Source organism: Xiphophorus couchianus, chromosome 13, assembly GCF_001444195.1.
Source record: "Xiphophorus couchianus chromosome 13, X_couchianus-1.0, whole genome shotgun sequence".
Lineage (NCBI taxonomy): Eukaryota > Metazoa > Chordata > Actinopteri > Cyprinodontiformes > Poeciliidae > Xiphophorus > Xiphophorus couchianus.
The window spans coordinates 15,207,018-15,458,031 of NC_040240.1; the positions used below are offsets into that span (position 1 = coordinate 15,207,018).

At 37.3% G+C, this 251,014-nt stretch overlaps 15 protein-coding genes across 30 annotated transcripts; 6 read left to right on the top strand and 9 right to left on the bottom strand.

The window, feature by feature from the left end:
* Positions 1-21,484: 21,484 nt before the first annotated feature.
* slc39a4 (solute carrier family 39 member 4) lies at positions 21,485-34,293 on the top strand. The gene is made up of 12 exons (XM_028035168.1): positions 21,485-22,605; positions 26,665-26,982; positions 28,641-28,842; positions 28,935-29,053; positions 30,336-30,510; positions 30,628-30,800; positions 30,947-31,135; positions 31,991-32,095; positions 32,345-32,402; positions 32,497-32,649; positions 32,741-32,928; positions 33,018-34,293. Exons 1-12 carry the CDS (start codon positions 22,348-22,350, stop codon positions 33,144-33,146), a joined length of 2,067 nt encoding a protein of 688 aa, XP_027890969.1. The 5' UTR covers positions 21,485-22,347; the 3' UTR covers positions 33,147-34,293.
* A 7,363-nt stretch (positions 34,294-41,656) lies between these two features.
* On the bottom strand, positions 41,657-63,333 carry recql4 (RecQ helicase-like 4). 4 transcript variants are annotated; one of them, XM_028037211.1, is made up of 28 exons: positions 62,868-63,333; positions 62,754-62,787; positions 62,575-62,672; positions 62,258-62,407; positions 62,012-62,169; positions 60,419-61,325; positions 60,266-60,348; positions 58,595-58,694; positions 57,598-57,763; positions 56,537-56,647; positions 56,025-56,189; positions 55,253-55,345; positions 55,046-55,182; positions 54,871-54,954; positions 53,010-53,198; positions 50,401-50,583; positions 50,101-50,302; positions 48,964-49,157; positions 48,785-48,868; positions 46,540-46,677; positions 46,372-46,458; positions 45,842-46,052; positions 45,601-45,730; positions 44,653-44,819; positions 43,711-43,888; positions 43,170-43,323; positions 42,752-42,860; positions 41,657-41,906 (listed from the first exon to the last, which is right to left on the bottom strand). In XM_028037211.1, the coding sequence occupies exons 1-28, from the start codon at positions 62,949-62,951 to the stop codon at positions 41,785-41,787; spliced, it is 4,518 nt and encodes a 1,505-aa protein (XP_027893012.1). In that variant the 5' UTR covers positions 62,952-63,333; the 3' UTR covers positions 41,657-41,784. The 4 variants fall into 4 exon arrangements, with proteins under 4 accessions (XP_027893012.1, XP_027893010.1, XP_027893011.1 ...); XM_028037209.1 differs by having other exon boundaries at positions 56,025-56,192; positions 62,868-63,332; XM_028037210.1 differs by having other exon boundaries at positions 56,025-56,192; positions 62,258-62,404; positions 62,868-63,329.
* A 2,562-nt stretch (positions 63,334-65,895) lies between these two features.
* On the bottom strand, positions 65,896-78,664 carry LOC114156569 (cytosolic non-specific dipeptidase-like). The gene is made up of 12 exons (XM_028037073.1): positions 78,530-78,664; positions 77,049-77,130; positions 75,494-75,637; positions 75,096-75,258; positions 73,650-73,738; positions 68,979-69,179; positions 68,341-68,425; positions 68,105-68,265; positions 67,862-68,026; positions 66,775-66,916; positions 66,522-66,669; positions 65,896-66,125 (listed from the first exon to the last, which is right to left on the bottom strand). The coding sequence occupies exons 2-12, from the start codon at positions 77,106-77,108 to the stop codon at positions 66,059-66,061; spliced, it is 1,425 nt and encodes a 474-aa protein (XP_027892874.1). The 5' UTR covers positions 77,109-77,130; positions 78,530-78,664; the 3' UTR covers positions 65,896-66,058.
* Positions 78,665-79,038: 374 nt separating this feature from the next.
* LOC114156492 (cytosolic non-specific dipeptidase-like) lies at positions 79,039-81,796 on the bottom strand. Its single transcript, XM_028036961.1, has 3 exons — positions 80,670-81,796; positions 80,258-80,405; positions 79,039-80,137 (listed from the first exon to the last, which is right to left on the bottom strand). The coding sequence occupies exons 1-3, from the start codon at positions 80,761-80,763 to the stop codon at positions 80,071-80,073; spliced, it is 309 nt and encodes a 102-aa protein (XP_027892762.1). The 5' UTR covers positions 80,764-81,796; the 3' UTR covers positions 79,039-80,070.
* A 113-nt stretch (positions 81,797-81,909) lies between these two features.
* Positions 81,910-94,152, bottom strand: dus3l (dihydrouridine synthase 3-like (S. cerevisiae)). 5 transcript variants are annotated; one of them, XM_028036956.1, is made up of 16 exons: positions 94,078-94,152; positions 89,357-89,466; positions 88,298-88,568; positions 87,848-88,199; positions 86,105-86,175; positions 85,926-86,021; positions 85,719-85,760; positions 84,814-84,966; positions 84,617-84,733; positions 83,872-83,937; positions 83,654-83,764; positions 83,207-83,303; positions 82,988-83,063; positions 82,552-82,740; positions 82,220-82,348; positions 81,910-82,142 (listed from the first exon to the last, which is right to left on the bottom strand). In XM_028036956.1, exons 1-16 carry the CDS (start codon positions 94,078-94,080, stop codon positions 82,070-82,072), a joined length of 1,956 nt encoding a protein of 651 aa, XP_027892757.1. In that variant the 5' UTR covers positions 94,081-94,152; the 3' UTR covers positions 81,910-82,069. The 5 variants fall into 5 exon arrangements, with proteins under 5 accessions (XP_027892757.1, XP_027892759.1, XP_027892758.1 ...); XM_028036958.1 differs by lacking the exon at positions 94,078-94,152 and adding an exon at positions 90,216-90,355; XM_028036957.1 differs by lacking the exon at positions 94,078-94,152 and adding an exon at positions 90,063-90,355.
* Positions 91,515-94,162, bottom strand: mterf1 (mitochondrial transcription termination factor 1). Its single transcript, XM_028036960.1, has 2 exons — positions 94,078-94,162; positions 91,515-92,786 (listed from the first exon to the last, which is right to left on the bottom strand). The coding sequence occupies exon 2, from the start codon at positions 92,779-92,781 to the stop codon at positions 91,630-91,632; it is 1,152 nt and encodes a 383-aa protein (XP_027892761.1). The 5' UTR covers positions 92,782-92,786; positions 94,078-94,162; the 3' UTR covers positions 91,515-91,629.
* A 5,208-nt stretch (positions 94,163-99,370) lies between these two features.
* akap9 (A kinase (PRKA) anchor protein 9) lies at positions 99,371-184,019 on the top strand. Of its 9 annotated transcripts, none has more exons than XM_028036862.1 (55): positions 99,371-99,598; positions 110,658-110,930; positions 115,253-115,297; positions 115,621-115,683; positions 117,633-117,779; positions 119,031-119,186; positions 119,507-119,704; positions 119,786-122,518; positions 125,596-125,661; positions 127,880-128,018; positions 128,129-128,193; positions 128,271-128,391; positions 128,488-128,585; positions 128,919-129,024; positions 130,920-131,145; positions 133,253-133,313; positions 134,005-134,322; positions 135,241-135,507; positions 136,257-136,399; positions 136,517-136,695; positions 138,361-138,578; positions 144,271-144,433; positions 146,035-146,129; positions 147,378-147,495; positions 148,665-148,703; positions 150,173-150,405; positions 152,662-152,781; positions 153,581-153,604; positions 156,043-156,219; positions 157,487-157,591; positions 157,944-158,096; positions 159,370-159,456; positions 161,045-162,055; positions 163,142-163,282; positions 163,965-164,009; positions 164,087-164,227; positions 165,578-165,622; positions 165,705-167,849; positions 168,416-168,473; positions 168,623-168,744; positions 169,720-169,908; positions 170,842-171,012; positions 171,211-171,316; positions 172,626-172,818; positions 174,035-174,185; positions 174,260-174,589; positions 175,615-176,087; positions 177,525-177,630; positions 177,805-177,999; positions 180,493-180,702; positions 180,803-181,035; positions 181,115-181,197; positions 181,289-181,433; positions 182,671-182,801; positions 183,481-184,019. In XM_028036862.1, exons 1-55 carry the CDS (start codon positions 99,551-99,553, stop codon positions 183,522-183,524), a joined length of 13,452 nt encoding a protein of 4,483 aa, XP_027892663.1. In that variant the 5' UTR covers positions 99,371-99,550; the 3' UTR covers positions 183,525-184,019. The 9 variants fall into 9 exon arrangements, with proteins under 9 accessions (XP_027892663.1, XP_027892664.1, XP_027892665.1 ...); XM_028036863.1 differs by having other exon boundaries at positions 180,493-180,693; XM_028036864.1 differs by having other exon boundaries at positions 163,157-163,282.
* Positions 184,020-185,277: 1,258 nt separating this feature from the next.
* Positions 185,278-189,640, bottom strand: cyp51 (cytochrome P450, family 51). Its single transcript, XM_028036306.1, has 10 exons — positions 189,312-189,640; positions 189,117-189,215; positions 188,447-188,623; positions 188,243-188,369; positions 187,511-187,685; positions 187,281-187,400; positions 187,003-187,198; positions 186,788-186,883; positions 186,515-186,674; positions 185,278-186,236 (listed from the first exon to the last, which is right to left on the bottom strand). The coding sequence occupies exons 1-10, from the start codon at positions 189,471-189,473 to the stop codon at positions 186,058-186,060; spliced, it is 1,491 nt and encodes a 496-aa protein (XP_027892107.1). The 5' UTR covers positions 189,474-189,640; the 3' UTR covers positions 185,278-186,057.
* Positions 189,641-190,362: 722 nt separating this feature from the next.
* krit1 (KRIT1 ankyrin repeat containing) lies at positions 190,363-201,065 on the bottom strand. The gene is made up of 17 exons (XM_028036305.1): positions 200,858-201,065; positions 198,821-198,990; positions 198,592-198,745; positions 198,427-198,519; positions 197,475-197,604; positions 197,148-197,391; positions 196,941-197,050; positions 196,139-196,282; positions 195,084-195,240; positions 194,872-194,979; positions 194,471-194,627; positions 193,633-193,784; positions 192,382-192,548; positions 192,184-192,271; positions 191,899-192,105; positions 190,979-191,095; positions 190,363-190,689 (listed from the first exon to the last, which is right to left on the bottom strand). Exons 2-17 carry the CDS (start codon positions 198,920-198,922, stop codon positions 190,600-190,602), a joined length of 2,220 nt encoding a protein of 739 aa, XP_027892106.1. The 5' UTR covers positions 198,923-198,990; positions 200,858-201,065; the 3' UTR covers positions 190,363-190,599.
* A 1,636-nt stretch (positions 201,066-202,701) lies between these two features.
* rpz2 (rapunzel 2) lies at positions 202,702-205,493 on the bottom strand. Its single transcript, XM_028036307.1, has 2 exons — positions 205,342-205,493; positions 202,702-203,726 (listed from the first exon to the last, which is right to left on the bottom strand). Exon 2 carries the CDS (start codon positions 203,693-203,695, stop codon positions 203,009-203,011), a length of 687 nt encoding a protein of 228 aa, XP_027892108.1. The 5' UTR covers positions 203,696-203,726; positions 205,342-205,493; the 3' UTR covers positions 202,702-203,008.
* A 5,715-nt stretch (positions 205,494-211,208) lies between these two features.
* Positions 211,209-215,209, top strand: LOC114156675 (1-phosphatidylinositol phosphodiesterase). The gene is made up of 4 exons (XM_028037243.1): positions 211,209-211,380; positions 211,688-211,753; positions 213,715-214,285; positions 214,605-215,209. The coding sequence occupies exons 2-4, from the start codon at positions 211,716-211,718 to the stop codon at positions 214,959-214,961; spliced, it is 966 nt and encodes a 321-aa protein (XP_027893044.1). The 5' UTR covers positions 211,209-211,380; positions 211,688-211,715; the 3' UTR covers positions 214,962-215,209.
* Positions 215,210-220,313: 5,104 nt separating this feature from the next.
* On the top strand, positions 220,314-224,626 carry mrpl9 (mitochondrial ribosomal protein L9). The gene is made up of 7 exons (XM_028037244.1): positions 220,314-220,588; positions 221,752-221,911; positions 222,004-222,128; positions 222,213-222,266; positions 222,399-222,500; positions 223,128-223,211; positions 224,223-224,626. The coding sequence occupies exons 1-7, from the start codon at positions 220,508-220,510 to the stop codon at positions 224,481-224,483; spliced, it is 867 nt and encodes a 288-aa protein (XP_027893045.1). The 5' UTR covers positions 220,314-220,507; the 3' UTR covers positions 224,484-224,626.
* Positions 224,627-225,253: 627 nt separating this feature from the next.
* prcc (proline rich mitotic checkpoint control factor) lies at positions 225,254-231,890 on the bottom strand. Its single transcript, XM_028037242.1, has 7 exons — positions 230,991-231,890; positions 230,859-230,906; positions 229,196-229,684; positions 228,490-228,582; positions 228,233-228,379; positions 228,027-228,092; positions 225,254-227,170 (listed from the first exon to the last, which is right to left on the bottom strand). Exons 1-7 carry the CDS (start codon positions 231,264-231,266, stop codon positions 227,084-227,086), a joined length of 1,206 nt encoding a protein of 401 aa, XP_027893043.1. The 5' UTR covers positions 231,267-231,890; the 3' UTR covers positions 225,254-227,083.
* Positions 231,891-232,172: 282 nt separating this feature from the next.
* LOC114156677 (hepatoma-derived growth factor) lies at positions 232,173-237,249 on the top strand. The gene is made up of 6 exons (XM_028037245.1): positions 232,173-232,626; positions 234,043-234,119; positions 234,315-234,453; positions 235,065-235,223; positions 235,308-235,478; positions 235,927-237,249. The coding sequence occupies exons 1-6, from the start codon at positions 232,540-232,542 to the stop codon at positions 235,945-235,947; spliced, it is 654 nt and encodes a 217-aa protein (XP_027893046.1). The 5' UTR covers positions 232,173-232,539; the 3' UTR covers positions 235,948-237,249.
* A 442-nt stretch (positions 237,250-237,691) lies between these two features.
* mrpl24 (mitochondrial ribosomal protein L24) lies at positions 237,692-242,322 on the top strand. Its single transcript, XM_028037246.1, has 6 exons — positions 237,692-237,811; positions 238,031-238,217; positions 238,965-239,060; positions 240,094-240,197; positions 240,905-241,035; positions 241,855-242,322. Exons 2-6 carry the CDS (start codon positions 238,035-238,037, stop codon positions 241,989-241,991), a joined length of 651 nt encoding a protein of 216 aa, XP_027893047.1. The 5' UTR covers positions 237,692-237,811; positions 238,031-238,034; the 3' UTR covers positions 241,992-242,322.
* The last annotated feature ends 8,692 nt before the right edge of the window (positions 242,323-251,014 follow it).

Consider the following 251,014-nt stretch of genomic DNA (forward strand, 5'->3'; position numbering starts at 1 on the left):
TATCTTGACAGCAAGCATTAGATGTTTAAATTTTCTGAACTTTTTGATAAGTGGATGAGCGTTTAGTTTTTTGTTTTTCGATCCGAGTCAAAGGGAATCGTTGGTTTATAGGTTGAGATATAACTTTATGCCGTTCAGTTCATTAGGGGCAGCTTTCTGGTTTGAGGATCTTTTCTTGTGGCACAACTGGTTGAAGCTTAATAGCTCCGGACCGCTAATGATCTTTGTGAGCTTTAATGGGCGAATCTCCGTTGAAATTAGAGGCATGCATCCCTGTGGTCACCCTCAGCCCATCCAGATGATCGTCACAACGTGTTTAAACACCAGAAAAACACAGAAGCAGATAAATATCCCTGTTGCTCTAAAATTAAAGCTCCTTCACACCTTAGAAGGTTTTTTGCTTTTAAACAATTTGATTCATAATGGATCAATAATGAAGGCATTTCGGTGAAGGCCTCAGCTTCTCCGCAGAGCGAGGTAAAATATTGAAGAATCTGCTTTTAGGAAGATTTGTCTGGGGGAAGGAATTGTTTTTAACCCATTTATTAACTCTCAAGGATGTGCATATTTTTCCACAAGCACCATTGTCACGACAATGAAATGCAGCTTACAGGGAAACAGCAGCTGCGGTGTTTGGCAGAGCGTGGCATTTCAGTGATTTTAATTAAAAAAAGTGAAACGTTTTCTGTACTGGAATGAGGTGCAGAACGAGGAGCATGAATGTAGACAAAGGTAACGTAATAGAACAAAACTCAAAGCGTCAAATGATGAAAGGATCTGGCAAGGAACCAAAAACATCTGGAGCTCCAATACTGAGACAGAGAAGTCATAAGGAGAAACCAGATAAACTATACAGAGGCAATATAATACATTTCCTCGTCCTTTTCAAAGTAAACATATGTGGTACCAGGTTGTAGCAAAAACATTTTTACTAGTGCAATGAAATATTGTTTATATTAACTCATCATTCAACACCTTGTTAATACAGTGTTACATTCATTTCTGCTATATTTCAGTGTAGCATTAAAATACAAGGAAAATAATACTAAAGAAAATATATTAAATATCAAGATTGAACTGATTTTTTGTTCATGTTTCCTGTATTTAACAAATATTTTTGTGTTTTCTAAAGTTGTAGTGATCTTTTTTACTACATTTTTACTTTATTTAATTGTCTATGTTATATTGTGATTACATAACCAAAGGATTGTTGGTTCAGATCATTCACGTGGAGAAGCACACACACACACACACACACACACACATCTGTTCTTTCTCCCCTTTATTCAGCCAGATGTTCATGCTAACATTTCAGTGTAAAATCAAGAAAGGGAAATGTTCTTAATTATCTAGCCACCTGGACTGGGTGAGCAGACACACATTTATGTACAATCACTTATTTTATCCCTGCAGAATATCTTGTAAAGAATATTTATTAGCTTTATTTCCTAAGTTCAATCATGCAGTTGTCTCAGAATTGCCATTCTTTTTCTAATTGTGCAATTTGTAAGGATGTAATGAGGAGAAAAGGGCCCATTCACACTTCCATGCATGATTTTCAGGTAACAGATGTTGTCCTTCTCTTTAATTATAAACAGCAAATTAAGACATTGTCATCAGTGATGGGAAAACAGGCCAAAGCTGCACACACTCTCACACAGACACAGTTTTTCTGTTATTGCCTGTAGGGGAACGTTAGCGCTTGTTTGGAAAAGCTGTTCAGTATCAGATTTAATTCAAGAGTTGCTGCAGATTCAGGTTTTAAGCCTTTTTGGTTGTGCATAAAAGGTTTTGATTCTCCTACACTGAGCATTTTAAATCACAGTTTGTGACGCTTTCCTGCATGAACCAGACATTTCCATTTGGTTCAAGGTCAGAGCTGTGGAAAACGCATTCCCAAAATTTCCAGAAACTTCTTAAAATGTCTTTTAGAGGAAAGTTTTATGAATGGAGAGGACAACGACTGAGCTGTCTGGCTACAGTGGTGGTTTGAAACTGTCAAGCATGGTGGTGGTAGAGTCATGATGTGGGACTGTTTCCCTAAAGAATGACTCCTCCAAATTCTTCCAAAGCGCAAAATGGTTGAAACTTGGACGTAAGTGGATCCTCTAATGGGACAATTATCCCAAACGAGCATCAATCTGGTTTTGAAATCGTTAAATCCGTTTCTGGAATGGCTCTGACCTGAAAACTTTTGAACATTTATGCACTAAAAAGCCAAAACTAACCAGTTAAAATAAGGTCTACCATTCCTGATAAGAAGAGCAAGCAAATATTAGGGATTAGGGACCAACCAATCCAGCATATCGGATTGGTTGATATCCGATATGCCAATATACTACAACTCATTTCCCTAATAACCAATAAGAATACTGATATTTTTTTCCTATTCCTACTTACTGAAACTATATGGCTTTCTCTACTGTGGAGTTAAAATACTGAATTATCTTTGTCAATTTAGCCTGCTACCAAATGCTAAAAAGGCGGCTGAAAATGATGCAACACTTTCAACTTATTATGTTTAATAAGATTTATTCATGACATTTGCTCTCTCTAAGACACTCAAACTGTGGAAAATTGATATTGTGCTGAGCTGCAGGCATCGTCGTCACAGGTTTGTCATATAAAAACAACGGCTTTTATATCATTAAATTATTTTGAAGAAATGGCTGATGCCCAAAATTACATTTTACAGCTGATATCGGCCGATACCAATACCAAACCGATAATATCGTCCATCCTTATCAAATATAAAAAATTACAGGTAGAATGAAAATAGCAACAACCTTGATGATTAAATTCAAGAGTTTTCCACTTAAGGTTTAATGAACTTTTAACTTTTGTTAATGTTAATTCCACATCAAAAATAATAAATCAATAAAATCTTAATTTATTACACATTTATTCTCATGAGCAGCGTATTTAAGCTTCTGACCAGCAATAACGTTCTTGAATCAATGCAGTTTTTCCACATTTCATCATTAAATCTTAATAGTTCAAAATCATTTTAAGATAAATGATTGCAACAATGCAACACAAAAAAGCAATAAAAGATTCATTGTGATACATTTTCATAACTGTGACCTTATTAGTCTGCAATTTTGTACTTTTAAGCCTTTGCCTTTTAAAACAAAACTCATGATTGGCAATTTCAATTTCTTGTTTTCCCAGAAATAATTAGATCGCCCCAATGTCTGTAAAGAAATTAGATAGATAAGAAGCTAAGAACACGCTAACGCCATTTTGGAAATTTAAACTTTAGCAAGACAAAAGAGAAGAAAAAGACAGAGCGGAGAAAATGGGATAAAAGAAGAAAAGATAACAAGAAAAGGGGGAAAGTTAATCATTGAACTTTGTTTACAGTGGCTGCAGCATACAAGGAATATCATCTGGTCTTGTAACCAGTAAATATTGCAGTTCCTGAAGAATGGAGCTGTGAACTGGGAAACTGTTACTGCTGCAAGATTTGCCCCAAACTTTCGGAGGCCTAATATCTCTGTCTATCAATGGGCAGAAGGAGTCAGCAGATTTCAGCTTTCAGGAAATGAATCGGCGTGAACTTCACCAGGTTTACAGCAAATGCCTTCTGGAGAGAGAAAAACTGAAACAACAGAGACTGACAGCAAACTTTTAATGGAAAAAAGATGCACAAAAAACAGAGGTTCTGCTTTATCAACACGCCGTTATGGAACAAATCAGGTCTGCATTGCATTTGTCTTCTTCATAAATTATTGAAATTACTCAGCTGTTTAAAGTGTCTTTAGCACCTATTAGGCAGTTTCAAAGACATAAACACAACTCAAAAGGATGCAGAAAATAAACCCAGAAAACGAGATGAAACGCATAAAATCACGTTGAAAATATGAATAAAAGAATAAAGCAAATCCTAATAAAACCGAGTAGAAGAAACATTTACATAAATGATTCATAACAGCATTAAAGGACCATTAGTACATGGATAATTTTAGTCAGATGACGATCACGGATAAAATTGTCGACATTTTGAATTTTTTTAAATCTTTTTTTTCAACTGAAGACTGACAAAGAAATTCACTAGAAACCACCTGAAGTCATTCCTGACTTATTTTAGCCAAAATATTGCAGATTTTAGTTGGAATTACCTGCTTACATATTGTTCGTACAACATTAAATCTGTTTCCTATAAATTTTAGGAAATCCTGCTGGTTTCCCATTTAGACCTGGAAAACAATCAGACTGGGTGTCACAGATATTCCAGCAAGTTTCCACTTTTGAGATGAATGAAATTAAATGTCCTCAGTAAAGCAATCACAATGTTTTTTTATCAAGAACTAAAGAAAATGGAGCCTGTTTATGTTGGATTTTAGCTTTTGGAGAGGATTTTAAGTCGTTCGTTGGGATTTTATGAATTGGATGAACTGAGAAACACAGCAAATGGCTCATGGAGGAAGTTGTGGAGAAGTTTAAAGCAGAAATTAATCAGAGAACCAGCTAAATGGTGACCATTAGGAAACTGGTCAGAGCTGATGGTTTGATGAGAAGAGCAAGAAAACCTGATAGAGGCTCCAAAAGATTTGAAACTGTGGCTGAGATTCATCATTGATTAATCAGAGTGATTACCGCCAATGACTTGACTCAAGACTTGTCATGTTGCCATGGAGACCGTTTCAACACGGCCACTCGTTTTGTGTGTGTAAAAAGTCATGTGGTGTTAAGTGGCGACCCTTTAAAGGTCACAATACAGCATCTTCTTGAACTGCTATGAGATTTCTGGAGGTCAAACAGGTTTGACCTCCAATCTTCACTATGAAAGGTGAAGGTCACTGAGACTTTAGAGAGTTTCCCCGACTCTCTAAACCATACGTGTCAAACTCAAGGCCTGTGGGCCAAATCCGGCCCGCCATATCTTTTCATGTGGCCCTCTAGATTCTAGTCTAAACACTAAATGTGCTTAAGTATTATTTTATCAATCAAATCAATGCAGTTTTTATCTGTTTACTGCCAAATTATATCAATCGGTACCTCCAGTTTCTTGAGGATTATTGTGGAAATTCATGCATTATCAACAAATCCCTGAACTTTTTTTGCTCTAATAATTGGGAGTTTATTGCGGATTTTTCTCAAAAATTGTCAAAAACGTTTTTACTTGTAAACAGCTGCCTCAAACTTAAGTGATGTCAGAATATAGTCCATGATCTATAAAGCGAGTAATAAAAAGTTGCATTTACCATCATAAATAAGTGCAAACATTGCAAATATTTCCAAATTAGTCCCACAAACACTTAGATTTGTATTGCAAAAAAATTTATGAAATCCTGGAAGGACTGAAAATATATTCACTATTATTATTTCATTTTAATAATTTATTGATCTTTTAGCAGTTTGTGAACGGGTCTTCTCAATACATTCTGGCACAACCGTCCCTTTAAGAGCATTCGTGATCTTAATTTGGCCCAAAACGAAAATGAGTTTGACACCCTGCTCTAAACTGAAATTGTTGTCTACTGCATCTAAAATACAGAAGCATTAATAATTACATGATTGTTTATTATTAATAAACAAAATAATCTGGAAATCTTAACTTAAATAATTAACCTTTGAAAAATGAATGCGCTTTACAAAATACTTTTCCTTACTTATTTATTTGCAGTCAGTTGTCACCCTGAATAAAACACATAACATCGCTTCACAAACTTCTGCTAGTGTTTGTTCATAGTTTGTTCCACCATTTAATAACCTGGTGCCCTGCCTTCAAGACAATACACGGGGCAAACCTGACCCACCTCCACCTGGGGCCCAGGTAGAGGTCAGACACTGAGAAGGGTGCAAGCGCTAAAAAAAAAAAACTCGTGATCACGTGATTTGGCGAAACTTGAATCAAATGGATCGAATATGTACAAAACTTATCACGAAAAAAATCTGATTCAAAACAAAACTCAGGTACGTTAAACTGAAGTTTTACTGCAACAAATGCTGTTTATTTTTTGACAATAAAAAGCGCTTGGGGAGCAGATTTTTATTATAAAATCTTCCCTCTTTAAAATGACTTGGACTGCCACCGCTGCCAACATTCACATACCGTTTATGTCAATAAACATTTAATCAGGAATGAAGCCTTCCTTCACATTTTATTTGTTTTTTACTCCCCTTTCTCATGAAGTCTCCCCCCTTTTTCCTATTGTGCTTCACAGACCGGCTCTGACTATAGATAGATGACAGCACTGTATCAAGGTTTATCACATTCAAACCTCTGCCAGCCCCTATAGAATAACAATCAGGTAAAAAGTAGTTCTTCCCTTTTATATACTGCTCAGATCATGTTTAACCCCGATGACTGAAAATTATCATTATGAAACAAAATCCTTCGTGGAGGCAAAGATTTTCTCTCAGATATTCAAACAGCACCTTCTGAAGCCAACTCTGCTTTCCTTTGCAATTTCATCTGTAAAAGGTTAATGACTGGCTGTCGAGCTGCTCATTACTTCCTGTGTGAGGCTGAGCTGAAGGCCGGCGTAATGAGCCGGACCATTTGTAGCTGCCGCTGACCCGGGCTTCTCTGAGAGCTTAAACCTCGTTTTGCATTGAAGTTCTGCAGAAAGTGCACAAAGGATTTTTCTTTCACTTTAAATGGATATTTGAAAATCAGTTGAATGTTACTCTTAATTGTGTCGTAGTTTTAAAGGTTCAGAGACAGATTCAATCAAAAACTGCTGAATTACTTTTTTTTATTTCTTATTTTGTTGTGTATTTATTGTGTAAATAAACAGCTGCCAAACAGATAAAGTAATTTATGACTTTAAAATACTTTAGTGTACATAGGAGGACAGTATTTTTGCTCGCCTACAATTAGCTGTGTTTCTATTGACCATATAATTGCACAAATTGAAGTTATAAAAATAAATGTGCAGAATGGAAGTATTTTTGTGCTAGAATGAGGTGGTTTTTAAGCTGCTTCAAAATTAGAGCATTTCGCAAAATTAAAATGGAAACACTTTTATCACATCACGAGTCACGTGATCAACAACCGGACGTTACTAATGCCAGAGGAGACGAGAAGACGACAGAAAGTGGAAAGAGGACGATGGCGCCTCGTGTTTTGTAATGACAATCTTGTGTTTCTCACTTTCGCAATTGCAAAATATTCCACTAACTCCATTAGTGGAATATCAATAAAGTTTTGAGCACATTTGTAATGAAAACACAGCTACTGTCCTGCAACTTTTGGATGCATTCCTGCTCCACCTGAGTCAAACAAATGCTTAACGACCAGGTTTTTACAAAACCTTCAGCTGTTTGATTGTAGCAGAGAGAGATGCATCCAAATGTTCCAACACAGAGGATGTTGGAGACTGAAGAAAGTGCTGGCTCTGATTTGCAGCGTTTTGCATCATGGCCAACAAACATTTCTATTTTTTCCCCAACTTTCCAAGTGATGTTGCTTCAGAAATCTTGTGGAATATTCAGAAGCAGATTTGCAAACTTAAGTAGTCTTGTTATATTTTTTTATCAATCAATCAATCAAATTTTATTTGTATAGCACATTTCAGCAGCAAGGCATTTCAAAGTGCTTTACATCATTACAAACACAGAAACACAATGCAATATAGAATCAATCATTAAGTCAAGTTCCATCAATAAATTTGTAATTGATTACATTTCAAATACAATTCTAAACAGGTGGGTCTTTAGTCTAGATTTAAAGGCACTCAGTGTTTCAGCTGTTTTACAGTTTTCTGGAAGTTTGTTCCAAATTTGTGGTGCATAGATGCTGAAAGCTGCTTCTCCTCGTTTGGTTCTGGTTCTGGGGATGCAGAGCAGACCAGAACCGGAAGACCTGAGAGGTCTGGAAGGTTCATACAACAACAGCAGATCTTTAATATATTGTGGTGCTAAGCCGTTCAGTGATTTATAAACTAACAACAGTATTTTAAAGTCTATTCTTTGAGCTACAGGGAGCCAGTGGAAGGACTTTAAAACTGGTGTTATGTTCTCTATCTTCCTGGTTTTAGTCAGAACGCCAGCAGCAGCATTCTGGATCAGCTGCAGCTGTTTAATTGATTTGTTGGACAGACCTGTGAAGACGCTGTTGTAATAATCAATGCGACTGAAGATGAATGCATGGATGAGTTTCTCTAGATCTGGCTGAGACATTAGTCCTTTAATCCTGGAAATGTTCTTCAGGTGATAGAAGGCCGACTTTGTAACTGTCTTTATGTGGCTCTGGAGGTTCAGGTCAGAGTCCATCACTACTCCTAGGTTTCGGGCCTGATCGCTGGTTTTCAGTTGTAATAACTGAAGCTGTTCATTGACTCTAGATCGTTCCTCTTTAGGTCCAAAAATAATAACTTCAGTTTTGTTTCTGTTCAACTGGAGAAAGTTTTGGCACATCCACACATTTATCTGTTCTAAGCATCTGTTCAGTGATTGGATGGGTTCAGAGTCCCCTGGTGACATCGTAATGTAATTTTATGAGAAAAGGCCTTCTCCTGTGACTCCTCAGACAAGCCATCCTCAGCGAGTCTTTTTTAATTTTACTGTCATTAAACATTCAACTACACCCATCCTGCTCTTTGGATTTTTCCAATTTCTACTGTATTGTTTGATCAACAGTTTACTTTTTAGGACCTTCCACTGTTTAAATGTTTTGTCTTCTTGTACATGCAACTTCTCACTATTGAATGGCACACTTCAAATTAATTGGAAATATACATTTAATTCCTCCCTGACTGATGAAAACCAACAGTTGATTCTCTAAAAGCTGCTCCGATGTCTATCCACCCCAACAAACAAATGCTTCCTCCATTTGTTTTGAATTGTGGAGGTTGGATAACATCCTGAGATGATCGAAAAACACTAAAATATGGGATTCTTGTTATATGGGATTCTAAATTATTCCAGTGTTAAACATTTAGTCTGTTTTTCTGAGAGTATAAAACACTCGCATGCAGGAGAGCAATATGTTTTAGAGATTACAGCAGTATTAAAGTTTAATTAAAATGTTAGTCAGATATGTGTCTTGGTAATTGCTTCACTCTTTTGTCTGAAGATTTTATCTTGCAGTGGGATTTTGAAAGAAATCCATCCTTTATAATGTAAATAATATGAGCTGCATTAAAACATGAATGTTGAGATTTTATTTTGTAATATAATTGATAGTTTTAACTTTATTGCAATAGCCACATTTTCCAATTCAGTGTTGTACAGCGTGTATTTCCTTCTTTTTCTGTCCCTTTATCCATCTGTTGTTTCATTGTTCTCCACTACTTTGTCTTTCTCTCATTTCTCAGTCCGCTGATTTAAATATTGGAAAACCAAGCCTAGCAGGCCATGACATGATTATTATTTTTAAGTCCTTCCTTCACTCCTTTCGCTCTGTCTCTCAGTCAAAATTTCTCATTACTATTCCACTGCTTCCTCCATCTCTCCATTACTCTCTTTCATTCAGTCTTTTTTTCCTTCTGCCAATTTGAAGAATTTCAGTACCATGAAATTTAGGAACTCATTAACATTTGACCAGCATATGTAAGTGTGTTTGATAGCTAATTTTCTCCTCCATCTTGCAGGGATGTACCGGTTTTAAATTGTAGGCAAATTTCACTTACTTTATCACCAAATTAATCTCTTGATGTTTTTAGTAGTGAACATTGGAAAGAAAATGCGGCTTGTGAAGCTAAAATACTGAGTCGGGGCGCTACTTGATACGCTATTGGTTGGCGTTCGCAAAGCAGCCAATCCGGGAGCGGCATTCATATTCCTTTGTGCTGATTGGCTGAGTCCCCATAAACAACGATACGGAAGGCTGTAAATGTTAGCTTGTAGCTTCTGTTGTCATGCTAATACGTTTCCACTCCCTGTTATTATTTATAGCGATATATATTTAGTGTTTGAACTACTAAAATAGTTTGTTTTAAGAGTTTTTAGATGGGCTCTCAAGTTTTCACTGATTTTAGCTAACTTACCCGGATACCGGAGGTCCGTTTTTTGCCCAAAACATTGTACCCACGTCATACAGTTTACGGTAAAAGTCCTCTACTGGGAAACTAAGGACATTTAGTTTTACATTTGGATTCCATAGGATAGTAGATTTCAGCTTGTATGGTCATTTTCAGGACACTCACAATAAAGTGGTGCAACTAACCTTTAATTAGGCAAAGGAATAATTTGTGCCCTCATTAAGAACATAATTCAATTGATGACCGTTGAAGACCACCGAAATACCAATTAAACTCCACACGCTCTGTATGAACAGAAACATAAGTGGCTATGAGTGTGTGTGGGTTTAAATGTCCACTAGTCAAACACACAGATGTGATAGGTAATTAATACATATTTGAGTGAGGACATAATGTAACAAGCTTTCAGTGGCTTGGTTGTAAAAAATATCTAGAAATGCACCTCAAGTTGTTTATGAATATTGTCTTACTTTAAAAGCAAAATTGCCTCCGGTTTAGACTTTACTTAGTAAGGAAAAGCTTCAGCTCACCAAGGTTAAAAAAATAACATCAAAAAAGCAATTAACTGTTTATAATAACAGTTGGAGCAATAATTACTGTCATAAATCCTCAAGGTTAGCATAAATATTAACTTTTTTGTTTTTATACATTTAAGAAATACGCGGTTTTACTGTATTTTTAGCATTTTGGAAGACGTTTTAATAAAAATAATAGGATGTGTGGTATTCCAACATAAAAGACATAGTCTTCCATGGTAACTGAAGAGTTGTTTTGAAGGGGGTTTGCTGCTTTTTAAATATTTTTGCACAAATTTGGACCTTTCTGCGAGAAATAAGCATGTTTTATGAAGTCAGTTTCACTTTAACATGCTGCTGGGCAGTCATGTTCATTCTTGTTCCAACCTTATGCATAATTTTCAGAATTCTTTTCAACCAGATGTGGTTTCATTGGCTCAATCTGTATGCTTATCTAAAAAAAATGTTGGTGAAACTATCAGGAATGAAACATTTATTTAAAGCACATTTTAAAGAAAGAAATTACATCCATGTGGGCTATGTGGGCTACGTTTGGGCCAAATGGGGGCAGTTGGCTGGTGTAGCATGTGGGAATAGAGTTGGACCCCAACTGATTTACCCAAAAGGTGAGTTGAGCTTAGATCAAACCTCCAGGTGAGGCCAGTGTTGGGCTGGCAGATATAATGGTTTACATATTTGGTTTGAGGTACACAGACAAAAGAAAACAGTCCATAGGAGGAAGACATTTGGACATCTGGCCATCCAAACAAGTTCATCCTGACAACAGGTCAAAAACAGAAAGGCCAGACTTTAGTTTGCCAGAGAGAAGGTAGTCAAAGACCAAGACTTCTGGAATAATGTTGTTCCAATCGGTTGGTCTAAAATGAAGTTATTGGAATACAGGATATATTTATACCAACAACTGTAAAGCATGGATATGGAAAACGCTTTACTGGACCAAAAGCTTTCCATTATAAACTCTATTGTGTGAGGCTGATCTCAGAGACTGACAAGACGCTGACAGAAACTGAGGTCATTTCAGAGAAAGAGGGTAATGGTATTGATTTTAAGGCAGAGGGTATTCTAACTTTTCCCTTCTCAGCTAGAATTTTATGTTCATATTTTTTGTTTGATGTGTGTAATAAAGGTAGTTTTCACAGTTCAAGTGAAACTGAATCGATTTCTTTTCTACCAATAAATAGATAAATGTAAAGATTATTAATCTATCTGAGGAAATTACCCTTACCCACATGTCAAATATGAGTGTTACTGGGGCGTGACTGGTTGCTATAATGGCCGCTTTTATTACTGGTAAAAGTGTCTATTTCTATAAGATTGTATCTCTTTGACAGTGCATCAACACGTCACATCAAAAACAACCAAGGTTAACTGAAAAAGTGGAGGATCTCCGTTCTTACTGCTTTTACCTTGTTGCTTCCTCTGTTGTGCCGTGCTGTGGGAAATTCTCTTGGGAGATTACAGAGATGTGTGTGTATTGGTGTGTGTGGATTAGTTAATCTCAGTGTTTATTGCTCTGTTTGACTTTTATACAACAGGAGGTATTCCTTCAATCATATGCCCCCTGTGTGTATGCGTACTTCTCTGAGTTTGCTGAAATTTGTCCACTTAGGGCATTTGTAAATGTAATAACTTGCCATGTTATTGTTTTTTAAGCAGATTTGTGCCTATATTTACATTAGTATGTCTATGTGTAGGTGGCTGTGTGTTTGTTCTTGTCTGTATGTTGTCCAGGGAACGTGTAACTGGATTAGCCGTCATGCTTTTATTTCTGTAATGGAAACATCAGCATCGCTGAAAGTAGGGCTGAAGCCAGGCAGAGCGAGCGTCTCAAGAGGAAGGGGACAGGGCGATGTGGTGAGAGGAAAGCATTTGAACAAAACAAGCATGTGAGGTATTAGTTAAATAAGTTAAATATCTGTTTGTAGACATGCAGCTTTAGTCTTCATGATGCCTGAGACCTCTTAGGCCACATTTGTCAAACTCAAGGCCCGTGGGCCAAATCCAGCCCGATATATCCTTTAATGTGGCCCACCAGATTCTAGACTAAACGCTAAATGTGCTTAAATGTTATGTTTTCAATCAAATCAATGCAGTTTTTATCTGTTTACTTCCAAATTATATCAATCAGTGCCTCCAGTTTTTTGAGGATTATTGTGGCAATTCACACAAAATCCACAAATCTCTGCATTTTTTGCACTAAAACATAATTGGGAGTTTATTGCAGATTTTTCTCAAAAATTGTCAAAAACTTTCTTAATTTTCCTAAACAGCTGCTTCAGCCTTAACTGATGTCAGATTATAATTCATGATCTGTACAGCGAGTTATAAAAAGTCACATTTAATGTCATAAATAAGCACAAATATTTCCAAGTTAGTACTACAGTACAAATACTTGGATTTTTATTGCAAAAAATTACAAAATCCTGCAGGAACTGAAAAGATGTTCAATAATATTATTTAATGTTAATAGTGTATTGATATTTTAACAGTTTGTGAGCGGGTTTTATCAATACATTCTGGCTCAACCGGCCCTTTCAGAGCATTCATGATCTTAATTTGGCCCAAAACAAAAATGAGTTTGACAACGCTGGATTAGACTCTTCTTCAGAAAGATTTGTATCTTTTAATCATTTTATTCTGATTAGTTCATCTTTTTTAAGTTGATGCAACATAATAATACCTGGTGAATGTTTTAAATCTTGGTTATCAAGCTGTACAATGAATTAAAGTTAAATAAAAATGTATTAACTCCCCTTGAAAGGATGCCAGGTTGGTCTGAAATCATTTTTCCCCGTAATAAATTAAATCAACATTTGAAAACTTCCTTCACGCAGTACAAACCACCACGCAAGGATACATTCCTTCCTATGGACTTTTTAGAGAGATCTATTGATCTAACCGTCATGTTTCCTGGCTGGAGTACCCAGAAAACATCCATGGATGCAAGAGGAGAACATGCTAACTCTGTTCAAACCCTGAATCTTCTTGCTGAAAGTCAATAGTGCTAAATACTGTACAACCTTCTCTTTCCATCATATCTTGAGACTATAAAATCCTTCTTCGATGTTGTTCCAACATTGACCACTAGATGGCAGCTCAATGCTTCCAAATACATCTTTTGTACGTATCAAAATGCATCAACAGTCACCTCAGCTGCTTTAAGACTGAAGAAGTTAGACTGAAAAAGGTATATATTTTGCTATTGTCATTATTGTTTTTTTATTATCGTGTTGTTTCTTTTCCATTTAAATTTTAACTAGCTAATCTTGTGCAATCCCCATCAAATAAGCCTGAATAAACGAAAAACTGTTATTCTTATGATGTTTTGATTGTTTGTGTCTGTGCATTTTATTAAAATAAAGTGAAAAAAGATCTGGTAGTATTTCATCGATATTCCTGCAGATGTTTTAGTAAATCATTTCCAACGGCTGTACAGTAAAAACACATTCATGTTTATGTGTATGTGTATGTTTTGCAGAGGCACACTGTTGAGCTGGATGAATGGGAGTTTTGAGAACATTTACAGGTTTGTCTGACAGAAAACACAAAGTAGCGTGACACAGTGTGAAAGCAGGTCACTGGACAATGTGTCTTGTCTCCAGTAGTGAGTGTGAGCATGAACAGATGCCCAGAATCCCACACTGTAAGGGAGATTTGGTTATATGTGTGTGTGCACTCATGGATTTAATTTATTTTAAAATGATGTGCGGCCAGTCAACTCGATAACTCTCCCTGAAGTGATCCATGAAGCAGAGAGAGAGCAGCTGATGTGAGTTCACCTTTAGTGTCAGACTTGAAAAGCCAGAATGTGAGTCTCGTTCACTCTAAAAAAACAAAAAAACAATAACCGAATAAAATCGGACACTTTATACCCAAAATTGTTGCGCTTTTAGACAGTCCCTTGATTTGTGGCACCATGCATAATTGTTTTGCTGTGTGATTGCATTCAAACTCAAAAAATATGATTTTAAGCTAGAGTTACACCGAAAATTATTCGTACAACTGGTAGATTTACATTAAAATTAAATGTTTGGGGTTTAAATATAAACACCATCCCTAAAAACACACAGAGAGGTTTTCCCTGCTGGGATGAATAAAGTACTTCTATTCTATTCTATTCCTCATAAGTATTTGATATTGCCATTAATAGACCTTTGCAATTAATTAGACTATTAATGGAAAAGCACATTTACTAACGATTAAAAAGTACATTTATTTAGGTACGTCAGGTCTGTTTGTGAAACCAAGTATACACATTAATTACATACATACTGATATTTTCAAGCCTTCATTTTTCTAAAATATGATTATTTTCCCCTTACAGTTAATGGAAACATGACATTTAAGATGAAAATGTTATTATCAGATTAATAATTTATTTTTTAAACTTTTAATCTTGAAAAATGTTAATATTGCTTAAATTAATATATTAATATATTTAAATATGTTAGAAAAACACCTCAGTTTCTAACCTGCCAAAGCAGTTTGTTGTATCTTCCTTAAGTAGTGTGATATAATGAATTGCTTTGGTGGTAGTGTAACTATTTCCTGAGTTTAAAAGCCAAACAGCAGCTGAACGTTCAGGGAAATGTTCCTCTCTACTGTCGCCACATGCTTGCTCAAGAGAAGGGATTGTAAGTGATTTAATGCAAACATAAGGGCTTCCATAGAAAGTCACTTCATACCAACTGGTTTGAATGGTACACTAAATTTCATTGCACTGTAACGTAATTAGAATTAAACTATGTTGTATGTATTTAGATCAGAATTCAACTGTGGATGGAGTGAACCACTGCAAATGGATTTGAACTTAATAGCATTTCATTTTTCTCTAACTGGATGTACAGTTTTGTTTGTCTTGTAAAGTACTTTACAATAACATTTCTGCCATTTCTAGCTTTACAAATAAACTGGTATGAAATAAATCCCTGAATAATTGCTCAGTGTTTCTGCTTTTCTTTTCTGATTTTGTAGAAAAGTTGGGATTCATGATGTTTTGAAGGGCAATTTTAACAAAACATACCATATTAATGCCACGAGGTTCTCCAAACTATGTTCTGAAAACATTTGTTTCCTGTCTGGTCGAGAAAGTGTAGACATTTCCTGTTATGAAGAGCAGGTGCGCCATCTTGTGGCACAACATAGGAACATGCACAAACGAGCGTTACATCTTGTCTATGGTCTACTTTTGTCTGTTCACAGTTTGTGTGCTCTTTGTTGAAGACTTCTCTCCCTATTCTGATTGTTATTCACTACTTAGACAAGAGGTAAAGAACGTTCTCAACATATATAGATTTCAGGGGACAAACAGTGAAAGCATAAACAGACATTGTGATGATAAAGATATCTAGAAACTAATCATCTCTGAGGACAGAAAGAAAAGTCTGCTTGTTTTAAAGATAAAATACATACATGCAGTTCTGGAAATAATTAAGAGACCATTTAAAACTATCAGTTTCTCTGATTTCACTACTTATAGGTTTATGTTTGAGTGAAATGAGCATTGTTCTTTTATTCTAGGAACTACTGGCAACATGTCTCTGAAAATCCAAGCAAAGATTTTGTATATTAGCAGAAAATAATAAATGGTCAAAATAATGAAGAAGGTGCAGTGTTTTCAGACCTCAAATAATACAAAGAAAACAAGTTGATATTAATTTAGAAACAACAACACTAATGTTTTAACTCAGGAAGAGTTTAGAAATCAACATTTGGTGGAATAACCAGGAGGTTTTCAATGGTGATTTTTTTCCAGAGCTGAATGTCCACTGCACTAATAGAGCCCCTATGTATTCACATAGTATTCACAGTTATAAGAAAGCAAGTCCATATGTCAGCATATGAGTGGACACCTTCTAATGAAGTCAGGAAAAAATTTAATCAATTATAAAAAAAAATTAAAAATTCAGCCCAAAAGCAGAATTCAACCAAACCGTACCTGATGGTTAGCGAGAGCCTCATCTTGATTTTACCAACCAATCTTCTTGCCATTGTGGTCAAACTGTGCAATCTTTGTCTCATTTGAACAGGAATCTTTTCTCCAGAAGGTCTTTTACTTTTTCATCCATATTCTAGTCAGGCTTAAAGGTGTTGATTTTTGAGCAGGGGGTTCTTTATTGGTTGACGTCCTTTTCCTCCAGGCTAATGTTAAACCAGTGTTACTGTTCAAGAGTTTCCGATCTTTGATAAACTTGTTCCTGTGTTTCCTGATTATCAGCTTTTCTTCATCTGCAGATGACAGTGTTTTGGTCTTCTTTCACTCCTTGACAATCTGAATAGCTTGTACCATTATTATTGAACTTGAAGCTATTTAGAAATGTCTCAAAAAGAGATACGATTGGTCTCCTTTTCAGATCTTCACTAGATTCCTTGGACTCTCCTGTTCTAAATGGAGGGAAATCCACTGATAATTAAAAAACAACTTCCATTTTATCAAGTCAGGGTTTAAAAAATCTCAAACAAGACAAGTTTGCTGTCCAATATGACATCTCAGGATAACTGTATTCTTCACGTGCTAGTTTAAATGTACCCAATGTACGTTATTTATTTAAGTCAAGTATGATTCAAAATTTTAAACCTAATAGAATGATAAAGAAACCTACTTAAATTAATGGTTTTAATATACTATTGTCAATCTAAACTTAATATTTAACTATTAAAATCCCTGTTTTAATCCCCAGCCTCCTGAAATATACACTTCCAACGTCCGTCATGATTAATCATTAATCACCCTCTGGTTTTCATGTGTGTATGTCAGATGTTGTCATCACATACAGAAATACAATTGCAATCATATTATGAGTAACAAAAGCAAAATTTAACAAAATAACAAAATTTAATGACAGTTAGAATGAGTTAATGCAGCAAGTCAATATTTGCAGTGTTGACCCCTCTTCTTCAGGACCTCTGCAATTCTCCCTGGCATGCTCTCAATCAATTTCTGGACCAAATCCTGACTGATAGCAGTCCATTCTTGCACAATCAATGCTTGCATTTTGTCAGAATTCCTAGGTTTTCGTTTGTCCACCCGTCTCTTGATGATTGACCACAAGTTTTCAATGGGATTAAGATCAGGGGAGCTTCCAGGCCATGGACCCAAAATCTCTATGTTTTGTTCCCTGAGCCAGTTAGATATCACCTTTGCTTTATGGCAAGATGCTCCATCATGCTGGAAAAGGCATTGTTCATCACCAAACTGCTCTTGGACGGTTGGGAGAAGTTGCTCTCGGAGGACATTCTGGTACCATTCTTTATTCATGGCTGTGTTTTTAGGTAAGACTGTGAGAGAGCCGACTCCCTTGGCTGAGAAGCAACCCCACACATGAATGGTTTCAGGATGCTTTACAGTTGGCATGAGACAAGACTGGTGGTAGTGCTCACCTCGTCTTCTCCGAACAAGCTGTTTTCCAGATGTCCCAAACAATCGGAAAGGGGATTCATCAGAGAAAATGACTTTACCCCAGTCCTCAGCAGTCCACTCCCTGTACCTTTTGCAGAATATCAGTCTGTCCCTGATGTTTTTCCTGGAGAGAAGTGGCTTCTTTGCTGCCCTCCTTGAGACCAGGCCTTGCTCCAAGAGTCTCCGCCTCACAGTGCATGCAGATGCACTCACACCTGCCTGCTGCCATTCCTGAGCAAGCTCTGCACTGCTGGTAGCCCGATCCCGCAGCTGAAACACTTTTAAGAGACGGTCCTGGTGCTTGCTGGTCTTTCTTGGGCGCCCTGGAGCCTTTTTGGCAACAATGGAACCTCTCTCCTTGAAGTTCTTGATGATGCGATAGATTGTTGACTGAGGTGCAATCTTTCTAGCTGCGATTCTCTTTCCTGTTAGGCCATTTTTGTGCAGTGCAATGATGACTGCACGTGTTTCTTTCGAGATAACCATGGTTCACAGAAGAGAAACAATGATGCCAAGCACCAGCCTCTTTTTAAAACAACTATTACTTACAGGTTGTGAGTCAGTGTTTTGTGACATTTATCAGCCCTGGGCGGATTGTCAAGCTTCTGATAAAACAGTGTATTCTAATCTAAAGTAAAATAGAAAACAAGTTAAAAAGAGACAAAGCTGCAAGTTTTCTTTTAAAAATGCAAGTCATTAATTCAGTCAGTAATAGTCAAAAAATTTGAATACAGGATCCAATGAGGCGTGTCTGTCTGATTAGAAAGTACCTTTCGAAAGAAACATACACATATATTTGGCCCATATTTCTGTATTAAAACATTTTATTTGGTGTGATGTAATATTTTTATCTTAAATGATGTGTTTTCACTAGTTGGAGGTGAAAATTGTCATAATTAACAGAAATAACAGCTTAAAAACTAAAAGAAAAAAATCTATGCACTCTTTCACTCATTGGATTGAGACACTGTAATGAATTTAGTTTTCAAAAATATTCTAATTAATTGAATTGGCCTGTAGTATTTATTGTCTTAACAGTGTAAAATAGACTTACTGTGATCCAACATAAACGTCTGTTGTGTCATCAAGCAAATAAACAATTAAAATAAATCTGTATTATCAGTTTTGCTAATGAAAACCTAGATTAAATATGATTTTAGTCTTGAGTTTACTTAGGGGCCTTGTCCCAACTGCCTCCCAATCTGGTGTTTCTTGTATCCTGAGGTCCTTAACGAGGGTTTGGGGTTTGACCCAGCTTCCTGGGATTGGTTTTAGACCCCAAAAAGCATGGGTGAAATTAACTAACATCAAACATTAAGGATAAACAGTGGGTTGAGAAGAATAACCTATAACCTGGATAACTAAGCAAGGAATATCTGGCTTAAAAATTTTGATTTAATGTACACACTTATACTCCAGGGTAATTTGTAGTACAAATTATCAATCTGTTTTCCAAACATAGAGCTTATCCTAGAACATAAAATAAGCTAAAAGATCTGAAAAGACAACAGACAACCTCAACCTTAAGAATAGATAAGAAGAAAAAGGTGAATAATGTATCAATCTAGTCAAGGTTGCAACAGGTGAACCTGTTCCCAGAACCTCCTTATGTTCTACGTTGATATTTGAATCCCTGTCGGTTGTTTATGTAGATTACATCCACTGTAGCGATTCCTCCTTCAGCCACCCGGAGGCACAGATCTCCACCCAATGTAAAAGCAGATTTCACAATGCGATGTTTTAGTTCCTGAAGGAGGTTCCTGAGTGGAGAACCGCCAGAAGTCATTTTTCAAATGATTTGGGACTCCAGGTGCAGCATCACAGTGAGAGACAATCTCCATAAATGAAGACGAGGACCGTTCCAGGAGTGCCCAGATATCCGAAATTACTCCAAGAGCGAATCAATGACTCATCCAAGAGGTCACAAAAGAGTTGATGATGCAGCAATAACATTAGACTGGCCAAAATGTGCATTAATGGGCGAGTTCAAAAGGGCAAAAACATCTTGATGATACTCCAAAACATTTAGGAAAATACTCTGTAGGCCGGCCGGACAAAAGTAGAACATTTCAAAAGGGATGCATCTCATTATATCCATGTTAAATTAACGCATATTTTTAAACGATCCCTACATAAAAACATGGTGGTGGTAGTGTAATGATCTGGGCCTGCTTCGGTGATCAAGATCTAAACATTTTGCTGCTTGACAGAACCATAAATCATGCTCTCCACCATCCTGAAGGAATATATATCCAACCATCAATTTGTGCTCTAGAGAACTTGATTGCATGACAAAGAGCCAACGTCTCAAAAACAATACCTTAGCTGGCCTAGACAGCAGCTGGACTTTAATCTGACTGAGAAGGCAGCAGCGTAACTCCAAAAAAGTTTTCAAAATAAAACTTTTTGAAAAAGTTTGCTAAAGTACAGCCACAACAACCAGTGGAAGTTCTGCATGAAGCCAGACTGCAAGTTACAAATAACAGAAAAATGTCACAGGTTACCCTCACCCCACTTACGCACATTCAGAAAATCTTCCTGGTGTTGTTATTCACAGTCCAAACCAGGTAACATCCTCTTGTGTTGGCAGCAAAACTGGCGTAACTCAACCAAACATCTACTGACTTCACCTTTAAAAAGTAAAGCAAAACTCTTTTGGGGCAAAACAGAAATGAAAAACTATTTTTTCCCCATCTTTTGCTGATGCTTCCATCCAACATCTATACTGTCATTGTGTTCACACTTTGAACAGATTGGCAGTGACTTTGCATTAATTTTTTAAGCCTGACCCTAAATCTAACCATTAACAGAAGATACCGAACCCCAAAAGTGCCCTAAACTCAATTCACACTTTAGTCCTTCAAAAGCTAACCCCTAATCCAAAAACATTTCTCACAATGGAGTATTGGTTTGGAAACTGCTCCTTACACTGTATCAAATACAAGACTGCACACACATACACAACTAAAGACAGTTTAAAGGTACCTAGCAGTCATGTTTTTGGACATTCACCCAGAGAGAACCTGTAAACCCCATCCAGGTCTGGTTCTTCTTTCAAGAAGACAACAGCGCTACTAATGCTGCGTTCACACTGCAGCCTGAAGTGACCCAATTCGGATTTTTTTTGACGTAATGCGACCTGTATCCGATCTTTTCATGACAGTTTGAACAGCACAAGTCAGATTCTTTTTTTAATGAGATCCGTATCTGATACACATCCGATTCAAATGTGACCTAATGTCCAGGTTGCATTCATCCGAACGTCACTGATACTCAACAAATCTCACTATTTTGCGTCCTAAAAAACTACTATGACGGACTATGTGAGGATTAAGTTGTTAAAGTGCTGGTTCCGGTCAGACAACAACTTGAAATGTGTAAGCTATGCTCCACCGTTAGCTTCCATGTTTGCAAACACTGAGGGCTTCTTCTTCTTTTTATGGCGGGTGGCAGAACACTGAGAACGCTGACGTTATTGCGCCCCCTACTGCGCATGCGGGACACTTTCAGGCCGTTGCTCATTCAGGCTGCAGTACATTCAGGTCGCGGATGTTTGGTAGTGTGAACGGCCCTAGCAAAAAAATCCGATTTGACAAAAAAAATAAAATAATCTGAATTGGGTCACTTCAGGCTGCAGTATGAACGCAGCCTTGGATATCCCATACGTATCCGATTCAAATGTGACCCACCGTCCAGGTCGCATCCAACCGACTTGAACGTCATTGATACTCGACAAACGTCACTAGTCTGCGTCCTGATATACGCAAGCGGGAAGAAAAACAATTATGGTGGAATGTAATGAGGATTCAGTTGTCAAAGTTCTGGCTCCAACTTTAAAATCGTAAGCTATGCTCCACCGTTAGCATCCATGTTTACTTCTGCAAACACTGAGCACTAATTCTTCTTTTTATGGCGGTTGGCAAAACACTGAGCACACTATTCTACTGCGCATGCGGGACACTTTCAGGCCCAACTGCAGCACCATTTAGCTCCGTCCTGGGCAATGTTGCCTAAATTATCAAAAACTGACAAAACTACTAATATCACAAAAGTTTAGACAATAATAGCTTCTTCCAAAGGTCATACTACCATATTTTAAAGTTTTGGTAGCAAATGTACTTTTCCGCGTATGTATAAGTTACCAATTTCCAGTCACTATTTATAAGTTGCCCTTTGTATCCACTAACGTTATGTAACATTTTTCCAGAGGTCATGCTTCAGATCATTATCACTCCATTTGTTCCATTAAAATGCTAAAATGAAATTAAATATTTTTATTCCAGAAAGTCAGTGCACACCCGCAACAAGAGAGACCTCATGTTGCTGAAGAGACCCCCTCTCTAGTCTGCAGGTGTTGTAGGCAACAGGTGCGCCAAACTCCGAGCCACGTCTCAGCCAATCACAATCCAGAGTCCAGATCCGGTGAGAGCATGGCCGCTTGTCAGGCTTATATCTGCGAGCAGAGGCTCCGCACGGCTCAATGTGCCGCCGCTGCAGCAGCTTTAAACTTATATCCCAGGCTGAAGGAAGTTTTAAGATGAAGTCCGTCGTCCTGCTGCTTCTTTCCCTCTCCTGCTGTCCGGGTTCGGTTGGTTCCGCTTCGGCTGTGGAGGACGCGTACGGCGCTGTCGTCAGCGTGGTGTCTCCGGGCCAGCGCTTTCTGACCGGGGAGTCCCTTCGCTCCCTCTTTAATACCCTGCAGAATCGTGTGCAGTGCGGCGAGGTGCCGTGTGGAAAGGTGAGTTTTATTGGGCCGAACCTGGCTGCCAGGTTAGGGTCGATGGAGCCGGGAGCCGAACTGCTACTCAGGGGGAGAGAGGTCCAGGTCCAAGAGCTACTGGTTACCCGCGGAAATAAAAAGGATTTTCTTAGATGCAAAAATATTGGTCGTAAAATGTTGACTTGGTTAAAAACAAAGTGTATCTTAATAAGTAAATGCTTAAAAAGTAATAGAAAGCGAAGTTAAGTTGATTAAATTCAAACTTGAAAGTAAAACTTAAAACTTATATTTTGTTTTTATTATTTGCTTTTTTGTTGTTGTTTTTTTAAAATACCGTAAAATAAAAACCTAATTCTTAGTAATTATCTGCTACGGAAAGTTGAAACTGTTTCGGAAAAAGAGGCAGTAGCGCCTAATCTAATCTATCCTTCTTTTTTTTTTCTTTGGACAATTTTACAGACATAAAACTAAAACAAATTTAAACTTATGGGTCAAGAAGTTGTAAGAAAGTGCATATTTAAATTTATACAGATTGTATATCGACTTTATTCTGTAATCTAACATTTAAAAAAGTACATCTATGAACATACAACTTTTACAAAAATGGAATATATATGAACATTTTTATATTAAACCAATTTAAAATGTAGAACAGGATTATTGTAACGCAGTAGAGAAATTAGGTGTCCAACAGTGGGGAAATGAAAATAAAAAGTAAAAATTTAATGATACTGATATATAACAATATTAAAAAATAAGATAAGTATGTTTGAATAATTACATCTTTGACTGATTTTTAAATAATTCCAGATTATCCTGACAATAAAAAAAATAACAAAAACACATTTTTATTTCTTTAACTCAAACCAGAACGTATGTGCATAGAGAATTAAATTTTAAATTAAGAGAATAAACGGTGATTTTTAACGTTTAAGCTTCAGACACCCTGGTTGCTGGTTTATTATTACCCTGCAGCTCTGGTGTCGGTGCGGCTCCGTTTCCTTCAGGGTTCCAGTTATTCTAGAAAAATCTATAAAACTTTGCAGCATTTTTTTAAACATTATATAATAATAAAAGAGCTTGTTTTAGTAATTTCTCTGTGTTTGCATACAATATCTGCATAAAAGCCCCAACAAAATAACAATAATATAATATATTATGTTTTTTGTTTCATCATGAAGTTACTAATTATGTGTACTCCTTTAATTTCCTTTTATTTGAAAGGATAAAAAGATGTGGACATTTTTATTAAATTAACTAATAAAAGCAGAAAAGGTCCACCTTTGTTCACATCAGTTAAAATACAAAAACTTTCTTGTTTAAAAAAAAATAAAAAATATTAATTCTTTCAAACATTCTTGAATTTAACCAGAAAATTAACACATTTTAAAGCCGGTATATTCAAGCAATATGCTTTTTCTGATCATGTTGATTTTACGGCTCCAGATAAATTTTAATTAGCAGTAGCGATGGGCATAATGACATTAAAAATACAATTAACAGAAAATATATAATTTTTATTTAGCTCTTCTGACATTTACATCATAAATATGCTTTACAGTGATATTTTTATTTAGTTTGATTTTTGAAGAGCGTCTCATGACCCCACAATTGTTGATTTGTGACCACCAGAGGGGCCCCGACCCCATCTTTGGGAACCACAGTTATCAATAAATGCATTGATTAATGAAAGCTGTTTTTATCAAAAGTAAAAATTGATAATCTTTTGTCTGTAAACAGGGGAATTCATTGTATCAGTGAAATTGTAACAGAAATAACAAAAAGGTAAAATCAAAAAAGGGAATGCGATGCGTTACGGAGCAGCATTTTCCAATAAATGTAATGATATCCATAAATCTTGCACGCAAACTAATGTGTAATATTTCTCGGCTCTTGGAGAAAAGACACAGTCCTGAATTGTTCTGTTGTTTTTCATCAAAGCGAATTATATTTGTAAAACCAATTGTTAAATTTAGATTTAAAAATTTGTTAAAGTTTATGTCAGAAAAACATGCATTGCTTTATATTAACAGAACCTTTTCTCTCTAGAAAAGCAAAAGAAGTGGCTGCATGTCTCAGGTTAGCAGAGTTGGATCTGAATAAGAAATGTCCAGAAAATGCATTTAATCTCTCATAAAATTCCTAAATTACCAGAAATTAGTTAAGCTACAGCAATAATTCAACAACACTTTGAAATCTATGCTATTGCTTTACTTGACCTTTTTTAAATACAAGGAACTCAACTCAGATGTGTCTCTCTTAGTCACAATGACTGTGTATCTTTTGTTATTTCTCAAAACCAAAATAACTCTCTGTATGTTAACTGTCAAGCACGGTAGTGGAGGGGTCATGACTTGGGCTTGTTTTATTACCTCAGGACCCAAGTGACCTCAGCCTCCTTGCAAATATTTGAAGAACAGCTCAAAAAAAGAAAAGAATTGAGGTGTTGTAATATTCCAGTCAAAGTCCAGACCTCAAACTCAAAAGCAGGTTCCTGGTCTCAATAAACTTAAGTTACGTTGTAACTTGTAGGTCAGAATCCCTCTAAGATCGGAGGTGCTGATAAACTCACACAAAAAGGCTATTATTTTAAGCTACTGCTGCTGAAGTTTACATTCTGGTTTCACATTTTTGCTTTACTTTTGTTTAACATAGATGATTGCAAAGTGTAACAACATGGCTTGGGTCAGAAATCTAACATTTGCACCCAGGAAACCATTCCTGTTATTACTGCTAATGTATGGCTTTTACCTTGAAAGTTAAATATTTGTAGTTTTTATACTTTTCATTAATCTGTTCAAATGTTGAATCTGTATTGAATTACTTCCAAATTGGTGTCAAAAATTTAATAAAAACATGTAAAGTCACACAGTATTTTTTTAACCCTTGTATCTGGATGTTTTTGAGACTAAAGAATGAAACTTAATTGTATCACGTCTGTGTTCTTTTAAAACCTACTGGCTAATATTAACATAGCTTTAGTACAAAATGTATTACTGAAATTAAAACATTTTTTTCTCTACCTATAAAGAGTTCTTAATCTAACATTTCATAGGAACTTGTTAAGTTATCAGAAGAACAATAAAGCTTTTTGTTTCATCACTGAGGCTGAACTGCTTTCCTTTCTTCATATTAGACTATTCCACCTGTTTGACAAATTGCTATAATATCTGATTGAGATGAAATACTTTATCAGTAGGAACAGAGTCCTTGAACTTCTTCGATGACAGCTGTAACATGCATCAATGTGCAGCATGAAACTGTGAAATATCTCTTGTGTGACTCCAATGGGACAGAAAAGAATAATTATTTATGCAAAACATAACTTTGTATTTATGGCTTTGATAACAACTAAAAATTAAAGTAATATTTTTCTGTATTTGTTGAAAGTTTCTGTCCAGATCATTCAACAGCCCCCACTTTCCTTCCTGATGTCTTTTAGTTGCAGGAAACAATTCATTTAATGTTGACTCGAAATGCAAGTCTAACTTACAACATGAAATATACAACCATTATTGTCAGTTTAAAGGATTAGGTCGCCTAAATTGTAGCCTGTAATGAATGTTTCTCGTCTCATCGTTTGCTGCTGCTCACATCTCAACAGAGCTGAGTGAAATTCAGTTTCTGATGCTTGAACTTCGCTCATTTCTACTCAGAATAGATCCAGACGTTAATATTGATCTTAGAAATATAGGAAATGTTGTCATAATTAAAGGTAATACTTCTACAAAGGCAAAAACAAAAGATGTGTACTAGAAAAATATGTCGGGACGAACCAAATTTTGAAACCACACCTTGGAAGATTTTTATTTGAAAAGAATTGCGAGAATTCACAATAATTAAATTTTGTCACATAAATCACATGAAATCCCGATATTATTAGAAATCACATTGATGCTTTTGGCTAGAGGGTGGGAAAACCTTAAAACATTTACTGTAAATGAATGCAAGGCACCACAGGTTGTTGTTTAATCTGTTGCACTATTGAAAACCTCTGACTAATTCCTGCAAAGCTGAACTGATCTCGTGTGTGTTTGTGTTTTTTTTCTTTGTCTCTTTCATCGTTTGAATACTCAGTGTGACCTGGCAGGTTCTGTTCATCAACTCATCGGGAATCACTCTGTCCATGGGAGGGAAGAAAGCGGAAACGTTGAGGAAAACGTAACGGTCAGCGTGTCTCAGTTCCCGGCTCTCGCTGCAGGCAGCGTCCTGTACCTCTCCTCGCCGGGCTTGGTCTGTGCGGCCGTTGGTCAGGGGAAGTGGGCAGAGGAGACGGACCGCTTCCTGCACAAACACACACACTCTGACCACCGCTCGCACACTCACATCGGTGTTGGTGGACTTGAGGGTGTGATTCAGGACCTGCAGAACCACTATGAGCCATCAAATAATAAGGTAAAACCCTTAGATACCCGTCTTCTGGTGCATAAAAATACAAGAAAATCATGAAGTTACGATGCTTGGATCCTAAAATACCAAAAGTTTATGTTCAAAATTAGTCTTTAAATTAGACAATTTGGCTTGTTGCATATTTTTGCTTAAGGTTTAATGAGCTTGAAGAGAAGATGGTTTCAAGACTCTTATTTCAAGTTTAATTATTATAAGTTCGGAAACTACTGCCCTGAATAAACAAAATAAATCCATAAGCAATTTGAGAAGCTTGCGTAACGGTCTTTATCACTCTGTAGTTAAAATTTTTCAGCTTTTATTGTACATTGAAGGTATCAATAAGTAATTTAAGAAATATTTTATTGGTTAATAGCACCAGCTGACAAGTCAAAGTTTCACACTGCATGTTCGCACCATCAAAGTCTGGTCTCCTGAAACCATGCACCTCCCCGGACAGAGGTCAGATCCCAGCTAAGGTCTGGTAAAAACGGCCACATTCCAGCTTCAGTCATACAAAATGCAGCAATCCCAGTTTCATTATATATTTTAGAATATCATGAGGAAGTTTAACATTTTTGTTTCTTGGATAGTGAATATTTTTTAACAAACTGCATATTTATTTCTTTTTGTTTTCAGCTTGTTTTTGCTGCAGAATGCTAAACTGTTAGCGCTGTTCAACCCACCTACATCCAGTTACTACCCAACTAGTAATTGTTACTCAATTACATTTACTTGAGTAACTTTAAAATATATATATATATATATACCGTATATATTTTTTTTACTATGCTGTACTTTTTATTTTTACTTGAGTAACTTTAAAATATATATATATATCTATATTTATATATAGATATATATATATATTTTTTTACTATGCTGTACTTTTTATTTTTACTTGAGTAATTTTATTTTGAAGTATTTCTCATCTTAGTTGAGTAAAATTTCTGGATTCTCATTTTTTTTAACCAAAAATTCAAAAGACAAAAACACCTGCAGTTTTTGTTAAAGTAGAATTTTTTTTATTTTTTATTTATTGAAAGAAATTGATTTGGAATTTTTTTTTTTTGTGTCTGATTTTGATATTTTTGTTGTTATTTTAGTCTTTTAAAATACAAAAATTTCCACTTCACTGTATGTTTTGGTCTGATTATGTAATTTTTAAATATTAAACGATTCATTTGATCAGTTACTCAGTACTTGAGTAAACCTTTTAACCAAATACTTTTTTACTTGAGTAATTTCTTGGTTACCTTTACTGGAGTTAAAATATGTTGAGGTAGTGCTACTCTTACTTGTGTAACATCTCCAGTTTGTAAATTTTTCTGCATTTTTTTCAAACGAGAAATGATGTATAAAATTATTTTGTATATTAATCCAAAAGTTGCTTTAATATGAAGCGAAACAGAAGCCAGTAGATCAGATTTCCCAGCAGTAACATTAATTAAAGTGAACTAAGTAACATTCTCCCTCCTTAAGCTGCTGTTTATGTGCCATACTTGCTAAATAACTTCAAATTTGAAACGAGGATGAGTCTCTAAACCTTCAGTGAGTCATGTGGGGAGGGTTTTCAGTTTTTTTTAAAAATTTAAATCAACTAAACTTACAGGACGTTTGGAGACAAACCTTTTATTTATTGCGGATGCTTACCTTTCTGTCCTCAGAGCTGTGTAGCGGCCAGCAGCATCATGGAGGAAGTGGACCCGTTGTTTCCAGACCAGAAACAGGAAGTGGGTGCGGTGTTGGGGCGTGTCCTGTACTATGCCCTGCTTGGTTACTGCTTCAGTGGTCAGTCCCTGCCTGAAGAGAACTTCTTTCTGGATTATATCATAACCCAACTTGGTTCAGAAAATTTCACTGTCCATGGTAAATAATCCGGCAGTCCAGTCCATACTGAAACTAAGGAGAAATGGTTCATGTCTAGATATTTGTGCTCAGTTGTGCTTTGTGTTCTGCAGATTTGGAGGTTCTCATGACGAACCTGAATATTGGTTCAGAGGACGACCATGACCATAACGACGACATTGGTCATAATCGAAGGAAGCAGAGCGGGCCTAAAAGTAACAGCTGGCAGCATGTAAGTACCTGTACGACATGCATGATGAAATCCTAAATCAATAACAATATACATTTTTGGAAAAATGAAGAGCCCACTGCACTGAACCCCATTGAAAACCTCCTGGTTATTCCTCCAAATATTGATTTCTGAACTCTTCCTGAGTTAAAACATTAGTATTGTTGTTTCTAAATGAATATAAACTTGTTTTATTTGCATTATTTGAGGTCTGCAAGCTCTGCATCTTTTTCATTATTTTGACCATTTCTCTTCTTCTGCAAATAAATACTAAATATTTGCTTGGAATTTCAGAGACATGTTGTCAGTAGTTCATATAATAATAGAACAATGTTCATTTTACTCAAACATAAACCTATAAAGAGTAAAATCAGAGAAACTGATCATTCCAATCATTTTCATATTTTTTTGTATATTGCTATAAACACATGATCAATATCAATAGATAATCGTCTGATAGAATATCCAATAATTTCGCTGAACTCCGATCTAGTACCGCACGGCATTCTGGGGGATTTAGAGGAAAGGCTTTAGTTGCTCAACCTCTCACAGCCAGCTAAGTAAGGTTGGATGGAATTTACTAACCGACTCTTTGGTTGCCTAGCAACAGCCTGCTAAGTAACTTGTGGTTACCTAGCAACAACTTGTTGAGTAACTGGCGCAGCAGCAGTTTAGCTCTTTGCCTCATAACCTCTTAAAAATAAAAAACGGTGTGGAGTGAAAACTGTGGATAAAACAAGAAAGGTCTCACCACCAGATTGGCAGTGTTTCAGATATTAAAACAAAAATAACTAACTGGTAATTATTGATATTGACTGATAGGAAACGCTCACGTCATGATACGTTTTTCAGCCATATTGTCCAGTCCTAAGTTGGTCCAACATAATCTGCTGTGAAAAAATATCTATTTCTACCCCATTAAAGGCATCTTTTGGGGGGTTTTTCCACAAATAAATGTTCAAAATCACTTATACTTTGACTAGGAAACTAAAAAAGGTTTGTTAATAACTTGGAATATTTCAGACAAAATTCCAAACAAGAAATTTGAAAGGGGACAAACACTTTTCCCACTAATTAGTCTAATGCCAAAAAAATAGTTTTCAGAAGAATATTTTTGTTCATGCAGCCGTTTAACTGATAAATTCAAATCATCCACTTTTCTCATTAGTAAGCACACACTGTATAATAAGCTTTTGTGTTCGGGAAGAAAAACAGCATTATATTGCAAATAATGTTTAAAAATATGCCATTTTAATAATTTTCTTTTGTTCTTTTTCTTTTTCAGCACTGTTTCACAGCTGACGAACTGATCCAGATCTACAAACTTACTGAGGAAAGTTCTGGCATGGGTCGATCTGGCGTTGCAAAGCTCAGTCCTGCTCTGGTCCAGCAGATCCTGAGTGGAACGTGCTCCAACGTGCCAGAACCAGTGACCCCCGAGGGGCTCTCCACCACTGACAGTGAGCGTGACGCAATGGCTGCTGCTTTGATTGGGTTGCACTTTATGAAACGTGGATATGTTATTTTAACTGATTGACAAACCTGACCTCTTCTTTCTCCTGCTCTTCTCCCTGCAGAATATCTTTATGCAACCGTTGCCAATGTCATCATAACCCTCATTGCCATGCTTGGCATCGTGATGCTGCTGTGTACATCATGTACCAACCTTTTCCAGATGTGTGTCCAGTTCTGCATCAGTATGGCTGTCGGTGCTCTGACTGGAGATGCCCTGCTGCACCTCATACCAATGGTGGGTGAAGAAAAAATTAATTATACGAAGTACATTTGTTCTGTAATTGTTGATTGTGTTGGATAAATTATGCCTTCTCCATTATCAATTAATTAAAAAAAGCATTAACATATCTAAATTTGACCTTCCTTTCGCTGTGCTTTCAGATTCTTGGTATACACGTTCACACAGAGGACGGTAGTGACTCTCATCAGCATTCAAACGACGATCACGTAGAAACCCCAGACTACACATACAAAATGCTGACGGTGGTTGGAGGGGTCTATGTATTTTACCTGATGGAAACCATCTTCTCAATGGTCACAAATGAAACTGAACACCATCATGATAAGGGGGTAAGTGGAGACACTGAACCTGAAAATATAACTTTCATATTATTAAAAAAAAGCAATTTTTGTGTCTTCAGATCTGCTCCAGAGATAAAATTAGGTTTAAATCACTAATTGACATTAAATCAGACTAAACATTTTGTAGGTTTTAGGCTAGTAAAGATGTTCAACATTATTTCTTTGCATTACAAGCCAGAATATTGGGACATGGTTTTAGAAATTCAAAAGTGTGCATACACTGAGACCATTTAGCTTTTAAGGCTGTGAACTTCTGATTGGCTTTGGAGGGATTTGGAGAAAAACTGTGAAGATTTTAAGCCTGAAAACACCAACCAAACACCATAATAAAACCCTAATTTTAATCCTATAGAAAATTCATGTGCAACGCTGAAAAGTTGTTTACGTGAGGCAGAATACAAACTGGACGAAATGAGCCAGAATTTCAGAAAACTATTATAAGAAACTTGTTGCACGATAGAAACATTTAAGTCACGCAGGACTTAAAGGACAACCTACCAATTTCTACAGACCGTAGGGTGTAAACGCCTAAAATTAAAAGAAAATATATTTGAATTTAAATTTGTCACTTTTTTTTGCCAGTTAGCAGATAGAAATAATCCTAACTGATCAAAAATAGAAAAACTTTAGCATGATTTTAACGCCGAAAGTGAGAGGGGGGGGATTTGTGTCTTTTTCTTAGTCATTATAAACATCTGGTCTCACTTGCCGGAACTATTAAGAAGCATATAATAATAAGAAATAATTGGAACAATTTACTTTCTGTTTAGTCTTTCTGTAAATTGCCATCGGATCAATATTTATTTCTATCCTAAATTTCAAAATGTTTTGCACCTCTTGTAGGACGAATCAAACCCTCACCACTGCGATCATGTTGGAGTTTTAGAGATGTACCAACAGGAAAAGAAACAAAAAGAGAAGTCTCAGTCTGCATCCAAGGCAGATCTGGTGAGTAAATGACTCAAATTAATGAGATTAAAACATTTTAAGACTATTGCCTGATTGAAATAGGTGTTATAGAAGTTGAATTAATATTCACAAAAAAAGAAAACAAATACATCACATGCTTGTCTTGTAGTAAATGGCTTCTTTTCTAGATAAAGTACGTAGAAATGAATTCACCATCCTGTAGTTTTACTTTTAAGACAACCTGCTTGAATTGTTTGAATCACATTAAAGGTAATGCAAACATTTCAGATTGATGATGAAGACAAAGAAGAAAGGTATGATTCAGAGCAGAAAAAGCAGAGAAGAGGTGAGTAAAACATCCCCCAACAAAGAAAAATGAGTTCATGAAATCGGGATAATCACCATGTTTATTGCACAAACTATAATCTTTCGTATTACAGAAAAGCGCCTGCTGCCTTACATGATAACCATTGGTGACGGGATACACAACTTTGCAGACGGATTAGCGATAGGCGCGGCTTTCTCCATGTCATGGAAGTCCGGTCTGGCCACATCAGTGGCGGTGCTCTGCCACGAACTCCCTCATGAACTCGGTGAGCTACGTCACTCTGAACATCTGACTTTATCCTATTTGGGGTTTTTAGCTAAAGACTTAACATTACTGTGTTGCTGTTATTTCTGCAGGGGATTTTGCCATCCTGCTCCACAGCGGCTTGTCTGTCCAAAAGGCGTTGCTTTTAAACGTGGGCAGCGCCCTGACCTCTTTTATAGGCCTGTATATCTCTCTGTCTATAGCCACTGATCTTGCAACCCAGCAGTGGATAGGTGCAATAGCTGCAGGGCTCTTTCTCTATATTGGACTGGCTGATATGGTGAGTGCTACTACTTGATTACTGTTGAATAAAAACAAAAATCCTGCAGAAACACATTAAAAGCCGTCTTTCCTTTCTGTTACTCCCAGCTCCCAACGTTGGTCCATGTCAGCAGCAAGAGGCCGTGGCAGACGTTTCTGCTGCAGAACACCGGCATTCTAACCGGCTGGATTATGCTGCTGCTGCTGTCACTTTACGAGGACAAGATTAGCTTTTAATAGTTTTAATTCTATTAAACAAGCCTTTCCTAATGGCTCATCTTTTCCCTGGAAACATTGTAAACCCTTTAGATGAAAAAAATCTAAATTAATGTTTGAGTATTTCCTCAAAGTTGTCTAAATGTAAACTTAAAGCGCCCCCAGAAAGTCTTGTCCCTGAGTTAGTTTAGCTCTTAACATCCTTTACTGTAGTCCTTTGTGTACTCTGGATCCTCTGCATATCTTGTCCTACGACTGTAACGATATTTTGGATCTTGAGTGCATCATAACCTCTGATTGCACATGCAGAGACATGCACACAGAACACTGTAAAGTAATCTCACTGTGCAAACTGAGCTGTTCGCTCTATTGAAACCGTCCTCACATGCAACATTTTGCAATCTGATAAAATACAGATAAGAGTTTTTTATCCAGTATAACACTGATTACGGAGGAGAAGAAACCTCCCTTATTTATAGGAGGATTCCACAGATTGCAAGGAAATAAAAAAGCGTACTAGCCATGATGCACATGTTGTATCAAATAGAAAGAGCTAAATACTGAAGTGCTTCAAATGAAATGAGGTTTAATAAATTTAAAACTTGGAGATCATACACAGGGAAGTCCCAATATGGAGTAAATAAAAACTTGAATCCAGATACCAAATGAAAGGTTGTATGACCATGTGAACACTCCATTAAAACTACCATAACATGGAACAGACTTTGGAGATGTTTTTTCAGAGTTTTTATAAAATAAAATGTTACTGAACTCTATCAGATGTGACCGAATGCGATTTACACTCATTTTTAAAATACAAAATATTTAAATGAATATAAATGTCTTGATTTTTTTTTTTTTTTGTCTTTGCTGCTTAATTTATGTTTTCCTAACTTTTCAGTGGCACATTTTGATGTACTTTTCTTTGCTAAATGGCTGCTGACAAAGACACTGACTTTGCTTTGGATTTTCTGTGTTTAACCAAAGCCAATTATTGTTTCTGTAGCTTTTTTTTTTACATGAATAAGTTAATTATTTTTATGAGCAAATGATGAAGATATATGTGTTTGTTAATGGGAAAATTATGTATCTTTTTGTATACCATTTTCTTTCTCTGTAATGAACAGACGAATCACTGGTGCTATACGAATAAACTGATCTGAATTGATACATGGCTCTATCACTGGAACAGCGTATTTGTACACATTAAAAACCGTATTTCCTTTGTTACTCCCAGAAAGGAAAGACGATTCAGACTCGATTAACCCTGGTTTTGAGGTAAAACCAGGTTAATGGTTGAGTCAAAACTCAACCATTAACCTGGTCAAAAATAGAAAACTCATTCCAAGCACGTCTATGATTCAGGGTATTTTGCTGATTAAAATGCAGGTTTCCACGCTCCTATCAGTCCATGTTAGCCAAATGGAAAAGTGATAGTGAAGTGTTTGTGATAAGCAGATATAAGAGGTGACAGATTGTCCTGGTCGTCTTCTTTTCAGGAAACACCCTGTTGGGATCCCTCAGCTTGGCGCAAAGTATTTCCTTCATGTTGATAAAACAGTTAGCGCAGTTCCTTTAACATTTGTGATGAAAGCAGAAACAGCTTAAAAATGAACACAAAACTGTTGAATAAAGAATAAATATCCACGATAAAATAAGAAACTATGTTGTGACAATTACTTCATTTCCCCAACACAAGTTTACTGTAATTTAAACAAATCTGGTTCTCTCATAAAATCTAAGTAAGCTGCTACAACGCAAATGTTAGTTTGTTCACTTTTGGCATTTTTAGATGACCAAATGCAAATGGTCATCTACAAAATTTTAAAAAGCATCTATTATTTTTGCTTCTACACCATAATTAGCCACGACTGTCTAGTGCTGTGAAAAAGTATTTGTTCCCTGAAATATTTCCTCAGGGATTTACATGTTTCACAGCAACAAGATTAGACAAGAAAAGCCTCAGTGAACCTGAGTTTTCAAACGGTAAATTTATTTATCAGGGGAAAAGCTGTAAAAAGCAACCTGGCCTTGTGCAAAGAAGTAATATTCTCTCTTGTTAAATGATGAATTAACTGTGATTAGTCCTGTTGGTTGGAAAGCAACCAAGCTCAGTTTCACCAGCCACAACCAATCCTGATTACCGCCAGTAGACCTGGTCTGACAACATGAAGTAGGCTACAAGATCTCAAACAGTAATGCAATTCAAGAATATTGACCAGTTTTAATGAGGCAAAGGTTACAGCCAATTCAGTAAAGAAAAATGGAATAACAGCTAAGCCTTTACTGGCCTCATTTATTTACTTCAATCCAGGTCAGTCAGCCTTCACAAGTAAACAATAAGCATCTGGACAAAAATGGCCTCCATTAGAGCTCCAAAGCCAAACCACTGCTAACACAGAGTCATGTTACATTTTCCAGAAAATATCTTAATGATCTCCAAAACCTCTGGGAAAGTATTTTGTGAACTGATGAGACAAAAAGTAAATTTTTGCAAGATGTGTGTCCAGTTACTTTAGGGGGAAAAAGGCTTTACTGCCAGGCAGCCAAACAAGGTAGTGGTGTAGGGTTGGAGCTGCTTTTCAACTTTAGGACCTGGACAACTTGTCTTTACCAGAAAATCTTGATAGAGAATGTCCAACAATTAGTTTATGACCACAAGACAAAAATGCTTTTGTGTTATGCAACAAGAAAATGATTCAAAACCTCAAGTGACGTTCTCAAAGTTTGGATCTAAAGCCATTGGAAATTACCTGGCACTGTGGTTCATACTTCAAGCCCCTCTAAAGTTCCTAAATTAAAACTATTCTCCAAAGAAGAGTGGGCAAAAGAAATACTCCAAACTGAAGTAAAAGACTCGTTGCCAATTTGTGGACATGCCAGATGACAGCTGTTTGATTTGAGTAAATTAGACAAACTACCACGGACACACTCCAGACATCGTTTAACCCAACACGTGTTAAAGTTTGGAACTGTTAACATAACCCAGAATAAATCAGAAAGTGATTTTGGTCCCTGTCTCTGTCCTGTGCTTTGAACTATGTACACTGCTCAAAAAAATAAAGGGAACACTCAAATAACACATCCTAGATTTGAATGAAAGAAATATTCTCATTGAATACTTTGTTCTGTACAAAGTTGAATGTGCTGACAACAAAATCACACAAAAATCAATGGAAATCAAATTTATTAACCAATGGAGGCCTGGATTTGGAACCACACACAAAATTAAAGTGAAATAACACTACATGCTGATCCAACTTTAATGTAATGTCCTTAAAACAAGTCAAAATGAGGCTCAGTATTGTGTGTGGCCTCCACGTGCCTGTATGACCTCCCTACAACGCCTGGGCATGCTCCTGATGAGGTGGCGGATGGTCTCCTCAGGGATCTCCTCCCAGACCTGGACTAAAGCATCCGCCAACTCCTGGACAGTCTGTGGTGCAACGTGACATTGGTGGATGGAGCGAGACATGATGTCCCAGATGTGCTCAATCGGATGCAGGTCTGGGGAATGGGCTGGCCAGTCCATAGCTTCAATGCCTTCATCTTGCAGGAACTGCTGACACACTCCAGCCACATGAGGTCTAGCATTGTCCTGCATTAGGAGGAACCCAGGGCCAACCGCACCAGCATATGGTCTCACAAGGGGTCTGAGGATCTCATCTCGGTACCTAATGGCAGTCAGGCTACCTCTGGTGAGCACATGGAGGGCTGTGTGGCCCTCCAAAGAAATGCCACCCCACACCATTACTGACCCACTGCCAAACCGGTCATGCTGAAGGATGTTGCAGGCAGCAGACCGCTCTCCACGGCGTCTCCAGACTCTGTCACGTCTGTCACATGTGCTCACTGTGAACCTGCTTTCATCTGTGAAGAGCACAAGGCGCCAGTGGCAAATTTGCCAATCCTGGTGTTCTCTGGCAAATGCCAAGCGTCCTGCACGGTGTTGGGCTGTGAGCACAACCCCAAGCTGTGGACGTCGGGCCCTCATACCATCCTCATGGAGTCGGTTTCTAACCGTTTGTGCAGACACATGCACATTTGTGGCCTGCTGGAGGTCATTTTGCAGGGCTCTGGCAGTGCTCCTCCTGTTCCTTCTTGCACAAAGGCGGAGGTAGCGGTCCTGCTGCTGGGTTGTTGCCCTCCTACGGCCTCCCCCACGTCTCCTGGTGTACTGGCCTGTCTCCTGGTAGCGCCTCCAGCCTCTGGACACTACGCTGACAGACACAGCAAACCTTCTTGCCACAGCTGGCATTGATGTGCCATCCTGGATGAGCTGCACTACCTGAGCCACTTGTGTGGGTTGTGGAATCCGTCTCATGCTACCACGAGTGTGAAAGCACCACCAACATTCAAAACTGACCAAAACATCAGCCAGACAGCATAGGTACTGAGAAGTGGTCTGTGGTCCCAACTGCAGAACCACTCCTTTATTGAGTGTGTCTTGCTAATTGCCAATAATTTCCACCTGTTGTCTATTCCATTTGCACAACAGCAGGTGAAATTGATTGTCAATCAGTGTTGCTTCCTAAGTGGACAGTTTGATTTCACAGAAGTTTGATTTACTTGGAGTTATATTGTGTTGTTTAAGTGTTCCCTTTATTTTTTTGAGCAGTGTATTTCTGGCTTTTGTCTTTACATTTGAGGAGTGGAAAGGACAGCACAATTTTTAGGTGCCTGATTTTTGTGTGACTTGCTCCAGATTCGCTGTGCAAAGTAAACGTTATCTCAACTAATCTGCTGCATTTCCAAGTTGCATGAACATCTTAACTCAGGACAGAGTCCGGGAACAACTCACTGCATAGGACAGGAGGATGTTTATCACTCAGAGAAAGATTACGTGATCATATAACAAGTATGTGCTGCACACATGACATCAAGGATGACCAGTCTGAATTTAACTGAGGCAAAATAGCCTATTAAATCTAAACAACCAGGCTGCGCACTAGGCAGATTATACAGATTAAAGCAGCAGCTGCTGACTGGGACAAACCGAATCTTCTTGAGGTCAGCTTTTACATCTGGTGTGTATAATTAGGTGTGTAAAATCCCATAAATTAGGCTTTATGGGATTTTATGGTTCAAGGGAGCCTTTTGACCTATTGTGGTGATAAAACAGTAAATGGAATACCCTCTAAAGCTGGACCTTTGAGCTTCTCAAACATCCTATCCACGTCTTTTCAGACATCTGTGTTTGAAAAGAAGAGAAAAACACATAAAGTATTGTACTGAAGCTGTGATGAAAGGAACCAACGAAAAGCAAGAAATGTTATATAATTATAGATTACAATGGCATCGTTATGTAAGATTTATCTCTCCTATATCTAATTTATTTTCTGTGAGACTTTTGTGTTGTTTTTATGATTTAAAGCACTTTGGGGAACATTTTTTACCGCTTTTAAAATTGTTTATAAATAAAGATACATTTATACATCACCTTTCAGCTGTATGTGCTAACATCACACATAGAGAGCGCGTGCTCAGTGTTTTACCAACCGCCATTAAAAAAAAGTAAGAGCTCGGTGTTTGCGTAAACATGGATGCTAACGGTGGAGCTTAGCTTACGATTTTAAAGTTGTTGTCCAACCGGAGCCAGCATTTTAACAACTTAATCCTCATTATCGTCCGCCATGGTGGTTGTTTTTCTTCCCGCTGGCGCGTATCAGGACGCAGAATAGTGACGTTTGTCGAGTATCAATGACGTTCAGGTCGGATGAACGCGACCGGGCCTTTCAGATTCAGGTCACATTTGAAAACATCAGATACGGATCGGATATTCAAGGAGCCTGGGTCGCATTTGAAAAAAATCCGGTCTGTGTTGTTCAGATTGTCATGAAAATATTAAATACTGGCAAAAAAGAAATTTGAAATTGGGTCACTTTGGGCTGGAGTGTAAATGCAGGCTTAGCTTTTGAAGGAAGAAAAACTGTACTCTGACCCAAAAAGAGTGCAAACTACTCATGCTGTATTTCAACATGATGTAAAAATTTTTGGCTGACAAATAAAGGAGATAATGTCACACAACAGACATTAATTTCATTATTCATTTACTGTACTCAATTGGTTTACAGTTTGTGGTGTAACCATTTGACAATAAACCTTACCAATAAACACCAGTCCAAATGCTACTCATTATTCTGTTACAAATACATTTATTGGTTTAAAATCTACCGTAACTATTTGAGTAGAAACGTAATTATATTGAAGAACGTCTCTATCAAAAGATAAATTCAGCTTTTCGTAGCAACATAATGAGGAAAGATTGCTTGGCTTTAACGAGAAAACATTCCCAAAACAGGTCTGGTGAAGGTAACCTTGACTTGAGAATGTTATAACCCGTTACACAACTTTTTTTTTTTAAAACTTATATAATCTCAAGCCTTAATTTTCAACCATAAAAGATTCGATGCCATCTCATCATCGTCGCTATAACTCTTTTACAATTGAGCATGACTGTGCCGTGCACGTGATGAATGGAGCAATGATGGCCTGATCTTGCTGGTGAAACTTAAGAATTAATCATCAACCTTAGAAATAACAGCAATAAACCACAAACTGGAAACATACGTGATGTGGAATCCAAATCTGATGCAAAATTGGATTTAATCTCCTAACCAAAAATAACTTGATGTAGGAAATTATCTTCATTGCCGTTTCTAAAATAATCTAATGTAGAAATCCAGTTTTCTTTTATTGAAAGCTTGATTTTCTTCAAATTGTGTTTCACAGGACTCACTGAAGGGGAAGTAGCTGGTCTACTTCATTGAAATTAAAATCTGAAAAAGAATTTTAATGTCTTCCTCATCTACTTGGCAAACTAAATATGGAATATTTTATCCAAATGTTTTCTGTTTAGGTATTGACAAATGTTTTACTCTAAGCTTCTCAAGAAGAGCAGAGCAAGTTTCTCTCTTTCTCCTAAATAACTTTTTACCTAAACAAGTTTAATGAATGGATGGTCAAAAGTCAGTAAAGTTTCTGGATGCTTGTTTCTTTGAGTCCTCATTTGTTTATAATTAAATATGAAAGCAAAGAAAAAGAAAACATTGCTCATAAAAGACAAAAAACAAATTACTATGTTGCACTTAATTTCCATTTCGAGAACATCTTAATATTTCAGTAAACATCTTAAAGTCCTTTAAAAATGTTTAAGTTTCCATCTAATTTTGCCTGTGGTCCAAATTTGTATCATTTTTTGCAGTCAGCTGCCAAACAGAATAATTCATTCAGAGATTACTAAACACTTTTCCTTCTTTTTGCTTTACATTATAGTTTTGTAATGAAGATTATTTGTTTTAGAATAAACTTGTTTTAGTTGATTAGCATTGAAGGAGAAGAGCTGAAAGGCAGAGACCTCTAGTGGTGGGTTAGGGGTATAGCAACTCAAAACAAAAAATACTACTTTGCTTGAAAAGAAAAATGCTAACAGCATATTGTTGATTGTACCACTATTAAAAAGGAGAAAATAAGTACGAAGCTAAATCCAAATCTGCTCTTGTTCGTGTTTATGCAGTAAAGCTAGTGACAACAGGAAGTCAGAAAAGTAAACCCAGATAAGCGATTACTTCAAAAATTTGAATAAACTATTTTTGTTGTTTGATACAAGGCAATAATTTTGTCATATAATATAAACAAGTTGCTTGAAATTATAAGCAACCATTACCAATAATTCCTCTGGTAATTAGTGAGGCACTCACAGCATTTCCTTTGGGAAACACTGGTTTTCCGATCCAGGTTTGGAGAGCTAATTATTCTGCGTAAATTATATAAACAGAACTATTTCAATCAACCAAAGAAATTAATGTATATATATCTTAACTTATTGTTCACATGATTGATCAAATGTATTCATTTATTTGCTTTTAGTGATACGATGGAAATTTAATCTCAAAACTGTTGCTTCATCTTTGCATCAACTCTGCTGTCCTGTTCCACTTTCAGTCTGGTTATAAATTAACCTAATCACAAAGGGATCATTTATTCAGCTTTAATTTGAACCTTTCCCTCACAGAAACCTTCCTGGTGGCGTTCCTTCCCAGAAGGACAGGGCTCGTCTTGCTCAAAGGATATCCAATAAAAAATAAAAACATAATCCAGTTGCAGATGGTTAACCTATTGGGTTATAAGGACATTTTCTTACTTATTCCATAACTAGTGTTTGCTTTAATAAAATATAAAGCAAAATAAAAAAATTTTGTAACCCAAGTTGAACTTAAAACTGGAATGGAAGCTGAAAATCTGTGACCAGGACAACTGACAATTTAACACATTTGACTTGTGAATATTTTACATATCAATATTTGATCATAATCAATTAAAATCTTTGAGTCTGCTGTCAAAATAAAGGTTTGATTCAAGTAGGAGAAATCACACCCTGTTATTGTTCTGTTATAATTTCTGGGAATAAATTTTTAACTGAATCACAGCCGTTCTGTGAGGAGGAAGAGATCGTTTGTGTTTGTCCTCATGGCTCTTGAGAATAAGTTATGTTTTACATCTACGATTGTAAATAAATGTCACTGAAGAAATTAACTAGAAAAACATTTTTTATTGAATAATAATTAACACAAATAAATAGAGGTATACTTGCAAATAATTACTTAAATTTACATTATTAACAAAGAGATCTGATAATTCCTTGGACCGACGACGACGGTCACTTGAAGTGAAGAATCTCCTGAGTAGCGAGTCGGATGAGTTGGTTGAAGTCAAAGTGGATGTATTTCCTCCAAAAACGTCGATCTTTGCCATATATCTGAGCCGGATAACAAGGACTGCCTGAAACAAGAGTTGTCTTTAATCGAATAACCACAGCTCAGTTTGTTTTTTGTTTTTTTTTTTAAGTCACTGCCGAGTTGATCTTTTCAAAAGTGTTTTAAAAGCATCAACCATGAAATCTTACTAAACAGTTTCTTGCAAAACTGTACTAAAGCTTAAAATCCTTAAACGTCAGTAGTTTATTGTATTTGACATCAAAATCTCAGAGCCTTTGTTTTCCATTATGGGATCCCTCAAGGCTCACAACTTGGTCCTCTCCGTTTTTAACTCGTTTGATAGATGCCATTCTTAGTATGCAGATGATATGCAAATATATCTGCATAATTATATGCAGAGAATTCAGCCAACCTAGATTTGTCCCATGGATGGGATGCTGCCAGTTAAGGGGTTGAAGGCATATTTATTTATTCAAATAAAAAAATCTGAAAAGCTGAAGTTAAACTCTTGTTGACTTGGGGTTTTTTTACGGTGCTACTGCGAAGAAATAAAACTATACAAAGAAGGATAGACAGGACTTTTGTGGGTGGATTAGCTAAAGCTGGGGTTAAATAATATCAATATAGCTCATAAGCGCTACAGAAAAAAATTTTCTGTGTTTATTATGGTTATAAACTGAGCTTCTACAACAACACAAACATTTCTACGGTGCATCTCTGACGGCCTCTAGTGGTCTAAACGTTCAACTCTCACTAAATTTTATTCAGAATAAGCATAAAACATGTAAAAAAATATTTAAATTTATGTGGACTTCAGCATTTTACAGCCACACTGGTCAGATTACGGTAGTGGTTTATTCTGCACTGTCATGCTCAGCTGTGTGTGTGTGTGTGTGTGTGGATCCTTACCAATACCGTGCAAAATTCTTGCAACAGCTCTCCCTGAAAACTTCTCATCACTTCTGTTGGCAAGAAAACTTCTGATGTCGACTCTGATCTGACTCTCCCAGTCCAACAGCTGCAAAACACACACACACACGGTCGTGTTTTCATCACTTGTGGGGACTTCACATTGACTTTCATTATTTTCTACAGCCTGACCCTTACCATAATCCTATACCTAACCATCCCAGACCTAACTCCTAACCCAAAAACAACAATTCCCCTCTCGGGGACCAAGAAAATGTCCCCACAAGGAACAATAACCCCACACTGTAGACATTAAAGGTTCCCATAAGGATATAAAAACCTGGTACACACACACGCCTCTAAGCAGGAATATTCCCAGATCGAAGCCACGATTAATTTTCTGTGAAGATTGTTTAACCTTGTATTTGTCGAGCTCTTCCAGGTCCTCCGGTTGCAGCGAATGATCTCTGTCTCGCCGCTTGTCAAAGTATTCTGAAAGGAGGTTTTTCAGCTGCAAGCTGCGATTCTCATCCAAGTCGTCCAGACAGGACGTCACAGTTTGGAAAGCAACACTGAAGCAAACAATGAAATGAAATGAAATTTATTCGAACATGATACAAATATAAAAATAAAATAGTGCACAGTAACAAGAAGTGCATAAAAAAATAACCGGAGAAGTGAAGAACAAAAGCAGGAGAAGACACGAACCAAAACACCATTAGCAGTTCCAGTCATGAACAAATTCACTCAGCAAGTGAAACAAATTAAACTTTAACCAGATAATCCTCAAATCTTTAACATAAAAAAATTAAAATCTGATCATAATTGTCAGTGGTGTTCCTCAGGGCTCAGCCTCAGGCCTATTACTGTTTACTATTCATCTTAAACCCATAGGATCCATTTTTAGGGAATATGATCTGGTGCCAATAAATAATACATAATAATAATGAGTGCCAAACCTCTTGAAGGCTTTGAAGCAGGCTGTGAGTTGGTAAAGTTGTGTTTTTTCTTGGTCCTGGACTCGATTATAAAGGAATTGACAAACTTTGTCCATCTCCTCGTCGCTCAGGTCGCCATACGATCGGAAATAAAAAGACGGGGAAGAAAATTCAACTAAGACACCGCTTTGTCCACCACCTGAAACGTAAACAAAAACCTACTTCACTTTGCAGAAGGGCAAGAAATTACTGTGGGAACTGATATTGTGGGTCAACATAGCAGCATTCACATTCAGCTTCCATACACCACAAATCTGGAACAAACTTCCAGAAACCTGCAAAACAGCTGAAACACTGAGTACCTTTTAAATCTAGACTAAAAACTCAGTTCTTTAGAGTTGCTTTTGAAACCTAATCATGAAACAATCAATAATCTGATGTTTTATGACTTTGTAATTTTGTGTTTTTATGATGTAAAGCACTTTGAAATGCCTTGTTGCTGAAAGGTGCTATACACATAAAATTGTCTCGATTGATAAACAGCTCTGGAAAATGAAGAGACCACTTAAAATGATCAGTTTCTCTGATTTTACTCTTTATAGGTATACGAGTTAAATGAACATTGCTCTTTTATTCCATGAACTACTGACAACATCTCTGAAAATCCAAGCAAAAATTTTGTATTTATTTGCAGAAAATGAGAAATAATAAAATAACAAAACAGATTTAGTGCTTTCAGACCTCAAACAATGCAAAGAAAACACATTTATATTCATTTAGAAACAACAATACCAATGCTTTAACTCAGGAAGACTTTAGAAATCAACATTTGGTGGAATAACCAGGAGGTTTTTAATGGGGTTCAGTCCCTCTTAATTTGTTCCAGATCTGTATATAATAATAGTATCTATAGACAAAAAAAGTCATAAATACTATCTCAGTGTCTTTAGTTTTCAAATGAACCTCTGTCTGTGCTCCACTGCAGCTGTCTCAGTGCCCTCTTCACCAAGGGAAGCTGCCATCCCATCGTGTCCGCCACCTCAACGACATCAAACTCCACCTGATCGAACCGCTCCACGCGCTCGCCCCTCATTCTCTTCCTGGCCAACGCCACGGCAACCGGCGGGCAACTGCAGGTTCATGATTAAAAAGTCATCAACACAGCATTTTCATGTCACTTCTTCAGTGTGAAGTAGTGACACTGCATCAAAATCTTTACCTTTACACCAGGACTGCACTGACGGAGCACATTTTTTAAAACTTTTTTCAGATTCAACATTTTCTGTTTTGTTCTCCAAGTTCTCAGAAAACACCTCAGCACCTTAAAGTTTTATTATAATACTTTGTGGTACTTTCCAACTCTAAAATTGACGATAAAAACTATTAATATCTTTTTAGATACCTGCATTAACGTGACTGCATGACATGCAATCATAGGCCCACAAATACAAATACTGCTCTTGAAAAACATTCCCATTTGTAACTCACTTCTTTCCTAATCACACAAAGTAATGTGATTAAATAAACTGCTTTATTTAATCATATTTTCTGTTTAATTAGTATTTATTGATGCTCTGATCAAACAGTGATGAAAATAGTAAAAATGACAACCCTGACAGTTTTGTTTTTTAAAAAAACATTAATTGGAATCATGAGAATGATAAATAATAATTCTTATAATGATAGGACATTTATCATGATAAATGCTAGTCTCTCTAGTCTCTACACCCGTTTCTTACTGAAAACGTCACTGGAAAGATTGTGAAAAACTTAGGAAAACAACTTTCACAAGTTAAAAGAAACTCAGTGAGTTTGGGCTTTCTCTGCGTTTTCTGAACACAGGTAGATCTGAAAGATCACACAGCCCCAACTAAAGCATCAGTCAAAAACAAAAGCACAGTCATTGCTTACATTTTTGTGATTTTTTGGAGCTGTCTGGGTCCATCGTAGCACCTGACTTTACACACAGACAGAGTCGGATGGAGAAGCTCAACAAACCGCTGTGGATGCAGCTCCAGGTAGCAAAGCAGCGTTTCAACACCTAGAGCACAAAATCACTCGATTTTTAAAAAAATAAACATTTACATGCACATGCAACCTGCACCTTTTCTTTTCTCTCAGGATAAAAACTTGAGCTTGTGTCTCCACTGACCTTCCTCTGTGACGTCCAGAGCCTCCACAGTTTCCTGGATGGGAATCGCTCTTTCATGGGTGTGACACAGACGCTCCTCCGGCCAATCACAGCTCTCCGTTTTCTGGTCACTCTGCCAATCCGCTCCCTCGTCTTTAACTTCTTTTGACTCGCCCCGCTCCTTTTTTACGCTTCCTTCCTCGCTGTGCTCAGCTGAATCGAGGTCAGGCGCCTAAAAGCAAAACAAATGTTGCATCTAAAAAAGTCTGAATTATAAAATTCAAATTCAAATATACTTTATTGATCTCAAAGGGAAATTAAATGTCGTAACTCATTAATTCTTCAAAGAGTTATTGTAGATGCAATGTAGAAATGAATAAAATATATTAAAATATTTGAAGTAAAACTCAACTTTTCCAGTCTACCTAGTAGCTGTGCTGCAAATTAACCAGCATTTCCACACAGCCATTGTTTGGAAAATCCAGGGATTGCAATTAAATTAGCATGCTAGCTCACTTTTAAAAGAAAACAGTGAATTTCCCATAAATCACCTCTGAGCCAGTGGATTCTTGCTTTTCTCCAAGTTTATTTTCATCACAGACATCCATCATCTCCAGCAGATCAGCGTCTTCAACATCCTGCTCACAAAAGCAGATGCGTTACTTCATCTGAAGCTTTGACGGCATGTGGACTGAAAACACAAGCAGAGAGAAGGTCACCTTCCAGAGTTCCTGCTGCTTCTGGTGCATCTTCTGACATTTACATGCAGGAAAAACTCTCTGCACCAGTTTCTTGATTATGTAGAAGTCCACAGTGTCTGCGTAGATGTGGCGGCGGAGCTCATGGAGGTCGCCACCCTGAAATCCCCCCAGAAATTATAACTGGAGCATGAATATAAATAATAAACGAAGAGAAACGTGCATTAAAAACCTTTTTTACACCACTGGACATAGCAGCGCTCGAGTGTAACCACGCTGCAACGTCTGGGTGCATTTCTGCTTCACACCTGGATCAAAAAGCTGAACTACCTCCTTGGGATTTCAGGCGGGTAATTAACTATTTGATCCAGGTGTTGAAGCAGGGTTGCATCCAAAAGCTGCAGGACAGAAAAATTCAAGGACTGGAGTTATAGACTTTAGTCCAGGAAGTGGATTTGATGCATTCTAAACCTACAAATTACTATTTGTAAGGTAAAAATGATGATTTCTGAGCTTTTTTACTGCAGATCTACAAACAAAATTTGAATTGTGATGTATATTTTTCTTCAGAGTTGAGACAAAAACAAAAAAGAAGCGACTTCAACAAATTATTCTCCATGGTATTTCCAGAAATAATTATTATATTTGAATGTTAGAGTTATATGACAAACTTGGTAACAGATAAAGTCTCAGGAAATAAAAAATTACAAAATGGCAAAATAAAAGTTGCTATTTCATGATTCCTTCTAATTACAGATTTAATTTAAAATTGAATCCAGAAAAGTAAGGATAATGTGGCTTACAAACAAATTAATTATGATATAAATGTAATTTCACGCAAGCAATTCTCTTATTATATGGAGCTTTGGAACGTGACGTCACTGCTCTAGATATAGGGATATGAGCGCCATCTTGAGGGGCCATAAACATAACCGACAAAAACGACTGTCTCGCAGATATTTTGAATCCAAGTTATTTAAAATTAATTAGCAGTGGTTCGAACTTGCTGCGTTTTTGGATGCAATGTCCGATCACACGACCGTAACGGTAAAAAGATGGAAAACGGACTTTCGTTTCACTGTTTTCCTGCCTGTAAACAACGCGAGGGGGCTAAGCTATCGGAGCTAAGCTATCGGAGCTAACGAAAAGGAGACGAATGTCCTGGGTATCAGCGGTGAGACGTCCTGATATTATGTTCTGTAACATCCCAAGATATCTACATGTTTGCTACAGGCATGTCCATTCTGGTGAGTGTTTAAATTTGCTTTCTTGGTGTTGTGTAATAATGTTTTGCTATGATTTTGTCCGGGATTACTCATGTTCAGTTACGTTGATGTTAAATGTCACTTACGTTACATTTAAGTGGGTCAACCTTGTTTAGGTCGGGCTTATATTTTTTTGTAGCACAGTCCGAGTTTTGTCAGTGGACATCGAGGTTATTCCATTATTGTGAAATAAGCTATTTAAGTTTTCTAGTGTTATAATTTACAGTATTAATACTGATGTGTGTTCTGATATGTTCTCTTCAAGGCAAACCGACGTATGAAATGGATCAGCTCAATCCAGACTGAATCTGGGTCACTGAGAGGTAAACGCCACAACATCGGACCAACATGCGCCACAATTAAAGAGGCGATACAGCAAGACCATGGGGGATCAACAATTTACAGAGACTGTGTTTTCATGATTTACCCCAGCAGAGGTAAATCATGAAAACACAGTGGAGGCTGTAGAAGAGGAGCAAGTTGGAGAGGCTGAGGAGGAAACTCCAGGAGAGGAGCTCAGCAAGGCTGCACACTCTGAAGAGGAACATGAACCGTTTGTGTTGAAATATGTTTACAGTTGGAAGTGGCTGTTTTCTGTCATTTCATAATTTAATGTGGTAAACATTCATGAAACATTTTATTCAAGCTCTTCAAGTTGCATGTTTGAACTTTTTTTACTTAAAGTTATATGATGAGAGGAAAAAAAAAATCTGTTTAAATATCTAGCAGTTGGGGTGCTGTGGTGACGCAGGGACAAAGCACAACCCACATATTGAGGCCTTAGTCCTTGTGGCGGTGGTCGCAGGTTCAATTCCTGGCCCGGCGACATTTGCCGCATGTCTTCCTGTCAGACTACTTTCAAATAAAGGCTACAAGAGCCAACAAAACCTTAAAATATGTATCTAAGCAGTTTCCGCCATAAGTTGTCAATATCTAAACACTCAAACCATAAGAATATGTCCAAAGTTTAAGTCCTTATGTTTGGACCTTTAAGGCTTTACCTCCGGGTCCAGGAAGAGGTGGCAGTGTGCTGGAAGTCCATCTCTCCCAGCCCTCCCAATTTCCTGAACGTAGCTCTCAAAACTCTGAGAAATCATGTTAGAACAACAAAAATTATAAATAAATGTTAAGAAATATAAAAGGTTCCATAAAGCTTTACATAAGTCGGGTAACTTTCCACCTTTGGCATGTTGTAGTGGATGATTCCACGAACGTCGGATTTGTCCAGCCCCATGCCAAACGCCACAGTGGCCACTACGATCCGGAGTTCCCCACACATGAAGTTGTTCTGGACCCGGCGGCGCTCCGAACCCGACAGACCGGCATGGTACGCCTCAGCCTGCCATTTCAAGGGTTTACGGATCTTCTTACGAGCTGAAAAAAAATCAGACAAAACAACAACAAAAAAGCTGAATATCTGAGACAGTAAGTTTGTTTCTGTACACAATTATTGCTGCTCTTCTAAAATAAGTGAAACTTTAACTTGGCCTGAAACGATTAATCGGATTAATCAATTATTGAAATAACTGTTACGTAATTTAGTAATTGATTAATCATTAACTGGAGCATACAGACTCTAAAAAAGGCCATTTGCTAAAAAAAAAAAAAAAGTCTGAGCTAAAGCTTCACAAAGATATAAACAGCTCTGGAAAAACGTAAGAGACCACTTAAAATGATCTGTTTCTCAGGTTTTATTCTTTCTATGTATATGTTTGATTAAAATAACATTGTTCTTCTATGAACTACTGACAACATGTATCTGAAATTACAAGCAACAATTTAGTATTTATTTGCAGAAATGGTCAAAATAACAAAAAGATGCAGTGCTTTCAGACCTCAAACAATGCAAAGAAAACAAATTAATATTTATTTAGGAGCAACAATACTAATGTTTTAACTCAGGAAGATTTCAGAAATCAGTATTTGGTGGAACAACCAGGAGGCTTTCAATGGGGTTCAGTGCAGTGAACTCTTTTTTTCCCCCAGATATATATGATGTATTTTGCATTTAAGATGAAAAAAACCCTTTGTCTGTAAATATGTTCTACCCAGCACTAATCACCTGATTCAAAATCTGTAATCTGCTAACTAATTATGAATTGGTTAATCCAAAAAACAAAACAGACTGTAGATTAGCTCTACAGGCATTTCTTTAGCTATGGATGTATCTTTCGCCACAAATGGTATTTATTTTTTTGTTTAAAAAAGGAATCGAATTATTTGTTTGTTGTTATGTTTTTCTTGTTTTCGTGTTAAATTAAAAATTCAGAATGTACCATCGTTATAGTCAACAGTTAGTAGCCTTTGTAGCCATTACCCAGTTCCTTCTTCTTCTGCCCCACTGGGTTGTCCTCTGTCTGGTTGCTGCTGCTTATTTGGGTATTTTCTCTTAACACCACACCCTGCAGGCAGGTCCGCAGCAGTGCAGCCACTCGGACAGTCTCCTCTCGTCTGGTGCAGTAGACTATGATGGAGTCCAAACAGCCAAAACGATCGCCTTTCAACAGAGAAACCAAAGCCTGAAAAACACAAATGTTCCAGAGTAAAACAACTTTGCGTGTTTTAGATAAAGAGACTGAATTAATGCTTTCTGAGGCAGGTTGGCACCACATCAGACCTGGTCTTTCTCTCCATCTGTGGACACGGACAGGTTGAGGTTCGGGGGCACGGCTGCAGACCGCACAGCTATTCCGTCTTTATCGCTGATGTCCAGATGCTGAGCGATGTCCAGCGCCGTGGACAAAGTGGCCGTAGCCGTGAGTCCCAGCAAACACTTGACTCCGAGGCGTTCCCGAAGCACCTACGGACAAAACATGTTCGTCAAAAAGTTTTAGGTTTTTATGAGGTGCACAACATGATTAGGTAATGAACACTGAACAGATGTGCATTAATTTGAACTTGTTTGACCCATATATTTACAAATATTTAGCAGAAATAAACCAATTTCATAATTTAGCAGCCAGTTTTGTGTTCTGTTTTGGAGTCCCATTGTCATCGGGTAACAGGGATCATGACCGACCTACCACTGTCTACCTTGTAAAATAAAAATATCAACTTCCACCAAGCTGTCCATTTTTATAAAAGAGTAACATAATTTTAATATAATTTGTTTAAACTAATAGAAAATCATACAACTATTCAAATGAATTTTATTCGATTTCTGCTTTTTGTACGTTGCAAAAAACACAAAATCTTATCAAGTAATTCTGACCTAGTTTGTAGAGAAATGAGACAAAATTAACTCACAAGTAACTTTTCAGCAAGATTTAGTCCTTTCTGACGTATACCTATTTCGGCTTACATAGTCCAACTGGCCTGAAGGATTTTATCTAGCAGGTGCTTTTGTTCAGTAAATAGGGCCATTACCTTATCAGTACCTGTTAGTGGCCTCAACGCATCTCACAGTTGCACAATTGTTCCTTAGACTTCGACTTCGACTTAGACTGACTTTGTTGTCATTTTCAATGCACAGGTGTATACAGAACGAAATTTCGTTGCATACGGCTCAGGATAATGTTTGAGGTTCCAATGTTGTGAGAAAAATAAAATACAGTATAAAATATGAATATAAATCTAAATATAAAATATAAAGTGTAGGACTGACAGTAAAATAGAAGTTATTTAGCTCTGTACATGTGCAAGGTATAAAGTGGAGACCAGTTTTTGAGTGCAGTCCAGTTAAGAGTTCAGCAGTCTGATGGCAAGTAGGAAAAAGCTGTTTCGGAACCAGGTGGACCTGCACCGGATGCTGCAGAACCTCTTTCCAGAGGGCAGCAGGGAGAACAGTCCATGGTGGGGGTGTGAGGGGTCACTGATGATGTTTCGGCCTCAGGACACGCATCCTGCATCGATGGTTGACCTGACACTTCGCCCTTTTGCCTGAGCTGGGTGTGGAAGGTTGTTGCCGAAGCAGTTTCTCCTTGTGTGCCTTCTTCTCACTCACATGAGAGTTACCGAACTCTTTTGCAAGCTCAACCAGGAAGTCCACCCGTCTCTCCTGCACCCCAATGCATGCCTGATAAAGCACATGTGCATTCAGTGCTGCCATGTCAATCATGTTTGCCAGGTTTGCTGACCAGCTGTCACATAGTGATGGAACCTTGGTCACCCCCCGCAAGATTATGACTGAAATAAATGCCATTAGTTCTTGTGAACTAAATAGGTGAAGCAGTCACCTATTTATCCTCCACAGCACAAAAGGCTGCATGCAAATTTGCATGTGCTAAGTCTCCCAGATTTCTTTTGCTTACACTTTTTGCATGATTTTTTTTGAGGTGGATCAACACAATTAATTTGGTTAGTTTATTTCTAAACTGTCATGTTATACCCTCTTAGCTTTATTTCAAAGAGAAACATTACTAATTTCTTTTAGAAAAACCTTTGCATATTTTTTGAAACAGATTATATGTTTTGCAAACTCCATGTACATTTGGCAAAATGACCTGGATAATGCAGCACAACATCATGGATCAGCTGCAAAAGGTCACATCTCTCCAAAAACACTTCATGTATGCTTCAAAACTAAACTGACTAGTCGTAGGTATCATAGATACCCACCCCCAACATGGACTATTCACATTCCTACCTTCTGGCCTGACGGTCAACGACCACATGTACAATAGAACAATAGAAGAATAGAAGAATGGATGAATGGAGGCTAATTTGAGCCATCAGAGTCGTCAGGGTGGACTCAGGGTCTTTGGCCCTGTTCAGCCAATATGGGAAGGACTCGAAAGCCGAGCCATCCTAGTGTCAATAATTCCTTAATATAGATTTTTTTTTTTAAAGTGCTAGTACCACTGGCAGATTATTTCACTTGTAACAAAACATTTTCCCAAGTGGAAACATCTGCCAATGGAACCAGTACTTTTTCATTCATAGTAAGGGATTATTTAGTAAGTTAGTTTTAGATTGAACTCACAGTGTTTTCAGCAGGATAAAAGATCTCATAAACCACCAATTGTGATTTCACTAATATCTGCTTAGTTTGGAAAAAAATTACTCCTCTTTTGACCAGTTTAAGTGCTTTTGTTATGATTTTTAACTAAAACTAACTAAACAAAGTCCAGAGTAATTAGAAATAGCAAACTATTCCTCTACTCAAGCAGCAAAACAGACGGCGACTCCAGCTCTGTTTTATCAATATACCTGCTTCTCTTTACATGTTGGAAACCAAGAGAAAAACTGGTTTAAAAAACATGGCTTTATTATGCTGTAATAACGCACCTTACAAAGCCTTAAGTAGCAGGGTCTGAAGTTGTGTGACCACTCAGACACGCAGTGAGCCTCGTCTATACAGGCGAAAGCCACCGGAGGGAGCTCCTGAGCAGAGGGCAGACATCCTGAACCTGAACCTCCTCCACCGACCAAAGCCTCTGGAGAGAGAAGCAGCACACACACCTGGCCGGACTTCACCTGGAAAGAAGAACAAAACAGATTACTTTAAAGGGAACATATTATGCTAATCCACATTTTGAATGTGGATTTATACTTCTGAAAACAGCCCAAGTGCTTGTCAATAAGTTCATCTTTTTATTAAGTGTCTGGAAAATTAGTGGTTTCAAAAACCCCATGATTGTTAAAATCCCTTAACAGTCGCAATGAAACCAGTGTCTCCATCCATTGAATAACATGTAAGCATTTTGAGAGTGACAGTTAAAGGGTTATGGCACATTCCAGAGGCACTGAGCCGTTACTTAGCAACAATGGCAGAGCCCAGCCCCGTTACCTAGCAACCCAAGCATAGCTCCAGCACATTCCATCAGCTTGTTTAACACCCCTAAGCGCTGCACAATTGTGTTTTGTTGATGTTGTTGATGACTAACCATTTAGAAAACATGTCTGAGTAACGTTCAAAGATGGTTGTATAATTGCGGATCTGTTTGCGGCCAGCAGGCTTATTTAGATTTAAAGTGACAAGACGTCCTAAAACATCTCCTTCTGAAAGGAGCTCAAAATAGGCAGAACTGAGCAAACTGAAGTATCATTATCCAACAATAATTTTACGCTAAAAAAATAATAAACATGCGTCCTAATCTGTTCAAAGAACCATATTGACTCTTTTAACGTGACGTCACACTTTTGGAAACTTGGCCCGCTCCGCCATGACGGAATCAAAACAACTTATGCGCTCCTGTAAAGCCTGTCAAAAAATGTACATCTGGTGCTATCAGCTAGCAGGTGATAGCAGAGAGATTTACCCATTCCAGTGGACAGCACCACCAGGGTGGAGAGCCCTAATATCGCTTTTATTTAGTTGATTTCGCAGTATAAATGGTCATATATATATGACCATTATATATGGTGCGCGGTCAGCTGCACAAGCAGACAAGGATGAAAACCCAACTTGTCATTTTATTGTATAACTTTTAATGAGGGAGATCGTCAATCATGACAGTCTGCCCTCGCCTTGGTATAATTGCGGATTTGCAATTACACCTTTTTACAAGAAGATTAACGCTCATAAAGTATATGAACGTTTTATCGTTCATAGACTTTATGAGTAAGTATGACAAGAAACATGTCAATTATCGCATTATGGCAAAAGTGAGTATAACCATCAGTAACCATGGAAACAATGCCCCACCGTCATGTAGCCTAGCATATAGGGAAAAAACTGGTTAGCGTTTCGTCTTCTGTACTTTTCTAAGGCTGCTCCGGTTTAAGGGGAAGCGCTGTTTATGACATAGTGACATAAATCATGTGGTGTGAATTCAGGCAAAGTCGGTAGTTTCATCAACACGTCAGGAAGGAGGAGGTATGGCTCGTTTTCTGAGCTAGCTGTTTCAAGCTTCTGTAAATACCGTCAACTATGAGCCCCAACTAGATGCGTTACGTCCACGGACAAATTAGCTTGACTCGAACAAGTAGAAGCCATGAATAAACTGACAGAAACAACTTCAGTCGCTCTGTTTATTGCTCCCGATCCTCACTTGACATCCGTCATGGCGCCCCGAATGATTAAGTCATTCATTTTCTATTGCAAACGTTCAATAGAAAATGTATAACACTATCAAACCTAGCATAAATCTTTAATGATGCAAAGAAAGGTGATCTCTAGCGTGCTGTCTGACTGTGACCATGGTACCTTTTCTATAGCAGCTTCTCTCTGTTTCATCGTCATGTTGGAGTGGATGCAGGCTGCCTTTAGCTTGGTGGACAACCCCGAAAGCTAAACACACACACACACACACACACACACACACACAATTTACGGGTTTCTGGTTTAGGTTTCACCAACATAAGATGAAGAGAGTGTTTACCTGATCATCCATTAGAGAAACTAGAGGGGAAATGACCAGAGTGATGCACTTTGACCTCTGTGCGTACAGAAAAGCTGGCAGCTGATAGCAGAGAGATTTACCCATTCCAGTGGACAGCACCACCAGGGTGGAGAGCCCTGAGAATAAAGATGCAAACATGTAGAAGATGCTCACATAGAGATGGTGAAGTTTATGAGCCGTGACTACCTGCCAGGATCCTCATGATGGCCTTTTCCTGCCCAGGTCTGAATGACTGGTAGCCCAGTTCTCTCAGAGCTGCAAACACTTCAGCAGGAGTGTCTGAACACAACCATTACACAAAAGAAAACAAAATTAAGTTTCAATTAATCATGATGGAACGATTATTGACGTAATCGTCAACTAATTCGGTAATCAATTAATCATTTACTGGAGTATACAGACTAAAAAAAGGTCAAACAGGGAAAGAACAAAACAAACAATATATATTCATTTTGTATTTAAAATTTAAAAAAAAACTTCTTTGTCTGTAAATATGCTCTATGCAAAACTCCTAATAGTTTTAGTTTCACCTGGTTGAAATTCTGTTAAAAAAAAAACTCTATTAAGCCCCTTCAGTGATCCAATTATTAATCAGCTAATCCAAAAGAACAAGAGCAGTATTGATGTTAGGTCAAGCAGAAAGGACTGAGCTGTTCATTGATGTTAGAAATATTTTTTCTAACATGCATAGACATTACAAATAATCAAGGATATACTAAATAAAATGTATCTTATTTCCTTTCAGGCAATAAAATGTTTATCTTCTTATTTAAAAAGGAAATTTAAATATTTGTCCATTTGTATCTTTTAGTGTATTGGTAATATTGCATAAAAAAGATTAAAAAATCAGCAGAATCAGGCAATTTTTAAATAACTAAAATAATCGTTAATGGCAGCTTCTGCTGAATTTTAATACTAAAGCATTACTATTTATGTGAATGAGTTTTGCAGCGTTTACCCTGGACTTTCCCGTCTTCTGTGAGACGATAAAGCGGATCCATCGGCGGTGGCGGAGCGGGCCGCTCATAGTCGGGACGAATGATGTTGAGCAGCATCTCATCGGTCCGCCTGCTGTCCGCTCCGGTTTCCTGTTGCCGTTTTTCTGCGTTGACACAGGAAGACGCTGCTGCAACATGTGCAACAATGTTTTCAAAAATGTAACAACAAAAGTCTGAATGAAAACGGAAATCAGATCAGATATCGAATACTGGCCCAAATTATATATCGGTGGACTTCTATTCGGCCAATAACAAATTTCACTGGACAATAAATTCACCCAGTAATTATTGTGATAAATGATGATATTGTTGTTTTGACACACCAATAAACATTAACTTTGTAAAGAACACTCAATACTGGAACTAGAAGGTATTTTATATATCCAAAATAAAACACAATAAACAAAGCTTATTGTGACAGGATTAATCCTTACTGACAACAGAAATCCTGCTGTGAAACTATTAATCGTACCCAGAGGCTGAGGCTGCAGCGTTCCCGTTGCCCTGGCAACGTCTTCCAGGGTGGGCAGTTCAAACGGTTCCTCTTCTGCAGGCTGATCCTCAGAAACAGGTGGTGGAGGGGCTAAAAAAAGAAAAGGAAAAATGATGCTGCGCTAACAGTGACTAGAGCTCACAGCTCACATTGACATTAATTACCACAGACGTAGAAGAAGAGATTTAATTTTGTTTCACTACAGGAGACGAATCATCTACTTCATAGTGAGATAGAAATCAGTCCTGCTGCTTTTAGAACCGGGGCAGTAAAATAAAGTTCCTACAACCTTTCATTAAAAATGAAAGACTTCAGTTTCTCTGACTTTTCTGTTTACATTTAAAACAGAACAGCAAACATAAATTTATGACGGATAGTTCTACAGTCTGCAGAATGATGAAATATAGAAGGAAGGAGGAAAGGAAGGAAGGAAAAGAGGGAGGAAGGAGGTATGATAAACAAAAAAAGGAAGGAAGGAAGAAAGAAGGAAAGAAAGAAAAAGAAAGAAGGAAGGAGCTATGTCACAAAGAAGGAAGGAAGAACAGATGAAGGAAGGACTGAAAGAAAAACAACAGGAAAGACAAGAAGGAAGCCTGGTAAGAGAGAAAGGAGATAGGGCACAAAGAAGGAAGGAAGGAAGAAAGACCACAACGAAGAGAGGAATGAAGGGATGACAGGGAAGGACAAAAGGACAGAACAAAGGAAGCACACAAGTATGTATAGGAAGAAGGAACAAAGGAAGGATTGTGAAAGAAGTCTGAAAACACGGATATTTATCAACTAATAGTTTCCTTGTCTGTACTTATCCAGACCAGGAAAAAACTGAAATCCAAATGCAGACTTCTCCATATTTATCTTGTTAAATGTGAGAAATAATCTTTTTTATTAATATTATTTAAAATAAAAACATCAACTAAAGTTACACTTTCTCCTCCTCATCTTCTGGATGATCTGAAGTGTTGATTAAAAACAGAGTTTTATTCCTACTGCAGGATAAATCCTCCTAACCAAACACACGAACAGGCCTGTTCCTCGGTCACCTGGTCCTGTGCAGTCCACAGCCCAGTGTCCGCTTCCTCCACACCTGTAGCAGGTGTCGCTCTGCCGACTCGGCGCCCCTCTGAACCCGCCCCTCCGTCCTCTGCCGAAGAATCCTCCGCCTCCGCCGAACCGCTCTCCTTTCAGCTGAAACTTCTGCATGTACAGCTGGAAAACACACAGAATCAGATAGGCTGCCATATTTGTCTAAAGATAATCTGTCACTTTAATGCAACACTTTGGGAATAAGAGAGTTCAGATCATCAAAATGTGTTTCCTGTGTCGTTTTATTTGTCTAGTTTCACATCTAATGAATAATTTCTGTGTTATTTATGATTATTCCCATAAAACACCCAATTATGACACATTTTCTCTTTTTTTCCACCACATTTCGTTTTATTTTTGCAAAGTTTAGGATGTAATGCCATCCTGTCAAAGTTCCCAGAACCTTTGTGAAAGAAACCAGCCCACAGCATCACACATCCTCCCTCTGCTAAACCCAACTGGAGTGCTTTTCACAAAAAAATGAACTTTTATCTGATTTATCAAACACCAAATGTTTACTTTTGTGATGATGGGAGAAAAAGTAGTGGGAGATGTTTTTGCCGTACCTCCTAAACATCCAGTTGGCATAACAATAACAGGTTAGTGGTTGTCATGGAAACTAAACAAAATTTAGGTCCTTCCCAGTACAATTATTGCTCTGACTCTTGATATAGTAAAATTTATATTTAGTGTCAATTTTTTTTCAGCCAATTTAAGATAAATACAATGGTTATGTTCTCTGGTCTTTCCCATTCTGAAGAACTGCTTTTGTCTGTGTGTAACTTTGTTTATTCTTTTAATACACTACAGTACATTCAATAAAGTCAAACTCAAATTAATTTAAAGCTTCACCAGAGGAGCCAGTAAGTCTGGATCTCGCTGTGTTTATTAACCGTGAGTGAAATAAAATACGCGCAATAAAAATAAAAACAACAATTAACAGAGGAATCATACCTGTTTGCGCAAACCAACTCCCCTCAACGCGTATCCTTTCACATGAGATTTCTTCTTCAGGTTTATCTTCACAAAGTTTCCCTCTACGCCTTTTGTTCCTCTGTTAAAATATCAAAAACAAACTAAACTATAAGCAGATCCAAAAGGAAAAGAACAGCAACAAAATATCAAGTTGTTGATATTTTGTCATGTTACAAACTTCAAAGTTTTTTGATTTAAAGTATGTATGTGACAGAGAAATACAAAGAGGTGTCTAACTATGAAGAGGAGAAAAAAAACGTTTTTTTAACGAATGAAAATCTGAAAAGTGTGGTGTGCACTTCTACTCTGCACCCCGTTACTCTGAATCCCCTAAAATAAAATCTCCATACAGAAAACCTTAAAAATGAACGGTTTAAACTGTTTTCTCTTCATTTCAGAAAAAAACATTTTTATCCCTGCTGCCATTCAGGTGCAAAAGATAAAATTTATTTATTTATTTATTTATTTATTCAGACTATGGAACAAAAGTAAACCAGTTTGAACATCAGAGGAAATAATTTTAATAATTAATAGAAATGAACATAAATTTATATAATAAAAAAATGTATATAAAGCATATATTTTGCAGCTAAATAATATGAAATATTTTTTTAAAACCTTTTGTCATTCTGTTGCAGATATTCTATGTACAAAACCACTCATAATAATAAATATTGTTTAGTTTTATAAGAACCACATCGGAGTTGAAGAACCCTGGATTAGGCGGACCGGCTCCATCTAATCCAGGGGTGTCAGACTCATTTTCGTTTTGGGCCAAATCAGGATCATGAATGCTCTTAAAGGGCCGGTTGTGCCAGAATGTATTGATAAAATATGTTAAAACTGTTGAAATATCAATAAATTAATTATTAAACTTAAATAATATTATTATTGATCTCTTCAATCCCTCCAGGATTTTGTGATAAAAATCAAAGTGTTGGTGGTACTAATTTGGAAATATTTATGCTTATTTATGATGGTAAATGCAACTTTTTACTACTGGCTGTATAGATCATGGATTATAATCTGACATCAATTAAGGCTGAAGCAGCTGTTTAGTACAATTAAAAAAGTTTTTGACAATTTTTGAGAAAAATCTGCATTAAACTCCCCAATTATATATTAGTGCAAAAAATGCATAGGTTTTGTGTGAATTTCCATAATTATTCTCAAGAAACTGCAGTAACTGACTGATATAATTTGGAAGTAAACAGATAAAAACTGCATTGATTTGATTGATAACTTGATATTTAAGCACATTTAAAGTTTAGTCTATAATCTAGAGGACCACATAAAAAGATGTGGCGGGCCGGATTTGGCCCACGGGCCTTGAGTTTGGCATATGTGATCTGACTGAGTCAGATCACATATGCCATATCACATATGATATCACATATGCCATATCACATATGATATCACATATGATATCACATATGATTACAAAGAAGCATCAGGAAATATTTCAGACATGCCACACTTTTCAGATATGACCTTTTCCTCTCACTCCACAGTTGTGTGCCGCTTTGTTTTGGGTTTATCACATAAAACTTCAATAAAATCCAGGGAATTTTATGGCTTTAAGGTGTAAAAACATTAACGGCTAAAGGGGTGTAAATACTTTTGAGACTCCAGGTTTGTTTGTTCACCCACCTGGTTCTGACTGGCTGCTTCTGATAAACCCGATTTGTTCTGAACTCCTCCTGAATTTCTCCTAAAAGGTTCTCCTGGGGCGTCTAGAAAGAGATAAAAACAAATTAAATTAACATTTCATCCTCTCGGCTGGTAAATAAATCAAATAAATACCGTTTTTGCTCCTTTGGTCGTTTCCTCCTCATCCCCGTTTTTTCTTTTGCTTTTCTGCTTCTTCTTTTCTCCTCCATCAGTTGAATCAGGGCTTAAACTCAATCTCTCCTCTTTCTTTTTAGGATTTTTTCGCCTCTTTTTTACCGTTTCTTCCACGTCGTCTCCATCTCTCTGCCTCTTTTTCTTCGTACCTTTTGATTTCAAACCATCTTCACTGTTATCATCTGGTAAATGAGACGACTTTCCTCTTTCTGTTTTCCCAGCTTTCTCCCTTTTGCTTTTTCCAGAATCTTCTTGAGCACAATTTGGATCTGGATCTGCTAACTTTTCTTCTTGTCCCAAATCTACTGACTCTTTTCTTTCACCCTCTAAATCTCCTTCAGCTTTTCCTCCCTTGACTTCCTTCTCCTGTTGATTTTTCACTTTAATTTCCTGATTTCCTCCTCCGGGAATCTCCTCAGCTTCCATCTCCCCAAACACCTGACATCTCTCCAACCAGTTCCTGTCAACGACGCTCAGTCTGTTGGCAACAGAGGGTCGTTTAGCTAAACTCCCTCCTGACCCGACGAGAAAAGGCGGGCTTCGTTTAAAACCAGCCGAAGCGCCGAGATCGACACTCCCAGCTGGACTTCCTGAGTTGGAATTTTTGTCTTTCCCTCCTGCGTCTTTATTTTCCTTTCCTGTGCTTGTAGGAGCAAATTGAGGGGATGGAGGTGATAAAAGAGAGGAGGATCTGTTTGCAAAAGAAGCTTTAGCGATCTGAAACTGGGAATTAGCACCGATTCTATGATCATCATCGACAGAATTACTGATAGCAGCTTCTACTGGTTCTGGTTCAAATAGTTCTTCAGGCTCCGCTGCATGGGGAGACGGAGAGGTCACTGACCCAAATGGAGACTTTATCAATCTAGAAGAAACAAACAAACAACAAACACGGGTTAAAGTCAGACAGTCAACATGCATAACAAAGTTATGTGCAAATTTAAAGACTGAAATGAAAATATGTTACTAATAAATGCAAAATAACACAGAAGAAAGACTTTTTCAAATCTTTTTTTTACGATTTTATACAAAATTAATACTTACAGCTAATAATGTGTATGTTAGAAAGGGATAATGTACTTCCAGTGAGAATATAAAGTGTTTACTGTATTTTATTAATCAACAAAATAGCCATGCAAAGCTGGTGTAAAAACAAGAGGTCTCACTTTGACATAAATCCAAGGTGTGTGTCTGTGTTTCATTCATTTTTGGCTAAAATATGTTTGTTTCTTCTTCATTGAAGTTACTAGTTTTGAGTAAAACATCCAGATTTTTACTCAAGTAAGAGCAACAATAATATTAGTTAAGAAAAAGTAGAAAGCACAGTGCAGTAAAACAACTCCTAAAACTACATTTTTTCTAAAGAATTACTCAAGTAAATGTAACTGACTGCCAACTTCTGTCAATATGTGATTGTATAAATACAAAATATACAATTAATTTATAGTGGGTAATTTTAGAGTGGTCAATATAGTACCTACAAAAACAAGAGGAAGGGAGGGCAAGAATGTGATAAATGGATGGATGTCAAGGTGAACTAGTGAGGGTTACCTTGGGGAGAGAACCTCCTGGTGTTCATCCTCAGATGAATTTTTAGCAGAACCAATTGATAGGCTGAGTCTGTCGTTCTGTATTGGTGGATCATCTTTTAAGGAATTGAGAGGAACTCGACCAGTACGAAGGGATTTCTTCAGAGAAACTGGTTTCTCCTACAGATACGGGAGAAAAGAACCACAGGAATAATCCATCTTGTATTTTTAGACAACTGAACTTTAGCCTTCATTTTCCGATTCACACCTGACTGAGTGCAGAAAGGTTGTTTTTAAGCTTCAGGCCGTAATACTGCGATGAAGCCAGGAGACTGTGTTTTTCCTGAGACGTCAGCCTGGGAGCAGGTAGCGGCATTGCTTTACGATTGAGATGGGCTCCCCAACAATCTGATTCCTGCTTGAAAACAAAGACAAAAAATGGTTTAATCAAACCAGTTTAGAAATAGTTGGAACTTTGTGTTGGTCTTTCATATTAAACTAAACTAAAACACCTTGTCGTTTGTATTTAAGCTGTAGAGGTTGGTATGTATTCACACATTAGCAGTAACATGTTTTCTTCAGCACCTTATTTGTTGGGTTGATCTCTGCTGTGATCTCTCTATGGCCGCTGGATGCATCGTTTACTTTAGCTTGTTTTAAACTCCTGTACTCCTTATACAGCCCTGCAAAGACACGTACTTTATTTCTTGAATGCATCAAGGGGAAAAATGTTTTTATGCTGCAATTAGATGCGTTGCACCCACTCCTGGTCTCCTCTGGAGCCTGGCCAATGTCCTCCTAGAAAAACACAGGCGTTATGGTGAAAGAAAACATGCAGTGGATCCTGTTTTTATGCGGATGTGTTGGTTTTAAATCACCTTACTGGGTTTCCTCTGGTGCTGCTGGAGAAAACCCCGTTCCCAGCTTTTCAGCAGCAGTTTCACCTCGTTGTAGCGATCCATTTTTGACTTGATTCAGGACCAGTAAAAGTTATTTAAGTCATTTCATGTTCATTATCATTTCCAGGATCAATTTTAAATCCTAAAGTATTCCGCTAAGCTATTATATTTTCATGAAATGTCTTTACTGCTTGAAAGACGATCTGTTTTGGTGAAAGCGGAAGCTGCATTTGTTGTTTAGGATTTTCCCGCGCCTGTGTTGCCAGGTTCGTTCCTGAATCCCCCGATCCTATAAAACCCATAACTAGCTAAAAACAAACTAACAAAAAAACTTCTAGCTGATTAGTTTCGAAATAAAAGCAGCCTTTAATGAATATATGGGAGCATACATGATGTTTTTGTTTTGTTTTAAAAAAACTACGATCATTTTGGAAAATTACTAAGCAGCCGTTAAAGATTTTACAACGTGGAAATTTCAAAATAAAGAGACCTTTATTGTGAAGCAAGTACTTCCGGTGCTAAAGGGTTAATCAGAATCATAACCAACATTTTAAATTCTGTTACGAATTAAAAGCATTATAAGACACTCGGCCGATAGTCAAAAATAAATAAATGACTGTGACGTAATAGTCAAATAATGTAGTAATATGATATCCATCGACCCTGAGAGGAAAACTTTGATTTAAATTAGGATATTTTAAAGACAATAAGAGCCAAATATCTTTCTTTTAAGAAATCCTTTAAACATCAAATTTTTAAAGGATTTAAAGGAAATTTTACCTTTGTAATAGCTTTTTGCTAAATATACACTGCCTGGCCAAAAAGAACGTCGCCACCTGGATTTAACTAAGCAAATAGGTACAAGCCTCCTATTGGATAAGTACTGCATAGGCGATTATCTTTCAGCTGGCAACAAGTTATTTAACCCCAGCTGATGCAATGAGTAACTCCTCATTTCTTAAACAACCATGGCAAAAGACACATCTTGTGGTCGTGGAAAAGACGCTAGTCTGTTTAAGAAGGGTCAAATCATTGGCATGCATCAAGCAGAGAAAACATCTAAGGAGATTGCAGAAACTACTAGAATTGGGTTAAGAACTGTCCAACGCATCATTAAAAACTGGAAGGATGGTGGGGAACCATCGTCTTCCAGGAAGAAATGTGGTCGGAAACAAATCCTGAATGATCGTGATCGGCAATTACTTAAACGTTTGGTCAAATCAAATCGAAGGAAAACAACAGCAGAACTCAGGAGTATGTTTAATTGTGAACGCAAAAGCATTTCCACACACACAACGTGAAGGGAACTCAAGGGGTTGGGATTGAACAGCTGTGTAGCCGTAAGAAAACCTCTAATCAGTAAAGCTAACCAGAAAAAAAGGCTTCAGTTTGCTAGGGAGCATAAAGATTGGACTCTGGAGGAATGGAAGAGGGTCATGTGGTCTGATGAGTCCAGATTTACCCTGTTCCAGAGTGATGGGCGCATCAGGGTAAGAAGAGGGGCAGGTGAAGTGATGCACCCATCATGCCTAGTGCCTACTGTACAAGCCTGTGGGGGCAGTGCTATGATCTGGGGTTGCTGCAGTTGGTCAGGTCTAGGTTCAGCAACATTGTGTGCCCAAAGAATGAGGTCAGCTGACTACCTGAATATACTAAATGACCAGGTTATTCCATCAATGGATTTTGTCTTCCTAAATGGAATATTCCAAGATGACAATGCCAGGATTCATGGGGCTCACATTGTGAAAGAGTGGTTCAGGGAGCATGAGACATCTTTTTCACACATGGATTGGCCACCACAGAGTCCAGACCTTAACCCCATTGAGAATCTTTGGGATGTGCTGGAGAAGGCTTTGCGCAGTGGTCAGACTCTCCCATCATCAATACAAGATCTTGGTGAAAGATTAATGCAACACTGGATGGAAATAAATCTTGTGACACTGCAGAAGCTTATTGAAACAATGCCACAGCGAATGCGGGCTGTAATCAAAGCTAAAGGCGGTCCAACAAAATATTAGAGAGTGTGACCATTTTTTGGTGGAGACTTTTTTTTTGGCCAGGCAGTGTAATTAAGCTATTACCAGTTCCTGTTTGTTTTGTGACTCAGATATTGACATTTCGAACATTGCAATGTTTTCTGGAAGGATTTTAAAAACTTGATCTTGTATAAGATATGTATTCCACTAAGCTCAGATGTAATAAAAGCTTGTATTCTAAAGTATTAAAACAATGTTAATTGAATCCTTCTGGCTACTTTTTTTTTTACTCACAAGTGAAATAATTTTATTTAAAGAAGTGCTGAATCACTGCAACATCATAAAAGAGGCTAATCATTATACCAATATATCAATAATTTAGAAAAGGATTTGTGACTTCTGTGTTTTTTTCCTACATCTTTCTTTATTTATCTTTTCTGCTGAGTTATCGTGTTAAATTGCATTGTTTTTGTTCTGAAGTGTGACTTGTATTGTCTTGAATCTTAAAGGTTTTTATAAAAATGTTGAAAAAAAAGATTTAACAGACATAAATATGGAGGGGAAAAATAATTGGTGATCGACTGTCTTGGAAAATGTGTGTAAGACTTGAACAGCTCAAAAAATTGGATGCATAAGAAAATATTCAAGACATAGAAGAGTCAAAATTAAAATAAAAATATCCAAATCCAATATTTCAGTTTATTGTTAACTGAAATAACAGTTAACAATAAATAACTGTTATTTCTTGCCAATAATTTTATAGTCTTATAGTCTAATTTTAGTCTCGCAACAAGTAAAATTTATTTTGTAAAAATCAATACTATAAATATCCACTATTCTATAAATTTATATACTGCAAAAACGTTACAACAGTTTTAGGCAGAAAACAATCCAGCGCCACATGTAAAATGGCAAATTAAACTCCAAAGCAACTGAAATAATCTTCATTTATTTTATAATCTCACATGGAAATTACAACATTGTCATGAAACTTTAAAAAATCAACAAAAAATGTAAAAAAATCAAACAAGTTTGATCAGAAAGATTCATCCTTTAATTAAAGAGGAGAGCACAGAGTAAGAATGAAAAAGAGTGTATTGTCTTAATCTACTGACGGTACTTTAATTTGAAAAGTAAAAACTTTACTAAGAGGATTGTGTCTCTTAGAGCAAAGACATTTAAGACGTGATCAGTTCATTCCAGCTGTGAAACTTCATGGAAGTATGCTCCCAGCATCTTGACTCCTTGGATGTAATTTGATCTGAAAAACAAATAAAAAGGAACAAGATTGAAAATTATGCAAGATGATAAAACAATTCCAGCATTTCCCTCAGTGTATTATAAGCCTGGCGGGCCATCAGGCTTAGCATTGCTTATTCAGGTTTGAATTTTTTAAGACTTTATAGTTGGTGTTTAGGTATTAATCTTCTAATCTTTCAATAACACATAATTATCAAGTGATATTTTCAAATTTCCTGTCAACTTTAAACATTTTTTTAACTCGAAAACATGGCGGCCGGCTGGATGAGTGACTGCCGAGCGCCCAAACCACCAGGCTTAGCAGGTGTTTTGGGGGGAAACCTTGAATTCTTCTATTTACTTTACCTTTTAACTTCTTAATTTCATTGAAATTACATTCGTTGTGTTTGTGACAAACCTGTTGAGCTTTTCGTTTTGTGAGTGAGCTCCGTCATCAGAGGATCCAATAGGAAGCAGCATGACGTTCCGGCCCGTCGCCTCCTGGAAGGTCAGAGTGACGGGAATGCTGCCGCCCTCACGGGTCAGGTCCGGTTCCACCCCGAAAACTGGACCGCATCAGGGAGATGGAGGAAAATAACCGTCCATATGAACAAATGAGTAGAATATTTATTTGTTTAGGAAGACGAGTGTATGTAAAGATCTGGACCGACCTGTCTTCATGGCCTTTCGACCAGCCATGTAGTGAGGGTGGTTGAAGTCAGACACCCAGGCTTTGGCCCCGTGGCCCATCGTTACTTTCAGTTTGTTGGGACTTCCCAGATCAGCAAACCTTTTCTGCACGTAATCAACCACCTAAATAATAATAATAAACAGAAACTCTGAGTAAAAAACAAACATCGTGTTTTAAAACCAAAATGAAACTTCAGCAGACACTGGTTTTATTGAAACTGGTTTTATTGTTTAAATGTCCCATTTGATGCAAGATTCCACTATTTTATTAAAATATAAGCAAATGAATTATTAAATATTGTTTAATTGTTAAACAAACTGAATTTTACTGCATATTTCACAGCTTATGTGCATAATGAAGACAGGAAAGGAAGGAAGGTGGAAAGAAACAAAGAAAAGACAGAGCAGGAAGACAGGAAATGAAAATGGGAGGAAGAAAAGCAAACAGGGTGATGGAAAAGAAAGAATAAATGAAGATCGGAGAAGGAAAAAAAGAAGACAGATGAGAAGGAAATTAGAGAAAAGGAAAACAGAAATGGAAAAAATAATGCAAGAAAAAAAAGTAAGAATTGTAAAAATAGGGAAAGAGGGTAAGAAAAAAAGTATGCAAAAAAGAAACAGTCAAAGGTGGAGAAGGAGTAAAAAAAAGAAAAGTTAGAAAGTAAACAAGCAAACTAGAGAAGATGAAAGAAAGAGGACAGGTAGGGATGAGTGAAAAAGCAATAAAGGGCAGAAAATGGTGAAAAAGGAAAACAGAAAAGAAGGAAGAACGGAACAAGGAAAGAAGAAGAAGAGATAAGTTGGTGAGAAGGAAGGGATGGTAGGAGGAAACAAAAGAACAATAAAAATGAAACAAACTACCAAACAAAACTTAACATTTTATTTTCTCATCTCTTCTTAACTATTTTAGATTCATATGACTGTTTATTATTTAAAACATTGCATTATCATATTTATGGTCTCATTAAACATGGCTGACTTCTCTCTGAGGTTTTACTGACCCCACATTTATAAAACGCTGCACTAAAATGAATCACTCTGCTGTCAAACGCATATTTTACCATTTACCTGCTTCTCCACGACTTTGGGGTCCATGTCAGGGACGAGGCGGATGGAGAATTTGCCGATGACCTTGCGGGGGATGACAGTCTTGGCTCCAGCTTCAGAGAAAGCTCCCTCGATACCGTGCAGAGAAAGAGACGGATACCTCCAGCGATGCATCAGGATTTGCTCCTGTAACGAGAAAGAAGCAAAGTGTTAGTGGTTCTGAATGAGGCAGGGAGTGAAGTAAATATCAGATTGTTTACTCACCTTGCTGTCATGCAGCAGCTTTCCAACTCCCACGTCTTTGCAGTACTCACACAAGTCAAAATCGATCTTCTCGTACAGTTTTTTCTCCTCGTCTGTGAGAGGAGCCACACTGTCGTACATCCCAGGAATCAAAATCTTTCCCCTCTTGTCAACCAGAGACCCTGTGAAGGTAAAGAGAACAATGTTAACATACGAGAACTGTAAAAATGTATAATTCAACAATAATCTCTATTTACCCATGAGTGAAATGAGATCAGTCATGGCCTCGTGAACCGAGCCGCCAAAGACGCCGGAGTGAAGGTCTTTCTCGCCGCACTCCACCTGAGATTCAGATGGAAATGTAGAAAATATGTAAAAATGTCAGCTCAGATAAAAAGCTGTTTGTTAGCGTGAATGCTCAATGCACCTTTTTTCCACTTAACTACATCTGCATACTTTGTTCTATTTCAACTATTCAGGTTTTACCAAATTCTGCTCATTCAGGACATTACAGCCACGTCTTTCGGTATTAACTTCTTCTACCGCTTATGAAATATTCAGCATTTTGTGATAATCTTGGGCCTTATTGAAATGAATAGAACATCCAGTAATTTCTGAAAAATTCTGCTAAAAACATTGCGCTCTTTCACAGGTAAGTACTTCTATGTACATTGAGCTAGAAACTTTAAAATGTAGAAATATCCTTCAACTACTTCTGTTTGTTTAAACTTTTTCATATCTTTTACAAATTTCATAAAATCCTTCTGCAAGGCTTTGCTTGCATTACGTTCAGTCTTCAGTAGAGGTTTCCCAGTCCAACTCTCCTGCCCATTTCTTTCGGATTGCAGGATTCAAGCTGCATTTTCGCATTTTCTTACTACTGAGGTGAATTTACCTCTACAAAGAAATAGCAGATTCCTCTGAGGCCGTAGGTGATGCACGGTTTGGTCTTTCCCAGCCAGTAGTTGTCAGAGATGCAGACATAATCCACGCCTTTGAAAAACGAATCTTTTCGGGAAAACACCAGATCGTCCAGACCCTCAGACCCAGATTCCTCCATCCCCTCGAAGCAGAACTTGATGTTGATGGGAAGATCCTGAAGGAAAGACATATAAAGACATGTGGTACTTCCTTTAACAGGTTAGGATGGATCTATGGCCTAAACAAAACATGTTCATTAAATTTTTTTTTCACACAAAATTATTCTTAGATAATGACATGTTAGTTTTGCCTATTTGAGCTTCTTTCAGATTTAACCATTTTAGGGCGTCTTGTCACTTTAAATCCGAATAAGCTGCTGCTGGCCACGCCCCAAAAACTCAACGTTTACATTCACGTGAAAATGGCTGCAAACAGATGCGCAATTATGCAACCATACATCTTTGAAAAGCAGAAGTGGAGCCTCCTGTACAACCAACAAGGATGCAGCAAGTGGTTTCTGGAAGGTAAGTCAACAACAGCAGCCGTCTTTTCCAGCAGCCGTTATGCAGCTGGTAAAACCAGCTGACCAAATATGCTGGAATTCAGCTTAGGTGGCTAGGTAACAGGCTGGGCTTCGCTGGGGTTGCTAGGTGACGGGCAGAGCCTGATTTATGATGTTACATTCATTAAGTTTTTGAAACAGCTCATTTTCCAGACACCAATAAACAGCTAAGTGTTTTCTTTGTCAGCGCTTAGGTTGTTTTTACACCTTGTTCAAAATTATTATGCAAGTGATATTTTCTCAGATTTTCTTAAATGGTCAATGTAAATGATGGTCAGTATAATGTTCAAGTCATGAACTATTACAGTATAAATCAAAGTTTACTGAACAAAGCTCCCCATGAGAACAGTATTTTTTTCAAAAATAAAAAACTCAAAATGCACTTTTCCAAATTATTATGCACAGCAGATTTTCTAAACATTTTATGGATTATAAAGAACTGCAAACGGTCATTCTTTGAATGTGCAGCATTAAGTGGTCACATGTACTAAAATCAAAAGCTATTTCAATCAAAAACATCCTAACAGACCGAGTTACATGTTAACATAAAACCCCTTCTTTGATATCACCTGCACAATTCTTGATCCATTGAACTTCTGAGTTTGTGGAAAGTTTCTGCTTGAATTTCTTTGCAGGATGTCAGAATACCTTCCCAGAGCTGCTGTTTTGATATGAACTGGATTCAGATCTTTTGCTTGAGGAAACTCCAAAGGTTCTCAGTAGGGTTGAGGTCAGAGGTCAGAGGAGGATGGTGACCACACCATGAGTTTCTCCCCTTTCATGCCCATAGCAGCCAATGACACAGTGGTATTCCTTGCAGCATGAGATGGTGCATTGTCATGCATGAAGATGATTTTGCTACTGAAGGTACTGCTCTTCTTTTTGAACAATGAAAGAAAGTGATCAGTCAGAAAGTCCGTATACTTTGCTAAGGTCATTTTCACACCTTCAGGGACTCTGAAGGGTCCGACCAATGATTCTCTCCCCATGATTTCGGCCCAAAGCATGACTCCACCACCTCCTTGCTGACGTCACAGCCGTGTTGGGACGTGGTGGCCATCCACCACCAATCCACTACTGCGTCCATCTGGACCATCCAGGGTTGCACAGCAGTCATCAGTGAACAAGTCTGTGAGCCACTGCCACCGTTTCTGCTTGTGAGCTCTGGTCAGTGGAGGCCGAAATAGTTCATGCACTGCAAACCTCTGGAGGATCCTCCACCTTGAGGTTCCAGAGGCACCAGCAGCTTCAAATAACAGTTTGCTGATTTGTAAGGGCATTTTAACAGCTGCTCTCTTAATCCGATGAATTTGTCTAACAGAAACTTTCCTCATTCTGCCTTTATCTGTACAAACCCATAGTTCTGAATCAGCCACAAATCTCTTCACAGTACGATGATAATGCTTCAGTTTTCGTTAAATATCTAATGTTTTCATCCGTTGTCATACGGCACTACGCTATCTGATGACTTTCATCAGCAGAGATCCTTTTTCTTTCCTATATTGCTTGAAACCTGTGGCCTGCTTAATAATGTGGAACATCCTTCTTAAGTAGATTTCCTTTAATTGAGCTCACCAGACAAACTAATCAACCCAGCTCTCTGAAATTAATTATAGTGATTCAAAGAGCCTTGACACACAATACCATCTATAAATTTAACAGCACAACAAAAAATTTAATCTTTATGACAGGTTGAGAACCAAATAGAAGTACATCAACATGCAAAATGTGAATTTTGCATAATAGATCCCCTTTAAATCTCAAAGTACCAGAATCACAAGGTCCCTTGATTCTGTGTCCAGGAGGATACAATAAAAAAAACTCAATAGCACATGATACGTGCTATAAAGTCATTTAAAACCCGACTGAAAAATCTCAGGGTTAATCTTTATCTAAAAACACTTTCAGTGGGCTGTAAACAGCTGAAATCGGGAAAGTTAAAGGTGATGAAGACACTTCATTATGAGAACTTTTTCCAAATGTACTCAGATAAAATTTAGAAGTGGATTATTCCTGTGCTAATGTGGATCAGTTTTCTGTTTTTATGCCTGTTGACGACTTCAGAGTTCTCAGTAAAAATGTCCTGAAATGCAGGCGACACGACTGCAGCACATCGAGCCTTCACATAATGATTAAACCAAGACTTGGTACTCACATGCTGTAGTTCATTTTTAAACCTGAATAAAAAAACTGTTGTAGGACATAATTTATACTGACTTAGAAGTGTAAATTCTAAGAGATTTGCGAGAAAGTTAGTTTACAGTGTTTGTTTAAATTTTATATTGTTTTTAAAAAGTTGCTGAACCTTCGCAGGAGCGGCTGATCTACCAAATAACTCCAAAAGCACACCAACTACTCATCCAGGAGGAAAGAAAAAGAACCAAGAAGAACATCTAATCGATTTCAGATTCTTCTATGTGGGGTGCCACAGGGCTCAATGTTTGGGTCTCATTCAAACCCACCGAATACGAATCTCAATAAAGTAAAAGTCTGGATTTTCTGCTACTTTTTCATTTTAATTTGAGTTAAAGAAGACTAACAAGATGATTTTGCAGCACCCCTTGGTACAAAAAAGTCCCTATAAGCCTGAGAAAATAAAAAACATTCTAACTGCAACCCATACAATTAAGCTTTTTTTGTAAAATATATTTATGAGGTTACAAAGTTGGTTAGTCTGACATTTTAATAAAATTTTTAAAAATTCCTTAGAAACATTGACTGCTGCTGAAGTATTTTAAAGAAAAATGTAGCAACAGTTCAAATTTTGGGTAAAAACATCAATTATTCATGATGTTCAATTTAATGGATAGATATTATGATTTCCCTCCAGTATAAAATCAATATTTCACAAATGTAACAATTAAATGAGTCCTTAACTGTTACTTGACATTATCTATATTTTTATTCTTATATTATCTGTAAGTTATAATACAGAAGGACAGCTTAAATATTCTTCATTTATACTTTTTTAAATTATTATTATTATAGCTGTCCACAAGGTGGCAGCACAAAAGTGTCTAATGAACTACTAGCATGTAAACAAGTAGAATACTGTTGAAACCAACAAATATATAAAAAAATAAAAATGCTTTAGTATTTTTGTAATCATTCTGGGTAAAACGTTGACTTGACTTGGCTTTTTTTAGTGAGCAAATAAATAAAATCAGTTTGCATTTCTGCACAACTTCAGAGTGTTTCACTAAAATCTTGACATCTACCTTTATTTTTGCTTTCTGACACTATTCCTAGACCATGTCCAAGTAGAGAAAACACAAATCAATAATCAATGCCTGCAGTCTAGAGCAACCAGCTGGATTTAGGTTGAACTATTTAACATTTAAATAATGAAAACAAATCTTGGAAAACACATAATTTAAAGGAAATGAAGAGAACAAAACGATTTGCTTGCATAACTTTCTGCATGACACATAAACTGGAACGGAAACAAAAATACCTGAACATATGAAGATATGCTAGCTCTCATATGCTATGCAATAACATGCAGTGGTTGTTTAATCAACCACTGTATGTCAACAGCACATGATACGTGCTATAAAGTCATTTAAAACCCGACTGAAAAATCTCAGGGTTAATCAGGGCTGGTTTAATCAACCAGCTCATGTTTTCGTCCCAACAGAAGCTACCAGACCTGTTCACCTTGGCATTCAAACAGTCAGTAAAACTTAAGCTGATATTTACACACACCCAACTCCCAATGTCACATTGAGAACGTTTATTTCTCTTTTCACAGAGAAGAAAAGGTGAAAGAGAAACCAAAACGGTTTTGCAATAGTTTCAACGCACCAATATTGTAATATTACAACCACAAACGTCCAACAAAGCAGAGCACAACTGTGAAGTTGCAGAATCATGAATATCAAAGAACGTAATAGAGTTTATTTTCCTTCCACTTGGTATTTATGCACTACTTTTTATTGGTCTGACACAGGAAATCCCATTAAAATACATTGGAAATCGTGAAGATGAGTCAGCACATTCAGGAAAGGTAGAAAACTTCAAATTTTGTTAAAAAAAAAGAAGCACAGACCAACAATGATTTTTATATTATAGTAAAAACTGTACCTGCTTTATCTTTTGGTAGGCCTCGATGCAGTTAAACCAGGCCAGAACCGGGCCCTTGTCATCAGTGGATCCTCTTCCATAGAGTTTACCTACAAACACACACCTCAGGCTTTATTCGCATCTTTTTTCCTTCTTCATTGCCTCCTGTAATTCGATTATAACATCGACTAACTTCACAAAACATTGCAAAACATATAGAATTAATATAATTTCCAGTTCTTAATGGAAGCATTATGTCGCCACCAGATCCTTTATTCTGGTTTAAATGTCATATTTAGTATTTTAAAACAGAATATGTGGCAAGACAGGAAGCTAAAGGCTAAACTGAACATTCCTGACCATGTAGGAGTCAGAAGGAAGTGAATGTGTTACTTTCGGTCAGCTGATTTTTTTACCAAAGAGCAGAATGAAAGCTTCAGCATTAGCTGGTACCAGTGGAGACGTTTTACCGTCGTTTGATTATAGAAAACAAAGATTTATTCATGCTCTAGCTAACGCAAATCGAAGCAACAGATCCCGGTGTGAGAAAATGTTTGACTTCTCACGTTTTTATCACATTTAAATCCTTTAGATCGTTAAACAAATGTTACTATCACGGGAAAATAACCTGAACAAACACAAACAGCAGTTTTCAAGTGATTTAATTTATTGTTGTAAATAAGCCGCTCAAACCAACCTGGCGCTGTGTAACTCCCTCTCTCTTAATTACGACGGATTGTCTTTTTTGGTTAAGTTTCACTCAAATTTGAGCTATCTGAAGACATGAGATTGTCCAAATGACTGTTGTATTTACGCAGGCCGTCTTGGTCTGATATTTACAGTGAATTTGTTTGATAAACTAAGACAAAAAAGCAACAGAAAAGCAGCTTTTGTCACCGAGCTGTAGCATTAAAAATAGTCAGCTCTTAATTCTTAAAAACAGTACAACCTGACCTCTGACGTCCTCAGATAAGAAAATGCAGCTCTGCTCAGAAAATAAAGTGAACTGAAATGGACTTTGAATATGTGCAGCCATCTATGATAGACTACACGTTGATAAAAGCACAACGTCATCAAAATGCAAAGCTAGGTTTGAGAAATTATAATAAAAACAGCAACCTTGATCTTTACAGACACAATGGATTGGAGCATTTTTTACATTAAGCAGTGAAAAACAGTCAACTTTTTTTTAAATGTAACGCTTCAATGGCAGTATGACAGCGTAATTTGAAGTCTGATCGCATCATTAGGACATTCGGATATTTTATGTCAGGCAGATAAGATACTGCATGTCTTCAAAATGCAGCCAAAGGCAACACAAAGAAAACAGAAACCTCAAAATTCCTCCTTCTGGGTTTAGTCTTACACTTTTAGAAACGATTCCAGACTCTTTGACTTCTAGTAAAGCTGTTTCGTTTTCAGCCCTTTGATTTTGCATATTACGTTTCAAAGCTGCTCTGAACGTACCGTCTTTCTCCACCAGAGTGAACGGCTCGGTGTCCCAGCCGTCCTCGATCTGAGCAGGCTGGACGTCCAGGTGGCCGTAAATACACACCGTCTTCTTGGCCGGGTCCGAACCCAAATGGCCCAGGATGATGGGAGGGAGAGGGATCTCCTCACCAGAGGGAAGCTGCGGGAAAAAAAACATTGAATATTCAAGATAAACTAGAACTACAAGCAGTTATAACGGGTTCCTCGCCTCCCGTGTTTTTCTGGTATCATACTGGATGTTACTTTAGTCTTTTATAGTCATGTATTGATCATAACCAATAAAAAGGTGTAAAATATAATTAGTAACATAATTATTCAAATCAGCTTGAACTTAATTTGTGGTCTCAGAAACATAAAGAAGATGAAATTATCACCTTTTGTTTCCCGATGTCCACCAGTTCCACCGTCCCGCCCAACCTCTCGATATCTTTGGCTGCCATCTCCATCATCTTCTTGATTTCCCCGCGCTTTTCGGGCCAAGCGGACACACTCTGAACAGCGACCCATTCTCCAAGGCGCTGGGAGAAAGAAGAAACTCACGGCTACTCAAAGGCTTTTCAATCATTCTCTAGACTGAGAAGAAAACCAGCCACTGGAGAGTTAGGCTTCAATTAAATTTAACAACTGGTTTTACAATAATAGAGATTGGCACATACCTGTAAAATACAACTAGATCACCTCACTTAAAAAAATATGCAAAGTGAGTAAGTAAACTTCATTTATTTTAAGTAAGCAGTACTAAATCAAGTATGACAACCAACACAAAAAAAATTCTACAAACCAATTTTCCTGTTTGCGTCCTTGTCCTTACTCACTCACTTCTTTTTTTATTAACGTTTTATTGGCCTTTATTTGAAAGCAAGCAGACAGGAAATTGGGTAATGAAGAGGCAAAGGTCATCAGGTCGGGATTTGAACCTGTGACGGCCGCATCTACGACCGACGCCTCCATATGTGCTGCGGTGTTTTACCCCTTCAACACCGCAGCACAGCACATTACAACTTCACAAAATTACTAATTACATCATATATTTGAAATACATAATCTACACAAAAAATATTTTGTTTAATGAAATGTAAATTAAAGATTAATTCATTCTCAACCATCTCTGTTGTTTGCAGGTGTTGCTTGTTTACAGGAATACCAGAAACACAATACAAAGGTTCTAGGTTGGGACTTTTATATGTAGAAAAAATGCAACTAATTGTGTTAATGGCTCAAAAAAACCAAAAAACATTAAATTAGTTGACTGTAGCCTAGCTTAAGATAAAATGACACATGGAGTCTTGTTCTGAAGTTCTGCTACATGGATGCGCTCCTGTTCATGTAAACGTCAAGATTATTTCTTTATCATGAATCAAATTAGATAAATTACTGGCTCCGGAAAATAAAAAAAAACTCAAATGAAGCATTTGTACTTGGAGGGAGGCAGCATTGAGTCAAAGTACTTTCCAACACAAGCAGAATTATCAAAAATGTACTTTTTCTAAATTAATCCAGCTCAAATAGAATGAGTTTCACCCTCAAATTATAAGTAACTTACTAAAAGTGAGAGTTGATAGCAATTTCATGAAAACTGAATTAAGTCAACTCACCATTTTCTATTAAATGCCATTTTGCATTTACAGTGCAGTGACAATAAGTGCTACATACTTACTTACTTACACTGATTTAGCAATCCAGAACAGGGATTAGACCAGAGGATACTTACTTATACTTATCTACCAACCCTGAATAGGACTATCTAGTTTATTTATTATTAGCTTTTTCTTCTTTTGCTCTTTTCTTTGGTTTGTTATTTTGTTTGTATTTCCTTTTAAATCCTGTAAAGCACTTTGTATTGCCTTGTTGCTGAAAATGTGCTATACAAATAAAATTACCTTAACTTTAATTACCTTTTACATTTAAATACTGGATGATAAATCATACCTTCACGTAGAGGTCCTGGTTTTCGTCCACATACTTGAAAAGTGCTGGGAGGTGAGCCATTTTTCCCAACGACAGACAGGAGCTGAGGGTTAAACCAGGCAGAGTGGCGAGTTTAACTCTGACCCGGGGCAGATATACGGGAGCACAAAGACACGCCCACCAATAAACCTGCTGACTTTGCACAAACTCCACGAGTCAAATGAGAAAGTAAATATAAAAAAAGAAAAAGACTCATGTGAGAAAGTTGCATCAGAGACATTTAACTTCCTGCTTATCATGTGCAACGTAAAGTGAAGGTCTACAGTATTATGCAGAAAGAGATACTTCCATTATATTCCATTTATAACCCAGAACATCAGTGTATTTTAGAAGTGATACACCAACACAAAGTAGTAATTATTCTCTTCTTTTTTGAGATTATTTCACTTACAACAAGACATTTTTCCTGTGTTATAAATGAAATAATCTGAAATTTGTCAGATTGGAATCAGTCATTTTTCATCAATATTAAGGAACTATATCTTGCTGAAATGTTTCTTGTAAGGTAGTTTTGTCTTATTTCAAGTGTACTAAGATATCTGTACTAAAAACTACAAACCAAAAATACTTTTAATTTGTTTTTTGCAGTGACAAAAATAAAGTAATTGTTAAAATAAAGCCATGAGAAGTCGAGTTTAACTATTCTACAAGACGTAGGGACCGATCATGAGGAAGAAGGTACCCTGTACCAATAAATAAATCAGAACAAGCTATCCCCACAGTGAAACATGGTGGTGGGAGCATCATGCTGTGGGGATGCTGTTCTTAAGCATCGACACTGAAGCTGGAGCTAAAACACAGAGCTATCTGGAAGAATATCTATCAAAAGCCTGCAGACTGGGGCAGAGGTTCAAAACAATCCTAAACGTACAATCAGAGCTATAACTGAGTGGTTCAACCAAAGCACATTAACATGTTAGAATGGCCCAGTCAAAGCTCAGACATAAATCTAGAGAAAAATGCTTTTTCTTCCAACTTATAAGTACATAATACTGTGTATTGGTCCGTCACATAAAATCTCAATAAAATAAATTTGTGGTTGCAACCTGACTAAAGGTGCTAAAGTTCAAAATGTATAAACAATATTACAAAGCAGCACATATTTAAAGCTGTTCTCCTCCAACACTGAAAACAACTCAGAACAACGAGCTCATAAGTTGCTACAGAGATATAAGTACCTACATAAATATCGTAACATGTATTTGGGCTAAAGAGTCTTTAGTAAAACACATAACTTGAACTCAGGTGTTTAAGGAAATCAATATGAAACTGATACAAACTTAGATATTTTCCAGAATGACGGAGCCTGTTAGAAGGCTAACAGAACAGGGGTTAGCAGGCTGAGAGCTCTTATATTTCCTAACTAGCTAAGATTTTAGCTTTGACTGAGAAGATGTCATTTCTGACACCGTATCAGCTTTAAAAGAGCTTGTCAATATTACCTGTGCAAGCCAAACGCTGTTCTTTTGTAAATGTTCCGGTTTCTACATAGAAGAGTAGCTGCAACACTGGTTTCGCTGTTCCGTTGAACCTACGCGTAAGCGAGTCCGCCATATTGTGAGTGGCATCTTCGCCTTCAAAAGCAGCAACAGCATGGTTGCAAACTGTTTTTTCCCTGGATAAACAGGCCCTTTTATTAATTATCTAATACATGTTGATTTTATGATCAGTGTTACTTACCACTGAGGCAAAAACTAACAATACCTGCAACAATTACAAAACGTTTTAAAACGAATTTAGTTTTATTGTTGTAGTTGAACCACTGAAAATAGACAGAATTAAACCTAATTAAATGTATTAATAGGAATAAGAAATAACTAAGAAAACTTGAAATATTGCCTAAACTTATTTCAGTGGCCAAATTAATATGCGTTTGTATGTTTGTAAATGTAGGCCTATATTTGCAGTATCAACAATATGCAATCTGTTGCCTAAATAAAATAGAATACAATAGAATAGAACAGAAATAACCTTTATTGTCCCTTAGGGGTGATATTCAGACATGCCATGCAAATTGACAAGTAAGTCAGAGTATGCAGATTCACACAAAATAAAAGTATAAAAACAGAAAGTAAGTAACACAAAATATTATATTTCTAAACAAAAAGAAAGTTGACAAAGAAATGACGAAGGCTTTTCCATTGGTTATGAAGAGTCAGATTTTTTTTATGTGAATAAAATCAAATATTCTTTGTCATTTTTAAACCAGAAATAAACGTACAATAACTCTTATACACACCTCAAGCCGATTGAAGTTTTGTATATTTTTAATTTAGTAGTCAAACAAAAGACACATAGCTTAATATACAAAACAAAAGAGGCTTATTACGCAAATTTGTGTACAAATTACAAAAAAAAGCCACTCGCAATATGGCGGCGCCGTTTACGTGCGTTCTGTATTCTTATCGCGTGGGGGTTCTTGATCCTGTGGTTTCCGTTGGGTCCAGTTCAGCTGATGTCAGGCATTTATGCTGATGTGAGACTCTTTTCACGTGATAGACGCTTCCCGTTTGCTACTGACATAAAAAGATAAAAATTTAAAATAAACGCAAAATGTACAACAGCATGCAAATGGCAGGTGTATGCCTGTTCAATTAAAAAGAAGTTATTACAGATTATGACTGGTGTAGAGCAATTATTCAGTAAAGTCATTAAAATGTATGCTTGTTTAGATGTTAGTAAATTAAAGCAATATCTTCTCATTTATCATATGTTTATGTATCATATTTCTGCAGCAATTTGCAAAAGAAAATCATCATAAAGTAGAATATCCTTATTGTCAACAGCAAATTTGTAGCATTAACTAAACATGAAAACACCATAAGAAGGAAATATCACCAGTGTCCAAAACTGATTAATGTGAAAGCCAGTTTACTGTCAGACGTCTACAAAAACGCTTTTGATTGAAAAGTAAAAACCGCACCAAAAGGGTTTAGGTTCTGAGAGTCAGTGTAGATGTTATTTAAGAAAAGACTTTATGAGTTCAACCCAGTTGTGAAACTTCATGGAAGTAGGCAGCCAGCATCTTGATTCCTTGAATGTAGTTTGATCTGGAGAAATTTGATAAAGAACAAGATTTTATTTGAAAGAAGAAAAAACCGTAGCTGTTAATTTTATTTGATCTTTTCCATGTTTCCTTATGTATTTAGATAAATGATAAAATCTCGAACCTATTGATTTTTTCATTTTGTGAGTGAGCTCCATCATCGGAGGATCCGATAGGAAGCAGCATGACGTTCCGGCCTGTCGCCTCCTGGAAGGTCAGAGTGATGGGAATGCTGCCGCCCTCATGGGTCAGGTCCGGCTCAACGCCAAAAACTTAATTTAAACCAATAAGGAAAAAAAAAAACACAGGATCAAATAAATGAGGGAAGACATTCAATCAGTTTTTGACATCTAAAATGACTTAAATGTATCTACATTCTGAGATGTAGACGCATATATTTTTTATTTCTGTGTATATTTTAATACACAAACATACTGCATGCTATTTTTTAATGTTTTCTTTTGTCCTTGATGCAAAAAACCTTATTAACACTATTTGGTATAAATATGCGTTTTTTAATCACAGTTTTTATTTACCTGTCTTCATTGCTCTGCGACCAGCCATGTAGTGTGGATGGTTAAAGTCAGACACCCAGGCTTTGGCCCCTTCACCAAAACTGTACACCTTCATTTTATTAGGACTTCCCAATTCAGCGAATTTCTTCTGCACATGGTCGATCACCTTAACAATAATAGAAGAGTGAACGAGTTTAAAAGAACATGTTTGCTATTTATTGACATTGGAAATAGATAAATGAAAACTGATAACAGACTGAAGCTTTAGGTTTATGTTATCCATGTAAAAGGTCGGCCGAATTGCAGTCTGTGGAACGATGATGAGCAACCAGTGACTAAAAATGAACAAACTCGACCCACCAGCATATGCAGTTGATGCAGACTAAGCTACTTCTGCCTTAGTCTGACATAGCCTTAATCGTAATTTGACCCAATTCCAATTTTTTAACGTAATGCTACCTGTATCTGATCTTTTTACTACAGTCTGAACAACACAGGTCGGACTTTTTTTTTCAAATGCGACACACGCAGTTTGGATATCCGATACGTATCCAATCTTTTCAAATGTGACCTGAATCCCAACGGCCACATCCTGAACGCCATCGATACTCGACAAATGTCACTATTCTGCGTCCTGACAAGAAGTCAGTGACAAATTTCTGTATCATATGTGGACAAAGGAGCATTATCAAAGATCCTTCCTTCCAACAACTGTATAACCAAAACTGCTCTCTGCAAACTCCTCAACTTATGAGCTCTTTATTTTTAATCTGTTGCTGTTTCAAGACATCTACTCAGTTACACATTTTTTGTGATAGTATGCCATTTTTAAAACTACAATATTCTTATGTTGTACACATTTCTCCATTTCAAAAAAATATTTTACATTATTTTGAATATGCATGTTCTCATTTGCCTTTAGCTTCATATTCCCAAAGTAAATAAAACAATATTTATTTGGGTAAGATTCACAAGACGGACTCATATGTTAGTCCACAGCTGGGATTTGTAGCAGTTTACTTAATTACTGCTACAATCAGAAGATAGATTTTACTAAAAAGACTTCCTGCCCACATCAATCGCTTAAACAAGGTCCGGGTCACTGGAGGAGGATGTAAAATGTCTGACCGGCTAAATTCAAACAGCAAAGTAGCTTACATGCGTTGAAAAAAGTACAAGCAAATCGTCAGGGATTATTGTGTCTTTGTCTTGATGTAAAATATTTCATTCTAAATGCCATTGAAAAGAAAACAACCACACCTTAAGAGTAACTCCTTTATTCTGCTTCACAAAGCAACTTAAACAGGATTTGAAGTAGTCTTTGGAATTTATAAAACATTTTTTCCATAATCTGTTTTTTTTTTAAAACAAAAACAAACAACAAAAAAACAGACTCTTCTAGTCACATCACTCAAAGAAAATCATTTATAGGAATTTGCTTTGTGTTTAGGTAAAAAGTTGAAGTTCTTCGGGACAGGTCCGAGGAGCATTTCACTGAAACGACGGTACAGAAGATTTTTATTACAATTTAACAATAAGAACTTCACTTAATTAAATGTTCTGGCTCTTACCTGATCCTGATCCAGTCGTCAACATTTTGACTGGCCATCAGGGACTCCAAGAAGTTCCTGCCCATGTAATATGGCGGCCGCTCATTGATCTTTTGAGGAACTCGTTCCAACAAGCCAACCGGAATATATCTATTAAAAAAAAAAACAGCAGTTCATACTTAAGGATTAATATGTTTAAAAACACTCCAACCAATGTGAACCTACCATCACATGCTGGAAATTTTATCATGATTGTTTCACTAGGATATTAGCAGGCATGAATATCACTAGTTCAACGAAGGTGAAAAAATTTATATTTTTAAAAGTATGATGATGATGATGATGTTACAGACCTGCACATGAAGGACAGCCACTCCAGCAGGAAGTTTCGGGTCTTTTCAACGCCCCGAGTGTCGGAGCCCCAGTGCTCCAGCCCGAAGTTGGTGAAGTCCCTGAGGATGTCCAGCCGCTCGCTGGACGAGACGTCCCAGTGTCGGCTCTCCTTTATCTCCGTGAAGATCCAAGGCTTGATTAGGGCACCCCTGAGAAAAGAAATACAACATTAAACAAAATAATACAACAATTTATGAAGAATATTTAAATCTAAATAATTTTTTTGTTTTAGTTTAAACTACCCTCCTTTTAAATCCAATGGAAGCAGTAAAATAGATTTAAGTAATTCCCGAAAAGTAAAAACAGTAAAACTGAAAGAGGGTTATGAGTCTCATCATGACTGTAAATCCTGTGGCTCACATTACGTTCTCCTTAAAGTATGGAAACAATTCAAACCTTGCAATCATGACGCCAGAAACACCGGTCTCCTTCGCTTTCACTGCGTCTTCATAAGACAGAATGTCTCCATTACCTGGACCAACAAAAACAAGTTACATCAGTAAAACTACATCCTTAGACCTATAAAGGGTTTTACAGCCTTTATGTCAACACTCAGATTCCTCCACCATAGAAATTAAAAGTGAAATAAGCTCTTTTGTAGACAAACTGACGCACCAAAGAGTGGAACAGGGTTGGCCAGTTTGGCACATGTGCTGATGTAGTCCCAATCAGCTAACTTTGTGTAGCGCTGCTCCCTGGATCGGCCATGCAGCTGCAAAACAACAACATCATTATGAGTGATATGTGCAGTACGTCTATAAAAGTAACAAACATAGAGGTGGAGAAGGAAAGCATGATGCATGAGAAGACTTTACGGATTAGGTGAAACCCCTTGGGAATTCATAAAAATAACATTTTCAATTAGCAGCTTTGTCGTTTGTCTACCGCTTAAAACTTAAAACTTTCTTGAATAACAAATAAACTGCAAATTTCTAATCAATGGCTAGTTTTTGAAATCCTTTTTCATATGAGAATTTAATAAAATTTCCCTTCTTTTGAGATTTCTTCTCAAAACACGCCATGGTCAAGTTCATTTCTACAATCATTTAAGACGAGACTCACTGTAACCATGGAGACGCCCCAGTTCTTCATTTCTCCGATGAGTTTGTGTGCGATGCTGGACTTCTCCTGAACACCAGTGCGGATCTTGACGGTTAAAGGGACATCTAAGACCTTCAGGAAGAAACAAGAACCACATTAAATTGTTCAATTTCTTAATGCTGTTAACTTTAAATCACTATTTCATGCAAATACATAATAAAAGAAAACTCTGTACTTACATAATTCATTCCTTTGATAATCTGTTCAAATTTTCTGGTTCTGGTCATCAAGCCACATCCTCCACCCTGAAGCACAAACAAAAACAACTGTGAATGAGTTTAATAGTTTCTGCTAGGGCTGGACAATAAATCAAAACAATGAATATCACTATAGACACATGATCAATATCAATAGATAAAACGTCTGATACAATATCCAATATTCAACATACAAAATGTTCATTGAACTCTGAACCAGAATCACACAGCATTTTGGGAGATGTAGGCAGAGGAAAGACCTTAGCAGCTCTAAAGCAAAGTTTGTGGAATCAACTCACTCGCTCTTTGGTTACCTAGCAACTCAATCATTCCTTGGTTACCTAGCAACAATCTGTTGAGTAACTGACGGCAGAAACAGTTTAAGGTTTTGCCACTGTGCCTCATAATGCTTACAAATAAAAACCAACTTTGTGGAGTAACAACTGTGGATAAAACAGGAAATGTCAAGTCACCAGTTTGGTAGCATTTCAGATATTTAAAACAAAAAGCTAATCAATAATCATTAAAAGTTCTTTCAGTCATATTGTCCAGCCCAGGTCCCTGCCATAATATAGCAGCTCTTGGTGTTTAATTTCTGTTTGTTATGGGAAAATAAGGCTTGACAAAACCGGGCCGCAATTTTCAAAGTGAGAGAATAAAAAATGTTAACGCGAAAACGAAAAATCACAAATAATCTGACAAGAAAAGAGGTTAAATAAGAGTTCACCTTCTTGTAAACCAGATCAATGGGGCAGCCAGAGTTGATATCCACAAAATTAACGTCGGCGTAGTTGCTGATAAGCTCCGCACACCGTGTCATGGTGTCAGGGAAACAGCCTTCAACCTGGAATAACACCTCACACTTCAGCACCAGGACCAGTCACAGAAACCTGCGCTTGAACTCCAATGTGGAAAAAGCCTCACCTGAACACCAAACAGGTCTTCGCTCTCATGCCTCTTCAGGAGGGCCCACTCTGACTGATGCCCCTGCAGCAGATTCGTGCACATGGCCATCTCCCCGCAAGTGATGTCTGCGCCAAAGCGCTTGCACACACGACGGAAAGGCAAGTTCCCACACTGACAAGACATAAAACAAGACAAAGTTGGATATAAACAACATGGTGGTTCAGTCAGGGTTTACAGTTTCCTGTAGCACTATTTGTATACATTAAGCCATGTTAAATCCACTTAAAATATGCTTGTTCAGATGCTATGTGACAGACTAAATACTCTCTCTATATACATGGCTTTTAAACTATATCATAATAATCTTAAAAGTGTGGAGTGCATTTATATTCAGGTACCTAGGTTGATGCTTGGCAGAAACACTTTTCACTGCAGTAACTTTTTCCCTGTTTCCATGATTGGGCTGGTTAGAAAGGGTCCAAGAAAATCATTTTTTGAATTTCTTGCCACTGATTCTCAATGAGCTTTACGTCTGGACTTTGACTAGGCCATTCTAACACATTAATATACTTAAATTTTGCTCTAGCTTTTTGTTTATGGTTGTTATCCATGGAAGGTTACTTTCTTTTTAGCTACATACAAGCTAAAAAGGTGAAGCTAACTCTTAATATAGAAGAAACATTGTAAGAAACATAGAAGGAACAATCCCACATCATGACACTGCCACCACCATGTCTTAGTGTAGGAATTGTATTCATGCTAAAATACCAGAGTAAAGGAAGTGCTAAACTTTTCTCACTTATTTGCAAGAATAATTGCACTCCACTACTTTGTGTTAGTTACATAAAATCCCAAAAAACACATTAAAGTTTATAATTATAAAATATTAAAACATAAATTAAACAAGCACTCTTTTTACTTACAGTTGTTAGAGGAGCGAGATAGAGCTTGTCTTGGAAGTCCACCTTGAACATACAGAAATAACCTTTAATATAGAACTTTTAAAAATACTCCCAACTTTCTAAATATGTCTCTGCTGGTTTCTACTGGTTCTAACTAGTACTTCTGGAAAAACTGTTTGTTATTTAATTAAAAGAAGAACTTTGGAGTAAAGTTTGGCTGATATTTACCTTTTTCTTTTCACAGGGCCGCAGTTTGATAACGTCTGCATCAGTTAGTGGGCCTACAGTCTTCACTGGCGGCTGGATATCTGGACAGGTGGGCAGCTAGTTACAGAGCAAACATTTAAGTTTAAAAATAGAATAAATGAGACACTGCAGCATATGTAGTTAAGAGTATAAGGGTGTACCGGTTCTTCTGTAGAAACATGCTGAATTTCTTCTTTTGGCTCTGCAGATACCTCTGCTGTACAAACATCACCTGCATAAATAAAAAAAAGGTATTATCACATTAAAATTTGTTTATTTTTTTACATGTTTGGATAAATCCATATTGTCAAGTTGATGCAAACTTTGACGTTTTTCAAAAAAGTTTGTTTTGTTTACTTTCAGTAAAAGGAACATGGTGCTGAAATGAGTGTGATTTTATTAAAAATAAAACTAGCTTGAGATTCATCATTCTTTGCTAAAGATTGTGAGCTTAAGAGGGTTCGGACCCTTTAAGATGAAAACTAGTTCATGTTGGACAACAAAAGTCAAAATTATAGAAGTTCTTCTTAGCAAATAAATGAAATGAAAAGACAAATTTTTTTGAAGCACTAAAAGTCAAACACAAAGGAATCACAGAGAAAATTATCCCAGATTTTATTTTAAAATTACAGAGCAGTTTTCCTCACCTCTACATTTTTCCAGCTGCTCTCCATTTCTGTATTATTTGTAATTATTGCTGCCATCAGCTGTGCAGTTTCTAATTTTTTTTGTACTAAAGTTCTCTTATTTGCAATCTGTTCGATTTTCTTTGAAACAGAAAGTACTGCTGACTCTGCGCTTGTTTTTAGCTGCAAATCTTTCAAAGAAGCTACTGCTGCCATTAACTATGTGTACTCTCAATATTTTATCTTTACATACAAAAGAAAATTTAGTCATTCTCAGAGCTATTGTTGCCATTAACTTTGTACATCCTTAATGTTTTTTCCAATTGAAAGTATTTCTAGTTTACTGTTTTCGTGTTTAACAAGCAGTTTCTCATTCCCGGACTTCATGGTTGCTAAAGGTTGTCGTTCCTCACAACTGCCACTAGAAGTTTATTCAAACTGACTAAGCATTTTGATACAAACGTCTGTTTTGAAATCACTCTTCACCAATTATCTAATGGACTGAATTTGAATGGAGATAAATTAGGGATGGACAATAACTTACTAACAATATGTGTATCGATAGACACCTGATCAATATCAATAGATAATATGTCTGATAGAATATCAATATAGAAGTCGCTCAACCTCTCACAACTTAAGCAAGCTTGGTGGAATCAACTGACTCGCTCATTCCGTGGTTACCTAGCAACTCACCCACTCACTAATTTGGTTACCTAGCAACAACTTGTTGAGTAACTGGGACAGTAACAATTTCAGATTTTGGCACAGTGCCTTATAACTGCTAAAAAAAAACAACTAAAACTAAAACGTTGTGAAAAAACAGGAAAGATATTGCCACCATTTTGGAAGCATTCCACATATTTACAACTAAAAACTAAATAATTATTATATTGTGATACGTTTTTCAGATATCGTCCAGCCCTGAGATGAATTGTATGCGGTTGGATCTGATTGTTACTTATGATTTGGTTGTACTGGAACAAGTTAGGTTGTATTTAGCTGAATGTATTTAAATTATCAATTTGAAAAGTGTGTTTTGAGTCTAGAAGAAATATTTATCCTGAATAGAGCTACAGAAATAAGCTGAATTTAATACAAACTGTAGTGTTTATGTATATATTGTAAGAAATCCAACATGTGTGTAAAACTTTAATGAAGCTGTTTATGTTTATTACAAAGTTGAGCAAATTGATAAGACGGTTGATAATTCAGGTGAATGGCAGAAACCATGAAGACTTTTGTGACTCTTATAACAGACGCAGTTCTGTATCTTACCATTTTCCTGCTGTTCCTTTTTATCTTTGTTGTTTGAAAGCGTTTTCAGGTATTCCTCTGACTTTTTGAAGATGACAGAACGTTTCCTCAGGCGATATTGCAGATCTTTACTCAGGCTGTTCTTCACCAAAGTCCTTCCTTCGTAAGCTTCGACCAGCTCTGCCTTCTCCATGGTTTTAAAATCAGCTGTAGTGTGTGCCTTGGCGAAGCGGCAGGCGAGCCCATATTCACACTTTCCAAACGTGTCGTAGAGGTAACAACGTTCCCCGATGTCGGCAGGTTTATTGGCCAAGTACTCTGCAACATCATGGTAAAAGATGCATTTCTCCCCAAACTTACATTCACCGTTTTTCTAGGAATGGTTAGAAAAGTCAAGAGAATAATCAGTATTTACAGGAATCTGAAAGCATTGCATGCTGCATCTTACAAAAAGCAGGAGATACAATCTACCTGAATGACTGACAAACACAGTCGCTTTTCTTCATAAGTGGTGGGTTTTATGTGTGGCCTCGACTTATTCCGACCCCGAAATCTTTTCTTATCCTGTTTTTCTGTTTTCTTCACATCTTCAGGGTCCAGTTTGGGTTTTTTACTTTCAGGTTCGTCCACTAAGGGATCCTTTTTCTCTTGTAGTGTCTCATTTTCAGTGGCTTTTTCTCCTTTGGAGCCCTGCCATTCTGAATCCAGAAATCCATGAAATGCATCTTTGGTGGTGATAAATCTGAAAACAAAAAAGTAATTTAAATAAAAAAATAAAAAAACTTTTAAAACAGATCCAAAAGCAACATTTAAAAATATTTTTGTCAAGAATGCCAAAATACAAGCCAACAACTTTTAATAAATCAATCAGTTTATGAGTCTCTATGAGGTCATGGGTTGTTTTTCTTAACTCTGATAATAAAAATAAAACAGAATGTATGCAATTTCCCTTTAAGGAGGTTTCTTACATATTTCCCCAATAAAAATTTCATATCGTCTTAAGGCTGAAATTTCCAGAGTTCTCTATCCATTTTACCTCAAATTCAAAGTGACGAATGGATCCATTAAAATGGATGGATGAATGGAACATTATGAAAATATAATAGGTTTCATAATACCGTCTTTTTTCCCTATATTTATCTAGATTTCTAAGACATTTAAATCAAATTCCAGCCTGTAAAAATCTTTTACAGGCCTTATTGTGCTTTTTTTTTGAGTGGGAAAAAAGTCACCACCTAAACTAAAGCAACAAGAGCTTCTATTGTGTATTGAAAAATACCCAAATACTACTGACAGTGCAGATACTTATCGCATTCTGCATAAGTAGACAATGATAAAATAATAACTGGTTTGACAAAAGTAACAACTTTCACTGAGTTCTGCTCTGTTAGCTTCAACAGACAAAGGCAGTGAGTAGTGCTGAGTTGAAGCATTAGTACATCACAATGAACTATTATCATGTTGAAGCTGATTCCATAAGATACGTTGTGATGCTCAGTCTAGCGTCCAGTGTTGATGAACGTTACTTACTCTTGTTTGATAGCAGCTTCACCTTTCACAGCTACTTGTGTTGCCGTTTCCGTGGCATCTTCCGCTGATGCCTCCATCATTTGGTCAAAGACTCGCTCCCTGTTCTTACTCTGAAATATTTTGATAAAAGATAAACAGATGAAGCAGAATATAACTGAGTGTTTTATGAAAATCACGGTACCAAACATACGTGGCTTGTAGATGTGTAATAATTGGACATTTGTTTCATATGCCACTCTATTTTTAGAAAGATTTTAGATTAAAATACACAGATTGGGCACCATTTACATGACTTTCAAAGGCATTTGGTTGTGAGAAATTTCTTGAACCATGTATCATTGTAGTCAAGCACATAAACAACCAAGATGAGCTCAAGCTTCTGACTGTAGCACAAATAGAGTTCCAGTTTTTCTATTAAAAAATAAACGCTAATTTCTAATCAGTTACTATTACATCGATACACACAATCATTTAGAGATTTTAGAAGCCCTTTTTAATGCAACATTTTCACGTATTTATGTGTGTGTTCGTCGCATTTCTTAATTCCCAACTATACCAGTTATCCTGGAGATTTGATTCTGATCGTCTTCAGTCTGAACACGTTTAACTTGCACCTAGCTGCTCCTCGTTTTAGTAGCAAAGCTCCACGATATTATGATACACTTAAATGCAGTCAAAACTACAAAATCTATACTCTCTCGCTTACCGGTTTCTTTATCAAGTTGTCAAAATAATTACTGTAGCATGAACTGCTCCAGAAGAAGTGAACTCAAAGCTATGCTAGCTAGCTAACAAGTTAAACCGCGTTTTTCCCGCAAGCTAGGTGTTAATTTACTGTTAAATAAAAAGCTTAACCTGCCTCGTTAGGAGCTGCGATTGCAAAGAAAATCGGTACAAATAACGTTGACTATGTTAATTCACTTTCTAACATGCAAACCGTGCAGTTAAATTTCACCACCTTGTGGTAACCGATGTGCATCAGTTTAATTATTCCCGGAGAGAACGTCTAAGATAGGTTCCGCATGGAGGTCTCCGACAATGTGTCTATTTTGCAAATTATTTTTATAAGTAAATTTCGAACAGAAATTAAAATAAGTTAGCATACAAAGTGCATGTCTGTTTTTACTTTAATACAGAAATAATCATTCATAATAAACAGTAACATGCTAAAAAACATGATCACTTGTTAAGCATTACTTCATTTTGTTTGCGAGTCAACAGCAAAAGGCACCTGAAACTATTTAAATAAAGCTACAGAGATGATACATTTCTTTGGGTAAAGTCAAAAATGTCCACTTGTGAGGGATTCGTATGTGTGTACAGATCATTACAACAGTGGTGCGTTGGAATTAACTGAATCTTTGAGGGAGCGTTTACCTGTCAAACACGGCAACCTCCCTATTGCAATCAGAAATGACTGATATAGAGACAAAAAAATTACTAACACGTTAACTTGTGGATGTAATGTTACAGAATAATTATTAAAACCCTGTTGAATACAGAGCAATAATGCAATAAAATGCATCAAATGAAGAAATGTGTCACTGGATAACAGATAAAATGCTTAGAAACCTCCACAAATACAGAATCTGCCACATTTAGGAGCATCCCAGGTAGTTGTTTGTTTGTTTAGGATTTAGGTTTGGGGACTGAGATGGCTTTGGATAAAGGTGCATTCTGTGTATGGTGAAACATTCTGCGTTATTTTGGATGCTGGATGATTATTATAAAACCCAATTACAAAAAACCCCAATTAAAACATCTCGGTTTTATAAAACTGACAATGTTTATATTTGGAAAACAACTTTTTCTTTACAAGCCTGCCAAACAAACATGTGGGCTGCATCTAATGGTTGTCATGGAAACTTTGTAAGCTTAAGACGTCACTTTATGCTATGCTAAAAATTAGCCTTGAAGATGTTTCTAGATCTTTCACCATCATCTTCACTCAACCAGCATAGTGACTAATAAACACTGGGATCTGTCACGCATGTGATTTTAACCTTAGGAAATCAATAAATAAAAACTTTAAAAAATATTGTTCAACTTATAAAAAAACTTAAAAACAACTTAAAGGAATTGTTAAAATAATTATTTCTTAACATTTTTTATCCCAAAATTGAATTCAATGATATTAGAGACTGAATTTTTATATTTATTTGTGTAAAACTATCCTACTGTACACAAGACTTTTTACATGTCTTTACTAGGGGTGCAGGTACATGTAGCCGTACATGGACGGATACCTTTTATCACAGTAAAATCTGCTGCATTCACTCCTCAGAAATTCCAGAAAGTTTTTCTATCTTTGCTACAAATCGTTTCTTGCTGGAGTCCATGATGTTGATCCCATTTTTCTCAAAGTCATATCCAACTTTCTGCAGCTCCTTCAGCCGCTCCGTGATATTCTGGGTGCTGTAATCCAGGACTTTGGGCTTCTCCAAAATCTGCTTTATTGTTATTCCTCCTTTTAAAAGACAGTCCAGTTTGGAGTTCAGAGTGGCTGCGCCGATGTAGACAATCATAGGGTAGTTTAATATTAGCTTTTTCATGTCACTTCTTTTGCAGCCTAGTAAGGACATTTTCTCCTCAAGGCTGTGGATGTTTTTCTTCAGATACTCGTTGGAAAGGTCCATAATTTCTGCTCCATTTCCCTCCAGAAGTGCTAGCAGTTCGGCATCACTTAACATCAGAGAGTTTTTCAAATTATTAATGTTGGTCCTGACTCTTTTAGTACTTCTGATTAGAATATACACATTTTTAGATATTATACTTGTAGCAAATTGTTCAGGATTTTTTCCACCCAGCTCCAGACAGATGTCTTCAAGAAACTCCACCATCTGCTTGTTCAGCTCCAGGGTGTTGGAGAACGTCCTCGGCGCTGTGGTCAGCAGCCGATGAAGGTCTTTGGACTTTAATCCCAAGGAGGTCAAGAAAGCAATGTTCTTCTTCAAGTCCTTGTTGTCACTAGAACGGAAAAAAGACTCGGGTGAGCGGTTCAGGATGCTCACAATCTCAGCGTCTGTGTTGAAGATGTTTCTCCACAGCTGCCAGCGTTCCTCCAAGTGATCAAGTGACCGGGTGATGGCGCGGGGATAACGGGACACGATGCTGGCGATTACTTTGTGGTTGGCGCCTTTTTCTTGCAGGAACTGAGCGAGGCCTATCTCGTTGGTGAAGGACCTTCGAAGAACACCTGGTTGACGCTGGCGCACCATCTTTAAGTCCACTCCCAACACATTTAAGTTCTCAAGTAAAGATTTATTCTCTGTGTCTGTTGGCAGCGTTGGGTCATTATTGCCACTGCAATGCCTCCAGGTGATGCAGGTTGATGCTAGCTGTAGCGGTGAACGCCTAAAGCTCTTCTGCAGAACGAGTGAATGATGGATACGAATAAGGGTTCTTATACCAGAAACTGCAGCCATTTTTCCTGAAAGGGACCAGAGATCCATTTAAAAGAAACAAAACAATATGTTATAGCATTTCTTTGGTTATAAATGGTACAAAATAAACATTCATGTAAATAAGTAAGTTATAATAAAGTGACTTGTTTATTTTAATGTTCACTTATTCTTTCTGTACAGGTCCTTGAGCAATTTTAATTTCCCTAAGATTCAAATCTACTTTTGTGCATTAACAGTAACTAATGGAAAATTACATTTACTTTCCAAATATTGTGAAAAAGTACATCTAGAACTTTTTCACATTTTGCCACATCACAAACTCAAACTTAAAACTATTCATTGGGATTCTATGTAATAGACCAACACAGCAGTACATTGCTTTGAAGTGAAAGAAAAACTATACATGAATTTTCTAAAACTTTTCCAAAGAGTAGTATTTTTATCAACCTCCTGGTACGACATACACCAAAATACATCCAGGTGAAACACCTGAGTGAAGTTGGCCCCCCCACCTTCTTCAAATCAGACGAAATGGGTGTCAATCAACTCGGCTACATTTGTGCTGGTTTGTGCAGCAAAGATTTTCATTTGTGCAGCTATCATTTTAAAGATATTAAGAGGGCTGGTTGACCTTTGATGACCTCTAAAAACATTTCTTTATATCTTTAAAATGATAGCGGCACAAACGAAAATTTTTGCTGCACAAACGTAGCCGAGTTGATTGACACCAATTTTGTCTAATTTGAAGAAGGTGGGGGGGCCAACTTCACTCAGGTAGCTGACACTGCTGCAAAAGGTGAAGGGCTGGGATATAAATATTTATTGAAAAACTGTAAATATGTATGTCTGACTTTTAGTAAGAAAACGGGGGATACACATAAGCATTATTTTTACTTCTACTCTATCAACAACTCATGCTGAATTATGACATCACAATAATAATTTATCATTATTATTTTTATTTATTTATTTATTTTTAAGCTGTTAGACAAATTAAATTGAGAGAGTCTGGAAAATTTACTTCCTAGAAGTGACATGTACACGGCATCTACCCAATCAAAAAAATGGGATTTACTAAAACCAGAAAAGCTAATCTAATGTGAAATTCTGGTTAAGCAACGTTTTTTCACGTCTTATTCAAAAATCTGAATTTAAAACCACATTTGGTAAAAGTTAAATTCAAAACAACGCCGTCGGTTTGCTACTAGCATGATTTTCATAGGGTAATTTAAACCTTACTGATATCGTCGGAAATGCTATATTTAGCAAAAACACTTGACAGTCTTTCTTTAGTGTTAAAATTTAAAACAAACATACCATATTCCGTTTTTCGACTTTACTTTTCACACTATACCTCTTGAACGTACCAGTGGAAGCGAGAACTTGGAGGAACTCACGCGAGACTTTCTTCTTCTTCTTCTTCTTTTTGTTTTTAATGGCGGTTGGCAAGCAACTTAATGGTGTGCATTACCGCCACCTACTGGCACGCGAGACTTTGAATGTGAGAAGTGAATTTATCAAAGCTGACGCCCTCTAGCGTTTCGGAGTTTAAACTTGTTTCCCAGTTTGTTTTCGCCAGCAGGAAGCAGCAAAGAACTTCATTTTGTGAGACTTGTCGCTTCAAGTTAACGTGAACATGAGCGTTTATAAAGAAAAAAAAGGGTCTCTAGGACACTTACGATGATTCTGTATTTTAAGAACATTCGGACATGACGACGTTAACCATTGAAGTGAATTATTTTTAGATTTAAAAAATCTTCAAAAAGCACTATAGCATTTTCACTCATTTCATTTATATAATACCTACAAAAACCAGTGGGGAAAGAGGACTGATTGCACTGAAAAAGATCAAATTTGTACTCAGAATTCGGGCCTTTTGAAAATATTTTACAGAAAACTACTGAATTAAGAGGTTAGTTTTTCCACACACAGCTTATGTATATTAAATAATGACAGCTTTGAATGCTCTACTTGTTTTCTACAGTTAAAAAAAATAATTTTAGAGCATCTTGTAAATCTCTAGAATTTAAAATGTAGGCTTTTTTTGATTTGAACAAAATCAGTCCATCCCACTTTATACGTGCTATTTATTTTATATATGTGCAATTTCCTTGAAACCTCACTTTTTCTTTTAATTTTCAATTAAATTTCAGTTGTATTTTGATTTCACACAAGCAACATCAAAGCCCCAGTTTTAGGCATTACTAGCCACATTGTGCTGCAGCTCGCAGCTGAAAAACCTATTGACTCAACTGCCTCTCTTACTGATGAGTCCCACCACTTATGAATATTTTACAGCACAGTGAAAGATAGCTACATTATGCGTTCACTTTGCTGCTCTGCTACTAAAGTGACCCATGTTTCAGTCACAACCTCTTCTGCACTGCCAGCCCAGAAAGCAGCATTTTGTTCCTGGCATAAACAGTTCAGACAGTGTCCATTATTATCCTGCTTCTTTCATGTTTTATATAAACTCGAAGCTCAATTATGATCTGCTGTCACATGTTCTAATACAAATTGAGCGCATTAGCTAAACTTAAGGCAGCTAAAACTAATGCTAGTTAGTTATTTTCTTTTGTGAAATTTGAAACAGTTTATGTAAACACCAAAAACAGCATTTTATTAACTCGTGAGACAAAAAAAAAAAACCATGCAATTATTTAATAAAGGTGTTTTTCCTCAGTTTTACTGAAATGAGAAACTGCTGTTGATGTCTTTATCTTGGTTGTTAGCTTGAAATCGATACCATCAGTCAATCAATCAACTGTATTTTTTAAAATAAATTATTATCTCCTTGGAAAACTAAAAGAGGCGTCAGTATGTGTTTACCTATTTTAATCTGATTAATACTGTATGCAGAAAAACTCTGACGTTAGACTGAAAACTCAGGGTAATATTCTAAATTTCAAACACATCTTGTGGTTTACCCACCAAATGATTTTAATAAAATATGTCAAATTTGTTTACATTTTAAGCAAATGTTTTTGACTAATATTATGTAAAAAAAATTATTTAACTCTCTCAGAGTTTTAATATTTCTCTTACTTCCTCTGAAGCTCGTCTGACTTTTTTTTCTTTAAAGATGTAAATTAGGTCATGCATGAATTTGTGAGCAACATGGTTGCAATATTACATCGACTGCTGTCTTGATCCGTTTGTTGTGGTCCTTTCTGCAAAGTTGCTTGGGTAACTGCAGACACAGAACACAACCGGAGTGACTGAATAATTTAAGAAGTGTCGAAACTTTCAGATGCTGGTGGTTACTCGCGGACGCTGTTGCTCCAGCAGCAGGTGTCCCCAGGTGGGAGTGTGCGGATAAAAAAAATGTCCAAAAGACGATGGGTGGAATTCAAGATCTGCCAGACTATAAGCTGTTCAGCGCCGGTCAGCCGAAGACGCAGAGAGTCCTCTCCAGCTGTCACTTCAGCCACTGCAGGTGCGTCTCAAAACAGAATGAAACTTTATATTTTTAGGAAAGTAACGACTGTGTAATCTCATACTTCCTTTTTTTTTTTTATTCGCAATTTACCAGCTAGATATCAGTGTTTCTGTAAAAATTGGGGGTTGCAACAATATAAAGCAATTAAATGACAATATAACAAAATATCACAGTTTTCTATACACTTGAGCAAGAAATAAGAGACAAATGAGGTAGTGTGAGTGTTTATTTAGTTTTTAAAATGATCAATTAATCTTTATTTTTAGTTTTTTAATGCATATGTAGGTCAGCTATGTCTCACATTAGTAAAAATATTCACCTTGTTTCACAAATGCTTGCAAAAGTACCCATTATATTTTCCAAACAACTGCAACCCACATCTCCCAAAACCATCCTCGAAATAATAAAACCTGCTTTTAATTATAGAACATAATCTAATTATTCTAACATTTATCTAATTTGGAGTCTGTTAGAGAAAACACTGACAGTCTCTTCCTGTATCACTCCCATCTGTTGTAGAAACCGAAGCCAGTCTCTCAGGTTACTTGCAGGCTTTTAGCCACGAAACCTTCAATGATTCCTTCTTTGGGGAGGATGTTGCTCTTTTTTCATCAGAAATGAGCTCAGAGTTAGTCTATTTATATATCTTCGTACAAAATGCCAAGTAATTACGAGTTATTTACCAGCTAATGTTAAAATGAGATAATGTTGCCTAAAAAGAAAGCTCAACTGGGACAGATCTGGCAGCCTCTCCTCCCATCGCCATAGAAACTAGACAGAGGAATTCATGCTGCAGATGCTGGAGTCAAAGACGGAGAATCACAGTCAGATATGTCGTTGTCATTAATCGACTTTACAGCTAATTGTATGTTTCTTGACAAAATGGGTGTGTGTTGATGTAATTTCGATATTTAATAGGGGAGATTGGGTTTTGCTACTCATTAAAATACCAACTGTTTTATCACCAATCTACATTTATTAAAATAAGATATTCACACAAAAAAACTACTGGTGAATTGTATATCTATTTAAGATATATTGCAGAGAAAATAGACTATCCCCCTTCTGTGTTCCATTAGTTACTGTTTTTTAAATACTGTTTTATTTACTTCAAACTTGCCTTGAAAACATGAAAGGAGTTTATTATATTTGTGGAAAATAGGGAGTAATTTTATGCTTTTCTGGCATCAAGACAACATATGTAAAAAAAAATAAATAAATAAAAATGGCGTCTTATAAATTTGGTGAAATCTGCTCTGAATTATTCTATACTTTTCCAGATTAAAGAGAGTTTGGTGTTGTAAAACAATTCAGTAAAATTAAACTATGAAAAAACAAACAAACAAACAAACAAAAATAGAACTAGAGAACAATTGCTAGTCCGTTGGCAAAGGTGTCTTAAAAGCTTTAAAAAAATTCATATCTTATCATGCTAACATAATATCATACCCAATCCTTTGAGAAGCCCAATTTAAGTGAATTTATTATTGGGTTTGCAGAGTGCTCAGCATTAGTTTAATTATGTTTAAGCTTCAAACTTCACTCTGGTCACCAACAACTGGAGTAATTTTAGCCAAACTTACTTTTCAGAATTGTTTTAATTTTGCCATATTGCAAAGTTTTTAAGCATCAATGTCACCCCAAAGTACTGGAGCTGTGTTTAGGTCCAGTACTTGGACTTTGACTTGGCCACTCTAAAATCTTTGTTTTGTTTTTCGCGCTGTGCAGTTGAAGGTGAGCTCTGGATCATTGTCTTTGTGCACAATCCACGTGAGCTTGAGCTTTACATTCTTGTTTCTCGTGGTTGCAGCTCTATTAATATGATCAAAACTTGGTTTGTCAATCTCAAAGATGGTTTAATTTTACTGAAACATTTCACAACACCAAACTCTTTTTAATCTGGAAAGGTATAGAATAATTCAGTGCAGATTTTGTCAAATTCATATGATGCCATTTTTAATGTTGTTTTTTTAGGTCTATGTTGTCTTGATGCCAGAAAAGAATAAAATTACTTCTTTTATTGTTTTCACAAATATAATAAAGTCCTTTTTGCGTTTTTAGTCCAAGGCAAGTTTGTTTGTACAGAACATTTCAGCAATACGACAAACAAAACATTACATTGCAATGGCATTATGAAAAAAGAGAAAGAAAGGTTGAAATACAGACTATAAATACTGATATTTCAGCTAATAATAATCAAAGGCAATATTTATAATATTTTTTTATTTATCTTGATTTAAAAGAATTCAGGATTTCAGCATTTTTGCAATTTCCTGTTAATTGTTCCAGATAAAAACTGACTGCTGCTTCTCCATGTTTGGCTCTGATTCTGGGGATCCAGAGTAAACTTAAATTAGAAAACCTGAGAGGCCTAGAAAGGATTCATGTTAAGAGTAATCCAGTCCAAGTAGGAGGAGTCTAGATGTTTAAAATGGAGCTGATAAAATGCAGTCCAGATGACAAAAAAACCATGGGAAAATGGCACTTTAACGGTGTCCTTAATCAAATTGGTAAGCTAATTCAATAAAAAAAAGAAAATTTGCTTATGGGGTATTTAACAGATCATTTTTTTAATATTATCTTGGCGTGCTTGCGTTGCCCTCTTACACAGTTGTGCCCTGGCCAAAAAGCCATATTCTCCAAATTTAACTCTTTCATGCATAGCGCTCACTGCAGTGGACAGCTATCTAAAAGACATTTTCTTGTGTTTCTTGTGGATTTTGGAGTGGACACTGGTGCATAATATAATACACTATAAACTACTGGCCATCCATTTAACAAGAAAATCTTTGTTAATCCAAAATGGCAGACAGGCGAAAAAGTAACTCAGGAATGTCGAGAAAACTCTTGCAGGTAAAAAGCATGTTGTGACATCAAGTAACTCCTAAAAACTAATACTACTGATATATTTTCCAAATAACAACTTTGTTTTTGGAGAAAATTACAACTGGAATTTTTTTTTTTTTACAAAAACCTTTTTCTCCAAGCTTTTTTTATGCCTTAAGAAAGTCTAAAACACTTTGAAAAAAAAAATCTTGTCATAAAGGATCATAATTAAAGGATCAGTGTAAGAAGCTTCATGTTCTAAAGAAATTACTATACGATAAAACTACTTGCCATACTTATAGCACCAGAGGGCGTGGCTATGAATGCACCTACCCTACGTCATCACAGTTGAGTCTCATGTTTACGTGGAAAATATGGCGGCGGACTACAATCAAGGGGATAACCAGTGATTGGGAATCACGGCATTGGAGAGACAGTCCGCTTTCCGCCGTGAGACTTCCGTTTCCTCCTGGATGTTTCTTATGAAGCCGTTTTCTCCTTGTTTCAGTCTCGGAGTCAGCGGGAATGGAGGACGAGGAGAGGCAGAAGAAGCTAGAGGCCGGCAAGGCTAAGGTAGGATTCAAGACTCCCTAACGTCCTCTGAGTGCTCCAAAGTTGCAGCGTATTGTTCCGGTGGAGTTGTTTTTCTCTGGCTATGTCCGTCAGCTGTTTTGACCCCCACCCCCTCCCCTTCATACCACCTTCCCAGCTGTCATGCGCCGTGTCTGCCTGACAGCTGAGAGGGAGGAGGGAGGGGGTTAGCCGCTGCTATTGCTAGCCAAGGCTGCCTTTGTCATGCTGCATATCTGACATTCCTCCCCCCCTACACTGCTTTCTTTTTTCTTTTTCCGTATCTAAAGAAGTATCGGCCCATTCTCTCACAAGTCTAGCCGTCGCATTATTATTTAGAGCTTATAAACGGCACCTGCAGTGACACTCAGAGGCTGGTGTAACAGGATTTACAGGGTATATCCTCACTAGCTAGCATTGCTTCACCTGCCAGACATGACTTATATTGGCTTAAGCAACAGGAATACGCCAGAAGAGGCTCTATGCTGTGCTCATAAAGTAAAATATTTGCTGAGAGCAGAAGGGAGTACTTGTTAAACTGGATGAGTTTGTATGGTTTTTTTTTTTTTTCTACCAGTAGCTGTAAACTCAACAAACAGCTCACTCAGTTTTGTTGAATCTCTGCAGGCAATGAGCTCATGTGCCTCTTTTGTCAATATCTGTCCATAAATACTAAATCAGAAGCTTTTAATAGCTGCTAGTGTAGGTGCACAATTTGATACATCTATATTACACATATCATGATGGACAGAGGTAATGTTACACCCAGAAGCATGAGATTACAGAGTTGGATATCAATCCCACCACTACCTTTGTGAACACAAAGTTATTAGTATGTAAGCGTTGGCTACTGCAATTCAGCTGGCTGAAACAAGGTTGCTACAAGTTCTCCAATCAGCTACAAAAAGGACAAATATTACTGTTTTGATCACAGAAAACATGGGCAGCTGTGGCCATGGAAACCAAAGGAGCTTTTATTAGGTTGGCACTGTTTTAAAACTACAATTAGGATGCTATACATAGATATCCAACCAATTAATCAGGTAATAACAGATTATTATAACCTAAAAAAAAGCTATATTACTCTGAAGAAAAACTAAATTTAGTTGTTATAGTCTATATTTTTGCTGCAGTTTCATTATCAGAATAAAAATAATTAGATTTAGATTTAGACTTATTTTATTGTCATTGCACAAAGAAACATAAGTAAAATTGGCAATGAAATTTCATCGCTTGGCCACTGGAGCACACACAGAAACACAAGTGTGCCTATAATTACATAATAAACAATTAATAATGTATCGCTAAATGCATAACTTAGTATTTTCAAGCAGTCTCAATAATTTCAATAATAATCAGGAAGGTAACATAAGTAGAACTGTTTGTTTTATGTTTTACGGCAATAGGAATAAATGTTGCTTTTTTGTTTTAAGTAGGGCAAATTAAATATTGTTGCATATTTTAAATCTTTGAGCATATAGTGTGAAGCCTTGGTTGTTTTATTTAAAGTTAATGCATCTTGGTAAAGTGTAGAGCTGCTGGAAATCTGTTTCTGATTGTTATTTACTAAACATATTAAGAAAATCACAGTGAGTTTTGTCCGACAGAAGTTTGCAGAGACCATCTCCCTGGTTTGCACTCTGGTATTTTGGCTTGTAAAAGGCTCTTTGCTGCTGTAGGCTAGTCTGCCTCCTGTTTTTTCCTCCCAGTGCTATGTCACCATGTCCTCACATGCAGTAAAGAAATCAAGGGTGTTATTATTTGAGATTCTAGTCAGATGAGTCCTTGCAGGCTTAGATAAAAGTCTGATGCACATTGAAGTCTCTGCTTTTCTACAATTATGTACATAGCTTAAAGTGCACAATGAGTCTGCATTGATGTTGTCTCAAAACCGAAGCAGGATTTTATCTGAATGTTAATCTGGAGATAAAGGTGCGGCCTGAGCTTTTCCTCTCTAACAATCCAATTTTGTGACTGGATTTTTGTCAAATCCAGTGAAAGACGAGTTTCTGTTGATGTCGGACTGAAGTGTGAACTGTCAGTCGTGCATTGTGCAGAATCAGGCATGAGCTTTTGAGTCACGCCAGACAATAGGGAAAGTGGAAATTGTGGGCTGCTGTTGCCATAGTTTTGTTCCAGAATGGAAGAAATTTGTAGCATTTTTGTTAGGCTTCAGAATCAAACATATTGACAAGTGTTTTACTATCAGTAACTGATAGATTAGTGTAGTAATCTTAAATCTTATAATGTAGGATTTTGTATTTTTTGTGACAAAACTGGACTTAATATGAATTTTATTTACATAAACCTCCTAGAAAAATGAAACTTTTACTGTCATTTTGCCACAGTCTTTGCTCTTTTCTTCATGTAGATCCTTTATGGTCAGTGCAAACATCCATCTATCAGTCTACATCAAAAATGCAAGGTAGAAGACGTCATTTTTATAGAGCGTCTTTACACTATAGTAATCTTTCTCAGGATTCAGTAAGCCTGAAGGGTCAGTTTCTCTGTTAGGCACTCCTGCCGGTTTTAGGACAGCTGATCTTCTTACCTTGGACCTTAATCGCTCAGCTGGACTCGTCCTGCATGTCTCTTTGCGACAACCAGCCTATAATTGGCACCGATTACGTAGCTGATTAATTGGCTTAATTGACTCTGGGGGGGTTTTACTTTTATGATGCAATGGCACAAGCTCAAAGTAATGATAGATACTTGTGCTGGGTCGTGCTGTGCTGCTTTAAATGGGTTAAAACAATTTAGATGTCATGGTGTGAAAGATGCCTTGTTTAGCTATTGTGCCTGGCTGAAGTATTAATGTCATGATGGACTAACGTGGAAGTGAAGAATAAAAATTTAGAGTAGTTTTTACAATGGTTTTACAAATAATAATCTGTAAAGTGTGACATGATTTTGTATTTGTAACCCATTTCATTCTAACCTCATTGAATATAAGTGTTGGTGCAACAAGTTCATTTCAGAAGTCGCCCTAATTTAAAAAATGGACTCCATCTGTGTGGTTTAATTTTAGTATAAATCCAATTGTGTTGTGAAAGTCTCATAGGTTTGTTGGGGACAATTAAAAAAGAAACGGCATCAAAAAGATCAAGGAACTCAGCAGATAGTTCAGGAAGATAAAAATCCCAAGATTTGAACAACCTTTTATGGAAGAGAAACGAGAAGACAGTCATTGCAGGGGGCAAAACAAATATATAAATGAAGATGCTTCACTCAAAATGAAACTAAATGGTCAACATGTAAAACGTTGTTATTGGGTAAAGCTAACCCTACAGGTCACAAAATACAGCTTTTTCATGGTGAAATATGGTGGTTGGAATCTGGTTCCCTTTCAGTCGATTCACTCGGTACAACACATAGAGTATGGGATATCACGCCCTGCGTGGCCTGATATCCCATACTCTATGTGTTGTACCTCGTTCCTCTCCTTCAGGGAACAGTAGTTATATGCATAGCATTACGTTTTGTGTTGTAACCTCCTGTCCTGTTAGTTTTTCTTTAACATCTTCCAGCTCCATCTTGCTGCTTGTTGTAACCGCAGGGTGAGTCAGGTACAAATAATCTGGGATGTGTGATTGATAAGAGCGGGGCAGGGCAGGGCCCTCTGCACATAATTGTGCAGTCTGCTGTGCTTGTTACAGTCTAATTAACTTCTGCACTTTACTTTCTTTCTTTTCACAAGGTAAACTGCCTACTCCTCTATTTATACTATAAATAAATTATTGTTTTTTCTTTAGCTATTCAATTTGCTGTCAACTCCTGATCAGCGAAATGCAATGAGTTCAGTGTCCATGTAAGATCTGATATTCAGAAAATCTTTTATTTTTCTATTTTTTATTGATTGCCTCCATGATGTGCTGGGTGCGTAAACTTGAAAATGTCTGTACTAAGTAGTCAGAGGTCTGAATAAAAGTGTAGACAGAATATTATTAGAGATACACAATATATCAGTGCCAACATTGGTATCAGCTGATATTTGTAATTTTTTAACATATTGGTTGGTAACTGTCCTACAAATAAAACTGGGCCAATATGAACAACCGATATTTATTTTGAACTGTTTCTGGTGGGTGTGGGAGATTTCCCTAAAGGTGTCAAGAAATAATAGCGAAATATATATAATATTGGTAAATATTGTTTATCAGCCATAACAGCAATATCAAATATCAATATCAGAACAAATTTTCACATTGGTGCGTTCCTAAATATTATTTAGTAAAAACGTTTGAAAATCATGCATCAGTTTTCTCCCGTTTCTTCATCACTTTATGTTGGTCACATCTCATCCTCTCATCAGTAAGTTAGCAAAACTAAAAGATCAACACGTACACACCTCATTATTAATGAGGTGTGTAATGATATAAATAATGAATTTATATTGTTCCATTTATGGGACTTTGGGGATTTGAGTTTTCCTTGTAAATTGTTTTTTCGTTTTTGAAACTGTGACATTTTAATGGGTTTGCGTTTTGCACCAAAACTTTCTGTTCACAAAAAGGTCTGAGTCAGTTGAGGTGAGGATTTAGGATGCTTTACATGCTGGCCGTGCACTTCAACAAACCAAAACACGCTTCTTGTTTAGTTCGAAGCATGAAAACTGCAACAGATCTATTGAAGATGGATCCGAGTAGGTTTCTGCTTTTAAACATTCTCTCCCTGTTGAGTGGATCTTGTGCACAGCATTGATCTTTCTGGTTTGGTTCATTGATAGAGAAGCCTCATGCAAAGACCTTTCTGTGTTTCTCTCTGCACTCAGCAGTTGTTGATGCGGGATGAAGGAGTCTTCAGCTCCATTTCTCACTCGCTTCCACATTCTTGGTACATTTAGTCTTCTCAGCTTTATTTTATTTTGGTAAACAATGTTAATTTGCGTACATATTTTATACACTTCTGTTCCATATATAAGTGGATTTTTTTCCCTGCTATCACCACTAATTTCTAGTGTCAGCTTGGTTTATAGGAGCTATTAGAGTTTATTACGCCATATTGTTTATTGACTAGAAATGTTCTGTGTAAATGTAATCAGAGATACTTCACATTAATAGCATCATGGATTCATAGAAACAAGCCGACAATAAAATAAAACAAAATATGTCTGTCTTGTGACGACTCTAAATTAGTGCGGTTGTCAAGTAGGGCTTAGCGATATGACTGAAAAACGTATCACAATAAAAGCGTTTCATATCATTCTATCAATAATTATTGATTAATTTTTTGGTTTAAATATCTGTAGTGCTGCCAAACTGGTGGCATAATCTTTCCTCTTTTATCCACAGTCTTCATTCGACGCTGTTGTTTATTTTTAAGCAGTAACGAGGCACAGTGGTGAAACCTTTAAACTGCTGCTGTGCCAGTTACTCAACAGATTGTTGCTGGGTAACCATATAGTGACTGAGTTGGTTGATTCCACCAACTTTGGATCGGAGTTCAACAAATATTCTAATATATTGAATGTTGAATAATCTATCAGATGTACCGGTATTATCTATTGATATTGATTACATGTCTATCGCCACATATGTTACTGATTTATTGTCCTGCCCTATTGTCAAGTCAAATTAGGGATGCATCAATATGAAAATTTGGGTTGATATCAATATCCGATATTAGTATTTCTGCTATGTGTACTTATTTAGATAAAGAAAATATTATTCCCTAGCTAATATAGTTGCTTTGGTCTTTTAAAGAACCAAACTGGCTGCTGTTTATAGTCTGTGTTTTTCTGTCACCATGAGGCTCAGATATGCAGGAAATACCTGTGTACATGCTTTCAGACAGCAGATGGTGGTACATCTACGTAGTTTCTGTTTACCCAGATGGTGGTGCGGCTACCCAGGCTTTGAGTCTCCATATGCTCAGCCAGCAGCCGTGCCAAATAGGGCAGCTTGTAGTGCTAAGCATCTCAGCAAAAGGCAGAACCCTGGGTGATTCCTGCTGGCAGGTTTGCTGCTACTCATGCGTTACTCTTAAAAAGTCAGAACCGAAGACTGCCTCCTTCTCAGAGATGCTCCAGGCCTGTTGGCTCATCAGTCGATTACATTTATTTCTGTGCTCAGGTTTTAGGTGGATAAAGCTGCTCTTAAAATACAGATAAGTGGGTATATTTGGACGAGGGCGGGTCATGTGAGGAGCTGTGGATTGGTAGATCAAGAGCACTTTGAGCTTTTTAAGCTGTGAATAGTAGGTGGGAACACGACCATGACACCTACTCTCAGCTCTGTTGTGTCAGCCTCTGACCCTTTTTTACAGCATCGGCAAACACTGTGAGCTTTCATCGGGGTTTAGCTGCTGCTGTTCATAAAATCAGTGACACTTGTCTTAGTTTGAGCCGATGAGTACACTTAACTGTGAGTTTACTAATGACTCACAATGTTTGCTTGTGGTTTATAAGACTTTTATTATTCAGTTTATGCAGAAATATTTGAGAGAGAATTACAAAGTACTTCAAGTTTGGATAAATTATCCCAACTCCACATCAGATTATGATTCTGCTTACCTTTACTTGACCCCATAACTCAGTATCCCTCCCCATGATTAGGGATACACAATATATCGACACTAACATCGGTGTTGGCCGATATTAGTCATTATTTTAGCATATTGGAATTGGGCCAATATGAACAACTGATATTTATTGTCATCTTTTTGCCATCTGTTTCTGGTAATTTCTTTTTGCAGAAGTTTCAAAATGGTAGATAAATCTATATAATGTATCAAATATCGGTTAATGCTGGATGATATGGCTGAGAAGCGTATCACAATATAAGGGTTTCATATTAGTCTATCGATAATTACTGATTAATTATGTGTTTTAAATTTCTGAAATACAGCCAAACTTGTGACATGACTGTTTTATCCAAAGGTATTAGTCTACACAGCTGCTTTTTATTTTCAAGCATTTATGAGGCACGGTGAGGAATTCTGAAACTGCCTCTGTGGCAGTTACTCGATAGGTTGTTGCTAGGTAACCAAATAGTGAGTGAGTTGCTAGGTAACCAAAGAGTGAGTCAGTTAGTTGATTCCACCTACTTTGCTTTAGCGACCTGTGAGAGGTTGAGTGGCTAAAATCTTTCCTCTGCCTACATCTCCCAGAATGCTGTGCAGGTCTGGGTATTGGAAGGTAATGGACGAGTTTACCAGTGAAGTTTGACACAAGACTGTCATCAAAATTACAACCGTATGCCAAAATTAGCTAAGGAAACATATGAGGAAATAACTTTAAAATGTATTTTAGATTATGAAAGACTTGGGCAAGATAAGTCTGTAACCTGTTGCTCTTTGAGCCGACCATAATGGCTCTTAATAACTTTGGCTAAGAAATCATAGAACCAGCTAATGTTTTACATATAACAAATACAAGATTTCAATGGTTTTTCATTTTATCCTGAAATATTTGTGTTGAATTTCTACAAAGAATGATACTGAGAGTACCAGTATTATACTTCTATGTGTTTTCCTTGTCATTAGGTTTGAATCTATGTGCTTTTTAAAATAATTTTTCCAACCCAGAGGGAAAAAAACCCCATCCATCCTGGAGATAAAATGACAGTTTTTAAAAAAAAAAATTATAACAACTTTCCTAATGTAGATATTGATCTAAATTTCTATATTTTTCCCCCTAAAAAGTAATGTGATATTTGTGGCTCTAAACAAGATTTTTTTTTTTGGCCTGGCCTGATGAGTGCAAACTTACTCTAAGTAAGACCTCTGGACTAAGGCATTTTGTGGATTCAGTCAGTGTATTTTGCCTCTCTCATTCTTTTCCTTTGTTTTGTTCTTTGAACTCTTGTGTGAGGTTAAATAGAAAGGTAAGTATGATATTGTCAGAAGATAAGAGCATTATCTTGCTTTGTTTTTTCATCAGGGCTGCATACAAAAGGACACGGAAAGGATGGTTTCACAGATAGTATTGGTGTTTGTATTGATTAGCATAAATGTATGTATCAGGTTCTTAATAGTCTAAATTTATGTCTGTTTTACCAGCTGACAACAAGTTGGTTTTTATTTTTATTTTTTTTCATACTTAAGGCATAAATTTGGTTTAAAATCAGAAAATAAATAATAAAAAAACATTTGGCCTTAAAAAAAAAGATTGGTGCTTCTGGGTGCAGTTTCCTCGATCAAAGTAGTAGTTTTGAATCCAACAAAAAGATGAAGGGATTACATAGCAATCCTTATTTATCCATCAAAACCAAAATGTTCCCCACCATTATCTGATTTATACTAAAGTCAAAACAGAGAACATGTGATGCATTTACAGACTGACAGAAGTAGGAGTTTTTAGTTTTGATGCATTTAATAAGAGTAAAGTGTCATATTTCTCAGCGTTTGACCAACACGTCAATTCTTTGACGCTTTTAAGGTTGGCCCAGTCAGATTAAAATGTTATCCTTCCTTTGGTGTTTTTTATGCTATTTAATGCGTCTTTGTCCTACAATATTTCTTTGTTATATTATTTTCTTACCTAGACCTAATCTGAGCCACAGTTTTTGTCTTTGTGTGTGTGTTTATTTATTTAATTTCTTACATTAATGTACAAGTTAGCTATCCAAAATACTTTGAATTAATTTTTTTTTTAGTTGCTCTCTTGATAGTACGGTAATTTATTTTGAGTGAGCTGAGCGAATAGAACCAGATGTTGTTTTTTTTAATATATATACATTAACTGACCTAAAAATCTGCTTTAAACATTAAATTTCCTTCAGGTTGGACGTTTTGTTTTTTTTTACTGCCAGCTGATGCAGTCGATTTAATTGGGACATGTTCGTACCTTGGCTGCTATTAACCATCTGTCCTTCTGAAGAAGCACATAAACGCAATAGAGGTGCACCTGTCTCTGAAGGTGCATGACGTCTGCTGTGTGTCATATGGTAGCAGGGCTGTTTTATAGGCAGGAGAAGAGGCGCTAGTATGGAATGAAACTGATCTGTGGCAGACGGTCCATTCAGATCTGCGATCTGTGGCCGCTGCCGACTGCTGCTCATGTTCTAAGTAGCTAATGTCTAGATGAAATGGTGGAAAAAGCAGCTTGTCGTTGTACTCAGGACATTATAGATAAAAATATAATTATTTGCCATTTTTTAAGTTTTTATTTTTTAAAATATATATGCAGATCATCATTGTTTTTATTACCAGTTTATGTAGTTCACCCGTGCAAATCAGAGTAGTTGTGATAGCGGCACTTTAATATCTATGTTTCGAACACGTTGTGCTTCAGCACAGTTCTGGAAGGAAATTTCCTCAAGCCAAATAAGGTTACTGACCTGAAATTGACCCTTGACCCTTGAATTGCTGTCTTTGTTACAGTGGATGAGCAAGATAAACACATAATGTCAGTTTTGCAAAAATTCCCTGTTATATTTAGAATTAAAGGGTCGGATTTGACGCAATCTGAGAGATATAACTACTCTGATGTATTACATAAGACCAATATATTGAAGACTGTCTCATTCAACAGAAAGTGGTGTTTTTTTCTTGTTTGTATTACTTTTTTGCACATTAAAGTTATGCTTAGGTTTTGGTTATGTGCTTTCCTTCAAAGCAGGATCAGATTATGAGATCCAACATAACAGTGATCTGCATTGGCTGGAATAAATGTTGGACATTCCTCAAATCTATGTCATGATGTATGATGTAGTGATGAGTTATTTATCAAGGTTTCCCCAGAAAATCTGCTAATCCCTGTAGTAGGGTTGCTAGTGCAGTCCAGCGTGTTTTTATGTTTGAATTTTTGTAACTTTTAAAATTTTGTTAAAGGTGCACGAGCAGACATCATAATTTGGAAACACTTGTCGCGCCCAGTTAAACGTGTCAACTATAAACCTAGCTTAATCGGTCTTTACTGTTACTAATGTATATAACAAGCCTGGTGGGAGGACGAGTAAAGCCTGGTGGCCTGCTAGGCTTATAATACACTGACTTGGGCTTTATTATAATTTATAATGAATTGTTTTCTTACATATTTTTAATAACTTTTTTGATCCAAAATAAATTACTGTGTATTCCTAAATTTGACAGAAAACAATTCTTTGATAAACTGACATTGTAAAACGGTAAAAGCGTATATTTCTTACATTTTATATGAGATGTAAACCAGTAAATATATTAATGTGTCCTAAAGAAGTTGGTTTTAGATAATATATTTTCTGATGTGAAGCTTGAAATACAGCTCTGGAAAAATTTAGATACCACTTAAAATGATCAGTTTCTCTGATTTTACTTTTTATAGGTAAATGTTTGAGTAAAGTGAACATTGTTCTTTTATCCTGTGAAGTAATGACAAAATGTTTCTGAAATTCCAAGCAAAAATTTAGTATTTATTTGCAGAAAATGATAAATGGTCAAAATAATGAAAAGGATACAGTGCTTTCAGACCTCAAATAATGCAAAGAAAACAAGTTAACATTCATTTAGAAACAACAATACTAATGTTTTAACTCAGTAAGAGTTCAGAGATCAATGTTTTGTGGAATAACCAGGAGGTTTTCAATAGGTTTCAGTGCAGTCGTCTCTTAAGTTTTTCCAGAGCTGTATACTGTATCTATTACTGAGAATAAAATTACTGTCATTTGAAGAAAAATTGTATTAAACTAACCAAAATGGGAATGACAAGTTGGCTGCAGTAACAAATGTCAAAGATTTCCAGTCTGGAAAGCATGACTGTGTGTTTTCACGGATAAATGACATACTGTAGTTTAAAAAAGCAATCCCTTTAATTGGGATTAGCACCTGTTGCAGAACGAGGCATGTGTTGGGTCATATGGACACAAGGAGGGAGGACTCATTGGTAGCAGAGCAGGAGGCATATTTGGGTCGTCAAATGTTTCGTTTGACTATCACCAAACTGTGTCGATTCAGAGTAAGTTTATATCTTGTTTATTTTTTGCTAAAAGTATTGTTTAGTGGAGTTTCTTGGAAAGAAAGGCGTGGATCCTGACCAAACAAATGGGTCAGACAAGCTTATTAATGACAGCGGAAACAATATAGTAAAAATGAAAAAAAAAAAAAAGCTTTTACATTTCTATCTTTTGACTTCCTCTCGCTGCAGTTGGCTGAGTACCGTCAGAGAAAAGCTCATGCGGACTCCCAGAAGAAGCAGAAGAAGAAGAAGAAAAAGAAGCCGGCCGAGGATTCGGAGGCAGAATCGCAGGGAAGGGTGGAGGTCGAGCCTGATCAGTTTGAGGGTGGAGAAGGAGAACGAGAGGTCAAGGGTGAAAGACGAGATGAAGGGAGTGAGGAAACACCCACCACAGAGTTCACCTTCACCAAGACGCTGAAGAGCGGAGAGACGGTCAGGCATGACCAGACCTACAAGATAGAGGTGCACACATTTATTTCATACAGTACTCAACACATTAATGCTCACTTTCTATGCTTAACTTTGAAGTGCCAACTGTTATTTTTATAAAATTATCAATTTTTTTAGGTTTGTTTTGCAAGGTATTCATTCTCTTAAGCATTTTCATTTTATGTTGCAACCAAACTTTAATGCATCTTAATAGAACTTTATATGGAAGACCAAAGTTAAGTAACACATAATTTGGAAGTTAATCAGAAAAGTATGTATAGTTTTCAAATAACTTTAATGAAAGAAGTCTTAAAAGTGTGCCATGAATTTATATTTTACATTTTTAAAACTGATATTGTAACATAGTCCTGTTAGAATGGCACAGTCAAAGTCTAGGCCCAAGTCTAATTGAACATGTTTGGCAAGACTTGAACATTTATGTTTACAAATGATTGCACTTGAACAGCTCCTAATAGAAATGTGCAAAAAAAAGTGTTTAGATGTACAAAACTGGTGGAGATTGTTGTTTTTATGAGGTATTTATTCAGGGAGGTTGAATATAAATGCACACCACACTTTTCAGATTTTTTTTTCCTTGGGGGGGAATTGAAAACTCATGTATGATCATTTTCGATCCACTTCCTAATAATGCAATACTTTATGTTGGTCTAACAATAAATGCCAAAGAAACATAAAGTTTGTGGTTGTAACATTTCAAAAATACGAAAGCATCTTCCTTTCCAAAAGACGTATTTGAACAAATCGGTCTACTCTGTTTTAATATGACTTGTTGCCTTTTTTTATGTAATTTTGGCACAACTCCAGTTATTTTTGTAAGTAGAAATTTGGCAAAAGGTTTTGTTCCTCCTTCATCAACTTGATGCTTTGCTGGGAGCGGTGAAGATTTTGTGCCATTGCTCAAATCATATCATAGCTGCATCAGTCAACACAGTCTCTCTTTCACAATCATTATAAAATTTGAAAAAATTAGAAAGCCTAAGATTTTTTTAGACTAACAAAGTAATGTAAATGGCTTATAATAGTTTTCCAACACTTTTGGATGAAAATAGGCCGTGATTGTTAAATGAAAAGTCACGGATTACCTGAAAATAGGAGTATTTCTCATAAGTTTCACAATGTCAAATACTATAAATGAGATCTTTACACAAAAAATTTGAAATAATTATTGAAATAATAAACTATTTTAGTAACTGATTAATTATTAACTGGAGTTTGCTGAAAAAAACAACATATTTAGATCAGTAATTAAGCACAAAAATAAACATACATTTAGCATTTAGGGTCATTAACCACTTGTCTGTAAATGTTTTAGCCAAAACCCCTCAGTTTTAGCTTCACCCGGTTCAAATTTACCAAAAGAGTGCTATGCTATTGCATTTTAGGCAATAAAATGTTTGTTTTCTCATTTTAAATTATTAATATGAATGGTTTTCTAATATTGTATAAAAAAGTTACATAAGAAATCTGTAGAATGCACCATTTTCTTATTATTTAGTTATTAATTACTAAAATAATTGTAAAAGAAACCAACCTTTTCTTTGGCTAAAAATTACAGAAATGTTAAGGTTGTTTGTTTGGCTGCTTGGTCAAAAGACGTGGGCGGGAAACAAACTCAGCAACTCTCTATAGGATGAATATGAGTATGCATGTGTTGGCGGGTTGTTTAGGAGAGAGCAGTAGTTTTGTTTTTCTCATAGGATCCTGGTGTGTAAATTCACTTCTTTTTGTCTCCTTATTTGTCCTTTCTGTACAACAATCACATTAATAGCTAAAAATTAATCAAAAAGCACATTAAAGCATGTATTTTTCATGTTTAAATGCATGTAGATGACGCTGATTTAAAAGAAAGTTGTGGTTTTTGTGGGATGCCATTGTTTTCTTTATGTTACCACATTCTCAGTATTAATGCATTCTGCTGGTTTTACATAACCAGCTCCTGCTATTCATTAAATCACCATACAGCACAGTCATTCCAACCTTTCTTTAGAGAAAAGAGGATTGAAACAGCAGCACCTAGACATTTAATCCAGGCTTTTCTGATAGATAAATTACCACTGATTACATCTCATCAGAAATCCACGTAGAAAGGTTTAAAAACATGCAGAGCTGAGAGCTCTTGTACAATTTGTTCCATCTTTCAAGCCCTCTCCGTCTCTTTTGCTCGGCCCTGTGTTGCCACTCTTCTCCATAAACCCACAAAACTACTTGGCTCCCATGGAGACAGACAATTGCCTTTAAACTTGTTGGGATGTGTCAGTCTGTGTGACAGATTTCTATGGCCTTGCAGTGGATTTCAGAAGATCTAAAGGTTGATAAAGTGTATTATTATCTACACAGATCTTCTGGGTTTTTATTTTTTTTATCATTTTTATGGGCAAATTATAAATTACTGCTGCCTGAATGAGATCTGTTCTGCATCACAAGTAAATCAAGCCAGTTTTTTCCTTGGACAGTTTTCTGCTCTTGGTCATTAAAGTGAAGACATATTCTTAAATTAACTCATCATTTTGCTCTTGAGCAACAAAAGGAAAATGCAACAAAATCCATCTTTTCAAAGCTACTTCAAGGTAACTATGTTTTACCTCAAGGACATCTTTCTGAATTGTTTTCACATATCATTGAAAAGTCTGTTTGTTTCTGTAATTTATATTTAAAAAAAGTGAAACATAAGTGTTTTTATAAATTTATTAAACAAAGTATTACATTTCAAGTGGTTTATTTCCATTAATTTTGATGATTATGGCTTACAGCAAAAGAGAACCAATAATTCAGAATATTAGATAGGACCAATTTAAAAATTTATTTCAGAATCCTCTCAAGGCTCATATTATACTCGAATATATCACAAATGTGATCAGTATGGACAGCATTTATGTCAGAGTCCAGCAATAGTTGTTGGATATTTTTCGAGTTCTTATGTGTTATCTTTCATACTGATAAATATTTAACCTGCAGGACAAATTATCTGACACTGCACTGCAAAACATTTGAGGGTGTTTTAACTTGAAAATGAAAGTCCACCTTTGAAAATGCAATTGAAGTCAACAGTAAAGTTTCTGTGGTTTTAACTCAGAAATTAAAGTTTATGAAGTTGATTTAACAACAAGAGATAAGTTGTCTAAACATTGTTTTTACGTTCATTAATCTTGAATTGTGAGTTTTAACTTAATGCTGTAATTTAAACCAAATAATTATGTAGGAAAAAAACCTCCCTCACTTAGTTAAACAGCCACATTTCTCTATTGTTTTACTCACAATATCAAGTTAAAATAACTACTTATTTTACTTTAGAATAATTTAAATTCTTGTTTAAAATGGCAAATTTTCTGATCTGATAATGAATTTAATTAAATTCTGCTGAAAAACATTTAGTGTGAACAGGACATTATCCACAAGCTTCAAAAACTTAAAATAAATAAAATAAAACACAAGTCAGATCAATGTGACACACTTCCATCTCAGGATACAAAAACATGCCGCTAAGCATTCTGGGAAATAGTTCCCACTCCTGTCTTTTTCTTAGTGTTAGGGTAAAACATTAACACAACTTACTTCTGTAAGTTTATCTTTCACAATTTCACACATTTAGGTTCAAAATCTAAAACTCTCTGAATTTATTTGACTTAAAGAGTTAATGATAGTAGACGCAACGAAATGTGGCTCAAATGTTTTACAGTGTGGACACAAATGACAAAAATGCTCCACAGATCAGAAACAGAGGAAAGAATAAAACAGGCATATATCGCAACTGATATCGACATTGTCTTGGAGACATATTTTACACTGCACTTTTACCTTCCACTCAACTTTCCTTGAATATGCTTGAATAACCAGCTTCTTTGGCAGTAATCTTTTGTGTTATCTTCTTTTTGGAGAGTCTCTGTGACTTTTTCCTGGGCAAGTGAACAGATTAATTAACAATTCTTTATTTATTTATCTTCTATAATACTTTTTGGAGAAATCAAATTTGTGTTTCTCATTAGCTGTAAGCCTCAAAATTAACAGAAAGAAATGCTTTAAATAAATCACGGTTTGTTTAATCAGTCAGGCTGTTGACGTTTTGAAATTAATTACTAAAATAAATAACTTTTTCAAATAGTAGTGATAGGGTAAGCAATTTATAATACTGTTTTGGTAAATTATTGGTTTGTAAAATAGCGTTTTCTTTTGTTTCCTTTTTTTGTGATGTAAATTTACCAAAATAAAGCAGCCACTGGTGTCTTTTTGCCTCAATCTATTTAATTAACTTGCCTCATTCCTGACATAGGTCTTCATTTTTTAATTATTTGTTATTTTATTTAATTTGATGTGTGTGTTTGGTTTTTCTCCTGCAGCCTGAAAGCGAAGTTTCCACCACAGCGGAAGATTATTCCTCAGAGGTGAGTTAATATTTCCTATAAATATGATATAAATTTAACTTTTTTTATTATACCAGGTTATCTCTGCTTTAAAATGAGTAAAACCTTCCTTTAGAAAGACTAAATCAATAGCTAAAACCTTGAGGGTGATTATTTTAATGTAGTTTTAGTTTCTAAATTCAACATTTCACTACAATTATCTCCAGTTATGTAACATTAACACTTATTAAACTGTTTTTAACTCCAAAATAGCTGCTCAAAGGTGTTTTCCTGACATGATGCAGGCTTTTGTTTTGCAGCCTCCCAGATCTTAGTGTTTAACGCAGCACATTATGAATTAACAGGTAAATGGCTGCCTCCATGAGATGACAGAGAGCCTAATGATGCCTTCACAGGATTTTATCTGGGTACAGTAATCTGATCAAGCAGCTCTGCTTTGGCTTCGCTAACAAACCAAATGCTTAATGTCTTCTGCAAGATTCTCACTAACCACGTCTGCTTTATACTCTTTACACATTTGGTATTTTCCGTCCTGTTCTGTCGGTGGTGAAGAAATATCATTGTCTTTAAAAAGCCAAAATGCTCCAGAAGGTCAGGATGGAAAAGGGCTTTGTGACATTGCAGAAGTGTGAATTATCTGTGAAAGCTGCTGGAGGAAAGTAATGAGGGACAGTGTCTGCTTTGAGGAGAGAAAACAGAAAGTTTTGTAAAAGCAGGCGCTTTCCGTGGACCCACTGCTAAGACAGATGGATTTATAGACATTAGAGCAAAATCATTTTTGTTTTGGGCCAAATCAAGATCATTAATGCTCTTAAAGGGCCAGTTGTTCCAGAATGTATTGATAAAACCTGTTCACAAACTGTTAAAATATCAATTAATTGTTCAAATTAAATAATATTGAAAAGACCCTCCAGGATTTTACATTAGTTTTGTGAATTTTTTTTGCAATAAAAATCAAAGTGTTTGTGGTACTAATTTGGAAATATTTGCAATATTTGCGCTTATTCATGAGGGTAAATGCGACTTTTTATAACTCGCTGCATAGATCATGGACTATAATCTGACATTAGTTAAAGCTGAGGCAGCTGCTTAGTAAAAGTAAGAACGTTTTTGAAAATGTTTGAGAAAAATATGCAAGAAACTCCCAATTATGTATTAATATAAAAAAGTACTGGGATTTGTTGATTTTGAGTGAATTTCCACAATAATTCTCAAGAAATTGGAGGGACTGATTGATATAATTTGGCAGTAAACAGAAAAACTGCATTGATTTGATTGATAAAATAATATTTAAGCTCACTTAGTGTTTACTCTAGAATCTAGAGGGTCACATGAAAAGCTACGGCAGGCCTTGAGTTTGACACGTGCGTACGGAGTGTTTTAGGGTGAAACACGGGTATTTACATTAAGATATTTTTTATCTCCCAAAAAAGAGGAAAATTATTATTTTTTCCCTTGTAGATAAAAAACACCCAGCAGTTATCCTGCTAAATTTAAAAGTTTTAACAACTACAAATGTAAAGCACATAAAACAAAGCATAACAGCTTCACATCTAAAACTAGACATTAAAAATGCAGTTTTTCCTGCTTTATGTGCTTTAAACTCTTTAATTCCTTTCTTAATAAATTATCAAACAGCATGCTTTGCAGAAGTGTTTTCACTTGGACTTTTTCATATTTTTGTCAGGTTCTAGTCACAAACTAAGTAGCAAGAAATTACTCGAGTAAAAAGTATCTGGTAAAAACTTGTCTACTCAAGTATTGAGTAACTGATCAAATTATCAATCATTTAATATTTAAAAATTACATCATCAGGTGGATCAAAATGTAAAGTTAAGTGGAAATTTAGGTATTTTAAGAACCAACATGACAATAATTAATAAAAGTTACAAAAAATTAAAGAAAATCTTTCCAAGTCGGTTTCTTTCAATAAAAAAACTTATGAAACTTTAACAAAAACTGCAGGTCTGTGTCTGGTGAATTTTTGGTTAAAACATATTTGTTTTTTATTCAGTGGGTAGAAAATCCTGTCATTTTACTCAAGTAAGAGTAGAGATACTTCATAATAACATTACTCAAGAAAAAGTAAAAAGTATAGAGTAGTAAAAGTACTCTTAAAAGTAAATTTTTTTCCAAAAAAGTTACTCAAGTAAATGTAATTGAGCAAAAGCAACTAGTTATTACCCAGCTCTGAAAACATGACCCATACATGCCAAACTCTCTAACTTTGGGTTCTTCTAACAAAACTGCTTCTGCTCTTTGGTTGTGGCTACGTTCTTAGTTAATTCTCTAGTCATGAAACCTTTTCAGTGACTCTTTTAAAAGCCGTGTAAGCTCTGATATTGTTTCTGCGCAGGATGAAGTGGAGGCCCTGCAGCCGACAGAGGGACGGACGGTGCAGAACATGGAGGACGCTCTCGCGGTCAAGAATAAAGCTCTGGAGGAGTTGAGTCGAGAGCTGGAGGAAATGAGGTCGGCGTTCGGCGCCGATGGTGTGCAGCAGGTAAATGTTTCTGCTGTTCTGGGTTTGATTTACAGCATTTTATCCTGAATGCTTGAAAGACGACACTACGTGTAAATGCATGTTGACCTCCTCCTTTGAATTATTATTATGCAAAAGGATTATGTCTCCATTCATTTTTTTTTATTTGGTTTTCAGAAAACCACACATTTGGTTTCTTCTTGCTGCATCATTTATTCATTCAATTGTAAAAAAAAAATTTAAAGTAACAATTAAGGATTTTCACTGGGAGTAAATAGTAAAGGATGGGATTGTCATATTAAGCATTAAATCAATTGCATGATATTAAAACAAACTCAATAATTTCCATTTGGATGACTAATCATGTCGCTTTTATCTCTTTCTACCAAAAACTGGATGATAAAAGTCTTCATTCTGGTGCTTTGGTTTTAACCAGCCCTTTTTTTGAAGGACAATTTTGTTTAGAGAGACTTCATTATTCATTTTATGTTATGTTTCTGTTGTTTTACTTATTTATTTTGGATATTTAAAATGTCTTCCAGTTCCAGTGTTAAAAGTTCATGAGAATTTAAAGTTTATTGATGTTTTAGAATGCATTCTTGCCTTATTATGCCACTATTACCATTACATTACTTGAAAATGATCCAAGAAGAACAATATTATCTTTTATTGCAACAACTTCTGGGACAAATTATCATCAGCAAAACTTGTGAAAATTTTGAAATGACAAATTGACAGACTAAGAGATTTTCTATGTTTTTTTCTAAATTGTTTTTCAATTAGCAGAAAGAGAGAAATTCGTGACATCTACAGTTTGTACTGTACGTTTTCATTTTGTAGCTCTTTTGTGATTTGCTCAAATGCTAATGTATTTGTTAAACTGGCAACCCTTAGTATTATTTCTAGTCAATGTTTTGTCAAGTTGCTCATGTGGAAAAAAGAGAAAATCAGCAGAATATATGCCAACATTTTATCAGATTAATAATCAGAATAATTGATGACTAAAATGATTATTACTTGCGGCCCTAATTCTATTGTAACAAAACAATATAATGGGTTTTTGTAGTTTTAGATTAATCAAAACTGTGCCGATTCTTTTTTTCTTAAAAAGGAATCGGCACAGTGCTGTTTACAGCAAAGAACTGCGCCGATTCTAGTTACAGGAAGAAACAGTAACTCTTTCTTACTGTTTAATTAAATTGCTCCCTTTTTTTCTTGTGGTCTTTGTAATTGTCATGATGGCTTGCATTAAAACCCACTCTGAATGTGCAGCTGCAGGACTTTGAAGCCGCTCTGAAGCAGCGGGACGGGATCATCACCCAGCTCACGTCCAACCTGCAGCAGGCTCGTGAGGAGAAGGACGAAATCACAAAAGAGTTCCTGGCGCTGACGGAGCAAAGCCAGAAACTTCAGATCCAGTTCCAACAGGTAGGAAATGCTTTATTTTGTTTTTAATTTCTCTAATTAGATGTCATTTTTTTTCTGCTTTCACTATGGCATAAAAATGTGTTCTCAAAAACCAAAGAAGCAGCAGAGGACATCAAATCAGTCATATATTTGTGTTGAAATCATTTCTTTAAATTTCTGCCAAGTTGGGGAAAACACATTAGATTGCTCCTTTAGTAAATATTTAATGTTTAAATATTACAAAATATCTTTCATTAAAGCAAACTGGGTGGAATTGGTTTTCTGTTTTCAACATAATAATTGATAATAAAACAGTTCTTATGCCATTTTCTGTACATTAGCTGCAGGCCGGCGAGGCGCTGAGGAACACCAGCCACAGCAGCACCGCAGCAGATCTCCTGCAGGCCAGGCAGCAGCTTGTTCAGTACCAGCAGCAGCTGGAGGAGATGAGCGCGGAGGTCAAAGGGCACCGAGAGACGAGCGGCAAACAGCTGCAGCTCATCAACCACCTCCAGCAGAAGCTCAGCGAGGTGGAGCTGGTGAGGACCGCCACACTCTTAACGCGGGCAGCTTTGCAGCGACTAGCTTGTGTGTGAATCTGAACCTGAATGTCTCTTCAGTCAGGGAGAAGATCGGAGGAATCATTTGCAGAAAGGATAAAGGCAAAGGAGCTGCTGATCGCCGAACAAGAAAAGATTATTCTCAGTTGGGAGCAGTCGCGAAGACAAGTGGAGGAAGAGTTTGCACAAACAATAGAAGACAAAAATCTGTTAATTTCACAACAAACTGCAACAATCACTAAACATGAGCAGTCGTTGATGCTGCTGAGGCAGGAAGTCGTTCATGCAGGAAGGACTAAAGATGAGAAAATCATTCAGGACTCTGATGACAAAGACATAATTATTGCAGAGAAGGAGAGGGTCATTTCTGAACGTGACTCTGATCTTATCCGGTTGAAAGATGAGCTGGAAAACTCCGAAAAACATCTGCACGAGCTTCGGCTGCAAGTCTCTTTAAAGGAATCTGAGCTTGAAAAATGCCTGACTGAGTTAGGAAGCACAAAATCTGAATTAGTAACCTGCAAAAGTGAAATGGAGAGTTACAAATTGGAGCTGGAGAAGGAACAAAAGGAGTTGGAAAGCTGTAAAGGAGAGCTTGCGAACTCCAGACATAGAGAACGGATGTCATCCAGTGAAATCATGCAGCTCATGGGAACAGTAGAAGATCTGCAGAAACGCTACCACCAGGGGAGTGTGTCGGAGACCGACGCCTTCCAAAAAATGCAGGAAGAAACCGCAAGGAAGCTAGAACTTCTCAGGGCAGAGCTGGATGAAATGTATGGTCAGCAGATCGTCCAGATGAAGCAGGAGCTCTACCTGCAGCATGCAGCCAGAATGCAGCAGATGACTGAGCAACATCAGGCTGAGATCGAGCTCCTAAAAGCACAACATCAAAGTTCAAATCTCAGCAAAGGAGAGGTCGAAGCTCTGAACGGCAGAATCAGAGAGCTGCAATTTATTTTACAGCAATCTGAAGCAACGTACGATGAAACCAGACGGGAGCTGAGTCAAGTTGCACAAGAGAAGTCGAAGTTGCAGTCCAAGGTTGAGAGTCTTGTTGGTGATCTAAATGCTGCTAGACATCAAGTGGAGCAGGTCTCCACCAGGCTAGCGTTTCAGGAAACTACCCAGCAGCTCCAGGAGACCATCCAGGCTCTGAGGGACGAGCTGTCAGCTGCTCAGGAAGCCGCCGTTGAAGCAGAAACCAAACACGAATCCGAAATCACCAACTATAAGATCAAACTGGAGATGCTCGAACGGGAAAAAGACGCCGTCCTGGACCGGATGGCGGAGTCGCAGGAAGCGGAGCTGGAGCGCCTCCGGACGCAGCTCCTGTTCAGCCACGAGGAGGAGCTGACGAACCTCCGAGAGGACCTGCAGAGGGAGAGCTTCCTGAACGCGGAGAACCTGCTCAACGAAGCCGCCGTCCGGCACGAGAAGGCTTTGGATGAGCTGGGTGTCGGTCACGCTCAGCAGCTGGAGTTGTTACAGAAAGAGAAGACGAGTTACAGTGCAGAGAGGAACGACCTTCTGCGAAAGATTCACGGGCTGGAGGAAGATCTGAAGCTGGCTTTGCAAAGCTCCAAAACGGAGGAGCTGGTTCTACAGCTCCAGGAACTTCAGGTTGAACTCAAGGAACTTCGAAAAGGCGCCCAAGATCGAGTTAGGATGCAAAATCAAATCCAGTCTTTACTGAAACAGACGGAGGTTCTGGAAAACCAGAAAAAGGAAAAAGAACAGAAACTAAAGGAGCACGAGGATCAAAAGGAGACGTTGTTTCAGTCTAATAAAGCTTTAAGAGACAAGATAGAGACACTAACGGCACAGAACAATCAGTTCCAGCGACAGGTGGACGAGCTTCGCGAGGACATTGAGAAGCAGAAGAGCACTTTCTCTTTTGCAGAGAAGAACTTCGAGGTGAACTTCCAGGAGCTCAAAGAAGAGTACTCGAGTCTGGCAGAGGCGAAGACGCAGCTGGAGGAGAGGACACTCAGAGAGACGCTCGAATTTGAGGCGAAGATCGCACACCTTCAGTCAGACATCCGAGAGCTGGAGAAGCGGAGCAGCGACGTGAAAATGGAGCGCGATCTGATGGAGAAGCTTAATGTTACTTTGAATGAGAAGAAGAGCCAAGCTGATCGGCTTTCTGAAGTTACAGAGCGACTGATGGTTACTGAGACCAGAGTCAGGCAGCTGGATGAAGATTTGATCAAAGCCAGGCAGAAAAATTCAGAGGTCATCGCCAAAAATGAAAGCCTCTTAAAGGAACTGGAGAAAGCACAGGAGATTAGGAGCAAACAGAAAAAACTCCTTCATGAGAAAGAGCAAACTGTTGAGGCAGTTTCTCCTTCAGAGGATCATCGCCGTCAGATTCAGTCGCTACAGCAGGAGATGAAAGCTCTGACGGCTCGTTTAGGTGCAGCCGAAGCAGAGAGAGACGGCGCTCTGCGCACTCTGGAGCTCCACAGGCTCTCGCACACTCCGTCTCCGGCGGCGGCGCACTCCTCTGGGGAGGGACCCGTTGAGGGGCGAACCTCCCCGCACAAGCCGGCGTCCTCGGGGTCAAGCAGGCGCAAAAGGCGGCAGAGGTCGAAGCAGGAGCGCAGAGCCGGCTCGGCGGCTTCAGAGGAGCGACAGAGGGAGGAGGAAGAACGAGCGAAAAGTGCTGCAGAGGAGGAGATGTTGCCTCAGACGCAGAGCCGAGTTATGTCATGTTCACCGGAGAGCGCCGGTAAGGAGGACTCCGCCGCCGGGTACCAGGGAGACGGAAGCAGAGACTACATCAACACAGCGGTGAGCACTCACATGTTTCTGCTCTTTTCTTTTGCTCTTTGAAGTCTGAACAAATGAAGCATCCGTGGAAACCGCGTCACTTTGAATTCATTTAGTTTAGAGCTTTGTTAGATGTCTGAAGAGTGAATTCAAAGCCAGATCAGGTGTTGATTATTTTTTTTATTTCTCTTTTTCTGAGGAGAATATGACTGGAGCGGTTGAGCTCTGACAGATTTCCTCTCTAGTGAGCAACAGTGTTGATTGCAAATTGCCTTGGAGTCTGAAGGCTTGCTTTGAAAGGCAGCGTTTAGCAAGACCGCTGCCTTCAAAGATGCATTTTTTACATTTCTGCAGCCAGAAAAGCCGCACACACGACAGCCTGCATGTAAAATTCATGTGAGGACTCGACATGAAAAAGACCTCTGTACTGTTTCTTTTATTTTTTTATTTCTTTTGCTCGGCTTGTTCTTGCTGCCCACCATTAAACTCAATAACAGCTGAGAACAGATAAACAAGTCTGTTTACAGCTTTGAATTTGCCGTTGTGTAGAAATGTGTACATTCTAGTTTCTTTCCATCCTGCAGGGAGTGAAGGGTTTGAGGTGAGAAGCCATTTTAACCCAGTCACTTTCTGTCCGTGTCACCTCCAGCTGTGCCACAAACACACACAAAGCAAAAGATTGTGTACAATGTTTGTCTGCCATCTCACATCTGTGCTTCGTGATGCTTTAGTCATCTCCTGGGTTGGAAAAACCATCCCTGCAACTGGATATAACTTTCCTGCCCAAAAGCTGCTTTGTTTTTGGATGCCATTAAAAAGTCTTTAAAATTATAATTCATAATTGCTTTAAAACTAGTTTTAGTTTTGATCCTTAATGGGTTAAAGAGGAATTTTAATTAAGGTAGTTAATGTCTGCTCCGTCTCAGGAAATGATCCATAGCGGTGCATTTTATTCTGTCCATCATTGTCTTGTTTTGTCTGAATTTCTTGCTGAGGAGACAGTGCCTTGCTAAAACATTTACTCACCTTAAACTTTTTCACATTTTCTCACGTTGCAATTGAAAACTTTCATCTATTTCACTATGATTTAATGGGATGGACCAACATAAATGGATGGATAATTATGCAGTTTTTCTTTACGAATCTGAAGCATGTGGTGACTATTTCTATTAAGTCTCCTATACTCTAATTCCCCTTAGCTTAAAATTAAAATTTAGCTCAACAAATTATGTTCAAGAGGAGGGCTGGGTAATTAATCAATAACAACATACACTGTGATAGACATGTGATCAAGATCAGTAGATAAAACGTCCGATAGAATTATCAATAATTTCACTGAACTCCGATCGAGAACCGCATAGCATTCTGGGAGATGTAAGCAGAGGAAAGACTTTAGTTACTAAATTTCTCCTCCAGCAAGATTGGTGGAATTAACTAACTCACTCACTCTTTGGTTACCTAGCAACCCACTCATTCTTTGGTTACCTAGCAACAACCAGTTGAGTAACTGGCGCAGCAGCATCACTGTGCCTCGTAACTGCTTAGAAATAAAACAACAACGGTGTGGAGTGAAAACTGTGGATAAGAGGAAAGTTTGGCAGTATTTTAGATATTTTAAACAAAAACTAATAAATAAATCTAAATATAAGAACAGCTGTGCTACAAATTTTGTCGTACAGTTTACTATAAAATAACAAGAAATCAGATCTAACATTGTGGTAGCTTTTTAATTAGCAAAAAGTCCGGCTGTTGGTAAATTCAGTTCTGTGAAGGGCTCAGAGGTTTATTAAAGAACATTAGAAAATAAAGGGCATCATGAATACAAAGTACACAGTGAACACATAAGAGGTAAAGCTGTGGAGAAATTTAAAGCAGTGTTTGGTTACAAAATAATTTCAGAAGCTTTTACATCTCACAGAGGATTGTTCAACCCAGAGTATAGCACCAAAGCAAACCCACAAAGACATGGAAGCCCACCTAGTGACCTTTTGCAACTACGTCACTTTCGCCACGACGGACGTTGGAAGTGAAGAGCAACTGAAATTGTTTTCCAAAGTTGTTTTTGCCAGTTTATTCAACGCTTCTACTTGTTCGAGTCGAGCTAATTTGTCAGTGAATTTAACACACCTGGTTGGGGCTCATATACGGCGATATTTATAAAAATTGGAAATAACTAGCGTAGAAACCGAGCCATGCCTCCTCTCTCCTGATGTGTTGATTACCAACTTTGCCTGAATTCACATCTCATGATCTGTATCACCATGTCATAAACGGCGTTTCCCTTTGCGCCGGAGCGGCCCTAAAAACGTACGGAAGACGAGACGCTAACCAGTTTTTTTTTCCGTGCATGCTAGGCTACATGACGGTGCGACACTGTCTCCATGGTTACCAGTGTTTTTAGACTTTATGGTACCTTGTCCATAAAGCAATACTCGATATGTTTCTATATACATATGTATAAAAAAGAGGCTTAAAGAGATGGAGGAAAACACAGAATCCATAACAGTTTATGAACGTTAATCTTCTTACCTTGTAAAAAAACGTTGGGTGCAAATCCACGATTACACCGAGGGCTGCCAGTCATCATGATAACCGCTGCGATCCACCTCCGCCATCTTTCCTCGTCGTTGACTATTTGAAGATTCTAGAATGATTTGTGTTACAACAAGATTTAATTACACCTTTGGAATAAACTAAGTAATTTGGAAATTCAGTTTAATTCAAAGCCAAATTACGTCCTCAGTTGTGTGAAGCTGATGGAGATAAATATCCTAAAAGATTCGCAGCTGTAGTTGAGGCAAAGCAGTGACTCAGATCGAGGACTGAATACAAATGTACACCTCCCTTTTTAAATTTTTATTTGTTTAAAAAAAAGAAAAGAAAACTATGTAAAATGCATCTTTCATTTTTCATTAGGAGGTGGGTTTTTCTTTTGTTTTGTTGGCCTGTCATATTAAATCCCATTAAAATACACTAATACAGAGAGAGAGATGTGGAAAAGCTCAATGGTGATAAATGCTTTGGAAGGTGGTGTATATTTAAGGTTTTTTTCTCACTTTGTATTAAAACTGTTTTTTATATTCTGCTTGCTTATACAGGTGAGCGGACAGGGGATGGGCTGTCACACGGAGTGTGCTGAAGAGGAAGAAGAGACCTCTGAGCATGTAAATGTCACTTATGCTCACATCCTGCTCTTTGTCTTGAAGTTGCTTTGATGCATCATTCAGCTCACAGTAAAGGTTGATAGATAGGGGGGCTCTATTGTAAGGAATGCTTCAAACTGCACTCTTACAAAAGCAGATATTTTTCTGCTCTGTTGATGCTCCTGAAATTGTCATGCAGGGCCATGAGCACAGTTCGCAGAATTTTCGTTTGAGCGCAAAAGGGAGAATTTAATTGCAGAGCTTTGTGTTCTGCAAGTCGACAAACATCAGTTTAATTGCAGCAGAATCAAAGGAGCCAAAGAATTAGAGGAGAGAAGTGTAAAAGCGTGGAGCAGTCCTGTGAGGACAGGAAGGAAAGAGTGAAATGTCATGAAGTCACTGATTTGACACAACCTCTTAAAACAGGGTGAAGACGATTTTTCCCGAGGCTGCTGCCAAAATTAGTGATTTTCTCACTGTTTAATCAATAAAGAAGGCAAAGTAAACATTTAAATAAGCTACTTTAACAACTTCAGTTCTATGTGCTTTATTATCTAGATGAAAAAATCCTAGATAATAAATCTAGATATCTTATAATTGAAGAAGATCTGACTATCAGTTTGTGACCTGTACCACCAGCACCCTTGTGTTTTTTGATTGGCCTAGTCAAATCTGGTCTGAAATCAATTTGAGATGTTGTAACATAGCCCTTACATAATACCTAAAAACATTCCAGAGTTGTAAAGCTTTTTTAATTGTCTGATAAACTAAATAACATTAGAACATTTTTTCCCTCAATCTGCTCAGGTTATCTTTGTCTGATTGTAAAACCTGTTGCATGATCTTAAAATTTCAAGTGCAGCAGAAACGGAAGAAACATTTAAGAGTGCAATTGTCAGCAATTACACACATGGTCAAATGTAATTAATTAAAAGTTAGAAAGACAAGATAGACTTACTGAAAGCCCATTTTTAAAAATCATTTGCATTTATTTGTAGGGCTGATCTGCTTTTAGTAGTGGTTGCGTGTAGTGGCGAAGGGTCGCAGCACAACCGTCATCCATCTGTTTGTTCTCCGCTGACCTTCTCTCATCTGCATGCTTTGTTTAATCACCAACATCTGAGCTGCTTGTCAGGAAAGAGGCTCTCTCCTCCACACTGTCGGATGGAGTGATCGTATCATAACACCGCGTTTTATAGTACGGCCTAATTAAGATGTGGAGCACACTTTAAAGCTTGTAATCTCAAAAGGTTACAGAATCACAAATTTGTGCTGATGCATTATGAATCATTATGTTAAGGAGCCTTTTGTTGAGCTTTTTGTTGTTTTCGTCCAGAAGCGCAGATGGTTCTAAGCCACGTTTCTGCTTCAGAAATGAGATTGTTGGGATTAGGATTTTAATCTTTTATTTCCTTTTTTTTATGAGAAAATGGATGCTACAAAATTTAATTTATGGTTACATTTGATTTATCTTATAACTGTCATTTGCTGGCTGTTTTTATGTGTAATAATAGGCTAAATAAAGGGTGTCCAAAGTGCGGCTTGGGGGACATTTGCGGCCCCTTGACTGATTCTATGGGTCCACAATACAATTGATGCAGATAGATTTTTTTTTCTTTAATTAGACCAAACTATTACTTTCTCCAAAGTAAAACTCAAAGTAATTCTTTTAACAACCATGTTTTTTTACTTTCTCTTTAATTTCATCTTAAATATGATCACATTTATCAACTGACTTTGACTTAGAAACAGACTTTAGAGAACCCAAATCTGTTTTTGTTTTTTAACCTTTGCTTGATGCATATAAGCATTTTTAAAAGCGAGTGGCCCAAATCATGTTCTTATTGCTGAGAATAAGTAAAATGTTTTTCTTAATTTTTTTTTTTTAATTCAGGCCCCAAAATATTTGTAAACCAGATATCATTCTTTTTGTAACACAAAAAACTCTTTCAGTTTTGGATCTACAATGATTTAAACTTCCTTTTCCTGCACAAAGGCTTGCTTCTCTACTTATTTCATTAGAATTACTGCATGTTTAGTTTATTATTGAGCAGTAAAAACTAAATAAAATTTTTTTTGTCGTTTTGGCCTGCTACTATTTTTGACTTGACGATTTTGGCCCATGTGACAAAACATTTGGACATCACTTGAGTAAATGATTACATTTCTGTGCTTGTAGTTGGATTTAGTTAACTGATAATTAGTCTGTTTTAAAATGTGATTTCTTCTGTGTGTGAAGGAGGAGTGCAGGCTGCAGATGGAGGCGCAGCGCATCAGCCAGTCTCAGATCCACGCCGCTCAGCTGGAGCTGCTGCAGGAAGAGACGGACGCCTCTCTGGACCTCAGACTGCACCACCTGAGAGAGCAAAGCGGCCCGGGTAAACCCGTCTTTACTACAAAATGCTATCGAGCTGCAAGCAGCATGTCTTTACATTTATTTGTGCTTGTAGTACATCTGTGGTTGTCTGAAGTGTTTGTGCTTTCTCAGGTGGCAGAAAAAAATCCAAACACATGATAGAAGCTGTGTCAGAAGAATGCAGTGAGATAATTCTGGTAATTTTAACCTGAGATATCAGTTTTTAATTCACATGTTTCCATATTTTCATTAACTATTTTCATTTACATTTCAGTCTTTCCAGAAGATTTTTGGTAAAGAGTTTTTGGAGAGTGTCAACACAGCAGACCTGTCGCTTATTTCAGAGGAAAGACCAACAACTAGTGAATCCTCCTCCATTGTTCAGGAGGCTAGAGGTATACACTCTTTATAGAATTACAACAATAATCTATATGTTTTTCATCTATGTTCACTCTAATATTTTTCCTTATTTTAACCTTTTATTATTCTAGAGTTATACATCAATCTTTGGCAGGTGAGGGAGAAAATTAAGCATGAACATGATCGTCTCTGTCAGCTTCAAGATCTGCTGAGATCTGATGTGAATAAGGTAAAAATGCACAGATTCCTACACTGCCTTAAAGTTTTTCATCACATGGGTGTAATTACTTGCTTTATTCGTTCACATGTTTCAAATTCACCAAACGGGCAGATTCTGTTTTGGTATTGCACCTATAATAAAATCATTTCCATTTTACAGTAAAATTATAAGCATTTTTTAACCTAGAACTGCTAAATCTGGTTGTTTTTTTGGATAAATTATAATTTATTTAGAGTCTGTGTTGTTACTCAGCTGTTTCTGTCTCACATAATGCAAAGTGGACACTTTTTTTTTTAGTAGCAGAGCACTAGTTTAATAGAAAAATTCAATCTAATCTCCTAGATAAGTGAGCTGCAGGTGGCCTATGATGTACTGAAGATCAACAGTGAGAAGCAGCTGTCTGACCTCAATGCACAGCTTGCCACAATAAGCCTTCCTTCAAGCAGAGGTAAATCTGATCACCTCTCCAAAGCTGCTGCAACACATTTTCTCATCTTACCATATGTATTTGTGTTTAGCAAAATGGTGTTTTATCTGGCTCTTAACCTGACTAGAGTTGAGCTCATCAACTCTAGTCATGTGTTTAAGTGTTTGGATTGTTTATTATGCACATTTATTTGTATGTTGGATGTGTATTGGGGTGTAGGATGTAGATATTAATGTGTGCTACTGCATTCAAACAGAGTTATTAGTTTGGTTCATTTTAACTGATTGAATGTTTCTTGACCTACAAATCCAGATATTTTCTAATCATTGTTAAATTATCTAATGGACTTTTCAGCAACCTTCTACATAATATGAAGAACACTTCCTATTTGATTAATTGGCCCTTTGCGCATTCCTCTGTTAGAATCCTCAATTATTTCAAAGCAAAACTAATTAGGGCTTATTGGAGTATTAATTACATAAGAAATGTTCAATTAACCCATGCTTGTGTAAAAGACTTTGGGCAAGGAAATACCATTTTCAAAGTCCATATGAGGTCTAACTCATGGGAGACTTTTAGTACTCCAATGTTTTTGTGAAATATAAAGTAAGTATGAAAATTCATTATTACAAGGAAAAAACTTAAAATGTCTTAAATTATTTTTAAAAGTTAGGTAGCCTGTATAATTCCCACAGAACTTTTTAATTGTTGTTGTTTTTGTTTTTTTTTCTAGCGTGACTTTTCTGTCAGGCAAAAATTTGAGTCGCCCTCAGACGTCTTCGTTGTTTCAACTCAAAACGGTTGAGACTAGCGCTAACTAGCTGTCATGGACATTATCTATACATGTAAATAATAATTTAAAGTATTTATACATGTATATATATTATTTGTATAATATACATTTAGAATTATACGGAAATAATATCTGACTAGCTGCTAATATACCGGTGCTAGCTAGCTAGCCTGCTATTTGCGTCCATCATGGGTAAGTGCCAATTTACAGCCAGTTGGCTGGATGAAGTTCATACATTTCTGTGGAGCTATAGGTCTTAAATTCTATACATAATTGTCTTTAAAAATTTTAAATTTGAGTTGGTGAAACCTGCTTAAACTTTAATAATTGTAAAAAAAAAATGTTATTGGTAAATAGTAAGTTTGTCTGACAGCATCTCAATTATTGTCTAGTTTCTGTTTTTGAAATTTAACATTAATAGATTTTTTTTTTATTTAGTTAATTTTACAGTTTAAAACAAAATCCCTGAACTCTTAATCTAATGCAGGGGTGTCAAACTCCAGTCCTCAAGGGCTACTGTCCTGCAGCCACAGATACAAAACACTGGGATGAAATGGCTTAATTACCTCCTCCTTGTGTAGATCAGTTCTCCAGAGCCTTAATGACCTAATTATTCTATTCAGGTGTGGTGCAGCAGAGGCACATCTAAAAGTTTCAGGGCAGTAGCCCTTCAGGACTGGAGTTTGACACTTGTGATCTAATGCAGAGTGGATATAAATTCAGCCGCTATTACACCAATGATGCAGGTGGATTTACCATTTACCAAAAACTCTGATTTTCAGCTCAGTGCAGCTGAAAATAAGCACAGATGTGCCATTCTCTCAGTTTTATCCTTCTTTGCTTGCTGATAAAAAAAACTAAATTCTTTACTGCCTTGTTTCAAGTGCTGCAGACCTTGAGCTTCTTCTTGATATTGTGCTTTTTTAAATCACTGTTCACTAGTTCATTTTTCACCACAGATTCACTAAGATTAGCAAATTTCAAATATTACTTCTTATTTTATCTATTTATTTGCTGCCTTTATTTCCTTTTCCTTTTTATTTCTTATTAATTTAAATTTTTTATACTTAATCTGTATTTATCTAACTGTGTAAAAACCACAGTCTTATTTCTACTTTCTTAGATCTGCAGGCCAGGGAATCGGACTTGACGTCGGTGGAGCTCCAGAGGCTGAAGGCCGAGGCTCAGGTGAAGCAGCTCCGGCTGGAGGAGAGTCACCAGCAGGAAATGGAGCGCCTCCGGGCCCACTACCAGCAGCAGGCAGCGGACATGGAAGAGCGCTATGCTACAGAGCTGTTTGTGTTGCAGCAGCGACTGCAAGAAGCCACAGGAGCCCAGACTTACTACAGGTGATCAAACAAAAACATTCAGTCTCCTATTTATTGCCCACAGACATATACTCTCCAAATCTTAGTTTGGTAGATTAGCTGATGTTCTAAAAGTTGGTGCATTTTTCAATCCAATCTCATGTATCAATTTTTATTTTAGTTGCTATATGTTTCTAAAAAAAAATGTAAAAATCAGTAAGTATTTTTATAAAAATCTACGGTCTCTACAGTTACGTTTTCGTAGCTTTTACCACCTCATTTCGGGAACTGCTTTTAAAGGTTGAGGTTGATTGGTTGGCGACATTTAGAGAACTGTAAAAGGATTGAGGTACCAACTTCATACAGATGCTTCTGCAATAGAAAGGTATCTGATCTATCTGACGCAGGTCAAGAGTCCAGTTACAAAACATTCAGCAGTGCAGCTTTTATTTATACACAAACCTCTAAAAGAGCCTCTTAAACCTCTTCATATAACTTTGTGATCCAAGTTGAAATTGTTAAAATGTGAGAAAAAGATGACAGGTTAAAGTAAAAGATAAGCAAATAAAATAGTTGCAGGAATGCATTAATTTGTGTATTCCTGCTTATAAAAGCTGAGCATGCCGGTGGAGGAAAAAGGTGAATATATTATGAAGATTTTTAGTCGTTAGAGCAGTTTTGGTGCAGATCTTATTTGAACACTGTTCAAATCTAACTTAAAGATTTGTTTCTTCTTAATGCCTAAAAAAAAATTTGCTCATATTGTGTTTATTTGTATCTCATTTATAAATTTGTCTCAGCTAAGATGGCAGTAGCCTGCACCAGAACTTAAATACAACACACAGGAAGTTTAACCTGACAAAAAACATTAAGGTTCTTACAGATTGGATTCTAAAAAGACAGCCCTCCTCTCAGAGTAAAAATGCTAATTTATTTCATTTGCAGAGACAAACGAGTTTTGAAAAATTGCCAAAAACTAAAAAGATTCCCCACTGCAGTTTTAAATGTTTTCTATTTATTGTCTCCATATTTTTTTTGTCATTAATTTTAAACTGACAAAAAAAGGTAAAAGTTGCTTGTCTAAACTACATTTGAGTTTCTCGTTTATCTGAAAGAAATGACATGTTGTTTATTTAAACAGTTATTTGCTGAAGTCTTGAGTCGTCTCTTATTTCTTGATATTTTGTTTCTAAAGTAATTTTTAAAGCTAGTAAGAAAGTTGTGCTCCTATGAAACAAATCATAAAGAAATAAGAGGCTTAAATTTTGTGAACGGTTCTCCTAATGCTAGGCTATATAGAATTTTATTGTGAAATTTGAATGGTGGTAAATTATTACCGCCATTCTGTTGTGATCATTTTATGAATACTATAAGCATTGTGCATAAAAACAGATTAACTGCTAAAGTATCTTTTCCCTTTGGCTCTGAATTCAAAAACATTGTTTCTTCTTAATTTGTAATAAACATGATTAAGATCCACAGGTTGTTCACCTCGTCACAGAATTTACTTTCTTACTGTGGTTCCCTGCTGCCCTCCACTGTTTGATTTTATAACTATAAAATATTAAGTATTTTCTTTTACTGGGTTCTCATAATACATAACTAAAGTAACACATAAAACCGGAGTTTTATGTTTCTATAACTTATAATCTACTATTCAAATCTACTCGGTAGATATTAATGCATAATATTTTTGTATAAATACTTGATTTCTCATTATTTCCATTCATTCCTTCAGTTTGTGGTTTGTGAAGGTTCAGTTTTAAATTCTGACAGTAGCATAAATATTAGCCTTGTAAACTTTTGTAGTTACACTTCAGATATAGTCTAACAAAACACTGACAACTTCAGCATTTTCTCAAGAACATACATTTGGTTTCATGTGCACGGCCTGATATAAATAGAAATAAATTATATAACATACATGTATATTTTGGTGTTTATATTTTGAAGCAAAATTTTAGACTGGAAAAGTACTGAAATTGGAGATAAATCTGTGAAGAAACCTTGATAGAAATTTTTATTCCATTTATTTCATAAAAAAATGTGTATCTCCTGATATAACTGCATGTTTAACACCTTAGTAGATGTTTACTTTTGAAGTACATTTCAGAAATGAATGATGATTGTTGTGCTATTTGTTTTGCAGCTTGTCCAGCACTCCAGAATTCGGCTGTGAGGGGACGGAGGAACGAAAAGAGGAACTAAAGGTCTGGTTCTTACAGTTTACCTCCTCCTGAGCCTCATGCATCAACTCCTATTACAAGCTGAAGACGCGTTAAGATGCTTTGACAGCTACGGGTTGATGGTTAGGGAGGAGTTGCAGCCTTTAGGCTAAAATTTGCCCTAAATCCACATCCAATTGAAACGCCACTGGCGACCTCATGAGTGGACCTATATCTAATGATTTAAAGGATCAGACATTATATAACACTGTCCCGACCAGGCGGACTTATTCTAGTCTTGGAGATTGCATGAAAGGAGGATTCTGTCTTGCGTGAGTGAGCTGCGCTCCATTTAAGCTAACGCTCTAACTTCTATCCCCTCTCCTAGGCTGTCATTTAGCCAGTCCCTTCATCCCGATAGCTTATATTTTAAAGCTCTCATATCTGCACAGAGTTTAGAGGGAAAGACAGAAGATGAAGATGAACGGAAAACAAAAACATCTGAAATGCTGTAGAACAGATTATAGGAGGATATTTTCTAGAGGTTTAACCTTAAAATTGAAGTAAGGGACTAAATTACGAGAGTGAGAGTTAAAAATTTAGCTTTTTATTATTTCCGGAAGCCTGGAGAGCAAACTACAATATTTATCAATTGTGATTAGTCGTTTTGGCTCCAATGGGGAACGAATTTGCTGCTACTATTACATTAATTGTTATTTTTCCTATCTCTCCTCAGGACCAGAGTGAGGAAGATGTTTCAGAGGGAGACGCAGGGGTGCGCCGCTCTGCCAGGCCGTCTAGCCTGACGCCGCAGCTGCAGGCGCTCAAGAAAGCTTTGCACCACAAGTACGACCAAGAGGTGGCAGCTCTCAAAAATCAGCACAGCATCGAGCTGCGAAGGCTGAGAGAAGAAAGGGAACACTGGGGAGGCAGAGGAAAGAGAAAACTGGATCGTAACGGTGTGAACGGAGCCGGAAGCTTGACGGAGAACCTCGGCGCCGCTGGACAGGAGGACAGACTGCAGCAGGAGAGGGTGGAGGAGGAAGTAGCAAAGGTAGTAACGTAACATGTTAGGTTTTAATTGGGGCTGGCGATAAATCAGTTTTATTGTTTAATTAACTTTTTTGGTTTTTGAAGGTTTCGTTTTTGGATTTCCATATTCAAAGTGACGTCATCTTCTTAGACAACTTTCTGTTTATTAATCTTATGAGAACTCCAACACAAATAATTAAAAATTAAAATGAGGAATGTTGAGCATTTTGTGAAGTTTGGTGTAGGTTTGACAGGAAACGCTTAATAGAAATATTTAATCTTAACACATCTGCTTAGAGTTTTTGTCAGTAGCAAAACTTTGAAATGGTCATGCAAACGAATGTGTCTATTTTGAAGAAAATACCCAACCAGAGCTGGTCACGTCTGATCCTGATTAGCATATCAGAGCTCTTTTCAAATTAAAATAACCTTTTCTCATTATTTTAAGACATTTTTCTGGTAAAACTGTGTGTTTTTTTCTTATAATTAATCAAAAATTCTTGTAGCCTGGCCCCAGTACTCCATTATACAACTCTCAGAAGGGATAAAGAAATAAAAAACACTTTTGGAGAATATTTTCTGTCATTTGTAATTTCCTTTTTAGAAAATAAAGTTAGAAAAATAAATCAATTTGATCTGGGATGAAAAATCTGATATTTTATTTTTAAGCCACATTGCCCAGCTCTAGTTTTAATAAAAATTTTGTATCTACCCTGCAAAAGTTTTGTTGGAATAATGAGAGTAGCTCTATAACTCATGCTGCATAAATGCACATTTTCTTGATTTTTGTGGATATATTTTGGTTTGTAGATTTACTGTAGCTCATGTACTGGGCCACAACAACAAAAGAAACACCCAAAACATTTTTTCAGCCGTTGTTTACCTCTGTTGTATTTAATCACACAAATAAAAACTTAAGATCATATTTTGTTCTTGACAGGCCATAGTCCAGATGTCCGTGGAGTTCGCACAGCAGACTGAGCTGGCTCGGATCCGGAGACGAGCCAGCCAGACGAATAGCTCCATGCAGACCCAGATGGACGAGGAGGTCGACGGGGAGATGGAGGAGCAGACTCCCAGGGCTTCCCCGCTTGCAGGTGTCTGGTTAGAGGAGCCGGAGAGAGAGAAACTGGAACGGGAACTGGAAGAGAGGAACGCTGAGATCAGAAAACTGAAGGAGGAGCTGCAGAAAACTGAACTTGAGCAGGTCAGTTCACGCTTTTCATCTAAATGTGTTGTTTCATAGATTTTATAACATCTTTCATTAATTATTTAAGGAAGTGTTTTAGGTTTTGCATCAGTTCACAATGCTTCTTCATAAATTTGCAAAAGAATCAAAGTTTTAATGTTTGTTTTTACACAAAAATTTTTTATTTCTTAGTCTTGTTTTCAGTTTAAATGACTGTTAGATTATATTTAAAGTAAAGCATTTTTTTTACTTCATTGTTGCATTTACTTCTTGAATATTTACCATTTTCTTGAAAATTAAACTACTATGAATTAAGTTCTGGTAAATAACAACAATAAACAACAGAATATTTCAGTGTTCTGGGCCAGTTTGGGGGATTTTATCCTAAAAACTCAGACGTAGCATGATATAAAATGCATGGTCCATATCTTCTCTGAGCAGAATAAGATGCACTGCGGCTGCTTTTCCACTGGGGGGAGCTCTTGTCTGTTCCCGTCTGTATCCTTCAGGTGCACCTGTTGCCATAGCAGCACAAAGATACTAGTGTTTCTCTGGGCTCCGAGGGAGTTAAATTGTGTCTTTGTGCTCATAAACAGGCAGTGTTTCTACCTATGCACGGCTCTGGCTTATTTGAATTTACTTTTCCTAATGTTTGCACGCGTGGTGTTGCAGTGTCCAGTGCAGCTTAGTTTTCAGCAGCCTGCTTGTTTGGCTGGAAGTTTGAAATGACAGGGCTGCTTTCTATTTTCTCTCTGCTGCCCGTTCAGGCCTTGAAGAAGAAAGACGATGGTGAGGAGCAAGATGAGGAAGAGGAGGAAGATTCAGCTCACACAACTGTAGATGAAGAACTCAAAATATCAAGAATATCAAGGCAGGATGATGGAGAGTCTTCAGATAAAGATACTGAAAGGTACAACTGTAATTGTACAAAACATTCTGAATGAGGTTATGCACAATTATATGGTGGACTAAATGTTAAAAGTCTTAATGAACCAGCTAACATTTATTTTATTCCCTCAATTTTTAGAAAGTTGCTGTGTGAAGCCAACAGGAAGCTCAGCCAAGTGCTTGTAGACGTCCTGAAGACGACTGCTGCAGCTGAGGAAACTTTAGGCCTCCACATGCAAAGATCGTGTGAAGGTTCAGCTGGAGTGCAGCCTACCGAGTCGAACACACAGACACAAACCTGCCAGAGTGACCATCCAGGCGAGTAACATTATGCTTTAGAAAACACTTGAGTTAACTTTTGGTTAAACAGTGAAGAGTCCAAGTTAACAGCCTCCAGATGGCTGGATGTGTACCAGACCTGTGTTTACTCTAAAATGTTCATTTGTTGCACATTTTAACAGCCTTGCTTAAACACAGAATCATCCAAGTGTATATCATTTTGTTGTAAAACCAACTATGTTCAGGTTGTGACAGGAAACAATATCTAAACCAAAATGCTAGTAAAATGTTGGAAGTTGCACTAAAGATAATTATAGCAACCATTGAGATCAAACTAATCTGTTGCTGGCAACTGTTACTGGAATCTAAGCAACGTTGTTTCAAATGTTGCTTTGTGTCTTGATGGTTTAACTGGTATTTTCTATTTCCTTTCTGATTTCCACATGATGGAACGCACATAATTTTATTGTTTGTTCTCTGAAATGCAAATAAGATATAGGACAGATAAATCGCACCATAGAATTTAAAGACAGTGTCTCATTTTATCAAATTAACTCATTTTAAATGAGTAATTTATTGTTCCTAGACTCTAAAATATTTATTTTTCTATTAACCAAAAATTATGGATATCTTGTAAAAGATGTTAACTGCTTTAAATACAATTATTCTGGATTATTTGTGTGAGTTTATCAAGAGTTGTTTTGTTTTAATCTCTGTTATTCTGTGCCCACAGTAATTCAAAATATATGGGTATTTTAAAAGGTAGTAGATGCTTTAACCCTTGAAATCATTTAATATTTATTTGTCTCCTGTACCACTAAAATCTTGTTTTTCCACAGTACCGAATATATGAGTGTTAACGTTCAGTCACTGGTGGATTAAAAACATGTGACATGAATGCAAATTAAGTTCGTTGCTTGTTGGATTATATGTCAGCATTTATTTATATATATATATATATATATATATATGCACCTGAGGGCAACGTTAATCTAATCTGTGTTTTCATGGAAATACATTTAAGATATAGTTCAGCAGATATTTTCCAGTTTAAACAAAACATGAAATACATAAACCTATTAACTTGGCGCTTGTGCAACAACAACTCATAAATGTTTTAAACACTTAAACTTTTTTGGTGATTTATATTTCTAATAGTTAAAATGATTATAAATCTCATGAGTTTTATGTTATACCTGCAGAAGCCAGCCATTATATCCTGAAATCCAATTTTTTTTTAATGGTTCAGCTGTTTTCTCTAAATTTACAGCCTGTGCAGTTTAGCTGCTAATCATCTTCTTCTTCCTGTGAGGTTTTATGAAAATAAGAAACTTAATAGCTAAAGGTTTATTTCATTACCCACCAAAATGTGTCTGCTGTTGATGTATTCTCCTTCTCCCTTTAAAGTAATGATTAACACCCATTTGCATTCTGGTCAGTCCGGTTTATGAGCGGTACATAATAATTGCTGTGAAATCTGTCAACCTGTTCAGCCTGTACTTCGTAGCTTTTACGTAATTGCCATTGTGCTTTTGTTAATATGATGCTCACCTCTGCAAGAAGACCTTAAGAGAGTCATAATATGCACACATTCATATAAATAAAAATTTTTTCTGTCTGATCCCACAGAAACTCGCCAGAGCAGAAAAGCTGGTGCTGACACACATTCATATAAATAAAAATTTTTTCTGTCTGATCCCACAGAAACTCGCCAGAGCAGAAAAGCTGGTGCTGACACCAGGTTCCGGTCTGGTAAGTTGGAGGCTGAAGAGGTTTTGGAGATTCCCCAGGAGATGATGGACCGGCTGCTCCTTGGGGCAGAATCGCAGCTTGAGAGCGAGGAATATTTCCTGGGCATCAGTAGACGACTTCAGGCAGCTGTGGAGAAGATGTTGATGACCATAACAGACACGACTAACCAGGTATGAGGCCACCGTTGGTGCCAGAATTCAGTGTCCACCCCTACTCATATATTACTTCATAATTAGATAAGCGCTAAGAGAGAAGGAGAGATAGACAAATGAGGAGCTTAATTTGGGGTAAATGTATAAAATAACAGGGAATGGTTGTTGTTCCCTTTGATTCCACAATGCCAGCTGCATGCTATGAGAGCACACAGTCTGTGATCTCACCTGAGTGACTTGCATGTGAAAGGGCAGAATGACTTCTAGTTTCTGTTCATTCACATTAATATTTCTCCACCTGAACTGTTCATAATAATTAATACTGTAAAAGATTCAATTAACAGCACAGAACCCCAAAGAAACAGACTGCTACAAGTTTCTGCTTGCATGTTCTTGTGTTTGTGTCTATAAACAGAAAACTCCAGTGACACATTCAGGCTTTCAAAACATTTTAAAGACCTCTAAACACTGCTGACCCCCCACCCGTGGGTTTGTGCGCCTGTTCATTTGGAGACATAATGGGGATGAGACGGCAGAATGTGTCCAGAATTCACACACAAAAGAGCTGCCTCATTCCCTCTGGTTGCCTGTAGATACGAGCCGTATTTACACAGAGCTTTTTGTGTTGGCCAAGCAGCCTATCCTGGTCCGGACTCGCAGAGCGGCTCCTCCCCCGCAGGGTGTCCATGCAGCGCTCCCGCTGCGTCCCGTGTCAGCTCGCAGAGATGGGGCCAGCTTAACTAGGCCATTGAGCGTGTTACAGTAACTGGCTGCACAACTCATCCCTCCCTCTGGCTGGAATTCATGCGTTATTCACGCTGAAATGGGTTCTGTCTTGGTGGTCTAAAAATAGCTCCAAAGACGGGAGGCAAAGAGTTACTGCTCTTTAGGTGTCTTTAACATCAGAGTAAAGGATTTATTTTCTAAATTTATTAGAACATGTGTGTAGTCATCTTAGTGTAGCATGAGTAATGAGACAAATCAGCAATACCTGGCAATTACTCTAATCAAACTGTTATCTGTTTACTAGATAGAGAGTGCGTTCACACCATTTATGCTTAGTCCGCTTTAATCAAAAACCAGTTTGTGTGCCTAGAAAGTCTGGATCCTTTGGGGAGGTGTGGATGCACAATTTCAACAGAAAAAGTAAACTTTTCTTTAGTCTGAAAGCATATGAGTGCTAACTGGACCGGAGTCCGCTCCAAAACCAGGAAGTGGACTACAACGCAGGGCATTCTGGGTAAATACAACCAAAACAAACATGTGAGTCGAGTGCCAATGGGAGAAATGGCTTGAAGACTTTTACTAAGGACAAAAGAAAATTTCTACAATGTGACAACACTTCATCTTTGTTACATTAGCGCTCAGTGTCTTCTTCAGAGGTTTTTGTGTTGTTTACTTCAGTAGTTCTTGGTGGAGCGCCACCACAGGCGAGGAGGTGAACATGTTTTTATTCCTTTGAGTGTGAAACGGAACCACAACAGCTGAAAATTTAACAAATGTTGCAATTTCAAATAATTAAATATATTCTGGATTTACAACTAGGCTTGTCACAATAATCAATAAATCAATTAATCGCATGATAAATAAGCTCAATTATTTCCATTGGCGTGATGTATTATTTATCTCTTTTTTTCTGTCTTTTTACCAAAAACTAGTTGACAAAAATCTTCAGTTTGGTGTTTTGGTCTCAACTAGCCTGTATTTTGAAGGACAATTTTGTTTACAAAGACTTCAAAATTAATTTTGTGGTTTTGTTTGATTATTTTGCATATTTAAAATATCTTCCAGTTCCAGTGTTAAAAGTTCATTAGAATTTAAAGTTTACAGATATTTTAGACTGTGTTTTTGGATTATTATTTCGCCATTACCATCATATTACTTAAAAATGGTATAAAAACAACAATATTATTGTTTATTGCAATAACTACTGGAACGATTTATCATCCAGCAAAATTTATTATGACCGGTTATATAGCTTACAACAGCTTGTTGCCTATATTACTATAACCTATAAGTAAAAATTATTTAAAACATTCAAATTATATAATTGTGATTGTTTGGACACTGTGTGGAATAAGAAGATATAATCTGTGTTTTTTCAGCATTATATTTTGGAGAGTCTAGGAGTAACTGTTTTTGAAGGTTAAAGGTCAAATCTGATTTGTTTGAGTGCACAGAGATTTCTTGGTGTATTTTATTTCATTTCTTGCTGTTCTTGTAGAATATTAAAAATTAAAGATAATTCTGACATGAAAATATTTATTTTCCACTAAAATTTACAGCTAATAAAAAGCCCTAAAATGTCTAAACTTAATAAATTCTGAAATCGCATGTTATTTCTTTAAAATATGATCTCCTTATTTTAGATTACATCTAACAAATCTTCAAGCGAACATCACTGATGGCACAACAAACGTCTAATCAACGGAGCCTCTAATGGTTCCTTCATTGATTTTCCTGCTATTGATCTGCTGTACATTAGTCTTGTCTGTTTGTTGTTGAATCACCAAGTCATTAACAGAGACATGCAACAAGCCCAATCAGGAATGTTAAATGTCTTTGTTGAGCCATGGCTTGTAAATTATTTGCCCTTTGGTAGGTGTTTGTTGTCACTATTGCTCACCGCTGTTTCCTGCCTGGGCGAGATAGAAATAGTTTGGTAGACAGCAGGTGGAGCAGAACAGTGGCTTAAATCGTCTTAAGTTGTTATTTTTTGCTGCTTCAGAGGGAAGAAAATCTGGTTGGACAGCTTTCTGTGAAATGGGCGTGTGCTGTCTGGTTATTTGTAAACTCGATCTGTTTGCAAATGTACCCGGTCCGCTGGTCTTGAGAAGGATTGAAGCCACACCTGATTTCTCCTCCCACTTTTTCTGGATAGGATCCTGCTGTGTGTTTTAGAGTAGGAAGTAGGAAAACGCAGACTCTTCTCACAGCTACGTGGCTTTTAATCTGCAAGCAGAAACATTCTGGTGACCTTACTGGTTGTGTTGATTGGTAATGCAAGGAATCTTTGAAGGAAGTAGGGCGGAAGGATAAAGAGAGTGAGTGACTTTCCGATCTGAGCGCTGTCATTACGCTCTCACCCGGTTGACGCCTGGGCCGGTCAATTAGAAGGGGCCCCTGGGAGGCTCCCATTCAGGTCGGGGCTGCTGCAGCGTCACGGTATTGTTAATGAATCTCCAGAGAGCAAGAGAGAAAGCGGAGAGAGCGGAGGGCAGAGGGAGGTGTGAGCTTTACTGAGCGGCGTAATATGGTTTCACTCTGAGGAAAGAAGGTCAGCGACGACACGCAGCGAGGAGCGGTGAAAGGAAGAAATGCTTTGCTTTTCGTTTACCCGCCTTCAGCTGTGCTCAGGAGTGGATTTTAGCCATCCGGACCTGGATCGGACTTCACCCTGCTGCCGAGGATGACACTTTATTGCAGGACTATAAAACTCTCCCTTTTCCTGAAGGATCTTTATTCTCAAAGCTCACCTGACGCTCCGTGTGATTGAGATGATGTGAATGTCACCTTCTCCAAACGATGTTTACTCTTCCTGCATGTGTGTGCGAAACACATAGAGACAGTTGCTTGGAGCTATTCACAACATATCTCCCACTGGACTTTATTCCCCATTCGCAGCGAACCGGCTGAGCCCGACGGATCACATCGGCCGGAAACTCCTCTTTCATGAATCTGGGTAGGAACGTGAAAGGCTGGAAGTTTTGCCCGCCATGGATTCCTATCGCTCCTACTGGAACTCGAGCATGCAGAGAAGCACGTGGGTGGAGGGGGAGGACCAAGACGTGTACGAGGTGGAATCCCGCATACCCCTTCCTCGACCCTTCCCGCTGTGCAGCACCTTGAACACGAAAAACGCTGTGGTGGTCCAGACTCAGATCTCACATGTCAACCACAGGACTAATGGTCACCTTCTTAAAGTCGTATCAAAAATCTCCCTCCCCACTCCTCCATATACAGTAAGTTTACTACCAGTCTGCTGCGTTAAATTATAAATAAGTTGAGGGATTGTGCATTGTTTAACCAGCGAGTGCGGATGAATGTTTCATAGGTTCATTTCATGGCCCATTTTCTGCAGCTCAGGTCCAAACATGCACATAGTTGTGATGTAAGATGAATGTGTCTCCATGTAGGCACTCAGCAGCTCTCCTGATTCATTAGGCGAAAGATCGTATGACTTCTCCTCTGTGGCAGGTTCACATTACCGCTTCCCAGTTCTCACATCATCACAATAAGACCTTTGCTCAGGGAGATATGAAAATCTATGGAAAATGAGTGCGCAGGCGGTTTATGTCAGTTAAATACAATGTTTTCCAAGTACTTTTATCAGGAAAAACGTTGCTTCTGTCACCTGACTGACAGGTTTTATGGTGCAGATATGGTTAAAATATCCGACTGCAAAGCCGTTAAATCGGCACATAACCTGGGTTTGTTATAGTTTGTAAAACTGCTTTTTTGTTTGTGGCGGTGTTGTGTTATCTTGATTATCATGAGACCTTTATGCTCAGATTCCAATAACGGCTTCGACCAAAAAGTTTGTGATAGCAATATATTTTTGAAGGTGACAAAATGTCAACTGAACATGATGAGATTGTTTTTTTTAAAGATGAGAATAAAATGTTTACAAAACCTTTAGTTAAAACACAAACATTTTTTAGTTGATATATCTTAGATTAATGTCTTTATGGGTATTGTATGACTTAAATAGTATAACTATATTAATTTTCATCTGCATATTTCTTCGATGGATTAGTTTAGTTGTTCACGAATGAGGGGAAAAGTTGAACGGGAGACCAATAAACAGATTGGTTGATATTTCCTAGGACAAGATTAATTTTGGACAAACAATAAAAGCAAAACAAATCAATTTAATTAAATATGAGGCAAATCTACTGGAACTGTTCATGAGAAGCAAAAAGTGGAATTACAGTTAACTTTTTCTAGTGATTTAATTAAGCAAAAATAAACACAAAGCTGATGATTATCAAAAACATTGGAAAACAATGCTTTCTTCCGGAGCCGCAGGTTGGACCGTCCACGATGATGTTGGGCCATCATTGTGGACGTTTTAAATATTAAAAAGACCCAAAATTGTTTCTAAATTTAGATGCAATAAAAAACGTACATTTTCAACAGTTTTTAGAGTGTTCCTACAATATTTGTATTGAATTTCTAAAGAATGACAGAAGTACTAGTATTATGCTTTCAGATCGGTTTTTAAGTTGAAATCTGGTGTTTTTTAAAATTGTACATAATTTTCTGTTGCAAAGAAATAAAATCCATCTTTACTTTTAATATTAAAAATTGTAGGTAAAATAGTGGTTCTTTAAAAATGACAACAAATAGTATAGTAGATATTTACTTGTGGCTCTAAACAAGTTATTTTACATTAATTTGTAAAGGTTGTTTGGATTATTACTGCTTCATTTACAGAGTCGATTATTTGTTTATCTCCTGCTGCTGTTTCTGCCGCTCTGCGTTAATCATTAGCTGCTGAACCTCAGCTTGCATATTTTATACTTACACACTTTGAATGGAAATGACTTCAATAGATGTCAGATGATGGGAATATCTGCAATAATCGATTAAATATCAATGAACCCTAACTATAGCATTAAATTGACTGGTGTCGGTTTCAAAGATAAAGCATTTGTGGTCTCTAAATTCCCGTGTTGTGTGACACTGTGTCCCCCATCTTTCGCTGCAGCTGGAGCATGCCCGGATGACCCAGACTGAGCTGATGCGGGAGTCCTTCCGCCACAACCAGGAGATCACGGAGCTGCTGCAGAAGCAGGAGGAGCTGCAGGAGAGGGCGATGGAGGAGGCCCGAGCCCGGGAGCAGCTGGCTCTGGAACTCCACCGTGCTGAGGGTTCGACTCTTACTTTTTTTTTTTTTTTACCCAGGGGGTCTTTTGTGGGCTCTAGTGTCCCTTATATGACAGTAGGCTGACAGGAGAGGGGGGAAGACATGCGGCAAATGTCGTTGGGTCCGGGAGTCGAACCCGCGACGGCCGCGTCGAGGACTCAAGGCCTCCAAATACGGGTCGCGCTAACCGCTACGCCACCATGGCACGGCCTCGACTCTTACTTTTTATCTGAAATAACAACCAGCTTTTACTGAAGAGAAAAGTTTACATCAAGCATGAAGAATACCCAGCTCCCAAGGCTAACAGTTAATTTCTTCCTCACTCATTGGAGTGTCATCCCTTCACTCTGCTTTATTTTCTTTGCCGTTGAATAAATTATGGGAATACACTATCATAAAAATGATAAAATGTTTTATATAATCAGATTCATTTGGATTTTTTCTAATAGCTTTTTTAAAATCCTTTTTCCATTGATTATTGCTGTTTTTAATCCACTTTAGGAAAGTTAACTCTTGAGAAATAATGCAGATTATGAATCTGAATTTTTTTTAAATTAACTATGAATTTGTAATTAATTATGTAGCAGCTGGTCAGAAATTGATCAGCTGCACCAGATCAATTTCAGACCCTTTCTTTGGTTTTTACATGCTGTTAATCCCACAGATCAAGAATATTTCCTTCTCTTTCGCTTTCAAATGGACTTAGCAGCAGTGACTTTATGGCTCTTTCTAATCTTAACTTGTCCTTTATAATACTGGGATCCTGTTTCTCTGTTTACTCTGTAATCTTGTAGAGGAGCACTTCTGTCATAAAATCAAATAGAAAGCTGTTCAAAAAGAATAGAAGGCTGTAGCTTTTGCTTAAAATATTTTATTTGTATTAGAGCAGTGTTGTGAATGATCACTTTGGTGTTTTTGTGGAATAAGTTACACTGTATTCCTTAAAAAAAAAAAGTCCCATGTAAGCCAAATCTTGAAGTGAAATGAAAACTGATCTGAATGTTGAGCTTTGATGCTCCATTAACTAGTTAGGAGTGCTGTGTTTCCGCTGGGCTTGTTGCACAGTGATCTGAAAGAGAAATATCTGCGCCATTGTGCTGGAAGATCAAGTTAAAACTCCAGGGTGTGGCATTTTCAAACTGGTTTTGAGCTTTAAATTGAGTTTAGCCTTGAAAGAGGATATTTATTCTTACAGATGGAACATATTAAATGTCACAAACATGACCTGATTAAAGCACAAGATAATCAGATACTGTGGCTGATAACTAAACTATTAATTAAGTACATTTGTAGTTTTCCACCACTTTCTGCAGCTGGTGGATGATGTTGTTTTTAGTCTTGAATTACTTGCATCAGACACCTGACAGAGATCCCTCCCAAGGCAAACTTTGCATAAATCTTTTGTCCTGTTGTCTATTATTACTCCTGAAAACTGAGGTGTGATAGCAGGCAGCATATTTTATAGAAATGAATAACAACTAGCAGTTTTGTACTTAAAACTAAAAATATGATTGTACAAGACAAGAAAAAAGTGAATTATAATTTTTCTTTTTTTGCGAATGTGTATGAGTTGCTGCTTTCTTTCTAAGCGTACTTCTCTTGCAGGTCTCATAGATGACTACACGGGAGAACGAGCTGTGCTGGAGGAGCGGCTGCGTCAGAAGGAAGAGCTCCAGCTGAGCCTCGAGCAAGAGCTCCAGGTGAGCTGCAGGGCGGGGGAGACACGATCAAGTAAATGACATGTCAGTGTTCGCCCAGAAAACTTGCTAAGCCTGGTGCTAGATTGTTCATCCAGTGGCCCGCCGTGTTTTTGAGTTAAAAATGTCTAAAGTTGACAGAAAATTTGAAAGTTATGCATTTTTTTGGAAGATTTGAAGATTAATATCAAAGGAGCAACTCTAAAGTCTTAATAGAGGCAATCATACATTTAAAAAAAAAAAAGTATGATTGCACTGACTAATAAATTAATAATGCTAAGCCTAGCGGGGGCTCAAACATAGCCTGGTGGCCCACCAGGCTTATAATACACTGAGGAAAACCCTGACATGTGATAACTAAAATGGTGGATGTATAGCTGCTGACACACAAGGATCTTGGCAAGAATTCAAGATTTGCATAAATACATAAACACCTCGAGTCCAAGAGAACTAAGTTTTAAACACAATGTGCCGCTAAAAACAGCACTAAATAATGACATTTGATTTTTTATTTAACTTTTACTGAAATATTTTTCGTTGGATAGCTTGTCAAATTGTGATTAAACTGATAGTCATACATAAATGCTATTGTACTTGATACAATTTTGCATTTCTTTAAAAAAAATGTAAAATTTAGCTGGCGACAAGTTCTGTTGAACTGGATGTCATTATCTGATCCTTTGCTGAAGGAAAGCAGATATACAAGCCCGAATGTGATTACAACACACAAAAAAACATAATAAAGAGTGAGTAGGACATGTATTAAAGAGCTTTATTTTGCCAAAATTGGTTTATTTATTCTTTAACTTTATTTTGTTTAGTCAAAAAGTTACTTTCTCCTGCCTGCATTTATTGCTATGTCAGGCTATGCTGCTTTTGCCAGTTGGTGGTTACCGTAGCAACCAGTAACTGACAGCTTGTCCACTTTTTCTGTTGCCATCGGTAACAGTGGGGCAGAAGCTTCTGGTCTAATGTTAGCCACAAATTTTATCTTCTCTCTCGTTAGAATAAATACATAGAGCCTGAGTGTGGCATTCAGGTCTCAAAATTAAAAATTATAACAAAACAAATGTGACAAAATCTCCTCCGATATTATCAGATTTGTTTCTTAGATTCTAAATAAATCTGATTTTGACTTTTCAAGCAGAAAAAAACTTGACATTTTCTTCTTTTTTTTTGAGAGTACGACAACATGTGGCAGCAAGCAGACAAATCTCAGCTCCTGATATACATTTTTTATTTCCCCCTCAGGTAACAAGTAGCCGGCTACATGAGTTGGAGCAGGAGCGGCTTCAGATGCTGGAGGAGCGCGAGCTGCTGTCACGGCAACAGGACGCCATGAGGGAAGAGGCGGGGCCACGCGAGCTGTGTACGTATCACCTCAACGAAAAGGGGGGGCGTATTAACAAGGCTGTGGTGTATTGACTCAAAGTTACCTTCTTTTACCTGCAGCGCAAATGGAAAAGTGTTTACTTAGCTTTTAGACAAGATCAAGAGTTAGTTATTTACAGTGACATGTAAATTGTTAGTTAAATTTTAGGCGAAGCCTGTGAATCATTCACCTACAGTCGGCTAGTTTCAAGATTTTTCTACAATTTTCACTTAAAGGATTTGATTTAATTGTGGTTTCTTCAACAAACCTCATAGTAATTATTTTATTAGTTCTAAGTTCCTTTACTTCAAATATTTTATTGCTTTCATTTAGAAAGCAGAATAAGCAATGATTCTACCAGAAACATAAAGAAATACTCATATTAGGGCTGTTGTAAACAAATATTTTAGTAATCAAGTATTCTATCGATTTTTCTTACAATTAATCAAGTAATCATATAAGAAAATTTGATAAAATAAAATATTGGTAAATCTAACATGACAGCAGTGTTACTATTGGACATCAACATCAGTCCAATTTTTCAACAAATAACATTTCTGTAGTTTAGAAAGTTAACTTGTAACTATAATAGCCCACTTTATAAGTTCACCTGAAGAAAAGTTATTTTAAAAATCTGAAATTATACTCAATTTAATAATAAAGAGGCAGGCTCATAAATACACTTATAAAATAATAAATATACTCCAGCTATTAGTTTATCTATTCATCTTCAGTGAGTGTAATAGATGAACTCTCACCTTTCCCAACCATTTATAGCTTTTGTGTCCATGTTAGCGACGGGATTTGACATCTTCATGTCGTATATTTTAAGGTTTTTCAGTCTTTTAATTTGACTTTTCTCAAGAGGTAACGTTCATTTTGATGTATGGTTATGCTAATTTTACACTATATTGCCCCCATTTAATAAAAAGGGTGTTACTTCCTTACATGTTCTCATGAATGGTGAGTATTCTGCTATTAAAATCATAAACAAGGGCTTCTTCAATACTTTCCTCCTCACATCACTTTTTTTCTGCATTTTTTAGGGAAAAAGAAAACCTTCACTTCTTCACCTTTCCTTCATTCTGTACCTGACAGTTTTCCTGTTCATGGCAAAAGAAACCAGAGCATGTTAAACTCTCGTGTGCTTTCTCATCCTCCTGTAGGCCTAGTTGAAGCTGCAATGGTTGCAGCACCTGAAGCAGGTGTGTCCACTTTGAGCATGGCTCGGTCATGTCTCTGTCTGTCCTCATAAGTCGTCTGGCTGAGTGATGGTGCATCTCTCTAACCCTTGATCCAGCAACTCATCGACACAGCTTGAAGCTTGCTTGCTTATGGGCTCACATACTCACTCAAAACTGTCACTAACTTCTGCTGCAGCTTTGTGTCTTGACTGATTCTTGTCCCGGAGTCAGTGTTGGCATCCGCTTTAGCATGATGAAAACAATCTGTAGGCATTTGTACACTGCTTTGCAAAATTATTTGTAAGCTGTTCCTCATTTTGTCACATTACAACATCAAACATCAAGTAAAAATCAGAGCTTCTGATGTTATCCTTAGAGATTATTTTTTACAATAAACCAGTTAATAATAGGACAGTAAAAGATTTTTCTGTTTTAATTTTTTTTTTTTTTACAGATTTTACATCAGGTGAAGCTAAAACTGTCACTTTAGGAGTTTTGGGTAGAACATATTTACAAAGTTGTTTTTTTTAAATCACAAATGCAAAATGTGTTTATTTTTTACAGTTTGGGGTTAATTACCGCTTTGAGTAAATTGTTCTTTCATCAGTTAATTTTTTTTTTTTTTACTCCAGTTAATAATCGATTACTAAATTAGTCGACGATTATTTCAATAATCGATTCATCATGATTAATGCGATGAATAATTTCAACCCTACTTGGAAGCAATATTTAGTCGTCTTGTTTATTTCAGGTGCGATGTTTTATACTTGATGGAGAAAGTTAATAGACAGGAAAATGTGTGGTAGAAGATTGTTACAATTTCACCTTTTTCAAATATTTTGCAGCCCTAATCAATCACATAAAATCCTAATAAAATAAATCAAAGTTTGTGGTCGTAAGATGACAAAAATGTACCAAAGTTTAATTTTATGAACAATTTTGCAAAACACTTTACATCATCATGTCCTCTCTCTTTTTGTAAGCATCTATGCCGTTTGTAGCATTTCTTTGAATGAAATGATTGGCTGTTCAGGAAGAACTCTCCTCGTTAAAGCTTATTAGGCATGGACAATGCAACATGTAAACTGTGTGTCTGACCTGTCATTTTGCACTCTATCTCCTGTCACTGTGGCACTAATCCTGTGGGGTTTTATCCAGTGTGGGATATTTACTGGTGGCAGCAATGGGTGAAGAGATGCTGGGAATCATGGGGGTTAATGACTGGTAACTGGGTTTTGTGTTGGGAACTTGACTGAGATGTTGGAAGAGTTTGATGTCTGCCATTTTTTCAGACCTTGTTGAAGTATTTAGAAACAGATAAGACAGATGTAGACAATGTCAAAAAGCAAAAGCTGCATTTAATCTGATTAAATGTCACCATCTTCAGACTCTTCAGTTCCATCTCAGATCTTAATCTCGGTGTTTCTCTGAGAAGCTAGCCAGCTGGTATTAATGCCGGACGTTCCATCCGTCCTCTCAATGTCGCGCAGACCTGCTGGAGGAAACTGAGAAGCTGATGAAGGAAAAGGTGGAGGTTCAGCGGCAGGCGGAGAAGGAGAACACCGACCTGCTGAAGCAGGTGAAGCAGCTGGAGGACCAGCTGGAGGAACAGGAGAACAGAGTCATCGAGCTGGAGCATTCCCAGACGATGGAGACCAGTGACCTCAGGCAGCAGATTCAGGCCCTGGAGAAACAGCTGGAGAAAAACAAGAGGTTTCTCGACGTAAGCAACCAACAAAATATACATTTTGTGTTAATATTATTTCAAAAAAGTTAAAGCTGTTGTCTTAGTTCCTGGTTTTGAATGTATTGCCAGATCTTGTGTACAAAGAGTCTCCTGAAAATGTATGTAGTGGAGAATTACTGATTTATAAGCCAGCTGATTTAACAGCACTGATTTCCTTAATTGTGGGAGATCGGTGATTGGATGATACTTACATGTGCAGCTGATCTTATCCACCAATCTTATTTACCTTGGCAAAGGTCTAAAAGCCAACCACTGCCCTTTTCTGCTCTCCCTGACAGATCGACCGCTAACAACAGTCGTCCTACTGCTGCCAATTCAACTACTATCTTGTTATATTTATCAAAATTTCAGACAAAAAAATTTGTGTAGGCATTTTAAAAGATCAGTAATCAGCAATTGGCCAGAAAACTGCAATCTGTGGACCTTTAGTGTTGAGAACTGCTTGAAAAATGCACCACACACATCCTAGTAATCATTTGGAGATTGAAAAACATGAGCATTAATCCCTGGAGAGAGTTTAAAATTACAAAATATTCCACAGTTTAGAAAGCTTTGGGAAATAGTGCTAAAGTGTTTGACTTTACTTTGTGAAGGTACACGCCTTTCTCTGGAAAAAATACTTCCTTATAAATTATCATTTTTAGAGAGCTTATTAAAACAGCAGCAGAGCAACAAAACCAACCAAACTGGATCATTACTGCATGATTCATATGAAAGAGACGATGATGATGCAACAACAGCGCTCTGAAAAGAATATTTTCTAATCCTAATGCGCTGTACACACCTTTTCATCAGTTGTTATGGTCAGTGCTCAGACTTAGCTGCAGGTGTGGGAGCTGTTGAAGTAAATGGCATATTTTATAATTTTTACAACTTTTCCTTTTAAATTGCAAAAACATGCAGAAAGCAGAGATGTGTTTAAAATTTTTGTACTGATTAAAACCACAGTGTCCGTCCAAGACGATATCCGCGGCATCAATGCCTAAAGATTGAGTTCATAAATGTAAGTTTCAATTAGTATAAAGAGATGGGTAGAGTTAAAGTCAAAGTTTTAAAAAAGTGAAATTATGTGAAATTTCTGCTATTTTAAAGATTAAAATTAAAATCTGTACATAAATAACAAATCTAGGTAGAAAAAAAATTCCAAATCAGTTTATTTCAACATAAAACTTTTGAAACCAGTATTTACAGTAGGTAATGTATGTATTGGAACCGAATAGAGTACTTCCTGTGATGATGTGTTGTATTTACTGGATCTTTTGACCGACAGAACAAGCTTTTGTAAAAATGAGAGGTCTCACTTGAAGACTTGTTGCATTTATGATCCTTAGTCACTGAAGTTACTCACAGTTTGTACAGTATCTTAAAATTTTATTTAAGAGTAGTCATAATATTTCTCAAGTAAAAGCTGAAAGTGTAGTGCAGAAAAACTACCTCTAATTGTCCTTTTATTTTCTAAAAAAATACTAAAGTAAAATATAACTATTTACTACCAACTTCTTATTATTCTGGATTACATTTTAAATTGCAGGTATTCAGCAAAATGTGTAATCTGTAATGCTCAACTCCTGAGTGAAATTAGACTAGTATTAAATTATAAAATTTATGCAACAGTTTAGTTCAATTCATTTCAGATTTATTGCACCAATTCACAGCAACTGTTGTCTCAAAGCAACGTACGATAAACAAACAAAACATTCATTTTATTAGCAGAAATATAAAGTCAATTCAACCAAGCAGACAGATTCACAGTTTATTACATCTATTATCAAATAATGCAGTAAAGTTCTGTTTATTATTCAATTTGGTTAAAACATTTTCTGTCTAAGGAAACCCAGCAGTTTGCATTTAGTCACTGATTTGTAGCAACATGCTAGCTGTTACAGAGCTAGCATGTCGCAACAAAGAAGAAAAATAACCTCACCTTTTAACATAAAGAAACCTCCAGCAAGTTTAACCATTTTCTTTATTTGAAATATTAATTTGACACAATTACTGCTACATTTTTAGTTGGCTGTGTAGTAAAGAAATAAACATTTAATTTCAAATAAATTATGAAAGCCTTTTGTTACGGTCCCAGGCAGTCTAATGGAGCATTTACATTTCTTGAGGTCAAATCGTATGATTTGTGAAAAGAATGCAGACATCATAATTATTCATCTCTGCTGTTTCCAGTAAGTCTGTTTTCTTGTTACTTTATCTGCTGCATGTCTGTTTTTTTTTGGTGTCCAGGAGCAAGCTGTGGACCGCGAACACGAGAGGGACGTTTTCCAGCAGGAGATCCAGAAACTGGAGCGGCAGCTGAAAAGCCCGCAGAAGCTCCAGCTTGGTTCTGATCAACGAAACCAAGAGGTAACAGGAGGAAAGCTCAGTTTCTCTGCCAGAGTGCAGATCTGTGTGAGTGACTGCAGAGCAACAGGACGGGTAGAATTTTCTTTTTTGGCTTAAAAATGACACCAAATAGTGACATCGACACTGACCGAGAGATTGTTCTTTTGAATTCTTGTGGTTTCTGTGTTAGGTAATGGTTTGTTTAATTTCATCAGAATAAAACAAGATGCTTTCATTAGGCTGCAACAAAATGTCAGATTTGGATTTGCTGTGCGATTTCTTATTTGCTTTTATGTGTCGCATATTAAATTTACTTTTCATTATCGTTTGTCCTTCACCATCATCCTTTAATGGAGACATCCAGTCCTCCAGTGGGATTGAGAAATGTAGCAATCATCTCCTCACCTTTAAAGATGAGATTTTTGCCATCTGCAGTTTGTTTCCAAGACAAGTTTCACTACCTATTTTTTAAGTAGCTAAACTTGAAGAATAAACAGTTACATCCAACTAAAAGTCTATTCTTTAAGATTAAAAACATGCAATCTGCTTTTCCAAAAATATGATCTAATTCATTTTCGTTATCATGAATATATGTTTTAGTTTTTTGTCACCATCTTTTAGATTGTTTTGTTTTGTCATTTGCCACTGCTTTAGCCTCAGTTAGATATTCTGAATTTTCCTTTCTGAATTGTCTGTAATCTGCAGATTTCTGTAGCATTTTTCATCATAAAGTTTTTTTCTGCCTCTGCTTCCCTCACGCCCTTTTACTCTCCATCCTGTGGTCCATTATGCCTCTGCCTCCTTTCTTCTGTGGCTTTAGCAGGTGGATGGAGTAATCCTGAAGGTATTGCTTCTAGCTGCATCTCATCTCCTCTGCAAACATTTAGTGCATTTCTAGTCATCCTGACCCGCTTCCTAACTTCCTCTGGTTTCCCTTTTTCTTAGCTTTGTTAGAAAAATCCCTCTGCTTCACCCTCTTGTCCTGCTAATTATTTTTCCTCTTCAAAAGACAAAAAAATTGCCTAGTCATGCATTTTAATATTTTTCTTTTTTTGCGGTTGCTATGGACTTTGGGAAAGTTTTGGACTAAAAGTTAAGTTACTCACGAGCCATCTGTAGACTTCACAGTTTTAGACAATTGTCTCTGCATAAATGAGCAAGCTGTCACTAAATCTTTGACAAAATTTGATTTATCTTCCAACAAACAAAAACAACAAATAAGAAAAGCTCAGTACTCGGATAGAAAGAAACCTGCTTCTCACTTCCCTTATTCACAAGTTAAATAAGTAAATTATCTGGAAAAATCAAACATACAAACATATTTGCATCTCTTGTCATCAACATATTTGATGAACAATTTTCCAATTGAAGCTTTTTCAGTTGTAGCCTTTTATTTTTAAACTTATTTGTGGATAAAGTGGGACAGTGGAAGGATGTTTTGTGCCTTCTTTAAAGTAACTTTCTTAATTTTCTGGTAGAGGAAAATGTGATTACAAGTCTAATGGATAACATCCACCATCTAGTTTGAACATGGGTCAACATGCCATAGGGCAGAAGAGTTGAGAGGCCAGACAGGAATTAGAAACAAAATAAATAAAAATAGGGAGTGATGATGCAATCAATGACTATAAAGGTCATTTAAGGTCATTATGCATGAAATTATGTAGTAATACAACTTAAAGAAGCAATGTTGCTTAAAATACAGACGTTTAATAAAATAAACACAATTAGTTATTTTAACTTTGCTTATTTTAACTTTTTTTATTTATTATTATAAATACAAATCTGAAAAGTGCCTTGTGCTTTTTTTATTCAGCCTCCTGTGAGACAAATCAACAGCAATTACAGCTTCAAGTCTTCGTTTTGCCAACAGTATGAAATTTGTAGAGTTGACTTGTAATCAGAAGGTTGTGGGTTCAATTCCAGTTCCATCCTGTCACAAAGTTTACCTTGGCACAGTAGGGAAATGTGACTCTAATCTGCTTTTTTTTGTGAATATGTGACTTTTATGACTGACTGCCCCATGGTTTGTGCCACTTTCATATGTGGTACTAAATCGGATCCATATCAGATTATTTTTAAAACGTCCGCTGTCTGAACGGTCATGTTGCATTTTATTGGACTTTTATGTCATTGATTTGAGACATTCATCATAATTCTGCACCAGGAGAAGCGTGTGATTAATCTAAAGTGTTTAAGGCTTTAATATTACCTAAATCAAATTAATCGCGTTATTTATTTTGACCTAAAAGCCTGTCTCTTGCAGAGGGTTTCTTAGTTCTAAGCAGCGCGTTTTGTGATCTTGAGAAGACGAGTTCAGCAGCAAATTTAACTTTAAAAAACATGGCGTTCAGAGCGGGCAGGTCGCATACAGAGGCTGTAGACCTTGATGGAACGTACCGAGTCTGAGTCCGGTTCTTTGTTCCTCTGCCGCATGTGTTTCCCCCTTTTCTTTCTGCCCCCTTTCTGTCAAATACAGTCCACTAGTGCCCAAAACAATCTTTAAAAAACTCCCAAAAAACATTGTGATGGACATATAACCTACAATGAGTTATTGTTCATTTGAAACAAAATTACTTTTGGTAAACCTTCTTGAATATGAAAACCTGGAAAACTGAGATGTCTAATTTGAGACAATAAAACATTTTTTTGAGAACGTGCATTTTTACATTTCACGTTTACAAGGTTAAGCATAGTGATTCATGGTGACTAATCACAGCGGTAGAGTGTGATTGATCTTCTTGGTTTATTTTCTTAGATATTGGTTTTAACCTCTTATTTATTTATTTATTTTTATCCATCACAATTACATGTTTTGCTTTTGTTTCCTGCCCTTTGAGATCTAAAGATATAAAGGCCATTATAAATAAAATCTATTACTATTATTATTATTATTAAATATTTTAATCAATTGACAGCACTAAAAGAAAGTCAGCTTTAATAAAATACACTTTTCTCTTACATTAGATTTAAATCAGCCACATTAAAACTATTCTTCTCCTCTCCTCCTCCATATTGATGGTCTTTGCTTTCACAGGTGGATCGTTTCCCCTCCGTTGCTCTTAGCTTCTTTGTGGTTTCGCGTCTCTCTCCCTGCCTCCATCCCTGCACGTTTTCTCACACCAACCCCCACCGCCTCCTTTCTCAGGTGGATCAGCTGACCTCCCCGCTAACTGCACATGTATCGGCTACGCTGTAGCGACTTGGATCTGATCAAACAGTCCTCCTCCTCTGTGTTTGTCGCCTCACTCCGCCTCTCTCTCTCCCTCTCCTCCTCACCAGGTAAAGCAGCTAAGCGCCCAGCTGAAGGAGAAGGCAGATTGCTGCAGTGAGCTGCTGCTCGGCTCTGAGCAGCTGCGTCGTGAGTTGGGAGAGCGCGACGAAGAGATTGAAAAGCTGGAGAGCCGCATTCGCGAGCTGGAGCAGGCCCTGCTGGCCAGCACGGAGTCCCAGGAGAAGGTTAGGAGGAGGGGAAGAGGGAGATGAAGGTTGAGTCTGAATGTTAGGCTGTGTGTGTGAGAGGGAGCATGCTGGAGGAGGAGAGAGGGAGAACAATGTGTGGGTGGGTCTACTTCAGTTGCTGTCGCTGAGTTAGAGGCTAGCAGTTGTTAAGATTGCCCCCCAGTGTCTGTTGATGGTTGTGGGAGGAGGAGTGAACCTAAAAGCAGTATAGATGATTAATTAGTTGTATTTTGCAGCAACCAGCCTGCTGTTGTTCGATTGCTGCAGGAGGTTTTTCTTTTACGCTTTTCTGTGCTTAAGTCTGCGTTCACACCAGCCCTGCTTAGTCCGCTTTAATCAAGCTCCAGTTCGTTTTTGAAAATACGACTAGGTAATTAAGTCTTATTGGAAGATATTATTAGCAATAGTCTTAAAAAGGGCAAGCAAAAAAACTGTTGTTTCAGTCCTTTCATCCTAATTAAAATGTCCAAAATTTGATTTCACTTTATTTGCTGAAGTTCTTATTTTTTAGACCAGTAAATATTGGAAGTGGTTACAAAAACTGATGTATACAACAACAAAAAAAACTATAACAAATGAACAATTAATTCTTACCAGGCTTACAAAGCCCTGGGGAAAGCCCTGGCTCAAAAAGCAGGAAGCAGACTACATCTCAGGGGATTCTGGGTAAATACAACCAAACCAAACATGTGCAGGACAAGTGACTCATGGTCTTTTAGACAAAAGAGAAATCCTACAACCATTAAATTCTAACGCTACTTCATTTTTGTTTACATTTTGTGAAAAAGAAAGTTGTGCTCCAGTTGTCTTCTGACGTTTTTGTGTCGTTTCCTTCAGTAGTTCTTAATGCAGCGCCTCCACAGGTGAGGAGGGGAACAGGTTTTTCAAAGGGTTTGGTTTGTTTGACACAATGCAGTGTGAAAGTGAATCACAGGAGCTGAAAATGTAACATTGCACTGATTGCAGTTTTCTGGCCGATCACTATTTACAAAGCCTGACCTACCGATTCCATTTTGACCGAAACCAATTTTTTTGTTGGAAATGATGAGAGATATAGTTAAAAAAAGTCGCAACAGTGGGGTTGACTATTGTTAACTGTCAGTCAAACCTGTCTGAGAGAGAAAAAGAGGACAATGGCTGATCTTTAGACCTTTGCTAAGGTAAATAAGATTGGCTGTACAGGAACCCCTTGTTGCATCTTTGGTTCCCAATGGAGCCGAGACTACCTGAAAATAGCTGCTGACCCGTGCCGTTTCTTTCACAGGTTGAACCAAAGAAGCAGCATGCACCAATCACTGAGACGAAACACTCCACACTGGAGGCTCAGCTTCAGACGGAGAGAGAAGCTCTGGAGAGGAAAGAGAAAGAGGTGAGGGAGGAAACGAACAGATATTAAATGTCTCAGATTAAAACCAGGAGAGAAACAATCACATGGTGAGTCTGTTTATTTATTAGAAATTAAGTTAATCGCTAACATATTTTCATCATCTGGACGCCCATCCATTCATCCCTCTCTTTATCCATCCATCCATAGCTCTCACTCTCTCTCTCTCTGAAATCACATAACTGGCTAGTTCTGAGTCTTTTTCTTATATCTACTTATTCAGACACACTTCATATGTTTTCACAGTCGAGTTCAGGGACCGGTCCGATAATGAGCTCCGTGTTTATCTTTTGATGTTCCTTCTGACGCTCACTTCCTGTTTGATCTGCCGCCACAGATCTGTAACCTGGAGGAGCAGCTGGAGCAGTTCAGGGAGGAGCTGGAGAACAAGAGCGAGGAGGTGCAGCAGCTCCACATGCAGCTGGAGATCCAGAGGAAGGAGATCAGCAGCCAGCAGCAGTTCCTAGAAGTGAGGGACAGCATGCTCCAGGTGAGCACAATTACTCCTAAGAAGATGAAACATAAAAAACATTTACAGTGCCTTGCAGAAGTGTTCATACCCCTTCAACTCTATCAAGGTTCATCATGATATAACCACAAAATTCAATAAGTTTTATTGTGATTTTATGAGATTGTGAAGCTCATAAAGGTTGAATATCCGATTTTTCAATCTAAATTTTGACATGAATGTGCATTGATCTGAACCAATCTATTGGTTTAAATCAATATATATTGGTGTAGATAAAGTCCTATAGGCTTGTTGTGCTTTAGGAAGATGAACCATATAACTCTACAAAGGCTGAAGAGGCAGGAATAATTCTGCAAGACATTTTATGTATTTTAGACATTTTTAAACCTCTAATACTTTACCTCTCAGTCTCTCCAGGAAGTTGGAATGTTCTTTTGTGGTTGTTGGAGCTTAAAATTACAGATTTTGTGCCACTTTTTTCAAAAAGGTTGCTCTTTTTTCAGCTTTATTATAGAAGTTTATATTATATATTAAAGTTGAAATTGCTCCACATAACCTTTGTTAAAATCCTGTCTTTTTTGCATCATTAATATTTGAAGTGCAAATTAAATTCTTAAGTAACTTTTATATAAGTATAACCAGGTCCTGTGAATCTGTCAAAGTGCAAAAGAAGAGTTTGATATTAGTCATTTTAGTTAACATGAACTGTAAACTACAGAACATTTCAAAACGGTTCTATCCGGGAAAAAAAAGTCATTGTTTCTGTTTAGAGACATCCAGAAACAGGAAGTTAAATTAGAAGGTAAGACTTGCGGAAAAGTTTAGATTTTTCTTGAAAATTGCAAGTCTGAGCAAAACTTGTGAATAAATTTACAGTAAAGGTTTTGATCTTAACTTTCTGGAGGGACTGATTGACATAAATATAAACTATTATTACTCTGTAAGACATTGAAATAGCAGAAATTGGTTTGTTGTAAACTCTTTCAATTTAACATCTTGGTCAAATTTGCCATGAAATTTTTTCCAAAAAACCTTTATTTTCTTGTTTACTTTAAACTGTGTTTTTACTTTGTACAACAAATTAAAAAGATGCTTTTTCCTTCTTTTCTAACTCTGTTTTTCATATCTTTAAGCTTTTTTGTCCCTGTTATTTTGCTTTGCAAAGCTTATCGCCGTGACATTTCTACTCTCTCAGCCAACAAGTTCCCAGTCTCCCCACAGAAAGACTTTGAGTGGATAATAACTATGATGTGTTCGTTAATAGCCGTTGCGTTATAATCTCTGACTCTTGAAGGTGATGGAGGAGAGGGACAGAGAAATAGCTCTTCTTAATGAACAGATCTCTAAGCATCAACACATGGAAGCCGCCTTTGACAACAAGGTAACCAAACATGCGCATAAAAAATAGAGCCAGTCTTATTTCATATGCGCAATGCTCTGTAGAAATGCCTCTGTGTGTGTTTTTATTTTGCTCCCCCTGCCTCCCTTCGTTTCATTTTCTGGGGTTTTGTTTTCTGGTTGGTTTCGGTGAGTAGATCCGTAGCGTCGTCTTGTGTTTTTGAGGTGGTTTGCTCTTGTTAGGTGGTTTTTATTAAGCCTCTGAGTCCTTAATGTGTGAACTGATTCTAACAAAACTTTAGGGCTGCAACTAATGATTATTTTAGTAATGTGACAATTAATTGTCTAAGAAAAACGGAATATTCAACAAATTTTCATTCAACCACTTAAACCTTTTTTATACAATTTTAGAAATATGTTAAAAATATGCAAATAAGAAAATAATCATTTTATTGTTTAGAATGCAATAATATAGCATTTTTTAGTAAATCTAAACAGGATGGGTAGAACGTACAGGGTTTCTCCCAGAAAACTTGCTAAGCCTGGTGGTTGGGGCGCTAGGGCAGTCATTCATCCAGCCGGCCGCCATGTTTTTGAGTTAAAAGATGTTTAAAGTTGACAGGAAATTTGAAAATATCACCTGATAGTTATGCGTTATTGGACGACTGGAAGATTAATATCGAAACACCAACTATAAAGTCTTTAAAAAGGCAATCATTAATAAAAACTAAAATAATTAAACAATGCAAAGCCTGGTGGGGGCACAAGTAAAGCCTGGTGGCCCGCCAGGCTTTTTATGCACTGTGGGAAACCCTGACATTTCTACAGATAATTGTGGTTTTATCTTATATTTTTGTACAGTTTTGGCTTAATTATTGCTATTTTTAGTATCAAACAATGGAGGCACTGCAAAGACACAACATCTTGCAGTATTTTGGTCTAGTTTCTACTGCAAATATCTTAGTATACTTGGAGTAATACAAAGTAACTTACAAGTAACTTTTCAGCAAGATATATGAGCTTGTTTTAAGTAAATAATTTCTAAATTTTGAAGAAAAAGTGCTAGTTCTACTGGCAGATTATGTCTAAGTGAAATAATCTGCCAGTAGAACTAGAACTTTTTAAAATCAATGTAAAGAAATTATTGACCTAAAACAACTACTATAAGCTAGTGTTGTCTTATTTCAAATGTACTAAGGTATTTACACTAGAAATTAGACCATAAATACTTGGTAAGATTTTGAGTTCTTGCAGTGTTGAAATCTGTTTTACACTTTTCACATCTGGACAGATGTTGTCAATGATCCCAGTATAAATGATTGACTGCTGTCAGCAGAAAGCCCTGAAACATATTTCAGATCTAGTTTTATGTCTTTTTTAAGAAGAAAAAATCAGATTCTCCTTAATGAAATTTGTGTCGTTTTTCTTCCTGATTTTGTCTTGTTAGTTAATATTTGTGACAACCACAAGTATGAAATCAAAATGTTGGAGTTGCATCTCTAAAGGTTTTAAATACAAACAGTGAGGACCAACGTTTGACTCGGAAGTTTAATCATGTTGTGGGACGTTCATGATCTCATCAAATATCAACACTCTGCTGTGATATTAATCTGTATTCCTTCTTCTTACAGGAAATGGATGCAAAGGATGAACTGATTAAAGAGCTGGAGCTCCAGGTAGAGTATCTGCGGAGTGAGCAGGACCGCCTGAAGACGGACAGAGAAGAAGAGGTGGACCAGCTGAACGCGGTCATAGAGAAACTCCAACAGGAACTGGCCAACATCGAGCAAAAACAGCCGGAGGCAGAGGAGGAGGCGAAAGAAGAGCTGGAGAGCGGAGGATGTGTTGCAACCAAAGAGGAGTTTGATGAAATGAAGCAAAGGATGAACCTGGCCACCAAAGAGCTGGACACTCTGAGAGCAGAGCACAGCAAGCTGCTGGAGACGTACCTGCGCCTGAAGCAGAGCGCAGAAGCCTTAGCTGAGACGGAGAATCTGGGCAGCGCAGAAAGCGAGCTTGAAGAAACTCTGAGAGAAAAAACTGCAGGTCTGGTGGTTCTGCAGGCTGAAGTTCAGGCGCTGGAGCAGAGCGCCGCATCCAGAGTGGAGGAGCTGGAGCTGCGAATCCGGGAGCTGGAGGTCCTAGTTGAGGAGAAGGACTCTGAGGTGGAACGCTGCCAGGTTCTTGTGGAGGAAACTCAAAGCCATGCAGACAATCTCCAGCAGAAGGTTTCCACTCTGGAGGGACATCTGATGGAGAAAGTGGCTGAAGCTTTGGTTAGCCAGGCGACTCTGGAGGCCTTCCAGCAGCAGCACAGGACTGAAGCGTCAAAACAAGAAGCACAGAGCCGCCCCGCAGCCACAGCCTACGAGTTCGACGACTTTGGCATCCCACAGATGGATTTCAGCAGCCTGGGTCCGGCCAGGCAGGCGCCAAGAGGGAAGGTGGCTCAGCTGACGCAGAAGCTTCGGGACCTGGAGGTCGGACTGAGCGGGATGCAGAAAGACCAGGAGCTGCAGAAGCAGCTGCTCTCCAGCTCCGAGGAGGAGGTGCAGGAGTACGAGAGGAGGCTGGCGGTTCTGATGGAGCTGCTCAGTGGGATGAAGGCCGGGCCGCAACAGAGAGTAGCGCCGTCTAACGAGGTGAGCAACCTGAGAGTTCAGCAGTACGTTAACCAGTTACATTAACATTTCATTTACTTGAGTGACTTTTTTTAAAAGACGTACTTTAGGTGTATTTGTGCTTTTATTATGAAGTATTTCGACTCGTACTTTAGTAAAATTTCTGGATTCTCTACTCACAGAATAAAAAACATGTTTTAACCAGAAATTCACCACACACAATGAGCAATAAATCAATTAATCACATGATAATTTAAAATGAGCAAAAACTGGATGATAAAAGTCTTCAGTCTGCTGCTTTGGTCTCAACCAGCCCATTTTTTGAAGGCAATTTTGTTTAGAATAAAAGAGAAAGCACTTCATTGACAAGCTAAGGTGTTAAATATTAATAATACAAATATAACCATAAAAGATCAAGTTTATAAAATATACATATACCTAAAAGTGATGTAAATGTGACTGAATATAAATAAATAAATCAATAAATAACAAGCATGCACATGCAAATATTTTAATCTAAAAATAATCTATAAATGAATGCAGAGGAAATTAGATTTAAGTTACTCAGAGTTGGGCATTGTGAAGGCTAATGGCTACAGAGATTTCATAATTCATTTTATTTATTATTTCTCTTGTTTAATTTTTTGGAATATTAAATATTTCTTCCAATTCCTGTTAAATGTTCATTAGAACTTAAAGTTTATTGACCTTCAGAATGTCTTCTTGTGCTTGAAAATGGTCTCAAAACAACACTGTGGTGGTTTATTGCAATATTATCATCCAGCAAAACGCAGACACTCACCTGTGTTGTTGTTTTTTTAAGTGATTTAAATAAATATATTTTATTGATACCTGATTTTTGATACTTATTTGAATTATTGTCATTTTCGTCTTTTAAAAAAACAAAAAATTCAACTTAACTTTATATTTTGGTCCTTCTGATTATGCAATTTTTAGTTACTCAGTACCTGAGGAGACTTTTTACCAAATACTTTTTCACTCTTCGGTATTCTGCCTAAATTATATCAGCCTGATGTTTCCTCTGAGCTCTAAATCTATGGATTTAAACATGTCAGCCTGTAATAATTTGTTTATCTTTGATAAAAGTGGCCGCCTCTTCAGGCCGAGCAGCCGGGTGTGTCGACGCTCCTTCAGGAGCTGCAGGAGGTCCGAGAGGAGGCGTCCGCCACCGAGGAGCAGCTGCAGAGCCTCCAGGACAGCTGCAGCAGACTCAGACAGGAGCTCCACGTAAGTCCTGCAGCTAATACCATCCAGGCCTGTCGCAATAAATCAACTAATTAAAACAAACTCAGTCATTTCCATTTGCATGATTTATTGTTTTTCTCTTTCTACTAAAAACTGGACGACAAAAGTCTTCAATCTGGTGCTTAGAAAGACAGTTTTGTTTACAGAAACGTTATCATTTATTTTATTTGTTGTGTTTTATCTTTCAGTTCCAGTGTTAAAGTTGATTGATCTTTGAGAATGTTTTCTTGCATTATTATGCCATTATTACCATTATTTTATTTGAAAATCGACTAAAAACAACAATATTATCGTTTTATCATCCAACAAAATTTGCTGGCCTAGATGCAGACGCTCACCTGTAGTTTTTGTTAAAATTATGTGAGTTTTTTTATTGAAAGAAGCTGATTTGGAAAAAAAAATATTTTCCTGATTTCATTTTTTGTTACTTAAAAAAGTTATTGTAATTTTTTTTGTCTTTAAAATACCAGAATTTCCACCTTATGTTATATTTTGGTCCGTCTGATGTTGTAATTTTTAAATATTAAATGATTGATTATTTGATTGGTTGCTTTTTACCAAATACTTTTTTACTCAAATAATTTCTTGGACGTCTACATTAGGCCAACTATCGTCACACTGTTGGTCTTTTATTACATTCACAAACCTGAACTTTTATTTCCAGGAGAAAACTGCGACTGTAGAGAGACTCCAGGACCAACTGGACACGGTAAGAAGTCCAACTGGATTCCTCCCAGTTTACATTCGTCTGAACAGAAAGCGTAAAGTTGCATGTTTTCGCTGCAGACGTCAACGGCTGCTGGCGAGGACTCGAAGACGTCTGAGCTTGAAGAGAGACTGGCTGAGGCTCAGACTGAGGCGGCGTCTGCCAAAGAGGAGCTGAGCAGCTGCAGGGAGAGTCTGGACAAACTGCAGGAGCTGCTGCAGGTAAACAGGAGCTCAGACTGGAACAGCAGATAAAATTATGAGAGTTTGTAGAATGTAAGAAGTTAGTTGAGGCTTATTACATGTTTAAAGTTCAATAATGAGATCAGTTTCCAGTGTTCTGATTATTTGGAGCTAGACTGATCGATCAGCTTTACAGCAGAGCGGGTGGAAGGTTGGCTTCGTTTCAAGATAACAAAATTGACTTAAGAACGGCTTCAAAGCTCACACATTCACACTTAATACAAATCACTCTGATAAACAAACAACTTTCAATGTATAGATTAAACAAATATCTACTCTTTATGAATGTGATTTAGCCATTATATGTAAAACCAAGCCCGGAAATAAAGACATACTCTCAACAAATAAATGTATACCACTGTTTGTACGTTATTTTATTATTGTTAAAATAATCTGGTGTATAATTTCATTATTTAAAATTTTGTTGAGAAGGCTTAATTGATGACCAGTGGAAAAATTTAGCAAAATATTGACTTTGTTTATTTCAGTTTCCAGGATTGGATATTTGCTCCTTTATTTATTAATGTAAAGTATAAAAACTGGAATTTATTTTCAAAAAAGGCATTTTTCACATTTATTTCTGGTTGAATTACCCTTATCTTATTATTTATTTGCCAAATCACAAGTTGAGTACCAAATTATAACCACAAATATTTTTGTTTTTGAATCACTGACAGAAAAATTACAATATGTTGGCCTATTGACAACTTTTAATCAACATTTTGAAAACAAAAATGGTAATAATTTACAAGAACTGATTAAATTATTCAAAGATCACAAATGGTAATTTAAAGAATCTGTATTTTAGTAATATTTGTTTTTGTTTCTTTTTACTGCTTAAAGCTTCATCGATTTTGGTGCTGGCACTTTTTTTACTAATAGATCCGCAAAAAACAAACAACTAAATATGGATGAACTGATCAGTTGGAATAACAATGGCAACTAACAAATATTTTAGTCGTAAATTACATATTCTAAAGGTTTTTTGTTTAAGCACTTTTTTATACAATATTAGAAATAAATAAAGAAATAATTAAATTCCATTTTGTTAACTTAGTAAATCTGAACCAGGAGAAGCTAAAACTTTGCTACTTTAAGAATTTTAGCTAAAACATATTTATATACATTTTGTTAAATTTTGACATAGTTACTACTCTGAATATATGCTGGGGTTTTTTAAACAAAAGCCCTTCTTCTTGATTAATCAATTACTAAATTATTTTATGATTATTTCACTATTCGACTCATCCTGATTAATCTGGTGAATCGTTTCAGCCTTAGTTGGAACTTTGAGTTCACACTTTTCTCTTGTTTGATTTTAAACTTCAGGAGCGGGAAATGACCATCGCTCACCTTAAAGAAGAACTTTTCCAGGTGAGTCACTCTTGCTTTTGTTTTAATTCTTGGCTCTGAATTCATTAACTTTGACTTAATTTTGAATATTTGGTGCCTTCAGGTAAAAGCTGCAGAGGACGGAGCGGACATGACGGATCTCCTCCATGAACTCCAGGAGGCCAAAAGAGAAGCAGCTTCCACCAAAGAAGAACTGAACGTCTCTCTGGAGCATCAAGTGAAACTTCAAGTGGATGTTCAAACTCACCAAATCTCCCTTTCTAAACTCAACGAGGAACTGCAGGAGACGAGAAGCAGAATGAACGCCACCAAAGAAGAGCTGACGAAATATCAGCTGCGAAATGAGAAGCTTCAAGACGAGATTCAAGGTCGCAAGGTTTTGCTTTCTGAGCTCAAACAGGAGCTGCAGGAGACGAGGAAAGAAGAGAAAGTTTGTGAGGTTTCTGTTTCCGAGGAGATCCAGGACACCACCAAAGAAGAGCTGAGTAAACATCAGCAGCGTAACGAGAAACTTCGAGTTCAGGAAGTCTCGCTCTCTAAGGAGCTGCAGGAGATGAGCAGCAGCGTTGATGCCTCCAACGAAGAGCTCAGAGGCTACAGGCGGCAAAACGAGGAACTCCTGGAAGACATTTCAAGACTTAAAGCGGAGCTGCAGGAGATGAGGAGGACCGCGGTCGCTTCCAAAGAAAAGCAACATGACGAGGAAGACCATCAAGAAGTCAGAGTTCGTGAAGTTTTGCCTGACATGATGGGTGCAGACGCCACCAAGGAAGAGCTGGCTAAATATCAACAGCAAAATGAGAAGCTTCAGGAGGAGATTCAAGGTCTAGAGGTTTTGCTTTCTGAGCTCAAAGAGGAGCTGCAGCAGATGAGGAAGAGTGCAGACGCCTCCAATCAAGAACTATCTAAATATCAGCAATGTAACAAGGAACTTCTTGAAGAAGTCGGAGTTCGTGAAGTCGCTCTCTCTGAGCTCAAAGAGGAGCTGCAGGAAGTGAGAAGGACTGAATCCAAAAAAGAGCAAAATAACGAGGAACCTCATGAAGCCTCTGTTTCTGGAGAGTTACCGGATATGAGGAGTGCAGACGCCACCAAAGAAGAACTGACTAAATATCAGCAGCATAACGAGAAGCTTCAAGAAGAGATTCACACTCACAAAGTCTCCATTTCTAAACTCAACGAGGAGCTGCAGGAAATGAGAAGCAAAATGGACACCACAGAAGAAGAGCTCACTAAATATCAGCTGCAAAATGAGAAGCTTCAAGATGAGGTCCAAGGTCGTGAGGTTTTGCTTTCTGAGCTCAAAGAGGAGTTTAAGGAAATGAGGAGAAATGAAGACGCCTCCAAACAAGAACTGACTAAATATCAGCAGCAAAATGAGGAACTTCAAGAAGAAGTCCGAATTCTTGAGATCTGTATCTCTGAGCTCCAAGAGGAGCAGCAGAAGATGAGGACTGCGGTCGCCTCCGAAGGAGAGCAGAGTAACGAGAACCTTCATCAAGAAGTCCGAGTTTGTGAAGCCTCTGTTTCCGAGGAGCTGCTAGAGATGAGGAGGAGCGCAGACACCACCAAAGAAGAGATGACTAAATATCATAATGAGAAGCTTCAAGAAGAAATTCAAGGTCGTGAAAAATCTCTGTCGAAGGTCAGAGAGGAGCTGCAAGAGATGAGAAGCAATATGGACGCCACCAACGAGGAGCTCAGACTCTCCAGGCAGCACAATGAGGTACTCCTGGAGGAGATTTCAAAGCTTAAAGCAGAGCTGCAGGAGGCGCTAATGAGGGCATCAGAATCTGTTCCTCCGTCTCCTCAGCCGCCGTTCTCTGTCTCCTCAACATCCACCGCTCAGCCCAAACGGAAAGGCGCCAAGCAGCCAGCCGCGAAGGGGGGCAGCGCCAAAGAGAAGCCGTCACTTTCCCGGAAAAACTCCGCCCCGCACAAGACGCCGAGCCTGCAGCCGAACAGCAGCTCAGATCAGCACCGCGACGCCACGACGCACTCCTTCACGCAAACCGAACCCCTCTGGATGAGCGACCTGAGCCAGTCCGCCGCCAAGGAGCAGATTGAGGAAGTGATCGGGGAGTTTCAGGAGAAGATCGCCCAGATGCAGGAGCTGCACGCGGCGGAGATCCTCGACATGGAGGCGCGTCACATCTCAGAGAGCGAGATCCTGCGCAGAGACACGCAAGCTCTGGAGGACGAGTGCAAAGGTCTAAAGGCCGTCATCGACAAACTCTGCTCCACTGAGGTGAGTCCGAGAAGCATTGAGTTCGCTCTGTTCACAACATCTAAGCTTCGTATTTTGTCATGTTTTAACCTGTAAGAGTGACTGAAATCCTTAAAAAGGCTTGAATTTCAATTTGCTAGAAGCTTTTTTTTTCTCATTTCTTTTTTTTTCTCATAATTTTAAGATGTTTTTCTGATAAAATTGCATCTTTAATTTGCTTTGATTTAAATATATCTTCCTAACTAAACAAAAACTCTCGTGGCTCGGTCTAATCACCGAAGGGTTGATTGAAATTAAAGCATCTAAAATATTTTAGAATATTAGAAAATATTTTCTGTCATTTGTAATTTGTTTTTTAGAAAACATACAAAGAATTTTAAAAAATTACATTTTTTTTTAAAGAGAAAATGTAATACTTTTTTAAATTAAAAATATTATTATAAAAAATTAATAAATATACAAAAATATTTCTGGGAAAAGGCTGAATTAATTTTTTCTTTTTATTATTTTATTTTTATTATAAAAATGTCTCTAGAAGGTATTTCTGCTTACTGCAGTGGTGTTTAACCTGCTCATGTTCTTTGCAGGCGCCTCCATTAAGACGAGACCGTCCTGCTTCACAGTTCAAAGACGGCTACACCAGTGGTGAGAAACGTCACATTCAGCCCATAAACCACCTTTAGTTTTCTGCTGCTGCACTTCCTTATCCTTTAATCTAGCTCTTGTTGGAGTCCCAGAGTTACTGTTCAGTAGAAATATAAAATTTTGAGGATGTTTGTTTTTCTGTCTCGCAGACAGCAGCTCGGACTACAGCCAGAGGACCGGATTCGACGCCCCGAGTTTACAGCAGGAGTTCAGGTCGACTCCAGAAGGCGCCAGGAGGGAAACAGACGATCCTCTGCCCGACCGGATCAAGGTAAAATCATCCTTCAGATGTAGGTGGCTGGTAAATAAATTACACTCTGCTTTGATTGTGCTGTATGATGAATTATTAGGGCAGTGGTTCCCAAAGTGTGGGGCGCGCCCCCTACAGGGGGCACAGTGCCATTGCACGGGGGGCGCGGAACGCGGTATGAATGAATGAAAAAAGTTACACAAAAGTGTTTCACCATCTTTGTAGTTCAAAACAAACTACAAATATGGTTTGTAGTTTGTTTTGTTGCAACCTGAAGTGTGAAATAAACTTCAGTGAAGTTTGAAAACAAAATATGTGTATAGGTTTGTGTCTGGTTGAACAATATGTGTGCCCAGTTGATATTTTTTTTCTTTTTTGGGGGAGATTTTATTGTAACCCATAGGGAGGCCCAGAAGAAAATCTTTGGGAACCACTGTATTAGGGCAAGTCTAAGAAAAGAAAATACAGGAATAAAACCGGAATAATGCGAGAATCGGGTCACAAAAAGAAAGTAAAAGCAGAAAAAACAAGACAAATTGTCATGCCAGAAAAATTTCATGTCAAACGATTATTTGTCTTATTATTTTTACTTTTATAAGATAAATAAATATTAGGAGGATGAATTAGTAATTTTCTGAAAATTCCTCCATGAAAAATAATTTAAAATGAGGAATACCAAGCATTTTGTGACGTTATACTTTGTTTTCAAATAAGGAAATACTTAATCTTTTAACACATCAGCATCAAATTATTATCCGCAGCAGGATTTTTAAACGTTGGTCCAAACGATCACACACGACTGAAATTGGAAGAAAACAATTCACAAATTTGATGAGTTGTTCCCTTCAGATTAAAACAACTTTTTTCTTGTAATTTTCTTCTTCTGCATCTTAATTCTTGTAATATCACTTTACTCTGTTAGCTTAATACTCCTTCGTAGAGTTTCATGCTTCCATAAAGTACGTTTTTTCCTGTTTGGGGTTTTGTGGCACGCAGACGTTGCTGCGTGAGGTTCACCAGGAAGGGATGCAGGTTCTGTCCCTGTCCGAGTTGCCGCTGCCCGAAGGAGAGCCGGGCGGCCAGTTCAACATGGACGGCTGGGCGAAGGAGAGAGACGCCCTGCTGGCGACGGTTCAGTCGCTCAAAGGCCTCATCACCCAGATGCAGACGCACAGCCAATCACAGGTACTGGAAGCATCAACACGCAGTTTGACGAGGCTCAGCCAATCAGAGGCCGGCGTTTACAGGGAGAGGATTGACTAAAAAAACTTGTTTGTTTTAAAAGTAAAAGTTTGCATTCACATTTTGAGTCAAATCTGTCCATCCCTTTTTAAAAAAAGGAAATGTAATATTTGAGGATCACATTGTTGGTTTAAAAGTGCTAATTAATACAAATGGTGCAACTCATGTTAAGATGGCGTTACTTCACTTGTATTTCTATCAGATTGATCTGTAAATAAACATTTTTAAACAATAAAAACAACAAATATATCCATGCATTCATAATTTATACCAGAATTTTGCAATCTTTAAAACCCAGAACGTCGTTTTCACCTTGAGTCCAGATAAATAACACTAGTTCAGAGTCTGACCTTTTAAAATAAAGCTAAAACTAAGTTAACTAATTTTTTATTAATGTCAAACAGGAAATGTGTTGACATTTTTTAAAACATTGTGTCATTTTTTAGGTGTTAGGCTGAAGAAGTGTGCACACCCTTAGATCTCAGATTAATACTTTTGATTCTGTTTCAGGGCTAAAAAAAAAAGTCGTTAAAGTTCTCCGGTGCAATTTCACAGTTAAAATGAAGAAAAACATTTTCCAAAAGAGGATGGTATGTTTTCTTCTGTTGGATCTTGATGTGTGTGGGAAATTATGTAAAAATAACATGAAATTGGTATTTATATCTTGGAAAAACAGTGTCTTTAGTCAGAGGCTTCTTCAGATTTGCTGTAATACAGACTGCTATAGCAGATCTTTCCTGCCATCACATCTACAACAACTCTTTGAATAATTTTTAATTAATATGAGTTGCAGTAACATTTAATTTCTCTTTGGAATCAATAAAGTATTCCCCACTTTTAATTTGAAATCAAATTAATCTCTGTGTCGTCCTGCAGACGTCGCGTGGCATCGCCGACTGGCGCGCGGAGCTGCTGGACGCAGTGCGGCAGGTGTTCATGAGGGAGAGGAGCGTGCTGAAGAGCGCCCTCTACAGCCAGCTGGATCGACTTGACACCAGCGACGCCATTGTTCACCTCAATCATCTGGAGCACCTGCTGGCTGAGCAGGTGTGAAACAACAGAAATTATTAGATTTTCATAATTTAAAAGTTACAACTCATGCAAAGGAGAATGAATGTATTTTATAATGTTATTTATGTGTATAAACAGGACTTTAATTGAAATGAATTTTAATCAAAGCTGTACTTTGTGTCGCTTGTTGATGTTTGAACTGGTTGTTACCCTGATTGTGTCGTCCTGGCGCAGGACGCTCACCACCGGGAGGCCATGGGTTCGCTCCAGGTCGCAGAAAGGTCGAGTCTCCTCTCTGAGATCCAGCAGCTCCGGGGTCAACTGGAGCAACTCCATCAAAGTAAATCAGACGATAAACATTTAAACATCTTTACAGCTGGCTGTGACAAAAAAAAATACATCCTGTTCAAGTCAGCTGAAAAGCAAACCAATAAAGAAGTGTACACAGTCTTAGATTAATACTTTGTTTGAACAACTTTTGATTCAGTTTCAGGGTTTAAAAAGTCATTAAAGTTCTCCCGTTCTTTTTACATCGTTGTAAATACACCACAACATTGTAATTTCACACACTTTGATAAAAACTTCACTTCCATCAGAAGAAAAATAACCTCACAGCATGATGCTGCCAACACTGTGTCCCATCGATGATGCACAGTGGGGAGTTATTTTGATAAACGTGCCTTCTGGTTTTTCCCAAAATGTCCAGTTGGTATCATCACATCATAACACATTCTCCTGCAAGTTTATGGATAATTTTATCTAGATCTGGATGTTTCTTTAGAAGAAAAGTCACTCCAATCAATCAATCAATCAAATTTTATTTGTATAGCACATTTCAGCAGCAAGACATTTCAAAGTGCTTTACATCATTACAAACACAGAATCACAATGCAACATAGAATCAATCATTAAGTCAAGTTACATCAATAAATTTGTAATTGATTACATTTCAAATACAATTCTAAACAGGTGGGTTTTTAGTTGAGATTTAAAGGAAGTCAGTGTTTCAGCTGTTTTACAGTTTTCTGGAAGTTTGTTCCAAATTTGTGGTGCATAGATGCTGAAAGCTGCTTCTCCTCGTTTGGTCAGACACATAGAGAGTGAAGGAGATTGTGGTGATGTTTTTTTTTTGTCAGATGATGCTGTTGCCGTCTTCTTATGATCAACAGTTTCTTGGACTTCCATCAGTTTTGGGGAAAATGTTCAGTTTTGTTAATATTTTAAGCCAAACATCCCTGAGTTTAGCTAAAGCATACAGATTAAAAAAAAAGTGTCAAGAAAATCCTTGTGGATCGTTTGATATTTTTTTATTTAAATATATCAGATTCACTGTAATTGTTGGCAGGTGTGAACTGAAGAAGACTGAATGCTAAAACTGAATCAATAAATGCTTTCACAAGGTATCAATTTAAAGGTGTGCTAATTTTGTCTTTTCACATTTTATCCACGTTAAAGGTGGGAAATGTTTCAAAATGAGCTCTTATTGTTGCTTTATGTCACAAAAACCTTGCATTTCAACAAGGGTTAGATCCACTTCACGTTTTAGTTGCTTTAAAAATGTCTATTTAATCACTAAAATATCAGCATTTCTAATTTTTACACCTTAACTTCATCCTATTTGTATAAATAATACTTGTTTTATTGTGTAGGTGGACTGCCTGGTTTGTCTTTAGCTGCTGATGGAAACATGGAGGAGCGGAGAGGAGGAGCAGCTGATGGAGCAGCAGAGGCAGACCGGTTGATCTTAGAGGAAATGAAAGCAGAACTTTCTCAGACTAAACTGGAGCTGGAGACGACGCTGACGGCCCAACAGAAACACCTGAAAGAGCTGGACACACTCAGGTCAGACACCAAGATGAAATCACTTTTTAACGGTACTGTTTAGGTGTATCAGATGATTCGTGTTTATTTTAATGCAGTGTGTTGTTTTTGTAAGAAGAAGAAAAACTAACTTGGATTTGTGTAATATATTTGACTTTGCAAAGACTAGATACATTTTTAGATGATTAGAAATATTAAAAGGGAGGTTGGAGTCATCTTTTATCGGATTAAAAATCATTCTCTGAAGTTGGTTCAGTAACAATCCAGAATTGAAGATTTACAACAATCCAAAGTTCTTAGTTCAATAAATAAACAATATAACTTCACCTTTAAACATGTGAAATCCAAATCATTCTTTAAAACATTAAAATCTGAAATGTTTTCATCTATTTGAGTTGGATGATGCAGAATAATTAACATTTCTGTAAATGCACCAAATGGCTGTTTTTCATGATAAACTTTTGCTGCTGAAAACAAACAAAGGTTCTACACAGCAAGGATAAAATGACTTTCCTGAACAGATTTTGTCAATAGATACAAACGGTGAATAAAAACCACTTTGAGCTACAATTATTATGAAAAGTCTAAGAAATAAATAAAACTAATTGTAGATAAAGAACAACTCAAGATTAAAGTTGAAATAAGTTTTCATGGTGGAGTTACAAATAAAACTGCTAATGTTTTAAGAAAAAAATCTGTGAAACTGTTTTTATTAAGGATTATTAAATGTCTTATGAGATATGAATGCTGTGAGACGTGTTTGTGGAAATAACATGAAGTCCTCCAGGTTTTATTGTTTAAAAAATAAAATTTTGGTCATAAATGAAAAGCTACCCCATGAGTGGTGCTCACCTTACTTCTCAGTTGTAATGGCATACATCCTTTAAATCTTATAACAATTTTAGTAGCACAGAATACATTAAGCCCTTTAGGTGCCACGTTTTAGTTGTTTTCTGTCTAATTTATATTTTATTTACTTTCTGTTGCCTCTGTTTGTTTATTCTTTAGTTATGTACTTTTTATCCATGTACCCGTAGAAATAATTGCTGGGTTTTGTCTTAATTTTGATTCTTGTCATTTATTAGTTTGTGCTTATTCTCCAAAGTACTGTCTCAAGTTTGACTTGTAATATCTGTGCATGGTGCTCATTGTTTTGTAAAAAATCAGAAATAAAAAAAAAAAAGAAGAAATAAATAAAATAAATGAAAAGCTGAAGGGTTTTTTAATGTGTCGACAGGGTGGAGGTGTCTCAGAAAGCTTCAGAGTTGGATGCCCTGAATGAGGAGCTGATGGAGGAGAGGAAGCGGAGCAGAGACCTTCAGTGGGCGGCGGAGAAGGAGCGGTGCCGCTCCGGTCGAGATGAGGAGAGCAAACGAGAGGCACTGGAGGTAAAACATCAGAGCGTCTTCGGCTTGTTTTATTGTAAAACAGCCGTTTTTAGGAAAGTTTTGGTTTCCTCCAGGACCTGCAGCTGGCTCTGGACGAGCAGAAAGCTCTGGCGGACCAACTCACGCAGACGCTGCAGCAGGAGCGGCAGGCGTCGTCGCAGCTTTCCCAGCAGGCCGAGCAGGACGGCCTCGGCTTCCAGAGGCGCCTGCAGGAGCTCCAAGTCCAGCTGGAGACTGAGCGGGCGAAAGCCCAGGAGATGAGCGCCGCGTTGGGGAGAGAGAGGGAGCTGCGGGCCGGCGGGCGATCGGGTGAGGAGGGCGGTGGCCATGATGGGAGGGAAAGTGAAGGAGAAGAAAGTCTGCTGGAAAAACTGCAGAGGGAGCTGGATGACAAACACATACAGGTGAGATTAAATTAATCTGTTAATCGCACGATGAATTGAAATAGTTTCTATTCTGATAATTGATGTTTGTTTAGAGATCTTCATGATAATTTTTTTAAATGGTTTTGGTTATAAGTATTCGTGTCGCAATAAGCAATAAATCAATTAATCGTATTAATAATAATAAGTTTCATTTGCATGATTTTTTTTTCCCTCTTCTCTCTTTCTACCAAAAACTGGATGATTTCAGTCTGATGTTTTGTTTTTTTTGAAGGACAATTTTGTTTTACAGAAAATTAACAGTTAATTTTGTTTGTTGTTTTGTTTATTTTGGATTTTTAACATTTCTTCCAACTCCAGTCTTAAATATTTATTAGAACTTAAAGTTTATTAATCTTTGTGGATGTGTTCTTGCATTATACCATTAATATTATGTTACTTGAAAATTTTCTACAATTGTTTATCGCAATAACTTCCCAGACAATTTATAGGTCAGCAAAATTTGGTATCGTGAGAAACTAGTTTTTTGTTTTTTTTTTTACAATTTTAATACATTACATTGAGATGATTTCTCACTTCTGTTTCAATCACTTTTGTGCTAATATAGCTGATTTATTAAAGGTGATACTGAAGATGGTTAGATGTTTTATTCTTGCATTTCTATCAGTTCAACTTCCTGGATCGTTTCTGGTGTGTGTCAGATTAAAGTGCTGTGCAAGAAAAAGCAGAAACTGTTCTCAGTTCAGCAACATATAGGAGCTTATTTTAAGTCAATAACTCCTTAATGTTTATGAAAAAATACTTTTTTATCAACTTAAAACAAGCTTCTATTTCTTGTTGAAATGTTAGTTTGTTTTATTTCAAGAGCACTACCAACTAGACCAAAAATGGATTCTTTTGATCTAGTTTTTGCAGTGTACGATGGAAAAAATGTTGTAACTTTCTGCAACTTCTTCTCCTTAACATCACTAAACCCCCAGGCTCAAATCCAGGACAGAGCGTAAAGCATAAAGTCTTTTGCTTTTTGTTTTGTGTCTCCTCTCCAGGTCGTCCATCTCCTCAGTCAGGTGGAGGCCCAGCGGCTCGAAGTGGTACGGAAAGAGGAGGAGCTGACACTGGTCAATCAGAAGTCCAGACGAGACCAGGACGGGCTCCAGGAGGCCCGAATCGAACTGGACCGGCTGAAGGTACGAATGTCAGAGGTCAAACAGCAGCTGGAGGAAGAGCAGCAGAAGAGGAAGAGCCTGGAGGAAGAGAAGGAGAGGGTGGAGGAGAATGGAGCTCAGCAGGCCGTCTGGCACAGAGAGCCCACCAACCGGACCAAAGACTGGGTTCTCCAGCAGAAGAGCGGGAACGTCCAGTCAGCGAGCGCCAACGCGTCGCCTCCCATGGAAGGTTCTCCAGCCGACCCCCCCGTCGGGCCGCACCACGGCCCGTGGCGTACGGTCGACAGGATCATCGGGAAGCTCCACCTCGTTTCGTCAAAGATCCGCAGCATGGCCAGCAAGACGGCGGACAGGTAATCAATTCCTTACATTAAACCTGACCCATTATGGTTCCTTGAACAGGTTAAGATTAGTCTGTGGCTAAACAGAAAAATGTTCATTGCATTTTCTACACAAAATCATTCTTAAATAATTAAATGTTAGTCTACTCAGTTCTGCCACCTATTTTGAGCTGTTAAAAGGTATCTTGTCACTTTAAATCTACATAAGCTGCAGCTGGCCACGCCCCCCAACTCAAAGTTAACACTCGCACATGAAAAGACAGACGGCGAAACAGATTCAAAATTATACAACTGCACATCCTAGAAAAGCAAAAGTAGAGACTCCTGTACAAACAACAACGATGCAGCAAGTGGTTTCTGGACACTTGTCTTTTCCAGTAGCCATAGAACAGCGAATGCAGTGGTAAAACCAACTGACCAAATGTGCAGGAGTTCCACTTGGGTTGCTAGGTAACGGACTGGGCTCGGCTGGGATTGCTAAGTAACGGTGCAGTGCTCGTGGAATGTGACTTAACTATCGGGAGTTTTTTTTTTTTAAATGGCTCGTTTTCCAGACACCAAAACGCAGCTAGGTGGGGTTTTTAAGCGCCTGGACTGTTTTTAGAAGCGATAAAAACCCAAATTTAAGTGAGAATACCTTCAAAATGTAAATTTTGAAACATTAAAAGATCCCTGGGCTGCACAGTGGCGCAGTTGGTAGCACTGTTGCCTTGCAGCAAGAAGGTCCTGGGTTCGATTCCCGGCCGGGGTCTTTCTGCATGGAGTTTGCATGTTCTCCCTGTGCGTGCGTGGGTTCTCTCCGGGTACTCCGGCTTCCTCCCATAGTCCAAAAACATGACTGTCAGGTCAATTGGTTTCTCTAAATTCTCCCTAGGTGTGAGTGTGTGTGTGCATGGTTGTTTGTCCTGTATGTCTCTGTGTTGCCCTGCGACAGACTGGCGACCTGTCCAGGGTGTACCCCGCCTCTCGCCCGGAGCGTAGCTGGAGACAGGCACCAGCAACCCTCCCGACCCCATTAGGGACAAGGGTGAACAGAAAATGGATGGATGGAATGGATAAAAGATCCCTTTTAATGTTTCCTGTACAGTAGTGACAATCCTAAACAGTGTAGGATTTTTTTGTTTGTTTTTTTGTGACCATCCTCTCGACTCTGTGGTGGTGAAACTAACCAATATCCTCGTCCAGTTCAGTTCTAATAGCTATTTTCTTGTAACCTTTGTGAAGATAAAGTAAAATCTCCCTTGCTGTCATGGCAACATTCTCATGCCAGTTTGAATACTGGTGGAAAAAAGTGGTTCCTGTCAATGACATATTAACGTTTACTATCAAAAGTTTATAGACACCCTGATCAGATTAAAAGGTGAAAAAAGAAGCATAATAAAAAAATAAATGACTGCTGAATGTGGGATTTGTTCCCCACACTTCAAATTAAAGGTTGGATCTTTGCAGGTCGACTGCAGAGGTTGACGGCGAGGAGCTGTCATGGATTCAGTCCAGTGTTGATGAGGTCATCGGCCTGTTGCAGCAATCCCCAGGGTTGCCCTTCATCCCAGAGGTCAGTTATCTTCATTTCATCTTAAAATGTGGCTTCTGGTTATTGTAACTCCATTAATGAAACATCGGAAGATGGAGCGTATGCGAAGGCGGCCGAGCGGCAGTCAGCTGCGGGTGTTTTCCAAACAGCATCTGTGGATCTATGTTATGACAGCTCATCATCTGTCTCCCTCAGAGTGTTTCCCTGCTGGCAGGAGGCTCGCCCAGCTCCTCCAACAGCCTGACAGAGCGGCTGCTGAGGCAGAACGCAGAGCTGACCGGGTTCGTGAGCCGTCTGACCGAGGAGAAGAACGATCTCAGGAACCACACCCTGCGCTTGGAGGAGGAGCTGCGCCGCTATCGGCAGGCTGGAGCGGGGTCCGCTGGCCATGTAGGTGCATCACAGGATTACCAACAGAAATCCTGCAAAATAAGAGGTTTCTGTGTGTAATTGTTAAAAAATAAAGTGACAGGCCAAGACTAAAGGAGTAATTAGGTGTATATTTGTATATTCCCTCTTTGTTACACCCCTGAAAATAGGGACAAAAGAATCACAAAAGGGATTTTCAGATGATTCTCTCATGCAGCCATTTAATGTAAATCAGACATGAACATGACATTACATCCTGCCTAATGTCAAAAAGTAGAAGAAAGAGCTAATTAATAAAGCAAAAATAATTATAGGAAACGACCACATATGTGTGTTTTCACATATTTCTAGACAGTAAAATGTTAATAGATGAGTTTCTAGCTGCTGCTGTTAGCTTGTACACAACTGACTCACAGAGACGCTGTCTCTTAAAACTAGAACAAAGTTCTTCTAAAATTCACAAAAACAATGACATTGGAGCATATGAGCTAATTAATAAACCAAAATAAGATGTGGTTAAATATCTGCGTTTTCACAAAAAATAATAAACATGTTTACAGCTTCTGTCGTTAGCTTAACGGCCGTTATCTAGTACACAACTGACGTACACAAACCAGAAACGTAGTTTAACTACTCCTAAAACTACAATAAAATGCTTCTAAAATTCACAGAAACAACGAAGAATTACTTATAAGAGCTAACAAAATAAGATGATATGGTTAAATATCTGCGTTTTCACAAATATGACAATTGACACGTTTAGCTTCTGTTGTTAGCTTAGAGGCCATCATATAGTCTAGTACACAACTCCTACACAGAATTAGTATCTCTAAATCATGGGCGTAGGTTTGGGTATGGACGGTCGTGACATGTCACGACCAACATTCAAGGGATATAAAATAGTCCCGACCAATTTTTGCCACATTAATTTAAAAAAAAAAACATATGTATTTTTTAACAAAAACAAAATAAATAAACGAAAATCTACACTGATTAGTTTAATATTTCAATATACTACGCAGTGGTAGCATTCATTTTAAAATTTGTTGTTATGAACTATGACGACCCGCTATTGGCTCAAAGAACGTGGATCTACGTTCTTTGATTAGCTGCACCAGGCGGCGGCCAGCTGGCCACACGCGGAACGGAAGCTTGGTCCATGGTGCTGGCAGTGAACGCGTCTCCTTCTGAGTTTGACATTTATTATGAGTCTCCGAGACCATGTCGCCACCAAAAAAGAAAAGGACGACAGACATTAGAAGTTATTTCGCTACCTTGGCTGTAAGTACAGTGAGGGGACCCATAAGTTAGATATCTATCACGCAACGCATTTGTTGTAAAGTCCGGTGTTTAGTAAGGTCAGCACTGAATGTGAGGTACAATAGGTCTGTTAATTATGTAATATTTTTTCACATAGGGAGGGGGGGAGGGGCTAATTAAGCCAATGTGGTTTCCCCTCCCCCCTCCCCCCTCCCCCCCCTCCCCCCCACTGGTCAAAAATGGTCGGTGTGGTGGTGGGGGGGTCAGTAAGTTGTCAGGTCCCACCAAAACTTAGACCAAACCTTACGCCCTTGCTCTAAATAATCATAAAACTATATTAAAATGCTTCTGAAGTTCACAAAAACTACGAGGGATTGCCTCTAAAACGTCTTAACAATGTACTAACCACAAATATAGGATGTTTTGATCATTATTACATGAAAATAGAGGGGAATGAATCACGAGTGACGCATCTTTGAGAGAGGAGCTCAAAAGCCCCCTAGTGGTGCATGTGGCCATTACCACCTAAAAACCTTCATTGTTTTATCTTCACCTGAATCAAATTCTGTTTAAAAAATTCATATTAAGTATTTTTTGCTGCCCTATTTTTATCCGAAAAATTACCAACAGATTAACTCTATATTTTCTGATGTTAAATCATGCAGAAATTATTTATATTAATTATTTTTATATTTATACAGATGCATATGCAAATTTAATGCAAACGATCAAGCATACATGAAAGGAAAACTATTGTTTATTTCCTTTTTTAAAAAGAAAAGATTTTGTATTTGCATCTTTAATGCATTTCTAATATAAAAAATTTTTACATCTGATTAATCGTTTATTAATCGATAAGTCCATAAATTACAAATGATGATCTTTAGTACAATTCCTCAACATTAAATACTATTTTTAGTCTATTTTTGTCTAGGACAATCTCTCCTGCCAGGAGATATTGATATTTCCATAAGGATTTTAACGTATGTGGTTTAATTAAAAATATTCAGAATGTGGCAATTATTTTTATCTGATTTAAAAAATAAATGTAAGTTGCAGCCCTAGTATAGACAGTAATTTTCTTAAATATAATGATGCAAAACGTTATGCTACATAAACAATTTTCTTGTTACATTTTATATTAAATAAATTGATATTTATTCTAAACCTCTTTTTTTTGTATTTTCCTCTTGTGTAGAGTAACTTGGTGCTGTACTGGATTTATAATAGTTCTCCAACCTTTCTCCTCTGCAGCCCAGCAGGAGAGGCGTGTCAAAGGCAGACTCTGCAGCGATGCTCCTTTCCCAGGAACGGGAAGCTTGGACTCGGGAGAAGCTGCGTCTGGAAAAAGCTTTGCACCTGTCTCAGTCCCAGGTGGCTTGTCTCAGGGGAGAAATTAGGTCCGACACGCTGCGAGAGATAACCGGGCCTGACGCCGACAATTCTGCACTGAAGGTGAGAAAAGTAAGGCTGAGACACAGATTCCACCTGGACGATTAGGTGTTTACCACAGGCAGCCAATCAGCTTGTTTCCGACTCTTCTTCTCCTCTGTCGGTCCTTCAGAGGATGTACGGGAAGTACCTGAGGTCAGAAAGCTTCAGGAAAGCGCTGATCTACCAGAAGAAGTATCTGCTGCTGCTGCTTGGCGGCTTCCAGGAGTGTGAGGAAGCCACTCTGTCGCTCCTGTCCAAGATGGGCGGCCGGCCTTCGCTCTCCAGCCTGGAGTCGTTCAGCCAGCGCCGCCGGGGGTTAAGCCGCTTCCGCTCAGCCGTCAGAGTGTCCATCGCCCTCTCCAGGTAACCCGCTTGCTGTGGAGGCTCACGATTGTGGACTTTTAAAGGAATTGAGTGGTTGACTAAATGCTTTCTTACGTAGAATGCGTTTCCTTGTGAAGCGATGGCACAAGGCGACGGGGATGAGCTCCACGGTTTCCTGCGGCATCAGCAAAAACGGAACAGGTCAGAGAAACAGACCAGTAAAATCATGCTGTTTTGCTTTTCCTGACATCATTTTAGGATAAATGCTTATGGTTTTTAAAATCTTTTTCAGGTTCACATGTGAGAGACTCACCATATCTTCACCCAGGTAGTGTGGACATGTACAGAGACAGAGGAGCAGGAGGAGGAGTGTCCAGCAGCAGAGGAAGGAGTGGGCGGGAATCTCCACGGTCAGGGGTCTCTTCCTCACACCACAGGTAAGATAATACTTAATTTAATCAACTATTGAAATAATCATCAACTAATTTAGTAGCAGATTAAATGTTAACTGGAGCATACAGACAGAAAAAAGACCATCAGAGCAGTAATTAAGCCACAACTTTACAAAAAATACCTACATTTTGCATTTAAAATAACAAAAAACAACGTTGTCTGTATATATACTCACCCTAACCCTGAACTCAAAGCAGTTTTAATTTCACAGGGTTCAAATTTTGTAAACAAAAAATGTAATAAAGTAAAAAATCAAGCTTCTTTTGCTGTCCAATTATTAATCAGTTTATCCAAAATATAAATAAACAGAGCAGCTGTATTGATGTTAAATCAACCAAAAAGGAGTGAATTTTTCACATCTTTATGTTAAAAGTATCTTTTAGCTGCAGATGCATCCCTGGCTAGAAATAGTTAAGCATATGGCATTTAATATTATTGCATTTTAGGAGATAAAATAATTAGATAATTATTTGTTTATTTGCATAATTTAGTGTTTTTCTAATATTCCATAAAAAGGCATAAGTGGTTAAATGAGAAATCTGCAGCTTAATAATTTAATCGTCGGAATAGTTGATAAAATAATCTATTACTACTACAATCATTAGTTTAGCCTTGGCTAGTACAATTCCTCAACATTAAATACAGATTATAATCTATTTTCATTTAGGAGATTTTGGTGTTTTTATATAATTAGTTAACCAGATAAATTAGATGTTGGTTTTGATATCGTCTCTGTATTTTCAGTGTTTTCTGGTTATTCATCATATTTTGATGGTAAAGTGAGTACAGCTGTGATGTGACACATATTTAGCACCGGTAGCTTTGTGAATCAGATGCTGAGCCTGAAATAATCCAAAACTCTGGAGTTTTGTAGCTACTAAAAAAAATTTTTTCTTCCAGGTTTGTTCCATCAGGAAATAAATTCAGAAATAAATTAATTTCTCCTAATCTTCTTATTCAGGCTGGATTTATGGATCTAGTAGTTGTTTTGTCAACAGATACTCCCACATAAACTACAGTTTTCAAATCTTATAAAAAATGTATAATTTCCATTCCGATTCTGAATTATTCCCTTCTTTGTGTGAAGTTTTAAAGCTTAATAAACACTTGTTAAACCCCAAAGTTATCAAATAATTTTAACCCTATAACACATTAACATTCAAATACTAGTTGTTGATGTAATTTGTGTGTTGTTTTTTTTTATATTTTTTGCTTGTGCAGGTTCCACACGACGGGGGACCACGGCGCTCTGACCTGCTCTCACCTGCAGAGCTACGACCCGGACCGCGCGCTAACCGACTACATCTCCAGGCTGGAGGCTCTGCAGAGGAGGCTGGGCAGCGTGACATCAGGTAACCGGCACCAAGCATCGCACTGAACCAGACAAACATCTGAACTCATGTAGAGACAAGTTGGTTCATATGGCAACCCTTTACGTTTCAAATCTTCGCATGGATATTTTTGCTTATTTAAATTGAATGAAGTTCTTTAAATGTCCGGTGAGTAAATATATTTGCAAATGTATCCATAACTGGAACATTCCACATCTAGCAAGTTATTTTTGCAATTTACCATTTATTAACTGTTTCATGAGTAAATCAAAGAAAATTGACGCCTGCAATTTTTGTTAAAGTTTCATAAGTTTTACATTGAAGTAAACTGATTTGGAAAAATTTTCTTTTGCCTGATTTTTTGTTGTTGTTTATTCTATGAATTATTGTCATTTTGGTCATTAAAATACCAAAATTTCCACTTAACTTTATATTTTGGTCCCTCTGATAATGTAATTTTTAAATATTAACTGATAATTTAATCATCTACTCAGTACTTGAGTAGATTTTTTACCAAATACATTTATACTGTTGAGTAATGCCTTGGATAGCTACTTTCTACTTGAGTAAAAATATGTTAGAAGTATTTCTACACTTGAGTACAGCTTCTGGGTACTCTGTACTTAAACTTCTGATCAGGTAAGTTTTGTAACGCTGCATCTTACGCCAGATTGACATGGTTGTCTTTTTACTCCCTCAGGTGCGTCTTCATACGCTCAATTGCACTTTGGCTTGAGAAGATAGACGCTGACCGACTACTTTGGCTTGAAGAAACTCAGTTGCCTTTTCTTGTGCGGAGCGCTCTGCTGTTTTCTATCATCCTGCTGTGAACTATGTCTCTCCACGTGGACCAAAACACATTTTTATATTAGCGTACAACTTGTTGTATCCAGGCTTTGTGTTGCCGGCACTTGAAACACAGCGATGTTTGTAATTTAATCTGCCTCTTTGTTGTGGATGATCTTCAATCATGTATATTTATCTCATGCTAATTTAAAGACATTTCGTGGTTAATTTATATGTTTGTTGTTGCGTGGGTGGAGCGTTGCGTTGAGAATGTTTGGGTTTACTGTTAAGGAGGCTGCTACTGGATGTTCTTCACTACACTGTGTTTTGTTTAGACCGGGCAGACTAAAGGGAGACATTTGTAGAGAACGTATTTTTGTAAAGCGTAGAAGCTTTGAATTTTCGGGGTATTTTGTCAAAAACTGAAAATAAAGAGGACTACATTATTTCAAAGGTGTTTCCGATGTTTTGTTTCAGCTATCAGTTTAAAAAAATGCTGTCCTGAAAACAGTACTTATATCTGTGCTAAAGATATTTTAAAACATTTCTAGAGATAAAGTTCAAGATGCATGTACCGCTCCCAGTCAAAAACAACCAATCAAAGCCAGGAGGAAGGTCTTAGCGCTGTCAATCAATGCTGCTCAATGTGCTAGAAGAAACGGCTTACCATTACAGGAAAACCATTTATCCACCATCATCGGTGGCTATGCTAACTAGCCTTAGCATTTGTGACAGGCTATGTTGTGGTGAACCAGTTGTAGTGAAAGGAGACCAAGGGGAAGGGAGTGAACACAGGAGTGATTGACAGCGCTAAGACCATCCTCTTGACTCTGATTGGTTGTTTCTTACCAAGCAGTGTATTTCTACTCTTAGTACTGGGAGCACTGGGAGAAGGTAGATGAACTTGATTGTTTTTTTCTCAGATAATACTGTCACAACAATAATAATTTTAACAAATATGTAAAAAAATATTTTAATTAAAGTTATATACTGCAGCTTTAATCTAAAAACGTGCCAAGCTTAGGGAAAACTACTATAAACTTTAGATTGTTTTTGAGATCTTTTGGCCTACCCCATTCTGTTACATGGGTTCCAATGAAGTGATTATTTCTACAGGTCTGAGAGTAATAAATTAGTTTGTTTTGTTAAATTATTTTCCTTAAATAAGTAAAATAATACTTTGTCCCTCCTTTCTTGGGTCTTGGACGCATCAGGCCCGAACCATCTCAACTGGCTCCTCCTGATGTGGAGGAGCAGCGGCTCAACTCTCAAGCTTTTTTCTTGACATAAATATTTAATGTCATTTATTCATGTTTTTGTCTTTCGCGGGACTTTTCGTCAGCCAAACCTTTGAGTCGCACCCAGACGTCTTCATCGAGATAGAGGAGGCTACCGTTAGCTAGCTGCTAATATATCCTAGCTAGTTTTTTAACGTCTATCATGGGTAAGTGTAAATTTATCACCAGTTAGCAGGTCGAAGTTCAAACGTTTCTGTGGAGATATAAGTCTTAAAATCCATCAATAATACCCTTTAAAAGTTTTAAATTTGTTTGGGAAACCTGCAGAAAGCTGTCTCCTGTGAAATATCCAAATCACTTTAATAATTTTCGGGGAAACACTAGTAGCATGAGCTAACGCTATGCTATTTCAACCTTTATATTGAGAATGTTTATTCAGTAGTGGGGGGGAAAAAGAATCTCACTTTAGGAAATTGTTTTTATCAAAACGTTTTATTCAAACATTTAGTTGGTAATGATTTCCCGTTACCATGAGCTACACACAACTTGACAAAGACACTGTTCTTATTGTTACTCTTCAAAATGGCAGACAAATCGGCATATTATTCAAAATATAGGTGTTGATTTTAATCAGTCAGAAAATGGCAAAGCTAGATTTTGTCTCAAGGAAAAAAAAATGTAAGTTAGAAATAACTTTAAATGAGACAAAAATTACCCAATTTTATCCCATCACCAGGCAGCGTGAGTTGAAGGAATGAGGATAGGAAGGATCTTCTGTAGCAGTCTGTGTTACAGTACATTTTGAAGAAGCCTCTGACTAAAGACACTCCGTTTGCCTATAACAGGATGAGGGTGATCAGTTTACATAGTGGGAAAACGTGAGTTAAAACATCCACTAGAAGGCATGTTCTCCTTGTGCATGGATGAGATTTTTCCTCCTCTAGAAAATGAATTTCAGATTGCAGAGACGCTGTTAAGGAAGACAGTTTATTTTCAAACTCTTAATAAAAGTCAATGGACTTTTCTTCCCATCTGATTTCCACTTGTGGAAATCACTCACATTAGCTTTGTGTGTCTTGCAAAGGACGCATCTAAAATGATGCTGACATTCTAGTCTCCAGACTTACTGCAGGACTGACACTGGGAGCATAAATCTGCATTTCCTTCAAGTTCCAGGATGTCAGAGCTTCAATTAAAACCAAACCAAGAAGTTCATGAAAGTCTTTGATTTTCTCCCATCTACCTTCCATCTCTCACTGCTTCCTCCTCTTGTATCTGATGACAGGGTTATGCGGGGTGTGAATCATCGTTGTGTAGTTGATTGTGGGGAAATACCCGTCCACCAGCTCAAACTCGAACATGCGCAGCAACGTGGACCAGATGGATTTGATCTGGACGTAGGCGAAGTTCTCCCCAATGCAGCGGTGGCGACCTGAAGGTGGTAGAGGATGGTGAGGGTTACGCAAAGTGATGCAAGTTATCGATTAATGAGTTAATCTAAAGTTAACTAAATATTCATTTGTGAGCGGCCATTTTCTTAAATATTTGAGTTTTTCTTCTATCAAAAGTGCTTTCCACAATGTAAAGGGCTATATTTTTCATTTTAATCAAATAAACCATTAATCGATAATTCATTGCAAGTAGATTAATTGTTACACAGACTGGTCAGAGGAGTAGTGGTTTAAAAGTCATTACTGTGGTTCCTCTTACCGGCGCCAAACGGGATGTAGGCGAACTTGTCGGCAGTGTCTTTGAGGTACCGCTCTGGGCGGAACTCCATCCTCTCCCTCCAGGTGTCGCGCAGGCGGTGGTTGACGGTCGGGGAGACGCAGACCTGGTGGCCGACGGGGATGGTGTATCCTGCAGCAGTCTAAACGGACATGTAGACACTTGTTTTGGCTTTAATGTTCCTTAAACTGGGTTTGGACGTAATGACGGCATGTAAAGATAGAAGTATAGGTGATGTATAAGTACTGGATTCACCTGAGGTGTGCGAGCCATCCTCATCATGGTCATTATAGGTGGGCGGAGCCTCAGGGTCTCCTTCAGGCAGCGCTCCAACAAGTTCAGATCCTTCAGCTGAAAAACATCAGAGTAACATTGGAGACCGGTCCAATTCAAGTTATTTCTGGCAGGTCTTATATTAATCAGATCTGGATGTCGTTAATAAAACTGAATCGTTACTTATTGGCTCTGACCTGATCAAAGTCGAGCGGCGGCAGATCTTCTCCACACACAGCCTTCTGCTCGGCGTAGCAGCGATCCTGCAGAGCTTTGTCCCGGGCCAAGAAGAACCCCAACCAGGCGCTGGTGGTAGACGATGTGTGCTGACCCGCCAGGAGGAGACCAATCAGCATCCCTGCAATTTCATCATCGGTCAGCGGCCGACCATCTCTGCAATGTGAAATTAGTTTAGTCCAAATGTTCTGTTTTAGTATTTTAAGATAAACTACCTGTAGGTATGATGGTGTCTCACTTGTAAGTAGCATCGATGAGAGTCTGCAGGATGTCGTCGGCTGTTTCTCCAGATTTCCTCCGCTTTTCAATCACCTTGAAGAAGATGTTCTTGATCTCTCTGTGAGCTCTGTCTCGTTTCCTAAAACCAAAAATAATTACCAAGCAGGATTTAGGCGTTGTCTCCCGGTCATTTTAGACGAATACCTCAGTGGAAGATTAAACACTAAACGTACAGCTAACCCTTATTACCTGAAGCTTGGGAGAGGAACCCAGGTGGGCAGAAGCCAAGCGGCGTGGCTGAACCCCCCGTCCAAGTCAGTGTAGAGCTGAGCCACTTGTTCATTCAACCTGCTGCGGATCTCCTTCCCATGGAGGCAGCTGCTGGCGGTCAGGATGATCAGCTCCGACAACGCCTCAAACAAATCTGACGCATAAAAAGAGTTCAAAGGGTTAAAACCTGTTGCATTTTATTCATTTTCTGCAACGTTCCTAGAAATTTTATACCTCAAAATTCCGACTCAGGCTTATCTATCAAATTTGGGCTTGAATTATCCAACTATAAAATACAGACTCCTAGAATACAATTTGTGAATTTTGGTACTCTGTAAAAATTCAAACAGCAATTTCAATGGGTTTGCTTTAAAGAATCGTAGGTGCCTTTTAAGCCATGATCTTAGCAGGTAGTGACAAAATAAAATCAGTGAGTAAAGCAAAAACCAAAACAATTGAACTGTAATGAGGAAGTTTATGAAACATTTAAAAAGAGTTTCTCTAGGTTAATTAAATACTTTTAATTCTGTTTTTGTCACAGATAAGGTTTGCCATTTTGCAGATGACACCATAGTTTCTTTACTCAACTCCATTTTGTGGAAGGTCATTTCAGTATAGACCATATATCTTGTTAAAAATTCAGATTACATTTTTATTAGCTTTGCACCCAACGCACAGATATATAATACTTCAAACAGCAAAGCAGCTTACTTCTCTCTCCACCGTCTCCCCATCTCCTGAAATACTCAACGGTTTCTGTCTCAATTAACTTTACATGGTCTTTAAAATGAGCGATGTTCAGTCCAGTTTTCAGCATCTTTTTCTGCTCCAGAAAAATCTGTAACAGCATAAAAGAGTCGTTAAATCTGAACGCCAGTTGCATGTTGACCTCTAAAACACTTGATGTAATCTCACAGGGTTTGGGACGTCGTAGGCTACTCCTTTCCCGAACACTGGGGTCGTCAGTTTGGAGTAGACGTCTTCTGCGTTCAGGTCTTCGTTCTTGCTGTTGAACATAAGTGTGGCCGCGTCACTGCCCAGCAAGTAAGTGAAAGTTTTCCCCACCATGGTGAAGCTGAACACGGGACCATACTGGAGGGGGTGAAACAAAACTCAGTACATGAATAAAAATTCATCTAACTCTTCTCTGGAAATATTCTAATGGAAAACTGAAGTAATGGTTGGTTTATTATGATGTCTTGGCTGAAACTCTGGCTTTTGGTTGGGTCAAAGTACCATAAAAGCAGGTTTGCTTGTAACAACTATATTATTTATGCCTTTGACAGAAAACAACAATGTTCTGCCTTAAAATTTATATAAAACTGATTTCAAAAGTCTCCTAAATAAGCAAAGATGTCCAACTAAAAACTAACACAGCACATCATGAGGAAACGTGAGCAACTGCATTATTTAATTTCTGTTGCTTTAGGTTTATACATCACCTAAAATCTCAACAAAAGCATTTAAGTTTGAAGTTGTAACACAAATTAAATATTTGACTCTATATTGCATTGAAGTTTACACTTTTCTTACTTAAATGTCTTTAGTTTGGACGTACAGAAGACGATCTAGGATCATTACTTACTTTTTCATAAGCATTTTCCAGAAATTCAATTGGACTTTTTCCAAAAGCAATGGCATGCCCAAGGAATGGGATGCTGGAGGGAATGTAGGGCGGATATTTCTGTAACAACAAAACATCAATAATAGTTCATATAAACCTGGATATTTTATTTTTTTACAGTTAAAACAGTTAATATTTAACAAAACTGTAAATTACCGCGTCTTTGTCTTCAGAATCCCTGAGCAGCCTTTTGGAGACATAACCCAAAGTCAGAGTAAAAAGAGAAGCAGCCAGAACCAGGGAGGTCCAGTTCTCGTTCATTTTACCCATAGTGTCCTCGAGCAACTTGGTGCTCATCTGGTAAAACTGCGTCGACATTTTTCAGGCCCACAACAACCACAACGCAGAAAAGTTTCCTTCTCACTCCGGCAGCTGAAGCATAAAGAACCAGAGAGGTTCTAACTGCGGAGTCTTATCACCGCTCAGGTGGACTGATGATCTTCGCAGTATGGACCGTTGCTACCTTCCACTTCCAGTTCCGCCCCCGCCTGACCGTTTGGGGTTTTTGATTGGCTACTGGACACGTGTCAGTCAAGCAGCTGCGATTGTGATTGGTTGTTGGTACCTGAAGTGATGTCTTGCTATATGATGTCATGGTAACGTCCGTTCGATCGAGTTGATTGACTTTTTGTTAACTTTTCTTTAATAAAAGTGGCTTCGGTTGATAGAAAACGCGTCAATATCGCTTTTAGTTCGGTAAATAGTGTCGTGAATAGTTCGGGCTAATTCTGCCGAACCACGGAACTAGCCATATATTCCTGAAACAAGTCTTCAAATATTGTCACCGGCTAAGTTAATGAGTAATTTGCCTTCTAGTGTGTACGTGATTGTATTAGTATTTAAAAGAAACATTTGCAAAATTTAATAAAAAAATAAAAACGTAAGGCATTCTTTAAACAAAACTATTTAAACAACCAGTGTCAATCATATTCACAGTTGGCAAGTTTATAGATGTATTTAGCTAACAAACTAGTTGAAGACTATTAAAAATTTAACATTATCTTAGAAATAAAAACACATAACATATCTGTGCATAGTGGTATAGTGGGATTTTCTTGTTTGTTTTACTGCAATAAATTTAGTCACATTTATTTACTCCCAATGGCAAATCTGTACAAAATTTACCAAGGAGGTCAGTGGTGTTTTTTTTTATATTATTTAGAGTCTTCTATTGACTTTGAGAGGTCAAACACAGATTACAGACAAATCTTCATATATCTGTTTATTAAAACAAACATTAAATAAACCATATTTACATAGATCCAAACGCTGGACTCATAATACATAAAGGCATGTCAGGACATGTAGAAGTCTGATTGTTGTACAAATTAAGGCTGTTGTGGAGTCTTAACTCTTTATCCAGAACTATTGTAGTCAGATGATGATGGTCAGTAGCAAGGATGTGCTTTCAGGTCTTTGGCAGATCTGGTTTCTGGAAATGTCCTCAGCCGTAGGCGTATTTATCCGTAGGGCCTTTATCAGTGTGAGTCATCTGTCCACTGAGTTTCATTAAAAGCTTCACAATTAGGCCCGCCTAGAAAAACACAAGGAACAAAAGGAAATCACTTTAAAGATAAAACTATTTATCCTTCACTTCGACTGGCATTTCAGGCTAAAGTTTTATCTGTTCTCTGAGCGGAGAACTCTAAAAAATAGCACATCCAAAGTAAATTTGAAGGACGTTCAGATAAAGTCTGAGGACAGACCAGCTGAAGTCAAAGCAAACAAACCACACGTTCCTGAAGAGTAATAAACAATTAAACACAACTCCAACGTCTGAAACCTGAACCCAGCTGAATCTATTGACGCTCTGGAGCCGTTACCTGCTTTGTGTGCACAATGAAGTTCATTTTGTTGTCCCCGCTGTGGATCTGGAAGTACTGGTCAGCATGTCCGAGCTGCCACATGAACGTGCCATACTCCAAGCTGATGAGAAGGACCTGCGACAGAAAGAAAGAAGAAATTTATTGATTTTTTTAAAATCCAGTCAGTCATCAAATAATTTATTAACACTTCATTACACTACAACAGTTTAAACAGCGTGACTGAAAATGTAAAATCAGAGGCACAAGGCTTATATTTATGCCTGTCCTACACATCAAATTGAACTAAATTACTCCTCATAATCACTGCAACGTATTAAAATATATATACATAATTTTCTTATGGAAATAACTCAATCCAAAACAAAAAAATTAATCAAATACACATTACAATTTAACATTATTTACACTTATAACCCTAAGGCCCATGTTTTCTTTTGAAAAATACCTCTGTTTTTAGCTTGTTTTTTAAATTTGAAACCATGTTGCAAATCACATTTGGATTCATATAATGTGAATATTCTTTGCACCACAGCTGGCAAGTAAACCAAACTTTACTCTAAACATTATTTGCATTATTTTGTAGTGAATCAAATCATAAAACCTTATGATAATAGACCTACAAAATTTTGGATTTGTATGTTCATAGTAACCAGCCTTATTAATAACAAAATATACTATAATAAAAGTAACTGTATTGGTTATTATTTTATCGTTTTATATCTGGAATCCCACATTTCCACATTTATACATACAGAAATATAAATATATATAAGAGTAAATTCGATGTAAAGCCTTATAATTTAATAGATTTCCAGAATTATTGAGTATTTCTATTGTTTTTGCCATTTTTTAAAAATGTATTTAATATGTTGTTAATTTATAATTGACAACAATTCCCTAAAATGTGATGGAGGTACCTTGGTCTCCATGTTCATGAGGTGCAGGCCCTTGGTGTTGACCCCGACGTACACTCGGATGACCTTGTGGTTGCTCGCGCTGGCCTTGGTGTAGACCTGGCCGGTGAAGAAAGCTGCTCCATAGGTTGGGATGTCCCAGCAGTTTTGTAAGAAGAGTCTCTGCAGGTGGTGCATCTCTTTGCTCAATCCTTCACTGGTGCTCAGAGCCTGGTGGAGAACGATGGAGGGTTCTGCTTCAGGGAGGATTTTACGACTGACGGGAAATAATAAAAAATAAAAGTGTACTTTGTATTCATGCAGAATCCTGTTGGTCCAGTGGTACGCTTTGCTTTTCACCTTCAATATTGGCACGATTGACTTCAGGTTTTCCTCACTGTTCAAGTAAAACAAATTAGAGACCTAGCTTCAATAACTGAACTTTAAATACAGGAGAAACACTGGATAATCATATGGTGTTGCTATGAGATGTGAAATCAGTCCTACTTGAGGAAGCCTTGCTTGTGCTTCTTGCTCTCATAGTTGCCATAGATGATCTGCAGAAGGAGACTGGCCAGAGTTATCAGTTTACTGTCCGGGGCGGGAAAGTAGCCCTTCAGCAGGCAGTGACGGGCCTCATCAAACAGGATGAGGATGGCCAGCGGATCCTCCACCTGATTTAAAACAGTGGCAGGTAAGGGACATTTACGGAGAAGCAGCTACAAATGTGCACAAAATGTTATGCTAATGTCAAAAAATTGCAATTGCAGCGTTTCCATTATATAAGAAATAAAATTAAAATCACACATGAATAAACTTGTTCACACAATAAGTCATTAAAGAGCATGACAGCGATGGATGTAAATATTTAAATGACGTATACTCACATTCAGTTATCAGAGGAGAGGATGGCGTCTTATTTAGACATTGGAGTAACAAACCCCCTGTACTTCTCTGAGTGTCTACGTTTATATGTGGTGTTTTGGGGAAGACTGTAATTTTACAGAATAGTTTCGATTTCAACACTTTTGAATGATAAATTAAACTTTTAATGAACCTCGGAAAACCTCTGGTGGAGGACTTTATTTGCAGAAATACAAATAAGCATGTTGCTGCATGGCGTTTACAAACTGGTGTGTTTTTGCAGTTTTGTGAAAAACACCAATTTACAGCTGGAAAACCTACAACAGCACTAAAGGGTTATATTAGTTGTTTTTTTTTTTGTTTTTTTTAAAGAGTAAATTTCCACTAACAAAAACTCAGAAATTTTAACATTTATCTCTGAAATTTTCTCAAAAAAAAAAAAAAAGTTCTGAATTTGAAAGACTGAAAATTTCCACTAAAAAACTCACAATATTTTATGCTAAATTTAAAAATAATAATTTTAAAAAAAATTGGAAAGTTTTGCATTTTAAAAGTAAAAAATTAATACATTTGAGAACTCTGAAAAGTCCTTTCTTTTCTTTTTTTTTTTTAGAGAATGTGTAAGATTAGCATAAAATTTTGGATTTTTTTGGTTGCAAATATTAAACTTTTGGAGTTTAAAAGTGTCCTTTTTTCTTTTTTAGAAGGCCCTTAAACGCCTTTGTAAAAACCACGTCATCCTAGTTTGAGTTTTTTTTTTATTGTCATGTATCCATTAACCAAATCTGTTTTTCAAAATTCCAATTTTCCAAGTTTTATGGTCAATGGAAACGCAGATTCTGACTAGCAAAGTAAAGGCTGTAAACAAAAAGTTTAATTCAAACTCTGTTGTACCTTCTTCTCTATTTCAAGAGGCAGTCGTACGTCTCTGCGAAGGAAGAGTTGCGGACTTTCCCTCTGAGGATCCAGAACCGTCAAATCTGTCACAATCTCCGTCCAGATCCGCAGATGCTGCAGAGGCTTGTGGTACGGCTTCAGCTGCAGGTCTGACACACAAACACACACAAATCGTTCTGTTGTCTGTGCCTGACAACATTTAACAGGACTTTAACACTTTGATTTCAAATAAATAAAGACACCGATTTTAAGACACTAACAAATGAAACCCAATTGATTGCATTTTCTTTTATTCTAAACAAAAGTCCCAAGCCAGAACCTTTGTATTGTGTTTCTGGAACACCTGTAAATCTGACGCACAAACGGAAACAACCACAATGGACGACAAAACCCACAGGGTTAATTTTTGTGTCAAAAACTAGCAGTACAGACATCTCCAATGCTAATGTTAGCGTCCAAATTCCTAAAAAAGTACGTTTTCACATAAGTTGTACATGAATGATCGGAAACTACTGAAATTTGAATGGGTATAAAATCACTTTGCACCGGTCTGATGGATGAATAACCCAAATAACAGATTAAAAACAATAAATATATTTGTTGTTGAGCTCATATGCCTATTTATTCAATAATTTAGCAGCAAAAAGGTATTCGATTAAAATGAGATTAATTACAGACCCCCTGCAATTAACTCAAATAAAACTTTTAGCCCCACCAGTATTAAAAATATTCCAAACAAGCAAAGTATTGCATTTTTAAAATACATTTCAATTCATCCAAGAGAAAACTATATATATTTCACAATGGCTATTAAAAGACAAAGGATGTGACTCACGGAGGTTTTCTGAGCAGATCCAAATGGTGAAGTACTGCTGGGTCTCCTGGGAAAGCCGCATGCCCTCCATTATCTGCTGCACAGTTGTGTTGTTGCCGTGTTTCAGCTCCACAGAGCGATAGGAGCCGTCCATGCGGTATATCCGCACCTTTTCATACTGAAAAACATAAACAAGCAGTAAAACCTGGGGGTTAGCTTGAGATCAGGACGGTATTTGAGTAAACAGCACCATCTAGTGGCTAAAACTGCAAAAATTCGTTACATTTTCAACAATATAGATTCTAGACTGGCTTGAAAACATATTAATACCCCTCAAACTTCAAAAGTTGAAAAAGTATGTAAATGATTCTGTAGTATTTGTACCTCTTAAACTGATATATACCTAAAAAAAAACAACTCACTGGTTTGCTGTTAGCTTGCTGCAGAAGTTTTATTGTTTCCTCCCACTCATTCTGTTTGTTCTCCTCACACACCTGGAGTGGCGATCTCTTCTGCTGGTCCTCTATGTGCTGAAGTCAGAAAAGTCACCATAAGAATCGACTTTAAGATAAAAACAATAGTAAGAGGAGAAGGAACCAAAGTTTCTGAATAAAAACGTAACCGTGTTTCCTACCCGGTCGATCTCCGGGTGCTGCAGGAGGAGCTTCACTATCTCAGCGTGGCCTCCTCTGGCTGCAAAGTGCAGCGGTGAGCTGAGCTGCCCGTTCAGCAGGTTGGGGTTGCATTTGCCTTTCTCCAGCAATATTTTTGTTGACTCCACTTTACCGTGCCTTAAATAAATCAGATGTATGTCAAACAGGGGTGCAACGATTGCCGATTACGGATCTTTTAAAAAGCTTAACCTGCCAATTCCAATTTTGGCCGATACCAATGTTTTGTCTGAATTGTTGCTAAATATAGCAAGAAAGTTGTTGAATTGGCAACAGTGTGGTAACTATTGTTAATTGTAAATGTGCAGACATAGCTTGTTGGGCCGGTCTGTCAGTCAAATCTTTCTCACCGGAGAGCAAAAGAGGACAGTGTTTGATTCTTAGACCGTTGCCAAGCTAGATAAGATCGGTGAATAAGATCGGCTTCATATGTAAAAATCGGCCGACCACCGATTTCCCCCCAAAAATGTCTTTTTAATAGGTGTATGAAAACATCTAGTTTCAACTGTAAATATCGCTTTCTAAATCTAAGCTTTTGATCAAGTGTTAGATTGCACTTCATTACAAAACTGTGCAGTTTCATTATCAAGCACTTTCAAAACCTTGAAAACACCCACTTGAAATTCAAGCGTTTTCAAGGACTTCAAGCATCCACAGGGTTTCCCCCACTGTATCATAAGCCTGGTGGGCCACCAGGCTTTACTTGTGCCCCCACCAGGATTAGCTTTGTTATTTATCTTCGTTCTTTTTAAATTATTGCTTTTTTAAAGACTTTATGGTTGGTGTTTAGGTATTAATCTTCCAATAACGCATAACTATCAGGTGATATTTTCAAATTTCCTGTCAACTTTAAACATTTATTTAACTCAAAAACATGGCGGCCGGCTGGATGAGTGACTGCCCTAGAGCCCCAACCACCGGGCTTAGCAAGTTTTCTGGGGGAAAACCTGATCCATACACATCCTTCTTAAAGCACAACAAGGTGAAGATGCTATAAGACGCTGAAGGCTTGACCCACCAGCAGGCGTAGTGTATGGGGGCCCAGTGGTCGCTGTCCAGCTGCTTGACTGAGAAGCCGCTGTCAAGGAGCTTGGAAAGCAGCTCTGTGTCTCCTTCACAGGCGCTGCGGTGCAGAGGGAAGTCGTCCACCCACTGGTGATCCCTGTGAAAATGAAAATTACTCAGGTTTGAACTGGAAAGATAAATCTGATTGTAAATTACAGCTGCAACTAAAAAATGTATTTAGTAATCGATTATCCTGATGATTAAATGATTAATCTGATGCAAACAATTTGCACATTCTGTAGGTTTTCTACTTTTACCACTTATGTCTTATTTACACAATACTAGAAATACATAAAAATGTGCAAATAAACAATTCAAATCCTTTTTAATAAGAAAATAAACATTTTACTGATCATTTGTAGCAAATGATGCATTTGCAGCTAAAATAATAAATCAACATGTGAAAAGCTCAACCCTTTCTGCAACAATACAGTGTTGAGGTGATCTGTTTATGTTTTGGATTAACTAATTAATAGTTGTACTTAATTGAATATTTTTTTATTACATAATTTGATCCGGTAGAAACTAAAACTACGCCACTTAAGGAGTTTTGAGCAGAACAGATTTATAAACTGTTTTTTTACATTAAATGCAAAATGTATCTATTCTTTGTGCTATTTTGGCTTAATTACTGCCTAGATTGTCCCTTATTTGAGTCTCTATTAATCAACGACTATTTCAATAATAGATTAATCACGATTAATCATTTGAACGGTAAACGTTATTATTGTTAATGTCAGATTTTAAAGCCTCACTTGTCTTCTCCCACGCAGTTATGCTGCCATTTATCCCTCTTGGGGATTTGGATCTTGGAATAGTCCGGTGCTCCGAGACCAAAGTAAGGGTTAATGATAACTTTATCCACCTGGGACAAGAGAGAGAGATCATTATGGTTCCAACAGAACAAAAAGAGAAGATGCAATGAAAACAGTATCTGGTTTCTGAGAGATGGGATCTCTGACCCGGTTAGTGTACTGCAAGTCCGAGCCAAACAGAGGATTCAGGATGCACATGTCCGCCTTCTCCAGGGACATCATCTTGCTCTTGATCTCCAGAGCGGTGTATCCCATGTGCAGACCCTCGTCGCTCAGTTTTCCCTCGCTGCTGTAGGCCGGGTTGTTCACGTTGGTTTTGACTCGCTCAACAGGAGCCGGCCTGAAAAGGGCGGGGATGGCATGAGGGACAGTGTGCTGCTCCGCTAACCATCTGCAGAGGTGGAAAACAGAAAAACTCAAGCCTGAACTACTCATCCCAACACAGCGAGCAGGATAATAAGAAAGTGTCCTCACTTATCTAAAGCCAGGAGCATCTTGGACGTAATGAAGCAGAAGTGAGGGCTGGTCTCACTGCACACACGCATGATGTCCTGGAGACAGTAGAAGCTGGGGCTCCCAGAGATGTGGATGGCTTTGCTGTTATCTGTGCAGGAAGACTCATTAATCTGCAGCCAGCAGAGCAAAAACTACAGCATCATCCACAAGCATTAACACTTCTCTAAATCGTTCACATTGAGAGCCACAAATTTGGTCTTCCTGGAAGTGAAAACAAAGAAAGCATGCAAGTTAAATGTTGTTGTTGTTAATATAAGAATTCAGGATTTCCCTCGGTGTATTATAAGCCTGGCGGGCTACCAGGCTTTACTTGTGCCCCCACCAGGCTTAGCATTGTTAATTTATTAGTTGTCGTTTTTTTAATGATTGATTTTATAGTTGGTGTTTATGAATTAATCTTCCAGTCTTCCAAAAATGCTTAACTATCAAATGATATTTTCAAATTTCCTGTCAACTTTAACCATTTTTTCAACTCAAAAACACGGCGGGTGGCTGAATGACTGCTGTGGCGCCCTGAGCACCGGGCTTAGCAAGTTTTCTGGTGAAAACCTAGGAATTAAAACATGGTGGAGAATACAGACTCTCAATATGTTCAACCCAGGTCTCCTCAAACAGCATAGTTTAAGCTTCACCCGGTTCAAATTCTGTAAAATAAATCTCAAATTAAGCACCTTTTCTATCCAACTATCGTTAAATCCCAAAACCAGTTGATAGATCAACCCTACACTGTACTGACTGAGCGACTTTGCAAAGAAGAACCAGTTCTCCAATTGTGCAAAACTTGTAAAAGCTTATCCCAAAAAAACATTCTTATTCTACATCACAATCAAGCACTACTTTGTGTTGGTCTATCACATAAAACGTGACAAAATGTGAAAAATAAAAAACAGTGAAACCATTTTAAACTCACCTTTAACGCTGACTGGCACCACAAACAGAGAAGTTTCTTTCCCTTCATTGTCACCTTCAAGGATAAATTTCTTCATGTGCACCACACGCTTTCCTGCAAAGCAAAACTCTTGAGCTCTCAGGTTGTGTCAGACGACGTGTTTGTGCGAGCCAGTCTCATCCTCACCTATGAAGCTTTGGTTATTGGAGATTGGTTTTATTGTTTCGTCGACATAATCCAATATGGATTTAGATTTGTCTCCTGGCTTAATCTTTGTCACCAGAAGTACTTTCTTCCGCTTCTTCTCCTTTCCTTCCAAAGGCACTTCTTTCAACAGGATCTTCACAAGCCAAAGGGACAAAAGACTCAATTATTAAACAAATCCTAGAAATATTTAATTTTCAGCTCGGCATACCTCATAAGCTTTGGCCCTGTATTCCTTTGAAGTCAGGCTGACTTGGTTCTTTGGACGAATGACGGCAACATAGACGTCTTCTGAGCCGTCCTCGTTGCCCATTGTGTCGTATTTTCCTCAGGCGCAGCTTACCGTCCAACAGGGAGGCCAGATACCGTGGAGAGGCATGTCTGAAGCAACAGAAAGCATAAAAACTGCTTATTTAAGGCAGAAAATGGTCTCTCATGCAACAGCTAGCAAAATCTATCATTTTTTTAGATAAAATATACATTTTAATCATAGATGTAAACAGGGTTTCACCCAGAAAACTTGCTAAGCCCAGTGCTCTGGGAGCTATGGCAGTCATTCATCCAGCCGGCCGCCATGTTTTTGAGTAAACAAAATGTTTAAAGTTGACAGCAAATTTTAAAATATCACCTGAGAGTTATGCGTTACTAGAAGACTGGAAGATTAATACCTAAACACCAACTATAAAGCCTTAAAAAAGGCAATGATTTAAAATAAACTAAAATAAATAACAAACCTAAGCCTGGTGGGGGCTCAAGTGAAGCCTGGAGGCCCACCAGGCTTATAATCCAATGTGCAAACCTTGTGTAAACATTACATAAAATTTACATATGGACGCAACTAACAATTATTTCAGTAATTGATTATTCTGATGATTAATCAGATTCAAACAAATGGCACACTCTACATATATTTTTAACGATTAAAGGCGTTTTAGTACAATATTAGAAAGATAGGACTCGAACAAATAATTGAATTCCTTTTTTAAATAAAAAAAATAAAATTTTATTTCCTACACAGCATTCCTCTAGTGAATCTGAACAATTTTTATGCAAAAGATATGTATTTTTTGTCCATTTTTGGCTTAATTGCTATTTTACATATGGTTTTTTCTCCAGCAAATCGATTTTGTTTAGTCTAAATACTCCAGTTAACAATTAATCAAATTGATAAATTAGTTGACAATTATTTCAATAATGGAGTAATCACAATATATCCAATTAACTGTTTCATTCTAACTTTACCATAAGTAAATGCTGAATTTAATCCATCTACATTCACATCAAAAAATAAATATATATAATCATATTTCTACCCAAAATCTTGTTTTTATTTCCTTCTCTTAAGAACTGTTTTTATAAAATTTCTCAACTCCTATGTTTGATTCATGCTCAAACAATTCCACTTTTTTGTAGATGTGATTTTTAATATACTGTTGTTTCCATACTTATAATAATTATATTTTTTGGTTTTCTTGATTTTTGTTGTCCAATTTACTAAGAAAGACAGAAATTACCATTTTTGTAGCTTTAATCAAAACAGAGAGAAGCTGTATACATGGTAAAAAAACTAAAAATAAAGTTAAACAAATTAACTTGAATATTGGGGGTTTTTTTAGGACATAATGCTCAAAGAAAAACCTCTAGAAAAGAGCCATTATTTATCAGGGGTTCATTAATCATTTTTGCACAAATTTGGAAAAATATAACAATAACACAAAAAAGCAGATTGGGTTATCGCATAGCTCATTTACTTTGATGTATTAAACATATTTAAAGCAATCACATGGAGTCAAATGTAGTAATCAATATCAACCACAACACAGTCGTTGACCGTTTTTTAGGTTTTATCGACCTAAAAACTACTTCAGGTTTTGTAATACTTCCTTAAAGTCCGCCTCTTTACATTGTAAACCTCTTGTGTATTATTCCTGTAATTGTTATTAGATATTTAATAATACATTAATATTCAAGAGATGAAAATAACCAACATCTCACAAACCGACTTGAGTTCAAAGGAAGGTCACGCCCCGGAAACCAAACTTTAAACTGTTCTTTTCCATAAACTATCAAATATATTCTATTCTTGAACGCACACTCTCCTGTCAGATGTAGCGTGTTTACATATATTTTCTCGTCAGGAAAAAATAAAGTCCAGTTACTCAACTCCATCAGCTTGTTGTTTTTTTTTTTAGCAGAGGGTGCTACCCAGTTTTCCGCTCCATAATCAGCTGAAACTTACCGAGTCCGCCGAGTCCGCTCCTTTAACGGACCGAGCTTCTCTTCCGCTCGGCTCTCCGGTGGCTTTCAGCGGCTTTGATACGCAAGTCGAGGCCAGAAAGTTACTCCAGGTTACCGACCGGAGAGAGCGGAGTTTTGGGGGGAGCTTGAAGCAGTCGCAGGCCTTTTCAGTCAGGGCAGGGTTGCAGACACAAACAGAGGAATCACGTTACGTTTCAATGAGGCGGGCGGCGGCGGCAGCTGTTGCACGACAGCGACATCTGGTGGTGAGGTAGAGCAGGTGCAACAGGGTGAGGCGCTCTTCTGTTTTTACCCGAAAACCACCACGAATTACTAGCAAAACCTGTAAAACTGTAAAACTAAAACTTTTACGCCTTTCTTAACCACCAGGAAAAAAAACAAGTAGCTAAAAAGAAAATTACCACAACATTGATTTTCAACATAAATAATGTACCGTGTGAGAACAAAAACATTACAAACATATTGGGGCGATTATTGTTCTCATCGTCATTAGTTTTTGTTTTCGATATATGTGTTGTTTCCTCTCTAAATAGCTAAAATAAGCTCATACTAGTCTGTAGCTAACTTAGCTTACCACGGTTACTAGGCAACCATCGAACGTCTTGGTAAAACACAAGCACGGAAGTAAACTAGCTTTATCTGTAAATGAGTAGGCCTATGTGGTAAAGTAATAAATATACACAGAACGCAGAGGAAATACTTCAGGTTTCAAAATATCTCGTTTTTAAAGTGGAAACCTTGCTTATTAAGTTTGATTCAAGCACATTAATAAAAGTGTAACTGATCAATGGAGGATTTATGCTGTCTGTGTTAATCTATGAAGAGTAAAAATAGTCGAAGGTGTAGTAAGTATACTGCACAATTAACTCTTGAAAACAATTGCTACATTTTGCAGGTGTTTATTCTATTCCTTCTTTTAGAGTCAATTCAGAAACACTTTAGCCCAAAGGAAAATGAAACGTCTTAACTCATATCATCCAAGTATCTTCAGAGTTATTGTGGATCGCGTTAGGAAGGATTTCCAGTAGCAGTCAGTTTTGCAAGACATTTTAAGAGGCCTCTGACTGAAGAGCAGTCTCAGGACTGTCATTACATGCCAACAGCTCAGTTTCCCCACAGCAGAGACAATATTTGACACAAACTCATGGATGACGCCATGAGTTGTTGGCCACCTCTGCTATTCCACCTCATTTGCTTTGCTGCTTCTCTTTAATTTTAGACTATAATCTTAGGTAGTATCAAAGTAGCAATATTAGTATCAATATTGCTTCTTTTTTGTTTAAATAATGGTAAACATACATTTTTATTCCAAATATTTGTGTGAATACCACATAACTGTGTTTTTACTCAACCTTATCATACCTCAAATACCTAAGAGTGGTTTAAGTTTCCCTTACACGCCAACATAAAACGTTTGACTCTAAAAAAAGCTCAGCCTAACAATAACTCATGATGACACCAATTTTTATTACTGCTGAACATCATGCCACCCTTTTTTCATTATCACGTTTAACAATAACAGAAAAATAAATTGACACCAAGAAGATGAATCATGACTTTTGGTTCCTCCCAAAACCAGTTTTTACTCAACCATGTTCAATAGATGGATTATGAGTCACTTTTGAGGAAATTATGTTTTTATATAAGATACGGATGAATACATTTGAGTTCTATCAGCGCTTTGTTAAAAAGGAAGAGTGGTTTTAGGGAGTTAACGCCACAGATCCTTTTCAGATTAAGTGTTTTAGCCAGCTCAAGCAGGCTTGCGTTTATTTTCTGTCTCCTGTATTTGACGTACAGATCGTAAGCTGGAGAAAGTAACCTGGAAACAAATATGGAACAACTTCGACAATAATTTATTCATTTAGTTGAACAGATTGTATAAAACTTCAGCATTTATTGAGATGTGACACAAAGCAGCATACAGTTATATTGGTCATAACAAATTGAGTCTATGCTAACCATACTGAAGCAGCTGCAGCACCCATGCGCACATGTAACATGGCTTTGGTTTTTCTATAAGTGTACATTTTTTTAAATTTTAGGTAACTAATTATTTTTCCTGCTTAGATTACAGGCTGTGTTTGCTGCCAGGATGTTCTCTGGCAGCAAACCCAGAGAACATTCTTTGTTTCTTGGTTCAGGTCGAGTTGTTTTCACACTGTTTGAGGACGTCTTCCATCTTCATCTGGATCTCAGACACCCTCTTGGCCCACTTTTCGCGCACTTCGTCTTCATCATCCTCAGTGACAGCAGTGAACCCCATCAGTGCGATGAGGCCCATGTGGAAGAGATGCGCGATATGAGAGCAGTGGCGCTCCATGATTTCGCGGTCTCCCTTGCAGTTATCGAAGTACACATCCAGCAGAGCTCTTCCAAACACCGTTTTTACGCCCATCACGCCGCGATAGAACACATCCAGGCCCAGATCTGACTTGTCTCTCGCGTAAATCTTTTCAAAGGTCTCCATGTGCACCTGGGCATTGTCTGGGTCTTTCTTCACCTGGGCCACCATGTTGTTGAAGGCATTGTACTGGTGCTTTATGTACTCCTCATACTTCCCGTATGTTTCGTTTACCTCGTTGACGCGGATCTGTCTCAGGCATTGATTGTTTTTCTCGGAGATGCTCTCCAGTTTGGCGTGGATTGCCTGAAAGTCTTTGTCCAAGGCGTGGGTCTCATCATCCGCCAAGCCCTTTCTTGCCACACCAACCAGAGAAGAGACGACGCCAAAGATGGGGTCGATGGAGGAGGCGAAGGAAGACACCTTCTCCACACAGCACAGGACTTTGGCTGCGGTCTTCTTGATTTGTTGAGCATCAGCCATGACTGCAAGTCTACCTCCACACTGATTGACTCTGGAAGATGAGTAAATGGAATATAATAAAAATCACTATTACAAAAATTGTTTTCCAAATGCCAAAAAAGATGTTGTGCGACCCTGTACCAAACTCTGAGTTAAGACGTTGTTTCATGACAAGTGGAGCAGTAATCATATAGGGACATGATTACTGTACAAGCAGATAAAAGTTAATATTTCAAACTTCAATATCTAGATTGTCTTTCAAAACAGCAGAAAGAAATTTACAAAATGTATCCGTACACTGATAAATATGTTCCCGCCACACAGTTTCAACTCAAAAGCATGTTTTTATTTCCTTTATGGGTTTCAGTTCTAAGAATTCCCATTGATGATATTAAATAAATATATACTGAATATCTGATTGAAAGACGAGGAGTGTAGAAGTGCTGCAGGGCTCTTGTTTTAGTCTCACATATGAGCTCTTTTAATGCCTCACGTACCTCTAGGTCATGCATTAGCCTGCTTGCTTTCAGTAAAAGAAAACCCAGCTGTAAACTAGAAAATATGAAATGCACTTTATGGATTAAATGAACCTCTTGGCCCCACTAGGGACAAGGGTGTACAGAAAATGGATGGATGGATGGATTAGATGAAAAGTTTTCATTGAAGACAAGAATCTTGATGCGTGACCTGCTATTTTTTCCCCCCATTTCCGTAGTTTATTGAAGTTTTGATTGTAGAACATAATTTTTACTTTACCTGAGGAGGAGCACATTTTTTTTAAGGATTTTTAAAAAACAACTCAAAGGTGTAATGTTTAGAAGTAAAATATATATATTTTTTTAAAAATCAAATGATTTGCCTGCCCAACAAAATAGTCCATCAGACATTTGGAAACTGTTTTCATCTCCATTTAAGAATTTTATTGTAATATTTACCCTAAAAACTAACATCAAAACAGAATATTTTCCATCACTGTGTTTTAAAATGTAATATAATATAATTGCCTCTAGGTTGGATGACAGGTTTTTACCCATCTGACATTTATTCCAACCACTAAAAAGGAATAACAATTGTCAAAGATATTGAGAAACCCATGTTAATATTTAAAACATGTTTATATATATATATCTTCTTCCAGATAAAACCATATGAAAATGTTGCTAACATACATGCTAATAGTTCACCAGAAAGAGGCAGTCTTTTTTAAGGTCTCTAGTATTATTTTATACAGACTAAACTAAATTATTGGGGCCTCAGCACAAGTCCTGTTGTATTGGATCTCTGTCATAGTTGTGACATTAATCATCCCGCTCAGTCTCGTTCTGCTGGAAAAATAACTCAGAAACAACAGTAGGTGTGTCTCCATCTCTACTAACACAAGCCGAACTGGAAACGAGAAAAAATGCTGGCAGGTTAATGACCTTCTACGAAAGTTGTTTAGCATCTTAAAACAGCCTCGGGTAGCCGTTTTATTTCCCATTTTTAATGTGAAACTCTAGATGCGTTTGTTCTCAAAGCTCCCATTTCCTGATTTCCTGCTGCTTAACGACTGAACCTGTCTGTCATGATCCTATCAGTTCCCAGCTGGATCCAGCTGTCATACAAAGATCCTAAAAATCCTTCATATCAGAGATAAAAAGCCAGAAAGGCCCGCCGTGTTTACTCACCAGAGATAAAACTGTTTGTATCCCGTCCGACTACAGCTGCTGTCTGACTCTCCTTTCCACCATTTTCCACACCAGTTAGCTAAAGCCAACCCCTAATTTCCTAATAAGGGCATAAGCAACAGGAAGTGGCTGGAGGCTGTCCTGTTCTGATTGGTTAAGGAGGACCTCCTTCATCTGCGTCACTGGAGTTCTAACCACAGGCTTTTTGACCTTAAGGTTATTAGTTAGAGCAGGGGTCACCAACCTTTATGAGCCTGGGAGCTACTTCACGTGTACAGAGCAACACGAAGGGCTACTTGTTTGATTCAGACATAAATGTTCTTGGCTCGGCCTTTATAACAATAATACATTTATAGATAGCATTTATTGTCATTGAACAGAATTCAACCAAATTTCCATTGCAGCTCCCGTGCAAAAGGTCAAATATATACAGTAAAAATAAGCAAACACACAATAATAATAATAACAATATATACAAATAAATTAACTAAAGGCACTCAACCATCCAAAGAAGTAGCAGCAGGTCCAATTATGGCAAAGTACAGATAATGTGACAGTGCAAAGTGCAGAACAATATGGCTGTGTGGGGGTGGGTATGTAAATATGATTACGTGCTGCCTGATCATATTAATGTTAGGAACTACTGACAATAGTTATCAGTAATAATTTACCATGGCAGCTATGGTTGATTGATATTATGTGATCATTAGTTCTTAGTTCAGAGTTTTAAGCTTGATTCCCTTTTGGAGCTTTTCTGTGTGACTCTAAATTGCCCACAAGTCACTGAGAGTCTGGATTGTTGCAGCTGCACGCACTGAGATTTTCCTTAAAATAAAAAAAAGACAAGAAAATTATTTTTTTATTATCCAACCCTCTTTACTATTAACAAAATTGTAGAACGAAGAAAATGTAGCGCACATCAGTGTGAGTCTGTGGGGTCAAAGGGCACGCCAAAGCCTAAATCTTATTGGTCAGTTTGCTTTTCCTGTGAGCTAAAAATGATGAGTGGAGTTTGAACCTCCCGTAGTTCTAAGATCCCGCCTGAGCTTTTTTTTTTTTTACAGTGTGCGGTTCTGGCGGGTCGCCGGTTCATTAGCTGTTTTTGTGGTTTCGCAAACTTAAAAGCTGACGGGTCACCAGTTGGCTGACACCAGCAGATGTCGGGGGGAAAAAAATGTCCGACAGATCGGAAGGTACAAAACTATCACTGCACCTGACCTGCAAGAGCACAACCACCTCTTCAACAAGCATCATGTGCGCGTCGCACAAAAGCCGCACAAACTTAAACCACTAAAGCAGCGCCCTTTTTTTTTTCACACAAACGATGCTAAATAATAAAGACATGGAAGCGAAGCCTGACCATGTGATCCAGGAAAAATGAGGATGTTGATTCCCAGGTTCAGGTGGAGTCAGACGTCCAAAGGAGGAGAAGGTGAAGCAACAATGTTTGCTTAATTTCTGCTCTTGTGGGGAACGTTAAGACTAGATTAAATTGTTTAACCTGCAGTCTTAGCGCGACGCTCAGGAAGAGCAGCACATGTCAGCCAGGTGACCCATCAGCTCTCCAGTTCGGGAAACATCAAAGAAGCTCAGAAACAGGCGACCCGCCAGAACCGCACACTGTAAAAAGCTCCGCCGGGATCCAAACCACCGCTCTTAGAACTACGGGAGGTTCGAACTCCTGTCATTCATTTTTAGCTTACAGAAAAAGCGCCAAGCCGCCAAATAAACAAAAGCAAACTGACCAATTAGATCTAAGCCTTGGCGTGCCCTTTGACCTCCACAGACTCAGACGTGCGCTACGTACAAGATGTTTTGACACATAAGATCTTTTTTTTTTCTCCACAGTTTTGTTAATTGTAAAGAGGGTTCGATAATAAAAAATTCAGAAATTATTATTTTCTTTTTTTCAAGAAAAATCTTAAGGTAGGCGGAGGCTGCAGGCGCTGCTGCCCTCCGATAAAATCCTGCATAGTTCTGAACTTTAACCATAGAAAAGGAATTTATTTAAAAAAAAATTTTTATAATTTACTTTTAAAAAATCTAAATATAAACAAATGCTATTAATTCAATGTAAAAACATTAAATTAAATAATTTATTTGGCATTGCTGCCTAATGACAATGGCTATTTTTAGAACTTGCTCCGCCGGCGAAGCACGAAGGAAATTCGTAGTAAAGAGAAATGAAAGCAAAACATACTTAGTAACATGTAAACAAAGACTTTTTTTTAAATCTAAGAGCTCATTAAAATTCTCCTCATACATTTGTGCATGCTTTCTTTTCATTTCTAATTACGGGATTGACGTCAGTTTTTTTAAATGTGACAGAGCTCTAGAATGAGAATAGACTAAACACTACATTTCTATGAATGGACTTTTATAGAATAAGTCTGTGATTTTATTTTATTTCTAACGACATCAACACAAAGTAAGCAAAAGGATAAACAAAAAAACATAAATAAGTTAAAATACACAAAATAAAAACAAGTACGACCACACAAAAGTTAATCTGTTGCTTAAAATAAATCTTGACCTTTTATTTTATTATATCTTTTTTTTATTTCTATTTATTTATAACAAATACACGAATGAATTAATGTCATAATATAGGTTTTTATTGCAGTACGTTGATTTAAAATGATGTGTATCCCAATCCTGAGGGCTACAGAAGAACAGATAGCAATATAATCTGCTAAGGATTCCTACTTTGACTTGATGACCGGAAAAATTCCTAGTTTGGTATGTTAAATTAAACTTATGTTTATTAAAGTACAGTTCCCTGGCTACAAGTTCAAATGTCTCAAAAATAAAGCCTAAAACTGATAACTCCAACACATTTTTCTCGGATTGTAAGACAAGTTTATATTTAAATAAAATCGTCTTCATCTGTTTTTGTTTGTGCCTCTTCATAATTATTTTTCATAAGCACTGCTGACTGCACTGCCTTCTAATAAAAGTTGTGAATGTCATTTTTTTAAAATGAGGGTTTCTGCTTGTATTTAAAGGAAACTAACTTTAAATATGAATATAAAAAACCAAACAAACAAACAGATAATGAAACAACTGATAGTTTTGCTTTCCAGTAAGTAAAACAGGTTTTTCTGGAAGAAAGCCCGTCTTTTCCTAATAAAACAACTGGTAGTTTGTCTACCAGCAAGTAAAGAAGAACAGGTTAGTTTTCTGGAAGAAAGCCTGTGTTGTACTGTGGTTTATGTACGATACATAATATGCACACTAAAGCAAAAGTGACTTGCTGGTAAGACAGTGTCTGGTTGAAACACCGCTCAGTGAGGAAGAGGCCATTACACCATCCGAAACAAAAAGTCAAATTACAATTTCCATATACACTCACTCCCTTAAAAACATATTCCAGAGAACCTTTTTCTAATTGTGAAGTACGGTGGTGGCAGCATCATGTTGCGGGGTTGTTTTGCTGCAGCAGGGACTGGTGAATTTAACCAAACAGATCATCATGTGCAAATACTGAAGCTTTATTAAAAAACACACATATAAGCTAAAAATACAACCAAATTAATTACAAACTGGCTTAACGATGGAGTGGCCTTCGCAAAGTTTTTATCTCAAATGAAAACAAATTCGTAACACAGTTGAAAAGGTTTTGTTAGTATCTTTAGACCAACTACTACTTTGAGAAGCTCAAGTCCAAAATGTGGCTGAAATCACAGAGTTTCAAAGACAGTTCTAGCAATTACTAAAAGAATTATTCTGACATTTTACAAACATATTATTTTGGTAATCCTATTTTACGTAATACAGGAAAACATTTAGTCAGATTCAATCTCAGATAGCAAGGAAAATGTTTACATTTCTATAAAATGTGTGCAAACGTGTGGTCTCAAAGAAAGGTTTTATACTTTTCCTGCACCGACTGGATTAGAGAACTTCCTCCAAATGTAAATAAAGCATTCCAGCCGCACCTTCATAACCAGTTTGGTTGACAAGAATAGTGTTAGTTTGACAACAGAAATAGTAGAAATATTTACTGTACATACTCTAATTATCCATTACATTTTTACATAAATTTATTCCGTCTATTTGTTACTAAAGTCATATTGACTTTATTTACAGTCTTTGAATTTTTTTCTTATCAATGTGTCATTCAGAAGGAAATCAACACGGTTTTGAGAATGTCTTTGCATTTATGTTTTGGGAAATTTAACTTTTAATTTGAGAAAGAATGTGTTAAATCAATTCATTTCATTTATTTAAATTTTGATCTTTGAAGCAGACATTTTAAAAAGTTGACACATGAGCAATTTGTGTAAGATTACTGTAATGTTTATTCAAAATCAAAATATTTTTTTAGTTCTGCATTCTGTAGTTTTCTTTTTTAACAATAGGAATTTCTGCACAGTTTGGATCTGCAACTTTTTTTTAGCAACTGACTAAACATGGCATTACATAACTGGACAAGGTTGTTGTGTAATATTTAAATTACTGTGATGATCTGAGATAAAAACCGGAAACATCTGCTGGCTTTTCTAGATATCACACACACCAAACACACACTCCTTTCTGTTGTCAGTCTTTCTTCTACAACACATGACAGTTCAGTGTTTGGAAGGATTTTATTTTAAAGGATTTTATTTTAAATATTGTGTGGAAATAAAAATAACTTTTTAAATGTTGCTTTTATTAGTGCAGTAATTAATTAGCAGTAAAGAATTATTCATAGATGCATTTTCCTTCTTATTGAGGGAATTTCATTTGCTGTCTTTGAATTTTCTTTTTTATTCAAAGTTTCACTCAGAAGGAAATCAACTTGTTTTTTAGTTTTCTGAGATTGTGTTTGCATCTACATTTTGGGAAAGTAAAAAAAGATTCATTGTTCTGCATTCTGTGAACTTTTAGTCTGTTTGAAAATAATCAATTTGTCATATTTTTGTCTTGTTTATTTTACAAAATGACTTTTGTAAACTAGATTTACATTAGCAGTGCACATCAATATGTTGTATAGGATGGTTGAGACATTTTTAATATTGTTGATACTAAAAATTTATAAATAATTGTACATTTAACCATGAGAATATGAAGTTTAAGTGTAATTTCATGTGGGAATAATTTAGGAGTTTATTTGGTTCTTGAGTATAAGATGAACAGGAAATCATAAGATTTCTTCCTTTTTGAACAAATTATGGAAAATTTCATGTCAGTGGGCATGATTATTATTATTATTTTTTCTGTTTTAACTTTTTGTCTGTTTGAAATAAATAAAATGAAAGGAATACAACCTGAACACAGCATTACTGACATAAACCTGGTGGTGGCAGCATCATGCTGTGGCGCTGCTTTTCTTCACTCAGGACAGTCAAGCTGGTCAGAGTTCAGTGAGATGAAGCTCAAGCCTTGAAGAAAACGTGTTAGAACATCTAAAATGATTTATTCCAGCCTATCCAACGTTTCATATTTTATTTGTAAAAATTGTGACAGTCATGCATCATTGCTGCTTTGTTGCCAGCAAAATACATTGAAATTCGTGACAAAGTTCAACAGGTTGGTTTACTTTTGTGAGGCACTGTAATTCCAAACCTTATCAAATTCCTCCTTTTATGCATTATAATGATAAAAATAAAAAAAAAACTGTGAGAAAACAGTCAGCTGCGGTAGACGTGTATAAATAGTTTCTACTTGGAGCAAATATCCAGCTATTTCTGTACTTGTTTAATCAGCACACTACACCTGGACAGGTTAAATAAACATGTTTTTATAGTTTCATATAAAGTTTTGATGTGCAAATTGTAAAAACTGGTCGATTTTAAAAATATTTTATATAAATAAGTAATTTTAAAACTATTATAGATTTAGAAACCGGTATTTTGTGAGCCTCTCAGCCCCCACCCTCATGTTTTCCCCTCCCACCTGCAGCTCAGCTGCTCTTCTGCAGTTTTTCTCACTATAAAACCCAGGTTGACACTGGCTGTCATTTTGTCCCCGCTTCTTTCTGTCCTGCTCTTTCTGTGCATCGTCCGCTGGAACCCTGGCCGGACCGGACCGACTGGACTGAACCTGCAGTTTCAGGTATGAACTTTATTGAACTGAGCAGCATGTTTGACTCAGCAGTGCGTTCAGTTTTTTGGGATTAGGAGGGTTTAAGTCGGCCATTGAAGTGGTCAGTATTGGTGAGCAAAAGGCTGGGCTGGCTTTGAACCACAATCAAACTGTGTGATTATCGAATGGACACTAAATGAAGGCAAGCCACAGTTTTTTAATTAGATATCTTGTCCTTTTTATTACTCACCTTTACTGAGAATGATAACAAATTGAATGCTAGCTTTATGATTCTTTTTCTCTCTCGCTGTATCGTTTACATTACGTTGTTTTTTAGGACTGGAAAAGGAACGACATCGGTGAAAATGTTCAAGCTGTTACCGGAGCTGGTGCTCCTGCTGGGGTAAGGACACTCAAACAGGCCACACACTGACACAGGGAACACAAAGTTAAACAATCATAATCCATCTATGGTGCATATTTATAATTATTGTTGTTATGAAATACATTTTTTGATAACGGCATGTATTTACACACATTGTATAAAAAGTGATTCTGTCAGACTGTGGACTTTGTAATGGCTTCTCCAAAACACTGCCTTGTTGTCTTGGAGCCACTTTGTAACTAACCTGACTGAATCTTTTGTCCATTGATTCATTTCATTTGTTCATTATTGACCAGTGTGCCAAAGGTTTCATTTCCAATCTGATAGTTTGAGATGTTGCTACTTTTCATGCCACCCTCTGGTATCTTGCAATCTTTCTCCTTTTTCTTCTAATATAACGATCGATTACTAAAATAATTGTTAGTCGCAGCCATAATGCCAGTAATGATGATGCATAAACACCAAATGCTACTGAATGCTATTTCTCCAGGCCTAAGAAGTTCTGGGTGCAGAGCAGAACCAGAATCAGAGCCAGAAGACCTGAGAGGTCTGGAAGGTTGATACAACATCAGATCTTTAATGTATTGTGTTGCTAAGCCGTTTAGTGATTTATAAACTAACAACAGTATTTAATACTTTATTCTCTGAGCTACAGGGATCCTAGGGACTTTAAAATTGGTGTGGTGTCCTCTATCTTCCTGGTTTTAGTCAGAACACGAGCAGCAGCATTCTGGACCAGCTGCAGCTGGAAGACTGATGATTTGGTACTAAAGATAAATGCATGGATGAGTTTCTCTAGATCTCGCTGAGACATAAATCCTCTAATCCTGGAAATGTTCTTCAGGTGATAGAAGGCCGACTTTGTAACCCTCTGTATGCGGCTCTGAAGGTTCAGGTCAGAGTCCATCACTACTCCCAGGTTTCAGGTCTGATCGCTGGTTTTTAGTTGTAATAAATGAAACTGTGCATTGACTCTAGACCAGAGTCGGTCGTCGAGGGCCGTCATCCTGCATGTTTTAGTTCTCTCTTTGGTTTAACGCACCTGGATCCAATGATGGCTCATTAGAGGCTTAAGAAGAGCACTGACATGCTGAAAAGGTTGTTGGTACCACCAGGGAGAGAACTAAAACATGCAGGATACCGGCCCTCGAGGACCAACTTTGGGCACCACGGCTCTAGATCGTTCCTCTTTAGGTCCAAAAATAATAACTTCAATTTTGTTTCCGTTCAGCTGGAGAACATTTTGTCACATCAACACATTTATCTGTTCTAAGAATCTGTTCAATGCTCGGATGGGTTCAGAGTCACCTGGACTCTGGTCACCCAGGTGACTCTGAACTAATGTAGAGCTGTGTATCATCAGCGTAGTTATGGTAGCTAATCTTATTTCCAGTTATAACTTGAGCTAGTGGGAAATATAAAGATATTAAATAAGAGGGGTTCTAGGATTGAACCTTGGGGTACCCCACATATTCTGTCCGCTTCCATGAGAAGTTACCTATTGAAACAAAGAAATCTCTGTTCTTTATGTAAAATTCAAACCAGTTGAGTACTGGACCAGAAAGTCCGACTCAACTGTTCAGCTGTTTTAGTAATATGTCATGGTCAACGGTTTTAAAATGCTGCACTGAGACCCAAGAGAACCAGTCCTTTAATCCTGGAAATGTTCTTCAGGTGATAGAAGGCTGATTTTGTAACTATCTTCAAGTGTTTCTGAATGTTCAGGTCTGAGATTGTCACCACACAGACCTGATCTCTAGTTTCTAGCTATAATAATTGAAGCTGTGTGTCGACTCTGGATCGCTCCTTTTGAGGTCCAAAGATAATAATTTCAGTTTTGTTTCTGTTCAGCTAGAGAAAGTTTTTCCACATCCAGACATTTTATCTTTTCCAAGCGTCCGTCACCTGGTGACATCATAATGCCACTTAGCTGCTACGTGCCTGGACAGTATAATGAACCGGTTTCATTTTGTTTTTAGAGTCGTCGGGTTTAGTTTTGGAGCAATCCAGAGACCCGACTATGACGACACTCCAAACCCTGAGTTCTTGAACCCTTCCTGGATGGCCAGCATCCCTGATGATCAGCCGCTGTCTGTTGTCACGATGCCAGGAACGCACAACACCATGTCTCTGTATGGCGGCGTCTACGCAGAGTGTCAGACCTGGAGCCTGGCCTCCCAGCTCCGAGCCGGCATCCGTTTTCTAGATGTCCGCGTGCGTCACGTCAACGGGAATCTCACCATCCACCACGGAGTCTCCTACCAGTGGGCTCACTTTGGACAAGTATTAGAGGGCGTGTTTGACTTCCTGCACGAATACCCAAGTGAGACGGTGCTGATGCGTGTGAAAGAGGAATTCAGTGAGACAAATAACATCTACGGCGCTGTGGTCGACTTCATCCATCGCTACGGCCATTGGGAACTGCTGTGGCACAGCCGCCTGGTGCCGACCATGGCCGAGGCCCGAGGGAAGCTCATCATCCTGCAGGATTTTACCGGCCCAGATCTGGGAATGCGCTACGGTTCCCTGGATATAGCTGATGCCTGGAAGGTATGATGAGTTAATGTTTTGTTTCTGTTTTTGTCTAGACGTTTATCTCCATGTCCATTGATATACTGTTGGTTTTAAACCAGATTTTGTCACTTCAATAATTATTGATTAGTTTCTTATTGGCCAATGAGATTAAAGTTCTAAATCCAACAAGAATCAGACAAGCATTGCTGTGAAACTAAAAAAGGAGAGGAGAAAGCGTCTATGTTTTGTTTTTTTTTTATCAAAAATTTAAATTTAGGTTCATGGTAGCCTAATAAATTTGCTCTCATTGTAGTTTTAAGTATTTCCAGTGATGTACGTTGGCTTCCGCCTGCAGGTTCCCTCTCTGCTGAATTTGGAGGAGAAGTGGCAGAGTGTCTACAAACACCTGGAGGCCGCACCGTCAGGAAATATGGCTCAGATATTTCTAACCTACTCCAGTGGAGCTGGTGTGTTCGCCCACCCCAGAGCTGTCGCAAAGGGAATCAACCCACAGCTGTACGAGTACCTGCAGGCCAAGACCGACCAGAACCAGCGCCTTGGAATCATATGCATGGACTTCCCAGCTGCTCCTATCATCCAAACCATCATTAATTTCCAACTGAGAGAGGTCGTGAAAACCAACAAAACAGATGTGAAACGTGCAATTTTTTATTTCCGATATATGGCCAAGCATTTTGCAGCTAATAACTGACCCATACTGTTGTTGTAACTCAGAAGTTTGTAAAAATTCAGTAGATTTCTAACAGCAGCCCAGAGAAATATATAAACTTTTAAACCAAACCTGTTTTCTACTCACTAGTCGTTACCTCATCATCATTAAGAAAATGACAGGTTAAAAAAAAGAAATATTTTCTTTAACTTTTGGGGGAAAAATCCCAGTAAATTTTATTTTGAATTTGAACACAAGCTTCACACAAATAAATGAAATTGTTTAAGCTATTTGTGCTTTCATGTCTTGTTATGATCCATTTTTCCAGTCTTATCGAGTTCCTGTGCTGCTTAGAAAAATACCTTGACGATTTCCTGAGTAGAATATAATAGAATATTGCTTTATTTGTATGTCAGTGAGTAACAGTAAAAGTTGGGCAAAATAAAATAGAAACATTGAATAACTATAATTAAAAAAAGAACAAAACCCGAAGAACTAGTCAGTAATATATAGGAAAAGAACAACACAAAATATTTAAACAGAATACATTGAAGGAGTTTAAATTGTGCAAAAAGTCAATGTCTAGTAATTCTGTTTCTTGCAAACATATTTTTTGTGCATTGTATCACATCAGAATCACAAACCTTAAGGTATTTTATTAAGAATTTTTATGACATACTCCAACACAAACAAGTGTAATGTTAAACAGTGAGTCAGGGTTTTAAAATCTATACCTCCATCGTCGACACCTGGACAGGTGTCCAGTCCAAACAGAACAACACAGACACACACACACGTTCAGTTAACCAAACAGTCATGTTTTGGTACTGTGGGAGGAAGCCGGAGTACCCAGAGAGAACCCACGCATGCACAGGGAGAACATGCAAACTCCATGCAGCAAAACCTCAGGCCGGGATTCAAACCCAGGACTTTCTTGCTGCAAGGCAACAGCGCCACCAGCTGTGCAGAAGTGCAGCTCTGGTTTTTGAAATATTTGAACAAATAAAAATCTTGACAAGTTTAGAGTGCACTTCTACCCCTATTAAACCTGTAAATAAATTCCAGTGCAACCAACCACCACTAGAGGGCACCAAATTAATAAGAAGACTCTACATGTGTTTAATCTCCTTTGGAAAAGTGTCAAGAAAAAAAGCAAAGTTTATTTTCCCCTTTAACGTAAAGCACCTTTTAGTTCTTCATAATTTTCTAAACACAAAGTTTGTGCATCAGCCGTTTGTCTTGTTCTAGCATCCAGTTACTCTTCAGAAAGATTACAGACCACAGGAAATTGCACCTTGTGGGTTTGCAGCTAATTTTGAATTAAATAGGTTGTAGACTTGTTGAAATACAGGAGAGCCTCTCCGCTTTCTAAAAAGTCAGATTTGCAAGAAAACGAGAGGCCTCCGTTGGAGTGATTGAGCCATATTTTTGGATGCTAATTTGTTTGCATCAGATGAAAGTTTCTGATTTTATCATTATTTCCTCCTTGAAGCAGGGGCTGTTGCGAAATAGTGGTTGAAATGTTTCAACCAAGCGACTTCACATCCTGTTTAAACAGCAAACGGTGTCACTTATCAATGTGTTAAGACCAACCCATGTAGAAGTCTTTACCTAGAAGAAGAAAGAAGATTTAAAGGTTTTCTTTTCACGGTAAAACTCCCTCGGTTGAGTCAAATCCAACGTCTAACAATGGACTACAGACCTCAAGGTGCCAGACTGGTTGCAGCGACCGGTAAGCCATTCGTCTGCTACTTCAGAATATAACTTGAATAAAAGTTTCTAATCTCTCTGCTTCTTTGCTGTTGTAGTTGTGATGAACATGATTTGGTGGATGGTGATGATCGCAGCCATTGGACTGGGTGGGTTAACTTTTCTACTTACACTTCCAGTTCTGAGCAGATAAAGGTGTAACGTTTGCAGCTGCTGTGCAGGTGCCACACACATGCATCGCTGTCCCGTGCAGCCCAACATTCCCATTTACCTGGTGGTACTGGGAGCGAGCAGCCTCCTGTCTCTGGTTTTCACCTACTGCACCAGCGGCTTCCAGGATGGAGCCCTTCACGTCCTGAGCTTGGCCTGCATGACCTTCCTGCACATCTTCAGCTTCGCCTGGTTGATAGCAGGTGAGGGGAATGTTTACCTCTTTGCATTAAGGTACCTTCTGACTTTATGTGCTAAAAAAATGCTTGAGTGCCTTTGTATTAGTGTTATTTTGTAATATTTAGCAATAATTCACTTGGAGTACAGTGGAAAATTAAGATTAAAACTGCAGATATTTTTAATTTATTCATTCTGTTTAAAAAATAATACGGGAGACAAATACATTTCATAAAATTGACTGCTTTGTTTGAAAAAAAAGATGCTTTCTTCACAACAATTAAAGTGTTTAGAACTAAAAGAAAAAAAACAACATAATTTCATTCAAGTTTCTTTCTTAATAGGATTTCAGATACTTAGAGTTTTATTTGTAAAGTTTTATAATTCCCAAAATATTTTAAGTCAGTGTCTCTTCAGATTTACTGACAAAAGCAAATGTGGAGTTCCTCAAGGCTCCAATCTCGTCTCACTTTTATTCAGGATCCATACAATCACCCAACCCAACAACAACATTTATTTCCACGTGTATGTTGACACAAATCTTCATATTTCTGTCATCACGATGCTGAATTATGTTCAAGCATGTCCTTGATAGCAAGGTGATTCGGGATTTTTCCAGATTAATGAAACAAAGACATAAGTCAGTGTTTTTGGTCCAATTAATAAAAAAAATTAAAAAGGAAGGAGAGATCAGCAATAAGCTAGGTTCAATGAGGCTAAAGACAACAGATCATGCAATAAATCTCTGAGGTTTTTTTCAGACTCACCCCTAAATTGTAACATCCAGAAACAATCTGTTGACTATATCCGTCTCCTACCTCATTGCTAGAGCCAAAGGCTTCTTAGTGCTTTTTATTTTCATTGTCTGAGAAATGGTTGGCTCCTTTAAATCTCCTTTATGTTATCCATTCATGTAGCACAAAGCTACATTCAGTGTGGATTTCAAGCTGCAAAAATGGAAAACAGAAGTGGTACTCAGGCATTTTATTGGTTAAATAAGTCCAGGTTTTGCAGAATTCATGTTTGCCTGCAGAGATTATTCTTGCAAAAATGCGTCTTTTTAAAATTTAGTTTCAGAAATCCAAAACATGAACAGCAGTAAAATTTGGAAAGCAACTGCATTTCTCTAGTTCTAACTGCTCAGCTGATTAAAATCTCATGCATGTTATCTTCTTGTGCATTCTTCCTCTAGGTTCCTCGTGGGTTTATGCAGTTTACCCTCCAAATTACTCTGATAAAGGTCTATACTGCCACAAGACAACCTACCAGTTCGCCTTTGTTGTGACGACGCTGCTGTGGGTCGCCATGGCCCTGGTGTTCATTTGCGGCTGCTGCATATCTCTGCTCACCTGCTGCACCACCGTATTTGCAGGACGCCACTTGCTGCCAGACCGCAAAAGCTTCTATGGAGCAACCAGTTTTCACGAGCCAGCAGCCGGGGATGTGTGACTTAAATCAGGGTCCAGGTCTTAAAGTGATGGAGGAGGTTATTCTTGCACTGCTGGTAGTGTAGATTTCTGTCTTTTTGCTGACAGTTTCTTGCTTTTTTTTGACATTATTAAAGCTTGTACACTAGATAGAAAAATGTTTCATTGCTGTAGCCAGAAATTCCACCCTACATGCCTTATTCCTGCTTGTATCTCTAAAAAACATGTTTTTGCAATAAGCTAATTTGTGTTTTATAGCTTAAACCCTCAACATCAACTCAGTATCTGTTGTTCGCTGCAGGCTGTGGTACAACTCATCAGATATCAAATCTCCTTCACATTACAGATTCACACCTACAAAAACTCAACATTTTTAAGTCAAAATATAATGAGACACCAGATATTTAAAATGCAAGATGTTAAAAAAAAATCTGTTATTCTGCTGAGGCTGACCTGATTACAAATTGGTGACTTTTTGCAACATGCTTTGTCATTGTTTTCTTATTTCTAATGTGGCCCAGTTTAACCCCACTACAATTTTCAACCCATATGACTGGAAAATTATTCTGCAGTACTCAATCATCGTTGTAATTGTTATTTTTTTGGTTGTGTGTGTTTGAAATCTTTGTATATCATACTGTCCTTGACAAGATTCTTTAACGCACTTACAGTTTTGATTTTATAATCTTTTCAGGTGGTGTAAAAAATATACCACTAATATTGTGTGCAAGTGCACCAAACATTAAAAATATGACTATAAGCATGGCTATAAATGGGAACGTTGAATGCTGAGTGATTATTATAAGACTGAATTTGATTGAGTTGCCTTACAATTTTTTTTCTTCCCCTAAAGGGGCTCTAGTGTCCCTTATATGAAACTAGGCTGACGTGGCAAATATCGGCGGGTCCGGGAATCGAACCCGCGACGGCCACGTCGAGGACTCAAGGCCTCCAAACGTGGGTCGCGCTATCCCCTACGCCACCACAGCACGCCCGAGTTGAATTTTGACAAAACAAGAAGTATTTATTTATAGTTTTCATGTGACATCACACTTCCGGGAACTTTGGAAGTTTTAGGTTCAATCTGCCTACCAAGATGGCTTGGTAGGCAGTTACTATGACAACAATAAACAATCCACAAGCTTAGAACTAGCTCTCACCTCATTCCTATCTAACTTATAAATAACATAAGTTAGTTACAACTATTACTCGATTACAAATTGTTAGTTCTCTACCACCTCTGTGTAATATTAAGATAAATATCAGAGATATTTACTGTAGTACTTACTGCCAAACTAGAAAAAATAGCTTAGCTAATGTAGCGTTTCTCTGCCTACCAAGATGGCACAGATCACTTCCGGTTCTATGTATTGGGAACTACGTTTTGGAGTAAATCACAACTTAATTAAGTATTTTCCAGGTTTGAATGACAATGAAAATCTGTCCATCCATTTTTTTATTTTGAAACAATAACCTGGATAGGGATGTTAATTATTTAAAGTTTTTTTTTGTTGTTGTTTATTTTTAAATTAACATTTTTAACAAATAGTGTAATATTAAAACTATTGGAGAAATAGAAAATTCACTCTCAGTTTTAAATAACATTCATTATTATGGTAATAAATTATCTGCATAGATTTTGATTTACATTTGTCATGGATTATAACAGACAAAAAAACAACAACCAAGTCCAATAAATTAAGGAGTTTGGTCATAACGTTTAATGAGAGCATTATTAGGGGATATAATGTGTAAACTGGATTTTCATTTAATATAAATGCTAAGTTTTATTGATTTTCCTACACATTTTAAAATAAGTTAAGTAAATAAGTACCTGTAGTACCTCCTCCAGTCTGATAGATGGCGCACTGCCGCCTGCTTTTACGCCGCTCAACGGACGCATGTTTGTAGTAGTGAGAGCACTCATGGCTGAAGCTAACAGAGATTAGCTTATTGGTTAGTTAGTGTGGTCGGTGTTGGATCCGAGGGCCGGGTGGAGCTCTGAAGGCTCGGTATCGGTGCGGTTACTGGCGGCCCTGGTTCCCAGTTCGGTGTTGGACCAACATGTTTAGCTGCGGCCGGTTCGCCCTTCAGGTTCTGCTCAGACAGCCCGCGGTCAGGAGCTTCTCCCTGACTCCTGCTCAGGTCAGTTTGAAAACATGCAATCTAACCTCCTACACATATATCAACGCTAAACCAATTAGGTCTATGATATTTTTATTAATTTTTTTATTATCGGGCTTTGACTTTTTTTTCTAATTCTGCTTTAGCGTTTTAAATTTAACTGTGAATTTTCAGATAAATTGACTTAAACAACATGGCAAAACCCACCAGAAATACATGGTCACAACAAAACAACCATGTTATTGTTATTTTGATATTATGAGATAATGAAATTGTTGACAACTAAAGATGAGATTATGAAAATTTAGATATCGTCATGCAGTTTAAATCTTATTTTTTACATAATACAACTGTTTTGAAAGATAATGACAAGCAGGAGGTCTTTTGTTTATTATTTAAACGAATGAAATTATAAATTATTATATCAGGTGGTCTTGACAGCTAGTTATCTCAAGAATAGATAACTGGCTGACTAAAAAAAAAAAAATATTTCAGCATTATGAGATTGAGGTCAAGTTATTTTGAGATAATTACAATAGGTAATTGTTAGAGCATAACGAGCTTGTAATCTTATCTCAATTAATTGACATTATGAAACTGTGATCATAACAAACCAAACATTAAAATCTTATAGTCTCGACAGTGAGATTGTGAAGTTGTTAATACAGTAAGAATTGAGTGTAATTTCAACATGATTAAACTTTCCATCATATGAAATGATGGACTTTCTTTTTATCTCAAGATAATACAATTAATACAAAAATAAAGCTTGTTATATGGACATGTTGAAACTATTACTAAACCAAAGTTCTCATTACTTCAATATACTGATATAAACAAATAGTCTCCAGTTAGTTAAATTAAAACAAACTTCCACTCCTGGCATCTGACTCTGGAAAAGTTCTCAGTTTTGAAACGAAGAATCTGTCCGAACTCTGGACCTCGTTTGATTCTCTTATCTCAGTTCTTATGTTGTCGACTATATGATGTTTTTATGTTTTCACAATGTAAAGCACTTTGAACTGCCTTGTTGCTGAAATGTGCTGTACAGATAAACTTGATCAACTGATTATTTCTCCATGCTGCCTTCTGATTTAAATTCAGGATGTTCCTGCCTGTGTGTGATGTTTTAATGTATTTTCTTAGTGTGAAGACAGCTGAAATAATTTAAATACTGTCCACAGCACACGGTTATAGTGGAGCGATGGTGGCAGGTCCCTTTGTCCAAAGAGGGCAGTCCGCCGAGGCTTTACCCCCGAAGACACAGAGTCTACAAGCTAGTCGAGGATACTAAACATGCTCCCAAGGAGAAGATGGAGCTCATTCTCACCCAAACTGTAGAAAGTGAGTGTCTACCTCCCCCAACGTCGATGCTTAATTACTTTTAAAAAGTCAAATATTATATTAAAACCTCCTCCTTTGGTTTAAAATAACAGAACTCGGTGGGAGAGGCGATACTGTATTTGTGAAGAAGTCCATTGGGCGAAATAGGCTGCTGGCCCAAGGCCTCGCCGTTTATCCATCACCGGAGAATAAACAGATGTTTGCTGAGGAGCTGAGAGTGCGTACTAAACGTAACAGTTTATTTTACATTTTAAATGGTAAAATATAGTTATTCATTGTCATTTCATTTATTTATACACAGCTTCTGCGTGAGGGACAACCAGAACAGAGATTACAAACCAGAACAGGACAACTGGTGAGTTTATTTTGGCACTAATGATTTCTACTTAATGAATTTACTCAGAATTGCTCCCATGTCTGACTGAAAACACTGGGATGTAAAACAAACTGCTTTTACTGAATGTTTTCCAACTTTTTTTATTTACAGACAGTTGAGCTCCTTAAGCAATCCAAGCTAAAAATCATCAAAACGCTGTCTGACGACTTCCAGCTCACTAAAGAAGTTGTCTGCAGACAGTTTGAAAAGAAGGTTTGTCTACTTTTATTTTGTATGCACCACTATTCACTGTGGTTGGCAACACTGGTAAAGAAATTTTAAAATAAATTAAGCTGTAACTGAAGCCCCTAATCTTTAATAATCAATATGATGCCCCCTTCTTTGTTCAACCACCTTTTGCCAAGAAGACAACAGTCAGTCCTTCTCTATTTCTCCAGATTTTCTACAGGATGTAGGTCTGAGGACTGAAATAGCTAAGAAAAAGGTTTAAAACTTTCCAGGTTGATTTGATAATGATGACCCAATGAGGTCTTAATTGTTTTTTTATATGAAACAACCGATTGCAGTATCAGTGTGGAAAGGTGTGTGGATGAAAAGCAGTGGCACTTCTTCTAGGTGGTCAAATGTAATATTGGAATGCAAAATGTAAATGCAAGGCACTTGACATATATTAACCTGTTAAAATATGGCATTCAAACAGCTTTTTGCAGGCATGATTTTTGCACACAATTATACAGCTGTGACTACTGTGATTTGATATTTTGTGCCAGCCTAGTCAGAGTTATTTCATGGGTTGTTGGACTGAATAACTGTGTACAAAATAACTTGATTGAGAATATAAGCAGCTGATTTGTTCTTGTTTCTGTCACACCTCTTCAGCTGGGAATTGTTGTTCCGCCTCATGCGTTGAGTCTGCCGTTTGAGCCAATAAAGGAACTGGGAGAGTACTGGTGTGATATTACAGTGAGTTTCTCTCTCTTGTTTTCTGTACTTTTTACAGTAACTTCTGTTAAGTTACCTTTTTTTTTTTTTTTGCTTTAAAATACACCAACAATGTGCTTACTTTGCCTTTGAATTAGGAATACAGGTAATTAACTGACTTACGATTACTTGTCGATTAATAGGTTATTAGATGAAAATTAGTTTAAATCGATTAACTAATAAAGTCCGCCCTAAACCTTCTTTTAGTGTTGTAATTTGGCCCCCGGCCAGCAGAGGGCGCAGCTAGTCATCTTTAAGTGGAGCCGTTGAAACGGAAACAAAGATGGCGGCGGGGCCTTACCAGAACTGGGAAGTGAATCGATCCAAACAGTCCGGTGTGGGATGAAAAATCCACTTTGTGCGGTTCCGTTTTAAAATATAAATACCCGACATAAACGCCTTACGTTTCTGCTTAATGGCGCTCCTTCAGCCGAGCTGCAGTTTTTCACATACTTTATTCGTTTCAGCTACGTAAGTGGTTCTTGGTTTGTTATATTTCGTAATATGTATCTTTAATAATGCGAAAAAACAAATTTCTGTTTATTCAGTCGGTATCTAATGCAGTTGATACAAAATAATATTAAAATGTAGCATATTATGAAATATGTAGCCCTGTGGTGGCGCAGGGGGTTAGCACGCCCCACATTTGGAGGCCTTAGACCCGCGGACGTCGCGGGTTCGACTCCCGGTCCCGACGACCTTTGCCGCATGTTCTCCTTCAAAAATGGCGCCGGCTGAGCTGGCTGCCTGCAGACGCAGCTCCCGTCGTGTGTGTGTTAATCTGTGTATAAAAAATTCTTGCTGTAACTGCGAAATAATTTCCCTGCTGGGATGAATAAAGTAATTCTTCTTATACTATGGAAAGACTTTTTTTTTTTTTTTAAGAAAATGGCCGCATATTCATAAATCGTTAGTCGATCAATGAGATCAGTCAACTTTAGATTAACTCATTATTAATCTATAAATTGCGTCTCTACTCGGAATGTCTTCTAGGTTAATGGGATGGACACCGTTCGCATTCCTATCTCCCTGTTGCCGTACGAAGATCAGTCCGCGGTCCACAAGAAGCAGCTGCGGGCGCAACGGAAGCTGCTGGCGGCCGAACGCGACTCGCAGGCTGACGCCGAGGAGGACGACGCCATTTTAACGTCCGTTTCTGAAGCGCAGGAAGCGGAAGACGGTAAAGACTCAACAACCGTTCAAACCCAGCAGGGATCAACGTCACCGCCGACTGGAAACTCTGATCAAAAGTAAAGGACTACCAAATATTTAAGAAATATCAAGCTGATGGTTTTTATTTCGCTAAACAAAAATACAACATGTAGGAATAAATCTTTATCTCACTTTGGAATCAGTAAGTTTGTTCTTCATTATGGAAAATAAAAGCTTACTATTTACTAGGGTGAGAATTTTCCTTAAAAGAGAATGTTTCATTTTGAGTTTTTAATTGATTCTGAGGTTTTAATTATGTATTTGAGCTGTACTTTTCCAGTGTGGAATAATTATACAAAATTCTAATCGTTAACCAAAGTTAACGATTAACTTTGGTTAATCGTTAACTGGATTACATAGACTCAAAAAAGGCCATTTGCTGAAAGAATATAATTCTCAGTACACTAAATTAGCCAAAAATTGACAAAAAATAAATGCATTTTGCATTTAAGATGGTAAAATAAACTTTGTAAATATGTTCTACCAAAAAATCCTCCAGTGGCTGTTATAAAATCACCTTGTTGAAATACTGTTAAAACAATCTTTTAAGCACTTTTTCCTACCCATTTATTAATTGGTTATTCCAAAAATAAGCAGATTAGTTTTACACTGTATGGATAACTCAAGCAGAAAGGGCTTTTCACGTTGATACGAGTATTTTTTTTTAAGCTACAAATCAAACGTACAAGAATTATTTTTGTCAAAAAATGTAATGAATATGTTTTGTACAGCACATAGGCCTAACCTGTTCAAGGAAGCATATGTCACACTTAGGAAAATGCAAAAAGGCATTAAAAATGTAAGAAAACAAGAAAAATTCAAAACTTGTTTATTGGATTTTAATTACACACTTATATAAAGTAAACAAAAACAGGGCGAGCGCTTGAGATTTTTTGCAACGCAAATTGAAAAATTTAACATTTAGTCCTGTTTCAACATAACAAATATATATATTTAAACTTCTGTAACTTTAAATTTCTTTCTGACTACAAATTCACCTTTTACTGCCAATATATAACATTTGGGTTTTCACCTGGGGTTGAGTTGGATCCGTTCACATTTACAGGCTTTTGAAGAAATCCTACTGGTGTCTTGTTACCATCGCTAAGCTACTGGAGAAAACCAGCACATTATTAATGGAGGGTTTATCTGGCATTCCAGAGAAAAATAATATATACAGAACTGCTCCTATAGTTCACATAAGATGTGAAAATACAAGAAGAAAAGATGCAAACGTGTCCATCTGGACAGTTTAGTTTGGGCTTTTGAAGTTCAAATTTTTTCTCCCAACAATCCTGCGATCAAACTTTTCAGATTGAACCTAAAACGACTGAAACCCGCAGAAGAAAGAGAAGGAAAAGTGGTAAAGAAAACAAGTGTTACAGATTTCTAGAATTCCCAGTAAAATAAAATAACTTGAGATGTTTGCTACAGAAAAGCATCACGGAACAAAATTACTTAATCTGACAAGGGGGGGGGATCTCAAATTAGTCAATTTAACAGCCCGAATTCTGAGTTTAATCTCAGACTTTTGAGATAAAAGTTAGAATCCAGAAATAAAAGCATAGCAACCCAGAAATCTGACTTTAATATCAGAATTCTGAGAAAAAAGAGAAAAACAAAACAATTTTGAGATTTTGACCGTTCCCACTCTTAGCTTTCTGCATTTAATCTAATAATTTAGTTTTTTTTTCTGTGAAATTTACTAAAGGCAAAATTATTTTTGCCTCAAAATTTCATTCTTGGAATTCAGAGGCAAAAAGGTCAAGAATTTCTAAATAGGAATTTGTGGATTTTGTTTCTTAGATTTTTGCTTTAATCTCAGAATTCCCTGCCCTGAAAATTCTTAGATTAAACAAAATTTTGAATTTACTCTGATTTCTGAGGCAAAAAAAGTCAAGAATTGATATTATTAATCAGAATTCCTTCTTCAATCTCAGAATTTTTGAAGAAAAAAAATTCTGAGATTGAAGGAAGAATTCTGAGGGGTTTTTTTCCTTAGAATTTTGGCTTAAATCTCAGAATTATTTCCCCAACACCTAAGAATTATTAGGAAATTCTGATTCTACTTTAAGATTTCTGAGGCAAAAAAGTCAAGATTTTCCACGTTAAAAATGAGAATTCTTTTGGAGCGGTGGGACCACATTTTTAAAGATTTTTTATTTTTTTTGCAACAAAGATTGACCAAATCTAAGCGCATGGTTGGCTCTCAACGAAGTCCTCATTGTAGCATAATTTACTGACTAGTTGATGATTTTGTGAATATTTTACATCACAACTTTCTATCTTAAAATTGTAACTAAAAACAACCAAATGCACAACAAAAACAATAAGTCAGACCTTAGAAAATACCATGAATATGTTTTATAAACGTCCAAAGGAAAAACATGTGTGGTTCTGGTACCTTAAAAACACTGGTTGGGTTTCTCTGTAGGTTTAGCCTTTATATTTACTAGGAGTGACCGGGATTGAGACAGAGTAACACCATATCAAACAGAGTATTGAATGTTCAAGACATTGCAGGCTGCAGATCAGGAAGAAAAAAAAACAGGTTTTGCTCCTAAAGGAAGAGGATAAATCTGGAGATCTGTAAATTGGGATACGATGTGTCTGTACGCCACAGCAGTCCAAAGCTACAGGATCTAGAAGCCATATTTGGCCTGGGTCTGACGCCGGGTCATCCTGTTTTCTGCCCAGTTGTTCTTCAGCTCAATCTCACGTTCCTTCGCCTGGGAAGAAGCAAAGCAAAGAAATTCAGAAACTGTTTATATTATATTATACTAATCTGTTATCTGTAGGAATCTTTTACAATGGGATAAAACAGCTTGAAATACTTGTACTGTGAACATTTTTCCATTTTCAATTAGATCTTATGTGATGCACTGACACAGAACAGAACATAAGTAAGGTTTTCAAGTATGTTTTACAAATCAACATCAAAAACATTTGGGCGTATCTGTATTCCTCTTCCACAGTTTAGGTCGGAGGCCAAAACTGAGCTTTTTGACCTGAACAGCAGAAACGGTGTGAGCGAAAAACTAACACTATCCATCATCCAAAACTCACCATCCCCATGCAGATCAAAGCATATTTATGTGCTAAAATGGCCTAGTCAAATTATGGACCTAAATCAATGTGACAACCTGTAAGCAAGACTTAAAAATATATGTTCACACAGATTAGGGCAACACAATATTTTGTAAATTTATTGTTATTGCAGCAGGTGAAATGCACATGGTGAAGAACTGCTATTAAATATTATGAATTCCAGCTCTACTTTACTCCAGTAAAATTGTTGGAAGTAGTTGTTTGATTAAAAAATAAAAAATCTAAGAAGATAAGAACTACAACCACATTAAAACTAAGTTGTTTCAATGCTAAAACAGAGAAAACCATATGTATAATTTTCCATCCATTTCCCTGCTAGGAACAATTTGTGCTCTTGTGACAAAAAATGAGAATTAAAAAGTGTTTCTTAAAATGAAAATGTAATATAAACACTATGATCAATGAAACTTCTTCTTTATGGTTAATGTTTCCAAGAGTTATTATTTAAATGCTTTGCGTCTTTCAGCAGCTGCTTACCTGGTGAATGAGATACGTTATCTGATGCTTTCGCCTCTGTTGCCCTGTAGGCTGTTCTCCTCTTCTCTGCAGAAACATCGAAAAGCACTAAAGTTAGATTTAAATGCATCATTATTTCTAGTATTTTTATGTATTTTTCCAATAAATAGCACTCGCGTTTACCGTTTTTAACCAAAACTACACAGAGCTCATGCAAAAACGTTCACCTTGCTGTACGACTGGCGGGTTTGTTTTTCCTCAGAGATGCTCTTCGTCATCCACTGCTGGTTCCCACTCAGCTGGTCGTCTCCTTTGATTTCCAGAAACTTCACTTCCTCTTTGCCTCGGTTTCTTTTCCCCTGCAGCCGCATGAACTGCACAGCAGGCAAGTGAGAAGGAGTTTGTAGTGGTTTGTAAATTAGAAGACTGCCTTTAAATGGGCTCAGAAAGGCAGTTTTATTAATGAACAGCAAATGTTTCTTACCCCTTCGTCGTCAAACATGGTAGAGTCGTCCGGCGGCTCGGCTTCTGCTGACTCCGGGTTAGGGTTCTGATAGTACGGCGCGTCATAGTAACCCTTTAAATGAAAACAAAAGTCACCTGCAGTATAGCTTTATTATATTTATAGATGGGACCAAAGTATTCATTTATTTACAATAAACTGAGAAAATGTTGGCTTTAGGACTGAAATGATTAATCCAATCAATTACTGAAATAATCGTCAACTAATTTAGTAATCGATTAATAGCTAACTGGAGTATAAATACTCAAAAACATGCAAATTGCTGGAAAAAAAACATATTCAGAGCAGAAATTAATCAAACAATTCACATTTGTATGTCGATATGTTTTACCCAAAACTCCTCAAATGGCGGTTTTAGCTTCACTCGGCTCAAATTCACTAAAGAAATGCTACATTAGGCAAAAAAATAATATTTTTCTCCTTTTTTTAAAAAGAAATGTAATTGTTTGTTTGCATATTTTAATGTCTTTCTAATATTGCATAAAAAAGCCTAAGAGGTTAAATGAATAAACTGCAGAATTATACTAATTGATTAAAATAAATGTTAGTTGGAGTAATAGTTGGCTTTAGTTACATTTCAGGTCAGATTGTTTCAGTAAAGAATTGAGCACACAGGGCATTACTCTGCGTCTGAAGCGAGCTGGCTCCTATAAATAGTTGGTTTTACCTCGGGGAACCCCTCTGGGCCGGCCATGGGTTGTTGATACTGGTCGTATTGACCGTCCCATGCGCTCGCTCCCTCATGGCTCCCTCCAAAGTCCAAAGGTGCATTCGACTGTCCCGGCTCATCAGTGGCCACGTACGGACAGGGCTCAGCGGGGGCCGCCGGCTCAGGATCCACGATCGGGACGACGTCGGGAAGAGGCTGGGAGTCGTCCTCCAGGGAAAAGTAGTTCTGAGGGGATATGTCCTCCTCGTTGTTCTGGTCTTCTGCTGCGATTTGCTTCGCCACCTGCAGGGCCGCTGACTTGGCCGCGGCTTTGATGGCGGAGGGAGACGCACTGGAGCCGATCAGACCCGAAGCAGCAGCTCCGGGTTTAGGTGCTTTAGGATCTGGACGCTTAGTGAGCGTGTGAGGGATCAAAGGTCGGTCCGTCTCCTTCACTGTTAGGTTTTTGGGTTTGGGGAGAATGGAGGACAGACCTGAACCGGCACTCTGGGGAGATGAACGGTCAAACTGGTTAAAATGGGAATGATTCATGTTACGACAAACTAAAAGGAGTTTTAGTTTTTCTTGATAGGTTTACAACTCCTTTGAACATCAGAAGGTGAAATTAAAAGAGCTAGATTATTAAAAAAATAACATTAATTATTAACTAGAGCACACAGCCCCAAAACGTCAGAAATATTCAGAGCAGTAATTAAGTCCAAAATGTACAAGCTACATATAAATTTTTCATTTATGTAAAAAACCCCAAAAAACTCTTTCAGTAAATGTTTTACCCAAAACTCCAAGAGTGACAGTTTTAGCTTCACCCAGCTCAAATTCACTAAAGGAATGCTTTGTTATTTTTTCTTATTTAAAAAATGAATTGATTATTCACATCACTGATGTATTTTAAATATTGTATAAAAAGGCTTAAATTAAAGATCTACAAAATGTGTAAATGTTTTATATAACAAATGCAAGGATAATCAACAACTAAAATAATTGTTAGATCTACTTTAAACCTCTTCAAAACTTCATCACTGATCTCTCTGTAGTGTAATTTGGATTTTTTTAAATGCAGTTTACAGTTTCGTGCAAAACAGATTAAATTAAACTCCATTTAATTTTACTTCCACTTCACAATTCTGTGCAACTCTTGCTTTGGTCTGTCTCATAAAATTCCAATAAACTACACTGAAGATTGCAAACAAAATGTGAGTACTGATAAGATAAACACTGATTACTAGGCCTGTCACAATAATTAATAAATGGCATCATAAATTAAAACAAACTCAATCATTTCCATTGGCATGATTTATTGTTCATCTCTTTTTTTCTCTCTTTCTACCAAAAACTGGATGATAAACGTCTTAAGTTTGGTGATTTGGTCTCAGCTAGCCCTTATTTTGAAGGACAATTTTGTCTTCATAGTTAATTTTATTTGTTGTTTTATTTATTTTGAATATTTATTTTCCAGTTCCAGTGTTAAGTGTTCATTAGAATTTAAAGTTTACTGATCTTTTAGAATGTGTCGTTGGATTATTATTTTGCCATTACCATCATGTTGCTTAAAAATGGTCTCAAAACAACAACATTATCATTTATCACAATAACTTCTGGAACAATATATTGTCCAACAAAATGTGTTATAGTGAGAAGCCTACTGATTGCACCGTCTTACCTGGGGCTGCAGCTTCTTTGGGACTGGCTCATCTTCTTCTGAGTCTGACTGTAAATAAAAATGATTAGAAATTATCACCTCGGGTCAACCAGAGTGTGCACTGCGCATGATCAGGAGTCTGATTTCACTTACATCCCGCCTCTGAAGTTGTGGCACAGGGATCTTGACAGGCTCTGTTCGTTTCTTGGGTTTGGGCAGACTGGACAGGAACCCTCCTGTGCTTTCCTTTGCTACAGAGTTTTTTGCCCTGGATGCTGCCTCCTTCCCTCCAGCTGCAGATCCAGATGCTTTAGGCGCAGGCAGGAAAGAGAAGAGCCCTCCCCCGCTAGGTTTACTCTCAGCTGCGGCAGAGGTCGAGGTTTCCTCCGAGTCACTCTCATCACTGCTACCATAAGCGACTAGAGACATGTTTGCTGAGGCTACCGAGGATTAGTATTCTGGAGGAACTAGTGGACATGGATGAGTCGCTCTGAAAAAGCCGCACAAGCGTGTTTCCTGGTGAGCCGACCCGAGTTTTAAATGTACCACTATCTATGCTAAACAGATAAAATAACAGCGATCAAGAGCATTAAAGACGGGCTGAGTTGATCAACTGGAAACACGGAGCTAGCGAATGCTATCTAGGCCACCGTGACCTATCTGCACACAGTTTCTTGCCCGGATGCAGAAATTTTAACTGTAATGTCTACGTCTGATCAAAACAAACACAATGTGTCGCTTTAAAGTAACTCTGCATTCGTAAACTACGCCCAGTACTCCCTTGACTCCATCAAAACATTCGCCTTCATCATCCAGTGATTGAGGACAACCGCCGACTTCTTTTTCCTGTGCTATTTACAGCAGCACTGAAACTATAGAGCCCCCTAGTGATCAGGTAGTAAAACAACAGGTTCTCATCCTGAACAATTGTGCGTTTCAATATTACGGAAAAGGATTAGGGTCATTGAAACGTATATGTATATCGTCACCTTCCTGAAATAATGGCCTAAGTGATTTTGGGAAAACAAGAAGAAAATAATTACCCCTTCTTAGTGATAAAATATGATCTAGGCAAAAAAGAAAAAGAAAGACTTAGCCCATTATTTTAAGAAGAAGACCATATTTTGACATTAATCTCAGCATTTTGAGTGTTGAAAATTTCAGAATTCTGAGATTAAGGTCATAAAAAAACCATATATACATATATATATGTTAGTTTCTGCTGTTTAGTTTCGACGTTACCCATGTATTTAGTCACAATTTTATGTTCGAGAAATTTGCTTTGATGTGAAGTTTTGGCCAGTAGGGGCGCTGTGTTTTCATTCCATGTAAATACTGGGGGGCGCGTCTGCCGAGGAAAGCGGGTTTCCATTTCAAACCTAAATAGTCCGGAGGACGGGCTAACGTTTATCCTCGGTAGAACATATTTCGCGCTAAGCAGTAGAAATCTATGTAGCGCAGAAATTGTTCTCTTATTTTTTGGCTGCGGGTTGTTTTCGTTGCTCTGAATCCAAAGAAGAAGAACGAAGAAAAAAATCACCCGCTCCGTCTTAGCTCCAATTTTTCCGCGTCTGGTTTGTTTATTTGGTTGTCAGATCGACACTCTGCTTTGATTTTTGTCGCAGCAGGTGTTCACAAGAAATTTTAAGCCACACTAGCATTTCTTTTTATTCAAACACATCTCTGATATTCAACCAGAACCATGCCGAGATCCAACAGGCAAAAGGAATACAAACCTGGAGACCTGGTGTTTGCTAAAATGAAGGGGTATCCACACTGGCCTGCGAGGGTAAGCTCCCGCCGTTACATGCTTAGCTTCCAGCTTTGACTGTGCTGCTAACTTGAAGTTATCCGTCTGCTGCTGCCGTTCTACCTTTCACTTGTTCACCCGAGAGGCCTAACGGTAGCCAGCTACCATGAGTTAGCTTAGCGCGGCCGTTTTTAGCCAGTGTAAACGAAAAGACCCAATAGTTAGCGATTACGCATTGCTTTCGTGCGCACCATGACATACAAATTGCAGGCATCTTATTCAACAGCGATGCTGTCATTTACTTATTTATTAGCTCTCATTATGCGCCGCTGTCGTGTCCCCTGAGGCCTGTGGAGGGGCCAGCGTTGACTTTAAGGGTTTCGCAGCCGTTACAGGGAGCCGCGCGTGAGCCACAAACTCTTAACGGTCACTTCAAGCGCCGATAACCGCTGACCGGGAGCGAACGTTAACTAACAGCTTTAACATGTGGTATAACGACGCACTAAGTCCTTTATCGTCATTAATTGCACATTAGATGTGTTTGTTTTCTTTACAGCTGTTTAATTACTGACTTATTTACGACGGTTTTATGCTTCGCTGTTTGTAAACACGCGCACCTGGCCTCGCAACTGCGCTGCTTCTCACGTTGAAACGGTTTTCGTTTTACTTGTTCTGTTACATCGTGTTTTTAGTTTATCATTTAAGACAAGACACTGTGTTCATTTTAGAATAAGTTTTTTTGTGTCACATTAGGATCCCTTGGTCGTTGGACATTTCTATGCGTTTATTTATACAGTTTGACCAGGTTCTGTATGTTGGAGTGAAGTTTAAATTTTCACGTTTTTTCTCACCCTTTAAAGGAAATGGAGAATTGTGTCTCTCTCATTTTTCTTACAACCCCAAATTGTACTGAAGTAATACTTAAACATGACTTTATTAAAGTAAAATGTAATTGTTCAAGAAGTTACCTTAGTAAATGTAACTGAGTAAATGTGAGTAATTAATACCCTTTTATTCAATAAAAGTGATTGCAGACAGATTACTCTTTACTTTCTGCTGTAACTGTGACTTTTGGCAGTGGTTTTTCCCTCCCTTTATTCAATCTTATCAGCTTTATCTCAACAGAATTTGGGCCCAGCCCCAACTACCAGCTCACAGCGCTCCTATCTGGTGAATGCCAAAAGCCCCGTCTGGCAGAGGCAAATGGTCACCATGTCTGTCCATCATGCTGGTGGTGTTTTTGTCCCTCCGTACTTTGCTATTCCCTTTTGAAAGGCTATTGATGCCAGCAGAATGACAGGCCCAATATGTGCACAGAAAGGATCTTCAGCAATTCACTATTATTAGATTATGAGACTCAGACTGTTGATTTAACTAGTTTGAGAAAGCATCCTTTCCCATTTTTCATTTTGTTAAGTTTGCATTTTGTTATTCATCTCCTATTTTCATTCCCAGATTGATGAACTACCCGAAGGAGCTGTGAAGTCGCCCTCAAACAAGTACCAGGTGTTCTTCTTTGGGACACATGAGACGTAAGTATTTTATGTTTAACCTGTTGTTAGTTTACTTTGTGCAGGAGAAATGTCAAAAACTGTGCCACTTTACTATTTTACTAAGATACATTTTGTCATAGTATGAAGCTTGCGGAGCTCTGTCACTGTTGAAAATATTTTTGTTGTGAGCTTGATTTCAGATTTTGGTTCATCTCAAATGTTCAATGATCACAGGGCTTTCCTGGGGGCCAAGGATCTTTTCCCATATGAGGAATGCAAGGAGAAATTTGGAAAGACCAACAAGAGGAAAGGCTTTGCTGAGGGACTCTGGGAAATTGAGAACAACCCCACTGTCACTCACGAAGACTACGAGGTTGGTAGTCTGCCTGAATGAATGTGTATCACTGTGCAAAACATCAATATTGCAAACAACTGCTCAGATTAGTGGAAGTACCAAAAAATCGGGTTCTCTCTGTCTGATATATTTGCGGATGCTTCACCGGTTAAAGCAGCAGAAAGCTGCACTAAAATGTTCAGATTTTCTTTTATTCCCACCATAACCTCAAATGCAACAGTGTTTTAAATAAACTACTGTGTTGAGATAAATATAATGAATCTTTCGTTGGGATTTTTGTCAGTAGCTTTACTAATTCCTCACTGTCAGGGGTTTTTGTTTGCAATAAAAGTGATTAATACTGTTTAGTATGATATATGTTGTTTTTATTTAAAATTTCATCACCATTATCACGTTTCCCTTATGGGCAATTCCTAATTACTGTGTGATTCCATTTTGTTGCTTGTGGTTTAAGGTTTTGTTTTATAAAATAAGATATCGACCCGATCAATGCAACTGATATTAAACGCAATAAGTTCTTAACCTCTAATGCTGTTATATAGAATGTTTTATGAATGGATGTCTATCTCTTGGTTCATGGTGACTTTTACATTTGTATTGCTTTTACATTTACTTTATTCTCTTTTTAGTCGGCAAAGAATGAGAACTCATCGGATGCTACTGGAGACATAGGCGGCGCAGAGAAAGCCAACACCGAGGGCAACAGTGACGAAGAGGAGGGGACTCTGGTCATCGACGAGAAGAACGATAGGGGAGGGACTAAACGCAAAGCAGAGGAGTCCACAGAGGTGAGCTTCAGTCGGTCAGATTGTCCAAACCGTCACGTTTAGATTACTGCTGGGCTGTCCTCAACGTTCGCTGCACTTTGATAGGAATCTCCCAAGCGGCCAAAGATTACAGAGGAAGAAGGCGAAAAGCCCAATACAGAGGCCAAGCTTAATGATGTGGAAGGAACCAAGGCAACAGCGCCTTCCTCACAGAGCGAGTCGAAACCAGAAGGCCAGGAGAAAGCTCCAGCAGAGGCCAAGCTAATAGCAGAAAAGGTGAAATGTTCTCATCAATGATGGCTACGATCAAAGTATTAGAACTGACTAACATGCTTATAGGCTAGGAAAGATGCTGCTTGTCCTTAGTCAGATAAACCAAACCTGGTTGTCTGTACAGTGTCTGTGTGACTATCTGGTTTCAACTATACACCAGTTCAACAGCAACATATATCTTATTTAATATAAATTTCAACATAAATGACACCATTTTATTAATATGGCAGTTTAAGATAGAAAATGTCTTTCTTATTTAAGAAAGGATTGAATTCTAAGTATTTTTTTATCCATTTTTAATATTGTGTAAAAAACGAATCATCAGAATAATTGTTACTAAAATAATCCTTATTTGTAGTTTTTTTTTGTGCATATGGTATTTATTAATTTTACACTGCTTATGTTTAAACCACTTTGAACTGCTAATTACAGTTTTCATTTCTCCCTGCAGCCAGTAAGAGACAGCGCTTAACGTCGACTCAGAAGAAAACCAACAACCCTCAATGCTTCTCTCTGGAATTCAGGCTTCGAAATAAACACCTGTAGAAGGCCAGATTTCAGCTGTTTAATTAATGAGCGAATTATGTGAGGAAAAACATTTAAAAATACATGTTTGTATTGAAAGACAAACAAATTTCCATTTGCCACTATCAGGATATTATATATCCCAGAATAAACAAAAAGTAAGCATTCGCTGATCAGGCTTCAAACAATTGAACTGAGCATTTTCAAGCTCGTGTACAAACAGGATTTTGGTGTTTATATATTTTTTATTTCTAAGTGCAATTACATAATTACAAAGACTGAATAATAGGTGTCAAAACATTTGTCAGTTTGAGGGAAGAAATAAACTTAATATATACTACATTTAACACAAAAGAAGATTAAATCACAAACTACTCCCATTCAGTGGGTTTTAAAACAGTGTACAGAAGAAAGAAATTCACCATCTCAGCTTCAGTTTGTAACCATTTCAGCCCCGTTTGTATCAAGCTGCTTCTCAGCCTCATTAAGCATCTTTATTATTCAGTCATTGAATGCATGATGAGTCTCGACATCTTCAGCAGCAGCGTTGCTGCTTTGAAGTTTAATGCCTCACTGAAGGTGACCAAACTGTGTAATGAATCTCTACATTTTCCCACATGTGGACTTCTTGGCTTCCAAACACATTGAACATGCAAACCCTGTTTAGTTCAGCCTGTTTCACTCACAGAACTGCCCTGAAATCTCAGCCGATGACGACTTGTGTAGAAAGCAGAAAGACATTCCTGAGTGTCGTCTCTGCTCGATCTTGAAACGTTAAGGTGGGGTGGTGGTAACATCCGTTTTAAAGTATCTCGATCATCTGAATGAAACCCGTCAGAACCATTAACTCAGTACACAAGCTCTAGTTACATTTTTCCAAATATGACACCAAGATTCACTGCATTCACAGATTAGTTGCACAGAATTTTCTTTCGGAAATGTTATTGCTGAAATTGTGAACGCTAACATAATTTGATTGTTGTTTTTTTTTCCTCTAAGAAATCAGAGTGTTATCATTACAGAGTTTTGACTTTGTAAAATTATATTTTACTCTTTTATTATTTTGCCCAACCTTTTAACTGGAATACGAGTCATTTTACTTCAGTGGTCTTATTGTTTTCGCTGTGATACAAAGTTGTGGATGTGATTGTTCTCATTACGTTGGTGTTTCATCTGTTTACCAGTGTCGGCTTAAAAATTTATCAAGTCATTGAAAAAAAGGAAAAGCTATGGTAAAAAAAAAAAAAAAGATTATAAATCTTTTCCTTCACTTAATATTCAGAGTAAATTTTGTTTTTAAGTGTTTTTGTTTTTATTTTTTGGATTTTGCTTTTTCTGTTTATTTCAGATGCTGACATTCATCTTATGCTACTGCTTAGTTTGCCATTGTAGTTGCCAGTCAATTTAATAAACATGTTGATTACCAAAAATTTATCCTGGTTTTGTTGTCTTTTGGGTTTCATGGGCGTTAAGTGAATTATTAGATTTATGATCGGCAGCTTTTCACCTATTTATCTTTTTTTTTTTTTTTTTTTAAATAGTTTTTCTTTCCCCAAACTAACTACTCTGGAAGTTCAAACTTAGCTTAATTCGGAAGAAACAATCAAATACAGAAATGTACCATTTGGGACTATAAACAAACACACGAATTGATGCAGCAACGTCTGTCACTTCGGTCTTTGAGGACTTTCTTTGTAACGCAGTTGCGCATGCGTGAAGTCACGTCAAGACGCTCCGGTCCAGCAGGTGACGCTACAACTAGGTAGTAGCCTCATTCGTCCTGCTACATGTGACATTGACATCAACAAAGGGTAAGCTATATGTTATGTATTCGGTTTCCTTTAAAATCCACATCCATGTGATAAATCTAAAACAGTAGCTGCAGTTTTACAGTAATATATTTACGAAAATAGGTGCGAGTAAAGAGCTAATGCTAACGGATGTTTACCATTGAGCATTGTTAGCCTAGCTTGCGTCGGTGAATTAAGAGTTGACGAGACGGATAACGTTATTTGCTTTGGTTCCTACAGCACCATGAGGCTGACCGCTCTCCTCTCGATGGCAGCCCGGGTTGTAGTGCCTAAAGATTACCGCTACGGTACCAATAGGCCCTGGACGGAGGCTGCTAAGAGGATGAATCCTCCGGGAAAGAAGAGGAGGAAGGTGTTCGTAGAGCCGATAGAGGCAGAAGACTGGACCGTACTGAAGGGGGACATGGTGAGAGCAAGACACTGAGTCTAGGAATAATCAAGTCTTCACATTCTAATGGTCCAACCCTGTAAGAGCTGCCTGGACTGCTTTATTTTAGTGTTTTACTTTACTGGAAAACGCCACAAAACATTCAAACCCACCGCCATGTCCTCAAACAGTTAGAACTGTCTTCAGACTTGGATGCAGATTCATTGTCTTAACTTAAACATGAATAAAACTTAAATTGGTATAATTGGACAATCAGATTCCCTAAATGTAGTTGACAATGTCTCACCTGTGCATGGCAGTAGCAGTTCTGCATTATACAGTGAATTCTAATTTTCTTTGCCTGAAATTATGCAATTTTTGTCTGCTTTTTCCACATTACGGAAATCATAGGTCTCTAATCTAATTTTGACTTGTACCTCCAACATGGCGGATTAAAAAACCGAAAATGAAAAGAAGAGTGAGCCAGAATTCATTCACCGTGTTGTAAAAGTCTAAATGCCATGTATTTGTTGCCATTAAGCACGACAAGGGAAGCCACTAGGTTTAGTTGTTTTTTCCATGTTTTTTCACAAGAAATCATTTTTCTCGACCAAGTCCCAAACTTGGGTTAAACGGCAATAGGCTCAACTCTCTTACTTTAACTATCCTAAAGGAAAAGAATACAACACAACCTGGTGTTTCCAAATCAATAACTACTTTTGGGTTTACCAGTGTTATCAGTAAAATGTTGAATGTCAAGTCTTTTCAAAATGTTTTTCCTTGCAGGTTGAGATTCTTGCTGGTAAAGATAAAGGCAAACAGGGAAAGGTGACGCAAGTCTTTAGGCGCAGAAACTGGGTCATCTTGGACGGACTGAACACGGTAAGAAAGCAATTTATTAAGACTTCACTGAATGCTGTAATATTAAGCCAAATAGGACCTATGTGTCGTTTTCATTCATCTGTGGTTTTTCTAAGTTTATGTTAAAACTTAGAAACTACGGTTGTAATAGTAGCAGGAGGCTGAACACAAAGTTTCTCCACACTAGTACTAGTTAGTCATGCACAGTTTGTAACTAGTAATGCAGCTTGATACTAATAATAAACAGCTAGGTTGTAAAGAAGCACCACCAGGTGTGTGACTGTTTAACATTTTATTACCTTTTTACGTTGCGTTTCAAGTTGGCATTCATAATCCAGCTCTGATACTTGTTTTTGTGTCATTTTATTTACAAATTTGTATGACATCTGGCCTGTAAGGAATATTGTTTAGTGCAGACTGGATTCAAACTTTGTAATTTTTTATGTTTCTGTCCCTGCTATTGTGAGAGTTGTTTTCTATTTAAGAAAATATTTTTTTATTTGATTTTTTTTTAATCGCCCCGCAAGGGGTCTTTTTTGTGGGCTCTAGTGTCCCTTTTTTCAAAGTAGGCTGACAGGAAAGAGGGAAGGAGAGGGGGGAAGACATGCGGTAAACGTCGTCGGGTCCGACAGCCGCGTCGAGGCCATGTTGCCTCTGAATGTGGGTCGCGCTAACCCCTCCGCCACCACGGCACGCCCTAAGAAAATATTTTTTAAAAACCCCGCAACCTAGCATTTTACTGCTTTCGTTTCTCTGATTCTCCTGTGACTTCCATTATTAAAATCTCATGTGCTTTAATATTTGATTTTTCTACTTGTAATGCTGTTAATGATTTGAAGGTATGCTGTATGTTTTGATGACTAAATACTGAGTTTTGTCTTCAGAAAGTACTTGAAAATAACCACAGAAACTTTCTTTGTATAGAACTCTTCATATTTCACCATAAAAGTCAGTATTGTTATTATTTTCCACAGCCAGACTCTTTAACTCCACTAGATGGAGCCATAAATCTGACTGAGTAGTTGTGGCAAACTGTTTCTTTTTCCTGCTGCAGCATTTCAGGTATGTGGGGAAAGCCGGGGATTACCCTGGGACTTACATTGCCAGCGAGGCTCCTTTGCTGATCCGTGATGTCGCCCTCATTGACCCCTCAGACAGGTAGAATAAAGAGTGAAAAAAAACAGGACGCATTTATTAAATTCAGCATTTTTAACCACGTGAAAACCTTAAGAAATATTTCAATTCAAATCAGAACACAGAATTCAGTGGAGTGACAAATGTCGCAATAAGCAAAGAATTAATTAATGTCATGATAAATTAAAATGAACCCAATAAGGGATATTTTGTTTAGAGACGTCATAATGCATTTTATTCATGGTTTTAGTTGTATGTGATTTATATTTCCTTTTTTACATAGTGTTTCATTGGCACGTTTTATTTTGGATATTTAAAATATCTTTCAATTCCTGTGTTAAGTATTCTTTACAAAATTAAAGTGTATTACGCTATGATGCTGTTATGTTATTGTTTATCACAATGTTGGAACAATTCATCATCCAGCAAAATTTAAATCCAATGTTTCCCTCCAATACAATCATAGATATGGGATAAAAAATTATGTACTCTTCATTTGAAATAAAAAAAAAAACAGGAGTAAAATTCTGTATAAAGTTATAACATGCAGAAAGCAGGACGGCAATCACTAAAAAAGGCACCAGTTGCAATTTAATCTCTCAATAAGTCTGTTTTTGTCTCCCAATATTTTAGTACTTCAGACAGAAGAATCTAATGTTGAGTGATTCGGCAGACTTAAAAGTACCGGAGCAGATCTTTTCTGTCGTTACATTTTGATGGTTAATCTACAGGAAGCCCACTCAGATTGAGTGGAAGTACACAGAAGAAGGCGAGAGGGTGAGAGTGTCCAGCAGGACGGGACGAATCATCCCCAAACCGGTGGTGGAGCGACGAGACGGCATCGTGCCTCAGCAGTGGAAAGGTGAGTGGGGAGCAGATTACGTCAGTCAGCTCATTAAAACCAGATGATTTATTTCCTACACCCAGAGCAACTTTAATTAGAGCTATCCTTTCATTCCCACAAATGAAAGTCACATAAGGAATGTTAGTATTGGTTAAGCTAGTCTGGATTGATGCCACTTTTGTTTATTTACATATTTTTGTGTATTTGTTCAGGTATATTCCCTGTTAGATGGGGGGGAAAAGGATAAGAAGTCACTAAAAGTTGTAATATTTTTAAAAATAGGATTCAGGATTAGAAAAACTTTGGACCTATTATGCAAAATTAAAATTTTTCTATTTCCATTTTGGCCTCCACTGCTCCCAAGCGCTTTAAACAAAAGCATCCAGTCATTTTTGGCAATAAGTTAATGTCTTTTGGTGTCTGGAAGATGAGCCGTATCAAAAACCTCCTGATAGAAAAGTCACATTCCGTGGGCACTGCGCCGTTACCTAGCAACCGCAGCAGAATTTCACCCGTCACCTAGCAACCCAAGCGAAGCTCCAGCTCATTCGGTCAACTGGATGTACTGCTGTATGCGCTCTGCAATGGCTGCTGGCTGCTTATTTGGATTTAAAGCGGCAACAGACCCTAAAGCAGCTCATTCTGAAAGAAGCTCAAACTAGGAAGAACTGAGCAGACTGAAATCTTATTTTCTAAGAACAATTTTGTGCTTAAAAAATGTAATGTGTAGCTCATAAACATATCCAAGGAATATATGTTCAAGGAAGCATAAAAAGTCACCTTTAAAACACATTTAATTTCACATTTCAAACTGGAGTTCTTTCTGTTTCCACGCAGACGGGCCCAAAGACACCAGTCCTGAAGACACGCTTGAAAAATCGTACGTTCCATCTCTGAAAACCCTGGAAGAGGAGGTCATGGAGAAACTGGGTATTCAGGAGCACAGGAGGCACCAGAAGTCCTACTGGTACTGAAGATAAACGTCAGACTGGTTCTTCCTGGTTCTGTCCGGTTCTTACAGCTATGCTGACCACAGTGTTCTCTGGACTGTCAAGACAACAAAAGGAGCCCAAACTTACAAACACTTTTTCAGCATTTTGTGGACCTCATCTGTGTGCAACTTATGTTCCTGAGGTATTCTGGGACTTTTTTATTTTTTCAGAATAATGTGAATAAATGTCAGGCCTGTGTTTTATTGTTTTGCAGGAAACAATAATAAATAGCAAAGTTCTAAATCGTGGTTGTGAATAAGTACTTGCCTGCAGTTCCACACCTCCACAAAATAAAATTACTTTTTCAAGCTTAGTGGGGCCTTTTAAGCCTTTTTGACTTATTTTGGTTTTAAACAATGTCAGGTTTAAGTTTGACTATTAAATAGAATGTCGTATTTAGCGGCCAAAGGGATTTAAATCGCTTAAAACAAAACAAAAATAAAACAGCAACCTCCATCAAAATGACTACAGATTTGTTTTATGAGTGCACTATCTTAAAATGTAGGATTATTTTTAATAAAACTTCCTTTTTTTTGCTGCAACTGGTATTGGAGTAGTTTCCCAAATGATATTAACTGTACTTGTTATAAAACATTTGCGCATTTAGTAAAAAATGACCATTAAATAGCAGATTTACACTTATTGTTGATGTTGATATATTGTTGATGAGATTTAAATAATGACTCAAATATGATTTAACAGATACTGAACTGGTGAAAAGCCAGTACATTAATTCACAATCTGTTAAATCATATTTGATTAGTATCAACCTGCAGGTGGAAATAATCCATTTTGTTTGTTTTTTTGGCTATAAGCTTGCGTTTTGTTTTTAAAAGGTCAATAAAATGTTGTGGGTATTTTATATACAAAACCTGAAAACAAAAGAAACGAGTCCTTTGACCTTTGCATATTTTGAATGTTTATTTTTATCTGAACACCACTTTGTCGCAACTATAGTTGTTTTAAGGTTCTTTCTAAATAAAGTAGTAGTAGAAGTATAAAAAAAATAGCTTTTTAAAAACTAAACTTTCTTCCAGCAAGCAGGCTATTATTTGAATTTCTAAATATAAAATATATGATGGTGAGAAGTGGATCGCTTTGACCAACCATATTCTGTGTTGTAGAGCCTGAGTTTTTAAATTGTGTATCTTCTAGCAGTATGGAAGGACCAAAATATTTATGTTTTTATTTTTTATTATATCAGTTTTGGTCCTCCATATAGCAGATGGCAGTGAGGAGTAGCATCATCTTATAGCCAGGACTAATAGAACAATAATAACTTTATTTCAGGCTTCATTCAGTCAGTCTGAAAAACGAGATTATTAGTACTATTGGCAGCTTCAGGAACGGAAACGGGTGCCGCCTGTTCTGGATCAGTCATAAGGCAGAAAATGGGCTTTTTTCTTTTTTTTAATTATTATTATTTTTAAACCAATGCCCAGACAGACCCGCACACAGCTCTCTTAAAACGTAAAGCTGTCAGAAAAATGAGTCTGTCTTTCCAAAATGTCTGGGAAACCTGAGGGAGACGGGGAAACGGTCTGGAAGGAGACGACTACACAGCCTGGATAGTTTCAACAAAGTCCTCACTCACCTCATATGACTCTTTCTCTCTGGCACCACCTGCGACATGTTAAACCTTCGCAAGAATGACTTAATCTACAAATTTATTACCAGCTGTGGAAAATAACTTGGTGCAAAAATAGTTTAGAAACTAAATCAGGCTATATGGGGGAAAAAAACATTTATTACAGAATAATTACTGTTCCTTTTTCTGCGCCATTTCTTCTGGAGCCACCTAGAAAATCCAATATGGCTGCAGCCATGTTCATGTTTGAAGTTGGTGGAAGAAACTTCCAATTTACCAATACAATTTAAAGTGACTTGAAAAAGTATTCACACACCCCTAAACCTGGTATTTTTAAAACATTTTAAAACCCTGAGAGCCATTTGTTGCCTTTCATAGACAAATTTAGCTTAGAGCCACAAAAACTACACAACATTTCAAAATAAAATGGATGGGTGAATAAAGAAAATCAACATTATTTTGATTATTTGGTTTTAAGGTAAAACAAAATCTAATTATATACATTTTTAATAAAACATTGAAAGAAATACACAGTTTGCAACCTAAAGACCAAAATGTTAGTTCACAAAAATGTCGCTTACACTATTTGTGTAAAACTAGCATTTATTTTTCACTTTTAATACTTTAAAACAATGATAAATGTTTTGTATTTTTTATTTTTATATTTTATTAAGAACCAATAAATCTGGAGCTGCAGGCTGCAGACGCCTCCTCTACAAAAAACTTCACAATTTGTCACGTAATAACCACAATGTTTAATATATTTCATTGAGATATTTTCTAATAGGCCAAAACAAAGTAATATCTACTTACAAATTATCAGAATATATATATTGTATTTTTCCACTTGATTTAATCATTTTTAGACCCACATTCAGTCCAATTCTTATTTTCAAAATTAAATGAGTTCAGTCAGATTGTCAAGTCTTCCCAGAAATCCACTATGAAATTCAGGTCTAAGTCATTTTAACACATGAAATACTTTGAATTTAAATTATAATATTGGAGAAGCTGAGCTTCTACCCTTATCTGTAAAAACGCAAAATCTTACCAAGTATTTTTGGTAAGATTATTTCAAGATTACACTTGAAATAAGACAAAAGAAACTTGCAAGTAATTTTTCAGCTATACAGGAGCATTTTTGAAGTCAATAATTCCTTAATATTGATGAAAAAGTTTTAGTTCACAAGCAGATAATTTCACATATAACAAGGTAAAAATGTAGTGTTGTAAATGAAATAATCTGGCAGTGGATCTAGTACTTTTTAAAATCAATATTAATGAATTATTGACTTACAGCAAGCTTTTATTTCTAGCTGAAAAGTTACTTGTAAGGTAGTTTTGTTTTATTTTTAGTATACTAAGAAATTAGTACTAGAAATTAGACTAAAATGCTAATTAAGATTTTGAAGTGTCGTCTCAACTATCGCATTCATAAACAGGTTTTCTTCCCTGACTGTCTTGTATTTAACTCCAACCTTCAACCTATAACCTCTGACCTTCACCCCCACTCCATGATGCTGCCATCACCATGTGTTATTATGTTTATACTGTTTATGTGTTTGTTTAGAATCACACTTATTGTTCATTCTTGAACATGTTTTGCTGTGTGACGGTAGCTGATATAACTGGAATCTAATTAGTAAAAGGGACCAAATATGTCTGACCTTTCAGAATTGATTTGTCATTTTTGTCATTTATGTTCCACTTCACCATTTGTATTACTTTATGTCGGGCTATCACATAGAATTTGAAGTAAATATATAGAGGTTTGTGGTTGTAACGTAATAAAAGTTGGAAAGGGTTGTTAATACTTTAGACAGATGACTTTATGGGAAATCCAAACTATAACTTGGAAATCTTAATTCTGATTGGAAAATAAAATGGCACCAACAAGAGTTATAATCAAAATTTGCAGGAAACATTGCTTCTTTATTTTCTCGTTGCTGTTTTAATAAAGCATTCATCCATTCAAACTTCTGGAATTAAAACATTTTGGCCACACGCTCATAAATAAGCCAACATTTTCACTTTCACCCATAAATATACAGCTTTATATGTATGGATAAAACAACCAGTGAATTTAATGTGATCTACAGGTTTGTATAAAAGGAGCATGCTTCATGTGTAGGTTTCTTTTTCCATCTGGTCAACCACATTGTATTGATTTACCGTGAAACCAAGCAGCTTTCATGCCAGCTCCTCAGCTGGTGAAGCAACTAAAGCTTCATTCATCGACAGAAGGAGCTGACGTGTTGCCGATTGTACATTTGCGCGGAGATTTCACAGTGGATCCCTATACCATAATTTCTGGTCAGTGCGATGCAGAAAGAAGTGGTGAGTCGTCGGTTTGGCTGGTGGTGGGATGAGGGCTGCAGATTTTCCCAGACTCGCCCCTCCCGAACCGGTTTCCCTCCGCATCGCATCCAGGAGGGAATAAAAGTTGCCAGTCAGCGGAAACATGTTTTCTTTTCTCTTTTTTTTCTTTGAGGTTTTCAACTTTATGGGAGGAAAAATGAGTCTGAGGCCGGTCGTCTCTACTGTCATTGTATGGTTTCGAGTCTGCAGCTAGGTGAGGTGTAGTGGTGAAGTGGAACTGATGCATTACTTCATTTGTCTTATTTATTCTTTTTTCCCATTTGCTCACGGAAATTGCTGATTTTAGCCTCAAGTTGTCCCTCTTATAATTTCTGTCTTGTGGTGAGTTGACAGAAGTTCTGGTAATCCAGTTAAAGGAAACCGCTTGCATGACTCAAGCAGAATCAAAGATGCATAAAGAGTAAACTGGAGGCTCTGCTGTTGTTTAGCTGAGTCATATTGGCTCCTCGACCGCAAGCATTAATGAGTCCCACCTGGCAGAGATGATTGCATGTAAAACAGCTGAATTTACAAGCAGAAACTGCTTATTGAGCGTGAGATTATGTCAAAAATAAACTGATGAAGTGGTGGACAATGGGCGTTTAAAACACGGATTTAAAAACCCCAGGACTTCCAGAACATCTGAAGACCGTTTCTAACTAAATTCATGTACTGCTCTGGGCTCGGCACATGATCTAAGCTGCAGCTTCAGTGTAATAACAGAGTCTGATTATAGGCTGGATGTTTAAAGGCTGCTGGAAAATGTAACTTTAGCCCTCATGCAGCTCTGAGCCATCGTCTGCCTGCATTTTTAACTGTGTTTGGGCAAATTTAGTCAGCTGCAAGCACATATTTGTATATAACTGTAATTTATTGTGGTTCAAATGATAAAACAAACTTCTTTAGATCTTTAATTTATTCTGATAGCTTCAGTTTTCCAGACCAATGTTGTGCTTGGCAGTAGCTTTTGAAAATAACATTTAAGTACGTCATAAACATACTCATAATTGAGCCAGATTTCTTTATTCTTTATTATTTTTACTGGTTTGATATAATATTCTAACCGTAAATGTTGTGTTTACATTGCAATAGACGAAAAGTAATCATAATGTACTGAAATAAAGGATTAAAAACATAATTCTGGGTGTAAATTGTGTTACTGAAATTAAGGAAGTTTTTAATAATATAATTTATTGAATATAGTCTCAATAAACAACAATAAAAACTTTGAGTAAAAAGCCATTTTTAATCATTTTACCTCTTACAGCACACACCTTAAATAATAGTTAATAATACAAAAGTATAAAGAAATAATATACGTATACATACTGTATAAGAAATAAGTATTTCATGAAGCTCAGATTACATACATTTATTTTTAAATTTAAAAATAGGAAAAGAGAACGTCTATTATCAGATCTGGGATGACCAGCGGCGCCCTCTGCTGGACGGCGGCCAAACTACAACAGTTTGGAACGACAATAGTAAGAAAAGGACCAAAGGATTGTAATTAATCAATTGGAACTAATTTTAGTCTAATAAGCCATTAATGGACAATTAATCGTAAGTACACCACTTCATTGACTGCAAGCGTAGCTCAGAGAACTATGGCCTCAGAATTAAAAAAGCCAACAAAAACTCAAACTTTTTCAAACACCTATAGGTCAGAGGTATAGCAACAATCCAAACACCAATTTTTGCTCTCAGTCCATCTAAATAAAACTCATTTAGATTCATTTAGATATTACATGAAGTTTACAAAAAACGGCTTTCATTTTTGACAAATGTTTACTGTCAAAATTTGTTGTAATTTTCAAATAACCACAATTTTATGTATATTACTGATATAACTAGAAAAATCACAGTTTCCACACTTTAACCAGAAAAATAGATCTAAAGAATATATAAATTTTAATGTCATTCTGTTGTAGAAGTTTAATGCAATTATTCCATGACAAACTACTAAACCATGCTTTTGTTAGTGTATCTATATCTAAAACATAAGCTAGTTATTTATTTTTTTTACCCCTCCAGGGGTTCTTTTGTGGGCTCTAGTGTCCCTTATGTGATAGTGGGCTGACAGGAAACGGGGAAGGAGAGGAGGGGAAGACATGCGGCAAATGTCGTCGGGTCCGGGAGTCGAGGACTCAAGGTCTCCAAATATGGGTCATGCTATCCCCTAAGCCACCACGGCACGCCCCTAGTTATTTTTTTTAGCTAAAGTTTTAAAGAGCCATAGTGGCTTTGGAGTCTGAAATCTTTGACTAAAAGCAGAACCAGGACAACTTTCACCTCTTCATTATCCAGTAAAGTACCTGAAAGTACATCAGTTTGTTCATCTTCTTGAAGTCACAATGGAGGATTTCAGGAATAACCAGAAGAGTGTTACAAAAAAATATAATCTAAACACAGATTTCTTTACTATTTTATGTCACCCTTACAACCTGATTTGTTAGTTCACACAAGTTTTAAACAAAAAGTTTCTCTTTATGTTCTGTTTCACTTATTGGGAGAAATTCCTTGTATAAATGGTGTTATTCTGCTGCCTGTGGAGTCAATCTAGGTCACTGTGACAGCTGGTCCAAGACTGAAGCAAGACCTCTGATCTCCGGCTGCTCTTTGAGCACTGACATTTCCTTCCCAGACTGTCACCTGGGTGTCAGATTCCTCAGGTGTGCAGAGCCAAGAGATGCTGTTGAATCACAGGACAGCCACCACAAAGCACCATTCACCGGCTACACACTTTCCCCATCTTATTTTTCTTACTAGGCAACAAAAACATACAGGATGACTGCATAAATCTAGTAGTAAAAAGCTAAATGTTTAGCCTTAACAAATACACTCTACACAGAGAAGCAGGGTTCATAGAGGTTGTGTTATTTTTGATTTTCTGTTTTGTGGTTCTATAAACATCTTGTTGGGATTTGTTCTTGTTTCTTGTGGTCTTTGCTTTCCCTGCTCCAGTATGCTGAATGGGGCAACACATCTAAAACCAACACTAACCCTCTGTTTGTGACACAAAATAAAGCTATGTGACTTTTATATACAGAGAATGAAAGCAAATGGTTGATTCGGTCAAATATCTTGCATATTAGAGACTTGGTTAATTTAAAAATGCTATTAGTTATGTTTAAAACTAGAAAAAAATTATTGCCAAACGTTCTTTGTCCTTACAAAGAACTGTGATAGAAATAACAGAGGGAAATACAATTTCCAAAGTAAAACTGTTTGTGCTTTCTTAAAAACAATTATGCATTTTGGTGTATGGAGTAAAAACCATGGAACAATTTATATAAGGAGTTAATAATGTTATGTTATGTTTATAATGTAATGTTAATATTTAGTAATGAGGAGAATAATATATTGTTTACAACTTGTATTGGTAATTTATTGCGTACGGCCATGAAAACGTAATTAAGAAAGGGACAGGTTTATACGAGATTTGTTCTTCTTTCTGCTTCCTTTTCCCTTATTGGTAACTAGTAAGAGAATGTTTCTGAATTAATAATGTAATTTGCTAAATCAAGTGAATAAACTAATTGATTTTAGTCAGAGATATCTCTGCTGTCTTCTCTAATGTTTTCTAACAAACACACTCAGGTTTGCTCCATTTATTCTATCAAGAAAGAAAATCAAGGTGGTGGTTAACATCAGTCCAGCAGCTTCTGCCCCTATACCTTAAATAAAATATAATAAATAACCCTAAACAAGCTGCAGAGGTGTATGAACAGCCGACAGCAGTTAACAGATAAAATTAAACACAGCTAAAGTGCACTATATGTACATGAAACATGGCAAAATTACATACAAAGCCATGTATATGAATGAATTTGTCTAAAATATATGTTAAAATATAATACTTGTAAAGAAAACATAGAGCTGATCCTAAAACATACCACAGTCACAGACAACAGAAAAGAGGGGAGGAGCTGTCAGTTACTGGTTGCTACGGTAACCACCAACCGTTAAGAGCAGCGTAACTAACGTTCCTTAATATCAGGAGAAATATCTTTTTGACCAAACAAAAATGAATTTGAAGAATAAATAAACACATTTTGATGAACTCCACATCTGTAACGTTGTTAAAATGAACCCCGGTTACAAACGGATGTCACGCTTTTCAGATTTTCTTCTGTAAAAGAAAACCTTCTATCACTTTAGATCATCTTAGTCAATGATTCACTACGTTGTGTTGGTTTATCAACATAAAATCCCAACAAGATATACTGAAGATCGGGGTGGCAGCGTGACAAAATGTGGGCAACTACAAGGAGGATTAACACTTTTGCGAAGCACACAATAATATCCATAAACCTTCCTTCAGTACCACATAAGCTATGACAGACAGTTATATACATTAAATCGGACACTGCTTACCTCTTTGACCTTTCTTTCAATTTCACTTGCCATCATGCTTGTCTCATTTCATATGTCATAAAGAATGTCCTCTCGCGACTTTATAACCCTTGGCTTTCCATTTGTCCAATCTGGTAGGCAAAAAGGATCCGTCATCTCTGCTCTAATGAGATTTAAAACAACTTTTAAAGAGACTCAGATATTCAAAAGACATTTGGAAATGCTCTTTGGGCTTTTGATATTGATTTATTTTGTGCTGTTCATCAGATCAGAGTGCAAAGTGAAAGTAATAGGGATGAACAGATCCACTTTTTTCATTTCCGATACCTGAGGTTTAGTATTTAATATCATTGCACTAGTACAGCACACTTAAACACACCAAAAGCTTTACAAGCTTGGTCAAACATATAAAAGCAACACCTTAATTTGTTCAGTTAGTCCAACTGGGAGTATAACAGCCAACAAAGCAGCTGAAGCTGACAAAAACAACACGTTGGTCGAACACGTAAAAAATAAACTAACACTGTGAAATTAGGAATTCTAATTATAATGTAAAATAAATAATAAAGCATGATGTCACTCAGAGCACAAAGCATAGAATTAGATGGAAAATTTCTGAGGTTATTCTTACAATCTCAGAGCTCTTTTGAGAAAAATGTAACCCTCCTTTATTCTCTATCTACAAGACGCCATCATATTTCTG

Excerpts from the sequence above, each read along its gene's own strand:
- slc39a4 (XM_028035168.1), top strand. The coding sequence starts at position 22,348 with ATGTGCCGCCGCTGCAGCAGCTTTAAACTTATATCCCAGGCTGAAGGA. Across the intron at positions 30,511-30,627 it reads GGGGCTCTCCACCACTGACA|AATATCTTTATGCAACCGTT; the intron begins GTGAGCGTGACG and ends TTCTCCCTGCAG. Across the intron at positions 32,929-33,017 it reads ATATTGGACTGGCTGATATG|CTCCCAACGTTGGTCCATGT; the intron begins GTGAGTGCTACT and ends TGTTACTCCCAG.
- recql4 (XM_028037209.1), bottom strand. The coding sequence starts at position 62,951 with ATGGATCGCTACAACGAGGTGAAACTGCTGCTGAAAAGCTGGGAACGG. Across the intron at positions 56,648-57,597 it reads TGTGGACTGCACAGGACCAG|CCCCTCCACCACCTGTTTCT; the intron begins GTGACCGAGGAA and ends TTCTTTTTTTAG. Across the intron at positions 43,324-43,710 it reads TGCTTCAAAGCCTTCAAGAG|TGTTGCTTTCCAAACTGTGA; the intron begins GTTTGGCACTCA and ends TGTTTGCTTCAG.
- LOC114156569 (XM_028037073.1), bottom strand. The coding sequence starts at position 77,108 with ATGGCTCACCTCCCAGCACTTTTCAAGTATGTGGACGAAAACCAGGAC. Across the intron at positions 75,638-77,048 it reads ACCAGGACCTCTACGTGAAG|CGCCTTGGAGAATGGGTCGC; the intron begins GTATGATTTATC and ends TCTTTCTCCCAG. Across the intron at positions 73,739-75,095 it reads CACTCTGGTGGAGAAAGACG|GTAAACTCTATGGAAGAGGA; the intron begins GTACGTTCAGAG and ends GTGTGTTTGTAG.
- LOC114156492 (XM_028036961.1), bottom strand. The coding sequence starts at position 80,763 with ATGAAGGTGTACAGTTTTGGTGAAGGGGCCAAAGCCTGGGTGTCTGAC. Across the intron at positions 80,406-80,669 it reads TCGCAGAGCAATGAAGACAG|TTTTTGGCGTTGAGCCGGAC; the intron begins GTAAATAAAAAC and ends GTTTAAATTAAG. Across the intron at positions 80,138-80,257 it reads CAAAATGAAAAAATCAATAG|ATCAAACTACATTCAAGGAA; the intron begins GTTCGAGATTTT and ends AAATTTCTCCAG.
- dus3l (XM_028036955.1), bottom strand. The coding sequence starts at position 90,335 with ATGCACATCGGTTACCACAAG. Across the intron at positions 89,467-90,314 it reads TGCACATCGGTTACCACAAG|AGTAAGAACAGGGAGCGAGT; the intron begins GTGGTGAAATTT and ends AAAATATTTCAG. Across the intron at positions 83,765-83,871 it reads TTATCAAAGGAATGAATTAT|GTCTTAGATGTCCCTTTAAC; the intron begins GTAAGTACAGAG and ends TTCTTCCTGAAG.
- mterf1 (XM_028036960.1), bottom strand. The coding sequence starts at position 92,781 with ATGGCTGCAGTTTCTGGTATAAGAACCCTTATTCGTATCCATCATTCA.
- akap9 (XM_028036862.1), top strand. The coding sequence starts at position 99,551 with ATGGAGGACGAGGAGAGGCAGAAGAAGCTAGAGGCCGGCAAGGCTAAG. Across the intron at positions 150,406-152,661 it reads AAAACAAGAGGTTTCTCGAC|GAGCAAGCTGTGGACCGCGA; the intron begins GTAAGCAACCAA and ends TTTGGTGTCCAG. Across the intron at positions 174,186-174,259 it reads GCAAACGAGAGGCACTGGAG|GACCTGCAGCTGGCTCTGGA; the intron begins GTAAAACATCAG and ends GGTTTCCTCCAG.
- cyp51 (XM_028036306.1), bottom strand. The coding sequence starts at position 189,473 with ATGTCGACGCAGTTTTACCAGATGAGCACCAAGTTGCTCGAGGACACT. Across the intron at positions 187,686-188,242 it reads GGGAGACGGTGGAGAGAGAA|ATTTGTTTGAGGCGTTGTCG; the intron begins GTAAGCTGCTTT and ends TTTATGCGTCAG. Across the intron at positions 186,675-186,787 it reads GGATGGCTCGCACACCTCAG|ACTGCTGCAGGATACACCAT; the intron begins GTGAATCCAGTA and ends ATGTCCGTTTAG.
- krit1 (XM_028036305.1), bottom strand. The coding sequence starts at position 198,922 with ATGGGCAACGAGGACGGCTCAGAAGACGTCTATGTTGCCGTCATTCGT. Across the intron at positions 197,392-197,474 it reads ATGCTCCTGGCTTTAGATAA|ATGGTTAGCGGAGCAGCACA; the intron begins GTGAGGACACTT and ends CCACCTCTGCAG. Across the intron at positions 197,051-197,147 it reads ACTTGCAGTACACTAACCGG|GTGGATAAAGTTATCATTAA; the intron begins GTCAGAGATCCC and ends CTCTTGTCCCAG.
- rpz2 (XM_028036307.1), bottom strand. The coding sequence starts at position 203,695 with ATGGCTGATGCTCAACAAATCAAGAAGACCGCAGCCAAAGTCCTGTGC.
- LOC114156675 (XM_028037243.1), top strand. The coding sequence starts at position 211,716 with ATGTTCAAGCTGTTACCGGAGCTGGTGCTCCTGCTGGG. Across the intron at positions 211,754-213,714 it reads GAGCTGGTGCTCCTGCTGGG|AGTCGTCGGGTTTAGTTTTG; the intron begins GTAAGGACACTC and ends TTTTGTTTTTAG. Across the intron at positions 214,286-214,604 it reads ATATAGCTGATGCCTGGAAG|GTTCCCTCTCTGCTGAATTT; the intron begins GTATGATGAGTT and ends TTCCGCCTGCAG.
- mrpl9 (XM_028037244.1), top strand. The coding sequence starts at position 220,508 with ATGTTTAGCTGCGGCCGGTTCGCCCTTCAGGTTCTGCTCAGACAGCCC. Across the intron at positions 221,912-222,003 it reads TCTCACCCAAACTGTAGAAA|AACTCGGTGGGAGAGGCGAT; the intron begins GTGAGTGTCTAC and ends TTAAAATAACAG. Across the intron at positions 222,501-223,127 it reads GCAGACAGTTTGAAAAGAAG|CTGGGAATTGTTGTTCCGCC; the intron begins GTTTGTCTACTT and ends ACACCTCTTCAG.
- prcc (XM_028037242.1), bottom strand. The coding sequence starts at position 231,266 with ATGTCTCTAGTCGCTTATGGTAGCAGTGATGAGAGTGACTCGGAGGAA. Across the intron at positions 229,685-230,858 it reads CAAAGAAGCTGCAGCCCCAG|AGTGCCGGTTCAGGTCTGTC; the intron begins GTAAGACGGTGC and ends TCATCTCCCCAG. Across the intron at positions 228,380-228,489 it reads CCATGTTTGACGACGAAGGG|TTCATGCGGCTGCAGGGGAA; the intron begins GTAAGAAACATT and ends CCTGCTGTGCAG.
- LOC114156677 (XM_028037245.1), top strand. The coding sequence starts at position 232,540 with ATGCCGAGATCCAACAGGCAAAAGGAATACAAACCTGGAGACCTGGTG. Across the intron at positions 232,627-234,042 it reads ATCCACACTGGCCTGCGAGG|ATTGATGAACTACCCGAAGG; the intron begins GTAAGCTCCCGC and ends TTTCATTCCCAG. Across the intron at positions 234,454-235,064 it reads TCACTCACGAAGACTACGAG|TCGGCAAAGAATGAGAACTC; the intron begins GTTGGTAGTCTG and ends TTCTCTTTTTAG.
- mrpl24 (XM_028037246.1), top strand. The coding sequence starts at position 238,035 with ATGAGGCTGACCGCTCTCCTCTCGATGGCAGCCCGGGTTGTAGTGCCT. Across the intron at positions 240,198-240,904 it reads CTCATTGACCCCTCAGACAG|GAAGCCCACTCAGATTGAGT; the intron begins GTAGAATAAAGA and ends GTTAATCTACAG. Across the intron at positions 241,036-241,854 it reads CGTGCCTCAGCAGTGGAAAG|ACGGGCCCAAAGACACCAGT; the intron begins GTGAGTGGGGAG and ends GTTTCCACGCAG.